This window comes from Rissa tridactyla, chromosome 6, assembly GCF_028500815.1.
Source record: "Rissa tridactyla isolate bRisTri1 chromosome 6, bRisTri1.patW.cur.20221130, whole genome shotgun sequence".
In the NCBI taxonomy this organism is placed as follows: domain Eukaryota; kingdom Metazoa; phylum Chordata; class Aves; order Charadriiformes; family Laridae; genus Rissa; species Rissa tridactyla.
Window position 1 is genome coordinate 27,202,903 of NC_071471.1, and position 251,081 is coordinate 27,453,983.

Consider the following 251,081-nt stretch of genomic DNA (forward strand, 5'->3'; position numbering starts at 1 on the left):
GAGCCGAGATGGGGGTGGGCGGTTGGGCAGGTTCCTGCTGGGTGGGTGCGATGGCTGCCTTTCATCCCCAGGAGAGGCAGATAAGCCTTTCATGCTACCCCCACATGCGCTTAAAAGCACAGGAGCCAACACCCAAAACCTGCCCGCAGGCAAAGCACGGGGAGGGGGCTCCTCTGGCAGCGGGAACGTGGGCACCCTGCGCGGCGATGCTCCAAAGGACCAGTCCCACGGCGGGGTGAGCGGCTCCTCGCAGCTGTGCTGGGCAGGGATGGGGTCCCTGCACACCCCTCCCCATGGAGCACGGCTGCTGGGTTGCTAGGACTTCGCGCAGATAACAGGTTTTTCTTCCAGTAGCAATAAGAAAATACAAAGAAACCTGCTGACAAAGGTGTGTCATGGCAGTCTGAAGAGCCGAGACCTCAGCGCCGTCTCAAGCTGGGACCTGATCCAGCTCCCTCCCGCTCCAAAGCAGAGCACGGTTGGAGCAGGCTGGTGGTTCCCAGACCGGGGCTGTGGCAGAGGATGGGGGTCTCTCATGTTCAGCATCTAGGAAGGGTCCCACCCCGGCTGCAGGGGACGGGCTCTTTCACTTGAATATCTCTAACTCTGGTGTGCCTGATGCACACAGGTGCATGGCCATGGCCGAGGCCGCGGGGCGAGTGGCATCTCTCATCACCACGCCGGGCTCCTGCGGCTCCCTCCCCCGGTAATTACCCTTCCCCGGGAGGTCCTGACCGGGCGTGTGCGCCAGTCATCGCAGCACGCAGACCCAGGTAAGATACAGGTAGCAATTAATTTCTTCTCTACAAATTATCAAATTGCAAACTTGCTTTCTAATTGCACACTGTTGGAAGGAGGCCACTGCGTGGCTGGGACATATTTCTGCCTGTGCATCACCAAAGAGCTGTCTGGCAGCTATTTCTGGTGGTTGGGGAATGGCGAGCTCTCCAGCCAAGCTGTCACCCTCCTCCAGCCCCTCTCTCCTACCGTGGCCACCTTCACCCCAGCAAATGGTTTGCTCTTCACCCCAAAATCTGCTTCCACCTCCCTGAGCAGAGCCTCATGTCGAAGCAGAGCCTGGTGCAACCCATGGGCTGCCCATCCACAGAGCGGAGACCAAACTGCGTGGCAGCCCCCGGGCTGTGCATCCAGCATCTCTTCTTCCCCAGCTCACTCCCTCACGCCCCGAAAAGCCTCATCACCCGTCCCAGCACCAAGGCACCTCCCACAGGGCTGCAGGTCCCATGCGAGAGCTCGCGTGCTGGTTCACTGTCACCACACCGGCACTGACTCAGCGTAAGAAGGGGGAAGGAAATAGGAAAGTGCCCACGGGATGGGCAGCATCCCAGAGCACAGGGCGCTGCTCCCCGGCCACTGCCCGGCGCACCCACACCCGAGGAAGCCGCGATGACAAATGGCTGTAGGTATGAGCCGGACAAAAAGGCTAACAGAGGTATCTATCATAGAATCGCAGAATGTGTTGGGTGAAGGGACCTCTAAAGGCCATCTAGTCCAACCCCCCTACAGTGAGCAGGGACATCTTCAACTAGGTCAGGTTGCTCAGAGCCTCATCAAGCCTGGCCTTGAATGTCTCCAGGGATGGGGCCTCCACCACCTCTCTGAGGCACCTGTTCCAGTGTCTCACCACCCTCACTGTAAAGAATGTCATCCTAATGTCTAATCTAAACCTGCCCTGCTCTAGTTTAAAGCCATTGCCCCTCGTCCTATTGCTACATGGTCTTGCGAACAGCCCCTCCCCATCTTTCCTCTAGGCCCCCTTCAGGTACTGGAAGGCCGCTATAAGGTCTCCCTGGAGCCTTCTCTTCTCCATCTGAGTATGATGGAAGGCTGATTTAGCTGGCACAGAGGCTTCTCGCAGCCACACTTCAGCCCTGGGAGGGCTCTGGCAGCTGTGTCAGGCTGACAGCTCTCCTTGGCACCCAACCCAATCCACCACAGCTCACCTGTGCCTTGCCCTCACTTACTTTTTTTTATTGGCCACCCACGGGCTTCATGCACCCCAGCTGGTCCTGGCCAGGCTATTTAGGCCATGCAAGCAGGCCTAAATCAGCTCTCTTCTGTGTGTGGATGGCTTGCTCTTCCTCATGCTTAAGACCTGCAGTGGCAGTCGGTTCCCCAGATCCTGGTAAGCTGGTCAGTGTTTGGTCTGTTGCACTGTAGAAAAACTGCTATTGATTTTGAGATGGCTTTTGTTGAGTGTCATGTTTTAGCCCTTTGGTGCTGTTTGCCCTCCTCTTGCAATGATGGAGGGCTTGGTGTCCCTTCCCACGTGTCTGTGTCCACTAACTGTGCCTGCAATGTCTTGCCCTTTATGCCATTTCCTTTGAAGGCTTGTTTTGCTGCTCGGGCAGCTTTCTCCCATTTTTTTGTGCCAGGAGGCTGGTATGGTGTTGGACCAGGTCACTAGAGAAGTGGTTGTGAGGTGTTTCTGTTCTTGGAGGTTTCCAAAACTCAAATGTCTTGACCCAGTGTTTGCAACAGTCCTGCTGGGAGCAGAGAGCTGGACCAGATGCTTCCAGGGGTCCTTCCTAACCCGCATTTTATTTTTCTTTGGGTGCTGTGTCCCGCACAGGACAGTCATTTATCAATGGTCTTGCCATCACGGGACAACCTGGTGGCTTTCATTAGCTGTGGCCCCCAGGTCATGCCCTCAGCCATTGCTTCCCTGTACCGAGTCTCTCATCCTTCAGAGCACCTGTGCCCTCAGGTCCCAGCCTGACCTTGTGTTCACGGTTTCAAGGTGTATTTGGGGCTGTGGCTGTTCCCTGGGTGATTCAGATCACTGGCACTAGCGGCATGTGCTCCTTGCTGTTTATGGCACTGTCAGCCTGTGTCATCTGCTTGCCTTATCAGGAAAGATTTTTCTAGTCACTTAGTTTATTGGTTAAAATATTAAATTATGCAACACCAGGAGCTGATCCCCTCGGAGCCGCTTGTAACAGCCAAATGGCATCTCTAATTCTCTCTTGTACTTTGAGCTTGGTCAGAGCATCTGTTTGCATGCGATGTTTTTGCTCGGATTGTCAGGTGGCATTAAAAACTTTGAGGAAACTGTATCGTGAGGCAGCAGCCCAGCTTGTCAGGCAGGGCTGTAGTCTTCTCCCAAAAAAAAAAAAAAAGGGACAATAGCTCTGTTTAGTGAATCTCTCTCAAGAACCGTGCTGGCAGAGAGTATAAGCTGCTTAACTGTGCTTGGGCACCACCTTGTACCTTGGTGCCTTGGCCATTTGGCTATGGGGTGAATTGGTGGCACTGGGGTGTTCCTTGCCCTTCCTTTGCAGTTGTCCTTCCCACAGCTCCTGTGTACCATGCTGCATCAACTCCTCTGTTCCACAGCCTTTGACACAGCAAAAATCAGTGGCAATCAATTAAAAATATTAATGGGAGGAGCAAGTTCCCTCTGGGGAAATCAAGGACTGTTTATTGCCTGCCGTCGGTTCCGGGTGGTGCCTTGCTGAGCATCCCTGTCTCGTGGGGAGGTCTGGGGGCAGGCAATGGTTACAAGGCTGTGCCGGGGTTCCTCGATGGTGTGCACGCACAGGGTCACAGCTGTGGCATTGGGAGAAATGGCATCGGCAATGACCACCAGCAGCGCGGTGCCTCTGTCCTGCCTGTGGCTGGCTGGCTCCCCCCTCCCTGATGGGTAGGTCCCGTAGCTGGACATGCTTTGCTGGGGTGAAGGCTGGAGGCTCCAGAGCTGGAGCAGTGTCATCATTCCCGGGGCTGACTGACTCATTTCCAGGTCAAACAGCTGAGTGGGTTGCTGCGGGAAGTCCTGCTGTGCCTGCGGAACTCATCACCCTGGCGGGCTGGGGGAGAGGCGCCTGCCGCCCCGGCGCGAGGGAGGATGCGGGATGGAGCCGGCCGTCCTGCCGCTGCTGGGATGAGAGCGGCAGCTCGTGGGATGAGCCAAGCTATTGGATCCCAGTGAAATAAATACCATGTGCCAAGGACAGGGAGCTGCAGCTGGGGCTGTGGTGCCTGCCCTGGGAGTGCAGGGGCTGAGCCGGGACCAGGCAATGCGTGTCCTGGGATGGGCTGAGCCCTGTCCTCCTGGAGGGTGGAGGAGGCAAAAGGCGGCACACGAGCAGCTTGTCCCGTGGGAGGTGTGGAGGCACCGTGGGGGTGTTGGCACCCAGAGCCCCTGCTTGCGTTAGCACCTTCTGGGAAGTGAGCCCTCGTGCCGTAATTCCTGCTGCTCCGCACAGATGTTTTCCGGCTGGTTTAGTCTGACTGGTGGCTGTGAGTGTGTCACCCTGCTCTGGGAGGACGCCAGTCCAGCAAAGGCTGCCGTGTGTGGCTCTGCAGCCCGTCCCTTGGCCATGGGCACCGAAGGTGGGGAGGGCTTTACCCCTCTGTGGCTGCCCATTTCTTGTGTCCTTGGTAGGAGCACTGGCAAAGCAGCAGGCTGTTTGGGAAGCCTCTGGCGATGCCCTGGGGTCGTTGCAGATGCCCTGTGGTTAAAGCAGGGTGCCGGGGAGCTGTGCAAGGTCTGGGATGTGCGTGGTGCAAGGCAGGGGATGCCATCTCTGCATGGCTCTGGACTAAGACCTTGGTGTCTGTGCGACTCATTTAGCTTGTGTGCTATGGGACAGGGTCTCTCAGACTCCGTTCTCAACTCTAAAAGCTTTTTCTGAAGTAGTGGCTGTTTGCGGGGCTGCAGCATGGGGCCTCCCAAAAATCAACCCTCCAATGGAGAAAACCCCCTTTGCAAGAACTTCTTGTCTCTCCTCCCTGGCAGCTCCAACACCCAGAGGAATAAGCTGCACAAGGATGGCCCCAATCTCGATGTAACATGATAAATTATGTAACGCCATGTCACAATTATGCATTTATGAAAGAGAAGTAGGGCAGGGAGCTGCCAGAGCTGGCTCCGCTCTCTGGGTGAGCAACACCCACGGGCCGCTGCTGAATGAACCGTGATCTGGTGGGGTCACCTCCCTCTGCATCCTGAATACCACGGCTCGCTGCGGAATTGTTTGGAGCTTTCAAGACTTTTTCTTTTTTTTCCTCCTCCTTTGGAGACAGTGGTGGGGGGAATCTAACGAAGGGAATAAGCAGGTAAATTCTGCAGCCAGCAGCAGGCTGCCTTGCATGATGCTTGCACAGCCCCTTGGCAGCCCTCGGTAAATCGTTTAACCAGGGTCCTGTGCTGGGCCAGAGCTTTTCTGGATCCTCCAACCATCGCGCTTGCAGAGCTGCTCTTCACAGTTTCTCTAACAGTACACTGAGCGCTCCCGTTTTGTCTTCCTCATCGCACGGGGAGAAGCGTAAACACATCGTGATCTTTGCAGAGCTTGTCAGTGGCGGGCAAAGAAATGCAGAGACTGAACTGAATCAACTGGTTTGGGCAATTGGGAGCCTGCAGGAAGAGCCAGCAGCCTGCGCTTCATCTCCGCTTCCTCTGCTCCTAACACAGATGGGAAAAACAGGAGGGGGAGGGAGGAGAGGGGAAGAGAAAGTGAGAGACAGGAGGAGCGAGATCTGGTACAACCCTAACAGTGTTGTCAGAGCAAGCTCAGTATTTCAGAGCAAAACAGTGCTTTGGAGTAATGCAGAATTAGGGAAACATTATTTTGGATTTGCTGTTCTGACTGTCTTGATCTGAGGGACTGGAGTCAATTGCTAAATAAATAATTCAAATATTTCTTTTTCACAGAATGGTTTGGGTTGGAAGGGACCTTAAAGATCACCTAATTCTGACCCCCCTGCTCTGGGCAGGGACACCTCCCACTAGACCAGGCTGCTCAAAGCCCCGTCCATTGCTTCCTCTGAGAGTAAGGAATGAGCTCTGAGGCTGCCACAGGCTGGAGGGGGGCTGTGCCGCTCTGGGGGGGTGCACAGGGCTGTGGAGATGCCAGATAGCTGCGTGAAGGGGTCTGCGAGCAAGTGGAGCCCAGGGCATACTGCGTCTGCTTTCTGTCCCTGCAGACAGTGACATCCCCCACAATGTGCTTTGGGATGGGTGTCTGGGTTACACACGACGGAAAGCACGTTACACAAAACCGATGAATCTGAGATGAGAAAGAAACCAGTATCTGCACTGGGAGAAGCTGGGGAGCTGGATTTTCACTCCTTATTTCCAAGAACAGAGGCGAGCTCTTTCCCAGCAGCTCTACCCTGTGCTTTTCTTTTGGACTCACCCAGGCCTTTTGCAAACGTGTCACTGTCCCTGGGAGCTGCTGGGTTGTGCATCCGTGCACAACCCTGAGGCTGGAGGAGCCGGGCTGAGCTCAGCACACTCATACCATCATGTACCTCCCCCATGGCCCCCTGCACGCCTGGAGAGGAGGAAATCCTGCCAGAGCTCACCGGACAGGGAGGAATGACCCAGACGCCCAGCAGGCAGGACCTGTTCCCGTCCTGCAGGCTGTGCTGGGCAGGTGAGCACTTGTGTTGTGCCAGTGGACCAGGGTATGTCGGATCACATCCTGAGAGTGTTTGTTCAGGGTGGAAGAGCCTGAGCCATGCTACTACTTTTCCGACTCCTCCAAAGGCCATCAAAGTCCTCCAGGTAAAGCAGGGAAGTCAGGACGTGACAGCTCTAATGTGAAACTGCAGCAGGAGGAGACAGCTGCTTTCAAAAACAACCTTTGCAAGGTCGACTCTGAGCAAGGCGAAGAAGCAACAGCAGAGGCTGGAGCACTTTTTTGCAATTCAGCTCGAAAAGACTGGATCTTGCCCTTTCTTTCTGGGGAGGAGAGCATGTGATGACAGGTCCCCAGAGCTCTTATTTTGAAGCCAAATGCTTAGAGTGCATGAAGACAGCAAAAGCATTTTTCCTTCAGGCGATACAAATCAAATAAATGGAGACAGCGCGCTGCAATTCTGCTCAACAGTCAACACGAGCCGCACTCGTATCTCGGCGTCGCAAAGGCATCAATGACAGGAGGCGCCCGGGACTGGCGGCGGCGGGAGCCCTCCTGCCCCAGACATTTCCTACCCCATGGGTCGGCGTCCCTGCCCTGGTGTAACTTTGTGCCGCAGCTTTTGCAGCGGAGTTTTCCTGCCTCCTTGTTAAAGACGAGTGGGTGAAGCCCTCGGTAGCGTTCAATTATACTGTACAGAATGAGCTCCAGGAGAGGCTGTCTGGTTTAATTGATTCTCCGTTCAATGTGCAAAGCTGAATGGTGTTCCTATGGGAATATGTGTATTTAATTTTTTTATTGTCCCTGTGGGAGAGGGACTAGGATTGGGATGGAGCGCTGCCCCACTCTTCCCACCCCCAGTGCCATCATAGCCAGAGTCCAGGTTGTTGCTCCATACAAGAGAGGAGCTGCAGAGGGACCTGCCCTCATGGACAGGCTACAGCAAGGTGCTCTGAGCACTGTGGAGGTGGGGGGGTAAAGCCCAAAAGGTGATGCTGGGGCTCTGCAGAGCTGCCCCAGGCACCCAGGAGCACGCCTGGGTTGGGTGGGCTGCTGGGGGACAGACGCCTGGTGGGACCCAGGGGAGCTGCCGAGGCCCCAGCACACAGCGACTGGGCCCATCTGCACCAGTCTGCAGTGGGGAGAGGCTGTGCTGGCCCCATCCTGGCAGGGGGGCTGTGGCTGTACCCTGCAGGTCACGCAGACCAGCTTTTGGGAGCACATGGCTGTGCCTTGGGAACGAAGAAGGGCTAGATGCAGTTAACTCGCCTTTGCTGAACCAGTGTCTGCTAAACAAATGATCCAGAGTGCAAATTGAATTGTAGGCAACACTAAAGACAAGAAATGAGCCAGTGGATTTCGTAACAGCTCTAAAGCTCTTATCCTCTCATTAACGGGGTTTTACAGCTGTCATAAGTGAGCCATCTCCCTGGAAATAAAACATTTTCTTTACAAACATCACTTCAAGTGTTGCAGGCTATTTCATAGATAGGGCTTGTTTCTAATTAAAAGAATCATTCCCTTAGCTTGTGTGGTTTGTGGCCGGACTACCTGCCACGTCCGCAAGCTGGAGCGGCCCAGTGGAGGCCACCAGGTCTTTTGCAATCCTGTTGGGAGAGGGGGACCAGAGCTCCCTGCCCACACTGGTTTGGAGTAGCTCGCCCTCATCTTTCCTGTTTGGCAGAAGGTGGTGCGCAGCACGGACACTCGGTGCTGCCTTCCCCAGCCAGGAGCTGGTTCTTTGTTTGCCCACGTTTACCCACATCACAAACAGTGCAGGGAAGAAGCTTTTATTTAGAGCCCCTGGAAATGAGTGGGATGAAGCAAGGCTCGATGGCACTGGCATAATACCAGTGAGAAAGTCATTTAATCCCACCATGATGAGTTTACTACATCTCCCCACTTGATTTATAGGGCTCGTGCAATGTAGACTTTAAAACAGCCAGCAGCTCTGCTCTCCATCCTGCCCAGCTCCTGTCACAGCTCCTGGAGCTTCTGCCAAAGGCCGTAAACCAGCTTCCCGCATCTCCTGGCCCGGCTGGCTTTGCTGGAAGGGTTCATCTCCTGCCCGATCTCTGCTCTGCCTCATGCAGATGTGGCTGACCTTCAGGTGTCTGTGACCGCGCCACCCTGCCTGGCACTGACTCCAGGGGTAAGGGGCAGTGTGCTCCACGGTGGCCCCAGCCCGAGCTGGAGTCCTGTGAGTCCATCACTGCCTTGGGACCGAGAGCCATGGGTTTGTTTGTGAACTTCTCACTTCCTCAATGTGTCTCCCTTCGCACTGGGTTGGACTGTGTCCAGGCAAGCGCTTATCTTCCTTCCCACTGGAAGCTGTGCAGGCTCACGCTGGCTGCTGTCTGAGGAACTGCTCTCCATTTCAAAAGAAATCAAGCCAGCTTTGTTTCCAAGCTTCTATTAATCATCTTTTCCAACTCTTCTTGTCTTCTAGCAGCAGGCCACTCTCGCCTGTTTGAGCTGGAGGATATGGGAACCTTGGCTGGGGTTAGCCCTGGTTTTAAGGTCCCTTCTCCTGACCTTGGTTCTCAGCAGAAAGCCCTACCAGCCAGGATGGGTGGCACTGATCTGGGCAATTTGGTGGTAGGAGCGGGCATCACGCACTTGGTCTGCTTGAGATATGCTTCTAGATCAGAAGTTTTCCCATAGATATGAGCTTTCCAAGTGAATCATCATCACAGAAGGACCTGGGGTCTCTCAAAATCATTCACAATGTAAGTTTAAAGGCTACAGTCAACCCCAAATCTCTACCTGTCTATACACCATGGCTGCCATGCCCCACCATGGGTCTGATCTGTTCTGGAGTGGGGGACCAGGGGGATCTTTTAAAAAGCAGAAGTGACCATCCTTCCCTTGTTAAGCAGCTGTGGCCTCCACAGCTGCCAGTGCTCATGGCAAGAGCTTGTGTGGCACCTGTGCTTGGTCGCTGGGGATGCATCTGTGCCAGGAGTGGCACTTGAAAAAGTCTGGAGCTGATGCACCAGAAAGGCTGACGTAGCTGTAAGAAGTTGATGTTAATCACTAAAGGCACTTGTGGCTCAGCTGTACCTTGGGGAGATGAGATCTGTTCAGCCCCCACAGCTTGTTGGCTGCAGAACAACCCCTGCCATGTCCCATCCTGTAGCAACATATCTGGTCTCGTTGAGAAACAGCCTCGCTCTCTGCACAGCCTTGTGGCTCCTCTCCTTGAAGCCCCTTCCCTTGTGCTGACAGACGTCCTGCCCTCCTCCAGCCTGCCACAGCAGCGCTGTCGGTCTCGCTGCTGTATGTCTTGGCACTCTCTGCAGCACCCTGTATACTGATGGCATCCCCATGTTGCTTCGTGCATCGGCTGCCACCAAGCAGTAGAGCATACACCTGCATAAAGCTGGGGTGCACCCATGTCCTGAGTGCTGTGAGCAGTCCCGGTCTGCCCTGCAAGGAGGATCAAGGGGAGTCAGAGAGGATCCAGCAAAGGGTAGCTGAAATGGGCTTCTCCTAGATGCGGTGGACCTTGCACGCTTGCCTGGAGCCATCAAACCCGATGGGTTTTGTGTCATGGAGTTGAGAGGGCAGATGTCCTTCAAAAGGACCTGGCCCTGGACGTGAAGAGTTAAATCATGGTTGACATCCAGTCCTGCTGTGACTTGTCAGCCTGGACACATGTAGTCTATGGAGAAAAACAGGCAGGGTAATTTCCTGATTTAAATGAATTTCAGAGACCACCACAGGAAGGAACTTGGGATGTGTCCAAAGGGTAACCAGGCCATGGAAAAATACCAGGCAGAGGAAGGGGCCAGGGGAATCAGGACTTCAATTTTCCCCTTTGTCACTACAGAGGTGGTAGCCACCATTGCATTTTCCAGTTATGAGTCCAATTTAAGAAATTTAGGACACTTTAAATGTCAGATTGCTGAAGAATCAGCTCTTCTGAAGGGGAAGTTGCCCTGGGAGCCTGAGCCCTTCCCAGCTGGCATTTCATTTTATTTACTGAATTGCTTATTGTACCTGTGTCCCGAGTATAAATCAGAAAAGCTCTTTGCTGCTGCCTTTCCTGCCCATAGACAAGACACTGTATTTAGTTGATGCTTTGTTTGAGTCACCTCTGTGCTCCTGTGGCAGTGGCAGGGACCAGTCTACCCTGTTCCTCCTCTCCATGGCATCTCATTGATGCTGAGGACAGTGGCTTTCTGCTTCTCCTCACCTCTTATCTCCTGTGGTCCTGGTCTTGCAAGGCGTTGCTGCTAAGGCAATTCTCAGTCCCCACAGGGTCTCCCCTTGCACCTCTTTCGGACCTCTTTTCCTAACCAGATCATTTCCCAAATTCGCATGTGGGGTTGGAGAAACATCCTGGGAGCAGATGTGCTGCTGTGGCCTTTGCTGGGGGTGAGGAATCCATGCCGTGTTCGGCTCCCACCCAGAACTTGTCCAAAAACTTGTCTGTCTTCCTTCCTCAGCCTCTCAGTGCCTCACTGTGGTGTCCCTTGCTGACACGGAGGCTGCATTGCTGGAGAGGCTTTGCCGTTTGCAAAAGATGCTTTGCAGTCAAAAGGACCTTGGTTGGTGTCCCCCGCTGGGGCTGAATGCCAGAGGCAGGGAGCCAACGCTGCGTCTGCTGGAGGCTATAAAGGCAAGATATCACCTGGCTCAGGAAGTCCCAGGGCCACAAAATTTTCATGACTGGGATGTACCATTAAACTTACCCTGTTCTTGCACCCTTCTTTGGGAGTCTGCTGTGTGCTAGAGCTGGAGCTGGGATGTTGGGAGAAAGCGGATCCTGAGCAGGATAGCCCCTTGCTGTGACATAGGGGAGTTGCTCCTCTGCTAAGTTTTCTGTATTTCATTGTAGCTCACAGCAGTGAGTCACTCGCACTTTATTTCCCTAGTAGTTTCCAAGGGTCCTGGAGAGAGGAGGGTCCTCAGGATGCTGGTGGCTGTGCAGTGAAGTAAGGTCTCGTGGTGCCTGCTCTCAGTGGCCTCACTTGTCAGTGTGTGTCCTTGTCACCATTGCAAGAATCCTGGCACAAACTTGGTGACAGACCAGGTGTGGGACATAAATGACAATTCACGGAGTCAAGATATTCCTAAAAAAACGTGAGGGGGTCTGAACCTAGAGAGGAGAAATGCAGCTGAACCAGGTGGCAGAGACCAGAGGGCGAGGGTTACGAGTGTGCCTGTCCGTGTCTGGGGGACTCAGGCGATATTTCTGTACAAAAAAAGAACTGGCAAAGCACAAAGTAGTGAGACATAAAGGCACGTCCCATTTATTTTCATCCCAGGGACCAAAGCTTCTCCAGCAGCAAAGCTTCTTGGTCATTAAAAGTCAGTTGAACGGAAAGGCTTTTTGCAAGTGCTCTGGATTGCAGAGACTGTATCTGCAGAAAATACATGGTGTAAGGAAAAGTGCTAATTGACCACTAGTGAGTGAATTTATCATCCCGCTTGAGACGCAGGAATTAATAGAATAAAGGCCTTGTAGACAGTATGGAGGTTATTATTTCAGGCTATCATCAACCTTAATTCAAAATTATCATTCCAAGGATGCCTGAGTGAACGCTCGTGCTACATTAAAAGCTGAGTAAGCCTGTCTCTTTATAAATTCTCTCGCTATTTTCCTGTCTCTTATGATGCAATTCTGTGGTTATTATTTAAATCGCGTCATAATTGATTGCTTTTTTTAGGTTTAGAAATTTGTATGAAATTTAGCACCACGGTGAAGGATTCAGTTTGCTGATCAGGGCTTGGGTTTTGTTTAAAGAAAACGTGAACTACATGTGAGAATCCTTCAACACAAAAGGTACTTCAGCCTTAGGGAACTGTATCACCTGGTATTTGCTGTGTTGGCACCCTGGGGTCTCCCAGGCTTTGCTGGTGAGATGAGTTATGGAGCGGGGTTGCGTACAGAGGAAGAGAAGGAATAGCTGGTGTGGCAGGCAGTAGGATGCAGACCCCTCGTTCCCATTCCAGCAGTGGGAAGCAGCACTTTTGGGGATGAAACCTCGCAGGGGCTGAATCTCGTGGAAGCAGCATTGGAGCATCCTGAGCGTGCCGCTGCAGGCTTCTGCTGGAAGGGCCCACAGCCCCTCTGGCAGTGCGGGTATCGGTACCGAGCTGGGACATGCAAGCGTTCGTCCTGCATGCAAAATAAATCTGCATTTGCAAAGTGTGGAGATGGGGTTTTATAGGCTCTTCTACCAAGTCCATATTCATGAGTGTGCTTTTCATGTTAGCATCACACCGCAGTCTCCCTATTTCTTCCCAAGTCGATTCCTTCTTTCATATGGAAATCCTTCCTTCCCTCCAACCATATTTTCACCCATGCCAGGTTCCTGGGGCTGGAGCAGGGTTTTCTCAGCGGTCTGAGCCCTTAGCTGGAAGAAGCAAATGTCCTCTGGTGACCTGGGGAGTCTGAGGTGTCCGCCTGAACGCTGGGAACTCTCTGCGCTGATCCACATCAAAGTGCTTGGCTGCCTTTTCCGCTTTCTTTATGGCTCCTCATCAAGATAAAAACCTATGAAAGACCCAACAGTAGATTCTCATGCCTGTCACAGGGCTAAAAGTGGTGATCCATCACATGCCGGCCACCCCTCCCTCCCTCCCTCCCATGGCACGGGACTAGGGATGTGGCTGCCGGGGCAGTTTCCAGGCAGAGGGAGCAGCAGGTTACGGTAGCCCTGGTCACAACTGGTGGTTGTATTGTCTCCCCGGAAAAGCTGGGAAGGTCACAAGAGGTGTTTCTGGGGTCGTTTTAGACTGGGAGCAGGAGTGGCAGCAGTGCTGTGCACTGGGTGGGTTGCTATGGTGGGAAGGTGGCTTGGGCTGGGGAGGAGGCTGCAAAGGATGTGTGCAGATGTCGGATCACTTGGCTGGATGTTATGTTTCTTATGTCAAAGTAAAATACTAATTTATACTGCTGCCTTCGCAATGCCCGTGTGCTTCAGGTAGTGTGTATCCCAGCACAGTTAAATAGCAAACTGCAGGTTGATGCTGTAGGAATAAATATTCCTAAAAGTAAAGAGTGAGTCTGAGATTAAGCCCTGCTCCAAGCTAGGCAGCTCCGGGAAGGAACGCGGTGTTCCTGCCTCATGGGAGTAGGTTTGGAAACACTATGCTGTCAGCACTCGCTGAGTTAACGGAGCCTGGGGAGGGAAACGACTGTGGGTGCGAGGCTGAAGCCCAGCCGGGTGAGCATCCTGCACCCAGCGTCCTCTCTCGGGCCAATGCATGGCCTGAACTGGAGAGCTCAGTTTGTTCCCACACTGAAAATAAACATGTAGGAACACAAGACCTGGGAGGCAGACAGACAGACAGCAAGGCTTTTCTCATGGTACCTCAGAGAAAAGAAGAGCAGATACCTGCAATAACATGCAGTATTAAGCTTGAGGGCAGCTTCAGCATCTTGGAAGCAAGTGAAGTAATTTGCGGTATCTGGTTACTGCAAATTCACTTCTCTGCAACCAGAAGGGAAGCGTCATTAGTGACACTGAGAAACCACTTGAGGAAAATCTGTGTGGATTGATCTGCTGTTGTGAATGAGATATATTCTGCTGTCTCTTAGCAAGAGCACACGCTTGTGACAGACTCCTATTTACTGTGTATTCAAGATCCCACTGAAACCTCCAGATTTATTTATGAAAACACTCCTGGGGCACCAACTGCACTCTGCAATTTCATTCAGGCTTTTCAGTGGGTAGAGTTTGAATTAAGTGTGTAACTGCCCACAAAAAAACCCATTCGTTTTATTGCTCTCCTGATGAGAGGGAGCAGAAGCTGTGGCTGGGGCTTGGAGGGCTGCATATCAAATCCAGCAGTGTCTAGACAGAAAATAAATACAGTGCCGAGAGGGACGTGGCAGCCGGACCCTTTGCCATGCGGATGTGGTCTGGGAGGATGGAGGGATGGGCTGGGGGAGAAACACAGCCCCGGGGGCAGCTGAGGACATGGGGACCTGGTGGCCCTGGAGGTCTGCTCTGCCTGGATGGCTTCACACTGGGGACTTCCCTCTGGCCTGGCTGTGTCACTGTGAGGGCTTAGAGCAGTTTAAACATTTACCTGCCTTAAGCTTTTTAAGACCTTTTTGATGGCCTCAAGCGTTCATCTGCATGAAGAGCTTAGGGTGTCCTAAGCAGCCTTACCTCCTTTAGGAGGCTCAGGGCTTGGAGCTGCCGCTCAGCACCGTGGAGTGTTTAACGGGATTTGTGCTGGGCATTGCGGCTCTGCTGCCTCCCTGCCCAGCAGGTCCCCTCCCACAACACCCCTGGCACAGCCACCCTATGATGGCTGGAGAGCAAGGGGGTGGATGATGCTGCCTGTCAGCTTGCCTTGGGGGTCCCCGAGAAGAGCCAGGTACCACCAGGAGCAAGGGACAAGGATGCTCCTGAAGGTCTGCGTTGGCCCAATGTGTCTGGTGCAGCAGGGGCCCAGCCTGGAGATCCCCCAGCATCCCTGACTCCATCTTTGCTACCCACAGCTCCAGCAGTGTCCCTGCTAACTCTGCATTCCCGCTGCCAGGGAAATAGTTAAGCAGCTGATAGGAAACAGGCAGGGCTGAGCTCACTGATCAAAAACCCTTGCGAGCAGCGAGGTACGGTGTGCATCGATCGCCCGGGCAGGCGTGCCTGGAAGTGAGCAGGTCTCTGCTGCGAGTTTCACAGAAACCACAGCATTTCATGGCAAGCGTTTAACAAATTCCACCCCCCCCAGCGCCGACTGCAGCCTCCCCAGCCCAGCTGATGGCTCCCAGCAGCCCGGCCGTGTGCCGGTGGGGGGATGGAGAGACCTGCTGTCCCTCCTGCCCTTTGCTCATCAGAGCTGTAAAGTGGCTGGTGGGCAGCCCACGCTGTGCCCAGCACTTCCAGTTACTGCCTGCTGCAGCCACCAGCAGCACCCTGGGGTGGGTGAACGAGCAGCAGAGCCGCCGGCACAACCCAGCGTTTACAGCTCCAGCTGTTTTTGGGAAGAGCTGCCAGCCCTCTCCTTGCAGGCAGGGGTTGAGGTCCAGCACAGCCATCCCCCAGCTGTACTCAGAGGGACCGAGCCTGGCTAGTGCGAGCAGGACTGGGTGACCACCCCTGGGATTGCTCCCCGTCTCCTCCAGCAAGCCCCATCCCTACTTTGACCTGGTTGTGTAGAAATACGGCTGCTGTTGTCCTGGTTTCTTAAGGAAACAAGGGCCATGCAACTGTGGGTGCCTGCCTGGTCATCTCCTCCCCTTCCAGGGGTGTCTGCTGACAAGGTTCATTTCGGGGCCCCAGAGACGAGCAGGAGCAGGCACTGCATGATGGCCCCCGTGCCTGGCAGGGCTGCAGCAGGAGCCCAGCGCTCACCCACCACGCGCAGGCTGTCCAGAGCACCAGCAGCCCCCCTACCCAGCCCATGGCCTGGGGGGCAGGAGGCAGCTGAGGGCAATGCGAGATGGGGCTTTTGCGGGCATTGCAGCGGTGGAGGGTCCATGGGGAAGAGGTGTGGTTTGTCACGGTCGGTGGGACACGCTTTGGGGCAGAACAAGCAAAAAGCGTCCTTGGTTCTGCGTGGGGACACCCTGTTGGTTAGCTGGTCCCTGGCTTCGTGAGGCTGCAGTAATCCAGGGACCCTGGGGATTTTGGCAGTAAAATAAGAGAGGTCAGGGCACAGCCTGTTCATCCTACAGGCAGTACTCCTGCAGTTTGCAGAGCCAGGGGTGTTTGTGGGGAAGCTTCACGTGCTGTGGGGGTAACAAGCACAGCAGAGAATGTCACAGCCCACTCATGGGTGATTTAGGGCTGGGAAGAGGCATGGCTCCACTCCCAGGGGTACATTTTCCACCCGTGGCTTTTTGTTTCACTGCAAAGAGTATGTTTTGCCCACACACAAGCTGGGCATCTCCTGCTGAGGGTGCAGTCAGCGCCTTTCTGGGAAGATTTTAACTCCCAAACTTAGTTTAATAACTGATTAATAGGCTTAGCAAAATCCTATGCTCCATGTGAGGGTTTTCTGGGGCTCTCAGAAGTGCAGTAACACAGGAATGTAGGCAGGACCGGGAAAAACAGGATCATCACCTCCTCTTACCCCATGTCTCCCTGCTCCACCCAGGACAGGGCAGGTGCTGCTGGGAGAGGAGCGAGTCCGAGCTTTCCCTTTCCCATTCACACATACATCGTGTGAGGGAAAGGGACCTATGGCACGGTGCATCCTCAGGGCCCTGTTCCCCTTCCCTGCCCCCTCGCAGCTGGGCACTGATGTCTCCAATGACCTGAAGCCCCCATTGCCCCTGGACCAGCCTGTGCCTGCTGAGTGCCGGTGATGCAACGAGCTCCCCCCTCCTCCTGCCTCTACTGCTGCCTTGTTCCTAGGGCTACCTGACCATCTTCCAGACCACGCTGACCTACAGAGATTGCCTGGGCTCTAATGGTGCATCTCTGCTGATCAGGGCTAATTAAACACCCCAGGGAAAAAGCCCTCCCTGTAATTAGAGGTAGCCACCTGCTTTGCGTGCTCTTGCCACCCTGCATGAAAGGGAGTCATGGCTAAAGTTGGCTCTTGAGAAACAGCGAGCCCTCAGCTGTGCTGGAGCGGGCTGGCTTAGAAATCCCGCTCCAGAGGGTGAAGATGCCAGTGTATTAATAGACGTGGCTCCATCTTTAGCCCTCGGGCTGAATGTTATTAACATTTCTTTTTAGCAGTAAGGCTCAAACCTAATTTTATATCGTCTGAGTATCTTGGATAAAACTAGAAAGGCCATGAAACAGCCCTGGATGACGGCAATGTACCAGCTGTTATCAGGGCTATTTGGGTGCCCCTGTGCCGGTAGCCCGTGCTGGTTCTGCCTGGTGGCAGTGGGATGGGGTCTCATGGGAGCACCTTGTCCCTCTTCGCTGTTGGGAAAAGTCGCTGCAGGGGCTTTTCAAACCCAAGGCTCTGCAGCCAGAGGTCCTGGCATGGCTCACAGCTTTTCCAGCAGCAGCATGCAATACCTGGCCCAAGCACGGGCCATCTTCCCCCTGGCCCAACACTGCCGGGGATCCTGAAGGCACGACCCCTCGCCTCGTTAGCAGCTGCGGGTATGCAGCCAGTCTGGCCTGCCTGGGTTACCTGCCCACTTGCCAGGATAAGGCGACTTCTGGCAAAAGCACAGAGGAGAAATCACATCCCTGTGCTGCAAGTCAAAAACATTAATTAAACCTGCGGTATCGTTGATTGCTATCTCAAGGGAGAGGCAGAGGGTGAGAAAAAGCTCGGGGGAAGGAAACCGAGGGGAGGATTTGCGAGGAGCCTTCCTAGCCTTTGTAAGTGGGCTGATTATTGCAGAGATGTTGGTGTCTTCCTGCGGGGAGGCCCTTGGAGCAGGGCAACCTCGTGCCGGGGTGTGCAGGGCATGCAGCCCCCTTAGGGCAGGTGGGACACGTGGCCTCATGTCCCAGGACCCTTTCCAGCTAAATATTTGATGCTAGCCAGGTAGGAGCCTTTCCCAGAGAGGAGGACCTGGCTGGTGCTCCTGCAGCAGGCACCTTAGCAGCGACAGCAGGATGTCACAGTGCCTGGGGAAATCAGCCCTTTTGGTCTGGGGGTAGAAGCTGGGCGCCCCCGGAGAGCTGGGCCAGGAGCACTGTCACCAGGCACTGAGCTCCCTGCTCCCTGCCTAGTGGGATTGTGACAGACCCATTTAGGCTGCCTGTGTTATCAGGCAAAGCTGCAATTACTCCAGAAATATTCATCTAGCTAAACTCCCTCATTACGAGCCATTTGTACCTCGTGGCTTTATCTAAGCGCAATTGCTTCAGCTGGATTAAGCCCTGCCAGAGGCTTTCCTCTTAGACTGTAAATACCCAGCACTCAAATGGCATGGGATGTCTGTGGCTTGTGAGCCTCCAGCAGCCTCTCCTTCTCCATGGATCCTGCCTGTCTCCCTGTGCACGAAGAGGGTGGCCCCATGGGGACAAAGTCCCCCTTTTCCCTATGCTCCATGCCCGGGTTGGGGCTGCGGGCACAGCCCTGCCTGCCCGTGCCCAGGACAAGGTTAGCTGGAACCAGCTAACCTGCCTTACCAACACCTGCTAACACCCCTGTCCTCGCAGGGTGTCCCTTTGGGGAGGGCGTGCTGTCCCCATGCCCCTGTATGCTCTGAGGGACGCCCAGAGACGAGGTGGGCATTCCTACACCGGGGAGTGGTGGCCGTGGTCCCCATCCCTTCCCCTGGGGACAGCCAGTGGCCTGGTGCTTGTGGTGGCTGCTTGGCATGCACCATGCCCTCCCCTGCCAGCTCTTTTGCTGGTGGTCCCGCTGCTGCTGTCCCTCTCCTTCCTGTTGCCTACTGTGGTCCCCTGCTGCATGCATGGGCAGGGGACCAACAGCCCCAAGCCTGTCCCCTCCTGGGGACCTGCTTATTCATAGAATTGTAGAATGGTTTGGGTTGGAAGGGACCTTAAAGACCATCTGGTTCCAACCCCTGCCATGGGCAGGGACACCTCCCAGTAGACCAGGCTGCTCAAAGCCCCATCCAGCCTGGCCTTGAACGCTTCCAGGGATGGGGCATCCACAGCTTCTCTGGGCAACCTGTTCCAGTGTCTCACCACCCTCACAGTAAAGAACTTCCTGATATCCGGTCTAAATCTAGCATCCTTCAGTTTGAAACTGTTACCCCTCATCCTAACATGAGTCCCTCCCCATCTTTCCTGTAGGCCCCCTTCAGGTACTGGAAGGGGCTCTAAGGTCTCCCCAGACCCTTCTCTATTCCAGGCTGAACAACCCCAATTCTCTCAGCCTGTCCTCATAGCAGAGGTGTTCCAGTCCTCTGATCATCAATTATTCATCTGGCAAGGGCTGCAGTGAACTACTCAGAGCTGGCTTTGCTCTCTTAGTGGAGAGGATGGAAGCAGGGATGCAGGAGAAGGAGACAGAACTGAGCAGGAGGCTGTGGGGCAAGGTTAGGTGTTGGGCAACGGGCTGGGCGGCTGCTGGGCGCGGGGTTGCAGAGGACGAGGGCGATGCCAGGAGGTGCCGAGCTGGCTGGGCAGCACGCACCAGGCTTGGGGTCTGCCGCAGAAGGTGCCGCAATTAATGGGAATTTGTTCTGGTGGCACCAACAGATCAGGCAGCCTGGTGGGAGCCAGGCGGGAGGGGAAAGGCAGGTTTTCTGCCAGAGCCAGGGCGGAGAAGAGCCCTGGCTCGCTCCAGCCCTGTGCCCGCCTGAGCAGGATCAGCACAGGAACGGCAAAAGCACGGTGGCATTTGCAGGCAGCGCTTCCTGCCAGCCGGTCCTTTCATCCCGGCTTGTCTGACACGAAACGATGCGAGCAAACCTCCCTGCTTGCTCTGATTGCTTCCCAGGGATTTCTCCATTTGCATTATAATGAAGTGATATTTTGCTGTATAAAACCAACCTGAAAGTTGACATAGAAAGGACTTATCAGCTCCAAAGGTATTTGCATGCTCTCCAGAAGGAGGGAAAGAGCCACACAGGGATTAAGTAGGGACAAACTTCAAGTGCTGGTGAGGACAGTCAAGATTTATAGTGAGATGCTCTCCTGGCTTTTTATAAGAGAAATAATTGTACCCACAGCTGTCATGGAGCAGCAAGATGGGGGTTGCTACTGGGGTAAATATCTTAAATACTGGCCCGAGCCACCACTTTTGGCACTGGTGCTCCTTTGGCTGGGTCTGATCCTGTCTGCACCCAATGGTGGAAGGAGGCAGTGAAAAATGTGGTGTTTTCTGGGTGGGCAATGTCAAATGGAGTTTGTTTTCTCTTGGCACAATCCTCATTTCCCACTGACAACCCAGCTGGACTTAAAGAGGGGAACATGAGTAAAGCACTGACCATGATGGTGCCTGCTGTGGCAGACACTTTGCCATGGGTCGGGGTATGGTTTGGATGCTCTGGGCAGGTGGGTACCGGCATTTCTGCTTTTGTTACCTGAGCTCTTTGCTTTCTGCCAACACTAAGGAGAGCAGAGGAGCCAGATGGAGCGTCAGGACAAGCTGTGTTGCCCAGGGTGGGGGGTACAACCTTCCCTTGCCTTGCAGATGTGCACATGCGTCCCTCCTGCTTCCCCAGCGTGGGTCAGGATAGTGCCCACTGGATGGGACAGTCATGCCGACCTACTTTTCAGGACCTTTGCCTGACACCCAACAAGGAGTGACACCAGTGGCTTTGTGGCCAGGTTAAGGCACAGTGGTACATTGAAAACCACAAATGCCTGAGTGGCGGGTGCTTTCCTGTGCTGAGCCACGTCTGCAAGTGATTTTTTTTATTTGAGCCTCTTTGCAAGGAAAGCAGGGTGCTGGGCACGGCGTCTCACAGGTGGCTCTGGCTGGTGTCTGCAAAAGCCGCTGCCCTGACCCACTTACTCTGCAGCCACGCGTCACGCCAGAGGAACCAGCTCCTGCTGGTGCCGACGGACCTGTGTTTAATCCATAAAAAAGCAGAATCCAGCTTTTGCTAAAACACTTTACGGGACCACGCTATTGGAAAGCAATTTGCAAGCGAATCGGCAAGGCGCCGCAGCACACCAGCTGCAAAATCAGGCACGTCGAGTGCTCTCAGGGTGAGGACAGAGGCATGACTGCCCTGGCACAGCCACAGGTCCAGCCCGGATGGCTCCTGATGTGCCGTGCTGGCTGCTGGAAAGTGATCCATGCTCTTTCCCGTCTTAATCTCATGGTTTTGCGGACAAGCATTAGGGAAAACATCCCTGCGCAGAGCAGGGCGCAGCGGGGAGTGGGTGTCCGCTCTCCTGGGCAGCGGTGAGGCTGCCCCTGGCCAGCTCTGGGCTCTCCAGCTCAGGAGGAGGCAGGGGAACTGGAGAGCATCCATGGGAGAGCTGGCATAGTGGTCAGGGCTGGAGCGTGGGGACGAGAGGCTGCGGGAGCTGGGCTGCTCCAGGGAAGGGCAGGCTGGGGGGATGCGGGTGCAGCCGCCGGTTCCCACTGCAGGCTGGTGGCAGAGGATGGAGCTGGCTGCTCCCAGCAGTTGGGCAGCAGCCCCAGACTAGGACTTGGGGTGGCCCAGCTGGGCGTTAGGAGAGTGGCTGGGACACCCCTCCTCTCCCACAGGGACCGCTGCTGCCCGGCCCCGTGTTGGGCTGTGCCCGGGTGACCCACATCCCCGCAGCAGCCCCGCCATCCCTGGGAGAGCCACCCCACACTGGCTGGCACCGTTACACAACCCTGCTGCAGCCTGCTGCCTGCACGCTACAATAGGCACTATTTTTACTCCTCTCTGGTTGTCACAGGCAGCACAAAAGTCCTTGGGGTGGAGGCTCTCCACCCCTTGCGCTGTTATGTAGGACACTTCAGCCACTTGTCCTCGTACCCTGCTTGTGCCTGTCCCTGCCAGCCCAGCACGCCGGGACCAGCAGGGACAGGACACCGGGTGAGCGTCCTCCAGGGAGCAAAGCCCCATGCTTGGGTACCGCTCAGAGCCTGCCCTGCCTGCTCAGCCTGCGGACACCAGCCTGGAGGAAACACCTACTTTTGGGGATGCATGCTGTTGCCCCTACCCCATGCACGTGATGGTGTCGCTCTCCAGAGCGGCGGGGAGCAGGAGAGCACCAAGACGCTGTGCCTGCCCAGCCGTTGGCCCTGCTGATCCACATCTGTAGGTGGGCTTCCCACCTTGACCTCAACCATGGAGATGTCCAGGGCTGGGGCTGCCCCCAGCACCCTGCTCCAGGGTGGTGGGACAGGCCCTCTGCGAGGTCCTGCCCTGCTGCCCTGGAGGGTAAAGGCCCTGGCCCCCGCAGCACCCTTATGCTGCCTGGTGTTCCTGGGAAACTGCTCTCAGTGGTGGGTCTGGCCACTGGTGACAGCCAGTTACTCAGAGAAGAAATTCCTCATGGGCATGATGTGGATGGACCAATTTTCTGCACAATTACTCCAGTTTATTCAGGGTGATAAACCAGTATTAAAGAAGGAGGCGATGAGGCATGGGAGTGATGTATCTTCCTTCTGAACCTATTTCTTGCCACATAACACAGCCTGTATGTTTCCTAATGGGGCTGGAAGAAGTGGGGACCTGTGGCATAGGGATTAGATCAGACTAGAAATAAAATTACCCTGCTTCCTATGTTGGAGATACACATACTGTGGTTCCAGACTTCTTAGGCTTAACAAAATTATCTCTCCCTCTGTGCTTCATGCAAGTACCAGGTGGGGGAAAAGCAAAAGGTGCCGTCGCTTTGCTAAGGAGGGGGATGGGGAAAATGAGCCTGTCCTGGCAGACAGCAGTGATGCCGCACAGTAAGGGGGAGAAGGTGCTGGGGGATGAAGGTGCTGTGTGAGCAGGGACGGTGGCACATGGCTGGGGTGAGCAGGCAGCACTGATGCGGTACCCTCCTGTTGCGCGCCTGTCATGAAGCCTCCTTCCAACGATGTAGATCTCCCCCCAGGAAAGAGCCGACGAGGCTGTAATTCCAGCTGCCTGACACGACATCAAAGTGCTTCTCCCCACCACCACTGCCTGCCAAGTTGTGTTTTGCATGGGATGATCCTGTGCCACCACGTTCGCATGGTCTGGGCAGGTTCTGGGATGCCTCTTGCATCCCTGGCACACTGCCAGGCATGTCCCCTTGACAGCGCAGGTTCCAAAACCTGGAGCTTCCCTGCTCCCTGTGGAATCTCATGTTTTCTACCTCCTCCAGCTGAGTGATGGGGCCAACGTGCCCCATGGAGCAGGCGCTGGGCAGGCGGTTTCCTGGGGGGAGCCCGGGGTGAAATGCCCAGCAGGGCATGCTGAGGGAGAAACATGTGCCTTGCCCTTCCCGGGGGCCTGTTGTTGTCTCTCGTGGCACAGAGCCCTGCTGTGCTCAGCAGGAGTTACTCCTCTTTGCCCTTTGATGTGCTGTGCTCCACTGCTTGGGACCGCTGATGGGGACGAGCCCTGGCTGTTGATCAAAGTCTCCCCGCTGAGCTCTGCCGCTGCAGCCTGGCCCGCTCCCTGGGATTTCCAAGTGAGAAATCCCTTGGTGTTGCTCTGGGTGGTGGCACAGATGACGGCGTGGTGAGTGCTGGGAGCTGCCTGTGTGCCACTGGGATTGGAGCCACTTGGCACGGAAGAGAAATAGGGTTACCCCCCAAAAAAAATCACAAGCTAGTGCAGCCAAACCCGGCCACTGGAAAAAGTCCAAATATGTCAATATGTTGCATCGGTGTCTACCAGGCGAACCGGCCAGGAGCAGCGCGATCAGCACTTGGTTTGTTTGCCGGAGTGCGCTGCTTCCAGTGGCTGGTGCCGGGGCATCCTCATCGTGCAGGTTCACTGCCTTCTTGGTGAGATCCAAGTTAAACAAGGGCCCCACTAAATCGTTCCACCTCCAGCACTGTGACCTGCTCAAGAAACCCAATCCTCCTGGGAAAAGTGACCCCTTCGCCTGCCCTCAGTGCCAGGCTGGGGGAGGCCGATGCTGCAGGGCAAGTGCTGGCCCTGGCTAGCAGGCTCTGGGGCTTCCCAAGCAGCTGTGTCACCCTGCGGGCTGCCTTCCACCCCAGGAGGTCACTGGGTCCCCAGGGGTCCCTGAGGCTGGTATAGGGAGCAGCACACGGCAGCTCCGTGCTGGTGGGACCCATGGATTTGCTCACATCCCACTCAGTATCTCATGCTTTTCCAATGGGAAAAGCCACCTGCCTAATTAAGCAGCAGTAACGAGCTTGGCATCACCAACCATGCCTGAGCACACTGCAAACTCCAATGACACTTAGATGAGGAACTGTGCTGCCTTCTGGGTCTCTCTGCTAATATTTAGAAGGCTGACAGCTGTGTCCCGAGCCCAGTCAGTACAAGGTATAATTAGCGAAGCTGCTTGAATAGTGTTGTTATAAAAGTGATGTTAAAATAATGGTGTGGAAGGAAAAGCTGGGGCCGTATGTTTCTGGGGTGTGCGTGCTACCCTAGGCACTGTGCCCAGAGCGCTGCAGTGATACATTTAAGGCAGCCTCTGCTGAGAGAAATTAGCATCTTTGTGCTGTACACAAGGTACACTCTGTTCTTCAGATGCAAGTTGAGAGTCACATTTAAAAACATCCAATAGAACATTTTCCAATTTTTATTTATCAACAAGCGTCTATGCGTATTCCTGGAGAATGAAATATTTATCTATAGCCACACGCGTGCAGAATGTGAGAGTGCCAATATATTATTTATTGCCGTCTCCCTCCTGTAGCTTATAAATAACTCATGAAGCCTGGTTGCCCAGCACAGCCCATGGCCAGCTACCTAAAGCAGCTCTGGCTGCCACCGCGTGCCAGCTCGGGGCATCTGGACCCAGGCAGAGCGTTCCCTTTCTCCAGGCCATGCCAGAGGGAGGGCTGACGTTGGCTTTGCTGTCGAACGCCTCTGTGCACGTCCCTGCAAGTCTCACCAGCGGTGCCCATGGTGGCTGGTGTGGGTTGTGGTTCCCTGCCCGCAGATGGGGTGACGGGACCAAGGTCCCAAAGGGAAAGTGCACGAGCGGCAGGATCTTTGCTGTGCTCCTGTGGAAGGAGCATGGAGGGCTGTGGGTGCCAGCTTCTGACTTGGCCACCAAGAAGGGAAACTGAGGCAGAACCAGCGGTCAGCCAAACACACCATGCTGGGCTCTACGGAAGCACGGTCATCTCACTGCAGATGTCCGAGGATGAGAGATGCTGTGTAAATAACATCCCCCCTGATATGAGATACGTCGTTTGCCATGAAGCTATGAGAGCTGCAGCCAAGCAAGGCGTCCTGTCTGGGACAGACAGGGCAGTGGCAACTCCATTAACCCCCCAAAGGGGCAGGGACCCCTGCCGTGGGGCTGCAGCCTGGGACAGGAGCCAGGCTGCTCGCACGCAGCCTCCAGGAGCAGGACAATAGGCCTTGTGGATGGCAAACTGGAGAGGGAGAAAGCACCCAGAGCCTATTCTGGGGTCTCTAGGGATCTGTGGGTGCAAATCGGGCCCCCATAGGGCTGATCTGGGAGCCAGTGTTTGAAAGATACTGCGGGTGCACAAGAGCAGATGGGTGTCAGACACAGTTTATGGCTTTGCACATATAACTATAGTTTCATTCTTGTGGGAAAAAAAAAAAAAAAAATACCCTTCTGCTGAGCTCAAATAACACCTTTCTGCAGTGCTTAAGATGGACACAGATAAAACAGACACTGGGAAGCTTTTTCCTTCTCCTGTAGAGTGACTGCAGGCAAGTCAGTGCTGCTGAGTGAGCCCCGGCCTGTGAGCTGGGGCAGGTTTCGGAGGTCGGGCTGTCCCTGCTGCGCTCCAGGGGACCGGTTGGGGTGTGATGCTGAAGGAAGAAGGGGAGAGGGTCCCCTTGGCAGGGCCAGGCAGCAGCTGAGGAGCTGACGCGTCTCGCAAGTGGAGCTAACGTGGTGCACAGCTCTGACTCTCTGGGGTAGCATGAATCAGAGCAGAGGAGAGATTACACAAGACCTAAAAGGAATAGAAAGCATGGTATTAATAACTAAGAATTGTACTAAATGACTTGATAAGTGAATTATCCTCCCTACATTACCTGCTGGCAGCGGGAGCATCCTGCCTTCGCTGCAGAGAGAGGATGGACGGCTGGGAGCACGGCTTTCTTGACTGTGACCCTCCAGGGCTGCTGGTCATTTGCTTCATGCAGAAACACTTGTGAACGGTGCTCACACGGGTGAGGACTCGCTGCGTTCATTGATGAAGAGCGGCCGCTTGGGAAATGAAGTGCAGCAGCTGTTCGGCTTTACACAGCGATCCTGCATGGCTGCTGAGGGCATGGATCTGGTGGGGTGGCAGGAGGAACTCCATCGGCAGGCTGCAATTACCTTCGCTGTCATCTGTCCAGGGCCTGGCAGAGGTCAGGGCTTCTCCAGCAGCCACCAGGTGCAGGAGGACGCGGGGGGAGCTCAGGGGGCAGCTGCCCCATGGCCAGCTCAGGCAAATGGCAGCAGCAGAGTGGGTATGTGGAGGGTTGGGAATGGGGCTGGAGTGGCCGTGGTCCTCCTTGCTGGAGCATCCCTTGCCCTGCAGAGTCCAGTGGGGTGTGCAGCCTGAGGCTGAAGCAGGACTCGGTGACACCGGGAGGGCACCAGCTGCCAGGATGCTCCTGCTGAGCACTGGCATCCTCCCAGCTGGAGGAGGTGCCAGAGCTCAGCCCCATCCCAGGAATACATCTCCAAAGAGAAATGGGAACACTGTCCAGGCAGCTCTGCCTGTTGGACTTGCTCACGGAGGCAGAGCCCCCGGGGGAGCCCAATGCACCTGCATCATTTGCAGGACAGGAGATGTTTTATCACCATCCCAGGAGAGGAGCTGCTCTCCTGGCCAGCCGAGCAAAGCTCAACGCTCATCAGACATGGGTGCTGCATGTCCTCGAGCCAGGTCCTTGGTGCTGGTGAGCAGAGGGGCGGCACGGCTGGGTGGGAGCCAGTGGCTGGGCTGCTGCAGAACATCAACAACATCCATCAGCCTCCTAAGAGCATCGTCTAGCACCGAGCTATTTCTAGGCCACGGCGGTTATTGGGAAGGCATTACGGGGCTGCGAGGTACAACATGTCTCTCAGCTGGAGATGCGCTCGGCGACTTGGGAACAGCACACTCCAGCTGTCCTTCAGGGGCTCGCTGGCTTTTGACTTCACTGCACTTCAAAGCCCGGGCTGCTTCTGTGTGTTTTAGTGACTTTCACACACTTCAGGTTTCTAGGCCAAGTGAAAGCTTTGATTCCGTGCTGTGCTCAGCAGCTCTGCGTGAAGGTGGCCTGCGGTTAACTAAGGTGTGAGGCTGAAAGTGGTTCAATTTTGCAACAATAGCTGAGAACAAAGTACAGATTTTTACCATTTAAAACTGGGACAAAACAGAGCTGGGAGGTTTTTGTGGGGTTTGGTGTTTTGTTTTTTTTTTTTTCATTTTCCTTTTAACACCCAGTAGCCTTTTTTGAGTTGAATTAAATATACGGTGTCCGTGGCCTTTGCCTCACGCTGGAGCATTCCCGTTTGCATCCAAACGGCAAAGCCAGTGCAGGGCAGGAACACCTGGCGAGGGAAGGAAGCAGAAGAAGGGGATGAGAGGGTCCTCAGCTCACCTTGCTCTCCTGGCCAGGACTCATCCTAATCTCTGCTGCCGGCCTCTCTCAGCGCTATTTTTGCTTCTTTTTTTGTCCTGCACCTGGCACATCCAGCTCACCTCTGGGCCTGGGGTACATAGGTTTGACACCAAGGCAAGGAATTAATCCCAATTGAGCGTGGGCTGTTACACAGCCCTGGAGCTGGCCCGGTGGCTTTTGCTGTCCGTCCACCCTGGGCTGACCTGCAGAGCCACTTGTCAAAGAGTATTTTCATGTCAAACGGCTAAAAGTCATCACTGTAATGGTTCTTATGGCAACCCAGCGAACTGAGCTCTTAAAAGCTCTTCTTGCTTAATGCATCTCTCGTACGCGGGCTGTTGTGCTTACCTTACCCCGGGAACACGGGCAAGCCCTGGGGCTGAGCCAGCTCCTCTCTGAGCACACCCCCGCGATGGGAGAGGAGGGCTCACCTCTGCCCGCCGAGGGCACCTGATTGGCAAAGCCAGTGCAATCACTGTCACCTCAGTCCCCCATGGCTCCTTATGGATACCATACAGTCCATAACAGCCTCGGATTCCTTTCCCTCCGTACAGCCTGAACGTTAAATCGCCCCACAGCCTCCTCTTGAAAACCTGCCGAGCTGAAGCCACTGCAGGTCACGTTGTGCAATTTACTGTTGCAAGACAAAGAAAACAAGTTCTTCTTTTTCACAATTACCAAACCACTTCATCGAGCAATATCCCTGCCTCTGCTCTTGGGTTTCAGTTAACAGTATTCCTCGGGGAGGGAGAGCCCGACTGCCCCGCCGAGCGACTCACTGCTGGTTCTGCCATTAACAGATGATTGTGAAAAGTTGCTTAAGTGCCGTAACTGCCGGCAGCAGATTTTCCGTGCCCGGCATTAGAGCTGAACCTGGATGGATGCTGGCTGGGATTGCAGGCAGATGCTGGCCGCAGGGGCCAGCACAGCCTCACCGCGGGTGCTGCCCCTCCGGCTTTCAGCTGCCTCTCCCCGGGGTCGAAGCCCATCTGCCCATGGCAGCGTGAGTCTCGCAGGGGGCTCTGCCCTCAGGTGCCCTGCTTCTGGTGAAATGGCCCCTGCTGGGGGTCCCAGCACAGCCCCAGGTGCTTGGCGGGTGTTGGCACCAGCCTGGGATGGGGAATGTCCCCCCTGCTTTGGGACGGAGGGCAGGGAGGGGGCTGTCCCCGCGGCACACAGCCGTTTCAGGGGAACTGCAAGTCTCCGTATGAAGCAACTCCCTGCGGTGGCTGCTGACAGGCCGGGGCATCCCCGTCGCCCCATGCACAGCGCAGCAGGAGGAGCACGGCTCCCTGCAACGATGCCAGTGGCAAAGCTTGGCTGCACCGAACCAGGGGACACGGCTTCCCTCCCCGTCGCCCCACGGCAGGAGCCGGCAGCAGGGCTGTTTGGGCTGGCGGGCACTCCCGAGTGGCTGGCACCATGCTGGGAGCAGGCAGGACCTCTCTTAGGACCCAGCCGTGCCGGGGTGCAGGGTCTGTGTCCCCGCTGTCGCCTTTCCCACACTTCAGGGCTGCCCCACTGGTGCTTCCCCAGGGACGGGGGGCAGCACCAGGGCCAGGCATGGGGGCTGATGGCCAGAACCCCCCATACCTGCCCTTTTGCGGTACGAAGGCAGCACGCCCATTTTGGAGGGGGGGGACCCTGGGTCTTGATTCGCTGCGGCTCAGCTGCCAGTCCCTTGAAGCCCCGGTGGCCCTGAGGAGGCCACGGGGGTGCCCAGGCTCCCGGCCGGCCACAGCTCTGCTCCGACCCCTCCAAGCTTCCTGCATTTGTTTCGCTCGGGCTATTTGGGGGAAGTAGCGTGTTGTTATGTCTTCAGCTCAGAGTCTATTTAGAGAAGGATAATACCATTGTGGGGGAGGACAATGAGAATATCAAATACCTAAAATTCTCCGTCTCTCACTATTTTCACTCTTTTCTTTTTTTTTTTTTTTTCTTCAAATGGGTATTTCCTTGGAAAACTACAGTGTACAGTGAGATTTGATGAGCGCTGGTGTGTGTGTGTGTGTGTTTGTGGGGGTAAAGCATGAGTCAGCCCCACCAAGATGAGCTCAGACCGATCCCTGCTGTAGTCCTGCTGCAGGCAGGTGAGTCCTGGCCGCTGCCTGGTGAGGTAGGATCAGAGTCCTACCATAACAGTCAGGTTATGAAAGAGAAGGGATGGCCAGCATGGGAGCAGACCTCCCCAGGAGACCTCGGTGTGGAGGATGGCAGCCACCTCCTCCTGCCACTTTCCCTGGGCTATGTTTAGCTCCTGGTTTGCTTGGGGAACCCAGATGAGCACCTGGCATGTCTTACTGTCATTGTCCCACCAGAGTAGGCTTTAGGGGACTTTTTTCCCTTACGGGATATAACTAATTGGACCTGACACCTGGGAGAGTCATGTTGGGTCCTGAAATAGCTTTCTGGCAGTGTTACTTGCAAAGGTGCCACAAGGAAGCGTGGGTGTAAGTGTCCATGGAACCACTTTCGCAGGAACTGTGATGCTGCGTGGCCGTGCTTAGGTCATGTCTCATGTCCTGGCAGCCCAAACTGGGGAGAAGGACTAATGACTGTCATGGCCTGGCTGATGAACCCCAAGTCTGGGTGAGTGATAAGGACTCTCAGTCTTTTTATCGCTGTGCAGCAGGTCCTTGCAATACCCTGTGCCTGCAGCGGTCCTCGGTCTTCTCTCTCGCTCACTGATGGGACCCCTGGAGGGTCTCCTTTCCTCAGCATTTCTCTCTTCAGTAATGGCAGTGAAACCTGGTCCAAGGCAGTAGGTTTGGTGGACTTCAAAGCATCAGTAACCAAAAGGTCTCTGTGGGATTGGGCTGGGAGACAAAAAGGGAGAAGGCAGATCTACTGGTGACCTTTCCTAGCAATGGCCGTGTACCTCCTGGCTGCCAGCTCCAGCCGATCTTGGTGGACCTTAGGGTGTTCTGCACGGCTGTACCATGCTGTATACTCTGCTAGAAATCTGCTGAGACCTTGCTCCAGCCAGGGCTGGAGCCAGAGGTTTTTTGTAGCAGTCATGAGGGGGAGATAACTGCTGTACTGGTGCAGGGGCTGCCCTCCTTGCCAGGCAGAGACATACATGTGCATTATGAGACACTCTCTAAAGCCTGGCCATTGCTTAAGAAAGTAAAATTAGATCAGAGCAGCACTAAGGATAAGCAGCTCAGTTCTCATCCCGCACCTTTCCAGAGCAGCATGGCAGGCGCGAAGCAGGACGGGACACAGTGTCACCTGCAGGGACAGTGACAGACTGCCCCAGGGGAGCCCGAGCTCGTAGACCTGCCCCAGCCCTGCACTGGTCAGAGCTGGATGTGCGGAGGTATTGGGGATGTGGGACATGGACACAGGGCGCTGCAGCTGCCGATCCAGGGTGGAGCAGGGCAGAAACCTGTTTGCTGTTCCTGCACTGGGGATGCCTCCAGGTGGGTCAGGCTACATCCCAGCCAAGGGGGAAAGGTGGGATGGGGAATGGCTTCCCTATGGCCCTGGCTGCCCCTCGGTGCATGGTGGAGATGCAGCACATCCTCTGCTCTCTGTAGCCACATCTTCCCCTTCCTCATGTTGCCTCCTGGCTAGGGTTCCTGTCACTGCTGGGGCCCTTTGGTTTGTGCTCTCCTGGGACCCCCCAGGGAAGGTGCTGGGCTGCCTCCGTTTCCTCCCAGGTGGGTGAAGACAGAAACAGGCTGAAGGGTGAAGGCTTGTCCATGTTCAAAAGCCATCATTGCTAACGCTCACTTTAATTAGCTATTGCCAACAAATGTTCCAGCCTGGGTCTGACTCTCTGCTCACACTGGTCTCATCTCCTGGGCCACGCTGGACCTGGGGTGCCCACCTGCCCCTGGGGGTCAGCAGCCACAGTGTGCACGGGCAGAGAAAGCGCCGGTCTCCCTGCTCAGAAACAAGTAATTCCAGACTATTCTCCCCCACTTTCAGGGGCAGAGAAGATGTTTTTGCACTGAAGCAGGCTGCTCTCAGATGATCCCACTGCTGATCCTGTAGCTGAAGTTAAAATCTCTGTGCCAAGCAGAGGGCAATGAGGCTTCCCACTGCCCAGAACAAGGTGCTGGGGAAATACCGCATCCCTACCTGCCATCCCTGCCGGGGATGCCTCACCGTCCCCATGGACCTGCTTCGTGCAGCAGAATGAGAAGTCGCTGGTAGGGAAAGCAGGCAGCTGCCTGCACGTTTGGCTCTATTGTCTCCTGATTATTAGCAGAGAGATTGAAAATGTAATTATGATAATTAAGCTAAATCGCAATCTTCCTACAGGAGCTACCGAATTATTTATATCAACTTTTCATCCTAATTCCCTTAACCGTTCCCTGCCCAGAGGAGGAGGAGCTCTCACAGCTCCGGGCTGCCCGCACTGTGTGCCAGCACAGGTGATCCTCTCCAGTACTTGCTGAAACAGCAACGAGTGGCAGCTCTTACTCAGCATGAAATTGGGATGGGAAAAGAGCCGTGTGAGAGACAGCGGCCCCGAGGGCTGGAGGGCTCCGGGTGCCAGGAGCCACAGCAGGAGGGGAGAGCCGGAGGGGAGCGTGCGGGGCTGGGAAAGGCAGCGCCCAGCTGCAGGCAGGGCTGGCTGGAAAGGGCAGAGTGATGCCGGGCAGACGTTCAGCAAGAGGCGTCTGACAGGGCTGGATTCAGGCACCACGTCTCCCGTCCCTCAGGGCTGCGGGTGTACCTGCCACCCTGATTTTTGGAGCCGGAGTGAGCACAGAGCTCAGTGTAGCAGGACTGGAGGGCCATGGCGTGCCCAGGCCAGCCTGCTGCAGAGCCCAGCTCTGCGCACGGACCCAGCAGCAGCGGCTTCAGTGCTGTCGCTCTGCCGGCTCCCTCCAGGAACGCTGTCAGCTCTAATTAATGTCACAGTTTAGCTTGCTTATGCATCCAACCAGACCGCGTGCAACTTCACGGTGCTGCGGGAAGAACAATGAATCCCACACAGCCTTTTCCTTGTGTCCCCTGGCAACTGCAGAGCACCTGTGCTGGAGCAGTGGGGATGTCCAGGTCTGGACATGATGCCAAGCATGTCACCCCTCTATATGGGGTGGCAGCAGGATCAACTACAGGAGGTGGGCTCGCCGGCTGCCCCCCATTTCCGAGCAGGAGAGCATGGGAGGAGATCTATAGGCACATCCCTTTGCTGGGAACAGTTGTCCACAGATGACCTCACGTCCTTCCTATGGAGATGAGGACATGTTTGGGGCACAGGGACAGATGATGTGTACCATAATGTGCCACCACTGGGTCCAGGTCACCTGGGATGGAGCTGCAGGGCAGTACCATGAAAGCCCAGATGCCTGCAGCAAGCAGCTCCTGCCCTTCGGCAGTCTTGGGCTATCCCATCCCAGACCTTGTCCAGCTCCTGCCACCAGTGGGGCTTGTTTTAAGCCCACAGATGGGAGCTGGGCTCTGGCTTACTGACACAGAGCATCTCCCAGCTGGAGAAAAAGCATTTTGCAGCCTTTCTCCCCGCTCCACCCCTCGGCAGCAGCATGGAGCGCAGTGACCAAGGCCAGATCCTGGAAGGTGCTGGGCAGCTGCATCCTGGAGCTCAGCTCCTTGCCGAGCCGCCGTATCAAGCCGAGGGCAGGATCGGGCCCAGGTCCTTCGTTATATAACCGTTTCTCCGAGTGTTTTCGTGACGCTCAGCCCTCCCGCCGGGCAGAGCCCCCACTGGCAAGGGGGGTATGTCATGTTTTTAGGAATGCATAGCTGTGATTTCACGCTGAGTTGTCTCAGCGGCCGCTTCCAACCTCCCCCCTCCCCAGCTCACACACCTTGCGGGGCATTTACCAAGATGCAGCCCCCCCTACGAACCACCGGCCAGGAAGCTGGAGGTGTCACCTCACCTGGGGTGGGTGATGGAGCTGCAGGGAGAAGCAGAACCCCAGAGGCCAGGCCAGGTCGGTTCATCCACGGGGCTCGAGAGCCCCGCGGATGAACCGACCTGGCCTGGCCTCTGGGACCCCACGCTGTCCATGCTGTGCCCCAGCTGCCTGCCCTCGCATTCCTGTCCTCTCACATCATCCTCCTCCAACTGCTGGGGAAAACAGCCCCCCGCTGCCACCAGCGGCTGGGGTGCGGAGGGGGAGACGCCTTCGCAGCACGCAAGGCTCTGCGGGAGCTGGGGCTGCTGCCGGCCTTGGAAATGCAAGGTTTTTGTGGTTTTTTTACCTCCCGACTCAGAGAGAAGCGGGAGGTGAGGCACAGGTGGCTGGGCAGCCCTGCAGATTTTTTCCATCACCGATGGAATCCTGGCCACCCTTGACCAGAAAACATGTCCTCACAGCGGGGGGCTGTGCATTGCTGTCACCCACACCCCCTTGGAAGGTATGAAGAGCAGGAGATCGGGCCCCACACCTCCTTTGCAGGCTGAGATTTGGAGGCTTTCCCCTTAATTAATGGGGGGGGGGGGGGGTTGGTGTGATGGCTAAAAATTGGGCCATAGGACAGTTGTGGTGTCTTGGGGGTGACTAACCGCAGTGGGACAGGTCAGCTGCTCTTCTCCAGCACACCGACGAGGAGGAAATCCTGATGCCTTCCTGCTTCCCTGTGAGAGTCGCGGTGTGTGTGTGCTGAAGGTGACTCAGAACCGCCCCAGGGGCTGGAGCTCTACTCCATACTGGGTTTTGCCTGTAGACCCCAAAAAGCAAGAGCTTTTCACCACTGACATGGTGACGTGCAACCAGACCTTGGACCAGCCCCTCAGCCGGCGATTCTCGCAGCTTCACCCCTGGCCAAACCGGATGTCACCCATATGGGCATGCGACCAAACTGAACAGCAAATAATTCGGTATCTAAATCAGTACTGCAGTCTGGGCTAAAAGTCATTTCATGACCTGGCGTGTTCCACTTGACCGCTGGCTAATTTTTCTTGTTGTAAATGATATTTTTTTCCTGTTGTGGATGAGGAAGATCTAAGGACAGGAGAAGAGCATGCTAAGGGCAGATAAAAACAAGAAGCTGCACGTGGGATTCTGCAAACACTTCCACATTTGTGTGCCCCCCCCCCAGCCTCATTACCTATGTATGGGAGCAAATCTGGAGTACACCAGCAAATACACAAAGTCAACAAACGGTATTAGCAACAAGTGCTCTTTTCCCTTAATCTCTTCATCTTCAGGGAATCGTTGTTGTTTCCTGGAATAATCACATGCTCTGTTTAGCCGTAACACGCTCTGGAAGTCTCAGGCGCCTGGTGGGGTACCTAAGCTGACTTGTCAAAGCATCAGCCCCACATGCCGGATTCAAACCAGAGGCTGAAGCCTCTGGAGAAGGATCGTTGCCTTTCCTGGTGCTGCGTCATTTGTTATGGGTATTTTCTGGCCAACTCATCACATGCTGGCTGCTAGGTCAGCGCTGTGTGGAGCTCAGCTCACCTTGCTGTGCTGGAAACCTCCACGGGCTGCTGGAGCCCAGGCAGGAGCGCAGCCCACCGAGCCCCGGCTGATGTGTCGGTAACTAGATTTGCACTGCTGGCCTGACTTGTCATTCCGCAAACATCTGCTCCCACATTTGACTTCTCCCCACACCGTCCAAACCCACCGGCAGAGCAATCAGAGCCTTTGCCCTCCCTTTGCAGGCCTGTCCCTGGGAAGGCGGCAGTGGGACAGGGCTGCTGGCTGGTGGGGAGCAGCATTTTGGAAGCTGCGCTGCTCTTTGCTGGCTGATTCACCATCCCTGGACAGAGCTGCGTTAGCACTGATGGATGGAGCCCAATCGCCAGGGGAATGCGAGTCTCTGCCCACAGCCTGAGCTCGGCGGGACACTGGACCTCATCTGTGGGGAGCAGCCCTGGCACAGGGGTGCCATCAGCCCCAGCGCTGAGCAGAGCCCACCGCAGAGCAGTTTGTCCTCTACCCATGGGAGCGCTGCCTGCGATGGGAGCAGCCTGACGGCAGTCAGCACAGCCTGCGTGTCCCACAGAGGCCTTTCCCAAAGCCCTGCTCTTCTCCCTGGCTGCCATCAGCCAGCAGCAGGCTTTTCAGCTGGACAAGAAGCTACTTGTTCCAAAGGAAAATCATTAGCAGCTCAGCTCTTTATCCAAACCTGTTGCAGAGAGGGTCTCGCTCTCTCCTCTCCTTATCCTGGGGAGATGCTCCTTCAGACTTGCTGTGCGGAAAATATAATGACCTTCTCCTCACGTGCGCTTGTTCTCATTTGCAGGTCCCTGCATGCTGCTACAGGCAGGGCACAGCAGTTAAGCCCACATGAATAACCTCACACTAGCAATGCAGACATCTCTGTGATTTTTTTTTTTTTTTCAATGGTTCTAGTACCAAAATATCCCAGGCACAAAGGGATTTGGACCCTACATTTATAGCTAATGATCTGTACAGGCCTCTAAGGAATCTGCACACTAGCCCTGCTACTGGCTTCAAGGGGAAACGCTCCAGGCCCTGCCTGCTGCTGGTGCTGCTCTGGGAATTCTGCTTTCAGCTCCGGCGTGCGATAAAAACCTTTCCTTACCGTTGCAGACATGATGGCTCTTCTGGAGAGAGGAAAGGCATTGACTGAGCTAATGCCATTAACCGCCTTTAAAGCACGCACAGAGGATGTAAAAGCAAACGCCGCCCGGTCATTCAGCAACTGGGGGTAGCAAAAACCAGCCTGGGAATTCCCCGGCGTGCCCTGCTCTGGGGGTGCCATATCTCTGCTGGCTCCTGGCACCCCAGGAGAGAGCGGGCAGTGACGGAGAGCCCTGGGCATAGACCTGGGGTGCTCGGGACCCCCAGGGCACCCCAGGTCCCCCTGCTGCAGGGGAGGCAGCCTCGCAGCCCCCACCTTGGGGGAAGCGCTGCAGGGTAAGCTTCCCCCGGTGTTTCATTTCCCCCTCATCGCCGGCTCCTTCCCTCTCTGGGGAAGGAGCTTCGCCTGAGAAAGAGCTGCAAGATGCACGTTTTCTTTTGCGAGGTGTGTCTCGGCAGCGCTGGCCTCAGCGTGCTCACTGTCATGGCACTGCCCATCACGGGTGGAGCGTGACCTGGGCAGGAAGGTGCCCTCTCTGAGGGGGGCTCCCCCCTGTCGCCATTACCCCCTCCCATGCAAACCAACCCCGGCGCGTACTGCCTCCTCGGACTGACTCACACTGAGTAAAAGCTCCTCGCCCGTGCGGTGGCAGCTTTTGCAATCTGTTTTAATGAGGTATTTACAAGTTCAGAGGCTGGCTCCTTGCACAAGGAGTGCGGCCTGGCCCCGGCGGCTGCTTGGGCTTTTCATTGACATTCCTGCAACTCGTCCGATTGCAGCACAGGCACGGTGGAAAACATTTAGACATCAGAAATGCCAGATTAATTATGTCTTAATTGATACCTCCACTTGGGGACAAATGAAACCGGAACATCTCTGCTGCCCTGGGAGCCTGCCACTTACAAACAGATTTACAGCTAAAAATACCATGGCGCTCCCGTGGCTAATCAACTTCACTGCTTACCCTGGTTGAGGTTATGGAATCGCCTCGGGCTGGCGCTGCAAGCGGCGAGGGACCAGACAACTGCGAACCCCGGGAGGGTTGTGTGGTGCTCGCCCCACGCCTGAGCCCCACGGCAGCCTCAGCCCCACGCAGTTACCGTTCTCCAGCCTCTGATCCAGCCAGAGAGCCCCAACACGAGGCTCCTCGCACGTTCCTGCCCCCATCTTTGGAGGCTGCGGAGAGAAAATCTCATTCTTGCATCTTTTATAAGAGACCTTAAGTGCCCGGTGCGTTTCCCCACAGTGTGAGATTTCCAGCTGGAAATCTCAGGAATCACACTCGGTGCTTGCAAGGGCCTTTCTGCGCGGTGCCCTCCAGCAGCTACAACGCATCCCAAGGGATCTCCTGCCCCCATCTCCTTACAGGAACGCACACACACAGAGGCCAAATCGCCACAGTTTTTTTTTAAATTAACTGTCATCTTTATTTTCTTCACGTATGTGCAAACAGAGGAGATCGCAATGGTGGTGTTCTTAAAAATAACAAAATGTATTTGCATACATTTCCCTATGTACAGGTGAACAGCCACAAGTAGAGTCTTCTTTTGCACAGCAAAAGATCTAGAGCATGGAGACCGGGGACAGGACCGGGGCCCAAAAAAAGGGTCTAACTTAAAAATAATAATAATTAAAAAAAAAAAAAAATTCACAACAGTGCAAACCTCTCGGACACGACAGCACGATGGAGTGACTTTAATGTAGAAAACGGCGGGAGGGGCCCTCTCGGATGTGAGATTTCTGACTGTAAACAAGGCGCAACACCTCCCTCCCGCCGCCCTCCCCGGGGAAAGCTATTCCAGGAATTTGGCAGATCTTCAAGGGCTGAGCCGGAGGTAAACAGCCCGCGGCCGCCTCCCCTCCTCGGGACGCGGCGGGCTGGGGCCTGGCTCCGGCGGCCACCGGCACCGGGAGGGGCGGCCGCTGCCCGGGATGCTGCGGGACGCGGGGGCGCCGCAGGGAACCAGGGCTCCCGGAGGGACCGTGCACTCCCGGAGGGACCCGGTGACCCCCGGTGGGGTCGTGAGCTCCCCGGCGGGCCGGAGGGGACACGGTGCGCCGCGGGGGAACCGTGCACTCCCGGAGGGACCCGCTGCGTCCCGGCGGGACCGTGCACTCCCGGAGGGACCATGCACTCCCGGGGGGGACCCGGAGGGACCCGGTGAGTCCCGGAGGGACCGTGCGCTCCCGGAGGGACCCCGGCGCGCCCCGGCAGGGCCGTGCACGCCCGGAAGGGACCGCGCAGCCCCGGGGCGGCCGAGGGCTCAGCCGGTCTCGGGGTCGCCGGGGGGCGGCTGCTCGGCGCCGTTGCAGGGCGGGGCGGCGCCGTCCGGGCCGTTGCTCTCCAGGGAGGACTCGCTGCCCGTGCTCTCGCCGGAGAGCAGCCGGCGGACGCGGAGGTCGGCGCGCAGCGAGCGCAGGTCGTTGCCCAGGCTGAGCTCGCCCAAATCGCGGAGGAGCTGGCCCAGCTCCGGGCCCTCGCCGCGGCCGGCGCCGGCGCGCAGCAGCTCGCCCTCGGGCTCGCCCAGCGCCTCCAGGATGTCCTCGCAGTCGCAGTGCATGGCCCGCTCCTCCTGCTCCTCGCCCAGCAGGTCCTCCGTGATGGAGCCCAGCTTGGGCGCGCTGCGGCTCCGCTCCACCGGCGGCTTGTAGCAGCACTGCCCGTTGAGCAGCTTGCGCAGCGGCACCAGCGGGATGCTCTCCTCGCCCACCAGCTGCTGCTGCTGGTGCCGGGCGTCGTCCCGCTTCTTCAGCCGCCGGAACTCGGCCAGCGCCGTGGCCGAGGTCTGGTAGAGCAGCAGGGCCATGGCCTTCGCCTTCTCGGGCTTGGAGACCAGCACGGCGTGGCAGCGCAGCATCACCGCCTTGTGCTTCAGCTCGTGGCGGTAGATCCAGGCGAAGACGCGCGGTAGCCGCGGGTCGGCCACGCAGTAGGTGACCCGGTGCAGCAGGTAGAGGTGCCCGGGCCGGCGCAGCCCCTTGTCCTCGGCGTGGGCCATGCGGATGCCCTGCGCGCTGATGGTCAGCTTCATCTTGGTGCCCTGCCGGCCGGCCTCGCTCTTGCTCCAGATCTTGCAGACGGCCAGGTCAGTGCAGCCCTCTCCCTTGGACTGGATGGTGGTGGCGTTGCCCAGGTAGAGCACGGTGTACGTGGGGTCCTCGCTGGTCACGCGGAATTTCCGCCGCTTGGAGCGGAACATGCTGCCCACGCGGTGCAGGGCGCTCTCGGGGCAGGCGCGGGCCAGCGAGGTGAGGGCCGAGTAGTGGACGCTCACCGCGTACCCCTTGGGCTTGCTCTGCCGCCGCCCCTCGCCCGCCACCAGCTCCACCTTGCTCCGCTTCCAGGGCAGCATCGCCCCGCGGAGCCGCGGCTAGGCGCCGCGCCGACGGCTCCGGGCGCGGGGGGGGCATGCCACGGCGGCGGCTGGGCTGCCCGCCCGCCTCACATCCTTGCGGGCGGAGGGCCGCCGCGGCCGTAGATATAGGCGGGCGCCGGCGCTCCGCGGGCGCGGAGAGGGGGAGGCCCCCGCGCACCGAGGGCGGAGCGCCCGCTGCCCCGCGGCCCGCCGAGACGGCGGCCACGCTGCTCGCCGCCCGCCCGCCGCCGCCGCTCTGCGCCGCCCGCCGTCGCCACCCGGTCCCGGCCCCGGCCCCGCCGCGACGTGGGGCGGGCAGGGGGCGGGCACGGGGCGGTGCCAGCCCGGACGGGCGGACACCCCCCCCCCCCTCCTGCCGCTTCCCTCCCGGCTCCGCTCGTCCCGGCCCGCCGAGCGCGGCCCCCAGCGGGGGACACCGGCCGCTGCGGCACCGGGCGCAGGGGAGCGAGGAACCGGCCCGCGATTCCCCCCGTCTCTGTCCCCACGACCACGCGTGGAGGGTTGGTGTTACGGCGGGGCGGGGAGGATGGAGAGGGCAGCCGGGAGGGGTGAGGGGGGGGACGGACCGGGAACTCAAAACCTCCCAAACTGGTAAAAATCCCACGGTCGCGGCGGGGCCCCACGCTCCCGGAGTCCCCAAAGCCCAGCAGCCTTCCCGGCCTGGGCGTGCCGTGCAGGAGTCCCACTCTTGCAACATAATCTTCCCTTTGATTTGGTTAGTCCGGCTCTGAGAGCCGAAGGGCCTGCAGCAAATAAAAGCTATTATGTATGAGTAATGCTTAGCTCTTTATTTATACGCGGCAGCCGAATAACAAGGAACTGTCTTGTAATTTCTTGCTGGGGTTGCTCGGGTACAGTCACAGACACAATGAGAAAGTTGGTCTCTGTGTCGTTGCTATAGCTTCTCGTGTCATGGATCATATCCTCTGCCAGAAAGAATAGAAATTCCAGAGTTGCAGAGAACGGCACGTCGTCAGGGTTTGAATAAACGCTCGGGAGAAGGGGAGTGGTACGTACTCGTGCAGTAAAATAAGTAAACGCCTGCTTAAATTATTTGACAAATCATTTCTCGAGTTTGGATCAATTAAAACAAACCCGTGTATCGTTATCGCTATTATCATTATTATTATTACATTATGCCATCTAGCAGATTACTTGGGAACTGCAAGTAACCACAGTGACCGGTATTAAAAGCACTTGCCCATTTGCTTACATTTCAAAAATATCCCCTCATTGGAAGGCAGCGTCATTGACGCCGTCCCTGGAGGCTGCTCAGCCACAGCTCGTACCAGGGGACACCTGACCGCATCTATGGTTTCCAGAGGCCGATGGTGGGTGTGGAGCTGTAACACCCTGCATTTCCTGTCTTCGGTGGCTGTAGCGCAGCACGTTCACACTGCTGGGAAGGCTGTTGCAGGCCTTGAGAAGTGAATGTTCCATTTTTCCTATGGGAAAACTGTAGTCGGAGAGCTGCACAGGCTGGGCACGCACCAGTCAGCGCACACAAGCCCTTGCACAGATAGGGCAAGCTGGATGGACCCCTTGGCATAAAGCCCAGCGCCCGTGGAGATGCTCATCCTGGCTCGGCACCATACTGAACCGAGCCCTCTGCCTCCACGGCAAAGTCCCACTGGATTCTGCAGGAGGGCAGGCGAGGGGCTGAGGTCTGCCCCAGCCAGCGGAGCCCAGCAGCAGCCTGCCCCAGCTGGGGGGCGTCCCTGCTGTCGGCCCTGATACAGGCTGGGTGCTGGGCACCCGTTGGGACCCCCCGTAGTGCTGTCGGTGCGAGGGCAGGAGGGGCTTCGCACCACGCTGCAGCCACGTTGCAGACAGCTCCTGCCAGCCTGTGGGACAGTCCTGCTGTGCAGCTTTGGTTTGTGCAGCTAATTCATTTCACCTCCAGCAGCATCCAGTGTGCTTTTCCTTTGTCTCCTTTGTCTTGCAAGGTGAAAACAGAAGACGCTGCTGCGCACGTAAAATAAATCCAATGGCTTAGGGTGACATGTGACACCCACACATGGTGTGGCACTCCCACAGCACCCGCAGAGCTGCCTTCTCCCCTCGCGGTGTCCTGCTGAAAGCCCACAGCTCCGGGCTCATGCCCCCAGACCCATGGCTGCCCTCTGCTCAGCAGCTGCCACCTCCCTGAGCAGTGCCGGCGAGCTGCAAGGCGAGAGCAACCCTGGCCGCTCCTCCGAGATGTGGGGGCACGGCAGCCTCTCCATGGGAGCCAGACTTGGCTTGCCAAAGCCCTGCCTTCTCCAGCTGTGGGCAGAGGAGCCTGTTCTGGGTCTCGGGCTGGTGGCTCTGCAAGCAGGTGTTAGGTCCAGGTGGGATGGAGTGGGCAAGGACGCCCCCACGCCTCCCTGCAGTGCTGCCTCTGGAGGGAGGTTGGTGCCAGGGGGGATTCTGCCATCCCAATTAAAGTGCTCCATGTTTGGGAATGAAGACCTGGAATTTTCACAGCATGTCTTGTGCAGGCTGTTGAGCCCCGTGTCTCTCCGACAGCCTGCAGGCAAACCTGTCTGCAAACCCCAGCAGCGTGTAAGGTGAGGAGGAGCTCCAACCCCCTTCCCGTCCCCACCACCTCCCCAGCCCCCAGGTCAGCAGCACTTCCATTTCTGTGGTGCCTTCTCGGGGCAGAGGTTTCCTTCTCAGCCCCTCAGAGACCCACTGGGGGCTCCAGCGGGTGTCCGGGGAGCAGCAGCACCCCTGGCATGGCTGCCTCGGGGCTGGCTGGGAGTGCAGCTGCAGGGAAGGTGTCTTGTGGTGACAGTCCTGCTCGAGGATGGAAACTGTCTCAGCTCAATTCCTCGCCATGCTTGCTCACCAGTTGGTGTGCCAGACCGTTGCAGCCTTCCTTGCTTCATTAATGAGCCCAATTAGCTTTAGGACTGTCTCCTTCCTGCTGTGTGGTGGCTGCTTCCGTTCTGGGCATGGAGGATCGCCACATGCTTTGGCAACAGAAGAGCACATTGCAAATTGTGGTGGCCTGTGATAGCAATTCCCAAAGGAGATGCTGACCCCTCCTAGTCCTGTGCTGGGCTGAGGAGCCGTGCCGCAGCGTTTGGGTGCAGTCTGGCAGCAGGGAGCAGCCCAGTTAAGCTTAAGGTACCAGCCCTAAGCGTGGGGCTATTCCTGAGATGTTGGATATCTGTATTTCACTGCCAGGAGGAGAAGCTGAGGCACAATGAGAGGGGATCCTGCCCCGTGGGGCCAGGGCATGCTGCCTGCTTCCCAGTGAGCATGAGGCTCCCTCCTTGCCTGTGAGGCCAGCAGCCACCCGCGCTGTGTAGGACACGCACGCTGGGGGCTTATCTGCACAGCCCTGTAGCCCCGGGGGGAGCACAGCAGCCTGCTCTGGATTTATGCAATACCCCAGCAGCTACCGAGCATTGCCTGCCTGCGTGCGCCTGCCTATGCGAGGCGTGGGAAAGTCTGTAAGATACCATCTCTGCCTCGCAGCCCAGTGGCGACTGCCGCACTTGGCCCTTGGCAGACCCTCCTCCCTCCATCCTCCTCCTCTCCTGGCCTCTCTGGTCTGCGCTGGAGCCCCACCATGAGCCTGTAGGCTGTGGGGTGCACGCTGGGCTCCGGGGGGTTGATGGCAGGCTGCCTGTGCTGGCTGCCCTCCGGTGGCACGGGGAGATGCCGGGGCCTCTACCTGATGGGAGAGGGTAAAACCCTGCGAAGAGCAGCCCTGCCTCCGGGATGGCTTTTGTGCCCAGCAGTGGGACCTGGAGCTGATGTGGATCTCTGCTTGGGGAGAGCAAGGGGAAAAAGGCACTGGGAAAAGTTGATATGACAAGTTGATATGATATACTTCATGGGCATGGATTGATTTTTGTCAGCATATGAAAACATCCTTGGCTTTCACCTCTCAGAAAGCAACAGAGCTCATCGTGCGGCAGCAGCCGAAGTCACACAGTCAAAGCGAAACGTTTCAAACCGGCATTTCAGTATTTTCCAAAACAAAGTATTTCAGAGGCTCTGTAACTGTGCTAAACGTCGAAGTTTCGACTCTTTGTTCTGAAGCAGGACAAAGGAAACACTGAACTGTCAGGATTTTCCACGAAACGGAAGGGCTGAGCGGTGCCCGGGCCCCGTGGGCTCTCACTGGGGGCAAGCAGGGTGCCGTGACTCCCAGCCCTGCTGGCTGCCACACAGGTGTCTCCGACAGCAGCTGCAAACGACTACCTGCTGTGGGAGTGAGTTGGCGGGGTGGGGGACAGCATCTCCTGCTCAGGGAGGAGGGTCCTTAAAGTCCCTTAATGGCTGCCTCATGCCACCCCTGCAGCTCTCCTGCCTCTCCGAAGGGGAGCAGCACCCTGTCCTGCTCCGGCAGGGCGCTGGGGGTCGGGGTTGGGGGCACAGGCGATACCGGAGCGGTGTGAGGACCATGGCGGGGGTCTATGTGGCGATGGCCCTGGGTCCCCCTGTGTGCACCAAGGGTGATGCTGGCGCAGCTCGGCGTGCCGCAGCCCGGTGGCAGCCCCGGGGCCGTGGCTGTGCTGCTCAGCGGGGCCGTGGCGGTGGTGGCACACCTCCGCCGCCGTTGTTTTTCAGTCACCGAGGGCGGCACACCCCGCTTCCTGCCACGGCGCTTCCTGTGCCCGCAGCTATAATTAGAAGGGCAGCCGGAGGCCAGGGGGGCAGAGCCCTCCCTGGAGGGGTCACGCCACACTCAGGGAGGTGTCACTGGTTCAGCAGGGCTGTGCTGGGCACCCGTCCTCCCGCCATGCTGCCAGCCAAGGGGTGCTGGGGTGGTACCCTCTGCTCGACGCCCCGTCCTGGGGGCTGCCGCCATGGGGCCATCCCTGCCCACGCTGAGGGGGAGCTGGTGCGGGCAGCAGCGGGCAGCGGGGATGAGCCTGCCCGGGCAGAGCCGGCATGCGGGGAGATGGAGAAATCCCCTGCCGGCTTCCTGCCCAGCGCTTTGCGCCTTCAAAGACACAGGCAGCTCTCTCTAATTTACCTTCCCCCACCCTGCCAGGCGGGGAGGTGATTTTATCTTCATAGGGCTGGTGGAAGAAACGGAGTCTAAAAAACTCGCCCAAGGGCCCCGGCGGGGTCGGTGCCTTCTCAGGGCTGAGCCTTGGCCGGGCTGCCCAGCTTCAGAGCATCCCCCCGGGTGCTCCTCTTCCTAGAGGGAACCCAAAGATGGGGGAGCTTGCGGAGCGGGCTGCCCCTGTTCCTACGGTGCCGGCATGCTTTTGAGAACAGCTGGAAAGAAGAGGGTTCAAGCAGATGCAGTTGTGCACAGAGCAAAATTGTCTTGGTGTTCTTGCAGGGGTGCTTTGGGGGGGGGTTTCTTAATGGGTCTGCTTGTCAGGCTGAGGCTGGCGGTACCGCTGAATCAAGCATTGTGAGCCGACATGAATAATGAATAGCCATCACATGAATATTTTAGAGACACAGTCCTGAAATCTCCCAGTGCTCCCTTAGAGGAAAATGGAGGAAAAGTTGTCCAGAAAGAACAATGTTTCCTTTAGGCAAAAACGCACTGGTGTCGTTGGCTTTTGAAAAAGAGCTGCTGCTGCTAAATAATTCTCAGGATTTGCATCAAAAACTGGAGCGGTGGTTTGGCTCCAGGGCAGAAGAAGTTGGGAGGGAAGCCAGCTCTTTTGACACAAGTCGATGATTGCGGTGCGCTAGAAGGACAGCAGATTGTACTTCGTCCGTGCGATGGGTTTCGTGAGAAGTCCCAAAGCCACGGCCCCCCTCCAAAGAGCCGGCAGCACTGGGCGCTCGGCTAACGCGCTCCAAAGGAGCGGTGAGAGGTTCGGCGGTGCGCAGGGGGTGACTGCTCTCCTGGGACAGCATTGCGCTCCAGCCCGAGCACTGCTGTCAAAGAACTGAGTTGTGAGAACAAGGCCCGGCAGCGAAAATCGAGTTCATTTTGCATGCCGTGGGCACCGCTGCGTCGTAAGGGAGCGGGCTGCAAATCAACAGGTTTATGACTTCGCAGCAGCGTGCCCCTCTCCTCCATGCTCTCCGTGGCTGTCCGTGCTCTCGGCGGGCACATGCAGGTGCCAAGCCACTGCCATACAGCTCCTGCGACAGCAGCTCTTCCTTGGTGGCCCTTTTCCGCTTGTGATTAATCCATGCAGAAATGTCTTCTAGCAGAAGCAAGTTGTCGTGTTTAGGTAAAACCAGAAGCAGCCCATCTTGCTCCAGTAGGTACAGCAGAGCAATAGGAGTGGGATGAGAAATGTTGCAATTAGAAATAGGCAATTAAGACTCTAGCCAAAAACTCTGATGTCTCTGTTACTGGGATCACCGAGTCTGTATCTCCTTCAACACCGCTCTGCTCAAAGCGATCCTCGCTGTGCTGCTGGCATCAGCGGACAAAAATAATTCCTTAGTGTTTATGAAGTGCCCAGAAATGGATCTGTTGCAAGAACGAGGGCAGTTTGGGCATTTCTTCAGCAGCTCCCACAAAGGTGGCAGAAAATATCTGCAGGGACTGTCCTGGGAGCACTTAATTCTGGAAACAGGGAATGTCATGGGAAAAAAGGGCAACATGTGGCAAAACCATCCCAATCAAAATGCACAGTTCTTTGCTCTTTGGGTTACCCTCAAACCTCACCGCCCCCGGGATGCACAGAGGGTTACAGGCGGTGGAGCAAGCCTGAGTCTCCTTTTCCCACCGTGCCGGCATTCCTGCCTGTCCCCGAGCATTTCTGTTTCCAGTCCATGCCACCGGAATGACTGCCCATGTCCAATGGAGGGCCATCGAGCTCTGCGCTCCGTACTGCTGGCTGTGTTGCCAGCCAAGGACCCCGGCGGTGCCGGGGCTGTGCCGATGGGATTATCAAAGCATTTTACCCCTGGTTGGGCAGCCTGGGAACGGCATGGCGTGTGCCTCGGCTGTGGGGTTAGAAGTGCTGCCAGACCCAAGGCGTGGGGAAAGGCCGGGCTGGCTGGCTGCTCTGGTTGATGATTATGCAGCACAGAAGGAAGGTAACTTTTAACTGAAGTATAAAAGAAATACAATAATGAGCACTTATATTACTGCCTCAGTGCCCACATAAAGACCTGAGATGGTTTTATTAAAGATGACTTGATTAAAAATGAATTTACTAAATCGCTGCATGCTGTCTGCAGCCCACCAGCCTTCCACTGGAGCACTTTGTGTAAATGAAAAGCCGAACGCCGAGTCCCCTTTCATCTGTCTTATTTGCCTTTGGGAAGCAAAGGAGGGGCCGGGCCAGGCTGGCGGTGGTGGCAGAGCCTGGGATGAGCATGGCAAGGGTTCAGACGTACTCAGGAAATTTATGCCGTACGGTTGCCGGCTTTGAAAAGGAGAAGAAAGGAAGAACTGCGTCTCCCTAACGAGTGTTTATCATGGGGAGGCATCACGTAGTGCTGAGCGTGAGAAAAGACCACTCCAGCCCGCGGGGGTTTGTACGCTGCCGTGCAGCACCTCAAGCCGAGCTTTGCCTGCCTGTGTAGGCAGAGCCTCTGTTTTCCACGGATTAGCTGGGTTATTCTCCAGTTACAATGGATACATGTTACAGAGTTATGGTCAAAAATGCCTGGCCTTCACCCAACACCTATAAAGGAGAAATGGTTCATAAATCAGTTCACTGTGCAAGAACAGATCGAGTTGTTTATTAATTTCACCTTCTCTTCCCTCTTGACCTGGACTGGCCGCAACAACTGCTGCCACCGAAACCTGTTTGATGGTTCCCTGGCTGGGCGGGCAACGTCCTCCATCCTGCAGAGATGCCCGGGCTCTGGCTAGATTTTGGCAGCTACCCCGTAGCATAACTTCCACCCAGGATCTCTCGTAGTCACCGTCGTTCCTTGTATGTGCTATTAGCTCTGTTGGGATGATGGATCCCGGGGATGGGGATCCTGCGTTGTGTTGGGTGTGTTACAGGGCACAGAGGCAACCTCAGCCATGGGAGCTCGTGGCTTCCCCTGGAGGGACGCACAAAACCCCTGCCCCATCACTGGCTGCCGGGACAGGGTTTCGCACACCTCGCTGACGGCGTTGTTTGCTTTCCAGAGACAGCATCTGCACCAGGCTGAACCGGCGGGCGAAACTGCCCCCTGCAGCCGTCGGTGCTGCCGTGGGCTCTGCTGGGGCTGGCTGCCCCACACATCCCCCCTTGGCCACAGACCTCGGGGCGCTGTGTTTGGACCTGCCCCGGGGTTTGTTATCGCCTGTGTGTTAATGGTGGGGCTGGGGGCTGCTGGGAGAGTGAGAGGGTTAGAGCTGGGTTTGGGGCGGGGAGCGCTGGAGGGGCCTGTGTCTGTGCTGAGTGCCATGGGGATGGACGGATGGACAGGGCAGCGTTGGGATGGATGGACGGATGGGCAGGGTAGTGTGGGGAGGGAGGAAGGAAGGAAGGAAGGAAGGAAGGAAGGAAGGAAGGAAGGAAGGAAGGAAGGAAGGAAGGAAGGATGGGCAGAGCAGAGTGGGGCTGGGTGGATGGATGGATAGATGGACAGGATAGCATGGGGATGGACAGAGGGACATGATGGGTGTTGGTGGCTCGCTGGCTAGAACAGCGTGTGGATGCATGGTCTGTGAGTGCATGGAGCGATGGAGAGGCTGGCCGGGCATGGACGGCCCCGGGGTAGCCGGTCACGGTGGGGTCTGTCCCGGGGGGTCGGTCCCGGGGGGGCCGGTGCCGTTCCGCCGCCCGGCGGCGGGAGCGGGGAGTGTGGCGGTGCCACCCCGGAACCCTCCTGCCCGGAACGCTGCTCCGCGAGCGCGGGGCGCGGCGGAGGGCCCGGAGCCGGGCAGACGGAAGCGGGGCGGCCCTTTCCGGCTCCGGCGGCGGCATGGGCAAGAAGCGAGGAGAGGGGCTGGGCCGCTGCCTGCAGCGGCAGCGCGGCCCGGACCGCCGGGGCGCCGCCTCATGGGTAGGGCGGCGGGGCCGGGGGCGGCGGGGGGTTCGGGGCGGCGGGAGGCCCGGGCTGACGGCGGTGTCTTGTCCCGGCAGCTGCACGCCAGCGAGGTGGGCGGCGAGCGCGGCCCGGAGCTGCGGTCGGCGGCCGAGCAGAGCCCGCTGGAGGAGTTCCTGGCCACCGCCGAGCTGGCCGGCACCCGCTTCGTTGCCGGTGAGGGGCCGGGACAGGTCCTGGGCTGCGGCTGGGCCCGGGGAGGGACCAGGTGCCAGGCTGGGTAGGAGGATCCGGGGGGGGCCCAGGACCGGTTCTGGGTTAGGGGAGAGGGTCTGGGGTTGGCTAGGATGGGGTCCTGAGCCAGGGCTGGGGGTCTGCAGGGAGCGGGTGGGGTGGCAGGGACCAGCAGGGCTGGTGACAGGCAGGGATGGGGACAGCTGGCTTTGTATGACTGTCTCGCCCTTCCTGCAAGAGCGTCTGAACATCCAGATCGTGTCAGCCCAGAGCCGCACGGGCCTCCTCACGGCCCAGGAGGCCCAGCATGTCCGGCAGCTGCATGAGGAGAACCGTCAGTTCTTGCGCATCCCACGGAGGTGAGTCCTGCACGGCCAGCCGTAGATCCCCCTCTGCTGAGTGGGCTCAGCTCCTCAGTGGCTGCAAGCCTGGGGGCAGCCCTCTGCTGTGTCAATATCTTGGTTTTGGGGAAGGCACCACCTGGCCTGCACGAGCTTGCTGTAACCCATGGCACAGGTGCCCGCCTGCCATGCGGGTGCCATGCGTGCATGGTGGACAGAGAGATAAGTCCCCCATCTTAAATGCCCTGCAAATCTTAGCTTAAAAAAACAGCTTTGTGAGAGCTAATATGCATAGGATAGCGTTCTCCCAGCTAGTGGAGTTCTGAGGGAACAATGAAAAAAGGTGTACTTAAAGCTATTGAAAACAGGTGCACGTATATCTCAACTGTAACCATTTCAGCACAGCTGAATGTGTGGTGCCTGTGTTGTTTATCGGTGTTTATTGCAGTAATGTAACGGGTCTAATGGCTGCTTCTGACCACTCCAAAATGTGCTTGCTCTACAGGCCACGTTGGGATAGGACAACCAGTGCAGAGGACTTGAAGCAAGCCGAGAGGGAGAGCTTTCTTGAATGGAGGCGACAGCTTGCCCAGTGAGTATGCCACTAGTGTCTGGGTAAGTAGCTGCTGGCATCTGAAGACACAGGAAGCAGTGGGTTGTATTTGTCCTTGCTGGGCCTATAAAAGTAACGTCTTGTCAGTGGCTCCCTGTAGTTGTTCCAGGAGGCTGGACAGCCCAGCCACAGTCCAGACATGTTTTTGTGGTGAGCTGTGCATAGCTGTCTTGTGTGCGCGTGTTCTTGTATGTTAAAATTCTTCAGGATGGAGTGTGGTGTTCTGCTCTTGCCCGTGAAGTGGAGGAGTGGTGAATGCGCCTCCTAAGAGCAACAACGCTGCTCTGAGCAGAGTGCAACGCTACCAGCCTGCATACAGCAGCTTGTGCTGGTCCTGTGCTGCATCTGCTGGCCTGGAGAGCCAGGTGGCATCTGCTCACACCCTGTGACCCCAGGTTTGCCCTGGGCAAAGGCCCTCGCATGCTGGTAACAGTGAGTCAACGTTGTGTAGAACCATGTCAGGTACCATCCTCAAATTTGTTACATTTTCAAAGTGGTACTCATTTTAAGTAATAACTGCTGGCGTTTGGGATAACTTCCCTGGTTTATTATTGTGGCAGGCTTTTGATGAGCTTTTACTCTTGCTGTTATTTACCAGTTCTCAGCTGGCATGGTCAGGAGCCATTGTGTTACTGCTGAACCAGAATGCAAAACTAACAGAAATAGTACCTGCTGTATGATTCTGACTTGATAGCTGTCTCTGAAACTAAAGCCACTTGGATCTAAGGAAGAGCTGGTGGTGTGATTATTACCTGAAATGGGTCAAATATGATGTCTTTTCTGTTTTGCCTTAGCCTTGAAGAAGAAAAAAAGTTAATTCTAACCCCATTTGAACGAAACTTGGAATTTTGGCGTCAGCTTTGGAGAGTCATTGAAAGAAGGTAAAGGATATCACTGTCTGCTTTTTAAAAGTAACATTTAATGTGTTTTCCTGAATTGCAGCCTTCAAGTGTCTTCAAGCTTCAAGTGGCTGAGCACAGGAAAAACGATTACAGTTAATAATGTTTTGTTATCAGCACTGAAGTGACTTGGTTTTGAAGTGATCAAAATGTGATGTGAAGAAGGGCAGCTGTGTAGTGGTGCACGCTAGCTCTCAGCACTGCAATTCTGCAGGCGACTCGCTGCGAGTCTCTGATGATTCTTCCGATGCTGCTGCTCTTGGCCTCTTCCAGTAACTCTGTGTGGGAGGCCTCCTTTGAGAATGTGTTTTTGAGATCTTTTGTCAAGATTAACGCTTTCTCCTCTTTCTCAACCGTGCAGCTGCAGCCTGATGTTCAGGGGCAGGAGGCAAGGGAGAACAACTAAATAACTTTGAGAAAGAAAGAGCCTCTTGGTCCTTGGCCTTTTGCCATGCAGAGAAATTGCACCAGTGCATGAAAGGCAACAGCTTGTCATATCACAGAAATAGCTTTGTTTGCTCTGCCGAGCTGTAATACAATAGGAGTGCTATCTGCTACACTAATCTAACTGGGGCATTTAATTTCACTAGTAATTAAGTTTGAGATCATCTCGTCTGATTTTCCTAAAATTGAAAAATACTTCAGCAGTGAGGTCATGGTGAGCTGGTCCTTTCACAGAAGTGGCTTTGTACTGGGCGCTACTGGGTCTTTGGCTAGGAGAGAGCTGGGTAGGGCGCATCCACTATAGGGTATCATGATGTGCAGTGTGAGTGTACTGTGTGTTTTGAGGTGGCTGGAATGTGTTATTAATGCCTTTCTATTGTTGGAGCTTTTTATTTTGTGTAGAGTGAGGATGCTGTCTCAGAACTGAACGTGAAAGTCGTCCAGTCCCTTGCCTTGCTGGATAATTTGATCTGTTGTCAGCCTTTTATTGTGTTTGCTTCAAACTAGCTCCCAGTGGCGTGATTCAGTGACTTCTCTGTATCCCATCCCAGTACTGTGGTGTCAGCTTTCTCTCATATTGATCTTTGAATTGCTGTAACTGTTCAGTACCTCTTTGTACCCATGCGGCTTATTAAATGACTCCCTTGGGGGTTTTATTGATTTTTATTTATTTATTTGTAACCAACTGCCTAGCGAGGCTTGAAATTCTTCCATTCAACCTGAAGCTGTCCTGAGTTAGCAGGAATCCCTGTCAAACAAATAGAATCAATATCTGGCAACCAGTATTTTAAATTATATGCCTGGAGAAGTTTTAGTGGGAGAGGGTGTAGTTAAATTTTCCCCTTCCTTTTGAAGAAAGAAACATGGGTGCCTCTGGTATCTGAAGCTGCTGCATTTAATTTGTAGAACTGAGTCTTGCTCACATATGTGGTGGCAACCTGGTGTCTGTATTTGGAAGATGTTTCCTAAAAGCACACTTTTAGGCTTTGCTTGCATGGGGAAGCAACATGTTTTACTGGAGTCTAATTCTTTCGCTGTTCTATGTTTTGTGTGACACGAAGAGCGCAAAATAAATTTGGAAGATGCCTGACAGCAAACGCTTGGTGTCTGTAAGTCATTTGTGGGAGACTTAGTACATCTTGCTCCATGCAAAGTGGGCAACAGTGTTCCAGAATATCTCACTATGTAGGAAAACCACCTCTTCTTCCTCTCTGTAGCCACTCTGCCGCACTTTGGGGATGAGAACAAACAGAAGTAAAGTTGTTACCACAGTTTTTAGTAACGTTCTAAAGGATGGGATACCACTGCTCTGGTTCTTGCCTGCTGAGCATTTCTGAAGGGTAGATGAATTGGCGGAACTTGCAGGGCTGTTTTCCCCTTGCTGGCTGTACAGGAGAATTAGGCATGTGAGGCAGAAATACTGCGCAGCAGTGCTGGCATGTAGCACATGTGTGGCTCTGTTGGGGCATGCGGTATGCTGAGACGCTTTGTTAATTCAGTAAGGGTGCTTAGTAGAATAATAAAGTTAAAACCATTAAAATTCCAAGCAAAATCTAAAAGTGAGCCATGTGCTGTGCCTTGATGCTTTCTTTGAGGCAAGTAAGAAAGAATAATTTATCAGCTTTCTTTTATTTTTGCAGTGATATTGTAGTCCAGATAGTAGATGCTAGAAACCCCCTTCTGTTTAGATGCCAAGATCTGGTAAGTAAACCATTTTCTTGAGTGTTGTCTTCAACTTGTTTCTTAGAGTTTATATGATTTATTTTTCGTTTAACACGTTCAGCTACCTTGAAGCTGTTCTGCTGTCGTGCCTAACTGGATGTCTGATTTATTTATGCAAGTATTCTGGCATCAAATTATTTTTCTTCAGTTTTTTTTTTAATATTACACATAGAGTATTGTGGATTTAGAGGTAGTTTTGCAGATGTTATATTGCGGTTATTGTATTGCTCTCCATTACCAATTAAAAGTGTCTGCACTTAAAGGAATTGTTCTGTTTAAAAGCATAGTGGAATGAAAATGGTTGAGGATTACTGCACTGAAAGTGAAGGATCAAGAATTATTGAAGTGACGACTTTGTAATGATAGGCTATAGAACACTGCATCAACGAGATATGAAATTGCTCAAATAGTTGATCTTAGGAGTTTCTCCTGTGAGGTGCTGATTAATATCTTGTTGTAGCTCTAAGCAGACAAGGTGTTCATTCACACACGGGGCCAGAAACAACCTGTATTGCAGTAGTTGCATGCTCCGATTTGTTCTTGTAGCTGTGTGCTAAACACCAGTTCCATCTAGCCCAGGGGATGGCAAATTTAGCTACAGTCATCTGGATCTGGATGGAGTAACTTGTCTTGCTGCTCTTGTATCTCCCTGGGGGGAGGAGGAGCCTAATCCAGAGTACGAACTGATCCTTCTCTTGTTTTCTTTAGGAAAGTTATGTTAAAGAAGTCAGCAATGACAAGGAGAACATGATCCTGATAAACAAAGCAGATTTGCTGAGTGAGGAGCAGCGGTCTGCTTGGGCACGGTTCTTCGAGAAAGAGGGCGTTAAGGTGGTGTTCTGGTCAGCTTTGGCAGAGTGCAGACGGCTCTCGGGGGAGGCAAAGGTACTGTAGGTGACCAGTTCCGACTGGGTACATGCTGGCTGCCTCTGATAGCTTGCTTTGCAGTTATGCTTGTGATATACCCGAGTACCTTTCTAGGAAAGGCACCGTCCTTTTGTCGGGGAAGGGTTATTCTAAGGACCTGTGTGGCTGTAAAATAGAGACAAAAGTGAGGAGAGGAAAACGGTGAACCAAGTGGTACGTCCTTCAGACACTGTTGGTGGTGCTTGCAGTTTCTCTTTCAAGGTTAATGACTTGATAAATAATACTGAAGTAGAATGTAAGTTTGTTCCTTGAGGCTACTGATAAACACCTACAGAAACAGCCCTTGTAGATCTGTTTGCAGACTCTTAACTTGTTGAAAGAATTGGAATCCTTTCCAAGAGGGATGCGGTGAGGGACATGGTTATCTGTACAGAGGATTTTTCTCTCCCATTCTGCCCAGTGGAACAAACTCTGCTGCTGCCTCAAGTTACGTGTTATCTGTAAATCCTACTTTCGTGTTTTACTGGCTTCATCAGTTACAGCCATCACTATTCAACTATGGAATATCCCACGTCTCTTTTCAAAAATACCTAATCTGTTCAGGTGGCTCACAGTTCTTAGGTAAAATGTTATTACAGATTGCTTTAAAAGTGAGACTGAAAGCGTTAGGTCGCTTGTCTTTTTTGGAAGGAAAGTTCAAGATACTGCTGTTATGAAAAGGTCTTTCTTACATTCATTCCTGTTACTAGGAGCATTGGATAATTTAAAAAAAAAAAAAATATTTCCTGGGCTCTGCTGCTGCTATGTGTAAGGATGTTATGGGGGTGTGAGTGTGTGTGTTCATAGTTGTGCTTCTGGGGAGAAACCTCTAACAACTTCACAATGAAGCTAACAGTCCCTCTTGAAATACTTTTGTCATTGTCCTAAAACAGGCTAGTTGTTTCTTTGTTGTACTTAAGACCCTTAAAAAGCATTGTGTGATGTAAGGAGTGAATTGTCAGTCCTCGGGATCTGGCTAATGGAAAAATAGGTGACTGTGCTGCAGCGACTGCAGTCAACACCAAGACTTACTGTTGTCTTTACATTTCACCTATGAAATAACTGTTCACGCAGGAGCCAGACACTGAAGATGTAGCAGAGGATCCGAGTTATTCTGAGGATGAAAGCTACAGTCAAGAAGAAGAAGGTGATACAGTACAAGATAGTGCAGAAAGCACGTCCACAGGCAATGCTTTGCAAACCATAAACCAAGTTCTGGTTAGTGATGATGATAGTAGCGATGAATATGAAGACTGTGAAGATGATGAAGAAGAGGCCTGGCAAACCTGTTCTGAAGATGAAGGTGGGGACAAAGTAAATGCTATTGCCCCAGAGAGGATGGAAAGCAAGACTGATGGTGCTGCAGTGCAGCATGTAGTGCAGGAGCAGAACAGGAACATCAGGAACTTCAGCCATCTGGTGCAGAGAAACGAGCTGCTGGAGATATTCAAAACCATGCACAATGGACCAAGGGTGAAGGATGGGGAAGTAAATGTTGGGCTGGTGAGTTGGACTTTGTGCTTAAATAGAACTTGCTTAATCTAAATTTTTAGTTCCATATGCCTTCCACGGGCAAAATTAATCCTGTAGCCTGGCTTCCTGTAAGTGTGAAGAAATCTAGCAAGCACAAATCACTGAGTGCTTTGTGCAAAGATTAATTTTGAAGTTCCTGGAGTTCAGTGTGCCCCACTGCTTGCTTTAGTTCTTTTAGTATGTTTTATTAAAGTACTTCTGTGTCAGAGCTCTGCTAGTCATCTGGCATTCCGCTGCCTGGTATCACTGTTACCATTCCACTTCTCTGTCATCTAGGTGGGTTACCCTAATGTTGGCAAAAGTTCGACCATCAACACAATCCTTGGAAATAAGAAGGTGTCAGTGTCTGCTACACCAGGCCGTACGAAACACTTTCAGGTATTGCTAACAAAGAGCATTGATCTTTTTATTCTCTTTTTTCTCACCCCATGGAAGAGTGCTTCACTATTAACTAGTTGCAACCACGTGGACTCAGTGAGAACTCTTTGTCACCCTGAACTCTGCCCAGCAGAGTAGGTTGCAGAGGAGTGGGCTTGATGTATATAGTTTTGGAACTTCAGTTCTTTCTTCCAAACACTTGGTACAGTTTGAGAGTCACTCATGGGAGCTGATGTGCAATGGAAGATATTTTTCCATCTCCAGATTTTATTTAAGTGGCTTGGCCGTTCTTTTTTCAACACCAGTGATGAGGAGAAAACCTCTGAATAGCTTAAGGTCAAGCTTTCAAACGGTCTTTCTTGTCCACAGTCACTGCTGTGAATAAGTCCAGTTATGCTGCTCTCATATTGATCAAGCCCTTCATTTTGAGGTAGCAACTCCAATGCTATAATGAGCATTGTGGGATTTGTACTTGTGGAATCTCCTACCTGTTTCAAAAGGTCCGACACAGTTAAAGGTTTCTGGAGCGCTTTCTTCTCTCCCATCAGATCGGAGAGCTGAAGGTCTTGCTGCCCTCATCTGGACACCTTATTTATGAACCTTGGAAGTGCTGCTGTCTTTCACATCAGATTTCCTTAATTCATTGTCTGGGGCCAGCAGGGCAGATGTCTGTGTTAGTAGAATTTCTGCTTACTCTCATTTGCATCCTTGTTTCATCTATGCATTTGATTATTTTTTTTTTTTGTTCCTTTTTCCTTCATGGACACTGGCTTGCCTTGGTGAACTCATCGGTTATTTATTGTGTAGACCCTATATGTGGAGCCTGGCCTATGCCTCTGCGATTGCCCTGGTCTGGTGATGCCATCTTTCATCTCTACCAAGGCAGAAATGATTTGTTCTGGAATTCTGCCCATAGACCAGATGAGGGACCATGTCCCACCCATTTCTCTAATATCCTTTGCATGGGGTTTGTGAGAGAGTCTGCACATGTTGAATCTGGAGTATGCAATGTGGCATGTTCCAGCCTTGCTGGGGTCACGTGTTCTCATGTGTTGAGGGTGGTGGGGACACACAGTAGATAAAAAAAGCCATGCTGTGTTGGTCTTGCCCCATTCATTTCAAGTTTAACTTGTTGTCAGACTTGCATTGTTTTTCTGGTTTTGGACAAAATTAATTCTTAATGTGTGCCCTTGGAGTAACTAGGGCAAGATTACTTGTGCAGCTGAAAGTCACCAGGTGGTTTCCTTCACTAGCTTACGTTTGCCAGCATATCCCACGAAACATTTTGGAAGCAACCTATGGAATAAATATCATAAGGCCAAGGGAAGATGAGGATCCAGATCGAACGCCAACAGCTGAAGAGCTGCTAACAGCATATGGATGTGAGTGATGATCCCTTCAAAACCTGTCGCCTAGGCTGTGTGTGTGGTCCTGAATGTGACCTTAGGAGAACTTTTTAAAATTAGGCTTGACTCAGGTTTGTCATGCACTGAACCTCCCCATTAGGACTTCCCCTTCTCTCGGGAAAGGCCTTCGGTAACAGCTAATCTCGTGTGTGTTGCAGTGGTGCTTTGCCAGTTTCATCCAACAGATGTAGTGATTGTGTTGAGGATGTTAGTGAAATGCCCTGCCAGTCTGTGTAGTGTGATGTGGGGCTCTCATCCTTTGGGATACCTCCCATCAACTGTCTTGAATTCGATTTTGGAAGAAAGCAATGAAGGTTTATCTCCCTTGTCTGATTCTCTGATGCAGTTAATCTTCTCTGTCCTTAAAACAAAAATACAAAGCCAGCAGGTTTTCTGGTGGTAGGGGGATGTCAGCTCTCGTAATTCCTTTCAGGTATAGGATGCTTCTGCAGCCCCCCTACAGCCAGCAGTGTTCCCCTTTCCTCCCTGCTTTCCACAACAGAACCCACTTTCTAAGGGAGATTTTTTTTGGAGAGAAGATACAAATGTGCAATTAAGCAGCAGAGGAGGATGTGTTAATGCTCTTGTTGTACTGACAGAGAATGTACTTTGGATATGTCTTCCAGATATGAGAGGCTTTATGACATCTCATGGACAGCCAGACCAGCCAAGATCAGCTCGATATGTCTTAAAAGACTATGTTAGTGTAAGTGCTTTCCTACATCTGGGTTTTCTTTCCTGCCACGAGGTGAATTGAAGGTTTCACTGGAGCAGGAAGGAGGACAATAAAATGAATTTTATTTCTCTGGATAAAATCAGCATATATTAAAATACTCTAAATTGGGTTATTTTTATGTTTTAAAGGAATAAATGAAACTTCTCCTGCTGCTGATTCTGAAAAAGATGATTGCTTAAAAATAAGGTGCTAGCTAAACGAATTATCGTTTCTTTAAAACATGCAGCAGATATTCAGGAAACAAACCCATTTTCTATAGTTGGATCAGTATTTGGTGCTAAGGACTGCCGTTAAGAGCGTTGTAATGCTGCGTGCTTCTACAGCACTGCTCTGCAACTTATTATTGAGCGTTTCTTAATTGGATCCTCCAGTACTCCTGAGAGTTTTGCACTGTATTGTTTGCAGCTGGAAATGGTGCTTTGAAGTAGAGGTAGAATGGTGGTTTAAAATCAAGCCAGTTGTTGCCTGGGAGGAGAAATCGAGTGTACTAATAGTTATTCTGCCAGCGTGAGCCCCTGGGGCCCTTCTTCAGCTTTGCAGTTGTTTTCTTTCCTCTCTGTGTGTCTCTCCAAGGTTTTTTTTTTGGTAAAAACTGTATCCCATTGCTTTCGCAGGGGAAGCTGTTATATTGCCATCCGCCTCCTGGCATTGACCCAAATGATTTTCAGCACCAGCATCAAAGGTGCCCAGAGAGCAGAACTATGCAGGCTGGTGGACAGGTGAAGCCTGAGAAGAATACCAAAGCAAAACAAATTGAAAATGTGGTAGACAAAACATTCTTCCACCAGGTAAGTTCTGGAGGAGATTTATTCTAGGAGTTTTTACAGCAGCACTGGTGTGTCATAGTTACCGGAAAAAAGAGCTTTGAAGATGGAGGAGTGCTGGGTTGCATTAATGGTGTTAGATGCCATTGGCATCTGCACGTAATTTCTACCCAAGAGTGCTCTGTTCCTTTTATTATCTTCTAAATTGCTGGGAATGTCCTAGGTGACTGAAAGATGGCTAATGAGGTACGCATGGTTGATTCTTAAAAGGTCAGCGGGGTGACCCTCAGCATTATGGGCCTAACATCAATCTTGAGCAAACAGGAGAGGGAAGAAAGACAAGGAAGGAGGCTCTTTTGGACTAACAGATCCTGCAAACTAACTTTCCTTTCTTGAGGTGATGCGTTTAGAGGTCATGATAAGCTTCTTTAAGACAATTGATTTAGTACTACTTGGTTGTTTTGGCTCAGAACCTGAAATCAGATGAAAAGCATGCAAATTGATTTAAAATCTAATTGAGAAATGTCAAAATGAAGTGGAAAATAGGAATTTTTCTTAACTTGTATGCTTCTGGTTAGATCCTACAGGACCTTTTTAGTCCCTACACTACTGAAATAATTTATTAGTAACTCATAATGAAATGTCAAATCTGTAACTGATGAAGTCTGCACACGTGACAAAGACCAGAACAAGGTGTTCAGCAGTGAAGAGGATGGGTCATAGATGGTTTGATCCATTCTGCTTGGTTAGCTGGATATGGACAGTATTTGTTTCAGCACAGCTAAAGATAATCATGCATTTTGAAAACAAGAACTTGGGCTCTTCTCAAAAAATCAGTGAGCTGTTTTGGAAAACTACGACCTGAAAAGAATTTTTGGGATTACCAGACTCTTCCTCTGGCTGCCCAAAGTGCTGGCACGAGCTGAGTCCCGGCAGTGCTACCCACGCTCCAGACTTAGCAAGTTATTTTAGTCTCTGGCTTTCACAGACACCAGATTTATTTGCAAAGACAATTTGTTGTGTGCAAAGCAGAGACTGTGAGAATCAATCCTAGCGCCGTAGCTAATGTCTGGCGGAGCTCAGTGTCTCGTCCGTGCCTCTGCTTGCAGTGGCAGACCTGGCGCGGTGAGGCGTGGCTGCAGACACCACTGGAGCGTGCTGGCAGGCTTTGTCTCAGCTCTGTGGCCTGACCTTTCCTGCAGCTCTTGAGCTGGGGGCTGAGCAGGTCTTGATGGGTTTGAGCTTGCCTGTGTCTGGCTTTATTGACATATCACGGTTCCTTGTTAAATATCTTCTTATGGGTCTGTCTCCTTGTGGTGACTCTCTCTTCTCATGGTGACTATGTCTCCTCTTCCAGGAGAACGTTCGCGCCCTGATGAAAGGGGTCCGGGCTGCAATGGGATACCGGCCCGGCAGCGGTCTTGTGCCTGTGACTACCTCCAATCCTGGCAACGTGGTAGGAAAGCCTTGGAAAAAACACGGAAACAGGAACAGGAAGGAGAAAATTCGCAGGATCACTAAGCACCTGGAGGCTTAGCTGTGGCAGCGGTATCTGGCCTTTCCAGGGCAGAGACTGCATTGTTCTGCAGGCCTGAACTGAGCGGGGGAGGAAAAAAAGGATAAGTGAGCATCGCTAGCTCACCTGGGAGCTCTGTACGATGGATTGGCCTGTGCAGGGGATAAGCGTGGGCTCTGATAGTTGGAGCTCGTCCCTTCTGAGAACAAAAGAGACCTGTCCATTCGTGTTATCTGGAAGCCAGCCCGGCCGTTTGACTGCTACTGAAACATCCTTTCAATGGGAGCAGATGGAGCCATGCGGGAGTGGTTTTTTTTTCCTCCTATAAAGGATGTGTTTTATAGCTGTTGGGATCAAAGCAGTCCTGTAAAACTGACTAAAATCTTTAAACAGTTGAATCTCAATGAGTGATGGTTGTTACATTTTGAGACACTATTGCTCATCTTTTTTTTTTTTTAAAAACAAACTTGTTTGTTGATTTGACAGAACACTTTAGTGTGTTGAAAAATGACATGAAAGGATCTTTATTTTGCCCTCTTTCTTTCCCTGCTGTACCAGCCCTATTCTGTAGAATTGGTACTGAAACCACTCATCTTCCCAGCCTAAACCAGAGCAGAGGAAGGAAAGCCACACCGTGCAAGGAAAACGCTGCTTTTATGTCCTTCACACTGAGCTGGTATCAGTTATTTTTCTGTGTGACCTCCCATTGGTATTTTAAAACATTAGCTCTATGTGACTGGCCAAATATCTGGTGCTAATTTGTCCTTAAATATACTTGAGATTTTACTTCCTATGTGGTGTCATGTTCTCTCTCAGTGACCTTGTAGGCATTGGCCTAGTTGCAGAAGTGTCATAATAGCAGATTTGAATGAGTACATTAGTATTTGATGGTAAAAAGACTGGTAAAAATCTGGGGTCAGATTTAAGTGAGATTTACTCCTTGCTCACCCTGCAGAAAAAGTGTTTGTGCACTTGGTCAGTGCTCTTCATTCCTAATCTAGCACAGGGAGTAATGATAGGACTGGAAAGGCTCACAAAGACAAAATGTGCTTTGTTTTTAGGTGAAGGTGGTGGTTTTGGGTGGTGAAGCAGAGTAGCAGATGACGCTGGTCTCTGATACTAAAAAAGGGATTGCTGTCCTGTAATTTTGTACTTTCCAGCGCTTAACTATGGATGGAGAGATGAAAGCAACTGCTAAGTAAAGCCACAGCAGATGTGGGGCATGCAACCAAGCTAGTTCTGGCTTTGTGACTCTTTGCTTGTCCTGTCCAGCCAATTTGCACCATGTATGCAGAGGGTCCCCTGGCAGGCAGAGCTCTCGCCTCGGCTCCTGCTTCCCTTGGAGTCCTTGCTCGCAAGTTCTTAATTACATCACTGGAGGGAAGGTATTTCCCTGCCACCTGTAAAACTAAAGCATAATTACACTGAATGAATATGATCGGTGGTATTTTAAGTCAGTGTACCGAATCTCTCGATTCTCGAGAGACTATTTGATCTGATTCTCTTGGAGAAGATGATTTTTGCCTCTTCTTCCTGAAGAGGCTGTGCCCTAGCCAAATCCATCTCGGAGCAGGTTTTCCCACCCTCGTTGGAGGGATGGTTTCTGCTTTTGTCCCTTATAATACTTTAGGGACCTGATTACTCAGAAACCCATTTCTTTTTGTCCTGTGTGAAGCTACTATCTGTCAAACTGAAGTTGGGGGTATACTTTACTGAAGAATACTAAAATATTTTTTTCTATTCTATGTCTCTCTTTTCAAAGCATTTTGAATTCTTCGTTCTTGTTGCATGTACCCGAGTTTTCTTTTGCATTCTCAGCCCTTTCATGCCAACTGGGTCTCCGTGACCCTTCTTGCTGGACAGGCTGTGTCCTGGTGCAGACCCTTCCAAACCTAGTCAATGACAGCAATCCCCAGAGCCTGGGGCTTGGGACAACTCTGCTTGTTGCTCACAGAAACCTTTGGCCACAAGACCTGCCAAACCACTTGCAGTGTTTGCGTGAATGGATGGACGGTAATGTAAATATGACGAAGCAAGTAATGTTTGCTCAGGTTTGATAAATGCAAACTGCTCCTTGGCTGTGCTAAAGGACTCTTGCCTTGATAGAAGAAGGACCGTAAACGAGAGCTGTGGAACCAAAGGCTTGTTAATATTTTATGCTGCTATTGAGCAGTGGGCAAACTGGGTGATAGGGGAGGACCGTGGTTAAATTAATGCTTTCCTGTGGTGGTTTGGTCTGTTGCTGAACTGCATCCACCCTGCCCTACCCTGGCTGGGGAATGCTGGCAGGGCTGTTGACGGCTCCGTACAGCACACAGGAGCAGCTGGCAGGCGTGGGACAACGCAGGGACTGCGTCGCTGGTGGAGCGGGCACAAAGGAGACCTTGTGCTCTGCCTCGGCCACCTGCTGAATGAGCCCCTCTCGGTTGCTCCCGTCGCCTTCCGCGGAAGGCAACTTTCCATTTCTGAGTGCTGTTCTCTTAAAGTGCCTTGTGCGTGTAGAGGGAACGTGTGGGCTCTGACCGGCTCCAGTCTGTTCCTTGGGATCCGCAGCACTTTCCGCACCCCAGTGGTCTGCTTCCCCCTTTAGAGGGCTTTGCTTTATAATGCCAGCAGTTCATTTTCCTGGCTGGTGATGTTGCCTGCTGCACTGATACCTGCAGCAGAAACGCAGAGCTGATTTGGGAATATGGTTTGAACGTGAACTTCCCTTTTACCGTATCTTGCACTTGGAGTATGAAATACAATTCTCCCTGCAGAGCAGGAGCTGGAGCTGCCAGGTCTCTTCTGCCGAGTTTAGGGAGCTGTATTCCAGCCAGGAGTCTGCTCCCAGCAGTGTGCGGTGCTTTCTACCCCTGGGGAGCTGCTGGGTGCTGTACCGTGGGTGGAGGTGGTGCTGGGTGCCGCACCTGCGGGGTGCGTGGTGGCACTCCCTGCCCAGGGACACTCAGAGCCAGCCATGCTGGGGACACCAGCCACAGGCCACAGTGGCTCTGCTGCCTGGCCAGTAGCATGCCTGGCCGGGGAGCCCGGCTGTGTGTCCTGGGGGCTCTGGATGCTGGCCGTGCTGTGCTGGATCACTGCCCGCTCCCTGTAACTCCCCGGGGCTGGGCTGCGGGAGGCTGTGGGGCTGCTCTGCTCCGACATCCCGCGGTGCCCGGTGTGGCTAGAGCAGCCTGTCCCTCTGCCCTAGGCTGTCCTGCGGGTGCCCAGGGCAGGGCCGGCGGCAGGCATCCGTCCTCTGCCTCCTGTACAGCTTCCTGGGCCACGTCTGCAACGCGATCGGAGCGCTGCTGGCCAGCCAGCTCGGCATCCAGGTAATTATGGATTTGCCCTGCGGTAGGGGGGGACTGGAGGTGTGCTGCTCTGTTGCCCTGGAGTGCTGGGCCCTGGAGGGGGAGGATTTTCACAGCCTGGCTTAAGACAGCGCGGCAAATACAGCCCCTCGCCTGGGGGGCTGTGGGCTGCTGCCAGATGTTCTGCGTTTCAGGGAGGTTCAGCTGTTGTGTCTCTCCCCAGGTCCTCACAGGTGCCTACATGGCCATGGCCGACATCATCCGCTTCCTGCTCACCCTCTTTCCCCCATGCCCGCCTGAGTCCCAGAAGACAGCAGGTTTGGGCTGGGATATCCCTCCTTGCCATCGGCACGGGTTGGCAGCAGCCTGCTCTGAGCCGAGGGCATCAGGAGCACCGCGTGCCCCTGGGTGGGCAGCCTGGCACGGGCACCGTGGGGACAGTGGCACCTGGGGTAGCAGCGTGGCACCCTGGGCAAACAGAGGGTGGCTTGGTGGCCGCCGGGATGGGTGAGGAGTAGGGTGGGGGCCCCAGCACTGCCCACGAGGGTGGGATGGGACAAAACCTGTTCCTGAAAGTGACCACGTGTCCCACACAGGTCCACCCCGCCGGTGGAGGAGGAGGAGGCGGCGGCGGCAGAGGCTGCGGGATGGTCTGCTTGCCCTTGCCCTGCCCCTGTCCGTGGGTGCTGGCAGGTTTCTGTGGGTCCCCAGCTCCCGGTCCTCCCTGGAGCGGCTGGAGGGAGCCCGGCGGAGGCTGCTCGGGGTGGTGTTGGAGGTGAGCTGCCCTCTCCTCATCCCCCCAGGGCTGGGTGGGCAGCAGGCAGGGCACAGGCAGCTGCTGGGCTCTGAGCACAGGCAGGTTCAGTTCTGTTGCGTTTTCCCCTTTACCAGCCCTGGCACTGCCCAAACTGGTGTCTCGGCTTCCCGGGGCTTTGTGTCCCTGGGGTGCCCAAGGCCGGTCCTGTTCCCCAGGACACGCCCAGCCCCTGCACGCCTGGGGCTGGGGTCAGGAGAGGCAGCCCCCCCACACCGTGGCAGTTCTGGTCAGGGTGATGTCGCTGGGATCACCAGGGGACCTGGAGCAGCTGGCGGGGGCGGTGGGGACAGGGCTCCTGTCGGGAGGTATGCGCTGAGCTCTCTCTAGACCCCTTCTCTGGGCAGGCTGTGATGGAGGTGTTCCCCTGCTTCCCCTGTTCTTCTTCCTTTAGGACAACAAGGAAGTGCTGGGCTTTGTCCTGGGGCTGCTCTCTGCCCTCATTGCCCTCACGGCCAGGATCTCTGCACTCTCCAGAGCAGTAAGTGTCTGCCTGGCACGGCTGCCCTTATGCCCCCGAGTCCCAGGCAGGGCTTCCCAGCCATGCTGGTGACTCCTGCATCCCATTGCAAAAGCTCTGGGGGGGATGCCGAGTGCCCCTCCCAGCTGTTTAGTCCTCGGGTCAGCTGCAGGGTTCGGCACAGCTGCCCCATACCCAGCGGGGTGCAGGGTCCCTGTGCCGGCTGCGACGGTGTCCCTGGCTGGGGACAGGGTCTGTGGCTCCAAAGCAGGCTCTGGGTGGCTTAGTGCAGGGCAAAGCCATGGCCATGGAGGCGGCTGTGGGCCACCCTGTGCTCGGCCACAGCCGGCGTCCTCTACGCAGCAGCGATTGTCACCCACGGCTGGCAGCCTGCGCATGTCCTGAGGGCCCTGCCCTGGCTCCTTGTCGCCCTGGGGTCAGCTGCGCTGGACGTGGCTGTATCCTTTCCCAGCTCTGCTCTCAGCTGGGATGTGGAGGTGGATGGGGCTCCTCTCCTGGTCCAGGTGCCCAGGCTGTGGGACGGGTGTGGGGAGGGGGCTCCACTGTTACTCCAGAAATACCCTTAACGGGGGTTCAGCTCCTGTTCATCGCCTGCACCGCCAAGAGCCAGACGAGCCAGCGTCTTGTACCAGAGGTCCCCGATGCTTGGGCCTCCCTGGCTGGGGAGGGAAAAGAAGATGATGGAGAAGCAGAAGAGGAGGAGGTTTATTTTTTTTTTCCTCCCTCTCTGATTGAAGGGCAGGAAGGAGAGCTGCCCCGCTCAGCAGCGTTACTGCTCTGCCTCCCCAGGGGAGGGTGGGGGGATGGTGGGGGCCGGGGCCCCACAGAGAAGGCATGTGGAGGGTCAGCATGCTGCAGGGCATGGCTGATGCTGGGAACATCACCCTCACCACAGGACCACATGTATTTTCCTACTATGCTGACTGGGGAGCAGCTTGGCACTGGTGTGCAGCTCCTGGATGCTCCCCTGGCCCCGGTGGCTGCTGCAAGGGCGGGAGGCTGGTGGGGGTCCCTCACCCCCTTACTCCCTCTGGAAGGTGGGGAGGGCCTGGCTGCAGGATCCAGACGTGTCAGCTCAGCACCATCCTGCACCCACCCAGGTCCCCAGTTCTTGGTGTGGCTGGAGCGACGCTGCTGTTGGATGGGGACAGGTGCTGTGCCCCTTGGTGCAGGCGCAGCTTTCCTGGTTGTAGCCGATGTGGCTCATTCTCCTTTGCAGGCTGCAAACTGGGTCCCCCTTCACGTGTTTCCAAAAACCCAGGACTGGGCCCAGGATGGTGGCCACCAGCCACTCCTTAGACCTGATGATCAGGCTGGTGCAGCAGGTGAGAGGCTGCCGGGGGCCCGGTGCAGCCCCTGGGGCTGGGGCAGGGTCCGGGGGTGTCAGGGATGGTCTCACCCCTCTGGCAGGGAATGGGATCTCTGCAGAGGTTGTGTGCCCAGATTGGAGGGGGGGGAGTGGATGCATCTTCCTCGCTGACCTGCACAGCAGGGAGAGACTGGCATCTTGCAGATGCTTTTGCAATGTGAGCCCCGAGGTGCTGTGAACATACTGGGGCTGCTGGGTTTTGGTGCTCTCCCCAGTGATGTCTCCCTTTGATGTCCTCCTCTTGCTTCCTGTCCCCTATCAGAGTGGTCACAGCGTGGCGAGGCTGCCTGGGGATGCACAGACGGGTCCAGCAGGTCCTGTGCCACGACAGCCGCCTGCCTGCCCCCCGCTCCTGGCTCGGTGCCCTGGGGTCTCCCCATCCAGCTCCTCTGATGCCACTTCCATCAACTCGGAGCTCGAGGTCAGTGTCTGCTCCTGGCTCTTCAGGCGCTGTTTCTTCTCCCTTGGGGCTCTGCCCTGATGCACTGTGTTCATTAAGGCATCCACCCCATAGAGTGACAGCCCTGGTGCCAGGGTCAGGTCTAGATCCCTGTTCAGACATGCCCAGGGTGCTGCTGAGGTGCAAAGGCTGCTCTGCAGAAGAGCTCAGAAAAGGAGAATGGAGGCTAGCTTGTTCTATCAAGGCAGGTGAGCCACCACAGCATCTCGCACAAGTGTGCCAGCCCTGTTCGCAGCATCACCTGCCCACCTGGGAAGTCCCCATCCATGGCTCCTCCTGAAAAGGCTGGAGCCAGGGTTCTAGGCTGTCTCAGGCTCACTCAAAGGTCTTTATACTCTGAGCTGTAGCTGACGTGGTCCTACAGAGAAGATGCTGTGAAAAGGAGGAATTTCACAGGGCTCCTCTTGGGTAGTGTTACATTGTCCCTTCTCTTTTTGTCTGCCTACTAGTTAGTGGAGTTTTATTATCAGGAGAAGGGCAAGACTTGCACCTTTTCAGAGCTTTCCTGGTACCTCCTTAGTGCAAGACCTGGTCTTGCTTAGTTTCTCCAAAGGGCCTTTCCCACCCAGGCTGCTGCTGTTGGCTGCAAGAGGGTTTCAGTGCAGGTCACCCTGGTGCAACACTGGCCCCAGCTCTGCCCTGGAGGTCCGGAAGGCTGGGGCTGTCCTTCACACAGAGGGCTGCCACTGCACGTCAGAGCTGCTGCCGAGGCCATCCACCTACTAGAAAATGTGCTTTGCAGAGTCTGTTTTGCGGGAGAGCAGTATTTTTTACTCTACCCCTGAAAATGGAAGCACCGTGGGTGAGCAAGTGAGAGGGATGCCAGGATGCGTTCACCGACTGCACATCCCTGAGCTGCTCTGCTGCGGGGTGCTGCGGCTCTTCTAACGCTGTGGTCCATGGCAGGTGATGTACCAGCCTCAGTCCCCTCAGCTTGGCAGAGCCAGCACTACACAAAAAAGTCCTTTGCCTGGCAGGGTCAGGTGTCTCTGACTTTTTCCTGACACCTCAGCCCAAGGGTCAGTGGGATGATGACTTTTGCACCAGGGAGTCCTGCAGCGAGGGGCTGCTGTGCGAGCATCTCGCCAGCTTTCTGCAGTCACCGCCTGGTCCAAAACTACTTCATTACTTCTCTGGAGGAGGCTGAAATCCTTCTCTGCTGCCGTTAGGGGCCGGCCTTTCCAAGGCAGAGGAGAGCAGCCCTGGCAGAGCAGGAGGGCATCCCCAGAGCAGCAGTGCTGGGCCCTGTCCCAGCCAGGGATCCCAGCAGAGGTGCTGGTCCCCAGGGACCCCCCACCATACACCCCTGCAGGGTGGCACACCAACGAGCTGTTCCCAGCCAGCCTGCGCAAAACGGTGGTCAAGAGGACCACGGTGGGAGAAGCAGTTCTTGCCTTGGCAAGTGAGGAGTTGGGGTCCTTTTTTTGGTTGTTATTTTTTTTTCTTTCCCTTTTGCAGAAAAAATATTGGGAGAGGGGCAGGGAGCAGCTCCCCAGGCCACCTCAGAGTATAATCTCTCAGCGCTAAATGCCTGAGGTGCCCAAAAAGAGAGGTCATGGGGAGGACAAGAGGAAAAGAAACGACTCCTGAGTCAGAGGAACAACCCGGCCCCAGTGTTTTTTTTGTTTTTTTTTCTTGCTGCAGCGGTGGGAAAAGGGTCTGTCCCTTTTGGGTGGTGTCAGGGCGGGAGGGCTGCGCTTGCCGGATGGAGCAGGCTTGGGTTTGCCCTCCTGGAAATGTTCCCCTCTGATCCCCAGCCCCTTGTCACTGAGGAGTCATAGCAGTTGAGGCAAAGAAACAGAAACACCGTCATGTCCCTGACGGGAAGTTCCCGCTGTTCAGTCAAGTTTTTGTGCCTGCACAGAGCCAAGGGAAGCTGGAAGCCCCTGCAGAGCCCCTTTATGTTAGCTGGTGGTGGTGAACCAGCCTGAGCATCATCTGGGGCTTTACAGGGTGTTTAGCAAGAGTTGTCTCTGCTGAGGTGGCTCTCCGAACCGGCTGTGCTCCCAGCAGCACAGGGGGATGCTCAGGAACTGTTGCTGTGGGGGTCTCAGTGAGAAGGGATTCTCCCTCTCTTGACCCACTCCACATCTCACTTGGCCGCCCCCCCGTGTGCTCCTGAGCCCCCCCCTCACGTTCCTGGGCAGGGTGGGGGAAGCACGTGAGAAAAATGGAAACCAGCCTTGTTCTGCTTTGAGCTTTGCTTGCGTTGTTGCGGAGAAAGGGAGAACCAAATACTTTCTATTTTCCAACCTAGCCAATTCCCCTTTTGGCAGGAGGCGGCGTGTCCCCTGTGCTGCCCGCAGGGAGCGGTGCTGCCCGGCCATCCCTCGCACCCGGCTGCGGCACCACCTGCTCCTTTCTCTTCACAGTGGGACTTCGAAGACATGACAGTGCAGTGGAGCCGGCCCAGCCCTGCTGCTCAGCCTTGCTCCGTGCTGAGCCCCGGCACCTTCAGACAACCTGCAGCCCCTCCGAGACACCCCAAGCACCCATCCCCGCAGCCGAGCAAGCAGTAACCAGCAGAAGGTGCTTCCTCGGGGCTCTCCTGGGAGAGGTGATAAGCTGTGGGGTGCTATCACAGGCTGCCATGCTGTGCCTGGAGCACTGCCTGCATGGAGTGGTGACAGCTTCCAGTGTCTCCTTTCACCCTTGTCCCGCTGCAAAGAGGTGCAGGGTCCCCCTTCCTGTTGCTGTTGGCTGCACTCCCTGGAATTGGGGCTGCGGGAGAGGTGCAGCCTCACGGCTGGGTTTAAACCAGCAGTGTCCTCTCTTGGTTGGGCTGGTGTTTTCCCCAGCCTTGGGGTTACAAGCCCTGCTCGGTCATGCTCTGCAGCCTCTGGCGTGGAAGCCTGCTGATCTGCCCAGCGAGGCAGGAGAGGGACAGTCCCCACTGTGGCTGCCATGCTTCCTGGTCATCCCTGACTGCTGAACACTAGCCTCACAAGCCAAGGACCAGCGAGACAGAAACCCACCTGGAAGATTATATGTGTCTTAAGTGCTGTATGTGGGGGATGGACCCATCACTCGTGGGCTCCCTGGTGGGTGCCGGCCGCCATAAGGGAGGGCGCTGCCACTTCCTGTGATGGGGAGGTGGATTTCTTGCCCTGGCATGATTTTGTGCATAAAATGTGCATGGTGCAGATCAGGGGAAGCTGCAGAAATGTAGAAACCCACGCAAAGGTCAGGAGGGAGCAGCCCGTTTGCATCCACGTGTTGGGGCATGACGTGTTGAAGTGCCTTGGGCCACGTGTGCGCTGGTGCAGCTGCAGCGCGGGGATCCCCAGGACCCTGCAGCCCACGCTGATGGATGTGTTGCACGTGAAGCACTGCTTTGGCTCAAATCTCATCTGTGTCTTTCAAATCCATGGGCTGTGCCCTGCTGTACCATCCCCAGGACGCTGCGGGGGAAGACCTGGCCGGCCTGGACACTCGTCTGGAGGGAGAGGATCCAGGATGGGGACTTGGGGACCTGTCTGGCTGCTCTCCTGCTCCTCTCTATTACAGAGCACAGGGGAAGAGAAGATCTTCCTGCACAGGAGCACGGTGGAGAGCACAACCGGGGCCAGCTTGCTCCCTGAAGCCGGAGCTCAGCTCTTTGCCCCAGGGTGGGTGGTGGTGGTGGCTCCTACAAGGAGCACATCAGGGAAAGACCTTTTTGCTATAACCCTGGGCTGACAGTGTCTTCCACGGTCTTTTCTGAGGTGCTAGTGGCTTGTAGCTGTTCTTCCTTCCCAATGGTACACATCCTGCTCTGGGCTCTGCTCTGTCTAAATAAACTGGAAGAGAAAAAGAAACAGGAGGCTACGGTGTTTCATTGCCATGGTCAAATCTCATCAAGCCACGTTGCCTGGCACTGCCACCCCTCCAGGCGAGCGGCTGAGCTGCCTGCCTTGGGTAGTGGCAAATGCACAGGGTGAAGCTTAGTGGGGTGAGGATGGGGCCCTGGGGTGGCCAGACCCTGACTGGTTCGTCTGCAGCAGCAAAAGGAGCCTTTGCAGAGCCCCCGCTGATAAGAAGCGCCTGCATTCATGTTTCCAAAGGCCTGGGCGAATTGCTGAGTGGCGAAGCTCAGAAATCCAGACGCCAGACAATGGAAAGGCTGGAAACATAAAGGAAAGGAAATTCTTCTGCTGTATTGCCTTTCCTAGGGCGATAAGATAACCCAAAGCGAAACAAAAGTCTCAGCTGCAGACGGTGGGGTGGGCACCTCGGCTGCTCTCTAAAGCGCGGGAGGATGCCTATGGGAGCCAGGATCCCCAAGCCAGCGGGTGGCTGTCGCACAGGGCAGCCCTGTTTGCGGTGCTTTGCAATGAGTCCTGGAGCAGCAGATAGCCTGGACTGCTCCTGCTCCATCCCGTGGGACCACCTGTGTCCATCATTTGTGCACTGGCAAGAGAAATCTTACTTTAAATGCTCTGGAAGAGCACCCAAAGCTGGTGGCAGAATGTGTTGAAAGGGTCTAGCACCGCTGAGTGGCTGGGGGACGGAGTGACAGGACAGAAAGCGTGTCCATGTGGACAGAGCTGGGAGCAGGATTAGCTGCTGCCATAGGAGAGGCTGGTCAAGGGCTGTGTGGGAGCTGCTGGGATGGATCCGTGACATGCCAGTGTGTGTGCAGGGCTGGGCATCCCCCAAAGCGCCCAGAGCTGTGTAGGGCACGAGAAGAGGAGCAAGAGTGGCCTCTGAGTAAGAACAGAGGTGAGTGTCTGAAGAGGTGTCCTGTCCCAAAGAGGGGATGTGATGGGGTGGGCACCGTCAGGGCAGCAGAGGAAAGGAAAGGATGAGCGCCTCTGCTGCGTCTCAGAGCACGGGGACAGGGAGGTCTGAAGTGAAGCTGGCCAGAGACAAGTTCAGATTACAGCCTGCGGGCTCAGAGCAGGCCCAAATTAACTGCGGAAACCATTGTGGGCTATTTTGGGCATTGAGACGGGGATGAATGATGAGTGGAGTTCAGGGAGGGAGGCCGGGTCTGCCCCTGTGGCTCAGGAAGCCCCGGGCTGTGGCCGCCGGGAGCGGCAGGGCGGCTGCAGGAGGTCACCCCGCGCTGCCCTGCTCCGCTCTGGCCCCAGAGCTGAGCCACTCCCGGGACCGAGGGCTGATTCAGTGTCCCATCATTAACAGTAGAACTTCAGACGGCAGCGGGATGGGTGCTGTGCCCCGCTTCTCCCGGGGGGTCGCAGGGTGGGAGCTGTGAAGGGGCACAGCAGTGTTTGCTCGGGCCGTGGGAAGGGATGTCACAGGCTGCACGGACCCGGGCAAAAGGAGGAGCTCTGCAAGAGGGTGCTGAGGCTTTGGCACATCTCACATCGCTGTGGTTTGCAGCTCTACCCGCTCTCTGCCCTGGGGCGCAGTGGTGGGAAATCAGTGGTCTCAGCCCTGTCAGGTCTTGTATCGGGCCCACCGGGGTTTTTTGCTCTTTGGTTTTACACTGGCAGCCCAGCTCCGGGAAGCGGAGGGCTGAGCTGTAGGCACAGGGAGACATGCAGGAATCAGGACAGTGGCAGCTGGATTGACGGTCGTGATGCTTGCAGCACCTGGCAGTCTGCCCCTTCGTCCTGCCTTGGGAAGCAGGACTTGGCAGCAGAGCAACAAAGGGCACAAAGCACCGTTAATACGGGGCAGGATTGCACATCCGTGCAGTTCGGTTTGCTGCCACCTCTCTGCCCACTCCCTCTAGCCCTCAGTGGCTGCTTCTGCTGGGGTATTTGGGGAGCTACCCATGGCACCAGCACCTCTGATGGAGATCACCACACCAGCAGCCACAGTCACGCTTGGGGGGATGAAGAGCTCTGTACAGAGCGCACTGGAGCATTCCCAGCACGGACCTGCTGCAGCCACGCATTGCTCAGGCAGTTGTGCGATGATGTTGGCTGCATGCACCCGGCATGGCCTCTGTGCTGTCACCCCTCCCAGGCAGGTGGACCGAGTGGGCCAGGCAGGCGTCCCCTGCGTGACATCATTGCAGGCTTGTTCTGGCTGTCTTGATGGCCACCACAGCTGCCTTTCGGGTCGTCTTCTGCCCTGTGGCTTGCAGCAGAGGTGAGTGGAGCACCTGCTGCTCCCTGCTCTGCCAGAGGATGTGGTTTGTGAGGTATCTGGACCCACTCAAGAGGCTCTTTCGGTGCTCCCAGCCCTGCCAGGGCAGGTCCCTGGGTGGCCTCACAGCAGCGAGGAGTGGAGAGACGGCAGGAGTGACCTGCTTTCCTCCCTGCGGGGATGCTCTGCAGGAGGGGATGGGTGCGTGGGCTGCTCTTGGGCTTCCCAGTAAGATGACATAAGCTCTTCAGGCGATGATCCTCTTTGCCCTGGGACTGGGAACAACGTGCCTGCTGTTGCAAGGGGTGTTTCAGGGACCGAGCCGTCCCTAGAGCCAGGCTGAGCGCCTTGTGGGCAGGACGGCTGCTGGCCAGGCTGCACCCCCCGTGCCGGGGCAGCACAAAGCTGAGTGCCTTTGAAGGGCCCTGCACTGCTCTTGGACAGGATCTGAGCAGCCATTGTGCAAAGCAAAACAAACCCTTCCTATCGTGTCAGCGGCTCAGAGGGTGGCTCTGCTTCCAGCTGCGGGGCTGAAGAGTGAGCGCGGCCCTGCCAGAGCCCGCTGATAACCATCTCCCTTTGCAAAAGAGTTCAAGTCCCCGCTCCTGCTCCCAGAGGGTGATGTCACTTTATCAGCACTTGAAGGCTCCTGATAAAGGGATCAGTCTAACTCCAATGGCATCCCCACCAGGGCTGCAAACACAATGCACGGGGCTCAGCCAAAGCGAGTGTGGCCGGGCCCCCCCCATGCTCTTTCGCCTTCGGGAGGGTCGCGGCTGCCCGGACCCCGCACGATGCAGCGCCCGGGCTGGGAACAATAGTGGCCGTGGCATTGCTGCAGGCAGGGTGGACGATTACCAAAAATCATGTGCTTACCCCAGCTGTGACAGAGGCAATTTGTCAAAGTCCCATTTTCCTTTCCCTGATAAGATAGGGCTCATGGAGTACAATAATGCCTTCCTGAGATACAAATGTGGCTCTTCTACCCGGCACACACGCAGGGGAAGCTAATTTTGGTCTTGCTGGGCTGGCAGAGGCAGAGGACACCTCTGCCTGTGCCGGCGCCGTGGTCCTAGGGGCAGAGTGACTCTCGAGCCCTGAGGACCAGGACAGCCCCAGGAGCAGCAGGGTCACACTGGTTCCCTGCCGGCACTCCTGGAAGGTGCCACGGCTGCAGAAGGAGCTGTTGCCACTGGCTGTGTGATACGGAGCCGATACAATGCAGCACGATGCTGCAGTCCTGCGGACACCCGCTAAACCCTGCCTGAGGCTGGGGCAGGCAGCACCATCAGTGCTCCCCCTTACCTGTGCAGGCACTCAACACACGTCGCTGCACCCTCACACCCTCCTCCCTCCCGTGCTTTGGGCATTATCCTATCCTAAAGGCGGCACCGTGGTGCGAGGCCAGTGTTTGTGCCCTGGCCAAGGAAAGCTGCCTGTTCCCAGCTGCCTGCACCATGGCTTGCTGGCCGAGCACGGGCAGGATGGCGACCTCGGGTGCCTGCGGCAAGCCGGTCCCTCCGCAGGCAGCTCCAGTGCCACCACAACCTCAAGAAGAGAGCAGTAAATGGCATCACTGACAGAGGCAGACTTTATCAAACCCCCAGCCTCCCTGGGAACCAGACCTTTTTAATACTATATATAATATTTGTGGGTGCTGGATCTGGCCTTCCTCAGGAGGGTAGTGAGTAGCACACCCCTCCGGCAGAGCCGACATTTCCATTTTGGCATATTGCTTGGGATGCACTTTCTGCACAGTTTGAAATCTGAGCATAATACTATCTTCATGAACCGCATTCACCAGTCTGATAATGTGACCTGACAAAAGGTCAATGGAAAAGTTAATATAATTTATTGGCTGATTTAAAAAAAAAAATCTAATCATCTGTTTTTCCTTTTTCCTGACCCCCCACCCGCACCCAGCGCCCTGCTGACTTTTTCCAGCCATTTCCAAAACAATGGCCAGGGTGGGAATGCTCTGAGTGGGCGCAGCTTTGGAGGAGGCTTTTCCTGAGGGGCTGCAGCCACATCCGTCTGCCTGGGCTCCCCCTCCTCGAGAGGTGAGCAGGGGATGCCGTGGTCACCAGCCTGGCCAGGGACAGGGCCGGCACCAGGTCAGGTTTGGGCAGACATAGCGGTTTCAGTAGGTTTTCTGGGTGTCCTCTGCACCACGGGGTGACTTGAGCTCACCTGCTTTGGGCCTGAAGGGGGACATTAATCTCTGCTGGTTTTGTATCTGTGGACAGGAGGGAAGGAGAGTCCAGCCAGGTCCCTGGGTGTCAGGCACAGCTGCTGGAACAGTGTGGTCTTGGATGAAGGCATCAAGGGCTCCAAGAAGGTCCTCTCCATGGACACAGCCCTTTGGGGAGGTCTCCATCAGCACAGGAAGGTCTCCATCTCCATCAGGAAGGCTGCAGGCAGCCCCGGTGCAGTGCACAGGCATGAGCACACGGGTGCATTCTTTCACACGCATGTGTGAGCCAGTGGGATGTTGTCGTGGTGTCAGCTGGGACAGAGTTAACCTTCTTGCTAGCGGCTGGTATAGTGCTATGTTTTGGGTTTGAGGTGAGAAATGCTTTTGATAGCACACTGGTGTTTTTTAGTTGTTGATAAACCCACAGGGCCTTTTCTGCCCCTCACACCATCCCACCAGCGAGCAGGGTAGGAGAGCAGAAGAAGCTGGGAGGGGACACAGCTGGGACAGCTGACCCCAACTGAGCAAAGGGATATTCCATACCACATGAAGTCATGCTCAGCCTATAAAGCTGTGTGAAGAAGAAGGAAGAGGGGAGACATTTGGAGTGACGGTGTTTGTCTATCCAAGTAACCGTTGTGCGTGATGGAGCCCTGCTGTCCTGGAGATGGGAAGCAGTGAATGAATTCCTTGTTTTGTTTGCTTGTGTGCGCGGCTTTTGCTCTACCTGTTAAACTGACTTTATCTCAACCCATGAGACTTTTTCTCACTTTTACTCTTTTGATTCTCTTGCTCACCCAAACTGGGGGGAGTGAGCGAGCGGCTGTATAGTTCTAGCTGCCAGCTGGGGTTAAACCAGGGTAGACGTGCTGTCACCAAGGTCCCCTCTTCCTTGCACAGTCCTCCCTTCAGATTTCCCAGCCACCAAGAGCGTGCTGTGGCTCGCTCAGCCTGGGGCAGGGGGTTGAAAACTGCTTCACCCCATAGCTACAAGCAACCACTTGTCTCCTCGCACCCTGGAGCCTGCAATGTCTGCAGAGACCAAGAGATGTCTAGAACAAGCAAGCAGGCAGATGGTTGTCAGGGCATGACCTGTCCTGAGGAGGCAGATGAGCTTGCTTCATTAGGGTGGAGCTGCAAAAGCAATTAGTCATTTCTTATGCTAATACCTTACAGATGCAAAAGAAAGGACCCTAGAGGGCAAGGGATGGTGGAGAGGATCCAGCTGCTTCTTGTTCAGTATTAGCTGCTGTTTAGAAATGGTGGCTTTGGAGCTGCCAACCTGCTGAGCTGAGTGAAGGAGGGCTAGGGAAAACCATCTTCTGGCATGGGCTGGGGGAAGGAGAAAGCCTGGAGCTGCCCATCTCTGTTAGGCTGCAGCACTGGGCATGGAAAACCCCTGTCTCCTGGCAGCAAGTGACTGTCCTTCCCGGTTTCTTTGCAGCACTGTCTCCAGGCCTGGCTGCTGCTGAGGAAAGGCTGGAGAGATGGAGGGAGCCTGAGCAGTGCGGCTTGGAAAGCAGGGGGCAAAGGGAAAGCAGGTAACTTCTAAAGTCTGTACTTCCAGAAAAGCAAAATGAGCCTCAAACATGATCTTGCTGCTTGTCTTCCTAAGGCTTTCTGCCTGCCCTAGGAACTGCTTTTCAGTGTCTTGTGGGTGAGTTGATGTCCTCTGGCTCTTGCACAAGGTGTTTGCACACCAGCACTTTTAGCTCCAGCTGGTGCCGGGCCACATGGGGCTGGGCACACTGGTTCCAAGGGCAGCGATGCCACCAGTCTGCAGGGCGGTCAGGGAGCCACTTAAGTGGCACAGGGCATTGCAGAAGCATAGCTTCTCAGACCGTAACAAACTTGTGGGCTTTGCCCATTTAGTTGAAATAACAGAGATGAAAAAGTTATTAATGAAGATGACTGACAGTGGGCCGAATGACCAGACAGCGTAACCTGTCTAGCCTCCTTCTCCAAGGTGCCATGCCAAGGAGAGGGGACGCACCGCTCTCTGAAAGCAGACACGGCCCAGCCTTACTTTGGAGAGCATAAAGCAGAAGAAAGACTTCCCAGCCCTCTGCTTTGTTGTGACAGCACCGACTGCCGGTCTGCCGGGTGATTTCCCAGGAGGTGCTGTGAGAACAAGGTTGCATAAGTCACTTCAGCAATAACTTTGCTTGCTCTGCCCTGGACCACGCTGTTAAAATCGTGTCTCCAGGCACAGCACAGGTTAGGAGTTGTTCTTTAACCTGGCAGGACAGGGGCATCTTGGTTTGAGATCTGTGGTGAACCCCTGGAGCAGCTAGGGATGCCAAATGCCTCCCTCCTACCCCTCCTGCCCATGTTGCAGTCCCTGGTGAAGCAGCAGTAACAGGGAGGTTTATGTTTGATTCCCTGAGGGGAGGGTACACAAGCTGTCTCCTTATCCTGGGTTTCAGTGTGCTTCAGCTCTTTACTGCATGCTTGTCCACTCTGGCCCAGCTCCCCTCAGAGATGGAGGAGATGGTGGTCTGCATGGACCTTCAGCCTGGCCCGGGATGGCTGTAAGAGCTGCTGCTTCTCTGCAATTGATGTCATAGAACCACAGAATGGTTCAGGTTGGAAGGGACCTTGAAGATCATCTACTTCCAACCCCCTGCCATGGGCAGGGACACCTCCCACTAGACCAGGCTGCTCAAAGCCTCTCCCAGCCTGGCCTTGAACGCTTCCAGGGATGGGGCATCCACAGCTTCTCTGGGCAACCTTTTCCAGTGTCTCACCACCCTCACAGTAAAGAATTTCTTCCTGATATCTAATCTAAATCTCCCCTCTTTCAGTTTGAAACCATTACTGCTCGTCCTGTCATAACACTCCCTGATAAAGAGTCCCTCCCCATCTTTCCTGTAGGCCCCCTTTAGGTACTGGAAGGGGCTCTAAGGTCTCCCCAGAGCCTTCTCTATTCCAGGCTGAACAACCCCAACTCTCTCAGCCTGTCCTCATAGCAGAGGTGTTCCAGTCCTCTGATCATCTTCATGGCCCTCCTCTGGACCCGCTCCTACAGGTCCGTGTCCTTCCTGTGCTGAGGACTCCAAACGCAGTACTCCAGGTGGGGTCTCACGAGAGCAGAGTAGAAAGGCAGAATCGCCCCCTTCGACCTGCTGGCCACACTGCTGGGATGCAACCTAGGATGCGGTTAGCTTTCTGGGCTGCAAGTGTGCATTGCCAGCTCATATTGAGCTTCTCATCCACCAGCACCCCCAAGTCCTTCTCCTCAGGGCTGCTGTCAGTCCATTCTCTGCCCAACATGTATTTGTGCTTGGGATTGCACAAAGACAGAAGGTGAAAGCAAGCATTGCACATGTTACAAAAATCGAATTCAGGGTTTTTTTTTTTTTTGTTCAGTAGGGGAACTTGGCTATGATAAATATGTTTCGGAAGCTGGGAAACCAAACAGCAGTAGTTCAAAGACATTTTTCCAGTGTTGCAAAATTAAAGCTGCTCATCGCTCAAGCACGGCCCTTGTCGGGCTCAGTGTAACGGGGATCGCGTCCTCACTTCCTGCTGAGGGTATGAAAGCAAGGCGCTAATTCACAGATCTTGAAGAATGCGCCAGTGGTATTTCAGCAGCTCTAATGCTCTGCAGCCTGTGAAGGCTGCACAGTAACTGAAAGGAAATATCTTTGTTTTTATTCACTTGGCTATATTCCTAATTCACTCTTTGATGCCATCAGCCTGAGATAATACGTTTTCAGAGATATGCCTGAAATTAAGGAAATGAGTCTGATTAAGTCCTTTAAACATACTTTGAGGGAGAAAGGTACAACAATAGAGGTATTAAAGACCCTATTTTCAAGCAATTCTAATATGAAATCAAAACATCGTGCTGCTAGATGGCGAGGCCCATTAGAGGTATGTGTGCGTTGTTCTGCTGGAGAGGATATCTCCTTCTCCAGCGAGGAAAGCTGCCAGAGAGCTTGAACCTGTCCTCAGTGCTGGGTAGGGCAGTGAGAGGCAGATTCATTTCACAGTCCCCTTCCTTGGAGCCAAATAATAAATGCACAAGCACTTGCACTTCGCCAATTGTACTCTGCGAGGTAAAAGTGATGGTTTCTCAAGAGTCCTGCATTTGAGGTTCACCTGCATATTTTTTTCTTTTAGGTCTGCTTAGATAGTTGCTTTATTTTTCTTATCTTACCTGTAAATAGGTTATGTACTATTGCATTTATGCTGTCCATTGGTGTGAGGCAAGATCTTCCCATTTACAGGAATACATCCCAGTGAAGTCAGTAGCTTTGCAGGTACCTGCTGGGTGCCCGTGGCAATTTCTCCCTCTGGCTGGGACAACTGCTACCAAACTCACCCCTCCTGCACAGTGCAGCAGCCTTTGCTCTGGTCTTACCATCACCAGTGCTGATGTGGTGCCCAAGGGTTTCAGCCCAGCCCAGGGGCTGGATGTGACAAGACCTGTGCAAGTCAACAGGAGACCAGTGTCCTCGGTGGAGATGATCCATCAGCGAGCTTCTGGGTGTGCGCTGCATGGCAGGGTTAAGAATAATACAGTGGAGGCATGAAAGCAGGTAAAGGCGCTCATATCTCACTTTTCTTTGGGTGTGATATGGGCTAGGCAAAGTCTGGCAGTCCTATTGACTGAAAGACTTCTGCGTTATTTAAAATAAAGAGAGGAGGGGGAAAAAGGACAAGTATCAAGAAAAAGGATGCGCCAAGTAGCGGCACAGTGATTCAGTTATGGCTTTATGGCAGCAGGGAGACAGGAGGGAAGAGGGGATGGTAACTTCTGGGGAGGGAAGCGTCTTCAAAGGTCCTGACAAGTAACCTGGAGGTAGGAGTGACTTCCTTTACTGCTTCTCATGGCAGTCGTGGGGCTAGCGAGAGGAATTGGAAAGCACTTTCATTCCATTTACTATAAAAAGTGACTATTTAAGATCTTGTTCCAGCAAGTGGGGCAATGAATTCCCCTTTCACTCTGCCTGCTGCTGAAGGCATATGACTTATTAAATACGCTGCTGTTGTAATGGAAATAACTAGCCAGACTATTTTAAACCAAGAAGAACCGGATGTCTGGGGAAAGAGGGGAAAAAGGATTGAGTGGCACAAGAGAAAAGAGAGGTTTCATCTGTGACGATCTTGGGCACTTTGTACAATTTGCTCTTTAAGTTGTTTCACAAGCTCTTCCGGCAGAGGAGTGATAATAAATTGTTTAACAACTCGGGTTTGCCAAAGTAGTTAAAGGAGCTTTCAAATGAGACTTTTAAAGACTTGTGGCTTTCAACTGCATGTGTATCACCTTCTTGAAGAGTGAAACTGTAATTGCAGATTGCTAACCAGCATTTCATGGGTCACTATATACCTGTCTGTGCATTCACGAGCTCTGGCACTTAGTTCAAGAGTCAGATGATCCTGTGCGGATCCTATGCCCACGTCTAAGAGCCCAGTGTGACAGCAGTGCCGCTGCTGTTGCCAACCTGCTGAACTTGAAAATCTCAGCTGGCAGAGCCTGCAAGCAACTGAAGTCAGGGAAAACAAATAGAGGTAGGAGGAGGAATGTCATGTCCATTCACAGCCAAGTCCTTCCCCTCTGTGACTTGGGGAAGGCATGGAGCCTTATCCACTTTCAGCCCCTTTTCTTATGAGGCTCTTCTTATTTGCCTGTAATCCTATAATGGGGATTAGAGAGAGTGGGCAGGGGACTTCATCCCCTAAGCATCTCACACCCTTGCCAGGAAAGTCAAACAAAGAGGGCCAGAGGTGTCCCTGGGCAGGGCTTGGTGGCCCAGGGCTAGCAGAGGTGTGCTTGCAGCCTCTGGGACCAGATGTGGCCAGCTGGGTGCCTGCGCACTGCGGAGGTGGGTCCCATACCTCCTCTGAGCTAAGGCACATATTTATACAGCCCTACCAGAAAAGACAGGGTGGAACACACTAATATATACACATTAAAGAGACTGAATAAATAAACAGTAGGTTTTGATTTATTTTCTCTGCTACTTGGATATCTTAGTTTTGGCACAGGACAGATTTCGTACACAAACGTGATCTCCAGATAGGTTCTTGTCCTGGCTGATTTAGAAATCATGTGCAAAGGAGAAAAACTTTGCAAATGTTCTTAAAGCAAAATTATATTTATGCTGTTTACCACCCGAGCTTGTGAAATCCTTGGCCCCTGTCAGCTGGGTAATATACAACAGGTAACAAAGCTGGTCTATGCCCTGAAGGATTTACAGTTTGAGATGAGAGATAAGAATGGATACAGTCAGTCTGGGAAAGCACATAAAATGTGATTAGTCAGCCTGAGACTCACTAAATGCCATATACCTGATGAGCATTGTTCAGCACATCTGTGCCTCCGCGTGGGAGAGTACAGGGTTTGGTGGGGCAAAGCCGGACACGGAAGACAGCGTATGCCCTCGACACTGGGGAAAAGGTGGTGGGAGTGAGCAAATGAGAAAATTCAAGTGTAAAAAATGTTCTAGTCACAAAAAGTTGTAAAGGAGACAGTAAGTTTTATTGTGGGACCTCTACCCGGTTTGGGGGGAATATATGTAACTATGTCTCTTGCAATTTTATTATTTTTTTCCTTGTTTCTACCAGGTTGAACACTCTGCTTTAAAAGGGCTGAACGCCGTGCTTTCTAGGTGTGTGCCTAGAAAGAACTTGTGATGGCCCGTGACCTGTCCCTTCCCTAGAGAAGCTGCAGCCAGTGATGATGTGGGAGAACCAAGCTTGCCGGCCACCTTCGGCGGTACCGACTGGAGTGATGCTGAGAGAGCTGGAAAGCTGCTGAGAAACAGCTTAAGGAGATGGGTGGAGGTAACGTGCCAACCAGAAAATTAATCTCTGAATTAATAAAAGCCTGCACGGTTTGAGGTTTGTGAAGCAATAAACGAGTTCAAATTTGCCAGTGACAGAAAAAGAAAAGCAATTAGGTGTTAAGGGAAACCTTCTAATAGGGATAAAGATAATACATTAGAATATGCGATGAGTTGAAAAATGTGATGAAAAATTAATCTTTAATTGAAAATGACTAAAGGAATTTTGATGAAGAACATAGAAATGTATTTATCAAAGCAAATCTTTTTACTCTTATTACTAATAGGGAATGACAGAATAAGAGTTGCTGTTTAATAGCACTAACAACTTCATAATATTTTTCCTTTGTGTCATACGGTAGGCTCTTCTTACCAATCAATGCTTAGTTAAAAGAAAAAATAATCTCGTCTTTGCCTTCTCATCATAGTCATGTTTCTGGGTCTGTATGGATGTCTGCCACTTCTGATTAGGTGTTTTGCCTCTGTTTTTCTATCAACATCCAGACCGAACAGTACCCGTTTCAATATCCCTGCCTTCGTATGACTCTATTGAGGGCACTGGCTGCCGTGTTTGCAAGGCTAAAGCAGTTATGAGCAAAAGTGAGCCCGAGGAAATACTTCAGCATGATCCGAATGGGAACTGGGGGAGTTCTTCACCAATGTGTTATTAGATGACTAAAACGCTCGCAATTTTAATATCATCAAAGGTGACACTTCTGCTTTTAAAATGAAACAAAACTTCCTGCTCAAAAGGGGAAGTATAGGCAATAGTAAAGAATTACAGATAGGTGGAAATTGGGCAAGCTGATAGCAATGGGTAAATCAACAGTTTGGAAACAGGGGTAATGAATTGGGAAAATTTAGTGACAATATATATGACTGATCACCACCCTTTCCTTGAGGTACAAAGAAAATCCTAGCAGTGATTTAGGTTGGATATTAGACAAAGACAACAGCACTTCAGTGGAAAAAAAAAAAAGCTGAAATTATTCAGTAAATGTTTCTGTTCTTTATCTGGGAAATGGACAGAATGATGTCCCCAGATTTAACAGAGGTATTTTTGTCTCCCACGTGTGACCAGAGAGAATGAAAACCACTGGTCAATACCCATCTTTAAAACTAGGGCTGGAAAACTTGCACACAAAAGTATCTTTAAAATTGCCTGAGAAGCTCATCAAACACTTAGTACCGATTTCTCAGCAAATGCTGCATCACTGAATTCCCAGAGGATCAGGGAAAAGTAATGGTTGAGTCACCATATAAAAAACAGTAACTGATGCGTCCCAGGCAATCAGGAACCGAAGCCTGGCTAGGCTGACACCAGCCTTCGGCAGAAGCGGGAAGGAGGTCGATGAAGGATGCAGTCAACACAGAATTAAACTGTGACAGTACTAGAGTTAACACATTAACAGAAAATAGATGGTTTTAATTTATTTCTTTTGAGTCGCGGAAGGCGACCATTCTGATTTGAGTCAGAGTAGCTCAGTGTTATGCTCTTTCTGTGGGTGGCTGCCGAAAGGGGCAGTTTTCTTTCTCCTTTTCTTTTCCTCTCATTCCCTTAAAATAGTGGTCATGTGCCTGCCTGGTGAATCAGTTGAACTCACTGGGTCAACAGAAAATTATGCCTTTTCTTTTCTTTTTATTACTGGCAGAGTTTCCTGCTGTTTTCCCGCGCCAGGCTGACTCACCCTGGGGCTTTGGGGTCACTGGGATGCCGAGAGCACTGCCAGGGCCACGGGGTGCTTTGACAAACGGATTCATGTAGCCCCTCTTCAGTCACTGCTGGGGCTGCAAGTGATGAGAGGTAGCAGTCAACAGCTCCCTTAATCTGCAAGGGAGGAGAACGATTGGAAAAAAAATAGTACCAAGTGAAAATAAACATAGACCCTGTTGTGGTTTACAGACCCCCAAATGGTTTACAGTGCTCTTCGAAATCTTTAACTGAGGTGTCTGAAAACGTAACCTGTCATCCACCTGAGGGTACGTTTAGTGAATTCATACAGGTGTCCCTTTTCAACCTTACAATATTATCTTTATACGTTACCTGGAAGTATTGAAAATGATTGGGGCCTGGAGGGAGCCCCTCAGAGCACAGTGCTCTCCAGGGCGTGCAGGGGGATGCTCATCTCTCACGGGGGACTTCCACGAGCCCTTCCCCACCACCATGTAACATATGGAGTGGTCACGTACAGTGCCAGAGCAGCAGCCTGCTCCCCCGGGCACCGCAGCTGTGTCAAGCCCACCATGGCGTGAATGGCTGTGCTGGACGGGGTCAGTTCCCCCAGCTGTCCCGGTACCCCTGCGGTGCCGCTCCGCATCCCACCGCAGTGTGGATGGGGGTGACGGGAGGAGCTGGCCCTGGCCCCACAGGGATATCTGCCCTGTGGCTTTCAGGACAACGTCCAGCTCTGGTGCCTGCAGGACACCCCGCAGACAGCACGTGTGGCCGGGGACCCCCAAGACCCCGCTCCCTCCCTGGAGCGAGGCCCAGCACGCACCGCCATCCCCGGCTGGACCCTCGGCACTGCCTGCGGGTCCCTAGGGAGCCCCAGGCCTGCTCCTGTATGGCCCCCACCCCTGCCCGAACCACCCCCCCGAGACCCCTGTCCTGCCCCACAGAGCCCCACACAGCCACGTCCACCCCTGCCATGTCTAGCCACAGAAATGTGTCCCCCGTAGCCATGTCCCCTCCAGACGTGTCCCCCACACCTGTCCCCTATAGCCGTGTCTACCCACAGCCATGTACCCCCCAGCCATGTCCTCCCCCAGTGTCCCCCCAGTCATGTCCCCCAACAGCTATGTCCCCTATAGCCGTGTCCCCCCAATCCGAGGCCCCCCAGCCGTGTCCCCCATAACTAAGCCCCACCCGCGTCTCTCCCCTGACCTCAGCTGACCCCGCCCCGCCCCAAGCCCCGCCCCCTCCTCCGCGAGGCCCCGCCCCCGCCGACCCCACCCCGCCCCGCAGCCGCGCGGCACCCCGTCTTCCGGCGGCGGGGGGGGCGACGTCACTTCCGCGCCCCTCCCTGCCCCCGCCCAGCGCGGCCGGCGCGTGCAGCCGGTTGGCGGCGGATCCGGTCGCGCCTCACGAGGCAGCCGCGGTCGCGCCGCCGGGCGGGCGGGGTGGGGCGGGGGAGAGCCGGTCCCGCTCCGGTCCCGCGCCCGCCCCGCCGCCATGGGGCTCAGCTGAGGGCGCCGCCGGTGAGTGGGTCCACGGGGCGGCGGGCCCGGCGCGGCAGGTGAGGGAGGGGCCGCGGGCCGGGCCAGGCCGGGCCGGGCCTCCAGCGGCCCCCTCAGGCTCGGTGCGGCCGCTTGCAGTGCCCTTCAGCCGCGCCGGCCTCTCCTCCGCCCGCGGGGAGGACGGGCCGGGCGCGGGGGTCGTGGCGGGGCCGCTGCTGTGAGTGGCGGCCCGTCGCCCTCCCCGGAGCCGGTCCCGCCGCCCGGGGAAGGGGCGGGCGTGCGGCCGTGAGCGTGTGCGCAGCCCGCGCGGTCCTGGGGTCCGCCGGTCTCCGGACACGTGCGGCGCCGTCCCACCGGCCCGGGGGTTCCCGCAGCGCCCGTCTCCCCCTCCCCACCTCTTCCCCCGGGGCCGCCCTGGGCTTTCGGTGGCATCATCAGCGGCTCGGGGAGAAGTCCCGCAGCGCTTCTCCCGCCTGGCTTTCAGTTCTGCTTGCCGAACACCGGCACATGGAGCGTGTCGCTGCTCGGGCACACGTCACTTAACTTCGTAGCGTTGGGGTCGGTGGCGTGGGAGACATTCGTGCTGGTGTGACGGAGGGAAGCCGTCCCAGCAGAGCACGAGACCGGGTCTCGATGCGTCTCATCCATTTTTCAGCAGATGAGTCAGTGCGTTGTGCTGCTGTTGACAAAGGTTATAGAGTCCTCTTCCATCAGCCGGGCTGCGGAGATGGTGATCCCAGACTGCACGCACCTCTGACAGCCGCTGCCCCCTCCCAAAGAGGGGCCTGCGTGTGCTTGTTCAGGGATAAACAACTGCTAGGTGAAGTAAACACCGAGAATTGTTTTATTAATTCATTTATTAAAAACTGCGTTGATACTTAAGGTGAAGAGGAAGAACTTGAGAATCTGCAGCCTTGGCTCTAAAAGCTTGCTCCTGCCACTACTGCTCTGACGTGCCCGCTGGGATCTGTGTATTCCTGCAGGTGCGGTGGTTGGAGGAGGCTTTTGGAGCCCTGCAAGAAGCTGTTGTCTCCCTCAGCTGAGATAGCGTAGCCTCTAGCAGTGGGAGATGGTTAACTCTAAACTGTTCCAGCATGAGTGCTGCACTGACTGACCGCTTCCTCTTCATCTGAGCTTGCTGAGAATTTTGTTCCACTTTTAGAATTCATTAGTGTGTTTTCTTTGCTGTATGCACTTGCTAGAACTGTACGGTATTTTCTTAGCTAGGGCAATTAAGCTTAAGTTTCATTTAGCCTATTCATTCCCCTGACTGTAATTTTTTTTTTCTTTTATTGTAGGTGACTCGGCCATTGTATGTATGAGATTTGTCCACACACTGGCTCTTCAGACAGGTTAGCTATATTTTTCTGCCATCAGTTCCATCATATCTGAAAGAGTTGCTACTTTTATTCAAGTAAAACTGGCTTTTATACAACACTGTGTTATCTCCTGTAGAATACTGATTTTCTTAAACCTGTGGAGAAACATCTTTCTTTTGGCATTATTTAAATATACTCTATGGTATAAGTCAAGCCTTCATAAACTTAGTGTCCATACAGCAGTGTCAGTGGTGACAGCAATAGATCTTGACTGGATTTTCACTGAGGAAATGTTTGTCTTGGTATGCAGCGGGACAGTAAGGGCCACATACTGCTAGTTTTGTTACCTGATTTTTTTGTAATGGCCAATTACAAATACAACTTTACAAAGTTTAAAGAAGATGTACTATGTAAGCTTTGAACTGTATAATTGACTTGGAAATTGACCTAGCTCTCCTGACTTCTAAGCAGCATATTGGTAAGATGGCTTGGTGAATTAAAAATTACATGTATTGGTGTAGTCCCCTGTGAGGAAGAACACTGACTTCTGTCAGCATGGAGCGTTTCAGTGTGAGCACCTAGGTCAGCTGGGAAAGACTGATGTACTCCAAAGTAATCAGTTTTTAAAGTGCTTCAGAAAATGTGTAAGAGAGGTCTTGTTAACTTTGGTTTTGGCCAAAGCTGACTGTCCGTGCCACAAGGAGGAGGAAGCAGTGAAAGGGATCTGAGCAGTTCTGCAGACTCTGTCTCCAGTGGAGCCGCTGGGCAGCAGCTACTGCCTTCCTGAACACCTCCCAGGAGCAGTGGTGCCCTTCTAGGTGCTCCGCTTGGTCTCTTCCAGTGGTGCTGTCTAGACTTTGGGCTCAGTATGCTCTCACCCCTTAATATTTTTGTTAGCTGTCTTCTGGAAACAAGTGTCTGTTCATGTATTTCTTTTTCATTCATCTCTTTCTTCTCTAGGAAGGGTGTGATGGCTCGGGCAGGCACTAATTCATCCCTAAACTGAAGAGAGAGGGATGAGAGGTCCTAGCTGTCTGGTCAGGCAGCAGCGATTCCTGGCAAGGGCATGTGGGGGCTGCCTAGCAGGGAGGGAAGTTGCGTCATGGTGGCTGAGTATGATTGGGAAACTTTGTGATTCAGTCCTCTTCTGCTAGTGTGCCATGTGACAGGCATGGTGCATCAGACAAGCTGTTTTGCTGTGGTCCTAATAAATTATTTTTAAAAAGAAATAAAAAAAAATAAATCTGTATCGACATGGAGTCCTCAGATTAATTTTTCTCATTTGCCTCGAGGAGATAGTATTCTCACTGTCTTCTGCGTGGAGTATAAATCAGTCAACAAGACACAGATTTTCAGTGGTGTGGAGACAAATTCCATTTAGTTTGTGGGAGTAAAACACCCATTTATTATTAAAGCCAGGTCCAGGTGGGTTGCCCAGGTCATAGAGGAAATCTGTACTAGAACTGGGAGTTGACATGGAAAGGCCAAGTTTTCATCAAGCATCTTAACCATCGCACCCTTGTTCCTTTTTCTGGAAACCTTCAGATACTGTTTGCTTTATTTCTGTAATATACCAACAGTGGATTAGTTTGATTTAGCTTGTCCAAGGTCTGTTGTAGGAGTTATTACTTCTGGTGTGAAAAATATCTGAGTTGAGTGATACACTTAAGCATCTTTAAGAGCAGGCCAGGGAGAACTCTTCTAACACTTTCTTCACTAAATGTCTGCCTGGCATGAACCTGATGGTAGCTGCCACGGAGCGACGAGGTTGCATTACTTTAATACCTTGTGAAACAAAGTCCTTTAGTTAATTCTTCTAGAACTGTGAGGTTTGGAAATCAGAAAATTCCTTAGAAATTCATTAGAAATGCCCAAACAGTATCAGTGTAATGTAAAAATGTATGCTTCTCCAGTGTACATTTAGACTCATCTTTTGAGTGGCTTAAAGACTTGCATTGGAGAACTGAGCGTGTATGTAAGTGTATGCTTTTTTTGGGAGGGATTACTGGTCTCCACAGGATGGCATCCAGTATGGCCAAGCCTGCTTTGGGTCTGTACGCATGGTATTGTGCAAATTAGTAGGTTTTTTGTTCTTTCAGTGGTGAAAAAACCCCAACGTTCTGACTAGTTCTTGGATCTGGTTATGTTTGGCATGGGAGAGTTCACACAAAACAAATCCTAGTTCAAAAAACCCTAATTTCCCAATTAGACATTAAAAAAAAATATTTAAATAACAGTAATGCTAAAATGTGTCCCTTTCACTGTTACACAATGAGCTAAAAATAGTTTTCATTCATAAAAAAAGCTACTTCCTTTGTTAAATAATCTGCTTAGCAGAGAACAAAAGTTCGGTTAGTAGTAAACTGTAGTTGTATCGTAACCTCATGTCTGACACCTTTATTCCTGATTGAAATAAGGCTATAAACTTTAATATTTGGTAGCTGAAAGGCAGACTTAAATAAAAAAAGATAGATGATTCACAGTTATTGATCAGGAGTTATGGACATGGTCTGCACAAACATCTGAGTGCGGTATGTTCCTGCTCCTTTTCTCAAATATGTAACTTCATCACCGTTTGCCTGGAGCGCTGTGCACGGGCTGGGACTGGGAAGGGCTCTCCATGGCCGTGGCATCTAGTTGTGTGCTCCAAAGTGGTGCAGTGTCAATCGCGTTTGTAATCCTACCAGAATTAGCTGCATTTTGCATTCATTCTGTATTTTTCCTTTGAAAGAATTTGCTCTTTTTTTGTGGTTCTGGTTTATTAGAATTGTGGCATTGCATTGTTCATCTTAAAGCAACTCTTCGAAAGAGGACCAGGTACTGGAAGTGGTAGCAAGTCCATTACTTCTTTAGTTGGATTGAGATTTTATGTGGTATTTAAGACCAAAAGACCATCCTTCAAAATCAAAATGCCTAACTCTTTTTCTTTTTTGACCTTTATCAGAGTTATGTGATGGTGACATTTTCAGTTTAGAGGGTACACACTGCAACAAAAATGGCAACTCCTTTAGATTTTATTCTAACTAGAGGATGTCAGAATGAAAGGTGATAAATGGCAATGGCTATGAAATCAGAGCTTGTGATCCTTACAAAAGATAGGAGACAACAGCAAAATGGGAAGGCTTTTGAGAAATAGATAAGTTTTTACTTATCTATTACAAGTTTTTACTGACTTTGGGTGCAGGAAAAAAATATGTAGAGCATGAAAGTCACATTACGAAGAACATGTATAAGAGAATAGTGGAGGCAGATATTGGAAAGGCCAAATTGCAAATGGAATTGCAACTAGCAAGAGGCATAAAAGCTAGCAACGTTCCTGTAGAAATAGGTTAATAGCAGGAGGAAGACTGGGAAATGTCTCTCTTGATTTAGTGGAGGCTGTATGTATGCAGAACATTTAAGGTGCTCAGTGCCTGTTTTGCTCGTCTTCTCTAATGTGGTGTCATGCAGGTGCTTAATGTTATTAATACTTGTGATAAGGTAGTATTTTACACTAGAGTGTACTTCCACTAGATGTTTCTGCCTCAGCTGGCCCTGATAAGCTTTACTGTGCGATTCTCAAAACAGCTCAAAAATGCGAAATTATTATCTAGAAGTACTAGAAGACTGGCAAAGGAGAAGTTTTCAGAGAGTTATAATGGAAGAGAGCTGAGGAAGAGGAGCTGAAGTCTGACAATTCACTTTATCTCATTTTTTTTCCATCAGTTGCAATTAATAAGCAAACATTCTATTTTCAAGTGCTTGGAAGATAACTACGAGAAGAATAACAGCATGAACTGATTTGTGGGAAAACTAATTGCATCCAAAGTCTAATAACTTTTTATTGCAGAGCAGAAGGCTTTGTGCCTATGGCAGAAGCAGTGGAGGTCTTGTCTCCTGATTGATTGATTTATTTATTTAATAAGGTTTTCTACGTTTTAATGGCATCCTAAGTAAATGTAGACATGATCTGGGGAAAGTAGTCTAGGAAACATGCAAAATTGGGTAGATGATCCTATTCAGAGAACAGTAATTAATGATTCGGTGTTGAAATGAGAGGTTATGTTGAAGGGTTCTGTCCTGGGTATGGCTGCCTTTAATGAAAGCATCAGTCAACTGGCTGATTAAATGTGCTTATTAAATTCTCAGGGACTATGTGTTGGAGGACATGATGAGAGTTCAGAATGACCTGAAAAATAGGTCCCCCAACAGGGACAAATGCAGAGTACTGCACTTAGGCAGGAATTATCATCTGTGCAAATGCAGGGTGAGGAATAACTGGTTAGGTACTAGAAAAAAGACCTGGGGGTGTACTGGATCACAAGTTGAACATGAGTCAGTGTCATGCTGTTTGCAGAAAAGGCAAATATCTTACTGAGATGTTTAAACAGGAGTATTGTCTGTGAGATGTAAAGTTTAAATCCATCAGTTTTATTTGCTGTCAGTATACTTTCAATGTGCAGACAGCATCTGTTTTGGGTGCCAAAATTTGAGAAGAATTTGGACCATTTGGAAGGAGTTCAGAGGAGAGAAATGCAAATGGTCAGAGTTTGAGGAAACAACTTCATAAAGATGGAAAAAAATCCGAGTTATTTTGGCAAGAGATGAGGAGGTTAAGGGGAGTGTAAGAGATCTCAAGTACTTAAAAGACTTATAAGAAATGCTGTTTTCAATAATCATGATGGGCAGGTTGAGATGGGATTAAGTTTCATCAAGGAAAACACCAATTAAGCTTTTAACTTTCTCCCAGTAAAAATGGTACTTTAAGAAGTCTTATTGGTGGCCATTAAGAACAAGTTCCTGTGTTGAGTAAAGACTGGTATAGCTGGTTTAGGTTGGGGAATATCTACTGATATCCCTTTCATCCCATTTCATAGGATTCTAGTTTTAGTATGTGTGAAGTTTGAGACAAGAAGGGGGAAATAGAGAAGATTGTTTTTGTCCATCGTGTGGTCATATCATTTGAGTTTAGACTTTCCAGAGGTTCAAATAACTAGACCGTGGTGCTTGTATCACTTTGGAGACATACAGTGTTCTGGATGTTACTCTCTTCTCTGGGATGCTGCCTCCTGCAGGTGGAGCAAGTCTTATTGTGCTGTGGGGATGCTCTAAACCTCTGTGGTGGAGGTACTGCAGGATGATGAGGGGTGTGTGTGTAACTTCAGTGTAATAGAACATGGATGAATTTTCAATTGTTTCAGTAGTCTTAGTAGCTTCAGATTACTGCTTTAGACTCAGATGGTAATCCTAATGCTTCTGATCCATACTTAGAAAGGTCCACCTTTGGCTTTGAAGATCTTTCTGAAGGACACGTACCTGGCTATATTCACCAGTACAGGGAGCCTAAGGGAGGACGGACAGATTTCAAAGTGGCAAGTCCAACTGTGAGTATAGCTGTGCTATTTTACGTAGCGTTATTTTCATGCACTCTTATAATTGCTTTTGTTTGCTTGCAGTAGACTGCATGATAAAACAAAGGATCCAACCATTCCTTCTATTTCAGTGATTGATTCATAAGATAACCGGAATGTGTGGAAACATTTAAATTAATCCTTGCATTCTGCTGTCATACCATGTCTCCAAATCAATGAAGAAAAGTACAGTAACCCTTGTGAACTCTGACCTTTAGATCTGCCAAAGCATTTAATGTCAACAATAGCAAGAGCTTATCTTCAGGAGGACGCGTTTAATGCAGTAGTAGATAGCAGGAGCTGAAAGTTCAGTGATGTAGATAAGGGTTGACCTCCAATGTGAAGATTGTACGATGTGTTGGCAGTTATGTTGCATTACCTGCCTGACTTTACCTTCACTCCATAATAGTATTTATTGAACTGTGTAACTTTTGGGTACAGATGAATTTCCTGAACAGTCCTATTACTGTTGAATTGCTAGAGGATTTTTTTCTCTGAGCAGAAGGATAGTTTTTCTTACCTCTGTTTCTCAGAGGAACTATTTTTATTTTAGAGGAGTGGAGGAATCTTAACATATCTGCCATTGTCACTAAATTGTGAAGGCTTGATCCAAAGCCCAGTGAATTCAAAGGGTTGTTCCCTTGGATTGAGCAGTCTTTGGCTGAGGGTGCTGCTGTCTAAAACCGGTGCTTCTGTCACTATAGCAGTACTCCAGATCTGACAAGCTAGCAAAAAGTTCTTTGCAGACCAACTGGTAATTCAAACAGGAACATAAAAGGGCGGTCAAATGTGCAGTCTTGCAGAGTGCATTCTTTGGAATTAACCCTGTCTTCAGTTGGTCCATTTGGTGAGGACCACAAAAAAGTTAAGTAGCGTTTCAAGAGAGGTTCTTGACATTAGTCTCCTGCATCATAGCCATGCTTTATTGCTGGAAGCAATGTATGGACCTTATGGCAATACTGAATAACTGTGGTGTGAAAAAGAGTAATGGTTTTGACTCCAGTTTGGACTGCCAGGCTTTAAATGCCAACGGCGTATGGATGAAACACAGCTTCTGCCTATTTGTTGTTCTGTACAATTGTACTGCTGCGACAGTTATCTGGTGCTTGGGCGAGATCAACCCATGGTGAAGGGTGTGTGTCTGGAGCATGGGCAGATGTAATGCGTCTGAGTGAACAGAAGCACTTGGAAAAACCCTGTTGTGCCGTCTCTGTTGGTTCAAAGTGTACTCAGGCTGCTGACTTCCTAAGTTTCATTAGTTCATCTACAAATTTTTTTTTTGTTTGAAATACAAATTGCATTTTCTGATGACCGTGTCTTTTCCAGCAGAAATAGCTTTACTATAGTAATAAGCAGACAGAAATGTAGGAACTCGCATAATGTTTCAGCACATGAATTGTGTGCCTTTTGTAGGGGGAGAGCATAATGAAAAATAACTTATGGTCCTGTCAGCTTGACAGACTCCTTACTCTGTAGCATGTACATGTAGGTATCCTGATAGCGCTCTTCCCTGTGCCACCCTTTCCTTTATCTAGCAACACCCCTTCCCCAGAGAGACAGCTTGTCAGTAGCGAGGCTGTTGGCATAACTGCATTCTGAGCATGCGTTATGAAGGATTTTTGTGCCTTGAGCTGGTACTGGTAAGGTAGTAGTATTTGTAACACCAGTTCTTAGCCTATATTCCTTTCGGTAGTGATGATCTGGTGTGTTTAATTGCCGATGGCTCTTTGCTCGAGATCGCTGGTCCATGTATCTTCCATTGGTAGAATGGATCATAGGAGTGTTTGGCTTATGTTTCAGTACAAGTAATTCAGACTTGCCTAGTCTGCATCTTGCGCGTTGAACAAACGTAGAGTGCCTCTGCTTCTTCTACTTGCTGTTATCCTCCTATGGCATAGATGTCTGGGAAACAAAAACCGTAATTGTCTGTCCATCTGTAGTTGGGTAATGCTTTGTATGTATATAACATTGGTGGGTGTGGTAGGAGGATTTACATAGTCTATAGTCAGACGGTAATTGTGCTGTCTGATTAACTACTGTCAACAGAAGCTGCATCAAGTTGAGAATATTTTGGTGTGCACCCTGAGAACATGCTTTCTGTTGACTTACTGCTAAACTGAAGTAGTTTCCCCTTTTGTAAAGCTCATTTTCCTTGGAGACTGTAATTTTTGATATTGCAGATATTGAACTATACCTAGGCAGTTGAGTTTATAAATTCATGGGGCAGTATTTTGTGGCGAATCATCTGCTCAGTGTTTCATTGTATCCTCCCATCTTATCTTTGCTAGATTCCTGAAGTGTGGGGTTTATATCTATGCTTTCCTCCATCAGGGAACATCCTCATTCCTTGGATGCTAATTTTATTTTTTAGCTAAGTTAATATTTCTTAAGTTTGAAAGTGTAGTAGCGTGTCTATTAAATACAGCTATGAAAATGGGCTTGATACCTATAACATCAGCTTGTAAGATAGTAAAAATAGGGTAACTTGTGGCTGATTCCCTCCTTAATGTTCCATCAGAATAAGGTAATGTTGAGAGCTTCAATCTTTTTCAAAACCTTTTTGATTGTTTTGCTTTCATTGAGATAAAGTAGTTGTGAATTTCCTTCCCGGAGTGCCATGGTCGAGTAGAAACCAAAGTGCATATTCATACAGTGAGTTATGATAGTGTTTAAGTTGGGTCTTTCCTAAGTTCTTTTGTTCTACCTTGATAATGAAGGCATTTTTAAAAACTCTGCAGGGTGGTTGGTGTGTTTGCGGGTAAGATGGGAGTTAAGTAAATTTCTGTCACTAAGCTGCACATGTGGATTTCTAACTATATTAATCAGACTGGTTTGGTGGGTATCTTGGATAAAGCCTACCTATGCTTCTTATGTTCTAGAGATATTTCAGGGGTCTGGGACTTGATGATGAGGAGTTCAGTGCCTATGTAATTACCAGTTTAATTCCTTGATGACTTATGAAAAGTCATTAAAATATTTGTTTTAAATCTTTTATCTTGCGAGCCACCATTGTTTGAATGTTCTTTCATGAAAACATACTTGGTATGATAAGTGGAATCACAGACTCACAGGATGGTTGAGATTGGAAGGGCCCTCTGGAAGTCATCTTGTCCATCCCTCCTGCTCAAGCAGGGACACCTGGAACCAATTGCCCAGAACCATGTCCACGTGGAATGTATTTTTTTGTAATATATGTAATGGTATTTAATGCTTCTATTCCACAGATGATTTTTTTTTTTAACATCAGCACTTGGTGTAACCAGCAGGTGCTTCTAGGAGCATGTGACTTCTCTTCCACTTGCCTGTAAAGAATGAGTATGTATGAGAGAATACAGACACTTCTGCTTTTGAAAAAGGGTTTAATCTTAATTAGCTATTTGTGTAGTGTGCTATTTTCTAATTTATTTGTGGCATTAATGTGTTATTGGCCATGTGCAAATTCTTATGGGGTATGAGGCACAGTAAGAAAGATACATAGCAGAACTGAAAAGGGCTGACAAGGATGATCAGAGGTATGGAATGACCTATTGAAGGGAAGCTGTTAGTCATTTCTGCATGGAGAGGGGGGAACTGAAGGGCAGGGACTAAAACAGTTTATAAAAGGAACACAGGTGGCAGGGAAGGAGTAAATAAGGCAGGATTTCACTACCCCTTCAAATAGAAGAAGTAGGAGGCTTCAGCTGAAACTGGTAGATGGAGGGTCAAAATAAGGAAAAAAAATATTCTCCCCTAATGAACTCAGGAATTCTTTGCAGGATGTGGGCAAGCTTAAAATGTGCTGCAATGTTAGCCTTCAGCTAGACTGTCTATTTTTTGATTACTTTCATTGAAAGGATATAGAGTAAAACTACTTAATGCATTTAATGTATATGGAAGATAGTGGCAGTCCTTAATGGTGCTTTAGAAAGCTGACCTCTGTTTTCACCTAACATTTAAGAAAAAACAAGGGGAAATCTGAGCAGAGCATCTGGACCAAAGGTGTCTGAGAAGAGGCTACTTCTGAATATTTGGCTAGACAGCGGTGGTATTTCAGTTAGTGAGGTCAACAGTTGAGGAAAGGGTGCTCATTGATACATTTAGTGTACTTACTTAAAACATTAAAACATTTCAGTCTTGGTTTTAAAATAAAAACAACTAACTTTCCTCCTTACAGCAGAGAAGATGGATACAGTTACATCTCTTAGTACCACTATAAAAAAATTTATAGGCTAGGAAAGAAAAAAAAAATTCTAAAAATGGTAGCTCAAATGTAAATATTGCGCTAGACATAATATGTTAAAAGAGAATTTTTCCTTTTAGGCAAGTTTGCAGGATAAAAGTTAACTATAAATGGAGTGATAGCCAAAAGCTAATGCTTACTGGAAGAAGCAAGCCTGAAGACCTTTACTGACTCATCAGCGCTGAGGAGATTGCAGCAGTTGAAGGGACATCACGTGTCAGATTTTTGTAGAGTCTGTTTCCATTCTGCAGAAGTTGTCTTCCACTGCTGATGCTGTGGAAGTCACTCCCAAGAGGTACACGAGCACTGCAAAGTATCATTTAGACTGAGCTATTTAAGGCAATGATGAACCGTATTGTAGCAGGCTGCTGTGAGTTCATTTAATTTCACGGATTGTAGAAGTCCCTCTCTGAGGGACAGCTGTTTAGTAAATTGCTGAAGCTCTTCTGGGTTTGTAGGACTGTTTTGAATGACTGGGGCATAGTAGCTAGATGGATGTGGGCCAAAGTTTACATTGCGGGCATGGAGGTGTTGAGTTAAATGTTATGGTCCTGAACGTCTGTTCTCTTTTTGTCTTTGTCAAACTTCTGTTCATGGACATGGAAAGTGGAACTTTTCCCCCTTGGTTTTCTCATCTTACCTCATATGGTAGTTTTGAGAGTAAATGAATCACTTTCAGGAGCTAAGCTGTCAGGTTGTATAAATTCCTGTGCATAAGAAAATCGTCTTCTACAGCAGTCTGATCTCTGAACGGAACTTGTTTGCAGATTTTTCTGCTACTATTTCAGTTTTTGGAATTTGATTAAGACAAATGAATTGTCCTGCCTGAACTTCTTAAGTTGTGTTAAATTCTTTGATACAACCTTTTAACTTTAATATTTAATGTTGTTATGGTATTTAGAGTTTTAGCAATTTCTGTCATGTATAGTATATCTGTTGATTGGTGGGTAGCTTGCACACAAGAAGAGTTCTTTCCTTGAAGTGTTTCTGATCTAAGTGAAGTGAAAGTGCCACATGCTTAATTTATTATCGCTGTTTAAAAAAATTGCACTTTCGGTAAACATTATAAACCTTACATTTAAGTGCTGATGTTTAACCTATTTACATGTATAGACCTCCTTACAGAATAAATTTTAAGAAGTGAGTACAATTTGTTGCTATTTCTGTTAATTTGGAAGATATTCTATGTGTGTGCATTTAGCAGTCACATAATTGAACTTTAAGAATCTTTACGTTTTTCATCACAACTTCAGAAAAGTGTGGAAAAAATACTGCTGCTTTGTCTTAGAGTGCTCAGCTGAAAGCAACGAAAGGTCCTAAGTCATACTTACAATAGGAAAGAAAAGAAAGACGCTAAAGCAGATTGCTTGCTTATGATGAGTATGACTGGTTCTCGAGCTATGCTGTAGTCTTAGCTGTATGCCAACTACATGTGCTTTTGAGGAAACAAAAGTTAAATGTCTAAACTTTAGAGGAGAGTTCATCTCTTGTGATTAGTCTGGTTGTGCTTGATGGTCTCCTTGTAGGCGAACAGAAATTTGATTCAAATGTTCTTAGGTTAACGTCAAAAATATTTTCCAAGAATTTAGAGGAAGAGGAAAAAAAGTCATTGCCTCCTTTTACTGAGCATCCATACCACAAAAGCAAATATATCCCAGGAAGCAGATACTCTACATCACACAATAAGGCAGCAGCCACACAGGAAAGGCTGGGCTCTTGGCACAGCCCCTGAGGGGAAATGCTTCCTTGAAAGGACCCATTGTTGCTGGATCTGGGTCTTCAGACTCCCAGTTCTCTGCTTGCCGTTCTCTTGGGTTTGAGATGGGGCATCTTTGCCATCTCCATTCTCTCACCATAATAGCCTTGGTTTTTTAATCAAATAGAAGGACTGAGTAAAGTTCACACCCCATGCGAGAAGGGAACGTCTTTTTGGAAACAGCTTCGTCTTTTTGGAAACAGCTTCGTCTTTTTGGAAACAGCTTCGGTGCTCAACTATTGAAAAGTCACGCTGGGTGTAATGGCGCCATGCCTTACCCAAGGAATTTGAAACAGTTTAACTTTCTCTTCCAAGAATAAATAAAACATTTCATTGTCCCTGTTGTCAAAGTCTGTGAATTCTAACCCAAATGTCTGGTATACTCTTCCAAGAGAGGAAAGAAACAATAAGCATCTAAAATAAATGTATGCTTTATTGGATTCCCTTACAGGTCTTCTTTCCCTCATGACAGCTGGGTAGGAGATCCAGAAGACTAAAAAGGAAACAAGGAAAGACTGTATTTTAGTGTGCCTGAGAGTGGGAACAAGCTTTAGGCAATTTTGACTTTTGGTCCTTGATTTATCAGTTGAAAATTTTGTTCATTAATGTAAATGGCTGCTGCTTGAAGTAAGATAAATGAGATGGCAGGAAGGTTAGGTGCTGAAGTGCTTGACTGGCTGTCCTTGATGTGACTGGCTGCTTTCCTAAATTCTCTTCTAACGTGTCTTCAACTTGTGCATGTGCTGTTACATTAATAACAAATTTTTAAGTGGTCTGAAAATAGCCATCTGAAGACCAGTTAGAATGTAAGTTTTGAGTATAGTATTGGCAATAGTACTTTGTTATCATGATGAATTGTGATACTGAGTTTATTGTTAAATGTAGAATTATCTTTCCTTAATGTAGCATGTTTTCTACTATAAACATTGCAATTGCTATTACAGCCTACAAAAAGTATACTTTACAAAGAATACACTCTACAAATGTAAATACAATTTTGGTTTGGTGATTGTTGGATACAATGGTCTTCCTTAAGCCTAAACACAGAAACAAAAGCTTGTATTATAACAGAAAGCCCAAGATGGGAAGTGATAAAATAGGTATTGAGTGGAGGGCTTTGTTAAAATTTAGCTCGTGTACTTGTAAAATTTCCATGTATTCATTAAACTATTATGTCATTCTTATTGTTAGAGCGTGGTTAGTTGACTAAAGTGTTAAGCTTTGTTTGTAGTACAAATTATAGCCTTACTCCTTTCAAAATATAGCTGGAGGATTTTTGATCTTCCATAGTTCTTTTAGCTTGTATGTCCTACCCAAACATTTATTGTACATTAAGTGGATAAATTCATATTTAAGGGTTCAGCCACAAGCTACTGGAGAACTGTAAATTGCATTGGCTTCCATTTATGTAAAGCGCATTTCTCAGATTGAAGGTGCATCTCAAGTAGAGTTATCTTTTCTGTTTGTAGTGTGGACTACAAACTTGTGAAAATATCCATATGTTAAAATAATACTGAAAGCTTTACAAATAAATATAAACTACACGTGTAAGCTCATCATAGTGTATGTTGAAGTAAAAGGCGATAACCTTTTCTTTTTTTTTTATGGTCACAAAAATGTGATATCCCCAAACTTTTGGCTAAGTTGTTTATCGGGTATAAAGTGATCTGTTTCAGTTTTGAAGTGGTCTTTGAGTGACTTGGCTTTGATGTTTTGGGAGCAGGCAAAGACCGGCTCTCGCACATGGAGCCTGGCTTGCCAGGTGGTGCAAGAAGTGTCTGGCATTGTGCTGCAGTTTGGATGCGTGGATCCCTTGAGTCCAGGGTGTAGCATAATCCCATCTGCCTCAAATGGTGGCTCTAGATATCTGGTGGTCCAAGATATTAAGTGGAAGTGGTCCGCATCAGAGAAGCAAAAACGCCAAGTGCAGGCACATCTGTGTACAGAAGCTCCTTGAAGACTGTGAGAATCCATAAAAAGGAACTTTGGAAACCCTTTCCTTTGAGGAGGTACCAAGACTAATGAGTGAGGGATGATGAATCCTGATAACACTGTTTGGAGACAAGATGTTGTAATGTGGATTTTCACAGGACATTCTTATGACCTTTAAATTAGACTCCTAGCTTTTTTAAATTGCAATTCTGTTTAAAAATGGTCCTTTTTTCATTTTGAGAGGCTGCAGGTTCTGCCAATCTGTTTCAAAAGCAGGCAGTGAAGAAATTTTGGGAAATTGTACATTATTTTTATAGATGCTGAAATAGGATCTCTTACGTAAAGGAGAAGAACTGGAAAGTAAATATGGGACTTATGTCCAAGACACTGTGGGCAGAAGCTTTGGTTTCAGCTCTTGAAAGCTTTAAATGTTCTATTCAAGTTTGCTTTTTTTCTTGGTGATTGATTTTTAACATGTGCAGCATGTTATGTGATATGGTTTGGGAAGAATGTGCTCCTGAGTCTTTTTTTATCTTTATTTTTTCTGCTCTTCTTAGCCTGTGTCCTTGTCCATGTAGTTATTGGTTCATCACATTTTAAATGAAGTCAGTGTTTTAGATTCTGCTTTTCAGGTATTGTATGTGGAACTCATTGGCAGTTGGCATGGGCAGGAGCTGCAAGCTCAAGTAGAAGTAGCTGATAAGACTTTTCCTTCTATTTTTATAGCTCCATTTAAAAGTGTGCTTTTTCTGGAGCGTGGTTGCTTAAGCTGTACGTAGAACTTCTTTCCTTGGCTGCTGGCAATTCTAACATCAGTTAAATATTACACACGCATTGAAAGCGATGTATTGAATGCAACTTTGCGTGGTCAGTGCTGCCAAGTGTTATGTAGAGCAGGTCTCATTAGCAGGATGGCAGGGATAATCTTTCTGGAATAATTTTGAAGAAGCATTTTCATTGTTTTTTACTGCTAGTAGTTAGACAAGAGGTACTTTGTTTTATATGCATATGGGCATATTATAACATGCAAAATCAGAAATACACTTAATATTCAAAGCAACTTTTGGTATTTGGCTTGAGATATGAGCACAGAACTGTCTTCCAAAGCACCATATCCTTGGATGTGCCAAGTGCTCCAGTGCAGCACCTGATGCACAGCCCTTGTAGGGTGATGTGGAAAGCTGGCTTCTATGGCAGGGCAAAAGAATACACTTTTCCTCTGACAGTCACTTTCTAAAATTAACTGCCATCCACTTCTGCTAATGGTCAGCTGTAACCCAGGCTGTGTTTTCATCTTCTGTAAGAATTTGGATTTATTTTGAAATTGAACACGTTCTCAGAAGATACATATCTCTTCCTGGCCTGTTGCTTATTGCTCATCTAGTTTGACTACTTCCTCAGTTTTTAATTTCATAACTGCCAGTATGGCAGAAATTGAGCATTAGTTGGTGTTCTGTATATGTAAAGCAATTGCAGACCTCCTGTAGGTCCATTCCACGAATGCCAAAAACCTTTACCATAATGCATGGGAAAAAAATGGAGTGTTTGGTAACTGCTTTCAGTGTGTGGGAATTGCATGTTACTGGGACAAGAGTAAGCCCAGGTGGTAAACAGTGCTTTTGTAAGGTCTGTTACCTTGTGAGGTTGATTCCTTCTTCTGATAAAGGATTGGAAGTATGGCTCTAAAGTGCAGAAATGTTAATTTCTGAGTGACTGAAATGATGTTTGGCTTTCTAGTTTCAAAACAAGACATGTTTTTTTTTCTGTGTTTTGACAGCAGCAGCCACTATCTGTGGTTAAGAATAACTCTTCAAGATACTTTTTTAATTCAGAAACCTGAAAGACTTGAAACCTGAAAGACTTGTAATGACATCAAGCTATTTAGAAACATAGTTTTCAACTCCAGAGCTGTAAAATGTCTCTTAATGGAGGATATATTTGTTGTAAGTAAGTTCTGGAAAAGGATTTTTAGTCTTTCAGTAGCCCTTAAAGATACCACGATGCCATTTATACCCTTAAAATACTGAGATACCCAGGAGAGCCAGACGGTCACTTAGTAAGACACTAGATCAGATTTCAGGAACTTGATTCATGTTTGATCTATACCATGATCTTTTTCTAGACAGGTCAGTCAGTTTTTTTGGGTCTTAATTCTCTTCCTGTAGAAGGTTACGGTGCTTGGTTTATTTAATGACAGTGATTATGTAGGCAGCTGAGGAAGACTGACTTGTATTAATCTTTGCACATAGGTGGTTTTTGGTGTGTCTCTTGCTTTTCCTGCCTGCCTTGCTAGATCTTTTCCTTTGCCCTTTGTGTTCTTACCAAAGCAGTGCTGGTTCATCCCTGTCTTGTACAGAAAAGTAACTTGTTTCTGCAATGTGAAGCAAGATAGTGAGCAAGTTCCCTCTTTTAGCTTTGTAACACTTGATCTCTAAAGTTTGTCTAACTCGGTGTATATGCCGGCTTCATTATGCTCTGTGATAAACTGTAAAATGCTGAGAGTGAGAAATGTGTGTATGTATTAACCACTGCCTTTATCATCAATTCGCTCTTCAAAATGAACATTGCTGTCATCACTCGCAATAGCCGTAAATCCAGGAAGGGGTTTGCTGTGAAGCCCATCTGTTTTCAGCTGGGCAGATGGTATCGGGACTGGTGCACAGACCTGAAACAAGTCCGCAGGCTCCTGGAGAGGCGTTAGTGGCTGGAATAGCAGGAGCTGGAGTGGCAGGCGATGCCTGGAGCCCGGCACAGGCCTGCATTGTTCCGCCACACTGGAGGGAAAAGGGAAAAAAAAAAAAAAGGCATTCCAAGCAGTGCCAAATTTTCTTTGATATGTTAATCTTTTGATAACAGTTTGAAAAGCCCTTGGAGACTTTTTTTAGATTTTAGACAAAATAGTTCATTTGTCAGGACTTCCCTTGTAGATAGGGTCTCAGTTATTAAGAACTGCCTCGCTACTTCATGGTAACAAAAGCAAGTGCAGAGGACAGCTGCTGGACTGCTTGCTGGTAAGAGAGACTCTTTCAGTTATCTCGGGATTTTTACAAATATCTGAAAAGAATAAACTAGGGAATGTTTAAGATACAAGTTTGTAAATTTATTTACGTGTGTATTTTAAGCAGGGAAATTATGACAGCATAAGCATATGTAATAACTTGATAATTTTTTATGCATATCCATACGTGGATTTTACTAACGACTTGAGCTGTCAGAATTGTATTTTCACCTGAGAAACTTGGTATTTAAAATACCCAGTGACTGCAGCAGATCTCAGAAGTTTTTTCCTTTGTAGCTGTAATCTTTCCAGACCTTGGAATTTTTCTCTTGAAATTATGAAACTTCCAGTTAAACTGGAAAACCAGAAGAATAAACTGATGACAACAATGTATGTGTGCTAAAGCAGGATTAGTTTTAGTTGTATTTAGTTATTAGTTTAGTTATGGACTTGGGACAAATATTGAGGAGAACAGAGGGAAGATCTCTTTGCTTCCCACCCCCCCAAATCAAACTTGAAGGGTAAAATTTGCATTAAAGTAGTTTGTTAGTAGCTAGTAGTCCTTCGAAAGTGTGGCTTGCAGAACTCTTCAGGCACACTGATTGAGACTTACTGTAGTTCTTTTACAACGTTTTCCTTAATAAATATGCCATGAGGTCACTTGCAGCTTTTATACTGTTGCTACAAATGTTTATTGCCTATAAATATTTTGGTAGAACTGCTTGCTGTCCTGGTTGTTTAGTCAGGATAGATCAACAAATAGATATTAGTGTAGTAATTCAGAAAAGGTGCAATATTTTCTTCACTGTGGGGGATGCATATGGCTTTAAGGTCTGTTCACTGCCGTTGTTTCTCCAGTGATCCAATCTGTGATCTGCTTTAGCTCCAAGGTAACATCTGCTTAAATCTGGAATTGAGGTGCTGTGCTGCTCATAGCTACATACTCTTCAGGACAGAGGCAAATAGCAAATGCAGTTTAACTTAATTTTGATATACTTTTTCAAACTAAGTTGCAGATTTGGTATTTAACATGTGATTCAAATGTACGCTTTTAGAAGTACTTCCGGTTCAGCTGAATGCTATACCATTTAAATTTATGCCTATGTTGTTCTAAAATGTTGCAAGTGATTTCATTCGCTTAGTCTCAGTGGCAAATAGCATTTCTTCTACAGATCTTTTTGATATTTCCTACTTTTCTGACTCTAGAATATGCTTAGCTATAGAATAGTAGCTCAATGAGTAAAAATTATGTAAGTGGAGTGACAGTAACTTTCACTATTTCCATTATTTCTTTAAAAGGAATAAATAGTGGGTTTTGGATGCTATTTTCAGTTTGTTAAAGGGGGAAAGGAGTTTTCTAGCTGTTTGCTCCAGGGAAGTTGTGCCGGCAAGAGGCTGTGTGGCAGCACTTACTTCAGAGGCACTTTATATTTGAATATTCCTGAGTCCACATTATGTCTTGTGAGTGGATTTCAACCTCACTTCAATTCTAGTACTACTAAAATGTCATACTCCCTTGTAGTCTGAAAAGTCCAAGGCTCATATTTAAATGTTTAATTAAATATTTAAGGTATTGAAGTGTTTAATTTCCCACCATGTTATAGAAGGAAGTAAAGATCAAATGCATATTGCTAAACTCTCTCCTGAATTGGTGAGATGCTGCTACTTACTTCTTCAATCTGCCCCAGTAGTTGCCTCCAAAGAGAGTAACCTTTGGAGCCCATGGTGGTGGTGTTCCACCCCAACTGTCAGCAGGGCAGTGAGAAACAAACCCAAAGCAGTTACGGGTTTGAACTCCTGATGATGAGCTTGGGCTGATGATGTGCCCAAAGGGATAAGATTGGAGAAAGGGTGCTGTTCTTCATTGCTCAATAGTAATGATTTTCATGACCTATCAACTAAGAAAAGATCTCTAATGTTTTATAAGTTCAGAGATTTGAATTTGAGTTTAATATGGCAAATTATAGTCTGTGAGAAATAATGACAATGTGTGTGTTGAAGGTGGCTCAGTAAATGAGTCTGTATAAAATAATGCAGATGGAGCTAATGATGTGAGTCAAAAATAGCCTCCTAATGCTCCTTGTGTATTCCCTGTGTGATTCTACCCAGCTGTTCAAAGAACTCTCTGAATCACAGGAATTATTGCTGGTGCTCTCAGTGCTGAGATTTCTCTTCGTGCTTCGCTTCTTCAGACTGATGACTTGATGCTCCTTCCTAGCTGTGGAATGGCCCTAAATTACAGCAATTGCACTTCTCTCGTGCTGCCGCGGTGTCCCATAAGGTGCCTGTTCTGACGTGTTGGCCATATGGAAATCTCGGTTGAGATTTATTGACTTTGAAGCTGCTTTTATTTTGCCACCTAGTGCTTTCCTGTATCAAGTATGGTTGTTGCTAGATATGCTCATCAAGGTTGCAGTTTTGCCTTCAGGCACTGGTTTTGATGTTGTGGTACACTGTAGCAGGGAAATGCGTGTTTGTTTAAGAGCAGACTAGTCCAAGTATGATAAATTAGTAATTCTCTCATGAGCCGTGAACACTATTAGAAATATAGTTCTGTAAATACACAAAACTCTTCCTGGCTGCATGACTTCTTGATTGAAAATGTGGTTTGTACAGTGCGCATAAAGTTGTTTGATGTTATTAATTCAAAGATTGTTCTGCGGACATTTCTTAGCAGTCCTGTGCAGGTTTAGGACAGATTTTAACTGGTTTCATGTATGTATTTTTCACAGGATAGAAAGCTTTTTAGTGAAGAAAAGTGGCAATTTTAACAAAAATGTGTTTTAGAACTTGCATGACTTGTGTAACAGATAAGGAAGTATCAGTGGTGGATATCTTTTGGCTTAATTTCCAGATTAATCTGCAGTAAGAAAGGTATTCATAGTTCAGTATTGGATAGCAATAGAAATTTTTCAGCTTAATAAAACAGGAGCGTGACCTGGTGTTTGTTATCAAATTAGCTTCCTTCCATACAGAAGAAAGTACAAACTGTATCAAGCACTCAATTTATGAAGTTCTGAGTTGTTTCTCACCTGTGACTGAGCCCTGTGTTGGGATGCAGTTCTTTGCTTTGAGTGTGCGTTTCTTCCATTAAGACCTTATTCAGCAGATTTCTGAGGAGACCCAGATTTGGGCAGAAACAGAAACCTTTTCCGTTGGGTTCCTGTTTCATTTGTTGGCTTAACTGGAAAGGAGGTGGTAGCTTGCAGAAAACACGTGAGGATGTGATGATGTTGATAAATCGCAGGAGTTGTGAGGGAAGGACATTTTGAAGTTGGCATTGCTGCTGAATGTAAGTGCATGGATCCAGGGTCTGGCTTTGAAGTCTGGTGATTTGATTTGTGAAAATGTTGGGGAGTTAATGACAGCAAAGAACTTGGTAATGGTTGTGCTTTTATCATAACGCCACCTAAGGCTAAGTATTTTGACTAGTGGCATTCTAGTCTTCAATGGACAGCTGAGATGAAGTTAAGTGGGTGGCTTTCACCTTGATTATTTTTTTTTTTTTTTTGGTAACAGCATTCTGTCTGAAAAATGACAACAACTACTTGTGCTATGACAGTGAATCCTTAATACCTGAGGACTGCTTATATGCTGTGGTAGTAAGTGCTATCTTCAGAGAGGTTTATACATGTGGAATAAATAAAAACAAAGGCTGTACAGTGTCAGTGCAGAGAATGATAGCTAATCCATGCCTTGACCGGTTAGCACTGGCTATTCAATGGTTTTAACTATGGTTGGTGGTCCTGTGGAAATACAATACTGGTGCGTTAATTATAAACTGTATACAATTAACACATACAGGGATACCCAAATGAAGGTTGGATGCAGTTTTAATTTCAAAAATTTAGCTTTTTGACTGATATCTTTTGATTTTCTTTGTTTATGTGATGATGAAACTTCTGATGGACCTCATAGTATACTGTAGCCTCTTGTTTGTAGTTCTTCCCTATTGGAATAGGGATCTGTCTGCAATATGTTCATCTCATAGACAGCTTCCTATTTTTTCATGCCTTTCCCTATTCATGAAACTTGTGATTGTAATTTATCCTCGAAGCGTCCCTCAAGATTTGCAACTGTAAGAGATTTACAATAAGAAATGAACCCATTGATACAAATTGAATGGTAAAAGAATTGGAAAGAAGGGAAAAGACTATCTTACCATTAAGCATGTCTTGATTTAGAAAGATTAAACTGGGGACTAAATGTTTTTTAGCACATACTTATTTGTCTTCTCAGATGAGAAAAGCACATCTCAAGGGTACAATGCCTTTCCTTGTGGAGCATAACCTGGCCTCTGAAAGCATCTGATAGGAGCTACTACAGTATAGAATGATAGAAATGTGTAATCTGCACCTACTTTTAAGCTTTTTTTTTTTTACAGGTTTAATTTACGTTTCCATCGTGAAGTTTGTAGAACGTACGAAAACCTGCTTGCTGCATTTAGAGTGTAACCCAGTTAAATTGGTTTAAACTCATTTCCCTCTTTTAGATCTTACTGTTTCTCTAATATTTCACTTGTATTCATCCAGTGTTCAATCTTAAATCTTTACTAGAGCTCCTTGGGTTATTACTACTGGAAACAAGTAACAGTGAAAATTTAACATGTATATTAATATGTTGTCAGTGTGTTTTATGTCTATGCACCTACAGAAAATAAAGCAACCTAATACTTAAGTATAAAATCAGTAATGTTGTTTTGATTTTTAATTATTTTGTTGTTAAAGGTCTTCCATATCTCAAGTTGAGAAGTTCCATATCGTACTAAACATGGAGAAAGAAGAAAAGAAATTTGTCAATAAAGCAGAGGAGGATGAGATGGTAATTAATTCTGTTCGTCTATTTTTATATGGGGAAAGAAACAAACTTTCATGATTTTCTCTCTAGATGAAGCATATTTCATCAGGAATTGGACTGTTTCAGTTTAAATGAGTTTAGCAATTTTATAAGGTTATCCTTGATAATCTTTTTTGGTATTAAGAAATCTAGTCTTGGGATAGGAAATGTTTTTGTTGAAAGCCTTTGCTTCGTTTTGTTTTGTTATTTTTCTTTTCTCCAAATCTTGCAGCTTTTTTCTAGTCATTTAAAGCAGGTTAATGCTCTGTAATCTGACTGTACTCTGCATACTCTTGTATATTCATATTTATGCAGATAAGAGCCATTCCCTAAAGCATGGTGAGCATTTTTATGGGTATTTGGTAGCACATAAACTTTGCTGCTTACTAGAGCAATGATATCTCTTGTTGTTTGTCCTGGAAGATGCAGCAGTTGGCTTTGACAGGCAAATAGTGGCAGCTGATCTTTAAATTTCTATCCCATTCTAGAGACAGCAGAAAATATTTGGGGTATGTTGGGATATGGTAGATTCCTGTGAACTGAAGTCCTTGTTCCTTCTTTGTGCACGCTGCTAGGAAAAGCTGCTCTTCACTAGACCAGCTTTAGTACGGAGAGTAGGCAAATACACCTTACAATAAAAAATGAAGCTGAGATGCTTATAGTCTGATTGCTAAAATAAATATTTTTGGGAAGAATTTCCCCCCCGCCCCCCCCAAAAAAAAAAAAAAAAAGAAGCCTTAACCTCTCCCACTATCTTTCGCCCACCTGTTTTTATTGGTAAGGAGCGAATACTGACTCCAGTGTTTTGGGGGTAACAGAGAAGGGGTTTTGTCTCCGCTTTTTGTCAGCTGAGAAGGCTGCAAAATGAACTTGTTGAAAAGCCTTTTCTTAGGAAAGGAATTTAAACAATTTCTAATACTGTTTAATGAAAAGTACAAAAGAATTTGCAAAAAGTTGGTGTCAATATGAACAATGTGTGTGGGACTCAATGGGAAACTTCATTGCCCTTTTGCAGCAGGAAATATAACCTAATGATGTAATGTGAAACTCAGGAATGTAACACAGCATCTAGTAAGTCACTGAATTATTTTCTGTTCCTGGCTGTCATCAGGTTAAGTTGGTACTTCCCTACTTACACGCTTAATACTTTGTTGGTTTTTTAGTGGGAGGATTTTTCCAGCTGGTGCAAGTTACAGAACCTTTGATAGTGCAGCTTGCAGTTCCTAATGTTCCACAGTAGCATTTCTTGTTAAATGGCAGGCAAAATAAGCCAGTTTCTGTACTAAAAAGTAGTTCTTGACAAATTATTTACGTGCTTGTTTAGAACGTATGAAATTCTGCTGGCAACAAAAACTAATGCTATGCTAGCATTCAGAGCTATGCTAGCTAATCAAATGCTAATGTGGTAAAATCAGCATTTGGCAAAAACAGATATGCTTTTACTCTTAACTGTTTAGTTGCCGTGTGCTGGGTCATAGTTGTGGTCAAAAATTTGGTGCTCACTGAGAGTTAAGGCAGGTTGTGTTGCAAGCAAAGTCCTTAGGGAGCGGTGCAGAGAGCAGACAGGTCCTGTAATGAAATGTTGTAAGCGACGCATATGCTCTGCCTTTCTGAGGCTTTTACTGACATTTGTATTTCTGACTGAGCAAAACAGTCCTCCTTTTTGCTGCCTCCCTGTCATGTATTAAGTTTTTTGAGTCTTTCCTCCACCCAGAAAAGAAAAAGGAGAAAATGGCTTTGAGATTTGATTTGCTTTAAATACTGCACTTATGGAAAAAATAAATGTTGGCTTCCCGAGCAAGAGCAATTAAAGAGGGTCACTGTTTGTTATTTGTTTCTCTGTTTCCATGCAGGAGATCTATGGTTATGACCTGTGTCGTTGGAAGTTGGTGCTAGTTACTGTAGGAGTGATCTGTTCTGGTGGTTTTCTTCTCCTCCTCCTCTACTGGATGCCTCAGTGGCGCGTGAAAGCAACATGCAGAAGGACTACGCTTAAAGACTGTGAAGTGGTTCTGCTGAGAACAACTGTAAGTCTATAGGAGGGTGTGCTTCTCCTGGTTTGCAGTTGTTTCACATCCCTCTTGCTGCTTGCTAAAATACACGAATCCTTGCCTGCAGTGTAGGAAGGATTTTGTTTTACAGCACTGCAGAACTGTTCTCCTTGGTACTTGTGGATAGCTTTCCTGCCCGTAGCTTTTGCTGCTCCTTGTACATAGCTTTGCTGCCCATGTGGGAAGACTGGCAGCTGTTTGCAGAGGACATAGCAAAAAGAAAGTCTTTGCTTTTGTATTTTAAGAATTAAATACATGAATGCGGTTGTCATCAAAAGTTACAGAATAGACACCTTGTTCATATAACCTGATAACATGGTTTTCGGGTTTCCCCTCCCTTGTTCAGGAAAGATACGTTTGTTGTATTAAGGTGTAACTGGGGACCCAAGTGTGGTTTGATTTCAAGTGATTTTCTTCCTCCACAATTGCTGTGTACAGTCCCTGGTTAAGTCCTCAGTTATTTGAAGTTGCAAGGTGAGTGCAGCAGGAATCCCATAGTTATTCCTCCTGCAGACCAACTATATTAAATTGTAAAGGGCTGAAGATGTCAAAATTCAAGTACCAAAACTCACTGGTTAAAAAAAAAAAAAAATCAGTGCAAAAAATATGCTTTTAGAATTGTGAAAATGTATTCTTAAGGTAGCTGATATTAACTTGGGGATACCTTCTGTAGTTATGTATAGGCTCTGCTAATCTGTCATCTGTTGTTGACACATTTCACTACAGCTGTTGTAGTTAAATGAATGCTGTTTAAATGGTGTTTCAACCAGCTCATTTTTTTCCTCTCTTTAAGGATGAATTCAAGATATGGTTTTGTGCAAAGGTTCGCATTATGCCTTCTTTGGGAGCCAATCCTTTACAGAATCCTAACCCTATTGTACACAAGGTTTCAAATGGCCATGCTGTTCATTTCTGTGAATCTGCTGCAGAAGAGAATAAAAATGATTTGAAAAAATATTTGCCTGTAAGTTATGCTTGCTAATTTTCAAAGTATCTCAAGTACTATCTAGAGTAACCACACACAATACAGCACATGTGAGCTGCTACTTTTGTCTAAAAGGCTAACTTATTCTTTGGGTGGAGCACAAATCTTTTTCCTCAATAACTTGTTACTAGAAATTGTGGAATGCTTAAAATATTATTCTGAAAGAAAACTGTTAATTTTTTGGTGCAGTTTTTCTAAATTCACTTTCTATCGCTGTCCAGAATAAAGTCAGTCAGAAGAGAGGTGTTAAGCGGTGCTAGTTTAATATCTGTGTCTGCCCTTGCAGATTCGTTATTTCACACATCACAGCGTGAAGTATTTCTGGAATGATTCGGTTCAAAGTTTTGATGTCTTACGGTAAGAATATTTTTTTTTTTTATTTTGTGTTGTGCTGCAGACTGCCTTTTTTTAAAATACAATAGCATGACAAAGAATATGGTGAAAACTGGTATCGTATTCTGACCAGCTGTTTTAGCTCATTGAGTCTTTGTTTGAACCACAGTGAGAGCAGGGAGATTTTTAAGTCGTGTGTGACTTTGGAAAGAAGGTATTTGTTTAATCTACTTTTATGGAGCCTGATTCGTATAGGGTGACTGGCTGCATGCCTCTGCAGGCTTTTTGCTTATTCTTGGAGTGTTATTTGAGAATCAGAGCACCTGTTTATGGACAGTAAGTAGTTCCCCTTCTATAAAATCTTAAAAACTTTCTTTCTGATAGAATAACTTAGACTTTTTGCATTGCTTCTGAACTAGACCCAAAAAGAGTATCTAGGAAGAGGGGAATTCTCCAAATACCTTGTTGCTTATCTTTTGGTAGGTCTGTGCCGCTACATTTTAGTCTAGTTGAGCTGAATTTGATCTCTCCCTTGTTACTCTTTAGTAACAAAAACAGGTCTCTTCTCTCATTGATGGAACGCCACTCTTAGCGGGCAGTACTAGCTGTGCTTACGGAATGATGTGCTGTATTTTCTTTTATCCAGCAGCACTTCAACGTTAGGGTTGAAGAAGAAAGTTCTTTTTTCTGATGCTAATGATAAGGCCTTCTCATAGTGCTAACAAGTTAAATGAACACAGGCTTCTCCATTTTTGGCAACTGCTTGTTAAAATAAGATGTTCGGATCAGAAATATAACCGCTTTTTAACTTAAATCAATGTTTGCCGCATTGAACCATCACGTGGAAAAGTCCAAGCACTACATATAGGAAAAATTAACGATCGGTGACTGAAGGAAAGAAAAATAGCCAAAATTTCTGTTAGAAGAAACATACTCGGCAAATGTTTCTTATGTTTTCAAAAAACATGTGTGCATATAGTATGGAAATTTATCAGCAATGACAACAATTTAAGAAATTATCATAATACAAGCAGTTACAATACTGAGCACGGCTGCTCTGGGAGGGTGGAAATGTCTCAGTTCATGTGTAAATAATTAAAAGCTTTTTATGTATTTTTTATGTTAAACCTCCCATGAATTACAGTGGTACAGGTAGTGACATTTGTCATTTTGCATTACCAGATTTGGTTTTCATGCCTATAGCATTGCTAATTTTAACTGTTCAAAGGCAATATTTCCCACAGATGAGACTTTAAAAAAAACAAACAAAAAAAACCAAAACAAAACAAACCCCCCAAAACTATACTTTTATTCAAAGAATTGATACAGGAAAAAAATCATACGACTCCACGTTTAGAAAAAATGTTGTTCCTTAGCATTAAAGCAGTGACTTGAAACTTGGTGTTTGTTGGCTGTTTGATTGTGCCTTTTGATGTTCTTGTGATAACTCAGCCAATTTATAAGCCCCGGAAAAATCTCAGATATGTCTGTGAAGTTATGTGAGCATTTATTTAATCACATTCTTGCTGATACGCCAAACTTCCATTTATTTGGTGTATTAGCAATGACTGAGCCTGACCACTTGTTCAGTCAGGTACTGTAGCTGAGCTGGACACCGTTATTTAGCAATTGAATAATAAAGAGGAGAAACAGCTGGATCTGAGACATACCTGATACTGGCAGAGTACTAAGTCACTCTTGCACAAAGTCAAATAAGAAATTTGCTATAACTTTTCTCTAAAGTGAATTAGGTACAATCATGTAGTGAAGTACTAGATACCACCTCTGAAATAATAGCTGAACTTATAAATGATAAATAGTCTGAAAAGAAGTCTTAAATGTTTGTTCTTCATTGAGATACTTTATCTTAATCTGCTCTTCAGCTTGTGTAAAAAAACAGAAATTGGTGTTGCCTAATAACATGGTAGAGAATCAATTTTATAAAGAGATGGGATATGAGACTGAGGACTTTCTAGTAAAATCATAAGGCAAGCAACGCAGTTGTAGTAGTGATCTAAGAACAATACTGCATCATGAAGATAGATTCACTCTATGCAGTTAATTATTCAAGTATCCAGAGACGGAACAATTTGATCACATAATTAAAGACTTGGGAAACTACAGAAGGGAAGCAAATTAAAATTTCTTGGGCAACAAATTTGGTTATGAGAGCTTCAGTTTCATATCATTGTTCTTTTTACAATAACATAATATTAAGATCACTCTTTTAAACAAAGGAAATGCAAGTGTAATGGTTCTTAAACTAAATCAGACTTGGTCACATAGCCAAAGAGGATGCAACTTTGACCTTGTATGTCTGTTTTATTTTAGCTGGTGTTAACTGAATCTCTGAGTGAGTTGATGAGTGCTTTATGTAATAAACTGTGTGGATGCAGGGATTTTTTTTTTTTAAATGGCCTGGGAATTCAGTACTGCAACAGTAATGTAAAAAGCAGACAACATCCTGCTAGAAGCTTTGTCTTTGCACGGATGTTACACATGGGTATGCATATTTGCATATAAACTACTTAGTTTCAGGGGCTGCTCTTAAACCCGCTGTTACATTCCTTTTTGTGCAAGAAAAGAAAAAGTGAATCATTTGGGATAGAATGGGAGGAAAGGCACCATTATTAACAGAGAATCGTAGATTTCTTCATCTAAAAATCATGATTTTAAAATCCTTGTACTTGAAAAATTTTAGGGAAAGCTTGTAAACCTGTGGCCAGATTAACGCATTAACATTTTCACCTCTTCTTTCACAAGAAGTTGGCAGAAATGTGGTCCTAGCCTTTGCAATAGTGAGGATGTTTAAAGCGTTCCCTGTGTTCTAGAGGATGGAAATAATTGTTACTATATATGCACAATAAAGAGTTTTTTCTTCACTGGGATAACTCTGAATCCTTTTTAGTAGATAACTTAAGAGATATCCAGTATAAAAAAGACTTGTGTCCTGGTTTTGTCGTGTCATCTGTGAAAGCCTTTTGGCAGGTAATGATATTTTCCTGTGCTTCCAAAGTATGTCTGCTAGAAAATGCCTGGATATTGGGCATGATATGTCCAATCTACTGAATTTAGTAGTTGAAATGATCCCATAGCTGTAAACATAATGATGTTTCAGGCGTGCTTGCTTATCTGCAGATGTGCTAAATCATAGCATTTGCTTTCACAGCGATCACTATTGGTGTAAAGATGAGTCTTCCAGTGATAAGGAAGTACTGAAAATGTAGACTGTGCTTTACCTAGTCATGGATAAAACTTTGATAGCAAGATGCTGCAAAATAGCTTCAGTATAGATGTATATGATAAATTGATTAATAATTGTTTCAAAAATCTTCAGATTTTAGAAACAATGTACTTTACGTTACTACTTAGAGACTACAAATGAGATAATTTGAAGAAATATTAATCCATATTGATTTAATATGTTTTATAAAACTTACTCATTTTTTCTTTTTAGAGGCCTTTGAATACTAGTTATGCTAGTGTTTTACTTCATTATTTTTTTTAGTGTATCTCCGTTTTGATTGAAATTGATACGAGTATCCTACAGAGTAAGATGTGTCAACAAGAGGACTGCTTTTTACATCTTATTTATATCTACAGTTGTGACAAAATTGATAGAAAAACATTAATCCATAGACTTTGTTCTTTTATAATGCAGTGTAACTCTTGGCAAAGACGTTGCTCTTTTGATTTACTGAATACTTCATTTGAAATATCATGTTTCTTAAATAACTCATTGACTTTTTCCTTTACTTAGAGGTCTAGATGAATCTACGTTCTGTTCTTCAATTCATAATGAACACAGCGCAGGACTGACAAAGGGAATGCATGATTACAGGTAATGTTGCAGTATTTGAGGGAAAAATTGTTTTTGTTCCATTACCTGCGCTCAAAGCGTTAAGAAAACTAGAAGACAATTGAGTGATTAGTGTTTACTGACTCTGATGTGTCCTTCAAAGAAGGCTGTTAGATATATGAAATTCTTGTTCTTTCCGATAAATTGAGTAGGAACTAGACTCTGATACTGTGTTGAGTCACTTTTCTCAAACTATGCTGACCATGGGAATTGGAACTATTGCTTAAAGTAATTCAGAATGTATTTCTGAAATTGTATGTACTACTAAACATTTTGAAATAAAATGAGTGTACAAAAAGAATAACAAGCAGTTATGTTTTCAATCACGCTGGCAGGTACACGGTGGAATTTGGCATTTGATGTAAAACAAAGTAGTTTGTTTTTTTTTCCCCTCCAGTAGCTTGCATTTAAGTGACATAAATGTTACCATAACATACTGGCATGTTGAAGGGCATGTATGGGTTCAGAAGCAAATAGACTGATTCCCAGTGGAAAAGTCCATCAAGGGTTCTTTAGCTGGAAAGATGCTCATTTGTCTCAAGCTGCAGATTGTTGAAGGCTTGAAGGGAATGCTGGGGGAGATCACTCTGCTGCTTCTTGGTTTCTTTCCCATCCTTGTCTAGTGGTCATTGAGAGAGGGGGTAGTGTACTAGTGGCTGATAAAGAATATTGGATGCCAGGAAGCAGCAAACATGGCCTGAACTGTAACTAATTTCTTTTTTTAGGAAGATCAGGCTGAAATTTCCAGGTCTCAGGATTATATCTTGAATTTTAAAAGCTTAGTTAGTATCACAGGTCTGTCCAATAGCTCGCATGGGTCTGTCTCTGGTTGGTTGGGGCTAAATGCATTCCCCACTCTTTCTTTTAATTCTGGTTGGCAAGAAATAACAGGGGGGGAAAATGCTAATTTTTTAACATGCTATTTTAGATTAACAGTGCAAGAATGCTTGTCAAGAGGCACAACTGAAATGCATAGGTAGAAAAAAACTTACTGCAGGGAAAACCTTTTAAATGCAACTGCAATGGTACATAGTTCAGGTTCTCAAATGTGAACAGGAAGCTGGAATATTTGTTGTGAAAATGTAGGTATGTACTTAATTATTGGTGTTCTAATTTATTGATACACTACCCAAACTGGAATAGCTCGGGTCCTGTAGCATTCCTGGCTGTTTTTTTGCAAATGAGACCTACTTAGAGTTTAAAACGTGGAAACAGCTGCTTGCTCATCCATTATTAGTGATTCGTCAATTTGGGTCTTTTTCTACACGAAAAGCCTTTTCCTTAAGAACATCCTTTAAGGGCTTCTTCATGTCAGTGTCATTTAAGCAGCTCAAATCCCATCAGAGGTTAGTTTCTTGTTCCCTCTTTCGTGATTTGCCTTTGTTCAGGCTAAGAATAAAACTAAGATACGGAACCATTAAAACAGTGTCTTACTGGAGGGTAAGAGTTAACACTTGTTTGAGCTTAAGTTAATGAGAACCCCATAGTGGCTTTCAGAATGACATGTTTACTAACACTGGACCTACAGCCTAAAGATTAAGTTACAGTATAAAATAATTACCTTTGTATTGGAACATCTCCCTAGGTAAACATTTTCTGATAAGTGCCTTTTGAAAGAACATGATAACTAAAGGGGGGCCACAGCTTAAATATTTTATACTTTCTCATATTAATGGAGTTACTTTGAAGAGCATAAAACTTCTAGTAAAAGTTTTAACTGTCTTTTGGTATTTTTCTTTTTTTAATGCAGAAAAGCATTCTATGGAGTAAATGAAATTGCTGTGAAAGTGCCTTCCATTTTTAAGCTTCTGATTAAGGAGGTAAGATCTTTAACAAATTAAAGAAAAGTATCATTAAAAGTTACTTTAAGTACAATGACTACTGGACTGGTCTTCAAATAAAAATGTAAAACAGAAACCTTCCCCTAGACCTCAGCACTGTAAAGCAAAGTGATATGGACCTTTATTTTTGAGCTCTCCAAACTTAAAAGGCCTTAGCTGTAAGCTCTTCAGAACTCACAATCCTGGTGCCTTAGCAAGGACAGTAGAAAATGCATCATAAGATGAGTGTGCATCATAAGATGGGTGTGCATCTTACTTATTTTTTTGTTCTTAATTTCAAACATAAAACCACTGGTTGTGTTCTCCATTGTTGGCCCAGGGATTATACATTACAACATATGCATCAAATCAAATGTCTTGCATATAGTTTTGTTGGATTTGTTCCATTTTCCCTGTATCCCATGGATTTGAATGATTGACTTGTTATCCATGTGATAGAAACTTTTGAACAAAGAAACTCTCCAACCTGAACTAACGGGGTAAGAACTTGAGGTGTCAGTGCATTTATTAGTAAGAAATAGATAATAACATCCAAATTAATTTAAAAATTGTGTCTTGAGGTGCATCATATGTTCCCGTCATTTTGCTTTGAGGTGAAGGGGGAAATGCACACAGCCTTAAAAGTATGTATTTGTGTATTATTTTAGTGGGACCTGTGCTTTTGAGGGTTTGAGGAAGTAGTGAAAAAGAAGGAGCAGTTTGGCAAATCAGACAAAAATCATGCGTATAGAACTGAAAGATTTATCTCCTCTATGGAGGAGGAGGATGATTCTGACTTTTCTGACGGAGAATGTGTGTGGCCTTTTGGTGTAACTTTAATGTTCTGTTACTCTTCTAGGTTCTCAACCCTTTTTACATTTTTCAGTTGTTCAGTGTGATATTGTGGATCACTGATGAATATCACTACTATGCATTAGCAATTGTGATCATGTCTGTAATATCCATTGTTAGCTCGCTCTACACCATTAGAAAGGTAAGTTCAAAGAACACAGATGCATCTTTTCAGCTTTTTATGGTTGGTTTATTTTGATGTGAAGTTGTCTGCAAATCTTTAGGAATGTTTGAGGTATATAGGTAGAATATTGTTATGGGTTTTCCTTCTTTGAGCTGAAAGATTTACAGGTTTTTTTTACTGGATTTACAGTTCTCTTTGAGACCCTTCTCTGCTGACTTTCCGTGCTGTTGAATCACTAGGATGAGCTCAGATAACAGAAACACTACCTCACTTCAATTAAAACCTAGGCACAAGTTTATGTACCAAGTTGTATTTACAGTAGTGATTCCATCTTGCATTATTTCCTTCCATTTGAAAAAGTCCAACAGAGTTGAGCACCAGCTACATATGTGGATTATTAAATTGATGATGAGTTTTTCTCTGTAGACTTAGCTGTAGCTGATGGAAATCAAAGTAGTAATTATCTTTAAATTGCAACCTCTGAATTCAGACCAGAGACAAAAAAAGCCCTCTTACCTTAATCCAAGTTCATACAACTACTGCAGTTCTTACTTATGTGTGTTAATGACCGAATGTTTTTATAACACTTTGCATGGCAGTGTGTATTTGCTTTCAGAATGCTGTTAAAAATAGAAACGTGTGCATGTTGATGCACTCAAACTTTATTTGCCCATAAGTTTCCGATGTTCAAAAGAATGTTTTGAGTAACATTTTGTTGTAAAAGAATGTTGGTAAAGAATCTCATCACTTCTACTTGTAGAGCTAGAATGTGCATTTAAAAGAAGACAAGCTTTGCTTTTAAATAATAAACTATTTTCTCCCCTTTGCAGCAATATGTTATGTTACATGACATGGTAGCAGCTCACAGCATTGTCAGGGTTTCTGTCTGCAGAGGAAACCAAGGTAGGCTTCACAGGTGGTTTGGAAGGTTGAATTTAAATTGTTCATTAAGTGTTAGTGTAAAGTTGGTGTGCATCCGTGCTTTCTTTGATCAGCTTGAAATGCATGCATTTCATAGGAAAATTGCATGGGAAAATGAGAAGTTGCAAAGTGGAATTTAAATTGGATAATCACCTGTTCAGGGTTGTCCTTTTAGCCAGTGTCAGGTTTCTTCTAGGTTAGGTGCTTGTCCTATCCCTGTTTCTGATTATCTACCACTCCACGTATGTAACTGTCATTGTAGCTTTCTTGGTTTAAAGATGTACACATGTTGGCTTTCCATTACAATTTATTACACAGCAGGGATTGCAAATTTATTTTTGGACTATTGCTCACTTGGATATCACAGTAGTTGAAGATGGTTAGGTAATGGTGTGTAATATTGTTTTGTAGGACATGTTATACCGAAGTTATACTTTAGTTAATTATTATCTTTTGTACAAGCTTGATTCATTTGTTATGATGAACTATATCCATGTGCTCTAGAACTTAATCCATGATGGAATTGGGGGTATCGATGGCTTTTTCTGTATCTTTTCAAAAACTTTTCATAATGCCATTAATAAAATAAAGTATAATCTTAGTGGTCACCACCTGGATCTTAACTGTGAGGATCTTTATCAGGTTTTGTATATGATGGCTGTTTTCACGTAAACTTGTTTGTGTTTTAACACTCAGAAATCGAAGAAATCCTTTCCACTGACCTTGTGCCTGGAGATATCATGTTGATTCCATCTAATGGAACAATTATGCCCTGTGATGCAGTACTTCTCAGTGGTACTTGCATTGTAAATGAAAGCATGTTAACAGGTAAAGTAAACTTGATACAGTTTTGTGTGGCTAAATGTATTAGTTTATACCTGTGTGGCATGCTTAACTTGCAGTATGCTCCAGCAGAAGTGGATATCTTTATTTTGCTTGAATTGTGTATGTTCTTGCAGTTACATATGGTCCGAAGTACTTGTGTTCTGCTTGTCTGCAACAGCTACCTGGTGCTGCTTGGCAGCTCCAAAAATGAGCGATGTTTTCATGTTGAAAAGCTTTCTTCTTGATAGTTTGTCTTCCTGCCTCTTGACTCGGTGCAGATTGAGTTCTGCTGTATGTTTCTTCAGAAAATTTTAGCCCAAGCTTTTAGATGCTTCCAAGAATGAAGGTAATGAGTAGAATGTTCTGCTGTATTTGAAAACAGAAATAATCTCAAATTGCGCACCAGGGACCTGATGTATTTGAAGGACAGCTTCATTAAATAGGATGGAGCGTTTGTTATTCCTAGGGTAACCTGTCCGAACTGGCAGTGTTTAGAAAATTGTAGCTCAGAGATTGTGTTTTATCATGTTAAATTCTTTGAATATACTTGAGCCTCTTGCTGCTGCTAGCAACTGATAAAAATTGATTGCAGCCCTAGCTTGAGTGTACTCAGTCACCAAAGGAGCTGCAAATAATTTTCTTCACCCTCTAGTTTTTCTGAGTAAAGAAGGGGTGATGCCCTGCAGCAGGAGAAGGAAGCTTGAAGCTTGTCCTGCTTTCTTTCAATGAACTGTATTTTACACCTATCAGATTTGAAGTAAGAGGCACAGAAGCTGTATTGGTGAATAATGAATAGAGTTAAATAGGATAAGGAATCTGGTGAGCTGAGGCTAATAAGTGAGAGACTACCTAATAATGTGCTGAAAGGAAGATGACTTTTTCCATGTCTGCTTCTGCGCTGATGAAGTGAGATTATATTGTTCTGCTTGAAGTTTTGAAGGAAAAAAAAATGTCTGTTCTTATTTGATCTTGCTTAGAGACTCTTATTCCATTTAAGGTGAAAGTGTTCCTGTCACAAAGATTAATCTACCAAATCCCTCAGAATATCCGAAAGCAATGGGAGATGAAATATACAGTCCAGAAGTGCACAAACGGCATACTTTGTTCTGTGGCACCAATGTCATTCAAACGCGTTTTTATACTGGAGAATTGGTCAAAGCTCTAGTAGTGAGAACAGGTATCGATCGTTACATTTATCACTTGTTAATGCACTACTCGCTTTTGTAGCTGTGTGTCAACTGATACTTCAGAGTATTGTGTTGAATGTTGCTAAGCTTGGATAAATGAGTATACCCCAAATAATTTGATAAATGTCTTGCAACAATAGTGGAACTAGATAATCTCCTGGGGAGTATCAGTTGGCAAGCAAGAAAGTGAATCAGTCTTTAGCATTAATTTAAAACTTATCTGAATGCATTTTCAGGTCCTTTAAATGTCTTTTACAGTGTGTTGGTTGAACTACATATGTCTCTTGGAAAAGGTTTGGCATACCATCGGCTTGGGCGGGTAGTGGGAAACGGCTTATTTTAGTGGAGTCATTGGCAATGTCAAATGTTTTTCTTTGCCCATAGTTTTGCCAAAGCACATAACATTTGCTTAAAAAATGTGTTCGATCTAGCCCTTTCTACAGAAGTGCTTATTCATACTAATATGTTAAAGGTTTGGTTTTAGATAATACAGATGTTCTATTAAAAACAGTTGCACAGGCTAATGTCATGGAATTCTGCTTTACAAAGATGATCTTAAGAAAAACACCACAAAGTAGCTGAATGTAAGCTGTAATCCAAGCTACAATAGAATTGGGTCGAATAAATTTGACTATATTGACTAGAATACTACTTAAAGTAAGTTTTCCACCAAGTAACTTCATCCTAATTAGCCTCTTCTTTCTCTGGTGTCTTCTCTTCACCTTCTGTTAGTCTGTTTTAGCAGTCAGTGTTCTGATTTTTTTATTAAGTTCATTAATGTCTTTCCTAGAGGCTTTTAGTCATCTTTTTTTCAAAGAAAAATATTTTCCTTCCCTTGAACACATCTCCGCTTTAATAATATCTGTCTCAACTTCTTTTGTTTCTTCAATAAAAAAAAATTATATGCCCAGCTTGATGTGTATATACAGGTCCAAAACAGGAACAGAAATGAACTGCTGAAGACTTATTTCTTCTACTCTGCAGGAAGGATGATGCTTGATGCTTTTTTTTTTTTTTTTTTTAAAAAAAGTCTGGAACTCTTACCAGGAGAATTGTGATTGCTTCCAACACCTGATTCTTACTGCCCTGACATCTGAAGTAATTTTTTTTAATCTGCTCTTTGCCCATGACAGGTCAAAGTTAGCTCCTTCATTGTAAACAGGATGAATTTAGCTCTGAGGACCTTGTTCAGATTTTATGTATGAACAAGTACATTTTTTCCTGCTAGGACTATATATGAGAGGAACAAAGGGATATAAAATCCTCTCTATTCTCCTGTCTGGTTTACAGGGACAGCTTTTAGGCAAGTAGGGAATTTCCCACTTCACAGAGCTGGGTAGATGTCACAGAGCTTGCAGCTTCGTGCTCCTAAGATGTCTGATAGTAAGAACTAAAGTAATTCTTTCCTAGTGAGATACAAGTAAAAATCCTGTTATCTGAGGAAGGGGGATGCCACAAAAATGAAGATACTAGAAAATTTAGTCCTTAAAAAAATTCTAGGAGAGCAGAACTCCATATGGTTGTGTGCAAAGACATGTAGTCTTAATTTTGTCATAAATCAGGATATAAGATTGATCTGCTGGTGCTGTACTCGCAGTACTCTTTAGAGTTAAGCATTTAACGTGACAGGTTTGATGTTACAGCTGAAATACACATAAAATATGGATGAACTAAATGTATTCATTTTTTTCGATCCTGAAACTCAGTTCATGGATACGTTAGTGTGTATGTCATTGGGGCTGCTATTGTAATTGTAAAGAATTAAAAATTGGTAATTTTTTTTTAGGGAACAGAAATGCTCAGTATGTCCAGTGTGTTCCCAAGACACCACATGAGGTTTTCATTTATTGTTTTACCCTGGTGTGTTCTAGCCTATGTGGCTACAGAACCTTCTGCAAAACCATTAAAATCAAAAGCAGTTTTGACTTTTCTTTTTTTGACTGCCGTGTCGAATTACAAAACATTCATGACTGAATACTCAAGTACATACTGACGTGCCGAACTTCTCTGAGCAGGCCCATGGTTTGTATTCTGCAGTAGCGAATTCAAAGCCTGGAGGCTTCATGCCTTGTTCCTCTTGTGATGAACTCATCCTCTTTAAGCCTGATGCAGTAGCTGCTTCGTTCTGGTAGAATCTTGTATGCCGTGTGTCAGCATGGAGGGCTTAGCAAAGGCTAAGGACGGCTTGCAGACTGAGAAGCTGTCAAGGAGCTGTCACTAACGCCAGCAGACCTGACAGTGATATTGAGATTGTAGTAATAGACTTTGAAGTCTAAGCAGATACAAATTCTTTCGGGCATACAAAATTGGGCACTGGTGTTGGCCTCTTCCCATGTTGAGGCAAAGGTTCAAGGAGGATCTCAGGGTATCTATTGGTTGTCTGACTCTAAGACCCTTAGAAGTTCAGTCTCCTAGTTTAGGTGTCAAAATGCAGTCAAGAGGTGGGTTTCTCTGAAAGATGACTCTCTGCACTGCAGTTTTTTTTTTCTGAATCTTTCTTTCTGATTGTCGAGGGATCTTACAGAGACTTGCCATTTGACTACTTAAGGTTGGACTCTATGAATAACTTCATTTTCTTTTTGCAAGGACTGCCTTAATTAGACAACTAATGAATATACCCACTAGCTCTGCACTGTGAGGGACAAAATGTGATACAACAAACTCTTCCAGGCCAAACCATTTGAGGGTTTACTGCTGCGGTAGAAGAGGGGTTCATTTGACTCAGCTGCAGGTCCTTGCCGTAGGAAAGGAGCGCTCAGTATGATGTGCACGTACATTTTTGAAGCACCTTAATTACAGTATTGCAAAACATGTTACTGTATATTGAGAAACAGTTGTAATGAAATGAGTAGCTTAAGGGTTTAATCGAGTCTTTTAATATATTTGAATAGGATTGCTCTTGTTTGTACTTTTAATAACTTACTACTTTTTATTTCTAGGCTTTAGTACTGCTAAAGGACAGCTTGTTCGTTCCATCCTATATCCAAAGCCAACTGATTTTAAACTGTACAGAGATGCCTACTTGTTTCTCCTGTCTCTGGTAGTGGTGGCAGGCATTGGGTTTCTTTACACGGTTGTCAATAGCATCTTAAATGAGGTATGTTTTCATCTCTGGTCCTGAACAGCCTTGTTTTACAAAAGGGTTGATCATGATTTCCAACACACATCAGATGACGAGAAATAACTCAAATTAAGTAAAAACCTCTTTGCTTTATTTTGTATTAATGGAATGAGAAAGACAAGCTTACTGAGAACAAAATTCAGCAGAGAAGCAGAATTTGAATACATTAGAGTGAAATTTGAGTTCACCACAATTTCTGCTGGCTTAATTACTAGACTTTTGTCTTTATTATATGTAAGATTGCCATCTGACAGATATCCAGTTGGAAGAAATAGGATACAACGCATCTAAAGTATGCTGCAGGCAAAAAAAAATCATTACCAAGAAACTGATAACTGATAACTTTAATTTTTTTCTTTCCAAAAAATGTGCATTATTCAGTTACTGGTTTAAAGTAATATATTTGCAAGTGAAAAAGTGACAACTTGAGGTTATAGGTTGTGGATAATTTAAGACTGGATTACCATGGTTGCTGATGGTGGCTGAAGATTGTGCTTCTGGGCAATCCAGACAGAATGTGCTGTACTGGGGAAAGCGGTGTGTGGATTTTGATTGTTTGGTAACAGTAATGTCACGCTTCAGTGGGATAGGGAATCTTTAGGTAATGAGTTCTTGTTCATTAACTCTGACTCTTATCGTAGGTTCCAGCTCACACCATCATCATTGAGTCTCTTGACATTATCACCATCACGGTGCCTCCAGCGCTCCCTGCTGCCATGACCGCTGGCATTGTTTATGCACAAAGAAGACTGAAAAAAATTGGCATCTTCTGCATCAGCCCACAAAGGATAAATATTTGTGGCCAGCTGAATCTTGTGTGTTTTGATAAGGTTAGGTGAATTTTGAAACTTTGTGTTGCCACCTGGAGAGGCATTGTATTATAAACAGGAATTTGTATAGACTAGCAACTACAGGAAAACTCATTACTTTAGGATAAGTTAGATGATTTTTGTCCTGTTAGCTTCCATGTAATCAGTGTTTACCACCTGTTAACTCGCTTAATTTAGTCTGCTCTAAAAATTTGTTGTAATACAGAGCTGCTTTCTTACCTCAAGACTCCCAAGTGCTAACTTATTACTGGCACCCCAGAAATGTGAGAGTTTGGGACTATTAAGAGTTTTATTTAGTACACAGGCTTTGGGAAATTTGAAGTGTGAGGTCAGACTTGTTTCTTATTTTCATTTATTTCAATGAAAAGCCAAACAAGCATATTTTGTTTCTTAACAGAAACACGAGTGAAAGACAGTAGTGCCACCAGCCAGAATCCTTTGATTTTTATCTAATTCTTAAATAAAATTTATTTTCCTTCTTAGATTTTTATCTAAGATCTTAAGTACCCACACTAAATTTATTATTTCGCTTGTAAATATATTCTAGTTGCTGTTTTAGCTGTGCAAGAAAGTAGTACTAAGGGTTTAGTACCTATTTTTGGTTGTCCCCGGCCCCTGAATATAGAGAAGTTGAGCTGTGATCTTTGGTTTTTAAGAGTCTGTTTTGTTTGTCCTGTCTCCAAGGAGGGGCATGGTTGCTTTGAGTGTTTGGTTTATTTTAAAGCTATTTAACAGAGTTGGAACTTAGTTACTAGCAAAAAGCAAGGGGGATACTATATTTCCTGTCCCAAAGGCTTGATTTTTAAGTGAAAACATACATTGTTCAGGTGTAATTTGGTTAATTAGGTGTTAATTTTTGCTTTACCTAAGGATAACTTGTTTCTGAAGGCTTTCTTCCCATGCCCCTTGGTTTATTTTGCAGACTGGCACACTGACTGAGGATGGCTTGGATCTTTGGGGAATTCAACGAGTAGAAAATGCTCGGTAAGGATAAGCTCAGACCTGATAGCAAATGTGATACCTACGGTGCAACAGGAGCTTCAGCAGAGTAGAGTAGAAAATTCAATGTGAGCTCATACATGTTTGCATTTCTGTAATGAGCTCTAAGAATGCAACTGAAAATATGGTTTAGGTGTAATGAAAGTTATCAATCTTACGAGGCTGAGGTGGAATTTAATTTGTTAAAATCTGAGACCTCGTTGGGTTCATACTGCAGTTAAAATATAGTGTGTTTCCTTAATCCTGTCCTCCTAAGTGATGACTTTTGGGGCTGCTAAAATGAATTAGCTTAGCTAACTGAGTTAAGTACAAAGTGATAAAGAGTATGAGGAATCAAACTAGAGAGTGAATTAACACAGAGTTTTTGAGGGAGACAGAAGTTGTGACTGTTTCTGAAGATGCCAGCCCAGAGTCTTTATCTGTTTTCTCTGATGTGTGAAAATACAAGTGAAGAGACTTGTGCAGTCCATTTTCTTCTGTTAATCTAAACAAACCTTTTGAATTGGCTCATAATAAATAATTACAGTGTTAAGTATGTTATAACTTCATTGTTTTAGTTTCCTTTTGCCGGAAGAGAGTGCTTGCAGTGAGAGCTTGCTGAAGTCTGAGTTTGTTGCTTGCATGGCCACTTGTCATTCCCTTACGAAAATTGAAGGAGTACTTTCTGGGGATCCTCTTGATTTGAAGATGTTTGAAGCAATAGGATGGGTAAGTGTCTGCTTTTTTCAAGAGAAGCAACGTTTTTAAGATCAGTACTATGAAATTTCCTACTCTTCCTTCCTCTTATATACAAGATAAGCCATTGTATGCTGTTTCGAGCTGTAACTGTAAAACGGTGGGCTTTTGACAACACTTGTGTGTCAAAGGAAGTCTTAATATGAAAATGTTCCGAAAATGTGTTCAGTGGAACAATTCCTAGAACTGAACGAATTTGAAGAGCTAATTTACTGCTTACTGATGTGTGTGGCAAGATCTCAATGCATATAATAAACATATAAAAAATAGCTAAGTGGATCTTAAGATAATTGCTAAATTAAGACACTTAATTCTCACAGGAGATCTTGTTTAGAAAGATTATTGCACCTTGGGCTGTCTTCCAAGTCTCTTCTTTTCCTGAAAATTATATTATAAGAAAATCAAACTTAACGAATGTATAAATTAATTATTTTTAATACAGATTTTAGAGGAAGCAACTGAAGAGGAAACAGCCCTTCATAATCGAATCATGCCGACAGTGGTTCGACCTTCAAAACAGCTTTTCCCAGAATGCAAGCAAGCAACAAATCAAGAAATGGTATAAAAATGCAAATCAATTCTTTGAGTTAAGGCAATCCTTTGTGTTAAATGAATATGTTTTACTATATGCTGTGGTTCTGGCTGATGTAATTCAAACAATATCAAAACTGTGTGGTTTCTGATGGCAAAGATACAGAAGACTTGTTTAAACTGTTGTTGAAGGTAGTGGTTCAGTATATGCGGCTTTCAAGGTGAGCAGACTGATTGCCAGTGTTACTACCCTTATGGACTGGTTATAAAGTGCTCAAAAGCTTTTTGAGCCTACAGGTTTTAATGTTAGTATCATTACCACATTCTTACTTTGCTAATGAAGTGCTTAGGTGTGCTCACCTTGCAGTTTTAGTTAAAACAATTTTTTGTTAATGTCACTGCATGTCACGGAATTCTTGCCACCATTGTACCTTATAGATGCGTGTTTTAGTTAAGCACCAAGTTACAAAAATAAAATGTACTTGGCATATCTGCATTTTGAAGTATTTTTTTATTACTTCAGGAGGGGGAGTTGAAGCATGTGACTGTGTATCCAGATTATGACACAACAGGGTAGTGGGGGGGTGTAGTATAGCAAGTTGGTTCCTCTGTGTGAGTCCTAATCTGTAGTAGATATAAATGTGTTTTTTTTTTTTTTTTTTTTTGTTCAGAACTCAGTGTACACGAACAGCAGTAATTACTGTGCGGTAGCTGATGTGTGAACATTCTTGAAACTTACTACATGATTTTTTGGGGATGTACTTAATAATCACGGCCTCCATTCTGAAATACCATAGTACTTTAATGATTTACATAGGCCAATCAGAGATTGGACTATGAAAGTTCTTGCAAATTCTAATCAAGAAATCCAGCTCTAGAGTTCTACAATGTGTCAGTTAAAGTAAAGGACACTAAACAGATGCAGCATATTTATATTCAGCTTTTGTGAAGTCCATTGCAAATACAATGTGACTTTACGTTAAGAATGTTGTAAGATTTATGTTGAAATAGTTTGTAGGTGCAAAAATACTTAAAAATAAGTATTTACAGTAAATGTATTTTTTCCTTTTTTTTTTTTTAGGAATTGTTTGAGCTTTCGGTAAGTATGCTTTTTCAGTTAATCATGTACGTCTTTTTTTCAAAATGTATATGGATGTAACCCTTTTGTTCCTTCCTTCCTGTATGACACAGACCAGTTATGAGATTGGAATTGTGCGCCAGTTTCCATTTTCTTCAGTTTTGCAGCGTATGTGTGTAATAGCAAGAGTTCTAGGGGAGAAGAGAATGGATGCTTACATGAAAGGTGCCCCTGAAGTGATTGCCAGCTTGTGTAAGCAGGAAACAGGTAAAGGAACAAACTATTTTTATTTCTTCTGTAGATCAGCTTTAATACGCATAATTTTAATAACTCTAAACTTGACCTTTTTAAAGTTCCTGTTGACTTTGAGCGTGTCCTGGAAGAATACACTAAGCAGGGCTTCCGAGTTATTGCTCTTGCTCACAGAAAATTGGAGTCTAAGCTTACGTGGCACAAAGTCCAGACTATTAATAGGTAAGAGTGACTTCATTTTGTTAATAAGTAACAGGCTTTAAAAGCTATATGCTTTGGATTAATTATGAAAAATTTATCTTTGAATCAATTACTACTCTTCCTTATTACTACTTTTCTGTCTTGACATACATAGTTCTGTGCATTCTTTATTTGTGTCCTGGACAACACATACAAATTTAAGCTAAGGAAGTTTTTCTGCAATAATGTGAATTCTGAGGAACATCATTAAGCTTGAAATTAACTGTAATAATAATTCTTTATGGTGTTTAATTTATGCTAAGATGGCAGAAAAACATCATCAGATTTCTTTGTTACTGAAACATATCCTCTATTAAAAATAATGGGATGTAGTGAAAACCCTCCCGTGCAGATGCGAGTTTAAACTAAAACAAGGAAGACAGGTATAATTGAATGTGAATGATGGTATCTCTTGGGTCACTTCTATAAAGCAAAGTCTTTATTTTCATAGTTAAAAATAAACATTTCCATTTAGTTTGATAAACAGAAAATCAGACTTTGTAAGCTACATCTAATATTTGTAATTCTTGTAATGTTTTTTTCCTTGCCTCCTTTTCTGCAGAGATGCTATTGAAAGCAACATGGATTTTATGGGGTTAATTATAATGCAAAACAAGCTAAAGCAAGAAACCCCTGCTGTACTTGAAGATTTGCATAAAGCCAACATTCGCACTGTCATGGTTACAGGTTAGCATGTAAACATTCATGCTCAAAAGATAAAAATCCATCTCTTTTTGGTCTTATTTTAATTATAGTGTATGGACTCAAATTTTAGTGTCAATAGGCTGGGATTACACTGTATTTATAGCAAGAGGGAAGTTTAGAAACTATTGGGAGTATAGAAACACTAGTGTTTCTTTTTGTGTGAAACTTGCTTTGGTAAGTCAGAGATCAGAAGCCGGTATGGGGATTAATTCTACTTCATAGCTTCCTCTCCCTAGCTCCATGCACAAGTTACTTTATACTGAATTGAAGGATGGAAAACCGTAGGGGTTTTTCAAATCAGACTAGGTGAAAGTCCTGATCTAATCCTATGACTGCCCCTGCTTGGAGCAGGAGGTTGGACTAGAGGACCTCCTGAGGGTCCCTACCATTTTGAATTATATTATAATAAGTTACTTGGTATTGGATTATTTTTTTTTTTTGTAAGCATGACGTATGTCCCCATAAGCTGGCTAGGTATCTGTGTTCAGTGTTTTCCGTGCAATATGTGCTTGCTTTTTAAATCACAGGTATTGCAAGCTTTGGAATAATGTTTTGATAGGCTAGCAATGCAGCTCGATGTTTGCATGTTCTGTGACCATGTTTAAAAAGCGATATTTTAAATAGCCATGTGTTTTCTGCCCAATTTACAATATATACTAAAATTTGGTCAGTAAGAGACCTTTATGGCTGAAAGAAGCATACAAAGTTTCTAGTGATGTTAGTGCAGGGGAGGGATTTGAATTTTGCCTGTAGGCTTGATTTGCCCTAAGGTTGTCACTGGTACATCAGGCAGTCGTCCTCCTAGTTTAAAAGTGCCTTTTCTTTTATGTGGAATACCATATATGCTATTGATCCTTTTCTAACTGAAACCTTTTTAAATGCAATTGTTTAACAGGGGATAACATGTTAACTGCTATCTCTGTGGCCAGAGACTGTGGAATGATTCTACCTCAGGATAAGGTCATTATTGCTGAAGCACTACCTCCAAAGGATGGGCAGGCTGCCAGAATCAACTGGCATTATGCAGATACCCTCGCGAAATGCACTAGTTCATCACCAGCCATAAACTCAGAGGTAATAACTTAGAATGCAAGCAGTTAGTTTTACTGTTGAGTTTCTTTCTTTTTATCTTATTCCGTTAAGTATCAAATCTGTGGTTAAGTGTCAAACCAAAATTGATGCACTAGTTAACTTTCAGATCTTAAAATACCAGAGAGTAGTAGAACAGCTGGGGGAGCTAGTTTTTTAACTGTGATGTGGCATTTGACATTTCAGTTGTGCAGGAGACAGGTTTTTTTCCCCACACTTCAATCTCTTAAGACTGCTCTAGCTGCTGGTAGTTGAAACATTAAACCACATTTTCTTATTACTAAATAACTGTTTTCATTGTATGAGGTTTTCTTTCAAGTAACATTCTTAGAAACCTCCTGTAGCGTGGGATCTCTAGGAATACCCCTCTGAGCATTAGCATGAAATTACCAGGTATCTGTGCAAACACATTACAGCTAGAGTATTAAATTACTTTTGACAGGATATTCCAGTTAAATTGGTCCACGAAAGCCTTGAGGATCTCCAGATGACCAAATACCATTTTGCAATGAATGGAAAGTCATTTGCAGTGATTCTGGAGCATTTTCAGGACCTGGTACCCAAGGTGAGCATTTTATTGAGTGTGGGCACTTTTGTTGGTGAACAGGCTTTGCCCTGTGAGCATTAAGAAATCTTCTTTCTTCCAGCTTGTGTTACATGGCACTGTGTTTGCTCGTATGGCGCCTGATCAGAAAACTCAGTTGGTGGAAGCTTTACAAAATGTCGAGTAAGTAGTTGCTTAAGCATAGAAAGCGGGAGGGTTGGCAGCGTTTGCTGTGTTAGGAGGAAAAAATTATATATGCCGCTAGCTGTTTTGCCAAATGAAAAAGACTGGGCTAATAAAACGTCCTTGAGTTGGTAGATCAGGCTATTGTCTGAGCGGGAATGAGAGTAGTACCATCTGCTGGCTAGTTGTGAAAGTTTCAGACTTTTCATGAAGTTATAAATGATGAATAACTAAACTAACATATTTTATAAATCTCGTTGTTTGGCTTAATAAACAAATCCATCAAATGTCTTCTGTGTATTGAAGAAGTATTAACGGGATGACGTCTGTTCACATATGGTCAGTCTATTGTTTGTTGGTGTCAGGCAGAGCAGCTATGCAGACTACTACAATAATCTCTGCCTGGGGCAAAGATGCTTTAGAAACCACCTTGGAACGACAGAGGGCTGACAGCCATTATTGGTTCGGTTGACCTGGCTAAGTCACGTTACTTTTCTGTGTACTTCTTTATATGTATAATGGGAACAGTAATTGCTTTCAGCATTAATGACCACTCATTATTATGCAAACCCTGAATAAGTGAAATAATATAGAAGTATTTAATGAAATAAGTTAACTGGATTATGATTATGGAATGGTCCAGAATGCTGACATCTGTTTGGCTTTTATAGTTACTATGTGGGCATGTGTGGAGATGGAGCAAATGACTGTGGCGTAAGTATATTTTTATTTTCCATACAGAACTGTTCGATTAAATTTTACAGCTGAAAGCAAGTTTTAATGTGTTGTCTATTTCAACGTTAACTGGCAGGCGCTAAAGAGGGCACATGGTGGTATATCTTTATCTGAACTTGAGGCTTCTGTGGCGTCACCATTCACTTCCAGGACACCTAGTATTTCCTGCGTGCCAAAGCTGATCAGGTAATGCCACTTACTGGAAACTTAAAATGCGTCTGTGGAGCTTGTTTTGCATACCCTACGTTAGTATGTTTGATGCTGTAGGAAGCTAGTTTGAATTAAAGAACAAGTCATACTTTTTTAGTAGTTTTGTTTCTTTGCTGAAAGTACTCTGAGCAAGGGCTTGCCATAGCATGATTTAGTTTTATTATAAACACCTTTTTTCCATGTAAAGTTAATTCTTTAGAGTGTGAGTGAGCTTCTACATGTTAGTATTTAATTTGATATCTTAGTTACTGTGTTAGTTTCCAAAAAGGCTGTGTGTAATTGCAGGCAGTAAAACTCTTCAGATAACTGCTCAGCCCCATAGGAAGTAGAAAACAAATTTTCTAAATATGTTTTGACCAGTTTTTGATTCCAGAATTGGTTGGTAGTTAGGTAATAATTTTGGATAAAGGTCAACAAGAGAAGAATGTAGTTAAGTCAGCGTGGAACTAATGAAGTAATGCGTAGTCAGAAACATCTCTGAAGTCAGCAACTCTGTGGCTGGCTGCGTGTTCATTCAATCCATGCAGTAAACTAGTGCTTCACAGATGCTTTTGCAAGCAGACCTTCGTTTTAAAACCTCTGCTGGAAAACCACAAAGTCGAAAGAACCCTGAAGTAAGGTCCTGGCTTAGTTCAGAAAGCACGCTTGCAACTTGGTACTTGAAAGCGTACCATTCTCACCCCATTTGCTCCATGTGTCTTCAGCCTGATGTCCCTCAAAGGGTTTGCTGATATGTTTAATTGCAGCTAACATTTTGCTAAGCAGAATTTAACTGCACAGAAAGCTTTCTAGTTACACTATTGCATTTGTTTTGACAGGGAAGGCCGTGCTGCTTTAATAACTTCCTTCTGTGTATTTAAGTTCATGGCACTATACAGCATTATCCAGTACATCAGTGTTACTCTGCTATATTCTGTAAGTATTTAATTGTGCTTAAGCACTGTCAACATAATTCAGAGATTTGAAGATTGATAGATATTTAATATAAATTGTTGCAAGTCTCTTTGAGTACAGAACACTCGTATTCTAAAAAGTATTGTTAGTATTTTTGCTTTTTTATATTAACTGTATGAAAAACGTGGTAGTATCTACTTAAAAAAGGCAGTAACTAATGCCTGCAAATAGAAAGTCTGTACAGTGGGAAGTCCAAATAAGCATATAAATTGAACAAAAATACAATTTTCCATTACTTAAAAATGGTCAGCATTTTCAAATAACCTAACTTTAAAGGGCAATGCATTCGTTTTATATAAGGATTGAAAGAGAGCAGTTTGCAAGTATTGAGTTTAGGAGGGGGGAAAAAAGCAAAATGCAGTATTTCTTATTAATATGTTTGGATTCACAATATGGCATGTGGTAGAAATCCTGTATTTTAATTTGTATTCTGAGTAAATTAAACATGCAAAGTATTAAAGGACCCTTGAGGTGGAAATTTTGAGAACTGGTATGACCATATAGTAAGGTTATGGTGTTTAGAGACCTGTGGGCCTAAGCTATTATTTCATTGGCTTGTAAGATTCAGTAATACAAGTGTGATTACAAAGAAATTTCAATTACATATAGCTTATGCATCTTGAAACTGAAATTGTTTCATACCTTGATACTTCAGTAATTGATCTGTGAATTGTAGAATACTCAAGACTCCTGCAGATAAAGGAAAACAGTTTGACAAGAGACTGTCTAGTTTATAGAGTGAAATTTAAAGAATTAATGCCGTAGAAGTGTCACTGTAATGTTTTCTTGGTGTGAAGAAATTATCAATGTTTCAGTTGTGATTTCTGTCTAGATCCTGAGCAATTTGGGAGATTTCCAGTTTCTCTTCATTGATTTGGCAATCATTTTGGTGGTTGTCTTCACTAGTAAGTATCGTGCTGAATTAACACTTCTGGCTTCTATGAAGCAGTTTTGGCTTCATCAAATTTTCTTTAATATCTAATTACATGTTGTTTGGAGTAAGCACTATGACATACAGTTGGGATGTTACGACTGCTACAGTATACGCATTAAAAAACCCAAACCACTGTGTACTAAGTTAGATTAATCTGAAGTTTGTGAAATGTCGTCATACAAAAAGCAGTTTGTGGGCATGGTCTTAGAAAAGTAGTTCTTCGCAGCACAGGAAGCCATAAATATCTCCTGACATGAGGAAACTGTTTTTGGAATTGGAACAGGCGTTGTTCCAATATCGTCTTTCTCCAATGTTTTGATTTCTTGCATTTTTAGCTGAAATTCTGTCCACAAATTGTCATACTCGAGGTCTATTATCTAGTGAAGTATTTGATTACGCACAGAAACCCAGCACTTGGTTTACTGGCTAACAGTAGAATTCCATTTTCAAGTTTAATAGAAACTGCTTCTTTGAAGCAATGGCAGACCAAAACTGATGAGACAAGCTGTAAGTCCTTGTGCCAGACAAGGGGAATTTGGCCAGACACTCCTAATTCCTTAAGTCTCATGGCTTCTGTTATTGTCCCCTGCTACCCTGTGCTGTTGGGGGTAACCAGCCTGCAGAAGGCACTGTGGCATTATTCTAGTGGGATATAGTCTTTTCAAGGTGGCTTCACAGTTGCAGTTCTGGACTAATTATTAAAGTGATGCCATAAGCAAGCTATTCTAATTCCACAGCATGTGAACAGGGTAACTCTTGAAAACCATAATGATGTAATGTGTAATTTGTTTTTCTTTCTCTTTGCAGTGAGTCTGAACCCTGCTTGGAAGGAGCTTGTTGCACGAAGGCCTCCATCAGGTCTTATCTCAGGTCCACTTCTGTGCTCCGTTTTGTCTCAGATCATCATCTGCCTTGCTTTCCAAACCTTTGGGTTTTTTTGGGTCAAACAGCAGTCCTGGTATGAGCCTTGGACAACGGAATCTGAGTAAGTGTTCCAGTTGCTTCATGTGGGATACAGTAATGATTGAAAACCTATAGGCAATAATTGCTCTCTTCTTTATTTACCCCCCTTTGAGGACTTTTTAAATAAAGCTTCTGTATGGCAACTTGTTAGTCTGCTGAATTTTTTCTGAAAAGCACAGTAATATATAGGAGTTAGCCAATGGCTGAAACTCAAAACTGGGTCAGAGCCAGACTGCAGGGTCTGAAGACTCCTCAACTGTGTGGCAGTTGAGATTGAAACTTGAAATTCAGGACATATTTTAACTCTATGTTATAAAGTTTTCTTTTCCTGTTAGAGTTCCAGTAAATCAAATTCGTATTTCTGAAAACGAAGAGGTGTTTTATTCTTTTTTTAGATTGCAATATTTTCTTACCTGTCTTCAAAGTGTATCTTCAGGGATAGTTTCTAAACAGTTCATGTAGTGAACTTACAAGCTGGAAGCATAAAAGAACTCGAAGCTCAGAATTCACAAAAATTCCTCCCTCTCTGCCGCAGTTTTGAGTTACTTCTTGCTACCTGTAGTAGGTTTTCAAGGATAATTTTTGTTTTACTACCATAGCAATTCATCTGTCATTAATTTTGTTAATAAATAGGCCTTGTGTACATCTTCTCCTTAATTCAGTGTTAAATGTTTTTCTTTGTTGTAGTGCATGTAATCTATTGGATGCCACAAACACCAGCTCTGCACACCATGGGAATGAGACTCTTGATGATGATGAACATTACATTAAAAATTATGAAAACACAACTTTGTTTTTTATATCCAGCTTTCAGTACCTCATAGTGGCAATTGTCTTTTCTAAGGGAAAGCCCTTTAGACAACCATCCTACAAAAATTGTAAGTCCTTTCATACTGTATACTGTTCCAAGTAAAACTCCAAGTGACTCTGCACTTGTTAATCCATGGCTTGCTTACAATTCTCTTGTGCCCCATCAGCAGTCATAGTGTTGCTAGGAGAACATAGAACAATTATCCTCTGATAATCAGAGATAGAAATACGGAAGTATTAAACTGTAGGGAGAAATTTATGTTAATAGTTGCTTTGTTTGTAGAAGTGTATGCATATATATGTTTCAGCTCCACAATTGAGCCACTGAGAAACTGAGTCTGGCCTTCTGTCTCTTTACGACTGTCAGCACAACTTGTATTGCCGAAATCTGTCAGGAAGGGGTTTAGAGGAAGAAAAGAGATTACTTCCAGGGAGTAATGAACCCACGATACATGGGAAAACTATCTAAAACTCTGATTGCGAGATGGTCCAATTAAAATATTTTTTTTTCTTCTTTTACAGTTCTGTTTGTTGTATCTGTGATAGTTCTTTATGTCTTCATATTTTTCATCATGTTGCATCCTGTTGAATCTATTGACACATTTCTTGAGGTAAGATTGAGCAGATGTGCAGGTGTCTGTACTTCCTGGGATAACTGGTTGGCTGCCTTTTGGGCAGCCTTTAGAGGGCTTTAGAGCTTTAACTTCGCATCTCTGGGGGTGGAAAGGGAGAATTTATAATGCTGAGCCTGTTTTCAGTGTGGTGTGTCTACTTCATGTGTGTGTTGCTAACCTCTGGCAACTTTTTCTCATAGCTCGTGTGTGTGCCATATGAGTGGCGCCTCAGAATTCTCATCATTGTTATTCTCAATGCAGTTGTATCCGTGCTGACGGAGGTAAGAAATTCAAATGGAAAAAATGCTTGTCTGTTAAGTGGGTCTTTTTCCAGAGTATGTGTTTGTCTTTTGTTTAGAAGGTCTCTCTTCACAGCGTGCCAGTGTAAGTGGTCACTGTTTTTCTTACCTTTGTATTCCTAAAAAGTCCCTGTAAACTAGATTTAAGGTGTCAAGGTTTTCTGTGTTAAAGGAATGATCTTAAAGCCTTTTTTATGAATAAAAAAAAAAGGGGGGGAAAAGTTGAAAGACTTCAATTATTTCAGCTGTTTCATAGGACAATACTCTCCACATTTATTTACTGTGTTAGTTCAGTTCAGAACAACAACGTAGTAGAAAACTACATAAACTCCTTAGGGGAGCCTGTCTTCGTTCAGTTGGATCATATACATACCTTATTGTTCAGAATAATGCAGGTCTATATAACTTGTTCATCTAATCTGATCCAAGTCCAGAACTAGAGATGTTCATGCAGATCTCCTTTTTCCAGCCCTGAGCTTGTCCAAGCCAGTCACTCTGGGCATTGACCTCTTCTGCTGTAATTCCAGAGTTAATGTGGCCAGAAACATGCCCTACCTTTCATCCAGGTACCCCTCTGTTGTTTCCAAGAATTGGAGTTTGACAGATAACATCTTCCAGAAGGAATCTGGGTTCAAAGCCAGTCACTTATTCCTGTGGTTAGTTCTTTTCCGTGTTAAATTGATGCCTTATTTCCAACCTAGAGTACATCTGAGTTTTGGTTGCAGCCATTAGTCACTATTTTTTTTCCTGCTAGATGAAACAGTCTTTCAACATTATCTAGCACTTGCACACTACAATTATCTGTTTTTACTGTATAACATTTTCTGCAGCTTCTAGTCAGTGTTTCCATTACTATGTGAGGGATTGCTATCAAGGTAACCAGGATAATGTTTGCTTGAATCATACCATTTTGGCCTTTGAATATTACTACAGCATTAATATTCTTTCCACTTGGCTATTTTTTTCCCTTTTATTCACGACTTAGTAAAAATAAAACCAACCAGGTTTTTTTTGATAGCTTAATAAAATTATCAAGGCTTTGTGTTCAAAATGTTGTTCCATATAGAACTTGCAATATATGTTATTATGTTGCTGCCTTTTGGAACATGTTTTTCAGTTGTTTTCATGTGATAGGCGATAACTTGTCTTTTCCAGAACATGGCAGTAGATATTCATTTTTTTGGCCTTTGCCCTGTTATTAACATATTTATCCTCTCCTAGTGCCTTTCTTACACTGCCCTATATTTACTCTAATCCTGCTTGTGAGTGAGGTTTCCTTCATGTCCTTTAAGTCTCTTATTTTGTACTACTGAACTTCTAATAATTGTCTTTTTTTTGCCTCCTCTTTTCTTTGTTAAAAGTTAAATTTTATGTATATTGCGATCTTGCTACTGAAAAAAAATAGTTATTCTAAAGCTGCGGAATCATGGCTTTTTTTGTCTTATGATAAATTTAAAACAAACCTTATAGATAGAAATATTTTTTCCTGTTTACTTTTTCTGGTCAGTTTTGATGTTTTTATTGCCATCTCTAGGAAATGAGCTTTTATGAAGTGCTAAGACTATTCCTTGGAATTGAGCTTTGTGTTGATACCTGGACTGTAAATAGGTGGTGGTTACAATTTTCAGTCCGCTGATAAGCTTTACCGAGAGAAATAAATTAAACTTAGCTTCTGCTGAAAAATTACTTAGTTCTGCAGATGATCGTTTCTAACCTGTATACAGTCTGGTGATGTTTCTGTTCTGGAAGGGCAAGGGCTCTAGTAGAAAGTCTGTGCAGTGTGTCAGTCCATGGATCGGTGCGTGTCTCTCAAGGCCAAGTGTTTCTCCTCTGGCTTAAACGTTCCTGAGGTTCCACTCCTGGGCCTTGTTTGTTCCCACATCAATCTCTAAACTTCTGAGTTTCTCGTAACCATAACCTAAGCAATGTAATTACTGTAGAGCATTTGCTTTCACCCAGTATTTCAAGCCTCACCTCCCCCTTTTTCCTATGCAGGTTTAAGTTAGCATCTTTCAACGCTTTAGTCGCTTAACTGTCATTACCAAAACTGGTAGGATGATTTGTCACATTCCTTTCAACCAGACTTTCCTATTTATCTTGTTGCCCATACTTTAGGAATGGAATAGAATTAATTATAGAGTTTAATTTTCTTGACATTGTTTGGGATGTTCTGCTTTGACTTAAAATCTATTTCGTCTGGTTTCACTGTTAGTTAAATGCTTCGTTTAGACCTAAGTTATCTTACTGTACAGCAGGTGTCCAACAGAAGCATTGCCTACTGATCCTCAAGTCCCGAACCTTGTGTTACAATATGCACTTCACCTTCCATAACTTCAACCTGCTTTTGCCCCACCTTTTGATCTGTGCTTGTCCAACTCGAGCAGTATTACTCCAGGCTCCCTGAAGCTTTTTCATGTGGTGCCAATGCATTGTGTCCGGTGTGTTGTGTGGAAATCGTAGGCTATTTCATTCCTTTCCTTCCAGTACAGCTCACTGCCCTTCTGTCCTTGTGTGCCTGGCTGGATTTTCTGCTCACTACACTTTTTGCTACAGAGTTACTGGGTACTACAGGTCATATTCTCAGTATTTAGGAAAACCTGCTGGTGGCATCTCCTTATTTCTTTTAACAAGGTGTTCTGTAGGTATATCACCTAGAGGTGGTTCTTCTGCTGAGACTAATCCCTCAGTAATTACTTCTTTATCTTACAATGATGAGATACATGTGGGATTGGAACAATCTTCGTCACACTTGCCAGTTTGACGCTTGTATCACGCTACACTCGTATGTAGTTTTAGTTGCTTCTACAACAGGAATGATTTCTGACTGTGGCTGTCCCAAATAAGTTTTCCAAAATGCTGTGTGAAGCTTTTGCTCCTTCCATGTGGGTGCCAGATGAGGTTCACAAAGCATGCATCTTCTTTTTGCCAGATGATAGAAAATATTGCACAACAAAGGCAGATCCTAGCAGATGTTGCTCCTTACCCTGATGCCTGGTATAGACATACTTAAACCAGACTGGCTTCAAAAATGAACATCTAACAAGCTGAAGATTTGTTGGCAAAAGCTTTATAAAAGCAGTATAAAATTGTAGTACACTATAAGATCATAAGCGTTATAAAATCTATTATAAATGCCTGGCTTATCAGCTCCCCTTTCTCGGTGGCGGAGGTTAGTCAGATGTTAGAAATGGAATCTGTCCAAAGAACAGACTTGTGTGCTCAAGGCCATGGAAGATACAAGTTCACACCTGTGGTGCCGGATTTGTTCAAGGCTCTCAAGTCCGCCCATGCAGCTGTATGAGAATAACCAGATGTACTGAACATACTGTTAAAGTTCTGCCCTCTTCTCCAAAATCTGGAACGGCTCCTACAGAATTTCTTCAGACTTCCTGCTGGTGGCTCAGCTTTGCCACCCCACTGAAGCTTTTCTGAGAATGTCACTGCTTTAAAACAAACGCCAAGCAAAGCTTAGCTCCAACAAGAAGTACGCCATAATGTTAAAGATGGTTTGAGGGGAAACTGCTTTAAGCACGTAGTCTGTGGTGCTATAGAGGTTTTTTTTTGGTTTGTTTTTTTTTTTTTTTTTTTTTAGAGTATTGAAACACATTAAGAATGTATATTTATGATTTTTACCTGTATCCATGGATGCAGTTTTGGTCATTGTTGCTGTTGATTTAAAGTACGTGTTCGTATTCTTAAATCTCATGTGAGCACTTTAAGAATGAAAATGTTTATCGCTTAAGTATACTGACAAATAACGTAAACTCTCCATTTTGCCTGGCACTGAATTAGTTATGCCTGACACTATTTTGGGGTTTATTTGTAATGTGCACACTAACAACAAATGATCATTAGTTTCTTTAATTCTTCCCGCTCACTGCAATGTCTCACAGAATGTCCTCCTTGATATGATCCTTTGGAAGGTTGTGTTCAATCGAGACAAACAAGGAGAATATCGCCTCACCATACCCCAGCCGCCTCAGGTTGGAGACTAGTATTTTGCTGTCATCATTTAAGTGCATGCTGATTAATTCAGTTTTGGGGTTTTTTATGATTTATAAGTGTCTGTTGCCTTATCTTAAGTTTAAGACTGTTTAAATTAGATTTCTGTAACTTGAATATTAACAGGAAAGGCTTCTGATTTTATATTTTTCTCCTTGTTGACACTTAAAGAATTTAGCTCTGTATACAAGAACTGCAAAGCAAATGCAGAGGATTTTAAGACTTTTCTCACTTTATCTTCAGTTTTCGTATTAGCAAATTTTATTTGTGTTGTCACAAGTTAGCATGCTAGGACTGGAGAACGTCTTGATTTGCTTGGAAGAAGAATTGCTGGTGCTGGATCCTAATCCAGTTCTTCATTACATTAATTTGGTTTAGGGTTTTAGAACACTGTCTCGTGAGAGTAAAAATTTACAGTATGTATTAATGAAACAAAATAAAATGTCAAATGAAGTATGTTATTACTACCTCAGGTGGTTTAGGAGACTGAAGGATTTAGCTTCTGTTTTTCAGGTGACCATGAATCTTGATCTGGTCTGCCCTTCTGCCATTAATACGGGAAGGAAATCGATGCGAATCCCATAAAAAAAAAAAAAAAAAAAAAAAAAAAAAAAAAAGCTTTTTCTCTTTAAGCCTGTTGACTTACTACTTTTAGCTGTTTGTTTAGCTGTTTGTTCTTGTTAAAATTACAAGGGTTTATTTCTCAGTATTAAACTTTGTTAAATGTATTCACTTCAGATTTACATCTGTCCTTTTGAGGCTGTTCAAGAAAACATTGCTTTGTGTTCACCCTGAAGGGCGGTGGTTGTGCTTAAGGCTCATGTTTGGTTCAGTTCCCCCATTGATAGAAATTCAGACCATAAAGAGAACCATAGAATATATGTCCAGGTGCTCTGAGACATGAGAGGGATCTAGTCTTGAGAATGAGAAATGGTGCGTCTCTTCTCCAGCTAGTTAAGTTACATGCATTTGGGATGGGGAGAGGAAAAATAGGAAGGAAGGCTTACGTTCAATAATTTGTGTCTTGTTTTAATAATTTTTAATACCTTTAGGACTTAGGTTTCACAGTATTGGCACGTTAAATACTGCCACTTGTGGCTGGCTGGCTGCCTTTAGTTAAATAATTCATTGCTTAAAAAGTGTTTTGAGACTCTGGGAATTTGACTGCTTTTTCTAGACCAGGCTTTCATTCTTCAATAGTAACATCACTTAATGGTGCCTGTTAGACCTGTGTTTTATCAAAACTAATATAAAATATGCATAAAAGCTGTTGGTGACCTTAGATGTTAGGATAATGTGGATGGTTTTTTTACTGTTTTTTTTTTTTAAATGTCATTGGTACCATAGTATAGAAGAGATGACACAACAAAAGAGTTTCTTTACTACACTTTCTAGGTCCAATGTGACAATGGCATAGCAAATCAGAAACAAATATGGTAGTTTTTCTTCTAGCAATTGACTGTATTGGAAGTTATATTATTTCTTTTCTTATGGTAATCAAATTTTCAAATCTGTTCACTTCTGCAGGAGGCTGTGGATCGCTGTGGAGTCTCTTTCCTTTCTTCCCTGTTTGGTTGCAGAGAGAAGACACCAAAAGCCAAGTATATGCATCTAGCTCAGGAACTGCTGGTTGATCCAGAATGGCCACCGAAACCCAGAACAACAACAGAAGCTAAAGTACCATCCCAAGGAAACGGATCATATCAAATCATCACTGTAACGTAACAGTGGATCTTGGTGGCATCTGTCTTTTAGTAGTATTCAGAAGAATGTAATTTTAAGGCTTTATTTGAAATTGCAGTATACTAAATGTCAAATTCTAATGCAGATATTTCCAACTGTTTTGTCTCTCTGAATACAAATTTCAGAGCCAGACATCTTATGGCTATACATTTTAAAAATGTAGGTTACCGTAGGCAGAACAAACATGATTGTGTTTCCTTCCACCTTCTTTCAAAATTTCATTATTCCTAAATGAGATGTATTTGAAGGTTTAAACTGCAGGGCAGTTAAAACAGGTTCACTTTATTTGCCTGGAGTATCTCAATCATTGTTCTAACCTGCTCACCTGGGCACGTGTTCATGTAAGCCCTATGATGTGATGGTTTCATGGTAATAATAGAGGCACATAATAACCTTGTCATCCTTTTTTTTTTTTTTTTTATACTCACTGTTGAAAAGCTTTGTGCCTCAGAACGGTTCTAAGGTTTTGGTGTGTGTACCTCTAAGTTTGTCCCTACTAGTAAAGAGTGTTTCTAGGTGTAAAGTTTGGATTTTAAGTTTTAATTCTTTAGTCTGCCACAGCAGGAGCTGGGAATGCTATAAAAGCAGTATGCTCTGTCCTTAAGAAGAAAGCACATTGCTTTCAAGTGGGTTCTTGGCTTCCTTTCTAGCTAACCCTTAGGGCGGGCTTTGGTGGCCTCCAGTGGAGGGGGAGGCGTTTGGCTACACTCTGAAGTTTTTGGAGAAGGAAGGCTGGAGAATCTTAACACTTTCTTCTGTCTCATGCTTTAGTACACTTAGCTATGCATTCCTCCACAAACCTTGCTTTTTCTAGCAGAAGGATTGGATCGTCCCTTTGTAGACCATGCTTTCTTTGTAAATCTTAAGATAATTTTCCTATATACCTTGAAGTAGTAAGGCCAGAGTTACTGCTGCAAGGGAAGTGGGGGGAGGAGGGAGGAATATTTTCACATGCCCACACGTGGGATTTGTGCATGTTAAGAACATACGCATTTCAAAGAGTCTGCCAGTGTCTTAAGCACTATATGTAGCTGTATGAAACAAAATTAAGAGAAAATAGATGAGCTAAAAATCTGTCTTGCTGCAGAACTATAAGGCTTATGTGGATTTTATTTATTAAAAGAAGAATAAAAAATGCTTGCATCAACAATAATGCTGCTTAAGCACTTGGGGTAGCGATACATCATTTTGCCATTAGGCGGTGTCAAAACACAAGGCCACTAGAACAATAGAACTGCAAAGATGTAGGGGCAGGCATCATCTTCGCATGCAAAGCTTAAAACTTTTTTTTTTTTTAACCACAAATTAATTATCTCCAAACCATCTTCAACTTGCTAAACTGTCAGGAAAGTCTTCTTTAGTGTCTTTGGGGAAGATGATAAAAATAGTGAGTTTTGCTCGGTCTGTTTTGACCAGATGCGACTGACTGGTTCGGACACCTCCAGGCTTTGGGAGGGGATCTGGAGAAGTCACGATCCTGTAGAGATCCTTTAGAGAAGGAAGTCAGGTCCTTTGGAATAGTTGTGGAAGGAGGGCCCCAAACTCCCTGGCCAGCTGGGATTAGTGTGAATTGTGTGTATTCTGATGATGGAATTTGAAGCGGTTTTTTTAAATTCCTGTGGAGATGATTCCATTCCAGCATTGTTTTAATAAGGGGATTTTTTTTTCAGGTTGGGCCTCATTCCCTTGTGCTGTTCTATAAGGCAGTACGGGCAGTGTCCCCCACTACAGCCAGTGTCCCCTGCTGCTCACGTTATGGTTTCTGCAGTGTTGAATGTACTGTGCCAATGGGGAATTTAAAAATGGAGCTAAATGGTTTGGAAGACTTTTTCCTAGAACTTGGGGGTTTAAGTTATTAGCACTTGCTCCTCATAAATGTTATGCATGTGGTGTACTATCTCCTGTCCAGCTGTCAACTCTTTTCCTGTTTTTTTTTTTGTTGTTGTTTTTGAGAGGTGGAGCAAGAGGAAGAGGGAAGTGGGTTTCTTAGCATTCATTCAACAGAGCAATGTAAAAGTCGTATTATCCTGGCTTCTTAAGGTCATAAACATCGAACAACATCGGTAGCTTTTTAAGGGGTCCGCAACTGTGGATTTGGATAAACTTATTAATCATGAGCTTGAGTCAGTTGGCTAACTTCAGTCAATGTTGATTTTACAAAATCTTTGTAGCATGGAATAACTGATGAAGAATAATTCTTAGCAGCGTAAGTAGTATTCAAATTTAAAGAAAAATAATATTTTAGTTGAAAAATGTTGTGAAGCTATGCATCTGGACCTGGGAGCTGTGACTTATCCTTAAACACATAAGCTTTTGCTTTCCATTTCACTGACCATTTTAGCTTCGATGTTCCATGAGAAGTGACAGAAAATATTTGTGTCTCTCACTTTGATATGCTCTTGCTTAATACTTTCTCTAAAATCATAATTTCTTGCAGCTTCTCTGGTTTCTGAAGCTAGTCTTTCAGTCTTATTCTAGTTTATTAGACTTATCTAGAAAGCAAGGAGGAAACAGCTTATTAAGGTGGGCTTGTCTTCGGAGAGCATTTTGGGGAGCTCTTACTAAAACTGAAATTGCCAAGTATCTCCACTTGATTGAGTGACTAAGGGGTCATGAGTCTCTTAAACTTGAATATTTTGCAAATGGGAGCTAGTTTTCTCAAGGTATGCCTTCCGAGTTAGTAAACGTTCTTGAGGTTGCCTGCTTGAGCTCTGACCTATTTGCTTCTGACGCTCAGTCAAGAATAATAAATCTGCTTTTCTGAGAATCCTTCTTGTTGTTGCAAGTTCAGCCACAAAATAAGCTTTTGCATCTTCTGCAATTATTGGGATTTATGCCTTCCTGCCCAAGAGCTGAGTTTGGCCACCTATAATTTTTCTCATTTTGAGCAGTTTAGTTTTTCTGGTTTTCAGAAATGCAGCAAACTAGATCTGCGCTAGCATATTCAGTTTCTGCTTTGAAGTAAGATGAAATTCAGTTTGTAGTGAAAAGAATCTCTTCTAATGTTCATCTTGGAAGTCTAAATTCAGGTGAACAGACCAATTTAGTGATCTCCACTAGATACTTGGTAGACATTTTCTTCCTGCTGTATATTTTGGCCTTACATTGAGGAGTTTGATTTATTATTAAATTATTTGTTTATGCAGACTTTAATCTGTACGTATTTTACTTTGATGTATTAGGATTTGTAAATATTACTGATTTTTAAATATTATTTATGCACATACTTAAAGGACTGGTCTACCCAGAAAAGCAATTGCTAAATAATAAATGTTACTTTTTAGAAATAAATTGCAAGATCATTAAATTGTATATCCCTCAGGGTTATTTTTAAAGTGTTTTTTTCTCTTCCCTTCAGATTTAATTAGCAGTAACTCTTGTTTCATGTACTGTAGAACTAAATCTACTGTAAAGAAAATGCTGCGAATAATGCTTGAGTAGAAGCGGCTAAAACACCCACAGAACTGACTGTCCATATTCATCGTAACTTTAAATTGGAAACTCTTACTGTTGCACTTTTTAAAAGTTGTTGGATTTAAAATTCTATTTATTTTTTCTTTCTTCATGAAGGTTGTGCTGAACAGTCATCCCAAATTGGGTAAATAATCCTGTACTGTATATGTGTATACAGTATAATACTAAGCAGATGTGGAGTCCTTTTTATGCTGCACATTTTTAATGCTTATGTTGGTCATCACAAAATGAGAGAGCTAAAGTTCTGTAGGATTTCTCCCATGAAATTCTGAATTGTAAACTTAGGTTTTTGTATGTCTAAGGGAAAGCTGTGGGTTTTTGACAATTTTTAGAGTCTTGAATATGTTGATTTTATACAGTAAAGCTTCAGGTTTTTAAAGCTATTTTCAACAAACTGCAGCTTGTTTGATAATTATGTGAACCAGAAACTATTCAGCTTGTTATGAATTCCTCAAGCCGAACACAGATTAAAAAGTTCATCATTACAGCGCTCTCTAGAAGCTCAGCTTCCTTTTTATTTTTAAATCTGAAATGATACTACATCTTTGTATTTAAAAATATGTATTGCTGCTCTAGAATGGTACCCTGTTGTCAAGAGGCATACATAAATAACTGTACAATAGAATTGTAAATAGACTTGTAAATCATTTTTGTGACTGAAGCTCTTTGAAAATAAAATTAAAATGAACAGATATTTTAACTCTTTTCATTAGTTTCATGAAATTGTTTTTAATTGTTCTTTACACAGTTCCATCCAAAGCTTGTTGAAAAATACAGATTTACTCCCACTAATGTCACAGAATAATCCTAGAATGGTTTGGGTTGGAAGGGACCTTAAAGACCATCTAGTTCCAACCCCCTGCCATGGGCAGGGACACCTCCCGCTAGACCAGGCTGCTCAAAGCCCCATCCAGCCTGGCCTTGAACACTTCATGGGTATGTTGTTCAGAGCCTCTGTATTTTTGAAGACGGCAATGGGGAAGTATGCATGCCATGTGTTGGCAGCGCGTATGACAGCGCTGCTGTTCTGCAGGGGGATAGTATTGACTGTTCTTTTACCTGGTGGCTTATAAGAGCCACTGCAAAGCCAGACCTTGTACGTGTGATAGCAGCTTGTTTCCATCTTCTGTTGTCCAGATATTCCTTCTGTTCTTTGATGCGTGGGAAGCATTATCTTGGAAAGACCCTTCGGCAAATGTTCCCAGTCGTGAGCTGGCAGTGTTGATGCAATCACCTTTAGAAAAATCACACAGAAGTTAAGACACTTCTGTCCTGTTCCTCCCCTTCTGTTTAAACATTCACTGACAGAGCCCATGATTTTAAACTTGACGATAAGATGTTTAAAATACCTGGTTACTTCATTACAGAAACTTAATCTTTTAATTTCAAGCTAATATTTTGAAAACTTTTCTCTCTTCAGAATCTTTCAGGCTTGAGGCTTTGTTGGCCTGTGACTACAGAAGACAAAGGAAAAACAGAAGCCAAATGTGTCAACCCTGGTTTGTTTAGCCAAAGGGTTAAGTGGATTCATTCCTTGCTCAAATTGCTTTGACTCCACTCCTGCAAGAAAGTAAAAGTCAGAGCAGCCTTGTGAAGGTACATCTCAATCACTTGGTGGTTTGAAGTAGATGTGTCCACTCCTTCAAAACCTAGTGCACCTGTGTAGCAGACCGCGGGTGAAACTGTCTAACAAATTTGAAATGTCTTTCTGATCATAATTCATGTTGAAATATAGATTTCTGACTCTAGCCAGATTTGCACTGGGTTGGTTGAAGCACATACTCTAATTATCACTGTCAAAGAAGCTAGAAGTGGTTTTTTGTGCTGTTGCACGTGTGGCATCAGACTTTCTCCTGTGTTGTGAGTGGTCTCCAGTTCTACATTTGGAGTTACGTACAACCTCTGGAAGCTGGTTGCTTACACAACGAAGTGTGGGCAAAATCTGCTCTGAAGCTTAAAATATTCTTTGGCCTTTCACAGTAGTTACGCAAATAGGGGTGAAAGTGTTATCTAGAGGATGCGTTTTGTTGTTTTACTTCCCATTTAAAGTGCAGAATCATGGTGAAGCCTGATTGCCTGCTCTGCTCCTAGTAAGTTCCTCTAAAAAGCAGATAAGTTTCTAAGGTACAGTTCAAAATTCGTTTTTCATGGTAATATGAGTTTAGAAACTTGCAAGAAAGTAAGAAAGTGAAGCACCATAGTAAATGATACGTGTGCTCAGTATTCTATGAAACTAAGTCCAAAACTGATTTGTGACTTTTAATATATGAAAAGCATTAATGTATTGCTTTTGGCATCCCTTCACAGTCTGAGAAACATTAAGGGGGTTGTAGGAAGGGAAGGAGGCTGTAGACCAGATGGTAAATGACCAGCCAGGCTGGTGTTCTTTCTGGAATGCCAGGGGTCTCGTGTGAGGGTCTGAGAAAATTTTAGTACTTGGGAATAGGTAAGTAGGACCTTTACGTGGACCTTACTGTATTTCCTACTATTAAAATCTTCAATTGTGGAAGTTTAAATTACTTCTTGAGAAAAATACTATTAGCAGCTTATGTTTGAGATCCACAGGATTATCCAGTTCCTGTGCCAGTCATACGCTTGTGGCCTTAATCTCTTGCATAGAATTTCTACCATTCCATTGTTTGTTTGTGAGCACTTCTGAGTGTCTGACCTTGCCTCCTTGAATACTCTCTTACCTTTTGTTATGAGACCAGGAAAGCAGGCGTCGCCAGTCTACAGTCTAGCATTAGCCTATTTCTTACTTTACAGACTGCAGTCGTGCCCTTGGAGACTGCATTTGCAGCCGGTAGCGTAACAGTTCGGTGGCTTGGGGGTTTTTTTTTTCCCCTCAGTTCGTTCTCTAGATCCATATCTCTCTCACCTCGCTGAATCCTGTAGTTCTGCTGAGGTCTTGGGTTGAGTTGGTGCAGGCTGAGATACCAGTCAGGGCTTGAAACAGAAATTTCTCAGTACGTGTCTGCCCTGTGTGGAGGGTTGTGCTTGAACGCCCCCCAGAAGCGTCTCAGCAGCCACCAGCTCCGCGTGTCATGGGCTGTAGGCTGAAGTACCTGCCCTGGGTGCGTGGGGATGTGCTCCTCATCGGCACGCTGAGGTGGGGAGAAGTAGGATCAGGGACAGGCTGGCTTATGAGTTTACTGAGGTGAAGGCATCGCTGGTTTATGGGAGATGGCGGGAAGGATTACTAGGAGGGTGAGATTCTCTGAAAGATTCTTGTTTGACATGGAAAAGCCCTTTGGAAGGGTGAGATCCCACAGCCTTTTTTTAGTAACTTTCTACAACTCTTTGGACTGTAAGCCCAGCGAGAGCTTGCTGTGTGGCACCATGTTGGTGGTAGTTGACACCACTAGATGCCGTGTCCTTCCCTTCCCAAGGAAGCGGTGCAGATTTTAACTGTCTTCAGTACTCTGAACCTAACCAATAGCATTTTTTTGTCTAAAGAACTCCCTTTTGCTTTTTTTTTGATGCAGCAGCTGTTTTTGATCCATGGTGGTGTGTTCTTATCAGCAGTTCAGGCATGTGAGAGGCTCTGCTATCCCACCTGGCTTCCTTGAAGTGAGGAGCCTTCCTTGAAGGCTTTGTACCCATGCCTGTCTGTGGGGTTGGTATGGGAGAGCTTCACCCTTGCCCCTGGAAAAGGGTTTGTTGGGATGGAGCCCTCATCTCCCCCAGTGTTCCTGGTGCTGAAAACCAACATGGTGTCGGCTATTCCAGTTACGTCTGCAGAACTTGTCCAGCTAATCCAGCGTTCCCAGCTGCTGCTTCTCCTTCTGACCAGCCAGGTGCTTGACTTCCAGGTTTCTGATACATTTGGACTTGCTGATTTCACTAGGGAAGTGTTTCTAAACTGTGGATTTCTGTTTGACTTGCTGTTTTAAATATTATCATTGTAGCTACAGCCATTGCCTTCCTGTTCCTTTTCTTGTTTGGAAATCCATACAACTTCCCAACTTCGTGGTATGTTTCATGCAGCTCTACGTTTATTGGTACAGCTTTCTAGCAAACCTCGTGGCTTTTCTTTCCTCTCATTTTGTCATATTTTTAATACCACTGTTAACTTAGTCTTGTGTTAAGCTGCTGAAATGAGACTCGTTGGTTATCAGAGGCTCGCTCCTGGCCTGTGCTACACGAGCTCTTGTGTGTTATTTCAGGCGACGTCAAAAATATCCTGTTTCTTCTTGTGTGTTCTTGGGCTGTTCCAAGAAGTGATCACTTGCAAATGCTGAGAGATGATTTAACAGAACTGTGTGCCGTTTTTCTTTTGGCCACTTAAAATATAGGACACCCTTTTTACCTCTATTATCTATTTTTGCAGGCTAAACTTTATTATTAAACCTCAGATAACCTAAAATAAAAAAATATTGTGGGTGCAGGACCTTTTGATATATTTTTTTTTAAAAGACTTTCAGTGTGTAACTTGGTATAATGCTATTCTGTTCAAATAAATACATGCCTTATGACTACTTAGAGTTTCATATGCTTTTATTATGCTTGACTAGTACAAATATAAATAAGGAATACTTGATTTACAAAAGAGCTTTATCTGTACTTGGCAGTGTAAGCTGAGCACCTTAGAAATATTTGCAGTCAACAGTAATGGAGATTTTTGAAGTTTGCTTTCAAGCCAAGGGAAATTTTGCATACATTTGCAGGTTTTGTGATATATCCACACAACTTTGTTGTCTATTAATTCATTAACTACTTGTGATCAAATCCTGACTCTCTCTTATCTCTTGTAACAGCTCATGTTTCTGGCACTTCAACAAGGATGTTGATGTTTCGTTTGTCGGTGGTGATCAAGCTTTTCTTCCAGCTGGATGCATCTGTTTGCCCCAAGAAATGTGAGTGCTCTTCAAAAAATGCAATTCACTGCTCTGGTCCCCACATAAAAGACCTGGAATCGTTAAATCTGCCTTGTAACGTGACAGAAATTCACATAACGGACACCGACGTAACATACGTGCAAGATGTTTTTGCTAGGATGGTGGAACTGCAGCATCTTATCTTGTCTTCAAACAACATCTCTCTGATATCACCAGGGGCTTTTAAAGGCTTGAGAAGGCTAAAAGCCCTCAAACTGCTAGATAATAAGCTGGTTGAACTTCCTCCAGGAGTGTTTGATGACATGGTACAGCTTCAGCAGTTGATTGTTGAAAATAACAGGTTGAAATCTATCGAAGAAAATCTGTTTGACAAACTAGCTAGTTTGGAGGAGGTTTTCTTGAACAAAAACCAACTAACAGCACTTCCTAGTGGTGTGCTGAAGAAACTTGCCAAACTCAAAGTACTGAACTTGTCAAGAAATTGTTTGGCAGCACTTCCCAGAAATATATTTAGTGCGTTAGCCAGGCTTGAGAAGCTGATGTTGTATTTTAACAGGCTGTCTTCAATAGAGTCTGGGATGTTTGATAGCCTGAAGGAGCTGCTGGAACTCTTCCTGCATTCCAATAACATCCAGTCCATCGCCCCTGATGCGTTTCATTGTCTTCGTAAACTGAGAAGCCTAACGCTCTCCAGAAACAGGCTTGAGGCTTTGCCTCCTGGACTCTTTCTGCATTTGCATGACCTGTCTAAATTGACCTTGTACAGGAACCCACTCAAGTCTCTTCCAGAAGTATTGTTTGGAGAAATGAGGCACCTTGGTAGCCTGTGGCTGTATCACACAAAGCTCTCAACAATACCAGATTTTGTGTTCAGTAACTTGACAAATTTGGAGCTGCTTGTGCTAAGTTTTAATCCAGAGCTTAGTGTTCTTCCCAAGAATGTATTCAGTGGTCTGAATGAACTGCAAGGCCTTTCTCTGCATACAAATAATATTTCCAGTCTGCCAGAGGGCATCTTCCTGAGCCTTCAGAAACTGCAGAACATTTCACTTCATGATACGAGGCTTGAGGTTCTTCCTAGAAACCTCTTTCATAATCTCAAGCACCTTCAGAAAGTTTACCTCAATAGTACGAAGCTGCAGTCTCTTCCTGGAGATTTCTTTACTGCTTTACCCGAGCTGCAAGAAGTCGTCCTTGATGACAACCCTTGGAAATGCGATTGCCAAATTCTTGGCTTCCGGGAGTGGCTCCAGAAGAGCATGGAGATAGTTAAAAACACTCCATCCCTAATGTGTGACAGCCCGCTGGCCCTACAGAATATTTCTCTCGTGGCTCTAACAGATGATCACCTGCAGTGCCCGCCAACCACAGCCATTACATACCACATGTTCAGCTCAACCTATTCCCAGGCTTCGACTGCTCTTGTGACGGAGCACTTAGCATCATCTTGGGAGACTGCTGTAACAGCAGTGTCCGACACGGCTACCAGCACACCCACATCAGTTCCTCTTGCAACTCCAGACTTTACCTATTCCCATGTTGAAGATGTTGGACAGCCTAGGTTTCATTTCTCAGATGTTCCAATCCAAACTTCTCCCAGTGTCATAGTAGAAACCAACAGTGACAGAGGAACAGATTTAACTACTCTTGCCCAGTGGGATGAGCTGCCAGCCCGCAGGAGTGCTAACCCCTATTTTAATGCCAGAGTTTCTTATTGTCAGCTATTTTTGTGCCTTCACAGTTTGATTTTAGCGCTCCAGACCGTAACCATTGTACTCGGTCTGTATGTGATGGGTAAAACCAGGCAACTCTTGCACTCCAGGAATGCTCCTGCTCAGCCTGTAGTTCTGATACATTTTTTTAAGAAGATGGAGAATACCAGCCGAAGAGAGGATTAGAAGCACTGTTTTGGATGCGTTTCAAGCATTTGAGCGGTTGACACTTGATTCGGATATGGATTACAAGTCTTTATAGCAAGAACCATAAAGACCTTGTCTTTACAGCGTAATGAAAATGTGCTTTTATGTACCTTACAGTGTTTGCCAAAAGTGATTGTAGTCACTGTATATTGCTACAGCGCTTGGTGCATGAACCCAGAGGGAGCTGAAGGAAAATCTGTGGTCACTTCTATGTGTGTGTTACTATTTTCCTGCTTGGGGCTGCAGCCCCGTCCCTCCAGACACCACCTGCTCCGATGGAAGTGGCACCAACGCAGGGAAGCCTACATAGGAACGCTGCTTCAGCTGTGCTTTAAAGGCTGCCCGTACTACTCCAAATGCTATTATGCCTTGTACTGCCTGCAATGTTTTGTCTCCTTATTAAGAAAATAAATGGGGTTTTTTGGGAGGAGATGCTGGAAAAGACCTTTTAAAAATGGGAGTGGGGGCAGAATGATGTGGTGCAAGTGTCTTAGTTTTTGCTTTCTGTCCTCAGCCTGTTTCCAGGACATGGCAGGAGGAAGGAGTACCATTTAAAGTTAACAGTGCTTTCCTTTAGCTTAACCAGAGCAAGATGAGTAAGATGATGGTTGAGGAAGTACAATCTTCATGTATTTTGTAGTTTGTTTGGTTTTTTTGGAGTCTTTGTAACATTACTACAACTCTGAATTTGAAGTAACCACTTTTGTCCTTAAACTTTGACCAGTGGTCTGAAAAGCAAGGTCTTGAAACCGGAGCACCAGGCAGATGCCCAGGACTGATGCTTAGCTCCAGAGAAGCATCTTTGGTTTGAGAGCTGGTCTCGGCTGAGCTGGGAGAGACGGGGATGATCTCTCCTGGGCTTGGCTGGCAAAACACGGGTGTGCAGCAAAGTGGGAGGGAACCTGCCTGAAGTGAGGGCCCTGAAATGCTGCCACCTTTTTTGAAGTTTGCTGGGGAACATGTGTGTATCTGTCAAATTTCAGTGTGCAGTGCCATATTCAGTCACAGTCGGTCTCAGTACATTTTACCTTTTGTTATTCCATAGTACTGCTCCCTGCCTTGCAGCCCTTTCAAGTGTTGGCATGCGAATGCAGCTCCGAGTGTGGGGTTTAGTCTTCACGTTGAAATGGTTTTGAATATTTTGATTGCTGTGAATCTTTTAGTTTATAAGTAGACTGATAGCTGTCAGACTGCACATGCTACTTTGGTGGCTCTTGGATTTAACTGTTAGTTTTATCTTAATTGCGTGACTTAGTTCGTTCTTAAAAGCTCTGATGTGCTCAAAAGCCTAGGGCTGGGTTAAAGAGCCCCTGGATGTGGTTCTGTGGCTGCTCAGGTATAGAGAACCTATATTCTGAGTCTTTTTGTAGCCTTAATGACTTTCTAACCATTAAAATCTTTTCTGGGTGGCTGTGAAATGGCACCTTACAAGCCTGAAGTGAGGAGAGCTTGCAGTGTGTTTTGGGGGTGTTCCCTGTTGCGGGCTACTCTAGATGATGAGAATAAACCGTGGACTGCTTTGTTTCAGGGTGCTCTGCTGCTGGACTTGAATTCCTCTTCTAGGCTGTGAAAAGAGGCAATGTGCTTCTGTGGTGTTAAATAACCCTTGTCTTGCGGGTGAGGTTTAACAAAATTTAGCAAGCCCAGCTAAATTGTAGTTAGAGCCATCTCTAAAGAAGCAGAAATACAGGTCACTACAGCTGGTGCAGAGCAAACTGGGACTGGATTCACAAACAGAAGCTCCAGAATATTTATTGCAGTATCTTTGAGAGAAGCACAAAACCGACACGAAGCTTTCGTGGTGGTGGTTCTGGGCTGTTACATGCTGGTGCTTTAAAGGAGGCAGTTGTGACAAATTTAGGTTCTTGGACAGCTGTAATGACCACTTAGTACTGTGCCAGCTCCAGCGCCGTCGTATCGGTGCCACGCAAGCATCTGCTCGCTGCAGGCAGGAGACAAGGATAATCTGGACTAACGAGGGAATTGCTTTACAACCCTGCTGGTTATTGTTTGCCTCAGTGAGGCACTGAAGAAGTGGGCTCATGGCTACAGGCACTCGGATGCACACTGTCTGATTTCAAAGAAAAACCAGCCATTCTGTTGCCGTATGGGTGTACAACACCCTTGATGCCCGACCTCTGGAAGAGCACGGGGTGAGCAGCTGCTGCCATCTTTGTGAGCCCTCCTTTGGCCGCCCTGGCCCTGCAGTGGGGCCGGCTGGGCCTGCACGGCTCCTTTGGCTCCCGCTGGGCAGTGGCTGAGCTCTGGCACGTGGGGGCTTTGGCTCCTGGCCGCGCACAGCCAAGTGCTGGGAGGAGGAGGATGATGATTCCGCTTTACATGCCGTCATCGGGCTTTCCCTGTGCCTGGGCCAGACGGGGAAGTGAAGTCAGCAGACAACAAAAGGCTGGAGCAATAAGGGCCTGGGGTGTTCTACTAACTCTTCCTATGAGGTGTCCTGTTTTCAGCTGCCTCTGACTCATTGCTTGTTGCCCAGCAGAGCTCAGCCCTTCCTGCAAAACTCCCTGGCCTGGGAAATCCAAGGATGTGCTTATTTATATCCCGTCTCCATTTCGCTCTGTCTGCAGGTCAGCATGACGGTGGCTGTGGCAGTGGGAAGGGCTCCTCAGACCCTCTCTCTGGCCAGCATTGCCGTGCTGCTGTCTCACAGCACACATGGCTTGCCGTCACCAGTTGTATTGGCTAGGTTTTTCCTGGTCCCCGCAGCCCATGCCTCCATGATCTACTGCCCAGCCTTCACCACCAGGCTGGGCTTGGGGGGACAGTGGGCTGGAAAAACGTGGAGGTATCTAATCCCTGGTCCAGAGGGTCCCTGCTGCTGGGGAAAGGGTGGAGGCAAAGCATATCTGCGCTCGGTGGCTGGGGATCGGCTCCACATCCTTGGCTCCTGTACGGGATGCCGAGTCCTGGTTAAGAGCCCTCCATGTTAACCAGACCTCTGAGTCCAGGAGCTGCCTCTGGTGCCACATCCTAGTCAGGAGCACTTTGGGTATGTCACCAGTGCAGCCGAGCCAAGGGTCTTCTGTAACTCCCTGGGTTTCCTCAAACGCTTCTTTCTGTGGCAGTTGCTCCTGCTCTCTCTGCTTTAGGAAATCCTGGAGCAGTGGGAGCTCTGACCTCCTGTGCGGGGCCATGGAGTACACAGTGTGTTTCCAGCCTGATGTCACTGCAGGTGCCGCTCTCCTTTGCTTGTCAGGGCTTCAATGCACAGAATCCCCGAAGAGCCCGGTGACGAGGAGGGAATGAACTGTTGCCCTAAGTGCCAGCAGCTCTCTGCCTGCAGGAACCCCTCCAAGCCTCCAGCACCCACGGCCTGTGCTTGTGTCTCTGGTGTCCCAGCCCTTTCCTTCTCACCTCTGCCACATGCGGCCAGTAGCTGCTGGAGGGCCCTTGCCGCTGCTGGCAGAGGGGAGCAAGCTCAGGTAGGTGCCTACTAAAAGCAGCTCAGCCCTCTAGCACACAGCAGCAAGACGGGAGCCTGCACCTCGGATCTTCCCTCTCCTGGTGGGAAAGAGAAGCCGGGTGATGGCAGATGTGCTCGGAGAAGACACCCGGCAGTGCTCTGTGGCTCAGGAGCATGTGGGACTGCTGGCTGGGAGGCAGGAGCTCTGGGATCCTCTGCCTGACGTTATGGAGCATTGGCCGTGTCTCCTCCGGGCTTCCAACCAGCACATCGTGCCTGGGGAAGCTGATTCAGCAGCCATGGTATCAGAGCGCGGCATTTCCTAGGGATAACAGAATAGCTGGAAGGAGACACAGCCAAAGACACGTACCCGTGGGACAAGGACGGGGTTGCGAGTGTTTACGAACTGATCAGGAGGCTTGAAGCTCCTGCTTTGCTCCTGCTCTGTCCAGAGATAGGCCAGCTATGGAGGTGTTATGCTTCCATTTTCCTGGCTGGAGTCTGGGTTTCCCTCCACTTCCCTCCTGGGTGTTTATGGGTGGATAAGCCCTGGAAAAGCCTCTTGCTGGGGCCACGGTGGGTGAGTGCGACTCCGGTGGCACCTGGAGACATCCCGCTACCTCTTGTGCAATCACTGCTGTAGGACTGTTGTGGTCCTCTGTGATGTGCCAGGCTTCCAGCTGTGCCTTTGTGTCTCTCCAGATGAAAAAAGCCCAGGGCAGGGGGCCAGCAGTGGCTCGGCAGCCTGCTGTGCACTCCTCTGCACTTCCCCGGGGCGCTGGGGGGGGGAAGGGGCCCTTTCCCCCTTGGGGTGTTGGGAAGGGGTCCCTGAGGCACTCCCTGGTGAGACGGAGAACAGGGCTAATCTGGTCCAGCAAACACCGCGCAGTGCATGAGCAAGGACAGCCCCCCGCCATCGCCTCCCGCTCCAGCCAGTCCTTTCCCCCCTCTCCCAGTGCCCAACGGACAAGCTCTTTCCGCTTCGGATTATCTCTCCAGGCGGACTTGGCTGCAAGCCCCACATTCCTTCCAGCCTAGCGCTGCCCTGAGCCCGCGCCAAGCCCTGCGTGCTGCTGCTATCGCCTGGGGCTCGGGCCAGGACCGAGCCTGCAGGAGATGGTGCTGCTGGCCAGGTGAAGCCCCGCTGGTGCTTGAGATCCTAAATGCCATTTTCCATGAGCTCCAGGAGGGTTGTGGTGGGTCTCGTGCTGGTGCTCGGATGGAGGTTAGTCTGACGGCCACCCCTGCTTCCTGTCCTAGAGGTACCGGGGCTGCTGCTCCTTCCCAAGGCTCCCACCCTGCACATATGCTTCCCCAGGGAAGGCAGGACATGTCCCCATCCCTGTCCCCATATGCAGATGGGGCATCCCGTGGCCATGAGCAGCGAGGCAGCCCTGGCCCTGTTTCCGGTAGGGAGCTGAAAAAGCCATGGGGGCTGGATTGCTGGGTCTATGGAGGAGGTCTCTGGTTTGGGCTCTCCAAAAGGGTGGGGGTGTGCAGTGGGGAAGGGGCTGCTGGTGCCTCTCTGATGGGCGGGGGTGGCCCAGCACTGGTTCCCAAGGACTAAGGCACCTCCCTCCACCCCTCAGCTGTGGCTCGAGCCTACGCATCCTGCTGCACGGACCAGGCCCGGAGGTGTCCCCCCCACGCTGGAGCACCGAGGGGACCCCTCCCCTGGCCCCCAGCCCAGCCCTCCACCCTCCTCCTCCCCTTGAGCAGAGCAGAGTCTGGCCCCATGCCCCGCGCCGGCTCCTCTCTGCAAGCACCGGGGGCCGCCGGGGGGGTTTCTCATAGCGCGGTGGGGGCTTTGCAGCAGTGCAAAATAACTGGGGGGGTGTGTGGGGGGTGTGTCCCTGCTCTGTGCAGTGGGCAGTGCCAGGTCCTGGGGATGTCCTGTCCCTCCCAGGGGTGGCAATTCAGCTGGCAGCTGGAGGTGTGCGGGGCTGGGGGGAGCGGGGCTGCGCAGCAGTGCGGCGTGGGCGAGCGCGCTCAGCTGTTTGGCAGATGAGCGATGCGCTCTCCCGGCCAAACCCACAAGCTGCTAATTTTAGCCATTACACGAATTTTTCCAAGCAGCCTCGAGTCCCTTGGCGCTTCGGAGCCGCTCGGCTTTGCTGCGCCCGCTGCCCCGGCTGTGGGGATGCACCGGAGATGTTCCAGCATGGGGGGACCTGGGACTGTCCCGCTGGCCAGGAGCAAGGCTAACCTCCCCAAAAATGGGTGATGCTGCTGTCCTGGGGCTCCTGGGACTTCTGCAACTGGTGGCGTTTCAGGGCTGAGCTCAGCACGGGGGAGCACCAGGGCTTGTGCAAGAGGTTACAGGGCAGAAAGGGAGCCCTGGTGGGGCTGGGATCCCAGACTACATTAAATGCAATTAGCTTGGAGAGCGTGGCCAAAGGTTGCGTGCTCCTGGCTTTGCTGGCCTCCGGGAGCCCCAGGCAGCGTTACATCAACGGTAGCCCTAGCTGGGACTGCTTGCCACAGGACCTTCAGCCCTGCCGCGGGCTCAGCAGCATGCGGAGAAATGCCTGCAGAAAGCACTGGGGGCTTTTGGGTGCAAGGGCACCTCCATCCCAGGCTGGGGCTGCCGGCGGCGGCTGGGCTGCAGCAGCACCACACGTTCTTTCTTTCCCCGGCACAGCGGCGTTTGGTAAGGAATGAGAAAACCGTGTTTGTGCAGGCAGCAGATGGAGAGGAGTGCTCTGGGGGAAGGAGCCACCCCCCCAGCACAACCGTGAACGCAGGTTTTGCCACCAGCCCCGTCTCACGGGGGGCACAGGGTCTGGCAGGTACCTGTCCTTGGGCTCCATCGTCCCCTTAGAGGTGTAGGGTCACGGCAGTGACTCCATACCATCCCGAGCTTGGTCTGGGGGGGTTCTCCCTTTCTCTGGCTGGTGCAGCTGGAGGTGGGGAAGGTCCCCAGGAGCACTGCTGGACCCAGGGGCTTTCCCATGGCGTGAGGTTTGCTCCACTCCACCTGGCGCTATGCGAGCTCTCGGCTATGCGGAGCAGCCTCCTTCTGCAAAACGCTTATCTCACCCTCCATCGCATCCACTGTCCCTGGGAGCTGCCTCTCCCCTCCAGATGTGCGGAGTCCCGGGCTCCCACACCCTCTGCTCCCCTCCCTTGCGCGTGGCCTGGGGCGAGCTCCTGTGCGCTCACCTCAGGGAGCGGGAGTGGCTCCCTCTCTGCTTGGGCTTGTGCTGTTACTCAGCCTTGCTTTATTTTTAAGGATGTCTTGAAAGCAGACTCATCCTGCCCAACCAGGAGCTGGAGCCAGGTTCCCGAGGCATGGGTAGAGACAGTTGGATTTTTGGCAGGGCTGGTACCCGGGCACTCTGCGTGGCCATGGCATCCATAACCTCATCACCCTCCTCCTGGGGGCAGGGTGTTTGAGGGTACCCACCGCTGCATCCCTGTCCCCCTCCCCGCCCCCCCCGGGGCAGCGCTGCTTGGAAGGAGCCGAGTCTGACATTCCTCTGTCGGACTGGGCTTGGGGTGGTGGTTTTTCGGAAGCGCTGGGATTTAATTGCTGTGTTGCCTTGCTGAAAAGCTGTGTGCTTCTGGGATGAGTCAGAGCAGGCAGGAGCCCAGCAGCGCTGGCGCTGGGCAGGCAGAGCTGGCGATAAGGGTGCGATAAGGCCATGAGAACCCTGCTCTCCTGCCAGGGCTGGAGGGAGCGGGCAGATCTCAAGCCCGCAGCCTGACCTCCGTCTGCATCGCTGTCAAGGAAAGCGGGGCGGTTATTTTGGGAACCACAGTGCTGGGAAAATCTGCTATGTCAATAGAGTGCGAGCTAAAGCGCTTGTGGGTGGTGTTTTCAAAACGCCCCTTTTCTGTGCCCAAATCCCTGGGTTTTGCCCCAGGAGCAGGCACGGAGCGTGGCCAGGGGGTAGTCCCAGCCTAGGTGCTCGCTTCCTGGCTGGGGAGGGTCTCCGTGGCCATCCAGCATGTCCCACGGCAGCCGGACCCGCCATGCGATCTGCCGTATTGGTGGCAGTTGTCTCCAGCTGAGGTCCCACTGCCTACCCTCTTCCCACGATCCCTGTCGCTTTCTTCCCAGTCTGACTGGAAACTGCCCTCTCTGTCCCCGCAGTTTGTTGTTATCCTGGTCTGATCTCCGCTTTGAACATGGTCCCTGTCCCCTGCAGAGCCCTGCGCCCTCCCACCCCTCTCGGCATGACACACTGCAGCGTAGCGATGGAGTCAGCCTTCCTCACCCCTCTCCGGCGGCCGCCCCGTCCTGTTCCCATCTCCGGCAGCTCGTTAGCGCTGTCTGGGACCTGAGCAGGGGCTGCTGTGGCTGACGGAAACATGGGTGGGCTGAGACAGGATTAGACATGGTCAGGGAAATTCCAGATGCCCCGTGGTTAGCACGGGGCTGCTCCGGCTGCAGGAAGCCCAAAGGGGCCACGCACGCTGGTTCTCCTTAGCTGCTTCCTCCTGAGTATCCGCTCCTGGCAGCTGCTGGAGCAGGGCTGCGCAGGAGAGATGGGCAAGGGGGGGGACCTGGGCTGGGCCAAGGGGGACCCTCATGCAGCCATGTGGGCTGGAGGGGGCAGGGGAGAGGTGGCAGCAGGCACCCTGAACAGGTGGATGGAACGGGCTCTTGTCCCGATTCCCAAACACCCCTGGGTGCTGGGCTCCATCACCCGTGTGTCAGGGCTGCTGAGGATGAAGAGCAGTGTGCGGAGATGGCAGCGTGTGCCGCTTGGGGGCTGCCAGGCTGCCTGCAATCGCCGTGGAGGGCGTTCCTCAGTGCCTGCAGGCACGGCAGTGCTGGTGGGAGATGCTCCGGCTTGCCGAGGGCTCTCTGAAGCAGCTTGGCCCCTGGCTGGCACCTACAGTGTCACTGACCCCTGCTTGGTGGCCGCTCTGTAGCACCTCCAGGGTGTAGCTGGGGAGCCAAGCGCTGTGCACGTGCCACGGCGATGCCATGGAGTAGTCCCAGTGGGAATGTGCGACAGCAAAGGGCGGGATTGTGCCGGGGACTTTGCTTTGCCTCACCTGTCCCCACGGGTCAAGGTACCCGGCCATGTCCCATGGCGCGTCCCGGGGCCGAGCTGCTACCCGTGCGCTGGCTGATGTGAGCAGCCTGTTTGCGGGGGCATCTGCTTGTCTTCAAACAAGAGCGCTGGGGTTCGGGAGAGGGAAACCCAAAACTCCGTCCTTGAGACACTCGCTCTGTTTGCCGAGGAAATAGGAATTGGAAGCAGCTCTGCTCCAGCGCTTTCCCTAACCCCGACGCTGCCCCTGTGCTGATTCATTGATTTGGACGGGTTATATACTGGGAGGGGAAGCATGAACCACACTCGGCTCTCTTGCCAGCACAGAGCTGTGCTCTCTCGGCGCTCGTGGCTGCAGGACGCTTGGGTAAGTCTCCTCTCCGCTACCGCCCCTGCGAGCGGTCCCGGGCATGGGGGACTCCCGGGGCAGCTCCGAGGGGTGGTGGCGTGGCGGCGGGATCTGCATGTTCAGCATCTTTTGATTCAATGGAGATGTTTCTCTTGCAAGGGTTCTCCAACTAACTGAGCCTGCTTAGGCATTGTGGGCACTGAAATAGTTACACAGGCAACGTATTTTTAATAATAACCCATAAAGAAAATCACGGGGGGCAAAGCAACATTTAGGGGGGTTAGGAGCAGTGGGATGCTGAGGGGCTAAGCAATAGGGAATATTCAGCCTCTTGGTCTGTAAGCTTTTTGTCCCTAGAAGAAAAGAGGAGATAAATTGGTTTCAGCTGCCTTTCCTGAAGGGCGCTCCAGCCTGGATGCTCCCTGAGCTGCCTTACCAGGGAGCGACATGAGCCGGAGCTTTTGATGTGCAAAGCGTTTGGGGAAGTTTATAAATGGCTCGCTATAAACAAAGCTGTTCTGGGATGCAGATTGTTTCCATATGGGAAACATAAACTGCGTTGGCTTGTGGAGGGTTCCTCCCTCCCCGCCGGAGAGCGAGTGCCTTCCCCGGAGGGAGCTGGGGGTGGAGGGCAGGGGCTGTGCCCAGACCCCTGTGCTGCCGGACTTGCCTGTCTGCTCAGCTGTGCTTGGGGGTCGGGGGGGGCTGCAGGCTTTCTTCCTACCTTGTGCCACTCAAAGTTTTTAGCAGGCGGCTGCTCCGTGCCAGCCTGGCGCGAGGCTGCTGCTTTGATCTACGGAGAGGGAAAAGCTCCCAGGCCAGAGGAGGGAGGAGAGGGTGTCTGTGGTGGCTGTGCTTGTGGAGTGATGGAGGACCTTGCTGTAAAACCCTTGCTCCCCTTGTGCTCCATTACCTGCAGTACCACCCTGCACGCGGGTGCCCACACTGGATGCCCTGCTCTCATGGCCAATGTCAGCCAGGGCTGAGCCCTTCTGCTGAGGTTGGGGTGCAGACAGGGCCACCCCGGTACCTAGCGTGGGCTGGGAGCTGGCAGAGGCTCCTGCAGGATGGGAGCTAAAGCACACCCAGGCAGTGGGTGCCAGTGCTGCTCTTGGCTCCGCAATAGGAGCTCTTGCTGCTGGGCAGAGCCAGGAGGGTGCTCGGGGACGCTGGGGGAGTACCTTTCTTCCTGCCCCCAGCCAGCATCCTCGCGACCCACTCAGCTGTGTGTGCCGTGGGCTGGCTCCGGTGAAGGTCTTGGCTGTTTGGTGGTGCCGGGGGGCCAGTGCCACTGGCAGCAGCTCGCCACGCTCACTGCAAAACAGGAAACCACCACGCTCCTGGCTGCTGGAGGAGCCGAGCGAGGGGGACGCCAGGGATGCCACTAATAGCTGTGGTATGGCAGCCAGGCGCCGCAGCCCCCGGCTCTGTCCCGCTCTGCACTCCCGCCCGGGCTGTGCCCAGCCCTGCCTGCCCCCAGCCCTCCTCGCCTGCCCTCCTTGGCCCTGCTGGGGACAGGAGTGTGGCCACGGACTCGGTGGCCTTTTCCAGGGAGAAAGCAGTGCCCATCCACGGCAGCAGCCCTGGGGGGCTGGGAAATCACAGGGACTGAGCCCCCCTCCATTGTTTTTGCCGCAGGCCCAATGGAGCGTGGAGGCTGGTGGCGGTGGCTGCTGCTGCTGGCGGGCATCCAGCTGGCCGGTGGCCAGTGCCCAGAGCAGTGCCAGTGCGTCCGCACCGCCCAGGTGGAGTGCTCTGGTGCTGGCATCACCGCGGTCCCCAGCCCCATCCCTGCGAACGCCATGACCCTCCAGATCATCAACACGCGCATCACTGAGCTGGGCAGTGCGTCCTTCGGCAACGCCTCCCTGCTGATTGGGCTGCGCATCGAGAAGAACAACCTGTCGCGCATCAGCCCTGGGGCCTTCCAGCACCTGCCCGACCTGCGCTACCTCAGCCTGGCCAGCAACAAGCTGCAGGAGCTCCCCGTGCAGGTCTTCAAGCCCTTGAACAAGCTGGAGTCGCTGCTTCTCTCCAGCAACCAGATCCTCCAGGTCGAGCCTTCCCACTTTGCCCACCTGAGCAACCTCAAGGAGCTGCAGCTGCACGGAAATAACCTGCAGGAGCTGAAGGAGGGGGTGTTCGACCAGCTCACCAGCCTCACCAAGCTCAACCTGGCCAGGAACAACTTCGACCGCCTGCCGCCCCGGGCCTTCGAGCGGCTGGCACGGCTGCAGGTGCTGCGGCTCTATGAGAACCGACTCCGGCAGATCCCAGTGGGAGCCTTCGACAAGCTGCTGGAGCTGCAGGAGCTGGGGCTGCACCAGAACCAGTTGGAGACACTGTCCCCAGAGCTCTTTGTGCACAACGGGAACCTGCAGAAGCTCTACCTGTCCAACAACCTCCTCACTGCCCTGCCGAGTGGCATCTTCTTGCCCCTGCGCGCCCTCGCCAAGATCACCCTGCACGTCAACCGCCTACGGGACATCTCCCCTGGCGCCTTTGGGCCCATGCCTAACCTGCGGGAGCTGTGGCTCTACGAGAACGAGCTTTCCACCCTTCCCGCCACCGTCTTCAGCAACCTCACCCAGCTGCAGCTCCTGGTCCTCAGCAAGAACCGGCTGCGCTCGGTGGCACCGGGGGCTTTCCAGGGCCTGGGGGAGCTGCTGGAGCTGTCGCTGCACTCCAATGCCCTGCGCCGCCTGGACACCCAGGTGCTGGCCGGGCTGCCCAAGCTGCAGAACATCTCCCTGCACCACAACCAGCTGCAGGCGCTGCCACGGGGCCTCTTTGGGGCCACCCCAGGGCTGCGGCACCTGCAGCTGCACGCCAACGCCCTGGAGTACCTGCCTGCCGGCATCTTCTCCCCGCTGGCCGCCCTGCGAGAGGTGAAGCTGCACAACAACTCCTGGCGCTGCGACGAGGGCATCCTGCCACTGAGGGCATGGCTGGAGGACAACCCCCACAAGGTGGGCGAGATACCCCCCCTCTGCGCCCAGCCCCCTGCCCTGCAGGGCATCCCTATCGCCGGGCTGTCACAGGACCAGCTCCTCACCCCCCGGCCACCCACTGCCTCCCCCCATTCCAGCACCCCGCTCCCCGATCACCCCTCCGAGGTGGCATTGCCTGAGGGTGCCTGGACGGAGCCCCCCATGGGGCTGCCGGTGTCCCCCCAGGAGGAGGAGGAAGAGGAGGAGGAGGAGGAGAGGGGCCAGTGGGGGCTGACACGCATGCAGAGCGGGGTGGTGGTGGCCGTCATTGTGCTGGTGTGCGTGGCCCTGCTCGCTGCTCTCGTGGCGCTGGTGGTCTACGGCTGTAGGAAGAAGAGCCACATCGTGCTCATGAGGATGAAGGCACCTAACGAAGCCTGAGCGCCCGGCAGACTGTGGGGGGAGCAGTGCAGGTGGGGTGTCCCCTCCCCACGGGACCGGGGGACAGGATGGCAGCTCTGCATCAGCTGCCCTCGCTGATTCGGACAGGCCGGCATCACCCCGCCTGCTGCGCGTCCCCCTGCCCTGCTCTGCTTTGCCCTGCCCCTGCCCCCCAGCAGGGCGTCCCCCCGGGTAACCCCCCCACGGCTGCCCTCTGTCCCCAGCCCCTCCTGCCTCCAGCGCAGCCTCTCTGCTCATTCCCTGCCTGGGGGCTGAGAGGGACCCCTCGAGCCGGGAGCCACGGTCTGGCCATGATGGTGCTTACCCCCAACAACAGGACTGCCCCATCCTTCCCCTCACATCGTCCCCTCCAGCGCTGCCTGCTGCCCTCCCCCAGCCCCTCTTCCCCATCTTCCCCCCCGCTCCCCGCCATGCCTTCACTCCTGCCTGGGCAGGCAGGTGCTAGCCCTCACACAAGTCCAGGGAACTGCGTGTCCTTGTCCTGCTTGGTAGCTTGGCTGCGTCTGGGCAGGAACATCCCCGCGGGGCTGGGCCGCCCGGGCCTGGCGCTGCTGCTGGGGTGGCAACGCCCTGGGTGACTCGGCCGCGTCCAAGCTGCCCTCCCTGCCTGCAGGCACAGCCGGCATCTTCCCTCACCCCAAGCAACCTCCTGCTCCCCTCCTGCGGCCATGTCCCTGCCCACAGTGCCCTGCCCCAGCCAGGTGGGTGGCCAGGAAGCTCGCACTGGCCACTGCCGTGGGGGAATTACAGAGGTGTGGTGACGGGTGGGGAGTGTGGACCTGCTGCCTGGCTGTGCCAGCTGCCCCTTCCCCAGGGGCACGTTGCAAATGCCCTTTCCCTGTGAGGGCTGTTTGCCAGGGGCTGGGACAGGCGCCTGCGCTTGTGCCCCTGGGCTGCCGGAGCATCCTGGGGCTGCTGCCCCCCAGGACTGCTGCCCCATGGCATTGCCTCTGCTGCACCCTATCTCTGGTCCGCGCTGCCTCGACACCCCGGTGCGTACCCCGCTGGCTCGTGAGCAGCCTGGCCCTGCTCTGCCTGGCAAAGCTACATCCTCTCCTCCCCTCTCCTCTTCCCACCCCACGTGTCCCACTCTGTGTGCCCCGTCCTGCTGCCTACTCCCAGCCCTCGGGCAGCGGGGATACTGGTGGTGCACACCGGGAGGGATGTCAGCAAGCGCTGGCTGCTCTGCAGATCACAGGCAGGGGCCACGCTGTCCCCTAACAGCACTTGTGTCCGGTGGCCACCACGCCTCCTCCAGCCATGGCATGGCCACAGAAGCATTCAGCTGACCTCCACACATGGTACGGCGGTGCTGGGCTGCCTGGGGATCACTGCCACGGGACAAGGATCACACTTGAGCACCCCATGGTGCTGGCTGCTCATGGCACCCCGTGAGCCGGTGTTGGCACAAGCAGCCCCACGCTCGCACACACGATGGGATGCTCCTCTGGGCTGGGACACGTACAGCATTGGGAGATGTGGGACCGTGCCGCGGGGCTGTTGGGTGCTGCTCTGTGACCTCGCCATTAAAGTGCAGTTGTCCACCCCTAGTGCCAAGAGCTGTTTGTTTGCTTCCCTGCAGTGCGCGATGGAGAATCACCCAGCAGGGACAGGAGCTGCACTTGATTTCTTCTGCTGAGAGATTTTATCATGTTGAGGGAAAACCCATACAGGCTTGTGGAGCTGGGAGAGGGTTAGTGGGCCGTGGTCACAGACCCCATGATGGTCCTTGGGCTCCAGCCTGGGCTGAGGGCCCTAAAAGGGCTTGGCTGTCCAACAGGAGCAGGATGGCTTCTGGAGAGTGAGATGAGACCTTGGCACTCTTCTTGAGACAGACACCAATGGCCTCCTGCACAGTCCTCCTCCCTGGGGCAGGGACCTGAGGGTTTACGCGGTGCCAACCTGGGGTGGGGGGAGCCCACGTGGCTCCCTTCAGACCTGGCTGCCCCTGGCTTGTGTCAGCTGAATTCTTTGCGTGTCACCATCTGCTCCATCAGTCTGGCTGAATGCATGTATGCGTGTCCCTCCTCTTGCCCCTGGGGGTGCCTCCATGGCTGCTGCTACCCTGGACTGTTCCAACACAAGCCCTTGCAGGGCAGTCTTCAAAGAGGTGTATGCTGCTCCCCCGGGCAGGTCACAAGCTCCCAGGGAGTCCAGCTGGCCCACGGATCCCTCTGGCCATCGCAGTGCTGGCTGGGTGCATGTCCCAGGCTGCAAAGCTCCTGGTGCATCTCAACATGATGGGTCCAAAGTGGTCCCCTCCTCGTGGCATTGCTCTGCCTTGCTAAGCAGCGCCCTGTCCCCTCTCATGCAAGGGAAATTTGCTAGCCCCACTGAGATGTAAACTCTAGGGGAGCTCTCGGAGGGCTGCCGCAAGCAAACATGCTGATCTTGGTGTGGGACCAGTGCCACCCATGACAGCAGCACCCTGCCACCGTCCCCAGGCCAGTGGACGTCCGGGGCCAGGACCCCACTTCCCTGCCAGGATACTCACTGGCGGCTGCCTCTGGCCTCACCTCCATCCCTTTGGGGTCAGGCTATTTTTCAAAGTGCTCCAAGGACACGGGTTGTTGTTGCCGATAAGCAGCAAGGGGCAGCTCCGCCCCAGCAGGAACGGCTCGTCGCCCGGCTTCCCGTCCGCCCCAGAAAACATTGTTCCATCGCAGTGAGCAGCGTCCCTGCGAACCTGCCGCAGGCTTGGTGGCGGTCCCCACAATGCCAGGCTCGGTAAGTGTCAGCCACATCGCTCGGGTGGTTTGGCGGGAGAGCTAGGGACGGGTGGGAGCTGCTGTTGGCTCTGTGTGGCAAGAAGTGAGATGGTGGAAAGGAAAAGCCAAGCCCACCGCTGCTCTTGAGCACTGATGAAAGTCCAGGATACCCCCACTTGTGCAGGGTGTCCGCAGATGGGCATCGCTGCGGGGCACACAGCGTCCCCCATCACTCGGCAGCACAGGCGTGTGTCCCAAGTAGGGAGGGACTGGTGGAGGTCTGGAGGCCACGACTTTGTTCAAGTGGTCAAAAAGTGCCTCCCATGGGCTGGGAAGAGGCATTTGGTCAAGCCGAATATCCCTCGGGCAGGTTGGACGCTGCTCTGGTTGCTTGCAGAGAAAGAAGTACTTGATGGGCAATTAGAAATACAAGCAGTGGAGCCCGCTGCTTTTGTCACTGAGCGCAGAGCAGCCCCGCAGCGTTGTCCCCATCACCCTGTGTGTGCAGCATATCCCTGTGCTTCACACATCCCCCTGCCCCAGCAGCCAGGTCCCTGCCTGTGGAGACATCTCCTGAGATCCCCGAGAGACCCCACAGCTCCGACGTCGCCTGCTGCTCTGCAGGCCGTGGGGACTGTCGGCGAGGGTGCCACCACCCCAGTTGTCATGGGGCGGGCTGGAGCAGGGCTGGGGTGTGGGGGAACAGCCCCGACCCACCACAGAGGGCAGGCGGGGGGAGATCTGGGAGGGAAGCATTCCCTGTTCCCGCAGGGGTGGTGCTGCGGTGGTGTGGGGGGCCGGGGCTGAAGGGATGCCCCATGGCCAGGGCAGCTGCCTGCACTGGCAGTGCCCCAGGGCTTGTTGCCCTGCATTTCTGGCTGCAAAGGCTGCTTCCCCAGCAGCACCCGCCTGTGGGTGCCAATTTGTGCCCTGCTATGGCAGGGGATGAAGCTCGACTCCTTCTCCAGTGCAGGCTGGTGGTCTACACGCTGCTGGGTCTGGTGTCCCTGCTGGTGCGGGGCCTGTCCCTGCCCTGCCCCGCCACCTGCCAGTGCTACGACACCTCCAAAGTCTTCTGCTCGGAGGAGAGGATGCAGGAGATCCCGGCAGGTCTGCCAGGGAACGCCACCCAGCTCTTCTTTGTGGAGACGGCCCTGAGCAGCGTCCGCAGTGGGGCCCTGGGCTCCAGCACCACCCTCACCAAGCTGGTCTTCCTCAACAACAATATCCAGGAGTTGGAGGCCGGCGCCTTCCGGGGGCTTCCCAGCCTCACTGAGCTGGAGGTGTCGGGCAACCCCTTGCCGGCGGTCAGCCCGGGGATGCTGATGGGGCTGCCCAGCCTCAGCAAGCTCTCCCTGGGTGCCAACACCTTCCGCTCCCTGCAGCCGGGGCTCTTCACCGCCGCCTGCCACCTGCAGGACCTGCGCTTGCCGGGGAACAAGATCGAGGCGCTGCCCCTCGGCATCTTCCGCCCCCTTCGGCACCTCCAAACCCTGGACCTCTCACAGAATGTCCTCGCCGAGCTGCCGGCGGGGCTGCTGGCCCCCCTCGCCACCCTCCGCCTCCTCAAGCTCAGCGACAACCTGCTGGTGCGGGTGCCCGCCGGTGCTTTCAGGGCGCTGGGCCAGCTGGCCGAGCTCCACCTGGATGGTAACCGGCTGGAGGAGTTGCCGGATGGCCTCTTCGCCGGGCTGGGGGGGCTGCAGCGGCTGCAGCTGCAGCACAACGCCCTGGGCAGCCTGGCCCCCGACATCTTTGCCGATCTCCCCAACCTCACCGTCATCAGCCTGGAGGGCAACCACCTGGCCACCCTGCCCGCTGCCCTCTTTGCTGGCACCCCTCGCCTCCTCCACCTCTCGCTGGCCCGCAACCGGCTGGAGACGCTGCCCCAGGAGATCTTCGCCAACCTCTCGGCGCTGCAGACCCTGGTGCTCTCGCACAACGCCATGGTCCACCTCCCCGCCGGGGTTTTCCAGGGGCTGGTGGAGCTGGCGACGCTGCAGCTGAGCCACAACAACCTGTCCAGCCTGCCGGACGGGCTGCTGGCCGGGCTGCCCCTCCTTACAGCCCTGGCCCTGGACCACAACCGCCTGGCCCGCGTGCCCCCGGGGATTTTGGATGCCAATGGGCAGCTGGTACGCCTGGGGCTGGCCAACAACCCCTGGGCCTGCGACTGCCACCTCGCCTACCTCCTGGGCTGGCTCCAGAGCTTCGCCGAGCCCCTCATCCATGCACAAGCCTTCTGTGCCGGCCCGGCTGCCCTCCAGGGACGGTCCCTGCTGGAGGTCCCACAGGGGCAGCTGGAGTGCCCGGCAGTGCCTGGTGTCCTCCCGGAGGAGGGCTGGGATGGGGAGCCAGGGGAGGATGCTCCAGGACAGTGCACCTACAGCAACCCCGAGGGCACTGTAAGCGTGGCCTGCGATGCCACGAGTTGCCAGCAGCTCAGCCTTCGCCTCCCTCCTCCTCCTCCTCCTCCCGGGCAGGCAGCAGGCCCGGGGCTGGCGTACCAGGGTGCCTGGGTGCTGCACTCCCGCTGCGGCACGCTGCAGGTCAGCGTCCTCATCACGGCGCAGAGCGGGGATGAGGCCACCTCACCAGGGCTCCCCGCTGCGCCCTAGGGCTTGGGCGGGTACCCGCTCCGGCTCTGCTGTTGCTTTGGCCACCTCCAAATCAGCCTGGGAAAAGCACCTCGTCTTGTTCTGCTACCCCTGCCATGGTCACCAGCTGTCACCAAGCTCTCCGCAAGAACTGGCCTGGTGGTATTTATTCCTGCAGCCATGCATTTCTTGTATATTTCAAATATCATTAAAATGTATATATTATTTTTTGTGCAACCAGTTCCTATGGTGGAGAGAGGAAACACCCCTGTCTCTGCCTACGTATTTGGGGGAAGCGAAGGTCGCTGAGGTCCAACCGGGACCAGGCTGGGGCTGTGCGTGGTGTCTCATGGGTGCAGGTGCCTGGCGGTGAGTAAGTGCTGCTCTCTGGTATGGTCGTCTCTACCTGCTGCACCTCTCCAGCTTCAGTTTTTTCTCCCTCGGCAGTGCAGAGATCTGGCAGCCTGAAGCCTGGCACCAGCCCCCAGGGCAGGGCTGTGGTGTGTGGGGTGTCTGAGGTAGACATGGGTGAGTGCTGCCGATGGCCCAGCGAGGGGACGGGCTGCCTGGCTGCAGGGTGGGCATTGGCAAGTCCCCCCCCCCCCCACCCTGGCAGGGCTTGGCCTGCAGACCCCCTTCGGAACCCCCAAGTACCACAGAGATGGGGCACAAAGTCCCAGCAGGGCTGCCAGCCCAGGGGACAGCAAGTACGGTGGGTGGTCCGTACCCAGGGGACAGCAGGGTACGGTGGGTGCTCCCCTAAGAGAGCAAATGTGGGGATATGCACGTGTGGGTGTGAGTGTGCGGGTGCATGCGTGGGTGAGTGTGTGGATGTACACGTGTGTGAGTGCATGTGTGCCTGCATGTGCATGTGGGGTATGCACGTGTGAGTGCATGGATGGGTGCATGCATGGGTGTGAGCACGTGGGTGCGTTGAGCCAGCAATATGCCCTTGTGGCCACGAAGGCCAATGGCATCCTGGGGTGCATCAAGAAGATTGTGGCCAGCAGGTGGAGGGAGGTCATCCTCCCTCTCTACTCTGCCTTGGTGAGGCTGCACCTGGAGTACTGTGTCCAGTTCTGGGCTCCCCGGTTCAAGAGGGACAGGGAACTGCTGAAGAGGGTGCAGCAAAGGGCTACCAAGATGATTAGGGCACTGGAACACCTCTCTTATGAAGAAAGGCTGAGGGATTTGGGTCTCTTCAGTCTGGAAAAAAGACGGCTGAGGGGGGACCTTATCAACACTTATAAATACTTTAAGGGTGGGTGTCAGGAGGATGGGGCCAGGCTCTTTTCGGTGGTGCCCAGCAACAGGACAAGAGGGAATGGGCACAAACTTGAGCATAGGAAGTACCACCTAAACATGAGAAGGAACTTCGAGGGTGGCAGAGCACTGGAACAGGCTGCCCAGAGAGGTGGTGGAGTCTCCATCTCTGGAGATGTTCCAAACCCGCCTGGACGCGTTCCTGTGTGACCTGCTCTGGGTGACCCTGCTCTGGCAGGGGGGTTGGAGCAGATGATCTCCAGAGGTCCCTTCCAACCCTGTGGTTCTATGATTCTATGCGCGTGTGCGTTCATGGGTGCACGCACACGTGTGCGGGGGTGCGGACACGCGTGTCGCTGTGCTGCTGGCAGACCCCGCGGGCTGCGGCGCTGCGGCGCGGAGCTGCTGCACCACCTTGCGGCCGCTGAGACAGGGGCTCCCCCGGACCAGGAGGAGCCGGCAGAGCCCTGCCTGCCCGCGGCCACCACCGAGCCAGCCTTCCCGGCCTTGCCTGCAGCTTTCCCCGCCGGGCTGCGGGCTCTGCCAGCCCCTTGCCGGCTGCTGCCCAGCCGGAGGCCGAGAGCAAAGTGGAGGCTCTGTGTCGTGTTAGCCCGACCTGTGCTAGCCGTGCCCTGGACTGCCCGCCCCATGCTCCCGGGGGGGCAGGTGGGCCATGCTGCACCCCCAGACACCTTCCTGCACCGCCAACCTGCTGCCTGCCCCGCACAGGGGACTGCCACCCTGCTGTGGCCACCTCCCAGGTGACTCTGTTTGGCCAGCTCCAAGCCCGCAGCAGGGATGCTGGGGCTGGCTGCGGCTCCATAAACCCTCGCATGGCTGCCACACCGCAGGTTCCATGGCCTATGGAGGCTGGTGTCACTCCTGCTGCAAGCTCCATCCCCTTGGGCCCTCTGGCTCCTGCCACCCTGCAGCTTCTGGAGCAGCCTGGCACTGAGTGGGGACCTGGATGCGTACGGGATTGACATTGGAAAGGGGTAAGGCTGTTGAAAGCGTGCAATAGTTTGGAGTGTTTTTTAATTGGTCAGGAGAGCCCAGGAGCACAAGCTGAACCTTAACAAGAGCAGGTGCAAAAATTAAGAAGAAACGCAGTGGAAAGTGATGGATGCCTTGGCATTTTAAGGCTTTGAATCAAATAAGGTGTTTCTTCCCACAAGACACCCTGTACCATTCAGGAGCCCTGGGTGTCACTGCAGGGGGGTTGTTGGCTTGCATGAGGGTGACACAACACAGCCCCATCCCTACGGTCGGTGAGGTGTGGAGCTGTGGGGCTGAGCCCAGAAGCTGGGTGTCAGAGTATCTGTCTGGCCGCAGGTGTCATCCGTTATAAGCTTAAACAAATGGCCTCAGAGCAGCACCTTTAGCTACATAGCCAATTCCTGAGGAAGGAAACAGATGGATATTTTTAATAGGAAAAGCTTTAAATAGGAAAAATCCTTTCTGTTATGTTGGTGGGGGTGGTGCCTGTGAAGTTGGTGGGTTACGCTGGTGGAGATATGGCACTGCAGAGTCCATCAGCTACGAAACAGGCTGGCCTGGAGATCTTCAGGTTTCCCTGGATGTGACTAGTTGGGTGGTGCCAGCAGATAACGCCTATGGAGTACGTGCATGTGTCCTCCCTGAGGGGTTTCGGCAACAGCCCCCCCATGCCGGGGCACAGCTCCGCTGCCTGCTCCCCGGCTGTCCCTTATCTCCCTGCACAGACCTGCGCCCTGACTCCCGCGAAACCAAGCCCTGCGCCTGGGCCGTGGATAAAGAGCTGGCCAGGTGATGGGACCTCTGTCTGGTGGCCTCGCTCCTTGTCTGGTGTGGCTCGCTCCGGCAGCTGGACTCATTCACAAGTGCTCGGCCAAGTAAGTGATGCAAAATGCTTTTCTTGCTCTTTAAAATGTGCCGGGAGGGATGGCTCTGGGGAGTTGTTGATCGTTGCAAGGAGCACGGGAGGCTGCAGTGCCGTGATCTGGGGCTGTGCCTCCCTGTCCCTGCGCTCCTGGCGGGTGGGACAAGCAGGGGACCACGCCGAGGTCCACCGCAGTCAAATGGGGTGAGGGAGCATTTTAAAGAAGCTTTGTAGTTCAAAACTGTTTATTTTCATCCCTGTGCACTCAGTCCAGCTGTTCCCACCTCTGCGTTTAACCCATTGTGCTGCCCCTGCAGCTGATGTGCAGCAGGCACTTCTGCACCCTCAGCCCTGCTCCTGCACCCGAGTCTCCCTGAGCAGAGGATGGGCAGGGATCAGCAGCAACTTCTACCCTGGGGAACCCAGCTGGCCTCGTCTCCCATCAGTTTCTCTTCAAACCCAGTAGCTTTCAGCCTCCTATATTTGCTGACCTCTCAACATTTTTCGGAAAATAACTTTTCATAGCAAACTTACCCTCCCACATAAGTTTTTTTAACGTGCTCAGTTTTGACGGACACCCAAGAAGCAACCCACAGCCCTCCTTTCGTCGGCTCCCACCCAGGGCTGTAAACCACAAGCTGGAAATGACTGTCCTGCTGCGATGCTCACAGCCATTAAAGCCCAGCTGATGTGTTAGCTGGGTGTTTCCAAATGGCTCGATGGAAGTGGTGGGCTTTACGTGGCTGCTGGTGGGTGTGTGTCAGTGACTTCACCCCCTAACTGCAGGTCACAGCCCTAAATGTCAGATATTAAACAGTTAATCTCCTAATGAGCCTCACCCTAAAGCTTGGCTGCTGCTCATAAATCAAGCATTTCTATCTGGAAAAGCTGCATAACCAAGGCCAAAATATGATGTGATCAGGAAGAATCCCAAAAAGGAGATGCTTAGAAGCAATGTTTTAAATAACCCCCCTGAACTGAGAGAAGCAGCGATGAAATAACAAGTCCATCCAGCACAGTGTGGAAATTCTGAATAAACAAGGTCACCTGGTCTTGGCTGGCTCCTGGGACCCTTGCTGGTCCCTCATTAGCAAGCGCAGGGCTGATTGCTTCTGTTGTTGCATGAATGGGCTGTTGCCCTGCTGAGTAACTGGACCTACTGGGGCAGCGCTAATGGGCAGCAGCACTTTGCCTCCTTCACCCAGACGGATGCCAAGCCTGCAGCCAGAGAACAGACCGTCCAGCCCTTGTCCCTCCTGGAGCATCTCCCACTGCAAAGCCATGAGCTGGGTCGCTCTCCCTTCCTCTCCATCCCTTGGTACCAATGGCAGTGAACTCTTGTACATGCAGCGTACGTTGGCTTGTACGGCCTCTCTCTTTCTCATAAACTGAGTTACGGTATGTGAAAGAAGAGCCCTGAGAGTTGAATGAAGCGTGGTACCACAGTTCAGGAGCTGTGGAAAGAGATTTTTCTGTTCTTCGTAACTGATTTTTGAAACCTTTTTTTCAGGACAATGTACCAGCATTTCCTTTTCCTTTTCTTCCTCTCCTTCCATCTCCACAAATGCCAAGATCAAATCCTGGGTGAAGATTCATATGAAATGCCCAAAGACTACCAGGAGGTCTACAGAGGGACAAAAAATGACATCAGAGAGATCCCAAAGATTGCAAAGCCCTTCATTTCTGAGATGATCTTCGTGCAAACCAGCATCACTGCTATAAGGAAAGGTGCCTTCAGGTACATGCCCAACCTGATCAAGATTTTGTTTATTGGCAACAAGATCAAGACAGTTGAACCTGGAGCCTTTGATAGTTTGGAGAAGCTGAGGGACTTGGAGATCTCCGGTGCCTCATTAGAGGAACTAGCTGTGGGCACTTTCCAAAACCTCCCAAGCTTGCAGAGGCTGGAGCTGAGGGACAGCCACCTCAGACACATCCCCAAAGGCCTGTTTGATGGGCTGGAGAAATTGGGAGAGCTCTCCCTGCACATCAATGCAATCCCTTCTCTTCCAGAGGGCGTTTTTGATTCTCTCATCAATCTAACATTTTTGGACCTGTCTAGAAACAGGATCACGGCTCTTCCTGGGGATGCCTTTAGCAAACTCCCCCGTCTGCAAGTCCTCCGGCTGTATGAGAATGAGCTGCAGGACCTCCCGGAAGGGCTGCTAGATGGTCAGATGGGGCTGCTGGAGCTCAGTCTCCAGAGGAACAGGCTCAGGGTGCTGCCATCCATGCTCCTGAGGAGCCTGCCTCACCTGGAGAAACTCCTCTTGGACAACAATCTCATCGGGGCTCTCCCACTCCAGGGATTTTTTGGTTTAAACAAATTGAAGCTGCTGACTCTGGATTCAAACCGTATTACAGAGCTCCCCTGCTGCCTTTTTGACACTATGCCACACCTGCGGGAGTTGGACCTCAGCAGGAACAGTTTGTCTACACTTCCAGATGACCTCTTTGTCAACCTCACATCTCTCAGTAAACTCATCTTGTCCCACAACCAGCTAGCAACCCTGCCAAGAGGAGCCTTCACTGGGCTCAGCAAGCTCTCAGACCTCCAGCTAGACACAAATCTACTCTCTGCTCTGGATGATGAGGTCTTTGCTCCTCTCCCAAATCTGAAAACCCTCAACCTTCGGAAGAACCAGCTGGAGAATGTTCCCCGAGGGCTCCTGGACCCCCTGAGTAAGCTCAGCTCAGTGTATCTGAGTGGGAACCCATGGAGATGTGACTGCAACCTCTGCTACCTGCACAGCTGGATTCTGGGCAACAGTGAGAAGGTTAAATTGTCCACCCAGGTGTCATGCAAGAATCCACCCCACCTGGCAGGGCAAGAAGTGACATCACTGAGAGATGACCACTTAATTTGCCCAGCTACTCTACCTCTTTCAGCTTCTTTCACCCCAGCTCTACTGTTCACCTCCACATCATCACAAGGAATGTCAACCTTGCTGTCACCTGGAGCCTTGCCCACTGCAGCACCAACCACACTGTCATTGGCAGCCTTTCCCACCATGACACCGCCAACTATGCCATCACCTGTGGCCACCTCTGCCATCTTGCCAACCATGCCAGCAGAGGCCTTCTTCACTGCTCCATCATCAACCATGCCGTCTAAGGCCTCCATCACCACACCATCACCAACTGTGCAGCCCAAGACCTCCAACACCACACCATCATCAGCCATGCTGCCAAAGGCCTCCGTCACCACCCCCTCACCAGCTGTGCTGCTGAAGGCCTCCGTCACCACCCCCTCACCAGCTGTGCTGCCTGAGACCTCCGTCACCACCCCATCACCCACTCGGCTGCCTGAGACCTTCATCACCACTCCATCACCAGCTGTGCTGCCTAAGACCTCCATCAACACCCCATCACCAATTGCGCTGCCCAAGGCCTCCATCACCACCCCATCACCAGCTGTGCTGCTCGAGCCCTCCATCAGCACACCATCACCAACTGTCCTACCCATGGCTTCCATCACCACCCCATCACCAGCTGTGCCACAGGAGGCCTTCAGCTTGTGTCCAGCTCCAGCCATCATAAGCCTACAGCCTTCTGGAGCCACCAGCCCAGAGCCTGCACGGTCCACTCTAGCTTCTGCCACTACACTGGTGCCAACCAGCACACAGGCAACCACCACCAAACGAGTGCCTCCTGGTCTTCTGACACCCACAGAGAGGTCAGATGTTGTCCCACGGAGGACACCCATCATCTCCCTTGTCTCAGCCCCCACCACAGCACTCTGGCCACCCTACAGGGTGGCTATACCAGGCCAGGAGCGGGACCATGCCACTGCGTGGAGCTTGTCCACGGTCGGCACGCAGACTGCTCCCACTGTCCCCCGACACGCTCTCAGCCCTGCAGGCACCATCCCATCCCCAATGCCTCCTGTCCCCCCACTGAGAGACCATACAAGCCCCTGGCCAGCCTCCCCACCCCTGGCTCCCAGTGGCCATCACAGCTGGAGCTTTGCCCTGCGGTCCAGCCCATGGCACTGCCGGGTCTCCCTGGCCCTGGGTCTGGCCGCGCTGGTGCTGCAGGTGGGCTGCATGATCCTATGGGGGAAGCTCACCTTCCTCCTTCACCAAGCCACCCGCCACCAGGGCCACCCCGTGCCACCAGTAAGGCTGCTGAGTCTCCAAGCCCTGGCTGCCCCGGGGTCTCCCGAGCAAGCCTGGGCACTGCTTTGAGCTTCAGTGCCCCTGCGTGATCTGGGCAATGCCCATCACCCTCCTTGGGGTTCTGGAGCCATGCTGGCCATGGGGTGCGTATGTCATGGAGTGCGGACCAGCCTGGGTCGGCTGCAGTCCCCCAGGGGTGGTTGTCCCAGTACCCATGCTGTTTTGGGGTGCCTCCCAACTGTCCCCTGGAGATGCTGTGAGCCTGGGGAGCCTGGACATGGTGTCACTGCCTGACGGGCCCTTCTGCCAAGCGACACTAGATGGCATCCCGACACAGGCAGTGGCTGCCACCGTCTGACCAGGGCCACCGGCAGCAGAGAGGGTGACGAGTGGCCCTGGAGGCACCGCACTCGGACGGCTGGGACCTTGCTGGACATCAGCAAGGCCACAGCCCGGTCTTGCTTGCCAGGGTCTGGTCGGGGCTCCTGCCTGCATCTCCTCCCCACCCCTGGCAGGTACCTGCAAGCTACAGTCAGTCCTTGGGAAGGACATCCTAAGGCCTCCTGCCCTGCGCCCCGGCTTCTTCCCCACGTCGTGTTACGGGATGTGCCAGTGCCTGTCCGTCCATCATAATACTTTGACCTCTTTCCTTCTCTTTCTCCCTTTCCTCCTCACCAATATTAAAGCCTCCCCTGCATCTCTGCCGTGCACTGAAGGGCTGGTGAGAGGAGTACTTTCATCCCAGGGCTTTTCTCGCCGTGACCTGCTGCGGGGATTCCTGTTGCTTGCTGGAGGGTGGGGTCCCCAGCCAGTGCTGGCCCTCAGGGACCGCTGGAGGACCAGGGTTGCACACTTCCTCCTGCCAGCAGCGGCATAGCGAGACAATAGACATCCTTCTTGTCCTCCTCTTAAATATCATGCCTCTAAAACCTCTGCGATGCTGCCTGCCCTGGCCTCTCTGGAAGTGTAATGTTTGAGCATGGCCAGCCACGTGGCTCTCATACCATAACTTCACCTGACACTGAGCCCCGACTGCAGGCTGGGCAGCGGGAGGCTCTTTGGAAGCTCGGTAGGAAGGGGATAACTCTTCTCATAAATGCAGGCTTGATGTGCATCTCCACTCTGCAGTCCTGGGCTGACACCAGGGCCAGGAAAGTGCCCAACTTAAACAAAAGTGGCTGTTCTTGAGGGTTTTCTGGAAGTGGTAAAGCTTTCACTGGAAAGCTTCACCCCAGGAGATTTTTTTGAGCCAATGAGCACGGGTTGCTCCTTGGTCTGAGTTTTGGGTGCCTTACTGTGCTCTGACTTTGCTCCCAAATTTAATCACCCCGATTATTGCAGGGTTGCAGGTGTCTGCCTTCAACTCCTCACCTGTGCCACCGGTGCTTGCTCTGTCCTGCTGTGCCTTTGGGTGCCGTACCCATGTGTGGGGCATATGGGCTTCCTGGCTTTGGGGGTGTCTCTGGGGGGAGAACCCTTGAAAATCAATAGTCTGGGCATGTGCTGGGCAAAGAGCCGTGGGGAAGCGGCTCAGAAACCTCCCGGCTGGGGAGCCCCGAGTGCCCCAGCTCCCCTGCCTGGTGCAAGACCAAGGGAGGGGGAATGGGGCTGTGCATTAGGGACCTGGATATATGTCTTTGCTAAGAGCCTGTGCAGTGTTACAGACCCTTCGGCTGCTCCTTGAAGTCCTGCTGACGGCTGTGAAATACGGGAGGCGAGCTCGGGGCAGCACATCTGGGCGGGATGGAGCGAGCGGCTGCGAAGCCGGGGCTGGCACGGTGGGTAATGAGCCGCAGATGAGGGGAGGGAGTGTTTTTCCTGGCAGTCCAGATGGGCTCGACTTAATACTTGATTTAGAGGGTTTGAAAGGTGGGGGGGGCTGGCTGCCGGGGACCAGACCCCGAGCACTTCCCGGGGCGACAATGGAGGGGTGTCCGCTGGATTTTCAGATATTTAATGGCCCAGCGCAGTCTAAACAGGGAAGTACTTCGGGGTGAGATTAGCACAACATAATCACATCTTAAAAGGTCTTCAGAGACACAAGGCACGTCCGCTCTCATATTAATTACTTGTTATTAATAAAGCTGGGGTCAGGCTAGAGGTGTTCGCTCCAGAGCGTGCTGATTCCCTCTTTGCAGAGCGGTGGTGTATCCGAAAGCAGCACAAAGCGCTGCAGCCTCCACCTGCGCCCATCCCATTCCGGAAACCAAATGACCAACATTCCTTCAGCCGCCTTTAAAACTAATTTGCCCCATAATACCCCGAAAGGGCCACATCTTTCTAAGTGCCCAGAACACCTCCGAGTGCTGTAAAATAATAATAGCCAGGGTGTTCTCAGCACGGGAATTTCCTGCTATGATTGATTTCTAATTTGCAATGAAAATACAGCCGCCCGTGTTCCCGGGGCCGGGCTGGTGCAGCTGGCTCGCAGGCAGGAGTCGGCTCCCTCCATCGCTGTGGGGCCAATCCCCGGAGGGCTACGGCTATACTGGGCTGTGAGGAATTACCAGCTGTCCCCATTTGCCCCTGCTCGTTCTGATGTCCCTCAGCAGAGAAGGGGCTGAGAGGCGGGTGGGATGCAGGGTGACCTGGGGGTGATGTGCCTGGGCAAGCCTGTGGGGGAACACGCTCGGGTTTCCTGATTGCTGAGCCAGAGACCATGCAGGGATGGGGCAGGGCACGAGGAGACCGGCATCCAGGTTGGTTTGCTATTTCGGGGCTGCACCTCTCTGCGATGGCGAACAGAGGCTTTCCTGCCAGTGGGGAGGTACGTGGCCAGTGTGGGTACCCAGGGAGCTCACAGACCCCAGCACACCCTCCCCGCTCTGCTGCGGGCAGCCTGGGCACCCCCTTGCCGGGCAGCCATTGAACTGAGTAGTGCTTCATGATATTTTAATCCATTAATTTATCTAATTTCTCTGAACTCAGGTAAGATTTTAGCACCCACAGCCTGTAGTGAGGAGTGGCCAGGGTTAACACGCACCGAACGAGGCGGCACCTCCTTTTGCTCTCCCCCTGTTTTCCACTCCTTCCATGGGATGCCCTTGGTTCTTGCGTTGGAAAAAAAAGGTGAGCATCTCTGTGTGGCATCTCCAGGCGGCTTGTGACTCTGTAAACCTCTTCCCAGTTGCTGTGACTGCCTGAGGTCCTTGTAGTTAACCTGAGGTGACAAGTTAAGAGCAGAGACAGGACACTGTGGGTGTCCTCAAGCGGCACTGGGACCAGGGGATCTCCAGCCTGGCCTGGGAGTCCCACAGCCCTGTGCAGACAAGACGTGGTTCCCACATTCCCCTTGCTCGTGCTGTGGCATGGACCTGCCCGTCAGCCCCACTGTCACCCCACACACTGCGGGTGCGGTGGCCTGTCCCTGCCACCTGCCTCGGGTCCCCTTCCTGCCCCTGGGGCACCCCGTGAGCAGGAAGGGGGCTCTGAGCGACAGACACCCCTTTCTTGTGGCTGGCGGGAAGGGGGGCAGCGAACACCTGCGTGGGGGGATTTGCACAATAACTGGGGCGAGGAGCAAACATGGGCCTCCGATGGGCAAGTGCCGCTGCTGGGAACCCGCCCCAGCCCGCAGCCGTGCTGCCGTGGCTTCCTCCCCGCACGCCCGCCTCATCTGCCGGCCCCAAACACGTGCCGTAGCTGTGCCAGGAGCGGCGTCTCACCATGGCTGCTGTGGTTGGAGCCCCCACGTCTCTCACAACCGCCTGCCCTGGCGGGGCGGGGGGCCGGGGGCTGGCTGCTCCGTGTGCTGCAGGCATGGCGAGAAGGGGCTGGTTTGGCACCGGGTCCCGCAGGAGCAGGGAGGTGGGATGGGCAACATGGGACCTGCAGGGTGAGAACCCGAGCTGGGGCAGCTCCCTGGCAGAGCCAGCTGTGGCTGCTTCGATCAGCCTAAGGACCGGCCGGGCAGCCATGTCCAGCACCCATCCATCCCCTACTGTGTTCAGCAGAGATGAGCGTGGGCTGGCAGTCATTGCTCGGGGTTGCTGCTGTGCCCCCTCGATGCTGGTGATGATTTTGAACACCAGCACCATTCCTCTGTGTGTCCTCTGGACCCCATCCTTCACCCACAGTATCCCTTCCCGCACCCGCTCACGGCACCCATCCAGCCATGTCAGGCTGCTCCTTGCGGAGAAGCCCTGTGAGGCGCAGGGGGCAGGAGCTGAACTGGGATGTTGATTAGGCACTGGAACAGGTTGTCCAGGGAAGCTGTGGATGCCCCATCCCTGGAGGTGTTCGAGGCCAGGCTGGATGGGGCTTTGAGCAGCCTGGTCTAGTGGGAGGTGTCCCCGCCCATGGCAGGGGGTTGGAACAAGATGGTCTTTAAGGTCCCTTCCAACCCAAACCATTCTGTGATTCTATGACTCATTCGCCTGCGTTGGCCTTGGCATCTCCCAACCCTCCTGCCAAAGGGCTGCAGCCACATCCCACCAGGGCAGGGACCTGGCCTCCCCCAGGGCAGCTGGGGGCAACAAGAGGACACCCAGGCATGGGGGACGGGGTCCAAGGGGGTGTGGGGCTGGCACCCCCAGCATTCCCATCCTTGGCACGCCTGCTTCATGCCTGGTGGTGCCCATGCTTTCATCCAGGATTTGGGCAGGGCACGAGAGCGAGGGCAAGGAAAACCAGGCAGCGCATCCTCCCCTGGGCAGCGGGACAGCCCGCAGGGTCGGAAGTCGCCTGTTTGTTTAAGGTGCTGTTATTCTGCTGCCTGTTTGTATTTCTTTAGAGCCCCCGGGTGCGGGGGGAGTGGAGATGGGGTCTCCCCTTTGTGCGGGGGCAGGGTCAGGCTATTGGAAGCGGAGGTGAGAAAACACAGAGGGGCAGCTGGAACCTGCTTTGGGAGGGAAAGATTTTTTTCGGCTATTTATGATAATTAGTGGGAAACGTTCCTCAAGCGTTTCAGATGATTCTGTAATGAAGTTGGGCCGAATGTTCCTGCTTTGTTCCCCTGGAACCATTAAAAATCCCCCTTCTTTGGCTGCCTTAATGCAATGCTGAAAAGGCACAATGGCATAAAAGTGGCTCTGGGCAGGGCGGCACGCCTTCTGCCCCCCCAGACAGAGACCTTCAGAGCCCAGATTTTCTGGGTTATAAACCTCAGCGCTCACAATGTTCGTGCGAAGGCTCCTGGGGATCCCGCTCCTGGGGCTCCTTCACATCCCTGATGCCAGGGCACACTTGGAGGAGACAACGGCCGACACGAACACACCGGAGTGAGAAAAGGCAGGCTCAGCGAAGGATGCCATCACTCTGCTTCTATAGCAAAGCTGCTTTTGACCGGTGGTTGTGCTGGAAGTTTGCTGGGGTGGAATGCTGCACTGGGAGGGGACCAATCCCTGTGGAAATGGGGAGTCCAGCCCCAAGGAAAGTGCTTCGGAGTCAGTGCTGTTGTGGGGCAGATCCTGCCCTGCCCGCGGGGACCTGGCCATCCCCCAGGCACCAGGGCAGAGCGAGGCGTGTGAAACCCAGCCGTCACCCTCTGGGTGGGTCACTAGCGGGCTGCTTTTAGCAGTGGAAGGCTTCTCCGGCGTTAAGTGATGGAAAGAAAATCCACCTGCCTGATCTCATGCATCTATTGGCACGATTTCCCCAAGGATGGTGTGTAAAGCTAATGGGAGCTCTCCTGCTAAAGCCATGGTAAAAAGGGAAAATGGCAGGAGCTTTTAGCTTACTGGTGGGGGCTGAGTGTGGTGGTTTCCAGTGCAGCAGCACAACCTGGGGGTGGGGGTTGCGAAGGCGGGAGGGTGCTGTGCCTGACACCGGGCATCTTCCTTCCCAGCCACTGCCTGCGTTATTTAGGGATAATTGGGATCACATCACCCTGAATGCCCACCCGCTGCCCCATGGCTGGAGCCAACGTGCCCCACCAAGGTGTTAAATCATGACGGGGAGAAGAGGTTAAGGGCTGGGAGCGTGGCTCCTCGGGATCTGCCCCGTCTCTCCACCTCGCCTGCCCTGGCCTTAATCAAGCGATCATCTCAGCCTCTCACTCCTTTCAATGGGGGAAAATTTGCAGACAAATTCCTGCCAGCGGGACGTTGGAGCTCTCCTGCGTGGCGGGATAAAGATACCTGTCACCTCTGCCTGGCCCCACCGCTGGCTCACGCTGGGGAGCCCGGTGCTGACTGCGGGGCTAGTGGCTCCGGGCAGTGTGGGAACGGGCCAGGAGGGCTCCTGGGAAGAGCGGGAGGGCTTTTCTTTTCCCCGAGATAATGCATGGCCTGCAGTGGAGAGGCGACACAATGAGCCCAGCTGTGAATAGGCTGGAGCCCTTACCTCCCGTGTCTGTTACGGCAGGTCCTGAACCACCACTTGAATTATGGTGCCTTTGCCAGTCCCTGCGTCTGGCCCAGCCATCTGTTTTGGGGAAAAATCTCTAGATACATAGTAAAATTTCTTTGGGAGCTGGGGTGGAGGTATTTGGATGCCTGCTGGCCCTGGGATGGAGTATTTAGCTGGTGTATGTTTGGAGGGAAAGGTGGTGGGTCCTGGGCGAAGTGTGATGCGCTTGTTCTTGGAGATGGGGGCATCAGCGGGGGGTGCTGCCTGCATCGTGCTTTAAGCCTCCACATTGAGCCAAATCTCTCTCTTTGCAAATTTTGGCATGGGAAATCAATGTGTAAAGGTGATGATATTGAGCCTTGTGAGCCATGGCAAGCCCGTGGCTTCTCAAGAAGCATGCAGGGGACACTGGCAGCACGATGGACCAGGCAGCTCCGGTACCACCCCCATCCCTGCTCGCACACCTCCACCCCTTCGCTCTGCTTCCCCCTCCTGCCTCCAGGTCCAGCGATTGCTTTCCAACAAATTATTTCTATAAGCTGTGGGCAGAGGCCGGAGACAAAAGCTCAGGTACGGAGCGGCGGCGTTGCTCCTGACCCTTTCCCACCGCCGGACAAACGGAGCCGGCAGCATGAGGCGGGCACACAAAGGCGCCGTGCCGGCCGGAGCGCTGACCCCGCCGTGCCACAGCTACCTGCTGCTCCGCCACAATGGCCCCGCGGCCCCGGCCGGCCTGCCGGGGTGATGAAAAAGGGTCCGAGATAATAATGAGCCTGACTACCACTGCTCTCTTCAGAGAACCGAGTCAACTCCTTGGGAAGAAAGGAGAAGAGAAAAAAAAAAAAAAAAGGGGAGAAAAAAAAAAAAGAAAGAAAAACCCCTCTTGGATAATAAAGAAGTAACAAATGAAGACTGAAAGCCTATAGAAGGCGTCTTAACCCAGCGAAGAAAAAAAATGTCAACATCTGTGGAGCTGTCTGCAAAAACAGACTGAACCCCTAATGAATACCCTCTAGAAAAGGCATTCACTCGAGGAAAGGCAAAAGGCTACATTTTTCTATGGAGGTATAAAGATTTTGATGAATCTGCCCTTTCCCTTTCCAGTGCAGTTGAACCAAGCGCTAATGTTCATCTTCAGCTGTATTAAAGGGTGCGGAGGGGGGGACGGGGTTGGGGGAAGAGTCTTGATCTGAAAGCTTATGAGGAGGGTGGATTTAGGGAGCCTGGATAGATGCCTGAGCACTAAGGCAAGGAAGAAAAGCAACAGGCATTAGAGAAAATACTGTTTAACAAGAGTTTCTTTAGTCAGCCCATTTGAGCAGAGATTGGTGTGCCATAAATGTAATCCTCTTAGTGCTGACTTAAACGTGTTTGTACAAAACAGGGAAATATAATATGAATGTAATAGTCACGTTTGCTAAAATGCTTAATAAAAAGACAAAAGTCCTTTATTTTGATCTTCAGCTCCGGTGCGGGCTTGGGGCACAGCAGATGTTTTCTCAGAAGACTGCTTGGAGAAAAAAAAAAAAAAAAAGAAAGAAAGAAACACAGAATATGGCTGTGGCCTGGTTGGCTATAGCACGGCACCACGGCACCTTCTCCGGGTTCGTTGCCGGCGAAGCCAGCCCTTGGCTAACCAGCCCCCAGGCTATCCGTCACGCCAGGTGAGCTGCCATACTTTGGAACCCATAAACACTTGGTGAGGAGCGGTGAGTAAACAAGGCGTGTTTCAGGTGGGAAGGCACAGGCAATTTTCTTTACTGTCCCCAGAGGCTTTGCTGGGGAGTGTTAAAGAATAGTCCCCAGCTGGAAAGGGATAAGCTCCTCCGGAGCCGGGCAGGGTTTAGGTCCTGGGCTGTCAGATTCACACCCCGCCGGAGCTGTTGTGGAGGAACCATCCCTCCGCAGCCATCCACATCGAACAACCATCCCTGGCTGCTTCCTACCTTGTGCTGCGGACACAGCAGGAAAAACGATGGGTAGAGTTGCTGTAATCACCTTCCTAACATCTGTGCTGATCACAGGTGAATTTAAATACACGACTGAGATCTGCAGGGGGTTTTTGTGTGTTTTGGGTTTTTTTTAATCTCTTTTTTTTATTATTTCTATAGGATAATCATGGAAAACGCTGAATTGAAATGGCAGTATTTGGTTTTGACTTAGCTTTCTAAACTTTTAATTAGTGTTGATGCTGTACAGCCGTACCGGCTAATGTTAAATATATTAGATGTTTGTCTTGGGCACTGTCGATGCTTCACATTGTGAAATGCCAGCAATACAGGAAGAAGACATGGTGATAAAATCAAGTCACTTTTCAAGACGTAATAGTCCAACAGTGCTATTCCACAGTAAATTTACCTTTCAGACCTTTCTTCCGACCTGGAGCAAAGATCGGTGCTGCAGTTCTGGGCAGCTCACACAGCAGGGCAGGAAAGGACATCTCCATGACTGCCCTTGGGATCCTGGTGGGCACATTGGGCTCCTCTCGGCTCTCGCATGGCACCAGGGAGCTGTTGATAGGTCTAAAATAATGTATTTTCCTCTGTGTTCCTCAAACAGATACCACCTTGCCACAAGAAGCCATGGTTCTCCTTGGGCCAGCCCAGGTGTGTGCAGGTGATTGCTGCTCGGTGGCCCAAGGGGTTTGGATCTAAGCTTGGGTCAAGATTCAGGTCAAACCCCAGGTTGCTGCTGCAGGTTTGGGTGCCTGGTCGCGCCAGGGTGCCCCTAAGATGTCACCTCCTGGAGATGGATGGGTGGCGTGGGGACAGGGCTGCTCGCTTTCTGCTGCAGCACATGTCAGCGTGAATGAGGTAAAACTTGCTTCTTGAAGAAAATTTCCACTCTAATGGGAAAAGAAATGCCCGGGCGGTTTTGGAAGCACACCAGATGTTTTCTGGTATGGCCCACAATGTGTACAACGAATGCAAGGCATTTTGTGTGGAGAGCAGATATTTTCCACAAGAACAACATTTTTAATTAAAAAAAAAAAAGCAAAAAAGCAGCACCCCGTTTCCCAATTAAGAAGAAAAAGCTTTGAAAGCAGATATTCTCTGACTGCCAGGGTCCTGTGCTCAGGAGCTGCCGTGCCGGGCAGGGATGGAGAAGCCCCTCCAGCTGCAGAGGAGTGAAGGGGAGCCCAGGGTGGGTGAGCTGGGCTGGTACCCATGCCTGGCTCCTGTTACTGGGTCTGTGTGGTCGTGTCGATGCCATGTGGTTCAGATCTCCAGCATCTCCCAGGTCCTCTCCATCACCCCTCACCAGACGGGGAGGTTGACAGGTCCTGTGTTTCCCACCAGGCACCTGCTGGGGCCACTGAGGCAGGTGGCAGCTCTGGGGTGAAACCAGGGGCATTTGGGGCCAGGCTGGTGGGGGCACAGCCTGTAACACAGTGTGTCCAGATCTGTGCAGCCGGATGGCGGTGGCTGATAAGCTCTGGTGCTGGCCTTGGATAATCAGTCGTGCTTTGGGTGTGACATGGTGAAAAAAAGACTTAAAACAGCCAACTTGCTGCCTGCAGAGAACAGTGCATTTCTGGTAGTGAGAAGAAAGGAAATGGGTTAATTACTGGGGTCTGCCATCACTTTTTTCTTGGAGGCTGCTTCCTTGGCTAAGGGAAGATTAAACAGGGGACATTTTCCATGGGGCAGGGAAGCTCTGGGTGCTCGGAGAGCAAACCCCATGCGTCACATCTTCCCAGGTGCCGCCAGAGGCAGCCCAAGTGCTGGAGCAAGGCAGAGCAAAGGGCACCAAAACAGAGCCGAGGGGCCGGCAGATACCTGTTGTCTCCCCGTCACCACTCCCATCCCGGGTCTGAAATTCCCAGCCGTCGGACGTGGAGCAGGGGGGCTGGGGCAGATAAATGCAAAGGGCCCAGGGTAGCAGTAGCATCTCCCTGGTAGCTCCTCCTGCTTTCTCCCACGCCTGCTTTGGTTCTCTCTCCTAATAGTGACATCAGAGCCTCCAAATCCCGCTATGTTTCCTCCCGGCACACCTGATTCCCGAGCCTCGTGTGCGAAAGGCACATTTCTTCACCAGCAACATCATTACTGTAACGGGAACAATGCAGTTTACAACCCAATAAACCCCACATCCTTCTGTGCAGGCTCCTCTTACGTGATGCTAATGCTTACAAGATGTGCAACGCTGCGGGACAGCCCTGGTAACCAACGCCCCAGCAAACGGCTCGTGTTTTACATTGCTTTGTGGCCACAGCCTTTGCTAATTAATCCCAGGGATGAGCCTCCTACTATCAGCAGCCCCGTGGCCGCTGGGTGCCGGTGGCCTGTTGTGGCTCCTGCTCCCGGCTCCGTGGCCGAGCACGATGCTCTCTCCCGCCTGCCATGGGTGCCCCCAACCACAGCCCACCCTGGGTCCCCGCTTTTGTCCACAGCTCGGGGCTGTTTATAGCCTGGTGCCGGCCGCGGCAAGGCGGGATGCCCGGGCGCCAGGGGAAGCACGGCATTGTCTTGCAGCGGCGTTGTGATCACACACTGCGGCTAACGTGATTTACATCCCATATTCGACCTCTGGCGACTTCAAAGCTGGGGCGAGAGGGGGATTAAGCAGAAGAGATGGGGACAGGGGAGCCGGGGGGGCCCAGCTCACCTTTGAGCTCCCGTCGTCCCCTCCCCGCTGGACCCGGGATAATCATCTCCCTTTGTGCTGCCGGGGAAAGCCGGGGTGCAAACACAGGGACCTTGTCAATATTGGTTTTTGAGAAGACTTTTTTCTATTCTCCCATGTCTGGAGTTTTTGTACCCAAATCCCCCCGGGGCTGCCCAGCCTTCCCCTGGGAAATCGAGATCACGGGGGTCCCCGCTAACACCAGCCATTGATTGAAATTTCACACCCACCTGTTTGCACACAAGATTTAATTTGGTTGATTCTTCATGCCCTTTTCCTGCTTAATCACCAACCTATTGACCTTAATATTAAAAGGGGCTAAGGGCGAGGGAGAGAGAGAGAGAGAGACTACATTTCTGTAAGGGAACAAAAGCTTCCAGAGAATAAAGTAGGCACAGCCAGCCTGGAGCTAATGAGTCCCCGTCGCACACAGGAGCAGAAAACCTTGCGTGCTGCCCGTGGCTGGTGCAGCGCTCCTCTCCCGTTCCCATGTTGTGCTGCCAGTACCATTCCTCCCTGCCCTTTACAGGACCCATAAATTTAAGGCCAGAAGCAATAGGAGACCACCTGGGCTGAGCTCCGGCACGCACCACCCCACTGCGTTTTGCATTTTTCCTTGCTGAAACGCCTCCTGTTTGATGGAAGATGCTGGGATGCAGGAAACTGGCCCAGCGATGCGGCAGCGGGCAGAGGTCAGGAGCATCCCGCACGGCCAACACGGGTCCCTGCCGTGGTTTTTACACACACACACACATCAGAACAGCAGCCGTGTGGCAGTGTGAAGCCAAGCCCAGCATCCAGGGGTAATGCTGAGCCCTGCCCTGCTCTGGCAACCTGGCCAATGTGCCCTGCGAGCTGGGGCTGGGCCAGTGGCATCCTCCGCCCAGCACAAGGCAGCCCATGGGGAATAGCTTCCCTGGTAGAAGGGAGGCTGGGACTGTCCATTCCCGCTCTTTGGCTGGCAGGAGAGAAATCGTAAGGCAGGGACTTGGGCTAATTCGCTGTCTGATGAATTAGCCCAAGTCCCCTGCCCTACGATTTATCCTGGAGCAACAGGAGGGGCTGGGTATGCTGGTAAAGGAAGGGCACAGCCCTACACATGAAGTGTGTGCACCCACAGGGACCTGTGCGTGGCTACCGGTTGCCCCAAGCATGCATCCAGCCCGGGGCGCAAGACCCCCCCCACCTCCAGCAGCAGCCTTGGATGTGGGGCTTCCCAGAGCCCCGGGACGGCTCTGACCACCTTCCCCGCATCACCCTGTTTCATGGGGTAGAGTTTTCGGCGTTCCCCGCGCCTCCAGATGTCATCTGCCTGCTGGAAAATGAAAAAAAGGGAAAAGTAGTTCTAATTTACCCCACCGCCGCCCCCCGCTCTGCCTGAGCTGACGTGAAACCCAAGCCGTGTGGGAGCCTGCGAGCGTGTGTGGCTGTGCTCACACGTGTGTGCGGCCAGCCGCCCGTGTCCTGCGCCCCGGCTGGGGCCATGCTGGTGGGGGGTGGTGGAAAGGGGACATACGGGTGCATGTGCGCTTTTCCCCAGGGGGGCTGTTTCGGTCTGCAGAGTGCGGTCGTGTTTATTTAATATCTGACGTCCCTTCTGTCTTCAGCGCTGACATTAATTGCCAGACAATGAGCAATGGAGCCCAGATGTTCCCCAGCGGTGGCCTCCCTTCCTTCGCCAGTGCTATGCGGGTGATAAAAAAAAAAAAAAAATCCAAGTGGGAGTCGTGTTTGGGCCGCCACTGCTGCAGGGATGTTACTGGGAGCACGGGGGAGAGTTTGGGGATCAGTCCACGCACCGGCAGCTCCTGCCCCAGCCCTCCATCCTGGGAGCGGGGGAATCAGGGAGCAGAAGCCATGCAAAGTGCTGGAGGTGAAACCCATCTCCAAGATCTCCCCGAGCCCCCCCGCCCCAAAAAAGGCAAGCTTGCCACCCTGAGATTAACACGGCAGCCTGTTATTTCTTAAATACTCTTACTTGCGAAACAAGAGGCCATTTTACATCAGAGGTGGCCTTATCTCAGAGCTACAGTGCCGCTGGGGCCCCCCACCCAACCAGCCGAGCACCCAGGCTGCGGTTCTGCAGCTGCGCGGGGGCTCTGAGTTCCGCCCCGCCCCCCCCCGGCCTGGGATTTGTCCTTTCGACATGGGGCAGGATTGATGAAATACCGCTGATGGCTTGGCAAGGGCTGGGCTGGGCACAGGAAGGCAGCGTCCCCTCTCTGTCCTCTGCCGTTGGTAGGACATGCCACCGAGGAATATGCCCAATTCCCCACTCTGCCAGGGGCTTAGCATGCACCACCCACCGCTAAGCATTAGCCATTATTCTGTAACTGGGAAGGAGTTATTAGAACAAATGGCACTGGAGACTAATGCAGGGGATGGTGTTATTTTTAGAAATGATGTCTGCCACGGTGGCATCCCTTCCTAAGGGACGCGCGTGACAGGGAGCGTAACCAGCAAACCAGCCTGACCAGCAAATAACCCCTTGCACGGTTTCCATATTGCCTTTTTAAACAGGAAGGGAACATGATACAAACGCTATGCGAATTATGATCTGAAAAGTTTTCCTGGCAGGTTGTCACACGAGTTGTTAGTGTCATTCTTTGACATGAACACTCAAAGCCTTTCTCTACCACTGGTTTAACCCTCTCGCCCCCCCTGGGAGGGCTGCTGGGCGAAGATTTCCTTCCCCACCTCTCAGGTGCCCTCGAGATGTGATTTCACACGGGTACCTGAGACGGGGCTCCCCAGCTGATGAATTTTGGGTGCAACTCGAGAGGTTGGTGAGTGCAGGCAGGCAGGGAGACATGATGCTTTCTGCAGCTGCCCCCTCACCCCAGGGGCCGGAGAATTGGCTGAATAACCCCTCCCGTGCACCACCTCCTCTCCCCTGGTGCACTGGGGCATCCTCACTCCCAAAAACATCCCTGGCCGAAGCACGTGGGGGCTCGCTCGACCCGTGGGGGCTGTGCGTGTGGGCGGGGGTCCCTGCCCACATGTGTGCTCATCTCCTCCTGCGCTGGCTTGGCTGCAGCTTCGCGCAGAGCCCAGCTGCGCTCTGGCCGGGGAACATCCGCTGTGGAAACCTGGGAGGAGCTGACAATCCCCAAAGATTGGCTGCACACCCGGCCAAGCAAGAGCTGCTGGCTCCCAGCCTAATTCGTTGCAAATGTGCTTCCATGTGGTTCCAATCTGGAGCCCTCGCTCCCCCCTCTGCTGCCCCCCGGGGCTCGGCAGGGGCCGGGAGCAGCTGAGCAGGGCAGAGCCGGGAGCAGCCCCAGTGCTGGCCCGGGCGCACGGCAGCCGCCCAGCTCCCTGACCCCGAGACGTGTCCCCTGGCCCGTCCCCTCCTGGGGGGCACAGGGGACCTCCATCCCCGCAAGGGGTGAGTCCGGCTCATGGCAAATTCCCACTGGGGACGCAATGCCCGGATAGGTCCCTGCTGGCCCGCGCCCCATGGAGGGGCTAACATTGCTCCTTTGGCGCTTAGCCCAACCCCGGGCATCCTCTTCCCATCAGGGTTTGATTTTCATCTGCCACTGGGTGATTTGCGGGGGTGGCGCTGGGCTGGCAGCCAGGAGCAGACAGCATCCTTATTTAGCCTTCGCTTCGTCCTCCCCAGCTGTCGGCCGGGGCCATGGCTGCCTACTCCCCATCCTCGGGTGCAGGTGGGCTCCCGGGGCACGGCCCCTTCTCTGCCCTCCCTGCCAGCTCCTGCCAGGTTGGCAGGGCTGGGGCAGGAGAGAGCAAAGCTGGGTCCCGCTCACTGCACCCTGGGGACGGAGACCCATTAGGGATGCCAGCAGTGCTGCATCGCTACCCCCGCGTCCTCCTGCCTGCGAGGCTCTGCTCTGCTGCCCCCCTCAGCACCGCTGCCCCCGGGCAGTGCTGGTGTCACCGTGTCACCCCCCAGCACGCTGGCTCCAGCAGAGATGTCCCCAGGCAGTACCATGCTCCCGAGCCTGCCTGTCCCTGCAGTTTCTGGCTGGATTTTGCATGTCCCTCAGAAGCAGGGCAGCTCTCTCAGCCCCCCAGCACTGGCACGGTGCAGCCTCAGGTCCAGGGAGCTCCCTGCCTACACCCCAGTGCACAGTCCCTGCACCAGCACTTCCAGGAGGGTCTTCCCCTTGTCCCATGCACACACCGGCGTTTAACATCTCAGACTAGCACAAGCACCACATATTCACTTCAGATCTTCCATCTAAGGGTCTTTCCCCATCTCTTGGAGTCCTTGCCTACGTCCTGCAATGCCCCTTTAGTGCTGCCAAGCAACTTTAACTCAATTTAAAATTAGTCCAGACTCAAACACCCTCTTTTCCCCCAACTCATGTTTTTGGAAGGAGATTGCATCAAAGCTTCAAAACATTCAATAAAAAATTGTTCCATCAAGAAAAGTTACAGCCCCTCTCCTCTCCGGTGTTTATAGCTGGATTAAAAATGCCTGGCACAAGGTTAACACTCGGAGCATTGAAATAAAATGGCATAAAATGAGTTCAGCCCTCCTCAGGTTTCAGGAGAAGTGGGGTGAACTGTGTGGGGGAGCGTGCGGGCCGGGGCCGGCACCTGCAATAACATCTTTGGTGTCACTGCAGGAGCGGAAAAGGAAATGAGCAGTCAGGGAGCCGGGAGTAGCACAGTGGTGGCCGGGTGGGCTGGGCTGTGATTGCCGCCCTGTCGTCCCTCGACGAATCCAGACACCCCCCACCATGGGCAGCACTGTGCTGCTGGCACCCCCAACATGGTCCCCCAGGCACCTGCAGTGCCCGTAGCACTGGGAAGAGATGGTGAAGCCAGGGACATGGGATCCACCTGCCACTCCTTCCCTCTAGCCATCGGGGTGGGTCCAGGTGCCAAGAAGGAAGAAATATCCCCAGTTTTTAGACCCTGGGGAATAAAGGGCTTGGCTGAACTGCAGAAGCATCAGTGATGGCTGTGGGAGGACACACCCACAGGCATTGCCCTGTGAAGGGCTTTGCTGCACGTCGCCATTGCATGGAGATGCTGGGATGAGCTCGGCTCGACCCTGCAGAAGCCCTGACCCCACAAGACTGGGCTCCCTCCCTCCATAAAAAGCCAAGCTGACCCCTCCAGGGTGACTCAGGACTGCTGCCAGCCCTGCAGGAGCAGCGTCAGGGTTGCTCCAGGTCCGCACCGGGGCGGCCGGGGGACGCAGCGATGCCGGGGCGCTCTGGCAGGCGTGCAGCCCTCGCTATGCTGCACCACTGCCGCCCCAGTGCAGCCAGGCACCGTGCTTGGCCTTTTAAGATCAGAAAGGTTTTTGAACTGACGTGAGCTCTGGTACGTGGAGGAGAGCGTAGAGCAGGGTAATTAAAGTGTAACAGCGAGGCTGGGTTTGCCTTTAATGGCTTGCAGCTGCAAATATTTTTCTGTCTTCTTGAGCCCACTTGTAAGCTGTCTGGCTGTATTTCTCATCCTGGCCAATTAGATTCCCATGTGTGCTGCAGGAGTGAAAATATAGAAAGTGAATAATCCTCCAATTCTGCTCCTCATTGCAGAGGCCTTTGAACCTCTGGCTGCGGTGGCTCCCTCCCACCCCAGCCCCACGGCCGCCCCGGCTCCCCTCTTTGCAACCCAGCTTCACCTCTAGTGGATCTGCCCGGGCATCGCTGCGATTCATCTTCAAGCCTTTCTGATCAAAGCTGGGGGCTTTCTTTTTTTTTTTTTTCTTTTTTCCCCCTCCCCCTTTTTGACAATTTTTACAGCCATATTCCCTTTTGGCTGCTGGTTTTCTGCCAAAAGTTCCACTCTAAAATCAAAAGGGGCAGTCCATTAATATGAGGCAGCTGTAACAAGTACACTATTGTATTGTCTCTTCCAAGGTACCCGGGATTTTTAATAAACTGTGGGGTGTGGGGGGGCTGGTTGCCTCCAAGAAGGGGGAGGCCAAGGGTGGGGAGAGGGAGCTGGCAGAAACTGCAGTGCCATAAAAAGCAGCCCGGCAGCGCGGGTCCTTCGGCACGCTCGGCGCTGCGTGGCGGTGGGAGCGGTGCAGGAGGCACCCGGCAGCCTCCCGGCTTCCTGCCAGCTCCGGCATCAGGTATCGGTCAGGATACGCCGCTTGCTTTGATCCCTGTGGGCTGACGAGGCTCTTTGCCAGGACCCACGCCGCCAAAAAACAGGCTCACCGCCCTCCCTGCCCTGCGCTGGGCTGTCCGTGGCTGCCGGAGTGCCTCGCTCCAGGGACGGGAGCTGCGATTCCCAAGGGAAAGCCGGGGAGCAAGGCAGGGCGGGGGGCACAGAGGCTGCTTGGGCTGCAAAGGGGTCCCTGCGCTCCCAAAACAACGCAGGGTGGGTGGCCACAGTGCCTTGACTACTCCCAGCTGTCCCAGCGCAGGGAGGGCAGCTCGGCCGCCGCAGGGGACCGGGGACACTGGGGCTGGTTTGTCACTGTGCCGCGGTGCCGGCAGCCTCACTGCCCCGCTCGGCACGGCACTGCCCTCCCCTTGGCTGCTGGGCTGCAGACTGTCAGCGCCCGGCCCGGGGAACGCCAGGCGCATGGCTGGGCTTGGCGGCAGCAGCCACGCCATTCCCCAGCCCCGGGGGGCCATGTCCCTGCCAGGGCAGCCCCCTCCCAGCCACAGGCTCCTCTGCCCAGCCTGGGGGATGGGCTGCCGGCATGGCTCACTGAGAGGGGCTGGTGGCATGCTTTGCAGGGGTCAAGGGCACCCACGCACCAGCCGGGAAGCTGGTAGGGAGCTCCCATAAGTGCAATGGGGTGTAAACCTGAAACAGCCACAGCCATGAAGAGCTCAGACCCTGGGTCCCAGGGTTTGAGTCCCGCTCAGGTTTGGGTCTCTCTGGGAAATCACAGAATGGTAGGGGTTGGAAGGGACCTCTGGAGATCATCTGCTCCAACCCCCCTGCCAGAGCAGGGTCACCCAGAGCAGGTCACACAGGAACGCATCCAGGCAGGTTTTGAATGTCTCCAGAGACGGAGACTCCACCACCTCTCCGGGCAGCCTGTTCCAGCGCTCTGCCACCCTCAGGATAAAGAAGTTCCTTCTCATGTTTAGGTGGAACTTCCTATGCTTAAATTTGTGCCCATTCCCTCTTGTCCTGTCGCTGGGCACCACCGAAAAGAGCCTGGCCCCATCCTCCTGACACCCACCCTTTAAGTATTTATAAGCGCTGATAAGATCCCTCCTCAGTCATCTTTTTTCCAGACTGAAGAGACCCAAATCCCTCAGCCTTTCTTCATAAGAGAGGTGTTCCAGTGCCCTAATCATCTCGGTGTCAGTGTTATTCCCGATTCAGACCCAGCCCAACTAGGGAAGGTCCCCAAGACCTTCTCTGTCTCATTCCCCATGAGGGACATCAGCCAGCACCCAGTGGGACCAAGTGTGAACTGCCTTGTCTGGTCAGGAGCCATACATGATGCCCCTCAAGACCCCCAGCACTCATGGCCGAGCCGCTGGAGCAAACCCCAGGCAGGGCTGCCACTCTGGCCAAGTCATTCGAGCACCCTTTGCTGCAAACCCCCGCTGTCCTCCACTTTCGGGGGGTTTGGGAGCACCCTACGGCAGGGTGAGCTGAGGGTGGGGAGGCATGTTCCCGCGCCGCGGTTTGGGAGCATTGGGGTGGAGGGGGCCGACCCCATGGGCTCTCCATCGCCGGTCAAGGTGAGGACGGGCTGGGAGCAGATGGGACCTGCTCTGCTGGTTGAAAGAGCGTTTCTGCTATTTATGCTAAGCGGTGGGAATGCTTCTCAAGCATTTCGGATGGCTCTGTAATGAGGCTGGCCTAAATATGCCAGCATTGTTTGTGCCGGACAATTAAAAACTCCCCCTTGCCACATTAACGGTGTCTCTGGTGGCGGAAGGGCCCGGGAAGGCGCGGGCGAGGGCAGCCCACAAAGCCCGCCTTTTGTTTCCTGCTCCTTTGAACCCTCTCAAAGCCCCCGTTTCAAGGGGTGGCTTTTGTTTTCTTTTCAGCAGGCCTGAACCCAGAGCCGCCTGTTGTTTAGCAACACAGAAATGTGACCTTAATTGACTCTGCTCTCGGGTGCACTGTGTAAATCACTTCTGGCACCCCGGGGGCAGGGGGGGAATGCGTGATGTGTCCCCCCGCTTCCCCAGCCTCAGTACACCGGGGGAGAATCCTCCCTCCGGCCGCTCCGGGTCCCGGGATGGGAAGCGGGGCTGGGATACTCCTGTTCCCGTGGCGGAAGGTTTCCCGATTTCACAGGGGAGCAGCGAAAACTGTTTCCCTCGGCTCTTCAAAGCTCTTTTGCAGCCGTTTTGCTGCCGTGTTTACAGCCCAGCTGGGCCGGTAAGCCTCCTTACCTGCCTTCCCCGGGACTCACCGGGTTAAACTTTATTGCGAGATAAATTGAACGATGATGATGATGAAAATGATTAAGTGATGAAAAGGTAACAGCTCCTCCTGCAAACGTCTTGTCGCGCACTTAGCCGGGCGACGTGTTTGTAGGATACCAGGGGGCTGATACATTAACAGATATAATTTGCGGTCTCCCGAGGAGAGGTTAAGGGCTGGGAGCACGGCTCCCCGGGAGCTGCCCCGTCTCTCCACCTCGCCTGCCCCAGCCTTAATCAAGCGATCATCTCAGCCCGCGCCTCGCCGGCTGCCTCGCTCCTTTCAATGGGGGAAAATTTGCAGACAAATTCCTGCCAGCGGGACGTTGGAGCTCTCCTGCGTGGCGGGATAAAGATACCTGTCACCTCCGGCCGGCCCCGCCGCTGGCTCACGCTGGGAGCGCCGTTCAAGGAGCACCATGCTGATACCCTTATTTGATTACGCCTCTTCATGCCTTCCTCTGTGCGGGAAGAGCCATTCAGCAGCGGCACCGCGGCGCTCCCAGCACGAGCTGGCCCCGCTGCTGGCCTTTTGTTAGCCACGCCAGCCGCACGCCGGGCATCAGGGCTGCACGGGAGGGTCCCGTGCCGCCCCCCCCCGCCGCCAGGCCAGGGCTCTTCCTGATGCTTCACAACAGGGTCTTGGCCAGGCTGTTGATTTTTAAGCAGAAAACGGTAAAAATGAGGGGGGAAATAGGATTTAAATAAAAACGTGAATGGCTCCATGGGATAAGTGCTCCGTCCCTCTTTCTGCTCCGCTGTGCTGTCAGCACGATGAAGAGGCAGCTGCCCAGTACCTGTTAGCTGTGTCCAGAAGGAGATCCCAGGGGTGCATTACCGGGATCAGCCCCGTGTGCTGCTGGGCAATCCAGCTCCCCTGTGGCCTCGGGAGCTTCGGTTGGGTTTGTGAGCTTGCAGAGAGGGGCCCAGTCATCCCTCTGTTGGGAGCTCAAACCTCGGCAGCTGGAGATCCCTCTGGCACAAACAGCCTTCGGCTGCAATCGCAACATAAACACCGATTTACAGATTTCCTGGCCAGAGCCACCCACCCCGTCCCACTCTATCCACTGCTCCTGGACAATGCCGCCTGTGCCCTGCCTTGTCCCAAGGACCGGCGGTGGCCACCTCGCCTGCCAAGGTGTCCCCTCTGCAGCTGAAGCGTTTGACAGGTCACCCCGTGCTGCCCCAGCCCTGCAGCCCCTCTGCTACCTCTAAAAGTTTCTTGTACCTTATGTCAAGGCAAAATACGCTGCTCCAGGTGATGCTGGGGTAGGAGCCCCCAGCCAGCCTGGCAGCAGCCCCGGAAGGCAGCCGGGGTTCCTGCCTCTCCTTCTGGAGTTAATCACCCAGACTGCTAGAAATGTGGAGCAATTGGCCCTTGTTTTGCTTTTCCCTGCTAGATTAAAGAGCTCTTAAGTACCTGGCTTGTTATTTCTGCCAAGGTACTTATGCACCAAGGTCCTTGTGACTGTAATCAAGCCACCTCTTGATCTTCTTCCTGATAAACTAAGTAGGCTGAGTGTCCTGTCTGCCTCCATCGGAAACCCTCACCCCCTGTCACAGCTCTCCAGGGGTTTCTCTGCAGGCTCTCCAGCTTGGGGCACAGCCCGCTTCGGGGACATGCACACCAAAATGGCCACGAGCATGCCAGGATTGGACCTGCTGGTGCAAAGTCACTCCCCTGTGCCAGGTCCTCTAAAACAGCCCTTATGCCTCGCAAAGCCAGTGGTGGAAGGGACAGGATGGCTGCACAAACCTCCAGGCTCTGCCTGCCTGCACGGCTGCAAATCCCCCCACGAAGCCTGTGGGCTTTGGGCACCTGCCCCTTCCCTCCTTCCCCGGACCAAAATTTGCTCCGAGCATCAACCACTCTCAAATCTCCCTCCAGCGAGTTCTGCTCCGCCAAGCAGGAGCAGGGCTCTAGGGAGCTGTGCAGCAATGAGTATGGCTGGGGCAGAGCATCTCTGGAAGAGAGGGGACATTCCAAGGAGCCAGGGAGGGAATGGTGAAGACCAGCCCTTACCTGATTGTCATGTCCATCTTCTGACCCTTAAGCCCAACTCTGAGCTCTCAGAGAGTCCAAACGGGCTCCAGTGCCAATTGTTGATGGATTCTCCACCTTAGCAGCTGATGGCCTACACATGGCTGGCTGGAAAGCAGTGCTCTGGGTGGCCACAGCGCAGCAAGGAAGACATCTGAGTCCTTGGGCACAAGGTGTCACCTGCAGGAGCCCGGTCCCTTGGGTCAGAGCCACGATGCAAATAGTCCCTGTGGTCTTTGCTAGCTGCAAAGTCGCTGTGCAGAGAGAAGTGCCAGGTGGGCTGAATCCCCACTGTGTTTATAAAGATAAAATGACACCCTGGTACTTAATTAATCATCAAAATCTTACTTTTGACCAAAATACCCCTATATCGCAGGTGTTCCGCAGACTGGGGCTAGCTCTTTCTATAAGTGCTTCCTGCCCTGCAGGGAGCATCCCCCGGTCGCTGATGGCCCTGCCACCCCATGCAGACTCACCCCCTGGGTCCGAAAGTGGCATTTGCTGGACTCAGGTCACTGCTCTCCAGCAAAGGGGCTCTCGGCCGAGCCCCAGCAGCACGTCCTGCCACCGGCACCTCCTGAAAGGGACCTTCCGCCGTAGCCCCGGCCCATTGTCCAGGAGGATAATTGGAGGGAGAAGTGAAACGGGGCTATAATGAATTCTGTGGCTATTCAGACGGGCTGGGAGGCAGAAAGCTCACTGCTCCTGCCAAAGTGCTGAGGCTGCTACTTCCATTCTGCGGCCGAAGCGGAGGTCTCCGGAGGGCAGCTCGCTATTGAGGAGACTCCGAGGTTGAAACAACACCCGGCATCTGAAGTTTTACCCTTTCTGCACGACTGTGCTGCGATGTGGCTGTGCACAGGGACCTTCCCTGCGGGCTTGGCGGTGCTGTAGCCACGCTGCTGGTGCTCCCCAGCTTGCACAGCGCAAGGCTGCGGCTGCACGACGTGTCGGGGTGTCCCCATGTCCGTCACACCGCCGACACCAGCTTCAGCTCTGCTGCCCTTCTCGCCAGGCCTGGCCAAATCCTCGTTGTCTCCTCCCCAGGGTCCTGTGCAAAGCTCCCTCGGCCATAGTGACCCCCCTCAGGCCCCAGACCGACGCCTGACACCCCCCCAGCACCCAGCATCACAAGCCCACCTCCCCCAGCCCCCTGCCAAGGGCTGCACCCCCAAAATGGTTTTGCGGGTGATGGAGCAGCCCTGGAGGTGGGACCTATCCCAGGGGCAGATGGATGGAAAATCCATGCTGCTCTTTCCAGGCACTGCGAGGCTGCGAAGGGCCGGAGGGCGAAGCATCTGTGTGGTCCCTCCTGCGTGCAGGCAGGGCCCCGTGGCGGGCAGCTCCTCTCCCACACGCTCCTGCCGGTAGCTGGCTGTCTCCAGACATCATGCATCGTTCTGCTCAGCCCCGCTGCAGCTGCTGCTGAGCTCCCGCTGGGGTCTCGCACGCGGGGTGGGGTTGCCCCCCCCCACACTCCCCCCATTCTCCAAAGCCTGCGGACCCTCCCGGCAGCATCCGGCTGGAGGCAGGGACCCTGCAAGGAGCAGGCTCCCGGGATGTCGGGCTGGCTAAGGCACACGGAGCCTGAGTCCATGCTGCCTTGCCCCCCCCGCCCCGTGAAAGCTTTCTGCCAATTTGCCGGAGCTGCAGAGGGATCAGTGCCAGAAGAAGAGCTGGCAGCCTGTGCAGGGGTCGGCCTCCCGCACACAAAGCCTGGAGAGGGTGTGGGGGTGTCCAGCTGCCTCCCCAGCGCAGGGAAGCACTTCAGGGCAGTGAACCAGTGTTACAGGGTTCAATCCCCAGGGATGCCAGCGTTGCTCATGCCCTGGTCTTATTTTACGTCCAGGCACTCTTTAAGTAAATTCATAAGTAAATCCTTCCCCTTCTTGCCCGTCGGGATGACACGATTTCAAACCTTGGAAGAGGATTTAGGGCTTTTGCCTCTGGCCCGGCAAACGGGGCAGGCGCACAATCAGCAAACCACTGGCAATTACAGCCATCGTAATTTTCTGCATCAGTGCCATAAACAAGCGGGCAGGGGAGCCCAGGGCACAGCACCCTGAAGAGCAAGGGAAGACAAACAGGACTTTGTCCCAAGGTTCAGAGCAGGCTGCAGGCATCCCCAGGGCTAAACACTGTTCTTCCCAGTGCACGGTGCGCTCATAACACCTTGGCTCAACGGAGCTTAGCGGGCTGTCACAAGCCCCAGGGAAAGCCCTCCTGACCTCCCCGGGAAACGACTCCAGTGAGGAATAAACTGGCTCCTGTTTACTTTGTGAGGGGGGGGTCTCAGCAGGCTCTAACGCAGGAGGGACAACTCTGAGCTGTGAAATGTGGCTGACACCGGAGCTGCGGCTGGAGCAGCCTGCAGCCACTAGCGAGCGCATGGGGCCAGCTGGGCTCTGAGCCTCCCCTGTGCAGGATAAGGGGCCACGGACAACCCGTGCCGTCAGACCTTTTCCTGTCCTGTTTCCCATGGGTGATGGTTAACTAATCCTGTCTGCAGCCTGCTCCTCCAGACAGGCAAACACCGCGTGATAAGGGAGCCCTCGCGCCGTGCAAGGTCTGCTGCGGGGGGCGATGGCAGCAGGGGGGAGCAGTGGCTGTGCCGTGGGCTGCCCTGGCGCGGGAGGAGCTCCCCGAGAGGCGCCTGGTGACCCTCGTGCTCACTGTGACGCTGGCTGAGCAAGCACAATGTCGCTCACCGCCATGCCCTTCTCCCCTTCGCCTCTTTGCCTGCTCCCATCCCACCTTCTCCAGCAGCTGGTGGCCATGGTGGTCCAGCTCCTCGTCCCTTTGTGGAGATGTGACCCCCGCTCACCCGGTGCCCAGCACCAGATCCGCTCTCAAAACCTCTGGGGGGGGCTGACCCGGACAGGCAGCGCCATGGGCAGGGGGCTGCCCGCAGCCTCTGCCCGCAGCCTGCCCGCACGCAGCTGAGCCCAGCAGGGAAGGCAGCGAGCGCCAGCGCCGTCTGCGAGAGCACAAACAGCTGCTTGGAGCCCGCTCAGAAACACCAGCCCGGGCTGTCCAGCTGCCAGGCCCTCTGTTTCAGAGCACAATGAAAGCCGAAGGATGGCTGCTGAAAGCAAGCCGCCCCGTGGGAAGGGAAGCGCGGAGCTCTGTGCTGCGGGATAAGCCAGTGCCGACCCCATGGCAAGGAGTGAGGCTTGGCTGCAGGGAGAAAGGAAGCCGTCAGGCCCACCAAGGTCCTCACCGTGAGACCCTTGTGTAGCTGTGGGTCAGCCGGAGCCCTCCCTGGTGCAGAGCTGGGGATGAGGGCTCCAGTTTACCTGTCCATTCACCATGTACGGGACTGGTTTTGTTGGGAATGTTGCCTAGTGGAAGGGTTTGTCCTGATGCATCATCATCCCAAAGCTCCCTCATCCCCTTCCAGGCTCATTGTCTCCTCCAGCACCCACCACAATGTAGCCATGAAGGATGTCCTGGTCTCTCCTCCGTAGCCGGGAAGGACTCCGGTATTGCTCTGCATTTACATGTTGCAGTTAAATCCGAGTGCAACGGGACATTTGCTCTCCCCCACCATAAACTGGATTCATTTCACTGCTGGGACAAAGGCAGGTTGTCTTCCAGGTCTGGAGCTGAGCCTGTTGCTGATGGAGGCAGGGACGGGCCTCAGCCTGATGCAGGAGCTGCAAAAAAAAAAAAACCAAAGCCAAATGTTCCCTGAGCCCGGCGGGATCAGCCTGTTTTGGTCTTGCTTTATACTAGTGTTTAGCCTCCGTGAGGATGGTGCTGGGCTGCAGTGGGCTCAGGCCCAGAACTGTCTCCCCTGTTTGGCAGATGCCCTACGTGTGTCAGCACTGCCAAAAGAGATGGGGTTTTATCTGTGCCTGGGCTGCAGCAGAGCTGCGGGAGTGAGAGCCAGGCAAGATACGTAACTGTGAGGTTCAGCATGTGTCTCTACATCCTGCTCCCTCTCTTGGTACAAACACTGTCCAGACTTCCAACGTCAGAGGGAGAGACACCAGCCAGATTGTTTTACAGTTTCAAGAACTCATAATGCTTTCCAGAGAACAGAGCTGCAGCCCATCTTCTGCAGTGGGAAGAGCCACGGCAGCCCCCAGTCGTTGCCGACAGCCCTCTGACCTCCTTGGCAGCCAAAAAAAGCCAGCAAAACACAGGGCATCCTTGGGAAGGCTCTTGCGAGGCATCCCGGTGCACCCACATCCAGAGTGGTTCATGCTGTCCCAGTCCCCAAGGATCCAAAGCAGAGAGCAGCCTCCTCCTAGTGCTACCATGGCTCCTCAGGAGGTATCTCCCTTGCAGGGCAGGCGCATTCGCTGGCAGTCCCGGTGCTGGCACGGCTGGGTGGTGTGATGGGACCCGACAGCCTGGGGGTGGCATGGGACCCTGCGCCCATGGGGAGGAAGGGCCCAGCAGAGGCACCGCTCCAGGGGCAGTTTTAGGGATGACTTTTGGCGAGGTGCTAGGCAGCAGCAGGCTGGATTGGAGACAGGCTGTGTTTCCTCGGGGGGCTGGGACGACACAAAGGGAGACGTGGCTTTGCGGGGAGTCACATGGTGACCCTGCCCTGGCTCCCAGCCCCTGGGCCACCGTGTGTCCCAGTCCCACGGCGGGGCTGAGTCCCGGCCTCCGATCCAGCAGAGCTGCCTGAGCCATGCTGGTGTGCTGGCAGGCTCGATACAGCAGGTCTGCTTTTAATTAAGCGGGACGCTGCTTTTGTGCAGCTGAACCCCTCAGGAGCTGGGGTACGGAGCCTTCGCCCCTGTGGCCGGGCTCCCGCTGCTTCCCCCCATGCTGTGGGCAGCAGGCGTAGGGAACTGGTGCTGGGGGCTTTGGGAGCACGTGCCGGCGTGGCATGTCCCACCCGCGCAGGGTGCTGGCAGTGTCCCCAGCGGGGGAGGGCTGTGCCATGCCCTGCTGCGGGTGTTTGGTCTCCTTGGGCCCGAAGGCAAAGCCCAGGGCTCTTGTGGTGCTGGGCAGATGAGAGTTAATGCCCCAGCAGCTGTGCTGAGCTGGCTTTATTGGCAATAAACCCTGGCTGGAAACAGCTTCCTAATCGTTACAGATTACAGGTAGCCCTACCTCCATGGCTGTCCTTCAGCAACAGCACTTCTGCCCTGCACTGCTGCCTCCGCACCCCCCTTGGCAAACACCCCCCCAGCCCTGCGCCCCTCCCATGTCACACAGCCCCTGTGCCACCCTTGCTGCGGTGCCAGCAGGCAGGACATGTGCCCCCAAGCCAGCTCACAGATGGTGCCAGCCCAGGGTTGAGACAAGAGATGAGCGAACTAGAGCCTGTGTGGGTCAAATCGCTGTCCTCAGACATTTGCAAGGCACTGTCACAGGGAGCTGGTATCCCTGTGCTGGGGGACAGCTATGTTGGGGCAGGGGACATGGGAAATCCCTCCTGCTGCAGAGGCTGGGAAGGGGAGAAGTTTGTCACAGCTCAGCTGGGAATGCCGTCCCCAGCACCAGCTGATGGCGTGGCTGGCCGCAAATGTTTAATGAACGGGAGCGGAGTCATTTGTCTGGGCTGACCCCCCCCCACCCCCGGAAGTCTGCGCTCTGCAAAACAAACTAGGCTTTTGTTTGACTTGTTTTAAGTAAAACACATGTCACCCCTGTAAATCACAGGTCCCCTTCCCCACCCTGCCCCCGGGCCCATGGCAGAGCCAAGGTGGGTGCTGGCCTCGGGGCACTGGCACAAACCCGGGCCAGGGGCTCCCTAGGTCTGGGCAGGATCCAGCCCTGCTGTGGGGCTGGGGGGGGCTGCATGCCCTGGGTGGTAGCCGTGGGGCTGGAGCATCCTGGTCCCTGCAGCGAGCAGCCGTCACCAACCTGCTCGCACACCTGCAGCTCCTGGGGAGGTTTGCAGTACTTGGCACCCCCACATAATCCACCGCACCCCCCCCCCGCCCCAAATCCCAGCCCGGCTGCCAGGCTGCTTTTTCCCCATCCCCATGCTCCCCGCGGGCTGGAGGCCTGGATCCCAGCCCGAGGTCGAGCCCGCGGCCGCGAGCCCCTGGCACGAGCGAAGACGATGGTTGGGGACAGCCGGCCAGGGGGCCGCGGGGCCGGGTCTCGTCCGAGGCGTGCGGGCGGCGTGCGGCGGCGGGCTGCCGGCATTCGGCCACGGGCTGCCGGCGTTCGGCCTCGCTGCCTGCCAGCGGGGGCTGGAGCGGGCTCGTGTGCCGGCGGCGGGCTCCCTTCCCTCCCTCCCGCGCTCCCCACGCCGCCTGGCAGCCGGCCACCGCGCCGGGGGTTCGCTCCTTTCTCACGACCTCTCAGGTTCCTGAGCTCATCTGGGAGCTATTCATTTCCTGCCAGAAAACAGCCTTGCCTGCTAAAAAAACCACCTTGGCCGCAGAGCGGCCCAGGGCTTGGTACGAGGGCTCTCCCGGCTTAAATCATAAAGCTCCGGCTGTCTGGCTGGAATCAAAGGCAGGGCGGGCGCTGGGGAGGGGGGGAAGGCGTGGGGGCCCGTGCCATATGGTAGCACTTAAGAGCCAAGGAGGAAGCGAGGAGGGGTTTTTACACCGCTCGCGAGGAGTGTGGGAAAAGTTAATTGACTTTAATGACAGGTTTCCCGGGACAGCAGCCGATGGAAGGGAGCTGCAGGGATGCGAGGGGCAGCGGGGGATGTGAGCCCCGCGGTGGGTGGGGGGCACAGCAGGGTGCTGGCAGAGCCCTCCGGACCCCCGTGCAGGTAGGGATGGAGCACTGCTCCCCCCCCAGCGCTCTCCAGGCTGCAAACGCACACATCGGATCGCGGCAAACTGCTTACAAGCCCAAAAGTGATAATCTGAGAGGGACAGACCTGGCTGCAGCCCTCCCCAGCGTCCTCTCCGCTGGCAGGCTGGGCTCGCCAGGCTCCCCAGGGAAGCCAACAGGAGCTGCATTCCATCTGGCAGCACTGAATCCAGTCCATTTTCCTATTTATCCTGCACAGCCCCGCGTGTGGTCACAGGCAAACGAGAAGCCACCATCCAGCTCAGCCCTGTCCCTTCCCCGGCATCCCATCCCTCCTCGACCATTGCCCGCTCATCCCACCGCACCAGCCTGAAGGCGCTTGCTGCACCTGAAGGGCAACTCCTGCACATCACCATCCGCAGAGCCACAGCCTGCATTTGTCATCCCAATTTGTCACGGGCTCAGTGAATTGGCATCAAGAGCGCGGCCCCTGGGAATTGCTCTGATCCCCTCAAAGCTCACAAACTCAAGCAGATCTCTCATGTCAACAGGCTGTGGAATAGAGTAAACACAGAAAGCTTTGGAGAAAGCGGTCCAAGCATGGCATATCTGCTTTATACTAGGTTATTTAAACTCCATTAGCAAATAGGTTCGTCTTGTCTTTCACTCCTGGATCTGCTATATGTTCTCCATTAGCCTACAGCAAAGTCTTTTTTTTTTTTTTTCTTTTTTTTTTTTCCTCCCTAATGCGCTTTCCAAACCAACTGCTTCAGCAGAAGACTCTAAGCTGGAACAGCCTCAGCTCTTACAGGTGATGCGTTACTGGTCTGCATCAGCCCCAGGCAGGCTGTCCAGGAGCCAGAGCTTGTCTGATGCGATTCCCAGATGGGTCCTGCAAGCACTCCTCTGAACACAAGGTGGGCTCAGTCCTGCCCTCCGTACCTCCAGCGCAGAAATGTGACGCTATGGCTGGTGGAAGGGAAGGCAGGATCAGCCCATACAGCCACGCACCTGCCTAGGGACAGCAAGTCCAACATTCCCGAGCCTGGCACACAAAACCTGTCCATGAGATGCCACTGTGAGGGTGGCAACAGGCAGGCCAGCAAAGACACTGGGAGACGGAGGACGGGAAGCTCTGCTGCATCACCCACGGAGATCATACCCTGCAGCCCCTTTTAAAAGGGAGCTGCCACTTGCCACATCCTCATCAGCATGCCCTGCAGAGAGATCCCAGACACCCCACAGGCCCCTCCAAAATCCATCCCAAGAAGTACTTTTCAGATCAGGAGGATCTGTTTGTATACAGGGAGAAAACGGGGCAGGGATTACAAACCCCAGCAGGTTTAATCTGTCTGGTCTCACACTCTCCCCAGCTTTCACTTCCCCAGCACCTGCATACAGTCAAGCACCTGGCTGATCCGGACAAAATCCAACAAGCTTTTGCGGCAGGATTTAGAAGGAATCCCCAGTGGATCCTGGCACCGTTTAAAGCTGTCCGCTCCGAGTTAGGACTTGTTAAGAAGGGCGATGCAAGCTGTAACCAGAGACTGCCGCTCACCTCTATCTAGGGCTTGCATCTTGCCTGGAAATGGGGCATGACCAAGTCAAAGGGGTCAGCTGCTGCTCGCTGTTATAGAGATAGTCCGCACAGCCCCACATCACTCCCCCAGACACATGTTTTCCATATAACAGCAGAGGAAATGCCCAACTCTATCAAAAACACATGCAGAGCATTAATCATCAAGCAGGGCCTGGCTGGTGCTTGGGGCTGGGAACAGCTCTGTGCTTTTAAGTCCAGGTGGAGGTGGTGCCCAGCGCCTGCTGCAGCCCATCAGCCAGGAGACAGGAGCACTCATGTCAGGCTTGTCCTGCCGAGAGACAGTGTTTTTGTAACGCGAGAAGCTGGCAGGCACCGCTCCGCTCTCTAAATCAACCGACTGAAGTCATTCCTGATTTACACCACCACTGGGAGTGGGCCCCACCGGGTCCGGGGCAGGAGGCTTAGCCGGGGAAGCCCAGTGTGGGAGCTGGGCTGTCAGGCTCCACGCTGAATCCGTCTCGCTTTTACCTGGGCTACTCCACTCCATCAGCCCCAGGAGCCAGGAACAGAGCAGAGGTGCCTCTCTCAGCACATTCACCAGCTCTGCAAACATAAGCTCTTTTTAACAAGTCAAGCTGCTTCCCAAGGAAGCAGTAATTACATCTGCCCCGGGGCAGGGAGAGGGGCCAGGTGATTTCACAAGACAGAAGGGACAGAGGGTAAGAGCAACAGCTCCAGCCTGGAGAGCAGGACAGGGCAGCCCTGGAGCTGCACAATCCACAGGCAGCCGGGAGCTGGGCTCCCCCCTCCTATGCACACATGCCAGCACTCCAACTTATCTCCAAAGGCCTTCCAAAATGGAAGAGACACTTTTATTTTAAGAGCATTCAAAAAAAAAAAAAAACCCCGATCTTTGGTGTCACATAAGGAAGGGGAGGGAAGGGAGGAAAAAAAAGATCTCGTGTAAAACACGAAACACTGTCGAGGGAGTGCTATGGTACAAAGGCACAATCCAATATGAACATATAACCTATGTACAGCCGTGCCAGCGGCACGGGGTGCGGTGCTCAGTCCAGTCCAGTGCCTGCCACCCTCACCAGGGTCTCCACACCGAGTCAGCTGTGCCGGGTGGCGGGCCAGGCGGCGAGGCGGCGGTGGCAGCTGTGGGTGGGCCACCGTACAGGGGCAGCACAGCACCACCGGGAGCAAAGGCGGTGCTGGGGATGAGGAAGGCGAATTGCCCATCGGAGGCAGGCAGCAGCTGGAAGCCACCATAAACCTTGGCTGCGTCGGCGCCTGGTTTGCAGGGCATGCCTGGGAGTGGCCCCGCGCCACTGCCCGGTGGCACCAGGGGTGGCCCAAAGGCTGCAGCGGGCGGCAGTGGTGGTGGCGGGGGGGGCGCAGGGTAGTTCATGGCGTTGATCTGGGTCATGCAGCTGGCCAGGTGGCCCAGGAGCCGGGTGCGCACCTCAGCGTTGACACCCTCGCAGGTGGAGAGGAACCGCGTCACCTCGTTCATGCACTCGCTGAAGCCGGCACGGTACTTCCCTAGCACCGTGGGGTCTGTGCTCAGCGCGGCTACGGAGGGAGAGAGGGGACACAGCGGTCAGCAGGCTCCGCAAGGGATGAGGGTGTGCAGCCCACCAGTGTTGCATCTTACAGCCCCTCCGAGCAGGGGATCCAGGCAGGGAGTGCAGTCCCTCTGGCAGCATGTCATGTGCTCATGGGTGCCAAGAATCCGCATGGAAAGCATAATCCCCCCACTACCAAGTCCCCAAGCATCAGGAAAACAGGTGGGGGACAGAGAGCCCCCAAGCGTCATATGTTCTCGAGTACTGGGGATCCAGCTTGGGAACACCATCCGCCCAGTGGCTGCTGTGTCTCCGGCCCCCCCAAAACAGATCCAGGTGGGAAGCACAGTTCCACTGGCAGAAGGGACCCAAGCCAGGATCGCAGCCCTCCCAGTGCCCAGGATGCAGACAGCGAGAGCACAGTGCCCCCCACAGCCCCCCTGCACCTGGGATACAGGTACAGAGCACCGTGCCCCCCATCACCCCCTGATACCAAGCACACACGTGGGGAGCACCAAGCCCCCCATGGCCCCCCAGTGCCCAGGATGCAGGTGAGGAGCCCACTAGCCCACTGTACCGTAGATATAGGTACAGAGCACAGTGCCCCCCATCACCCCCCGGTACCAGGATGCAGGTGGGGAGCCGGGTGTCCCCGTTACCCTCACTACCAAGGATACCGGCAGGGAGTGCGATGCCCCCAGCCCCCGGGATGCAGGCAGAGCCGCCCCGGCCCTCCCTCCCCGGTTCCCCCCTCTGGGACTCACCGGTCATCTGAGCTCTCTGGAGGCTTCGCAGGTGCTTGACGGTCATCTCCAGGATGTCAGCCTTCTCCAGCTTGGAGTGCCGCGAGCTCTGCGGACACAGGCGAGGCTCAGACCGGTCCGGCAGCGGCGCCGCCCGCCCCCCCCCGACCCTATCCCCGGTTCCCCCCCGCTTACATCCTTCTTCAGCGCGTCCAGGATGAGCGTCTTCAGCTGCCCCAGGCTCTCGTTGATGCGCGCCCGCCGCCGCTTCTCCATGATTGGCTTGGAGGACTGCAAGAGAGCCAGCGGTCAGCGCCCGGCGCGGCTCTACCCGTCCCCGCTGCCACCCGCGTATGTCCGTCCGTCCGTCCGTCCCCCCTTACCTTCCGGTGCTCCGCCGCCGTCTTAGGCTTGTCGGGCGTCGCGTTGACGCTGGCCGGGGTGGCGGCCACCGGCGAGGCGCTGCTCTTCTCCATCAGGTCGGCCGGCATCCTGCAGCGCCCGCCGCCGCGGAAGATGCGCCGGGGAACGGGGGCGGGACGGGGGGGGCGGCGGGCGGGCAGGCGCGCGCGCTGCGGGGCGTGCGGACGACGGCGGCGGCGGCAGCGGGTGCCGCGCGCCCTTGGCCACCCCTACTTATAGCGCGCGCCGCACGCGCGCGGCTCGTGTGAAACGTCCCCCGCCGCCGTTCCCACACTCGCGCCCAGCCAATGGGCGCCGCCCGCACGCGGCCCCGCTCGTGGACGGCGCCCGCCCATTGGCTGGGGGCCGCGCGGCCGCCCGCCGGCCAATTGGCGCGGGGCGGGCGGGAGGGCGGCCGCGGTTTAACCCCTTGGGCACCGCCCCCGCGCGCGCAGGGAGGGCGGGGGCGGGGGGGGGGCGGGCGGGAGGACGGACCTCGGGGAGCGCCGCGCTAATTACCGGGTTAATTGGCGCCCGTGGCAGGCGCGGCCCCGCCCGCTCCCCTCGGGGGGCGCCGGCTGCCGGCCTCGGGGCGGGCTGCGCTGTGGGGGGCCGCGGCCCTCGGGGGTGGGGGGAGACGGCCGGGACGCGGCGGCCTGGGCCCAGCTGTGGTGGCCAGAGGCCAGCTACTGTGTGAGGGGCCGGTCGCGGCCCCCGGTCCCCGCTGAGGTGGCCCGTGTCCTCCCACGGTGCCCTCAGCGTCACCACAGTGCCCTGGGCCTCGCTATGGTGGCCCGGGTCTTCCCACAGCAGCCTGGGTCTTCCCACGGCAGCCTAGGTATCACCATGGTGGCCTGCCCCTGCCCACGCGCAGGTGCCACCATGGCCAGGACATGGCCAGCGCCTGGCCGATCTCTGTGGGCGTGTGGGTCGGAGGGCAGGGGCGCACAGTGGCAGATGCAGGGCTGAGGGAAGCCGTGGTGGTTGTGGGTGAGGCTCCCTGGCGCTCGCACGCGTGGGCGGCCGCAGACGCGGCGGTGCGTGCGCTCCCATGGTCGGGTGAACGCGAAACCGCAGGGTGGTGCCTGTCCCTCGGCTCTGGCCCAGCCGTACTTCTCCGGCTACCGCCAGCTGGTTCGGACAGTTCGTGGGGTTACTTTAAAAAAAAAAACAAGTATTTTGCCTGGGGACTTGAATCTTTTTTTTTTTTTTTTCCCCTCCGCTTGACTGACTTTCTCACACTCCTATTCCCATAGTCTGCCAGCTAAGCCTGAGTCATCCTGCCAAGAACTAGACCTGGCCTATTCAAAAATGTGCTCACTCGCTCTTTCTTTCCCTGTCTCTTTCTTTTCTTTCTTTTTTTTTTTCGAGTATACACAGTAATGTTTTTCCACCTCCTCCAGTACCTGATCTGCACCTGTACAGGGCCAATCCCACACGTATCACCTGATCTCGCCTTTTCAGAGACCGTGAGAAAAATAAAGTTCCAGAAAGAAGAGACATGTTTGCAGATCTCACCGGTGCAAAGCCCTCGTCTCTGCAGAGGCTTGCCTGCTGAGCCTTCAGAGTTTAAAAAAAGGAAAATAAATAAAAGGGAGAGTGTCATGTTTAAAACTGCAGAGAAGTACAAATCCAGGCTTTCTTTCAGCTCCTTGATGGAGCCACAAGCCTTTTGATTTAAAAACAAAGAGCAGCCTTCAGCGTGTAAGATTTAACTTCAGATGAGCAATATTTGACGTAAGCCTCCATTAGCTAGACATTCGGACAAACTCGAGCAAGGATAAGATCGAGGCTGCTCTGGGGAAGTCACTACCGAAAAGCCTTTTCTCATTTGCCTTTATGGGGAAATAAGAGACAACTGATTAGCATGAAATCTGCAATACGTTTCTGGAGAGCCTAAAAAGTTCTCTGGTGGACCAGTCTTTTTTTCTAGTGCTGGTTATTTGCTGGGTGTATTTGCTGGGGCAGGGGGGGCTGGAAGGAAAGTCACCACAATTAGTGGTCTGGTGTTCTCCCTCCTGCGGGGATTTTGCAAAGGGCTCAGGAAATGCAGAGCCGGGCAGGCCGGTCCCTCCCGGCCGGGAGTGAGAACAGGCTGTAATTATGGCCATGTTTATGGTAGTCCAGGAGCTGCTTAACCGCCTCTAATTGCCGGCACCAGGTCGGTGTCTCTAGGGGAGGAGAGCGGGGCGGGTGGCGAGGACAGGCTGTCTTCGGGGGTTGCCAGCGCTCACCCACCATGGGGACCTGGCAGCAGCATTTCCCCTGGCCTGTGCTCCCTCCCTGCCCCAGCCCAGCCCAGCCCCTGCCCGCAGCAGAGCCCAGGGGGAGGGCGTTGCTTATGGGGTGTGCAAGGAGCCAGGCTATGGGGCCTCCAAAAGCGTTGCCTTCTGTGGAGGCTTCCTGGAGCCCTGGCTGAGTGTTTCACGGAAAGGCAGTGGCATTGGTGTCCCCGCTCGACATCGCCACCGCCACCGGCCTGCTGCTGTGAAATGCTGTACACGTGCGCGCGTTGTGATCCCCAAGTGGAAGCGCAGATACGTGTGAATTCCCTGGGGATTGGGAGAGGAAGGGGAGGATTTGCATGGAAGGATGTCTCTGGAAATGAAGTGGCCGAGACCAAGTTTAGGCTGGAAGGAGGTGGTGAATGGGTTTGTAACCCTTGGGGGGACCTGGAACAGATCCTCTGGGCTTCTACGGTCTTTGCTTTGTGAAAGGGGTGTCAAGGGGGAGATGAAGCCCCAAGTTAAGGGGCTGCCCCAGGCACTGGGGTGTCCCTTGTCCCACAGTCCTCCGGCAATGGTTTTTTCTTTGCTCAGGCAGTCATCTTGGGTTACAAATTGGGAATTGTCCAAAACAGATTTGGGAAGAACCTTTAGACGGCACATTAGGGCATTACTGACTGGCGGAACATCTTGGAGGAAAAATGTGTTGGCAAGAAAATTTAGACTAGTCCTGGACACGTGCCCAGGGGTGGGAAGGTGGAATAAAATAGGATGCTGCCACTGGTGCAGTACGCAGGAGGTGAGGAGGTGGCAGGGCTGGCTGTGCCTGCTCTCCGGTCCTTTAGAAAGCAGCCAAGATGAGCAAAATGTCCTTATAGAGATCTAAAAGCCTTAATATTCAAAGCTTGCAGGATCCTAGGATATGCAGAAAATAGAAACCAAGTTGCTTGCAAGAGCTGGGGTACAGGCTGAAGCCCAGGAACGGCACACCAAGCCTTTCCTCCTTGGGTCATGGACTAAAAACCTAGCCTGGCCGCAGCTCAAAGTCGTCACCACCCTGAAGGCTGGAAAACAAGTGCTGCGTCTCAGGGACGTGTCCCTGGCACAGATGTCTCCTCTGGGCAGCCTCACACACATGCCTCCACTCGTGGTCCCTGTCGCAGAAGCTGTTGTGCAATCCATACCCAGTCGGTTCCCCTGGGAGACATGGTCTCCGAAGCTTTGGTCACAGGTTTCAGGGTTTTTTTTCCCCTCCACAAACGATCTTTGGGACAAGGTCACTTTCAAACTGACAAAGCTCCCTAGACGAAGCAAAGCTTTCATAGATGTTACTCCCCCACACGCCAGGTCCTTGAGGTGGAGAGTGCAGAGCAGCTTTCATGCAGCAGTGTCCCTGCGCAGCCCTCCCCATGGCAGGAGCAGCTCGCTGGCTGGGACGACAGCCCTGTTTTGCAGCAGATCCTGCCCTCTCCACTGGGGACCCATTTCCCAAGCGCCTGCTGAGACCCAGGAGCCCAGCGCTGGCACATGAGCCGCGGAGGGGCTCGCACGGCAGATGCTCCCCCCGGCAAGCAGGAGCTGGGCTGTTTCAGCTGTTCCCTGGCTGCTGCCGCAGAGAAGAGGCTGAAGTGGTTATTCATTTCACTCCTCGCTGTGTGAGTCAGGCTGGGCGTGGGGGAGCTCTGGCCATTCTCCACTGGCATCCCCTGCATTCGGGGGGTACCTGTGGGCTCCAGGAACTGGTACCCTTCCTTCTGTTGTCCACACAGCCAGGCAGGCATTCCCAGAAATTGCTTGGGAAGCTGTGGGATGAAGCAGCTAAGGCTTTGCTGGAGTAGCAGAGTACCACTGTAAGAAACTCCAGTGTCGCTTAGGATAGGCATTAAAGAAACATTTTCATCTCCTCATCCCATCCCAGCACAGGCTGGAGTACAGCTCTGCACCGAGGAGGGCTCTGGGACAAGAGCCAGGGTACCTGGATCTCTTGCTAAGCTGATTCCTCTTGGCAGACTCCTATCCTGCTGAACCAAGGAAACGCTGCCGGGGAGCTGGCGAGGAGGGCATTTTGGCAGCTGTGAAATGCCACCCATGTAGATGGGAATTCCCTTCCTGCCCTGATACCCACGGTGTTGCCTCAGAGATTGCTGCTGGAGCAGCTGCATGTGCTAACGGGCACGAGATGGTGCAGCCCCAGCTTTCCCCTTTGCACCCTTGCAGAGCCCTGGCTCCTCTCTGGTCCTCCGCTGGCAGCGAGGGCTGGGCACTGGCAGGCGCTGCAGCTCGGAACAAGCACTGGGAACATCCCCAAACTGTTTGCAGGGCTTGGACCTGTATTTGCCACTGCCATTGCCAGCCAGAGGCTGGGAGCTGCCTTACACCCTTCTCTTGGAGATGCTCCTTCCATGTGGCATGACTGGAGTTCACCGGACCGTGAATTTGCAGTCTGCTGGCCGTGTCAGGGCAGTCCTGCTCCAGCACAACAGCCAGTATCTTTGGCAAGATATAGCAGCTCCAGGCAGAGGGACATACAGCTGAGCCTGCATCCCTCTGGGAACCAGAAATAAATGCGCAGTCACTGCTGTGCTCCGGAGAGGAGAAGTAGCGTCTCTCGGCTGTCATCCTCTCCATGTGTGGTGGGAGGTGTTGGCAGTGAGAGCCAAGTTATTTATTTATTAAGATCCCACTTGTGTTGCTGCCTGAGGCTGCTGTCTCTGTGCCGGAGCTGTGCTGCCTGCGTGCTTGCAGGGCACAGGGAGACCCTGCAAGCCGTGAAGCCTGGGTATGTATATGAAAATACTGTGACTTTGGCAATGGTGGCACTTGGAGGAGGCACGTAGGGCTCGTTGGCACTGAAAATCTCCTTGTCCCAAACACCGAGCAGAAGGCACCCTCTTAAGAGCCTCCAGGCAAAGGTGGATGTGCATCAGCTCCACATCCACTGATTCCAGCCCCCAGCACTTGTGTGCTGAGCCGTATGCGATCCCTGGCATGCCGTGGCTGCAGGAGGCCCCACAGGCTTTTCCAGAACATGGCTTTTAAGTCAGATCAGACCAGCAGTGCAGTTTCCAGCCCAGCTGTGCGCAGCTGGATCGGTGCGGCCGGGGGGGGCGGGGGGCAGGAAGACGCAGGCGGGAGCGTGGCGAGGTGGGATCCTCGCCAGCCGTCCTCTGTGCAGGGAAACTGCACCCGGGTGCGTCAGCGTGTCCTGCGAGTCCTGGCACACAAGCCCTTCTGTGTCCCCTCTGCCCTCTTCCCCCAGCCCTGCTGTCACCTGCGGCCGAGGGCGGTGGGAGCCATGGCACGCAGCTCCCTGGGGACTCAACCTTCACCCGGCGCAGGCTCATAAATCCCACGGGGCCAGCCCTTGACCGCAGCGTCTGTGCTCCTCTGCAGAGTCATCAATCACATTTTCTAACACGACTCCTTCTCCTTGGCATTAATCAGCCCAAGAAAGGAGCCCGCCCTGGAGCTTTCTGTTCAATTCTGTTAAATTCACCAGCTGATAGTCATCTCTTATTCTTGATTCTGTGAATAGGCAGCGGGGAGAGCGGCATCTAAACTCCATGTTATCCTCAAAATGCTGGCAACTGCGGTTGATGCAGCAAGAAAATATTTGGGAGCTGTGGGAGGGTGCTGGGAGAGGCAGCCCTGTGGCACTGGGAAGCTCAGCTGAGAGCAATGCGGGCAGGACGGCCAGCATGGGGGTCTCAGCCCTCCCTTGGTCTGACCTGGTGCTGGAGCCCTTGGGACACCAGGTATTTCCCCTTCACATATGGGATGGGTCACATCTTGCCAGCCCTCCCATTTCCATTATTCCCATATCCATTTATTCAAGAAAACACAGGATACTTCAGGGCGCAGTGCTTTGCTACTGTAGAACAGGGCCTTTGCACAGCCAATGCTTTTCTTGAAGTGGTAAGTAGATGGACTCTGATAAATCCAGGGCACGATGAATCATTTGCACTTGGCGCCTGATCGCCCCGGTGTCTTCAGTTTTGTTTTAGTTTGGCAGCATCACGGAGAGAATTAGCCTATCTCACTAATATTTTAATGTATATATAATTTGAATGCCGCATTCCTAAAATCAATATTCATTATTCAAGGCGATAGCAGGGCTAAAATTAGTCCTGTAGCTCTATCAAGAATATCAGGACGATCACTTGTTATTAGGATTAGCAACCGCGTGAAGATGCACGCCTTGGTGCACGTGGGCAGGGCAGAAGGGCACGGTGCTGGGCTGGGTGGCCAAGCACCCTCGGCATCGTCCCTGCCGCCGCCGCGGGGAGCCCGATCCTGCCCTGCCTCCTGCAGTCCCGACGGGCCACCTGAGTTACGCCAGAGTTCGGTGGTGGCAGCAGGAGGGGCGATGTGGCGCGGTGTGCCGGGGGGGACACAGGAACAGCGGGGTTCTGTTTATTTTTCTTCCCGGGGCGGTCAGACCTAATGTGGTCGGTGGTGATTTGAAATCCTCAGTTTACAAACGCTGGCAGCAGAGCAGGGGGTGTGCCAGGATGGCCTGGTTTTCTCCCTTATTCTCCTTCCTTCTCTTGCTGATCTGCAGGCAAGCCCCTCCATTAGCCCCTTGGCCACTGACGTGCGTTGGCAAAGGGTAGGATTTTGGGAAGACTCCTGTGCATTCTCCATTTGCTTTGGTGACGCACGTGTGCCAGTCCAGAGCTGTGTGCATGCCCCAGTGCTGGAGATGGCACTGGAAAATCGTTTTTCTCGTACCAGCTAATGCAAGAGGAGAAAATGTGGAGATCTTTTACATGCTAGTCAAGAATTGATGTGCTACTAATTGCTGTAATAGAAAATATTATCCCTCAGAGGACGTTGTTATTTTATAAACAAGGGGATAATTTACAGCTCAATTACTTAAATCATGAGTTAATTGCTAAGCGTAATGAATAAATACATTTGCAAGTACAACATTTAATTTGCACAGATTCCAGTAGTCTGGGCATTAAGAGGCAGATCATTATTTGATAAGTAATCTGGAACGTCGTCTGAAATGACATTTATTTTCCACATGTAATCCAAATGATGAAATGTCCTGAAATGAGATTTCAAGGGCCTTGTCCTTCCTCCCCTGCTACGAAGGGCAGTGTTTTCATCAGCTGCGCTAGAAACGCGCCGAGGCTGCCGGGGAGCAGAGGGGAAGGCAGGAAGACTCCAGGAGCCACACAGGGAGCAGAGCAGCAAACCTAGGTTCATGCACATGCAATCATAGAATCATGGAATCATGGAATCATAGAATCATAGAATGTGTTGGGTTGGAAGGGACCTTTAAAGGTCATCTAGTCCAACCCCCCTGCAGTAAGCAGGGACATCTTCAACTAGATTAACTATTTTCACAGAATCACAGAATCTTCAGAGTTGGAAGGGACCTCTAGAGATCATCTAGTCCAACTCCCCTGCTAAAGCAGGATTGCCCAGAGCACAGTACTCAGGGCTGCATCCAGGTGAGTCTTGAAAAGCTCCAGAGAAGGGGACTCCACAACCTCCCTGGGCAGCCTGTTCCAGTGCTCTGTCACCCTCACCGTAAAGAAGTTTTTCCATGTATTTGAACGGAACTTCCTATATTCCAACTTGTGCCCATTGCCCCTCGTCCTGTCACTGGGAACCATTGAAAAGAGTCTGGCACCATCCTCCTTCAACCCACCCTTTAGATACTTACATGCCATAATAAGGTCTCCCCTCAGCGTTCTCTTCTCCAGGCTAAAGAGTCACAGCTCTCTCAGCCTTTCCTCATAAGGGAGATGCTCCAGTCCCTCAATCATCTTAGTTGCCTTTCACTGGACTCGCTCCAGCAGTTCCCTGTCCCTCTTGAACTGGGGAGCCCAAAACTGGATGCAGTATTCCAGTTGTGGCCTCACCAGTGCAGAGTAGAGGGGGAGAATGACCTCCCTCGACCTACTGGCCACACTCTTCCCTATGCAGCCCAGGATTCCATTGGCCTTTTTGGCAACAAGGGCACATTGTTGGCTCATGGATAATTTACTGTCTACCAGGACCCCCAGATCCTTCTCCTCAGAACTACTTCCCAACAGGTCCACCCCTAACCGATACTGGTGCTTAGCATTCTTCCTCCCCAGGTGCAGGACCTTGCACTTGCTTTTGTTGAACCTCATTAGGTTCTTCTCTGCCCAGCTCTCCAGCCTGTCCAGGTCACGCTGGATGGCAGCACGGCCCTCTGGAGTGTCAGCCACCCCTCCCAGTTTGGTATCATCAGTGAACTTGCTGAGGATACACTCTGTCCCATCATCCAGGTCATTAATGAATGTACTGAACAAAATTGGTCCAGGTATTGACCCCTGAGGGACACCACTCGTTACAGGCCTCCAACTGGACTCTATGCCGCTGATCACAACCCTCTGAGTTCTGTCACACAGCCAGCTCTCAATCCACCTCACTGTCACCTCATCTAGCCCATACTTCCTCAGCTTCCTAATGAGGATGTTATGGGAGACAGTGTCAAAAGCCTTGCTAAAGTCGAGGTAGATGACATCTACAGCTCTCCCCTCATCCAGCCAACCAGTTATAGCATCATAGAAAGCTATCAGATTGGTCAAGCATGATTTACCCTTGGTAAATCCATGCTGACCACTTCCAATAACTTCCTGTTCCTCAACGTGTTTGGAGATAACATCCAGAATGAGTCGCTCCATTACCTTCCCACGGACAGAGGTGAGACTAACCGGTCTGTAGTTCCCTGGGTCCTCCTTCTTGCCTTTTTTGAAGACTGGAGTGATGTCAGCCTTCCTCCAGTCCTCAGGCACCTCTCCTGTTCCCCATGACCTTTCAAAGACGATGGAGAGTGGTCTAGCAATAACATCTGCCAGCTCTCTCAGCACTCGCGGGTGCATCCTGTCAGGTCCCATGGACTTATGAATGTCCAGATTGGCCAAGTGGTCTCTGACCCGATCCTCCTCAACTGAGGGAAAATCTTCCTCTCTCCAGACCTTCCCCCTTGCCTCCAGGGTATGGGATTCGTGAGAGACAGCTTTATCAGTGAAGACCAAAGAAAAGAAGGCATTCAGTAACTCTGCCTTCTCTGTGTCTTCCACCACTAGGGCACCCGTCTCATTCATCGGTGGGCCTACATTTTCCCTAGTCTTCCTTTTTCTGTTGATATACTGGAAGAATCTCTTCTTATTGTCTTTAACTGCAGTGGCCAAGCTGAGTTCTAATTGAGCTTTGGCCCTTCTAATTTTCCCCCTACATAGCTTCGTTATATCTTGATAATCCTCATAAGTTGCCAACCCGCTTTTCCAGAGAATGTAAGCTTTCCTTTTTTTCCTGAGGTCCAGCCAAAGCTCTCTATTTAACCAGGCTGGTCTTCTTCCCCATCGGCTCGTTTTTCGAGACATGGGGATGGCCTTCTCCTGTGCATCTAAGAGCACCTGCTTGAAGTATGACCAGCCTTCCTGGGCACCTTTGCTCTTCAAAACTGCCTCCCAAGGGACACTCTCGACGATGCTCCTAAACAGGCTAAAGTTTGCCCTTCGGAAATCCAAGGTGGCAGTTCTGCTGGCTCCCCGCCTTGCTTCACCAAGAATTGAAAATTCTACCATTTCATGGTCACTGTGCCCAAGACGACCTCCAGCCTTTACATCCCCCACAAGACCTTCTCTGTTAACAAACAGTAGGTCCAGTAGGGCACTTCCCCTAGTTGGTTCCTTCACCAGCTGTGTTAGGAAGTTGTCTTCCACACACTCCAGGAACCTCCGGGACTGTTCCCTCTCTGCTGTGTTATATTTCCAGCAGACATCTGGGAAGTTGAAGTCCGCCACAAGAACAAAAATTTTTAATACTACAAAATGCAAAGAGAGAACATAGAGACAAAAATCAGGGACGCCCACGATGTTAGCTGATGGCAGGATGGCTGTGGGGTGGTGGAAAACACAGGCAGGACCTGAGGAGGTGAGTGGGGAGTATGTCTGGTGAGGATGCAAACAGGAGAAGCAGCCAAGAAAAACCCAGCAAAAGGGGTTTTTGCAGCCCATGGCCATCCATGCATGCCCAACAGCCTCCGCTCGCTCGGCCGGAGGCTGCGGGACTTTGTGCCCATGGCAGGCAGGTCCCACACAGCAGGATGTCAGGAGCCCTGCCTGCTGCCTGCCCGCTGCCTGCCTGCTGCCTGCCTGCTGCCGAGCCGCTGCCGGAGCTGGGGCCTGCTGCCACTGCCCTGAATGAGAGGCCCTGCAAACAGCAGGCACCTGCTCTTTGGTTCCTGCTATTGAATAATCTTGGGCTACTGGTGCCCTTTTGCAGGCTCATATCTTTATTGGAGGCTGTTAAAGCCAAACCTCCCAACAGCAATAACATGACTACAAAGCATTTCTAAGTAAAAAGTACGTGGGAATAAGGGAGATACTGAGATCCCAGCCAATTTCTGCACAATACGAGTCTGAAGTATCCTTATAAAGTTAACAAGTCAGATTTAAATGTATACAAGGCTCAGGAGCATACAGGAAACAGGATCAGCCAAACCTTCAAAGGCACATCATTGTCTTTCAGAAAGTCCACTGAAAGGCTCATGCCATAAAAAAGGTGTATTCACGTGGCTGATACAGTGATAAACCCGGTGGAGAAATGCCAGAAGCTAGATTGGGCAGGGATGCTCGCTGCGGGGATGTCCCAGTGGCCCAGTCTGTTGTTACGGAGGGCTTTGTCCTGCTCTCTCTCCTACTGCCTCACAGTAAAACGGGCGTAAATCTGGGGAGAGTTGGGCGGTGATTTCCTGCGAGGCAAGCAGCAACCCTCGCCATGGTGATAGGCGAGCCAGCCTTTGCAATCCCACTGCTGGAGAGGGGCAAGAAAATAACGCTCGTGCCTTTCCCGGCACCATCTCCATCGCTCTCCTGAGCAGCACAAGCCGCAGCCAGGAGCGCAGCACATGGTGGTGGCTTCCCTGTCCCCTGTGACATTAGCACCCTGGATGCCACAGGCAGGAGAGGATGAGGAAAGAGCTAGAAGAGGCTGCATGCCCAGGAGCTTGCCCCTGGTTTCTCCTCGGAGCTGAAGGCACGTGTGGATTCGGAGCGTGCCTGCTGTAGGCACCTGGAGAGCAGCTTCTCTCAGCACGGGGAGCCGGAGGGGACCTCGCGGAGTGTTGCAATGCGGGAACCGTGCCAAAAGGTCCCGAGCCTGTCCCTATTTAACTTCCTTAAGTACTAGATTAATAGCCAAATGTGCTCATGAAATGCCAAAGACTCGGAATTCATTCAGGCTGCCTGGGTGGTGTCGGCATGGCCAGCTCACCGTGCCTGATCTTTCCGTCTCTGGTGTGTTATTTGTAAAGAGCAGGCTATATTCTGCCTTCATCACGTGCCTTTGTGTGTTTATGCATTTTACCCATCTGTTCGAAAGCAAGACACGATGCTAATAAATAGCAAAGCATCCAAGCAAGCTAGACTGCCAGCCATCCAAAGGCTGCAATAGATTGGCGTAAAAGTGTCAAGAAAATGCCCTGCCACAAAGACATTGGAAGAATCAAGGTCATTTCATGGCTTGTTTTTGAGGGGGAAGAAAAACCACCCTGGTTTGGTTCCTCGGAAGAGGCCGGCAGATCTGGGCTACGTGATGCAGGACCCGGCGTGCAGGAATTCATGAACCATAAGGCCTTGTCAAAAATAATTTTTAAATGAAATGCAGTGTCCTAGCAAAACACATGTCTGAGACATAAACCAAAACCAAAGTACAAAATGTGGCATTTAAAGGCTGGATTCTGTCTCAAGCGAATAGAAGCCACATGCATCCATCTGAGATCAGATTTTGGCCTGATTTGAAACTCTGCTGGCGGAGGCTGCGGTGGGAGCAGGCAGAGGAAGGCTCCATCTCCTTTTACAATTCTCTAGACCAAACCAGCTTTTCTGCACTTCCCCGAGAACGAAAAGCCTTCTGACACCCATCCCTGCGTGCATCAGCTCCCCAGCTACGGGATGGAGGGTCCCGGACCTGCCCCAAGTGCAAGGACACTTCCACCCACCTGACAGCCGGGTCCGGACCTGCACTTCGGTGCCTGGGTGCCAGTTTGGGGCTGGTGAGCTCCCAGTGACACCACCGTGCACTGAGTGTCCTGCAAAAGTGTCGGTTCCGAGGCTTAACCTTTATTAATTGGGGAGAGGAAGAAATAATGCTGGCAAAATATTGTCAAATACTTCAAATTAATGATTAATTCTAGATGGAGTGATACTGTTTGATGTGGTCTTTGCTGGTTTAAACAGGAGAAGGGTGATTCACTCCAAAGGAATTTATAAAAACACAAGTATTTGCTCATGGACAATAAATACTGGGGCAGATAAAAAGGGGGATGAAGTGTTCAGCGTCGTGATAGCAACTCCGCTTGAGAAAACTTTTGACCTTCTCACATCTTAAATCACCATGCTCGCCCCCCCACTCCTTCACTCTCCTGCGGGCCTGCCCTCGAGGCAGAGGGGACGGGTATGGGGGGCGCAGGCAGGTCCGCCCCCATCTCCCCCCATCCCGACCGAGAAGCTCAGGCTCCCGACGGCGCCCGGCGAGGGGCACGGGACAGCACCCGACAGCAGTTTACACAATCTGTGTACACAGCGTAATCTGTCAATTTGCCTGTCGTAAATGTCAGCGTATAAACCCAGCGCTGAAGCCGCTGCGGTGACAGAGCTGCCCCGCCTGGCCAGCTGAGATTTATGCTGCCCGCTGGCGAGTGAGGTGTCCCGTCCCGTCCTCTCCCGGCGCAGGCAGGCGAGATGCCCAGGAGGGATGGCTGCAGGCAGCAGAGAGCCCATTAATATCCCAGATGGAACTGCAGTGGAGGTGCCGGCAGTGCTACGCGTGCCCCACGGCACCTGACAGCCATCGGATGTGTACCTGAAGGAGGGAGCTTGCTATCTACCTTTCCCGTGGGAATACAATGCAGCCAGGATAACCCCCGGACCTTGCTGGGGCTCTGCCAGTGCCATTAAAGTGTTGACATCTGCTGATTACCCTGACACGATGCTGGTTTTATTGAGACAAGATTAGCTACTCGCACTTCGAAGGCAGGCCGGGCACACACACTGTCACCGGCTGTCCCCTGCCGGGAAGGGCTCCAGAGCCTCTTTTCCCTCTGGCCTTTTTTTCTTTAAAAAAAACCTAACATTTTTTTTTTCCCCTAAAAATAACAGCATGGAGGAGCAGACGGGGCAAAGTCCTTGAGCTCGTGTCCAGCCTTGCCGTGGCGGCTGTGTGGTGGCCGGCGGTGCAGGGTCCTTGGTCACAGCATCTGGCGGTGGGGGGCTGATGGCGCGGGGGTGGTGGTACCCATGGAGGGGCCAAGCCCCCGCCTGCGGCCATGCCCACGGCATCGCCTCGCAGGCTGTCAGCGAGCCTTTCATCGCAGACCCTACTGACATCATCCTTTCCAAAACACCTGAGCTCCTCGTGGTCCCTGTGCTCACAACACTTGGAAGTGACAGCGGCTTCTGGTTTCAATTAACCCAGGGGCAGTTTGGGGACTATCTGATTGCATGGGAGTGGAGAGGAGAAAAGGCCTTTCCGAGCAGCGGCGATGGAGTGTGTGGGTGAGGAACTTCTGAAAAAAGCAGATGGTTTCTCTCTTTCCTTCCTCCTCCTTTTCCTTGTCTTTTTTTTTTTTCCCCCTCCGAATTCTGAGGAACAGACAACCCAACAGCACATTTTTCACCATCAAAGCTTTGCTGAAGGGAATTCTCCATTGCTATTTCATTTCTTCCTGATGTTCACAGATCGTAAAGCAAACGGCCTCTGGAGGATGGGGAGAGCAGATCTGTCTGGGGGTCACAGCAGAGGACCATCCCGGCACCCTTGGCGCACAAGAACCCCTCCCCGGTGGTTGGCAGCCAGGGGAAGCTCACACACATCCATGTTTGGATCCATGGCCGAACATGGCACCGTGGCCGGCTGCTGCCGACATGGCAATCTGGGACACGCAGAGGCTTGCAGAGGTCTGTGACCTCCGCCTTGGACATCTGCACAAGGATAACAGCCATGAGCAGAGGCTGCCTGCAGTAGGGGAAAGCAGGCACCAAAGTCCCTGGTCCGTCCCCGCTAACTGGGGGTTTGCCTTTGCTGCCCTGGCAGGAGACACACTTACAGGACAGCCAGGGCAGATCCCACCTGGAGCCGTCCTCCCACAGCCTTCCCACGGCCACGGAGCAGCCAGGGATCCCAAATCCTTTGTCTCTGGGAGATATAGGGAGGGAGGAAACCGTAATCCCGTGAAATGCCAGACCACAGTGAGCCTGTCCCTTAAATTACTCTCGCTCGTGTGCAACATGTTTTAGAAGAAAGGCAGTTAAAGGAGGAGGTGCAAATGGAAAATAAGAGTGAAGGGCAGCCAGGGCTAGAGAGTTTTGCCATGCTAACCTGCTATTTTAAGACACCGTTTTTAGACCTGGCAACACTAGTTGATTGCTGTCCCCTGCGATGCACGGCAGCGCTGGCTGCGCCATGGGAAGATGCTCTTTGAAAAGGAGGAGAGAGAATTCCCCCAGGAGCTGCAGCCACAGGGAGGGACTGGAGCCAGGGATGGCGGCCAGTTGTGCTTGGAGGGCGTGCATGGGGCTGGGGGAGGACACTGATGGCTCTGATCTTCTTTCACCAGTGACTTGGACACAGAAAGGGAGCATTTGCTTCAGAAATGTGTTTCCTCAGCCGGGAAAGTGAGGCGCGGAGGCCGGCATGGTGCCTGGTCCCCTGGGGCTGCCTGCAAGGGTGGGCGGCTGGACAACGTGCTCCCTACACGCGTGCGGCCGAGCCAGAGGAAGAAAACTGCTGAAAGGAAGAACAAAACTGCCAGGAAGACAAATGGGGCTGAAACGATCCCCTGGCCGGGGAGGGTCTGGAGCAGCTCCCGTCAGGAGCAGCAGCAGCCAGAAAATAACCTCATTGCACGCTGGAGCCAGAGCCATGTGTGAGAGGGACGAGCTGGCATGGCCGGTGACGGATGAGCATCCCCTGTGCCACATCTCCACGGCCTCATTCACCACCCATTGTGCAGGAGCACAACCTCGCTCCTCGCCGTCAGCCTGTGGAGGAGGCGTTGGCGGCAGAGGCGAGGAGCAGCCAGCCCCGCAGGGTTTATCACCAGGTACGTGTCACCCTTGTCACCTCTGACAGCAGCTTTGTGCCTTCAAGATGTCCCTTGCCTAAGGAAAAGCCACTTACAGGCTGTGCACCCCAAATGGTGAATGGCAGCTGCCCCGGATCGGGATGTGGGTAGCACCGAAGGGACGGTGCGCAGCAATGCCACCCGTGCCCCGGTGCTGCCAGCAGTACAGAGCCACAGCGCTGAGCTGGCTCTGTCCCCATGTCCTGGGGGTCCAGGGACCCAAACATCGAGGGTTTTGGGTGAAAGCAGGCTATCTGTGACGGTGCTCCAGCCCTGCTCTCCGTGTGCCGTGGGGATGCCGTGCGAGGATGAGGGCACCGCTCGCCCCCCCACCAAAGAACCGGCAGCGGGGGCTGGGGGGTGAGGACAGCTGTGGGGCTCGCCCCCAGCCCAGCGCAGCCTGATGGGTCCTGGAGTCGACCCAGCCAAAGGGTTGGTGGTTTTCACACCCCGTCAGCCTGATGAGCGGCCCTGCTTCCTCGCGCTCAGCGCCTGCAAGGGTCAATTACAGCGATTACTTCAAGGAGTCAAACCGGCTGCCGGCAGGGCTGGAGTAAATCTTTGTTTTGGGCTCAGCTCTGTCACGGGAAGGAAAGAAGTGCTTGGGTGTGCAGTGGGGGGGGTGGAAGAGCCTCTGCTGTACCTGGGGGAGAAGTCAGGGGGTGGTCGGGGGTTTGTGGGGGGATGAGGGCTCCCCCGGGGCCAGCTGCCCTGCTCTGGTAGCATGACTCCGGGCAGCAGTCGGGGCTTGTGCAGCCCCCAGCCCTCGCAGTGAAAAGGGGCTAAAAGCAGCCCCCGCGGTTGAAGGGAGAAGCTAATGAGGTTGTTAGTGGCGCAGAGAACCTTCAAAAGTGGATGTGGTGCTGTAACGCGAGAAACAGAAAAGAGCAAAACCCTGGCAATTAAAAGTAAAGTCACAATAAAAGTGATTTAAAAGTTTTGGGGAAGAACTTGCTAAAGGTATTAAAAGCTGAAAATAAGCCTGTTTGCATACATGCCAGGAGCAGGAAAGCAGCCAGTAAGCCAGTGCAGGTCATGGATGATGGAGGCACGAACAGAGCACCCAGGGAAAGCAAAGCCTCAGCAGAAAAGCTGAGGGGTGGTTTGGAGATCGGGGAAGATGCTGAGGCATTGTCTCTATCCCAGGTTTCCTGCAGGACTGTGCTGGGGAAGGCTGTCCTACAGCAGGGGCCTGTCGGAGATGTCTTTCAGCAAAGCAAGGAGCTGCAGAGTGGCGTAGGTCCGGGATGAGGCGATGCCAGCCCAGCCAGGGTCGGCACCCGGCTGATCCTGCCAGCCTGGGGCAGAGGGAGGGGAAGGCGACACCAGCCGTAGCCAGAGGGGCTCAGGGAATGTCACGGGCAATCTGGGAGAAGTCATCTGTAACAGTCTGGGTCAACACAGTGCTTGGAGAAGAGTCAACACCACCTTGCAGGAGGAAGCCACATCTTGCAAATCAGCCAGGTCACCGAGGGAGGGAAGCGGAGCGATGCGCCGGTCATGGGGCAGTGGTGCTTCCAAAATGATTTTGCCTCAGCATCTCTCCAAAAGCTCCTGAACGCCCAGTGAACTGGAGGGACATTCTCCTTGCAGGGAGAAAACAACTGGTTAAAAGGCTTGGGGTCACCAAAGGTGAAGCTGAGTGCTGAGCAGGAGCTCACAGTACTAAACTTCAGGCTGGTAAACCGGCAGATGAAATTCAGTAATTGATAAAGGCAAAGCAACAACCCACAGAAAAGCAGCTCTAACTATCCATGCCAAACACTGGCCTCCCCTGCAGCGATGCTGGGTGAGAGGCAGGACAGCAAGCGTGATGTGTGACTAGGAAAGGAGGAGAGAACAACTAAATAGATCCTTCTCTTAAGTATTATGTGCAGCTCTTTTTTCTCAAAAAGGATGTAACAGGAATAAAGGAGTATGAAGAAAGGCCTTAAGGATGCTTGGGAGCAGCGTTCAAAGGCATGGCGAGGAAAGATCAGGAGAGATCAGATGTCCAGGTCACATAAACTTGGAAAAGTCAAAAGGAGATGGTAAAGGTTCCAGGAGCTAGGGTGGAAAGTGAAGGGAAAGCTGGCATCAAACTGGGAACAGTGAAATCAGGGTGAGAACGAGGAGGAAGAGAGAGGAAGAAAGAGGAGGAAGCCCTTGCCTTCACCAGGCACTGCTCAGCTGGGAAGCCCTCTGCCACAGGCTGTTGTGACAGCCAGGAGCACACCGGGCGGGGAAGGCTGTGCCCACTGATGCTCTGAGTCACCCCGCAGGCAGCTGGGATGGCGCTCGCTCACACCTGCCCTGCCAGCCCCGTACCTGCCACTGTCAAGAGCCGGGGGCTGGCGGCCAGCACTGCTCCTGCAGGAGCAGGAGCATTTCGGCACCCAGTGCACTGCAAGCTGGCGATCCTTGGCCTGGGAAAGGGGGGAAAGGACCAGAATACCAGACCATAAGGCTGAGCTGAGCACATGGAGGCACCTTCTGAGATGCAAGGAGTCAGGCAGGGAGCTGTGCCCTGGTGCTTTGCTCTAGCTCCGAGGTGCCGGGCATAAATCCTGCCCTGCCTGCCACTGCTGTCTCCGCTGCGCAGCACTTTCGCCCCTCCCTGGCTTTTATGAGCAAGAATTGACCAAGATTTCCTCTGTCAGATTGAGAAACATCTTGAGTCAGGAAGAAAAAGCAGCCGAACCTGCCCCAGCGTCGCACTGGGGCTGTCCCGAGCACCTGGGCTGCGGGTGCTGGATGCACAGCCTGGCACAGCCACAAGCAGAGCGGGGCGTCAGCTGGCTTTTGGCAAGATGTTTTTTCTGGTGCAAAGCCATTTGCTGCCTATAAAGGCTGGCCAGCCCTGCTCTGAACCTGGAGCACCAGCAGGAGAGCTCAGCATCCTCTGCAGCTCCACACCAGCATCTGACCCCCCCACATGCCCAGCAGCAGGAGGCCCCTCCAGGCTCCTCCTGCCTGGCCAGCATCCCTGCCCGGCACCCCACCGCTTGCCCCAGTTGCCACCCCTGCCGCCATCCCGCACGCGAGGGCCGGGGGCAGAGGCCCGGCCGCCGGCATCGCTCGCCCTTCGGGGTGCGGGACGGGGGTGGGATTTGCGGAGATTATGCCGGAGGAATTACAAAGGAGCAGACTTTCCCACAGACGCTTCAATCGCCGCTCTGAGAAAGTGTGTGAGCCGAGGCGGCCCGCCTGCCTCACGGTGCTTTGGGGAACGCACAGGAACAGCACACACGGTTTTTAATAATTAAGTAACTTTAATTGTCCTGGGAAAGCAGCACTTGCCTTGGGGCACTCTGCGCAAACTCATAATTAATGTTACCGGGAGAGATTACGGGAAGGAGAACTGAGGAATGATTCACTTTTGCTTTTTAAGCCTCTCCGTGTTAAAGCTGCATTATCCCCCGGTTTAAAGCCTCATTTAACTGTGAAGAAAACCAGTGTGCTGGCAGGGGGCGGGGGGGTGGCAGGGGGAAGGAAGGCAAAAGCACCCTGACAAATTACAAACAGCCACGCAGGGCTCCGCTGCCAGCCGTGGTGGGATGGGAGACGGCGGACGGCACGGCTGGGAGCATCCTGGGTTTGTGGAGAGCCCGGAGGAGCGAAGGATGCTCATCACCAGCCGGGGCCCTGGGCCGGCATGTGTGTGTAATTCTCACATGCGCCTTCTCGCTTGGAGGCTCCACAAGCAGCCGCCAGCGCAGGAGCTGCCAGAGGGTACCGGGGCAAAGGCTGGTTTCGCCCTGTTTCCTCCCAGTACCGCACCGGAGGGCCCAATCCCAGGGAGCCTGAATTTGGCAAAGTGTGACCTCCTCCTCCGTGGAGTCAGAGGGTGACCAGCCCTTTGTAAATCAGACTTATTCCAAGCAAATAAAGTAAGTGTTTCGCATCCTAAACCTGGATGCACATCTCTGCCCCAGTTCTCCTGGGGACAGTGCTTTCCTGCAGCAGCGTGTCCCCCGGTTTAGCCGTGCAGTGAGCAACCACTGCCTTGGGACATGCCTGGCGTGGGTGACTAGAGCCCCCTTGTTGGGGCACATCCCAAGCAAGCTGAGCCCTGAAGTCCCCCGGAACCTCCCGGAGCCCCCATCCCTCCTCCCCTGTCAGCCGCCCGCCTCTCCGGGGCTGCTGAGCCGGGAAGGATTCATTCAGCTCACAAGCGATGCTGCGAGCCAGCGCGGCCCGAGCCCCACGGGGAGCCCAGCCGACAGGCTTTGCCGGCGCAGCACAAAGGGGTGGGCAGTGACGGAGGGATGCAAATCCTTCCCGGTGTGTGCGTCGCCTGGGATCTGCGGCGCTTGCTGGCGCGTTTCACCCACTTTAAAACCAACAACCCATTGGACTGGAGCGTCTCTTTTCTTTCTTTTTTTCCTTTCTGTTTTTTTTTTTCTTTGTTTTTTTTTTTCTCCCCCCTAAAGCAAATCACTGGACTCACACAGGACACAAGGTATTTTACTCTATAGAAATCCTTTTTTTCAGGCAACTATGTCAAGAATGTTTTCATACTTTGGGCTGGATGGGAAGAAGAAAAAAAAAAGGGCTTAATCCCCTGAGATGGTTATTTCTCTGAAAACAGACATGCAAATGCTGGACTTGTCAAACCTTAAAATGTTTTCTTTATTCAGGGAATTACTGCCTGCCTGCTGAGCCCGGGTAATGCTGACAGGCTAAGCCCGGGGCCTTGGCAGCAGAGCATGCAGAGTGTGGGAAAGGGCGGCTGAGGCACGCGCCAGATAAGATCATACAATAAATGATACAGCCCTCCGGAGCACACGGCCACTTTCATATGCAAACAGGCCTCCCGGTACACACACACACACACACACACACACACGCACACACGCTTCCCGGGCAGGGTGCAGCACCTTGCAGCAGCACGCCCGGGCAGACGCACCCGCAGATGCAGGAACGCGGCTCTGGGGGCCGAGCATCGCAGCGCTGGGGGCTGCAGGGGACGCGGGGGGATGCGGGATGGGCTTTGCTCAGCCGGGTGAGCATCCCAGGTGCTGGAGGAGGAGGAGGGATCTTTGCAGTGACCCATAATGTGGCCAGGCACGTTCTCTAATCATCCTGTCATGCCTCAGTGGCTGCATTTCGGTGCTGCTGGTGCCCGGGGTTCCTGTCGGAGCTGGGGAGGGGGGGGTAATGGCTTGCAGACCCTGCTGGAGCCCTGCGAGGAGAGGATAGTCATGATTTAAGCACTTTGCTAGTTCTTTCTTCTGACTGCGGGGTAAAACCTGGCAAAAGGACCGAAGTGACTCAGAAGGGGACAAAGGAGATCCAAAATGCGTTGGACTTTTAATGGCATTTTTTTAAGTTAGGGCACTGCTTTTGGCCTAAGTGTGGCTTTTTGGTGCACGTACCCGGGGCTGGGCAGCACAGCCACAAATTCTGCTCTCTGATGGGGATTCATTTCTCAACAGAAGCAAAGAGCGTGACCCCACGGATGGGAGCTGCGGGACCGATGGTGCCATGTCCCTGCTGCCCACGGGAGCAGCACCAGCCTGCCCCCGGGGAGGCGCAGAGCCCTCGCTGGGGCCATTTTTCTGCTTTCTTTGCAGCCTGAAAATGTGATTCAGCTGGGGCGCGGGTGGGCAGGAGGCCGGCGGGAGCCTCCCTCCAGCCCTAAGTGTGGCACCTGCACATTTGTTTTAATAACCCGGTGCCTGGCGATCCGCGGCGGGGAGCGGGGAGCAGCCGTCACGGGTGACAGCGCTGGTGGTCACACAGCCTGCCGCAGCTAATGACCCGCGCTCCCAGTGGCGCCGGGATAGAAACTATGGCTGCTGAGCTACCGAAAGCCCAGTGAAAGCCACTGTGGGAGGGAGACGTGACAGCAGCAGCCCTTGGAGTCAAAACGGGCTCCTTTGGAGAGCCAAGCACCACCTGAGCACAGCACTGTCACCAGCCTGGGTCCCCATGGGCTGCTGATGGCCATGGTCACCCTCTCCCGTGCCATCACGGCAGCATGGCTTGATCCCAAGCCACCACCCATGTGTGCCGCTGGGACATGCTTTGCGGGGAGCATCACTACGTTAATCTCAGCACGCCTCCTCCTAACCTGAGTTTAGCTTTCGGCACGGTTACGGTTGCATTTTTAGGGCATGCAGGAGCCTGAGTGTGGGGGCAGAAGTCTGCTGAGCCCATGGGAGGTGGCAAAAAGAGGTGGCCGGTGATGGATGGCTGCCCCGCGCGCCCCCGGCACCCCGCACACTCGCAAATCACAGCTCCTCACTCTTTGCTGCTCTCAAGGTAGCTGGGGAAGGGGGAGAGGGAGGGCGGGGGGATCCTGGCATCTTACTCCCGGCTTAATACGGTGCATTCACACAGATAATCTGTCAAGGAAAAAATGAGCCAACAAGCTATCTATTCTTGTCTGCGCTATTTTCCCATGTCAGAAACAGGCTGGGCTGAAAAATGTAGGTTTCCCCTTTCATCTTGCCTTTCAGAGCCCCTGAACAAGATGCCTTTCTTTGCCAGTGCTCGCTGAGGAGATCTTGCCTTGAAGAGCAGAAAAAGGGGCTTTCTTTTTCTTCCTCTTTTTTTTTCCTTTTTTTTTTTTTTTTTTTTTTAATATCTATGTTCAGGCCATGCTGGTGGTAGGGAAGTGGAGTAGCTTTTATTTTCCCCAGGAAGCGAGGATGCCATGCCGATCCCCCTCCTTGATCTCCCACCGTTGTTACTGTCTCCACCAGGCTGAATGGGGGGCGACAACAGACGTTTTCGTTCCACTGCTGGGCGATTTTATTTTTAACTTGAAAAGAAGTGCTCGGGAAGGCAAAAATAACATTTCTGCAGGTTAGAGGCCCCAACATCCTTCAAGAGAGGCTGTCTCTCTGGAATGAGAGACAAGTGATGAAACACTGCTGCATCCTTCCCTCAGCCACATGGTACCAATGTGTGAGTGCTGGACACCCAGCAACACCCATCCTTTCACGAGCGCTACCATACGCTGTGATTAACTCACATTTCTCTGTCTATGTCGCTTCCCTCCATTCCTCCTCCTCATCCCAGACTGGATGTGTGTCCCTGCCAGCTGGGCACGCCGTGGTGGAGCCTCCTGTCCCCCATGCCAGTGGGGTGGCAGGCAGGACAAGGGCAGGAGGGGGATCCACACGCTTTGTCTTCATGGGGCAGTGGCAATCCTCACCCTCCTCTGTCCTGGCATCTCGGGCTCGTGTGCCCTTTTTATACAGTCGCTTTGGTCTAATAAAAGCAAGAAATGTGTTTTTTTTATAGGCTTTGTGGTCTGTCTTTCATTAATCACATTTCTTTGCGTATTTGCTAGTTTGTTCTACTTCAGTGACTGGCAGCGGCCACCAGCTCTCCAGCCGCGTGGGCTGTTCTGCTAGTGCTGGGCTGTGTTTGTTGATTTATGGAAGTGGTTTTCAAAAAATAATATTTGAAATGGCCAGGTAACAGCCAAGTGCAGGGAGAGGACGTATGGGCAGCACTCGTATAGCAGCGATCCAGCTATCTGGTTTCTTGTAAAAGCAAATACTTAAAAGGGTTTTAGGCTGTTTTGCTTCCTTCTCTGCTTTGAGAAAGACTGAAAATTGTGCTCCCCTTTGCCACGGTTCCCTGGCCTGGGGATCACACATGGCAAGGAAGCGAACCCAATTAGTGGTGCCACTGGAATCCTTCATAATTTTATATTTTTTTTAATGTATCTTTTTGAAAAAAGAGGTGGATGCTCTTGCCTCCTTCCTGATGCAGGAAAGTGGAAAGTCAGGACTTGTATCCCTCAAGTCTTGGAGGAGCCTGCCAGCCCCAAAGCTTGGTGCTGGAGACTGGATGTCCCTGCAGTCAACAGTGACACACAACCCCACTCAGCCTTTTTTCCAATCAGCTTTTCTCGGAGGCTTTGTAAAGATGAGCAGAAAGAGGAGACAGGGCTCTGGGAGCAAACGGTTGCGGACAACCTGTGGGGGAGCCAGTTCATCTCTGTGGGATGTCTAAGCAGCATCCAGACACCCCAGGTGCTTGGTTCGTGACTGTCACCTGTAATGAGGGCAGGGGAAGAAGCTCCTGCGGGGAACAGGGCAGAAGAGGTGGCTGAAAACTTGGGCTGCGGGTCCCTGGGCTGCTGAGCCTGCTGGTGCCTGCGGTGGGTGCGAATGCCGGGCCAACACCCACAACCGTCAGAGAGCTGTCGGAAGAGCTGAGGGGTATGGGGATGTGCTTCTCCGCCAAAATGTTTCTGAGGCAGGGCTGCTGGGAGGAACCACAGGGAAATTGGGAGCAGACAGAGCAGGCAGCTAATTGCAAGGAGCAAAAATACGTAGGTAAGATAAAAGAGGGTGTTTGCATCGTCTGGAACCCCCCAGCCATCCCAGCTTTGCCTCCAGCTGTTTGGTGAGAAGCTCTTTCCAGCCTTTGAGGTCATGGTTAGTCTGGAATCAAACAAAACTAACAAGCAAAGGCGAGCAGGCAAGGGAGGAAGGCATGAAACCAGCTTCCTTTGACTGTTGGGAGGACTGGGAAACTTGTAAATGCAATTGCTGGTGGTGGTGGTGTAGCACTGTGATTGCCACAGCTTTTGCATGACAGTACCAAGAGACCCCACCTAAGGCTGGAGCTGCTCCAGGCTCTGGAGAGAAGAACTCATGGCCTGAATACACAAAACAGGAGTGGAAACAGGCAAGAAATGACTTTCCCACAGGCAGAGTGGGGCAGAGCTGGAGCTGCCATCCCCTCGGTGTGGCCACGGCCACCAGCTGCCTTGCCCAGGTGGCATTGACAGGGCTTAGCTGCCTAAACACGTGGGGACCTGGGCAAGAGCTGGAGCAGCCCAAGGAGCCCTTGGCAGCTCGGTGTGCCACGTCCGTGGGAGCCTGGCAGGGCTTTGAGATGTGAGAGTGGGACAGGGCAGTGACAGGGCCAGCATGGGGTCAGCAGGACCACCAGCTCGCTCAAGTCTTTGGCCCCGCTGCAGAGCAGGGCACCTCAGCAGGTGAAACGCTGTGGTTCTTCTTAAACCTGAGCCTGGGAGCTTCCTCCAGGAGATGGGCAGGCAAAGGCAGGACCATCCCCAGCCTCCTCTGCCCTCCTCCCAGCCAGCCGGGCCCCAGCGTGATGCAGCAGGGACCAGGACGTATGCGTCCTTGCTTTGGGCTCCTGAAGCGGGTGCTCCATGGGAATGAGCATCGCAGCCTCCGCAGGGTTGGGAAACTGATGTTATCGCAAGGGAGGGTTGGCCTCAGCACGGGGGTGAGGAGCAGCCGCCCCCCAGCCAGCCCCGCAGCCGCTGCCCCGGGCCCTCTGCCAGCTCTGCAGGATGGTGGCCCCGGCAGAGGCAGGCTGGGAACCGCCTGGACCGCTCAAGCAGATGGGGACGATGCCGGTCACGCCACACTGTGAATCACCACCCCTGGTGTACAGATGGATCCTTCACCCGCAGTGGCAAGGGCTGGGCGGGGACTGGGTACGGCTGGTTACACCTCTCACCTCCCGACACGGGGGTCTTTCCCAGGGCAAGGACAAGGAAAAGGACAAGGGCTGTGTGGGGGCTGGCGAGAGGCTACTGCTCTCCCAGGGGCACGGTCCAGCTATCCTCCTCAAGCCCCCAAGTCTCCTGGCTGCAGGCAGGGCTGGGAGCAGCTGGTCTGATGAAGCCCTGGGAGATACTCAGCTGACCCTCCTGGGAATTTGCAAACCTTTCCATGGGCTCAGGAGCTCAGACTCCAAACCTTCCCCCATGCATGGGACAAGGCTCTGAAGTCAACACAAGTTCATAAAAAATACCCCGTGCATGTGTAGGAAGGCTCACAGGAGGGCAAACCTTGCCCGTGAAGAAGACCCTGACCCTGGGCAGCTCCTGCTGCACTGCCATCCTGGGGTGGACACAGGGACGCCCTTTCCTTCCTGCACCAGGAGCTCGTTTCACGATCTGCCAGGCTGCTTCAGCACCTACCTGTGCACTGGGATGCTGCCAACCCTGCTCCCCCCCATGCCAGCCCTGCTTCCCCCCTGCCAGGCTGGCTGGTGAGGGTAAGCAAGGCTGGTGTCCGGCAGGATTAGTCCCGCTGCTCTCCAGGCTCAGACGCTTTCTCTGTTGCACCAACATCCCACCTGCGCCCCGGGGGGGAGCGCCGTGGGATGCGAGGGGCGATGGGGCAGCACAGGGAGGATGCCTGCAGCGCAGGCAGGGAGCGCGGGCAGCTGGGCACGGGGCTGTGGGCTCAGCGAAGCAAAAATCCCTGGAAGGAAAGCTTTGCTCAGCGCCTGCCTCCAAAGGGTTAAGCAGCTTGCACAAACCACCCCGGAGCCCAGGTTTGCTCTGCCCCCTCCATCTCCTTCGCCCTCCAAGGGCCAGGCTGGTGCCAAAGTCGGAACCTGCTAATCAGCAGCTCCCAGCAGCGGCAGCCCTCCGTCTGCCTTGACTCCTGGCCAAGCGCGGCCGAGCCTGCCGGCGCAGGAATGTGTGAGAGCCATGTGTCACTTCTCCAGACTGTGGGAAAGTGCTGCTCCAGTGAACTCCCAGCAGCTGCCCTGCCCCAGCCCGGCCGCGCCGCGGGAGAAACAGGAGCCGAGGCTCGCAGGCCTTGGAACGGCGGCTTGCTCCTGCTCGTTTCCGTGCGGATCCGCTGCCAACCCCCAGCCCCGCGGGTGACAAAGAACATCTGAGCCCCCAGCGCCTGCCGCGGCCACCATGGATGGGGAAGGAAGGGCTGCTGCCGATTTTTTTCCCTTCGAAAACAATTCACACACACACACTCTTCCCCCACCCCCCCAGTGTTTGTTTTTTTTTTTTTTTTTTTTTTTAAATGAGGGGTGTGGAGGGTGTTGACAGCGGGAGCAGCAGCCCGGGGAGCCCGGAGCTGCCCCCGCGCCGCAGCTCGCACCACCTGGCACTTGTACAAGACTCTTCGTCTTCAAAGCCCTGGGCAGACAATGGCCCCTTTCAGGCCTCGCTGTGCCTGGAGCCGGCCAGGGCCCCGGCCGTGGTCAGTGCGCCCAGCTGGGGCTGAGCGACACGAGGCTTGGCCCTGGATCCGGCACGGAGAGGGCAGGAGATGCTGGGTGCCGTGGGGGGATGCTCCAGCCATCCCCTTCCTCTTCTCCAGCACCCTCCTTGCTCCCCACAGCCCTTTCAGGCATCACAGTGGCCATCGGCATGACATCTCCCGGAAGGACTCGGGGCTGGAGCCCCAGCGCGGCCCCTGGTCGGTGTGGAGGGGTCAGCTGCCTCACTGCGGGAGCCCCCACACCACTGTGAGACCCCCCACGCCAGCAGCTCAAAACTCACACAAAACCAAGACCAAGCGGAATAGAGGGTGAGGAACAGCTCTTCCCATTTTTCCCCCCCAAAGTCCCCTGCCAGGGGACTAATTGCCGTCCTGGGGAGTGGGAGAACCGGGCTGGGGCTTGGCAGGAGGGCAGCAAGGCAAAGCACTGAAGCAGAACATTCGGTAGCCAGCTGGTGCCCCCATGCCGGCCACCAGCCCTCCCCGGCTCCTCCTTGCCATGCTGGCCCCAGTCGATCAGGCTCTGCAGACGAGCAGCTATTTCTGCCCTCATTTTCATCTCCTTCTCCTAAGTCTGCCATGGGCTCTCGTTAAAGCTGCTTTCTGGGGACTCATTAACTTGGCAGGCTCAGTGAACTCGGATCAATTAAAATAAAGCTTCTTAGCTTTTCTGCCCTCTGCCATGCTGTGACGTTGCCCTGGTCTCTTACTCCTGTCCACAGCCCAGACCAGGCAGAAGGAGGATGATGGTCCCCAACCTACAACATGTCCTGGAGGTTTGCTGCCAGCCCTGGGTCCATCCCTGCCATAGCTCCTGGCCCACATTAGCACCAGTGACCAGGTGCCGTCCCTGCTCTCGGGGAGCAGGTTGGTGAGAGCCTCTTCCACAGGGAGCCACAGCTCCCGTCGGGGCATCCGAAGTATTTATAAGGGCACGAGCAGGATAAGGTGGCTACAGTCTGAAATTTTGCTTTGGCCTTTAGAAACTTTGTCCAAGAGACGCCGATGTGCCCTTGGCCCCTGCTCGCACAGCCGGCCGTGGTGCTCCTTGATGGGTCCAACGCTGAGCTTGTCCCTGCAGACCCCAAATGACACCTCCCACCTGGTCCCCCTAATGTAAGAGCGGTGCTCAGGAGGCAGAGCCCGCTCCCCAGACCCTGTGGTGGCCAGGATATGCCACTTGGCCAACAGCCACCCTCAGATGCCCAATTCACCTGAGATGTGATTCCACAGCTCCTGCTGTATGTAATCAAATGTTGTGATGGGTCCATTGCCAAGGGTAGTTTTAAGGGGTAAGTAGAGAGGCAGAAGCACTCCTTTTTCCTTCAAAAATTTCTCTGGATGCCCTGCAGCCAGTGGAGAGCTGGTATATCCCTGATACTGCCTTGACATTGACTTCATGACTCCAGTTGGGCTGTGGCGTACCCTTTGCTATTTCAGAAACCTTTGGAGAGCGATGCTACACAAATTCAGAAGGTCAGGCAGCTACAGAGCTCGGGCTTTCAGCTGCTTCTAAACCTGTTGACCAAGCCCAAACAAACTAAAGCTCTAATAAAATTAGTTTGGAGTCTGTCCTGGATTGCATCTGTGCAAATTGGGAGTCTGTTGCAGACAGATGATATTAGTGGCCATGAAATGAGGCCACGGGGTGTTAGAGACCATGGGCCAAGCCAAACGTTGGATGCGAACACTCCCAGGCTCTGGGAAAACTCCGACCCGGGCCCTGACTGAACAGGGTGGCTTGGGCTTATGTCTGCAGACGGAGGATGGCAGCGTGGCCTCTCTGGCCCCCAGCTGTGGACGAGCTCCAGCACAGTGAGAAAATGTGGGTCTCCAGCACCCCTCTGGCACCTTTTCCACTGCTTGGCCACAGCTGTGGTGGCTCGCAGCCTTTCTCACCGCGAGGACAACGTCCGACCTGTCACCTGTTGCAGACCCAAGCCATGTCCCCCCCTCCAAGCAGAGGCAAACCCTGCTTGCAAGCCACGCTTGCCACTCTGCTGCTTGCCTGCAAGGATCCCTGCACGGCCTCTCAAGTGGAGAAAATATTTGCTGTTGGCGTTAGGCGTAGACCTAAACTCCTCGCCTGAAAGCCCTTGAAGTGGGGCAGCTCGCACGAGGAGGAACTGAACTTGGAAGCTCGGGGTCAGCAGTTTCTCCTTGCCAGAACTGAGCAAGAAAAGCAAACAGCTCCTTGCAGCCCTTCTCTGATTGGGGTTTTGTTATGCTTTCCAAACACGCCAGTCAAATATTCACGAAGGATCAGCCAAATCTTTTCCAAGGCTTGCAAGCTCGGTTTCAAATGAGCATTGGCCTTATTGACACTCTGCTGAGGTTTGATTGCTCTGGAAGGAGGGAGAAACGAGGAGTGTGAGGTTTAAGCATCCCTCTGCTCTGGCAGCACCTCATCTCTCTAGTGCCTGGCCTTTTTGGGGCAGGTAGGGCTCCCCTTCTCTGCTCTGCCCCTCCTCAGTGACTCACTGCAGCATGTATACGTATATACTTACATACATGTATATAAGTTCTAATGGTCGTGTTTACGTACCGGCTGTATTTGCTGCACAACATTTGACTGTCATGGGGTGCAAAGGTGGGAAGAGGGAATTAGCTTGCTCAAACCTCCCCCGTGTTTGTGGAGGAGCCCGCTGGCACTCAGGGTCACCAACACATCATCAGTGACAGTGGCCAAACGGGGCAGAGCCACCCCATGAGAAAGGCATCGGCCGTGTCCTTGTGTCTGTGGAGAGCAGGCTGCGGTGTCAGCTGAAGGCTCAGAAATCAGGGGCAAGGAGAAGGCAGGTGATGGATAGTTGGTAATTTCGTAACTCAGGAGTCTGGGGGTGCTGGGGGTTGTCAGGAGCTCTAAAGATGAATTAACCGTGTTTCAAAATTCCTCATCAGGGGACCTGTAAGTGCTTTCTTAGCAGTAACTAAATACCCATCCCCTACCAGCAAACTAAGAAATGGTGAAGGAGCGGCACATCCCACAGCTCCCTCCCTTCCAGCCAGCTGGGAGGCGGCAGTCCCTGGCAGGCAAGGCAACAAAAATGCCGACAGGGAATCGCCGGCGGGCCGAGGGGTCCGGCAGCTTCCCCTCCGCTCTGCCCTCAGCTGCTGAGGGCTCCCGGGGCCTGTTGGGATAACGTTTCTCCTCGCTGCTGATCCCTGCTTAGCGGGCACATTGCTGGGATGGCAGAGCCACCCTGAGCTCTCGACGCCCGGCTCGGCCCACGGCTCAAATTCAAGGCACCTGCTGCCACAAGGCAGCTCGGAAAACCGGCCAGGGGGTTGCCGTGGTTTGAACCCCCGGCAGTGGGCTCGAACCCCCTGCAAGTGGTTCTTACGCTGCCATGAGCCGCACGGGGAGTGTGTGTGTGTGGGGGCAAGCAGGACAGCAGGACCTACAGCCCCTTGGCTACCCCAAAATTGCAAAAATCAGGTGCCCGGTGAGACACCCATGAGTGCTGGGCTGGGAGTGGGGGTCCTGCATCCAGGGGCTGAAGGTGCCACCTCTCCTTGCAGCCCCCACGCTGGGTTGCTGTCCCCAATGGGCAGGTCCGGCACCCCCTCAGGGAGGAAGGGACCATGTGTCCTTCCCCCCCGGCCCAGCTCCACAGGTTTCCCCGGCGTCAGCACTGTGTCACCGTGAGCCGCCTGTCACCGCCAACCCAGGGAGAGGCCTGGGGGTCACCATCACTCTCCCACCGTGACAAGGGAGGAGCAGGATGCTGTGACAAGGAGCCAACCTTGCTAAATCCCACAGCTCCTGCCTCTTTGGAAAAAGAGGGACTTCGGCAGAACTGGTCAAGAATAACCATTTTAGCCAGAAGTTTTGATTTTTTCAAGTATTTCCTACTCTAGTTTCTAATTTATTTTCAAAAGGCAAAAAAAGCCCAAGATGTTATATTTATAAAAACCCAGGTTTATTCAAATACAGTGTGATAAAAAACAAAAGCTGTTTTGTGCTTGAAAGCTTTACCCTAAAACCCAATGCTTTCTGTAACAACTGCTATATATCGATACTGAAAATTTTTCAACCAAGAAATAGTTCTTTGATGCTAATTTTTTATTTCGGTCAATCTTTGGTCCGATCTTTAATCTGAAAGCATTTTAACAAATCATTTGCTCCTTCCAGGATGGGAGAAAACTGAAAACGAGAAAGCGACAGCAAGCGCAGGAGCTGGGGCGCGGGAGGAAAGCCAGGGTGGCAGGGCTAAAGCTGGGCTACCTTCAACCAGATACCTCCAGGGGAAGGGAGGGGAGGAGGAAGACTTTAATGAATTAGTCTTGGGCACTCTGGAGCATTTCCAGTTTGCAAATTACCACTGCTTTATTAGGCTTTAATTCCATCCGCTCCGGGGCATTGCTTGCAAAAGGCTTTTTGAAGAAGAGCGGTGGGAAGTGTCGGGGCGTGGGGCCGGTGCATGGTCTGTGGTAGCACATCCTGGCTGCTGCCTGCCCTGGCTGGGGTCTGTTCCCCATTCCCCATTCCGCAGGGGAGGAAAATGTGACCCCAGGGTTGCTGGACATCCCTAATTTCATGAAGTACCCTTGTTGCATAATAAATCCCACGAGAAGGACCTCAGAGTGGTTTAGATCCAGTCACAAGGGGACTAAATTTTTGCAGGGGGAAGGCATGTGTGAGTGTGAGTGTGCAAACACGGGCCCCCTGCACACCCGCACCTCCGCCAGCCTCCGGGGACAGCCGAACCCACCCGCCTGCCCTGGGACACGCATGGGGGGCTCGTGGTGTCCCTGCTGCTGGGGACAGTGCTCCTGTACCAGTATGTCCTGGCACCACTGGTCATCTGCAAATCCACGAGCCCCTGCAGTGCTGCACACCCCCGTGTCCCAGCTAGATATGCATACATACATGTTTTTATATATGTGTGTGTGTGTCTATAGGACTAGGTTTGCTGGAAAACAGGATCTTTTTGGTGGCCTGGGTAGCGACAACTGGGTGCAGGGCTGGGTCAGACGTCTCACTCCAGTTGCACCCTCCAGAGCACTGGAGCGGGAATGTTCCTCCTCTGCACAGGGTCCCCTAAAAGCCTCCCAGAGCCATCTATGGCCCCTAGGGATCCCTCCCAGGACCCACTGGGTACACAGGGTTTTTCAATGCTGTTGGTCTGGTCATCCATCCCTGGCATGGAGGTCTGCACAGACCCATGGGCACGCACAGCCTGCTGACGCCTCATGCCAGTGGGGTCTGCAGCATCCCAGCCTCCCAGAAGCCCCCTCCTCCCTGTTTGAGCTGAAAAAGCAGTCCTTAACTAAAGCGTGGAAAGTTTGGCTTTTGGGCTGAGAGCCCACAGGATGGGTGTATGAAATACACCATGAAAGGTGTATTATCCATGATCAGACATTGCCATCCCCAGAGATGCCCCTGTCCCTGTGAGCACAAGTCATTGGTTTACGACCAGATTATTTTCACGGAAGGAGACAAAAAAGGGGGTGAGATCCTGCAAAGGGACCAGTAAAATGTGCATGACTGGAAACCTCTGCCCCCAAACCCTAAAAAAGGGTCTGCCTTGGCCGTTTATGCCCCCCCAACCAGCACATGGCACGATGTCCTTGTGCCTTAGGAGTTCTCTTCTGGGAATGAAACGCTCCGGCAAACAGGGTGAAAGGAGAGGGTGGAGAAGCGGGAATGAAGAGGATGAATGGGACGTATCCAGCCCCGCTCTTATCTGATGGCTGCTGAGTGAGGCATGATGAATTCCCCAGCAACAGGTCTGTTTTGTCAGGAGGCCTCTTATCAGATGGCATAAGCACAGTGGTCTGGCCACGGCCATTAATCACCCATCAGCAGCTCTCCTCCAAAGAGAAAAGTTATTCCCCCGCCTCCTTTTCCCTGTTGGCCCCAGGCCCAGCTCCCAAAAGCCGCAGGGAGAAACCTCCACCCAGCCAAAACCCCAGGCTCCCCGAGGAGTGCAGGAGACGGCTGGGGATGCTGGAGGCCCCGTCGACCTTCAGATAAGAGAATGGGAGTGAAGGGGAGGTGTGGGAGAGCAAACCATCCTGGCCCCACTAGCTGTCTGCCCCCACCTGTGCCGAGTGGCTGGAGACAGACCCCGGCGACCTGCTGGTCCCCATCCCTGGGCTGGAAGGAGCGGCGTGGGCCAGGAGAGAGGGGCCATGAGGCATCCCGGGCTTCCAGATGGCTCCCCTTGCCTCACCTCTGCCAGCACAGCAGAGCCATGGGCATGGTGTTGCTGACACCAGGGGCTTTGGGGAGGGGGTTTGGTGGCGGGTTTGGCTCTCCCACCATCCTTTTCTTGTGCTCCCTAATCCCCAGCCCTAATCCTGGGTTAGCTGTGACTCAGGCATGCAGCCCCCCCAGGGTGATGGGGCGGGGGACAGAAGCAGCAGCAGCAGCTTTGCAGCCCTGAGAAAGTGACTTTAATGCAAAGGGAGAAGGTTCATACATGCATATGTGTCACCTCGTAACGCACATGGCCATATCAGAGCCCCAACATCAAGGTGGCCCCAAAAGGCAGGGGGATCCCTCATGGTCAAGGACACTCCTCTGCCTGTGTCACAACCCCTCGCAGCACCTGCCCCAGACCCCATGGGGACACCGGTGGGCTGCAACCCTGCAGGGCTACGAACTGCTCTGGCAGTGAGACGGTGCCCCATGTGTCACGGTGATGGCAGACTGGAGGGAAATGCTGGATACCAGCTCAAACATGGGCACAGATTGAATCCAGGCAGGGGGAACTGGCATCCTCGAGGCATCCAGGAATGAGGGTGGCATTTGAGAGGCAGCAGAGACCTGGGGGAGGCCAGGGGAGAGGGAGAAGGGAGATGCTCAGGCAGGAGGTGAAGGAGAGATTACGTCCTATCCAGCCGCAAACATCCCAGCAGGACTGACAGTGGCCAGAGCCCGGCTTCTCCGAGCCCAAGGAGTTACTGGTCCCCAGGGCCACCTTCCCGCAGAACGCAGCTGTCCCTGTAAAACCTTCCGTGGGCTTGGAGTGTGCAGGGGTGAGGCTGCACAGGGGAGGCAGATGGGTCCAGTTGGGGTCACGCTGCCTGGAAGCTGAGCAGGAACGTTCCCGCTCAGCACTCTGCAGGGTGCAACTGGAGTGAGACCTCTGCCCCTGGCCCTGGCTGCAGTGGGACCCACAGGCTGGAAAATTTCGGTCAGGAGGAGAAAGGAGGGGGGGTTGGTGCCAGGAGCTGGTGGTGGGTCGGTGTCCTCTTACCTCCCCTCCGCTGCTGTGCCAGGGCTGCCGGAGAAGCCGTCTGCGTGCTCCGGGTCTGGTGCCATCAGCATACGGGTGACATTTGTCCCCCAGTCACGCTTTCCCTGTGCCCAGATGGTGCAAAGTCTTCACTGTCCCCGTGTCAGCTGAGGCATGGGACAGGGATGCCAAACCGGCGACTGATACTGAAGCTGGGGCGGCCGCAGGGCCACGTGCGAAGGCTGGGCTGGGGGGGGCGGGGGACAGGCAGGGGGGTGCCATGTGCGGATCCGCTTCAGGGAGCTCTGCACATTCCCCCTCCCTGGGAAATTTTAACCCTGATCATCTCTTTCTTGTAAAGGGGCCACAAACGTGCTTTTAACCCCCCACAGTCATTTTTCTTTGCCTTGTTCTGTGCAGCCTCACATGGGACCGCTCCAGCAGTGGGTCACTGTGGGATGGGGTCTATGGTCCCCTTTAATGGGGGGGGTTACTGGTAGAAAAGCAGTACCTACAATCCATCCTGGAAAAGCAGCAGTTCTTCCCCCAGGGGCTGGCTGGAGGTGAGGTCCACCTCTGCGCGGTGGCAATCTGTTTGCTCAGCTCCTGGGGCATCTCGGGTGGTGCTGGCGGGACCCCCCCGTGCCATGCAAACATGATGTCACAGGGAGGCAAAAAAGCCGTGAATGAGAGCTCATGGCAGTGAGTAATGGAAAGCAGTTGTCCCTTGTAATGTTGCCTGGCCATAAAATGTCAGATAGATGTAAAAGTTATAAATACATCAGAGAGCAAATAATTACAGCGCGGCATTAACGCCTTGCTTCGGGAGCGCTGCTTACCTCCCCGGGCAGCTCACAGCGCCGGGGAGATGAGCCAAGAGCCACCTGGGGACGGCACCCAAATGTGTGCAAACTCCCTTTGCTGGTAAGTGCTGACCCGCTGCTGACGGGAGTTTGTTTGGGTGCTCGCAGCGGGTTTCAGACCTGTCCCATGGGATGCTGAATCTCCCAGGTTGAATATCTGAGTGTTTTGCTGTGTTGAAGGACGGTGTGTGCCCCGCTGTGGGATCAGATAGGTGAGAGCCAAGGGCAGACACGCGCCCAGCCGTGTTGGCCATGGCAGGCAGCAGCTGAGGACACAGCCCATAAGGTTTTTCAGGGAGTATGTTCTAATGGCAGGGATTTTCTCGCCACGTGGGAGGAACAGCCTCCTCTTGCTGTCCCATCTCAGCTGTACAGCAGGGCACCATGGATGGGTATGTTCATACACCTCCCAGACCACATAGGTATATAAGGAAGAACAGGAAAAGTCCTGAAGATCCCCGTTCCAGCCACCACTGTGCAAATGGCACTGGCCCAGCTGTCTGGATAAAGACTTAGGAGGCGCAGCATCCCCTCAGTTTGTAACTGATGCAGCGTTCCCGAAGCAAGGGGCCGTGTGGATGCTCAGGAGCAGCCGCCGGAGCAGGGTTCCTGCAGAGGACCAACACTGGCAGAGAGGCTGAGGACACTGCCCTCGGTGATTAGAAGTTACCCTCTAATCGCTTGCCATTGCGGTGGGATGTCAGAAATTTCCCCTGTGTGTGTATATATATATATATATATATCCCCATACATCTATACATGGCTGTAACAGTTGAAGCAGACCCCAAATCCTTAGAGAACATTCCTGAGAAACCTCTCGCTTCTGCAGCGCCAAGACTTCAGAGCATGGTCTCAGAGCTCCAAAGGTACGGCTCCAGGGTGAAACACAAGCCTGGGCCAGGAATTCCTGCAGGAGGGTTTCACAGAAGGGCAAGATGCAGGGGAGAAGAAGGACTGGGAGGAACAGGTGCAGGCGGTCTTGCAATGCTTACCCGCATCTACAAATACACTGGTGGAAATAGTGAGAGAAGCAGAGAGCAATGATGCAATAAATCTTTTAAAAGAAACAATAAGGCCAGGACAGCTGGCATAAAAAGGAGCACGTTCCCTTGGCTACCAGCGACTTTAGGAATGAAAAAAGTGGTCTGGGTGAGGGACAACGTGGTGGCAGGGGAAAAACAGTGATGGCAGAGAAATTTAAATCCTGGGATCCTGAGAAAGATTCCTGGGTAAGCTGTGTGCTTCTCAAAAGACTTGGAGGAGTGGTAGTCTCTGTCTAGCATGGCATATGTGAGGAAAAGAAATGTCAGAGGTTGCTGCACTTGAACAAAGTATTGAGGGAAGAACAGCAAAGAAGGCATGAAATTTTGGATGTACCGAGGAGAGCCGGGAGGAGCAGGTGCTGATTGTGCAAGTGTGGAGGAAAACCACCCATCTGAGATCCTCTAGGTGCTTCATGCATGGGTGTTTCTTTCCAAAACTCATGGGTTTTGTTCCTAACCTTCCATCCCCAGTGCCTTAGCCAGAGAAGTGTCCCACCACTCTGGTAGCCAGCTCCATCCTCAGCCCACTGACTGTCTCGGGCTGAGTGTTCACTCTGTGAAAATCCATTCCCTTCTCTTTGCAGCTGTGAATCTGCTACTTTTTCGCTTCTTTGCACTGGCTTCTTCGTCTGGTGCCGCAAGAGATTCTAGCAGAGCCTCCCGCGGTCCCCCTGAGTTCCCCCTTCTCCTATGCATCGTCCCTTCCCAAGACAAAATGAGAAGCAGCTTCCCCCCAGGCTGCCCCCGTGTATGCCCCCAGCTTGTTCTCTTGGCTAAATTTCAGTTGAGGAACATGCTGGAACGCTAAAGCTGTGGTAATGAGTAACACACTTCTTCAATGGGACGATGCTTTCCCAATGCACCGCGCTTTACAGCTACCATAAATAATGAAATCAGTATTTGTAAACTATACTTTAAGGAATCCATTCTTTCGCAGAGATTTCAAAAGCATGTCATTTTCCAGAATGTGAAGTTTGCCAGTTCATCTATTTTTAGAAATTCTCACTCTACTGATGTGGTCAAGACAGTCCTTAAACAGAAAAGGGTGGCTGCGTGCCTCAAAGGTATAAACAGCCAGACACGTGATGGGAAATACTTCAGAGGTGAGCGTGTCAGGCTCCTAGACATCAAAGTTGTTGGGTGGTAAAACTGCAGGGACAAATCCGTGTGCAGGCTGGAGAAACAGGCACGGAAAAACATCTTAAAAGTGACTTTTCTCGGAGATCTGGAGAGCCCTTAAAATAGTCTCACGTCCCAGGAAACGAGACGGATCATGCCAGAAAACTGGCAGCGCCGGCCTCAGCCGGTACCGGCACTTCCTTGGAAACCTTAATTTGTGTAAACATAAAAGTGAGGGGAAAATAGCCAAGCAAGCCGGGTTGTCTGTGAGGCTCCTCCGGGCCGTGCATCTCTGCCAGACCCACCACCCGCCTTGAACGGCGTCTCTAGTGTCCCCCCAGTCCTCATCACTCAGCCCCAGCAGAGCCCCGAGGGCTGCGCAGGGAGCCAGGACAACCCTGCCCTGCACCCCAGCGAGTCCCGCGGTGCTGGCAAGGGGAAACAGACCCACACCTGGACACCTCCCAGCATTCAGTATCTCCCAAACTTGGTAAGCTCATGGATGGAGCTGACCGTGATCCTGCCCTTTTTCACTGCCTCCTTGCCTGGTGCAGCTGGGACTTACATGCTCTTCCAGGCCTCTTTCCTAACTTGTATAGTTTAAAACAGTTTTTACTGCATTTAACACTTGAAAGACCCTGTTCTGTCCCAAGTGATAAATTTCCTTCCTGCATGCATGTTTTTTTCCTATTTAAAGGCCATTGACTCTTTTGCTTTAAATACATGTATATATTTGGTTACTAGATAAAACAACTGGGTCATGCCTTGCTGATGCTGACTTCTCATTTTGATTAAGATAATGGATTTCATGGATTTCTCTATGTATTTCATTTAAAATTTCATGCCTCTCTCACTTTTCAGGCCCATATTGTGACTTTCTGTTCACTGTGTAAAACTCTCGTCCCACAGAAGGGGTGTTCCTCCAGCTCCATACTGGGACCTTGTCCTAGCACAAGATGCACCAGACAAGTTTCACAGGAAGGGGACTTTCTGTGCAATTTCAGACCCCTTCAGATCACAGACAGTGCCCTGCCCCCAGCTCCAACTCTTCTTGGATGCTCCTAAGAAAGATGATAAACCCGCCAGGCTGCACAGGACCAGTTCCACCTGGGAAGGAAGGTCCCTCAACTCTTTCAGGTGCTTAAATTGTCTTTCAACGCTCTCTCCGCTAAGCTGAGTCCCTTCTGGCTCTCATCGCCAGGCTTGCCTGGCCAGGTCCTTCCTTTGGCCTCTCGCCGTGTCCCCACATCCTCCTCCAGATGCGGATTCCAGCACCAGTCACCGCGTCATTGCTGCTCTCCCACCCAGCCTGCTCCTTCCCCAAGCTGCACGACTCCATACACCTGAGCTGGAGCTTTGACCCAAGGTGATTCCCAAATCTTCCTTTGAGTCATGACTTTCCGAGGCACCGCTGGCCTCCCGGGCTGACCACGCATTTACTGGGGACTAGATTGTGACCCTTCAGCCAGGTGTGACCCCATTCCCAGTTGCATGGGGTGAGGTGCACACCATGGGGCAGCCCCTCTGCCTGTGCTTTCAGACACCTGGAAGACCAAGAAAAGGTGGCTAACGCCTTGCAGGCAGGGACAGCCCTGCACCGCGGCCACCAGGCTTCTGCAGCAGCATCGTGCCAGCTCTAGGCACGAACAGACCCATTTGCAGCTCCCCTTGCAGAGGTCACCCCGGCTCTGCTCCGAGCTGCCCAGCCAGCACGGGAGGCAGCGACCCACGAACACCCCCCTGCATCCCGGCTCCCTCTCAAATCTGGCTTTTTCAAAACTGCAAGACTCCCATGAAACCTGGCCCGGCTCCAAGGTTCACGCGGGCGGCGGTGGGGCGGGAGGAGGAGGGAAACGGAGAGCAATCCATAACCTTTGTAGCACTCTCGAGAGCAGCTGTCTGGCAAATGTCAAGCACTGTCTAGGGCTATTTTGGGCACTTTATTTTTATAAAGGATGCTTTGAGGTGGGGGAAGGGCACAGAGAGGGTTTTCTCATTGCCAGCACCTTAAAGAATAAAATCCCAGGGAGGAAAATTCAAGGACGCTCCTTGGTCATGTGGCTGACGCCATGTCCCGTTGGAGGGTCCCAGGAGGCTCTTGGACAGGCAGGACACCGGAGATGGGCCTTGGCTTGTCTCACAACTGGAGAACTTCAGAAGGAGCCCAAGCCCCTCAGGAGCCAGGGTGGGGATGCGGAGGCAGCTCATGCTGTGGGCACAACCTCGGCGTGCACCATCACTGCGAGGGGGACCAGCACCCTGTGCTGCCCAGCTCCCCAGGAGGTCTCCTGAGTGAGAAACCAGTGACCTTTGAGTGTCCCTCCTAAGGAGTCTCATAAATATAGTCTTAATTCTGGAAGTTTTCCATTGCTGTCCCATGGGGCCAATCCTTCAAGCCCCCAAGAGCCCTCAGACTCCTTCGCTTTCAACAGAGCCGAGACCCGGAGCCAAGATATTACACAAGGAGGAGCAGAGCATCTAGACACCCTCATCTGAAAGATTATATGGAGCATAACTTGAACATCCAACAGGAAAGTGCTCCTGTTGACAGAAGGGGATGTTCTTCCAAGAGTGGAAACAGTTGCAGAACGTCAGTGTGTTTGTCTTTGCAAACTTCTGACGAACCTGGAGAGTAAAGCAGTTCTCATTTGTAATACTGGAGGGTTCAGTCCCTCCACAACATGCGTCTTTATCAGAGGTAAAAGTAGCGTGGAAGTAGGAGAAACAACCCCTCAACATTTTTTACTATAACATGTCACACGGTGTGTTTAGTGTTTTCAGACTGCCTGGGCCTGACTCATCTTAGGATCAAACTAGGAGCAAACTTCCTGCTGGGATCTCAAAGCCACCACTGGTTACTTGTGAGACCTCCAGGAAGACGCTCTCTTGGTACCCCAAGGCCAGTACCCACCTTACTGAGGGACGAAGGAGGAGTGGGGGGCTACAGCCCAGCGCTTCCCATCTCAGAAAGACGCTGGCGTGAATAATGCGAGGCAGTTTTGTCAGCATCTGGAAGTTAGCAGGGAGATGAAGTAATATCTGACACAGCTTTGTCAAGAACGAGACGCGTCAGGCCAAGTTACTGTCCTTCAGCAGCGGGCTGTAAGAAGCCCACAGGCGGAGGAGCAGTGGTGGCCGTGGGACGGGGACACGCGATGGGGACGTGGGCCAGCACGGGGTGCTGTGCCCTGCCCGAGGCCATGCAGGGCGCCGCGGGATGGGTGCGGAGCGAGCCGGGGGGACGGAACCGCCAGAGCAGCTCTCAATAGCTCACTGTGGGGCTGGAAAGCTGCTATTGAGCACTCCTGTTAACCGCCAGCGTGGAGAAACAGAGAGTGTGTTTGTTACATTTGCATGCCAGGCAAGGCTGGGGCCGCAGACAGAAAAAGGATTGTGGCAAACTGGAGAAACGGGCTGAAAAGCTGGGAGAAGGCTGACGGAGCGGGGAGAGCACGCTGCGGCAAGCCCCTCTGGGAAGAACACGGGCAGGGGACGGTGTCTCCCTGGTGTCTGCCCACTGCCACCTCTGCTGCAGCCCTGGAGCGATGAAGGGAGCCCCAAGAGATGACGCTGATGGGGAAAATGCAGGCAGAAAAGGTTCCCGTGCAGCCCTGCAGGGCGCACGCTGCCTGGGCAAAGGCAGGTGACAGTCACCCACGGGCACCCACTGCCACTTGGCTGGAGCAGCCGGGCTGGCTGCACCGGGCCAACACGCGTGACGTGGCACGCAATTTATATACCTGTAATTCACAGCGCTGTGGTCTGAGCCGTTTCTGCATTAAACAGAGCCGGTTCAGCGGCAGAAGCTGTCAGCGCCAGCTGGGCGGCCTCCCTCGCAAGCGGCGGCGGAGGCAGGCAATAAACCAGTAACCGAAGCCCTCCTGCGCTGGTCCCGGGCAGCTCGTCCCGCTGCAGCGAGGGAAGGCACATGTAGAAGCAAAAAATCCTGGTACCGAACTGCAGTGAGCAGCTTTCTGCAAATGCTGGGGTAAGGCACAGCTTGAAATCAGCTACCGTAAGTCACGGTGCAAAATGAAACACAAGCAAAGGTGTTTCCCCCCCTCCCCAGCCCCTGCCCGCAAGGGGAGGAGGATGCTGCAGGGGAGGGGAGGCTGCAGGAAAGGCGGGTGCCCCACGGCTGGGAGCTGGGGGGGAGCTGCGGGGCGGCAAGGGATACCCTTCACCCGCAGCCACTCCACACAGAAATGGAAAAGGGTTAAATTTTGGCTTTGTCAGCCTGCAGAGCCAGCGTGAAAACAATTCCCCCCCTCCCCGAGATCCTGTTTTTCCATGCTTCCACAAGAATGTAAACCTTTTTAAACAAAACCCAAACTTTTTAGCGAAAGAAAAAGAAAGAAAGAAGAAAGAAAGAGAGAAAAAAAGAGAAAGAAAGGAAGAAAGGAAGAAAGGAAGAAAGGAAGAAAGAAAGAAAGAAAGAAAGAAAGAAAGAAAGAAAGAAAGAAAGAAAGAAAGAAAGAAAGAAAGAAAGAAAGAAAGAAAGAAAGAAAAAGAAAGATAGAGGAAAGGAAAAAAAAGCAGCCCAAACTGTTAATTTGTGGCAAATCCCAGCAATCCTCAAATTCAATACCAGAAACCCCGGGGAGAGGCACTGAGACCTGCTGCTGGTTCAGCCCTCTGGTGGGACATGACCCCCTTCTCGCTGCCCAGAGGATGTGACTGTCCCGAAGCTGTCCTCCCCCAGTGCCGGGGTGGGGACCGGCCACATCCTGAGCCGCCGCGGCCCCACGAGGGCTCGTGCCGAGTGCTGGGAGCAGGACCCTGGCGTGGCGACGGGCCAGGGTCGGGGGGGAGGCTGGGGCAGGGCAGGAATTCGCCGGCGGGCGCTGGCTGCCCGGCTGGTCCCCTGACGCTGAGGCCATGTGGTTTCCCCACGGCGGCGGGGGAATAAAAAGAAAGCTTTGGAAGTTGGCGTGTGACGGGGCGTCCCCCCGGGGAGCGGGGCGGCAGCAAGCGCGTGCGTCCGCGAGCGGCCCTGGCCAGCCGCCATGCTCCCCTCCGTTTATTTACGGCCCTTTATCAGGGGCTGCGGGCTGCGATAAAGTTTATGAAAATAATAGGCGTCTCCAGCAGGCCAGGGCGAGAGCAGGCCCTGCCGTTGCTTTCCCACACTGATTAGGATCTGGGCAGGCTTCGGCGCTCCAGATCTCTGATGAAAGCAGCGGGACCGGCAGCACATCCCTTCCTGGCCCCCGCTCAGGGCCGGAGGCAGCGAGAGGTCAGCGGGCTGCACAGCATGCAGCCTGCACCGTGCCTCGCACGCTGCACACCAGGCACCGGGCACCGCGCCGGGCACTGCGCCATGCACACCCCGCGCGGCACATGGTGCTCGGAACCACTCCATGCACGCCCTGCGCGGCACACGGTGCTCGGAACCACGCCACGCACACCCTGCGCGGCACATGGTGCTTGGAACCACGCCATGCAAGCCCTGCGTAGCACATGGTGCTTCGTGCATCGCTCCGTGCACACCTTGCACAACACATGGTGCTCCATGCACCGGGCATCACACCAGGCACAGAGGGCATCAGGCACTGCATGCCGGGCACCACACCATGCGCACCGGGCACTGTGCATCACACGCTGTGCACCACGCCATGCACAGCGGGCACTACGCATGGTGCACCCCACGCTGGGCACCACACCGTGCACACCAGGCACCGCACGCTGTGCACCGTCACCATGCCATGAACACCAGCCATCGGGCACCACACACCGTGCATCATGCCACGCACACTGGGCACCAGGCACCGCACACTGTGCGCCACACACCAGGCACCACCCCAATTCCCTGCGCTCCCACACTCCTAGGACCTGGGAAAGGAGCTACAGCCTTTCCCTTGGAAGGAGCTCCTGCGTGTGGGGCAGCGCCAGGGTAAGGCATCTGGCCGGGATGTGGCAGGACCGGGTCTGTCCCCTGTGGAGGCGGCACGGTCCCTGCCCTCGCCGGCAGGCAGCCGTCACCATCCCCGGGATGCCGGCCAAGGCCACGGCCCCTTTCCGCCCATTGTTCGGTGGCGGCAGGGCCACGGCTTCCTCCCGGTCACGAGCCCGACCCTCACCCTGGCGTGAGCACTGGGGCCGGCGCCTCAGTCCCTGCCGGCTGCCCCGGGCTGGCAGGCTCCAGGGAACAGAGTCTCCTGCAAGTAATTCCTCCAGAATTC

The 251,081-nt window shown here is 51.5% G+C and overlaps 9 protein-coding genes across 20 annotated transcripts; 7 read left to right on the forward strand and 2 right to left on the reverse strand.

Annotated features, from left to right (window-relative positions):
- Positions 1-37,287: 37,287 nt before the first annotated feature.
- On the reverse strand, positions 37,288-39,483 carry FAM43A (family with sequence similarity 43 member A). The gene has a single exon (XM_054207378.1). The coding sequence runs from the start codon at positions 39,237-39,239 to the stop codon at positions 38,151-38,153; it is 1,089 nt and encodes a 362-aa protein (XP_054063353.1). The 5' UTR covers positions 39,240-39,483; the 3' UTR covers positions 37,288-38,150.
- Positions 39,484-48,027: 8,544 nt separating this feature from the next.
- LSG1 (large 60S subunit nuclear export GTPase 1) lies at positions 48,028-60,407 on the forward strand. The gene is made up of 14 exons (XM_054206571.1): positions 48,028-48,140; positions 48,221-48,338; positions 48,595-48,715; positions 49,203-49,289; positions 50,105-50,191; positions 52,294-52,354; positions 53,084-53,260; positions 54,356-54,784; positions 55,091-55,192; positions 56,000-56,143; positions 56,451-56,574; positions 57,225-57,304; positions 57,949-58,122; positions 59,456-60,407. Exons 1-14 carry the CDS (start codon positions 48,060-48,062, stop codon positions 59,633-59,635), a joined length of 1,965 nt encoding a protein of 654 aa, XP_054062546.1. The 5' UTR covers positions 48,028-48,059; the 3' UTR covers positions 59,636-60,407.
- A 2,144-nt stretch (positions 60,408-62,551) lies between these two features.
- Positions 62,552-69,732, forward strand: TMEM44 (transmembrane protein 44). The gene is given in 12 exon segments (XM_054206418.1): positions 62,552-62,707; positions 62,808-62,931; positions 63,134-63,227; positions 63,507-63,685; positions 64,072-64,114; positions 64,117-64,205; positions 64,472-64,642; positions 64,783-64,908; positions 65,425-65,457; positions 65,459-65,530; positions 65,837-65,995; positions 68,407-69,732. Coding segments are annotated over 12 exon segments (1,371 nt in total). The 5' UTR covers positions 62,552-62,573; the 3' UTR covers positions 68,554-69,732.
- Positions 69,733-84,084: 14,352 nt separating this feature from the next.
- Positions 84,085-146,283, forward strand: ATP13A3 (ATPase 13A3). Of its 10 annotated transcripts, none has more exons than XR_008466904.1 (35): positions 84,085-84,256; positions 85,534-85,587; positions 106,577-106,670; positions 108,539-108,712; positions 109,530-109,700; positions 110,008-110,078; positions 113,815-113,895; positions 115,664-115,733; positions 116,593-116,727; positions 117,540-117,612; positions 118,327-118,458; positions 119,453-119,632; positions 122,582-122,739; positions 123,405-123,593; positions 124,516-124,577; positions 125,150-125,300; positions 125,770-125,886; positions 126,940-126,957; positions 127,050-127,203; positions 127,290-127,410; positions 127,991-128,115; positions 129,029-129,207; positions 129,665-129,787; positions 129,870-129,949; positions 130,621-130,663; positions 130,761-130,870; positions 131,713-131,809; positions 132,681-132,753; positions 133,590-133,767; positions 134,433-134,623; positions 135,078-135,166; positions 135,370-135,450; positions 139,362-139,451; positions 140,998-143,419; positions 146,108-146,283. XR_008466904.1 is itself a non-coding variant. In XM_054204764.1 (35 exons), exons 4-35 carry the CDS (start codon positions 106,620-106,622, stop codon positions 141,193-141,195), a joined length of 3,765 nt encoding a protein of 1,254 aa, XP_054060739.1. In that variant the 5' UTR covers positions 84,085-84,294; positions 85,534-85,587; positions 90,805-90,917; positions 106,577-106,619; the 3' UTR covers positions 141,196-145,396. The 10 variants fall into 10 exon arrangements, 9 of the variants coding, with proteins under 9 accessions (XP_054060739.1, XP_054060734.1, XP_054060735.1 ...); XM_054204764.1 differs by lacking the exon at positions 146,108-146,283 and adding an exon at positions 90,805-90,917 and having other exon boundaries at positions 84,085-84,294; positions 140,998-145,396; XM_054204759.1 differs by lacking the exon at positions 146,108-146,283 and adding an exon at positions 84,891-85,055 and having other exon boundaries at positions 140,998-145,396.
- A 3,158-nt stretch (positions 146,284-149,441) lies between these two features.
- Positions 149,442-152,158, forward strand: GP5 (glycoprotein V platelet). Its single transcript, XM_054204787.1, has one exon. It carries the CDS (start codon positions 149,471-149,473, stop codon positions 151,421-151,423), a length of 1,953 nt encoding a protein of 650 aa, XP_054060762.1. The 5' UTR covers positions 149,442-149,470; the 3' UTR covers positions 151,424-152,158.
- A 7,666-nt stretch (positions 152,159-159,824) lies between these two features.
- LRRC15 (leucine rich repeat containing 15) lies at positions 159,825-165,891 on the forward strand. The gene is made up of 3 exons (XM_054205370.1): positions 159,825-159,893; positions 160,163-160,241; positions 161,862-165,891. Exons 1-3 carry the CDS (start codon positions 159,825-159,827, stop codon positions 163,592-163,594), a joined length of 1,881 nt encoding a protein of 626 aa, XP_054061345.1. The 3' UTR covers positions 163,595-165,891.
- A 136-nt stretch (positions 165,892-166,027) lies between these two features.
- Positions 166,028-169,097, forward strand: CPN2 (carboxypeptidase N subunit 2). The gene is made up of 2 exons (XM_054204784.1): positions 166,028-166,342; positions 167,292-169,097. Exons 1-2 carry the CDS (start codon positions 166,331-166,333, stop codon positions 168,939-168,941), a joined length of 1,662 nt encoding a protein of 553 aa, XP_054060759.1. The 5' UTR covers positions 166,028-166,330; the 3' UTR covers positions 168,942-169,097.
- A 2,846-nt stretch (positions 169,098-171,943) lies between these two features.
- Positions 171,944-183,885, forward strand: LOC128910869 (uncharacterized). Of its 3 annotated transcripts, none has more exons than XR_008466905.1 (3): positions 171,944-172,054; positions 173,552-179,228; positions 181,675-183,885. XR_008466905.1 is itself a non-coding variant. In XM_054204783.1 (2 exons), the coding sequence occupies exons 1-2, from the start codon at positions 171,972-171,974 to the stop codon at positions 176,226-176,228; spliced, it is 2,760 nt and encodes a 919-aa protein (XP_054060758.1). In that variant the 5' UTR covers positions 171,944-171,971; the 3' UTR covers positions 176,229-181,662. The 3 variants fall into 3 exon arrangements, 1 of the variants encoding a protein (XP_054060758.1); XR_008466906.1 differs by having other exon boundaries at positions 171,973-172,054; positions 172,311-179,228; XM_054204783.1 differs by lacking the exon at positions 181,675-183,885 and having other exon boundaries at positions 173,552-181,662.
- Positions 183,886-206,512: 22,627 nt separating this feature from the next.
- Positions 206,513-208,524, reverse strand: HES1 (hes family bHLH transcription factor 1). Its single transcript, XM_054204786.1, has 4 exons — positions 208,369-208,524; positions 208,181-208,276; positions 208,007-208,094; positions 206,513-207,249 (listed from the first exon to the last, which is right to left on the reverse strand). The coding sequence occupies exons 1-4, from the start codon at positions 208,474-208,476 to the stop codon at positions 206,765-206,767; spliced, it is 777 nt and encodes a 258-aa protein (XP_054060761.1). The 5' UTR covers positions 208,477-208,524; the 3' UTR covers positions 206,513-206,764.
- Positions 208,525-251,081: the final 42,557 nt, after the last annotated feature.

Bases quoted from the DNA above. Each gene is read 5' to 3' on its own strand.
- HES1 (XM_054204786.1), bottom strand. From the start codon at position 208,476: ATGCCGGCCGACCTGATGGAGAAGAGCAGCGCCTCGCCGGTGGCCGCC. The intron at 208,277-208,368 runs GTAAGGGGGGAC...GCTCTCTTGCAG, and splicing joins CGGCGGCGGAGCACCGGAAG to TCCTCCAAGCCAATCATGGA. The intron at 207,250-208,006 runs GTGAGTCCCAGA...CTCCCTCCGTAG, and splicing joins CCAGAGAGCTCAGATGACCG to CCGCGCTGAGCACAGACCCC.
- LRRC15 (XM_054205370.1), top strand. From the start codon at position 159,825: ATGTGCGACAGCAAAGGGCGGGATTGTGCCGGGGACTTTGCTTTGCCT. The intron at 159,894-160,162 runs GTACCCGGCCAT...ATATACTGGGAG, and splicing joins ACCTGTCCCCACGGGTCAAG to GGGAAGCATGAACCACACTC. The intron at 160,242-161,861 runs GTAAGTCTCCTC...TTTTTGCCGCAG, and splicing joins CGTGGCTGCAGGACGCTTGG to GCCCAATGGAGCGTGGAGGC.
- GP5 (XM_054204787.1), top strand. From the start codon at position 149,471: ATGTTGATGTTTCGTTTGTCGGTGGTGATCAAGCTTTTCTTCCAGCTG.
- LOC128910869 (XM_054204783.1), top strand. From the start codon at position 171,972: ATGGGACCTCTGTCTGGTGGCCTCGCTCCTTGTCTGGTGTGGCTCGCT. The intron at 172,055-173,551 runs GTAAGTGATGCA...CCTTTTTTTCAG, and splicing joins ATTCACAAGTGCTCGGCCAA to GACAATGTACCAGCATTTCC.
- FAM43A (XM_054207378.1), bottom strand. From the start codon at position 39,239: ATGCTGCCCTGGAAGCGGAGCAAGGTGGAGCTGGTGGCGGGCGAGGGG.
- ATP13A3 (XM_054204761.1), top strand. From the start codon at position 85,550: ATGTATGAGATTTGTCCACACACTGGCTCTTCAGACAG. The intron at 122,740-123,404 runs GTATGTTTTCAT...CTCTTATCGTAG, and splicing joins TCAATAGCATCTTAAATGAG to GTTCCAGCTCACACCATCAT. The intron at 135,451-139,361 runs GTAAGAAATTCA...AATGTCTCACAG, and splicing joins TTGTATCCGTGCTGACGGAG to AATGTCCTCCTTGATATGAT.
- LSG1 (XM_054206571.1), top strand. From the start codon at position 48,060: ATGGGCAAGAAGCGAGGAGAGGGGCTGGGCCGCTGCCTGCAGCGGCAG. The intron at 54,785-55,090 runs GTGAGTTGGACT...TCTGTCATCTAG, and splicing joins GGGAAGTAAATGTTGGGCTG to GTGGGTTACCCTAATGTTGG. The intron at 57,305-57,948 runs GTAAGTGCTTTC...TTGCTTTCGCAG, and splicing joins TCTTAAAAGACTATGTTAGT to GGGAAGCTGTTATATTGCCA.